The sequence below is a fragment of the Spinacia oleracea genome, chromosome 6 (genome assembly GCF_020520425.1).
Source record: "Spinacia oleracea cultivar Varoflay chromosome 6, BTI_SOV_V1, whole genome shotgun sequence".
In the NCBI taxonomy this organism is placed as follows: Eukaryota; Viridiplantae; Streptophyta; class Magnoliopsida; order Caryophyllales; family Amaranthaceae; genus Spinacia; species Spinacia oleracea.
In genome coordinates, this window is record NC_079492.1 from 103,721,765 (window position 1) to 104,010,122 (window position 288,358).

The 288,358-nt window shown below is 37.5% G+C and overlaps 14 protein-coding genes, 1 non-coding gene and 1 pseudogene across 17 annotated transcripts; 11 read left to right on the top strand and 5 right to left on the bottom strand.

Moving 5' to 3' along the window:
* Window positions 1-19,372: 19,372 nt before the first annotated feature.
* On the bottom strand, window positions 19,373-21,335 carry LOC130463646 (protein trichome birefringence-like 37). The gene is made up of 2 exons (XM_056832840.1): window positions 20,169-21,335; window positions 19,373-19,747 (listed from the first exon to the last, which is right to left on the bottom strand). Exons 1-2 carry the CDS (start codon window positions 20,201-20,203, stop codon window positions 19,456-19,458), a joined length of 327 nt encoding a protein of 108 aa, XP_056688818.1. The 5' UTR covers window positions 20,204-21,335; the 3' UTR covers window positions 19,373-19,455.
* Window positions 21,336-21,479: 144 nt separating this feature from the next.
* Window positions 21,480-25,936, bottom strand: LOC110803616 (uncharacterized). The gene is made up of 4 exons (XM_022009139.2): window positions 25,669-25,936; window positions 25,419-25,524; window positions 22,004-22,126; window positions 21,480-21,790 (listed from the first exon to the last, which is right to left on the bottom strand). The coding sequence occupies exons 1-3, from the start codon at window positions 25,778-25,780 to the stop codon at window positions 22,048-22,050; spliced, it is 297 nt and encodes a 98-aa protein (XP_021864831.1). The 5' UTR covers window positions 25,781-25,936; the 3' UTR covers window positions 21,480-21,790; window positions 22,004-22,047.
* Window positions 25,937-46,152: 20,216 nt separating this feature from the next.
* Window positions 46,153-48,506, top strand: LOC110803611 (ras-related protein Rab2BV). Its single transcript, XM_022009135.2, has 3 exons — window positions 46,153-46,340; window positions 46,484-46,692; window positions 47,668-48,506. Exons 2-3 carry the CDS (start codon window positions 46,528-46,530, stop codon window positions 48,145-48,147), a joined length of 645 nt encoding a protein of 214 aa, XP_021864827.1. The 5' UTR covers window positions 46,153-46,340; window positions 46,484-46,527; the 3' UTR covers window positions 48,148-48,506.
* Window positions 48,507-54,075: 5,569 nt separating this feature from the next.
* LOC110803609 (serine/threonine-protein phosphatase PP1 isozyme 2) lies at window positions 54,076-58,863 on the top strand. Its single transcript, XM_022009133.2, has 4 exons — window positions 54,076-54,704; window positions 55,889-56,448; window positions 56,524-56,732; window positions 58,483-58,863. The coding sequence occupies exons 1-3, from the start codon at window positions 54,521-54,523 to the stop codon at window positions 56,692-56,694; spliced, it is 915 nt and encodes a 304-aa protein (XP_021864825.1). The 5' UTR covers window positions 54,076-54,520; the 3' UTR covers window positions 56,695-56,732; window positions 58,483-58,863.
* Window positions 58,864-61,329: 2,466 nt separating this feature from the next.
* On the top strand, window positions 61,330-67,802 carry LOC110803608 (DNA-directed RNA polymerase II subunit RPB7). Its single transcript, XM_022009132.2, has 6 exons — window positions 61,330-61,590; window positions 61,710-61,875; window positions 61,964-62,014; window positions 62,169-62,234; window positions 62,311-62,379; window positions 67,490-67,802. Exons 1-6 carry the CDS (start codon window positions 61,475-61,477, stop codon window positions 67,553-67,555), a joined length of 534 nt encoding a protein of 177 aa, XP_021864824.1. The 5' UTR covers window positions 61,330-61,474; the 3' UTR covers window positions 67,556-67,802.
* Window positions 67,803-74,954: 7,152 nt separating this feature from the next.
* LOC130463431 (uncharacterized mitochondrial protein AtMg00810) lies at window positions 74,955-76,550 on the top strand. Its single transcript, XM_056832564.1, has 3 exons — window positions 74,955-75,413; window positions 75,477-75,932; window positions 76,404-76,550. Exons 1-3 carry the CDS (start codon window positions 74,955-74,957, stop codon window positions 76,548-76,550), a joined length of 1,062 nt encoding a protein of 353 aa, XP_056688542.1.
* On the bottom strand, window positions 76,085-78,475 carry LOC110803621 (agamous-like MADS-box protein AGL62). Its single transcript, XM_022009145.2, has one exon. It carries the CDS (start codon window positions 78,311-78,313, stop codon window positions 77,591-77,593), a length of 723 nt encoding a protein of 240 aa, XP_021864837.2. The 5' UTR covers window positions 78,314-78,475; the 3' UTR covers window positions 76,085-77,590.
* A 37,972-nt stretch (window positions 78,476-116,447) lies between these two features.
* LOC110803615 (pentatricopeptide repeat-containing protein CRR2, chloroplastic) lies at window positions 116,448-118,739 on the top strand. The gene has a single exon (XM_022009138.2). It carries the CDS (start codon window positions 116,620-116,622, stop codon window positions 118,606-118,608), a length of 1,989 nt encoding a protein of 662 aa, XP_021864830.1. The 5' UTR covers window positions 116,448-116,619; the 3' UTR covers window positions 118,609-118,739.
* Window positions 118,740-118,862: 123 nt separating this feature from the next.
* On the bottom strand, window positions 118,863-124,333 carry LOC110803614 (uncharacterized). Of its 2 annotated transcripts, none has more exons than XM_056830925.1 (15): window positions 124,174-124,333; window positions 123,966-124,053; window positions 123,812-123,858; window positions 123,270-123,359; window positions 123,121-123,174; window positions 122,910-122,987; window positions 122,750-122,818; window positions 122,505-122,660; window positions 122,296-122,422; window positions 121,467-121,504; window positions 120,983-121,072; window positions 120,725-120,829; window positions 119,813-119,983; window positions 119,277-119,386; window positions 118,863-119,178 (listed from the first exon to the last, which is right to left on the bottom strand). In XM_056830925.1, the coding sequence occupies exons 1-15, from the start codon at window positions 124,213-124,215 to the stop codon at window positions 119,103-119,105; spliced, it is 1,341 nt and encodes a 446-aa protein (XP_056686903.1). In that variant the 5' UTR covers window positions 124,216-124,333; the 3' UTR covers window positions 118,863-119,102. The 2 variants fall into 2 exon arrangements, with proteins under 2 accessions (XP_056686903.1, XP_021864829.1); XM_022009137.2 differs by having other exon boundaries at window positions 121,467-121,507.
* A 63-nt stretch (window positions 124,334-124,396) lies between these two features.
* TRNAV-CAC (transfer RNA valine (anticodon CAC)) lies at window positions 124,397-124,470 on the top strand. The gene has a single exon. It is a non-coding gene; the product is annotated as a tRNA-Val (tRNA).
* A 1,447-nt stretch (window positions 124,471-125,917) lies between these two features.
* On the top strand, window positions 125,918-132,275 carry LOC130459158 (probable pectate lyase 5; annotated as a pseudogene).
* A 795-nt stretch (window positions 132,276-133,070) lies between these two features.
* Window positions 133,071-137,035, top strand: LOC110803612 (uncharacterized). Its single transcript, XM_022009136.2, has 2 exons — window positions 133,071-133,550; window positions 136,392-137,035. Exons 1-2 carry the CDS (start codon window positions 133,226-133,228, stop codon window positions 136,919-136,921), a joined length of 855 nt encoding a protein of 284 aa, XP_021864828.1. The 5' UTR covers window positions 133,071-133,225; the 3' UTR covers window positions 136,922-137,035.
* A 4,501-nt stretch (window positions 137,036-141,536) lies between these two features.
* On the top strand, window positions 141,537-203,910 carry LOC130463432 (uncharacterized). The gene is made up of 6 exons (XM_056832565.1): window positions 141,537-142,354; window positions 142,607-142,690; window positions 142,770-143,357; window positions 143,655-143,753; window positions 143,877-144,075; window positions 203,783-203,910. Exons 3-6 carry the CDS (start codon window positions 142,788-142,790, stop codon window positions 203,908-203,910), a joined length of 996 nt encoding a protein of 331 aa, XP_056688543.1. The 5' UTR covers window positions 141,537-142,354; window positions 142,607-142,690; window positions 142,770-142,787.
* Window positions 203,911-207,629: 3,719 nt separating this feature from the next.
* Window positions 207,630-212,350, top strand: LOC110787672 (methylsterol monooxygenase 2-2). Its single transcript, XM_021992305.2, has 7 exons — window positions 207,630-207,849; window positions 209,504-209,641; window positions 210,068-210,213; window positions 210,399-210,518; window positions 210,612-210,824; window positions 210,917-210,997; window positions 211,904-212,350. Exons 1-7 carry the CDS (start codon window positions 207,820-207,822, stop codon window positions 211,977-211,979), a joined length of 804 nt encoding a protein of 267 aa, XP_021847997.1. The 5' UTR covers window positions 207,630-207,819; the 3' UTR covers window positions 211,980-212,350.
* Window positions 212,351-213,037: 687 nt separating this feature from the next.
* On the bottom strand, window positions 213,038-221,892 carry LOC110787673 (phosphoribosylamine--glycine ligase). Of its 2 annotated transcripts, XM_021992306.2 has the most exons (5): window positions 221,642-221,892; window positions 216,221-216,577; window positions 215,190-215,560; window positions 214,118-214,648; window positions 213,038-213,693 (listed from the first exon to the last, which is right to left on the bottom strand). In XM_021992306.2, exons 2-5 carry the CDS (start codon window positions 216,567-216,569, stop codon window positions 213,277-213,279), a joined length of 1,668 nt encoding a protein of 555 aa, XP_021847998.1. In that variant the 5' UTR covers window positions 216,570-216,577; window positions 221,642-221,892; the 3' UTR covers window positions 213,038-213,276. The 2 variants fall into 2 exon arrangements, with proteins under 2 accessions (XP_021847998.1, XP_056687406.1); XM_056831428.1 differs by lacking the exon at window positions 221,642-221,892 and having other exon boundaries at window positions 216,221-221,633.
* Window positions 221,893-234,889: 12,997 nt separating this feature from the next.
* Window positions 234,890-245,522, top strand: LOC130463433 (probable LRR receptor-like serine/threonine-protein kinase At3g47570). Its single transcript, XM_056832566.1, has 6 exons — window positions 234,890-234,938; window positions 235,025-235,095; window positions 241,124-241,229; window positions 244,407-244,441; window positions 244,935-245,214; window positions 245,308-245,522. The coding sequence occupies exons 1-6, from the start codon at window positions 234,890-234,892 to the stop codon at window positions 245,520-245,522; spliced, it is 756 nt and encodes a 251-aa protein (XP_056688544.1).
* The last annotated feature ends 42,836 nt before the right edge of the window (window positions 245,523-288,358 follow it).

Here is a 288,358-nt window from a genome sequence, read left to right on the forward strand (position 1 = left end):
GATAAGTAACACCTCGCTATGGCGGAAAACTATTACTAAGATCGATGAAAAAAGGATATCCAAGTAAGTATTATTTTGGCATGGCACCTTTTAACTCTATTTTTAAGTTTGGAACTTAAGGCTCTTACTATGTTGGTTAGATTTTAAGTGAACTAAAATCCTTAATCATGCAACATAATCAAGCTTTGATCTCATGCATATTTAAGACATATTTAAAAGCAATAAATAACTTAAAACATGCATAAGATAAATGTGATCTAGTATGGCCCGACTTCATCTTGAAGCTTCAACTTCAAAGTCCGTCTTGAAAATCTCCGTGGGAGGCGCCACCATTTTCTTCAAATAGGATAAGCTATAATTAAACTAATTACAACTATTTGATGGTACGCAGACCATATTTGAATTGAAAAACAATTTTGGTACTTTAGACCAATTACATTCAAATTAATGGTACGCAGACCATATTTTCTATCCTATTTGGGCCATACTAGTCACTTCATAACCAGCAAAACAGTACATATACAATATATACCATTCACCCATTCATTATCATGAATGGCCCACATAGCTGGTTAGTAAAAACATGTTGTACGCAACACATAAATATTTGCAGCAATTAATCAAGGGCACCAATAATCTACCAATTATTCAGTCCTTATTAATTCTAATCAAGTTGTTTTAACCTTAAAGGATTTGTAGACCTAATCAAGAGTTTATGACTAAAATTGCTCCCACTTAAACCAATAACTTTATATGCTTTACTAATTTTAAACATAAAAATGTATTTCTAGTCTAACTAGAAACATACAAATTTAACTAAAATTTAAAGCTCATATAAAATTATAATCGAATCGATTTATTTAATTTATTTTTCAGTTGAATAAATTTAAATTAATTCAAGGTTTAATTTTAGTAAAATAATTAGTATAAATAAAATTTATAATAATTATAATATTCAAAATTAAAATCCGAGAAAACAATTTAAATTATTAATTTTAAAATTAATTAAAATTATTTCTGAACTGAAAATTTTAAAATTAAAACTTAAACGCATCAATAGTTTGCAAGACGAGGCACTTGGGCTTGTGCCCAAGCCCCATCGAGCTACGAGGCCCATGCCCCGTGCCATTGACCGTTGCACATTGCCCGCACAGCGACACCGCACACATGCCCCATGGCCACACACACACGCAGCCTCGAGGGCCACGCTGCGCGCAGCTAGGTGCTATGTCGTGGCTGCCTACCTTGCGGCAGGCTTGGTGCGTCGTGGCGCAGCGCTGCTGCCCACACGCATCTCGCTTGTTGCTGTGTGCCCATAGCCCTCGCTCATCGCCCTGCACGCACGCCCAGGCGTAGAGCCTTGCGTGCCTCATAGCTCGTTGCTCGCTGCATTCGTACCGCACGGGCGACGAGCTCCCTTGCTCGTCGTCGCGTGCCCGCACTATACAACACCCCTTAAGGGTAACACGCAGCTTCCATTGCTTTGTGTGTGCAACATTTATGGGCGTATTCATAAAAATTTAAAATTTTTAATTTAAAATTTAATGACAAATTATTAAAACAAATTAATTTCATAATTTTAGGGCGAAAAATCGAAAATTTATTAATCAATTAATTTCCGATTAACACGGATTCAAATCTAGGTCATAAAAATTTAAAATTTAACATAAATTAAAAAAAATTTATGGTGGTTTTTAATCATGGATACCTAATTAAATTATTAATTAATTGTGAAAAACAAATCAATTCTAAATTATTCGAATTTCAACAAATTAATCATAATTACAAATTAGGTTGTATAATTAACAAGTCTAGGCATTCATATTTGTTAAACATATACTGTAGGTCAATCAAAAACTCAAGATGTATCAACAAGAATCGCAAATATTCAATTTAACATCTTGAATTTACAAACTTTTGCGTTCGAAAAACTAAAACCTCCGAAAAGTCATAGTTAGGCTTCAAATTTTGGAATTTTGGGTTTCGGCGAAAAAAAGGAATATTTTTGTCAAAATTTTAGAATGCCTTTTACATGCGAAATTGACACAAAAATCACTCGATTTGGTTGAGTAACGAATATTCTGCCGAAAAACTGCGTACATATAATTAAATAAACGCAATTTGCAATTAATTACGAAAAATAATCATCCCTTTTAATTCCTTTTAAATTTGTAAAATTTAACCATGTTCATGCAATTTAGATTATGAAAATAATAAGAGGCTCGTGATACCACTGTTAGGTTATGATACATATGACAAAACATAAATCATGCGGAAAACCTTAATGCCAGGAAACATATTATTTACACATAATCATTTAGCATAATTTAGGTGCATACACTTTGTAGCGTGCCCTCCCTAGTTGCGCCCGAACCGAACAAGAACAAGTCTTTAGGACTCCAAGTGTCGTCCCTCCGTAGATAGTCCACAGCACGTCCGGATCCGCCTTAAGCTTGACCAACTAGAATCGCCCTTAAGGTTCTAAGAATTTCGGCTAAATGGTTGCAAGTGTTTGGCTGATTTTTGCTCCAAAATCTTACCTTTGAATACTTCAATTGTATGTATAAATCTGTGACCCTAGGCACCTATTTATAGAGTTATGGAAAAGGAATTATAATACTATTAGAATACTAATTTAGTTGAATTAGAATCCTGCTAGGACTCTATTTAAATAAACTTTATCTATTAGGATTGGATTTAATCATATGACGAATCCCGGTTGCTTTAGGATTTGAGTAACACACACACGAGTGGCGCACAAGCACCGCACGCCCGCACGCAGGCCTTACGACCCACGCCGAGCGCACAGCGCAAGGCCCACTCGTCGCAGCCCGCCTGCTCCGCATGCGCGCCCAAGCCTTGGCTGGGCCTGGCTTTGCGCTGGGCCTGGTCGAGGCTTGGCGTGTGTTTGTTGCGCTTTGCTTGCTGGGCGATGGCCCGGCTTCGTGCTGGGCCTTCGTCTGGCAGGCCTCGTCCGATGCTAATTCGTACGATACGCTTCCGATTAAATTCCCGATTCCGGAATTAATTTCCGATACGAACAATATTTAATATTTCCGATTCCGAAATTAATTTCCGTTTCGAACAAATATTTAATATTTCCGTTTCCGGAATTATATTCCGATTTCGATAATATTTCCGATTCTGACAATATTTCCGATTCCGGCAATATTTCCGATTCCGACAGTATTTCCAGTTCCGATAATATTTTCCGATACGTACCATGTTTCCGTTTCCGGCAACATCTACGACTTGGATAATATTTATATTTCCGATACGATCCATATTTCCGTTTCCGGCAATGTCATCGTTTCCGGAGTATTTTTTTACTTGCCTTTGACGATCTCAGCTCCCACTGAAACCAAGATCCGTCGATTCCGAATATCCATAGATGGAGTATTTAATGCCATTAAATACTTGATCCGTTTACGTACTATTTGTGTGACCCTACGGGTTCAGTCAAGAGTAAGCTGTGGATTAATATCATTAATTCCACTTGAACTGAAGCGGCCTCTAGCTAGGCATTCAGCTCACTTGATCTCACTGAATTATTAACTTTTCAATTAATACTGAACCGCATTTATTAGACTTATCATTAAATGCATACTTGGACCAGGGGCATTATTTCCTTCATGGGCAGCAGGGGGGTTCAGAGTAATGGTGTCACCAGTAGTCACTTGGAACTCTTGCAACCCTTGGAAGCTATTGGATAAGGGAATCCCAGGAAGCCCATGGCTAGTGTTGACCCTAGAAGAGCGTAAGGGCTTGACATTAGTGACAGGAGGGTTGGGCTGAAATTTTGAGGTAGGCTTTCTAGAATAGGCCTTGGGTTTTGCCCTTCTTCTTGGCACCACACACAGCCAATCAGTAGGGGTAGACCTAGCATCACCAGAACCACCAGCAACATCAAAAGACAGGGTAGCATCATCAAGTTGAGCAACAACCAGCTCTAGGCATTTAGGGGGCGTTTAGGACAAGTATTGAGAAAGTGGTTAGGATCACCACACAAAGGACACACCTCCCGAACACCTTCATAAGAGAGAAAGAATTCCTGAACATCATACCCAAAATTGAGAGAAATTGACCTAGGGACTGTTTGGTGATGTTAAGGTTAAGGAAGACTCGAGCAAATTGACCCTTTTCCGCATTCTCAGAAGTGAATTTGTCAAGCTTAATAGGATGGCCTCATAACTGACAATTTAATTCAAATAATGCCAAGTCCAATACTCAGTAGGCAGAAAGGGGTTTTTCACCCACTGGTCAACATGAGTATTGGAGTTGAACTAGGGTTTGAAAGAGGTTCTCCAAGGCATCAAGACAAAATTAAGGCCTTGAACAAACCAAGGACGGTTGCTCCAGACCTCTTCCTTGTCAAGAGGGTTAGAAAAAGTAATAAGAAACCACCCATTACCAAGAAATCTAAAGCTTACCTTGAAGGAAATAATGCCCTTGGTCCAAGTATGCATTCAATGATAAGTCTAATAAATGCGGTTCAGTATTAATTGAAAAGTTAATAATTCAATGAGATCAAGTGAGCTGAATGCCTAGCTAGAGGCCGCTTCAGTTCAAGTGGAATTAATGATATTAATCCACAGCTTACTCTTGACTGAACCCGTAGGGTCACACAAATAGTACGTAAACGGATCAAGTATTTAATGGCATTAAATACTCCATCTATGGATATTCGGAATCGACGGATCTTGGTTTCAGTGGGAGCTGAGATCGTCAAAGGCAAGTAAAAAAATACTCCGGAAACGATGACATTGCCGGAAACGGAAATATGGATCGTATCGGAAATATAAATATTATCCAAGTCGTAGATGTTGCCGGAAACGGAAACATGGTACATATCGGGAAATATTATTGGAAATAGAAATATTGCCGGAATCGGAAATATTGCCGGAAACGGAAATATTGTCTGAATCGGAAATATTATCGGAATCGGAAAATAATTCCGGAAACGGAAATATTAAATATTTGTTCGAAACGGAAATTAATTCCGGAATCGGAAATGTTAAATATTGTTCGTATCGGAAATGAATTCCGGAATCGGAAAATTAATCGGAAGCGCGTCGTACGAATTAGCATCGGACGAGCTTGCTAGACGAAGGCCCAGCACGAAGCCAAGCCCACGTCCAGCAAGGGAAACGCGCGCCACAACACGCCAGCCCAAGGCTGCGCCAGGCCCACCGCAAGGCAGGCCCAGCGCGCGCCCAAGGCTGCGGCAGTCGTGGGCTGCGATGCTCGGGCTGTGCGCGCGCGCGCATGGCGCCCCTCGTGGGCTGCTGTGTTCACATACGAAACCTAAAACGTACAGGATTCGTTTAATGATTAAATTCCTAATTCTATTTGATAAATTAATTAAATAAGAGTTTCATTAGGATTCTAATTTAATTAATTCGTATCCTAATAGGATTCCAATTCTCTTTCCATACCCCTATAAATATGTGGCATGGGTTCACAATTTATAACGAGTTTTCAAGTATTCAAAGTGAGTTTTTGAGAGAAAAATTCAGTCACATTCCTTGCTCAATAGTGCCGAAAATTTTAGTACCTTAAGGGCGATTCTAGTTGGTCAATCTTAAGGCGGATCCGGACGTGCTGTGGACTATCTATGGAGGGACGACACTTGGAGTCCTAAAGACTTGTTCTTGTTCGGTTCGGGCGCAGCTAGGGAAGGCACGCAACAAAGTGTATGCATCTAAACTATGCTATATGATTATGTGTAAATAATATGTATTCCTGGCTAAATGGTTTTTCCGCATGATTTATGAATTGTCATATGTATCATAACATAACAGTGGTATCACGAGCCTCTTATTATTTTCATAATCTAAATTGCATGAACATGGTTAAATATTACAAATTTGCAAGAATTAAAAGGGGTGATTAATTTTCGTAATTGTTAATTAATTGCAAATTGCGTTTATTTAATTATACGTACGCAGTTTTTCGGCAGTTTCTTCGTTACTCATCCAAATCGAGTGATTTTTGTGTCAATTCCGCATGTAAAAGGCATTCTAAAATTTTGACAAAAATAGTGTTTTTCTGCCGAACCCAGAATTCTCAAATTCGAAGCCTAACTATGACTTTTCGAAGGTTTTTGTTTTTCGAATGCAAAATTTCGTAAATTTAAGATGTTAAAATTAAATATTTGCGACTCTTGTTGATAAATCTTGAATTTTGATTGACCTATTGTATATGTTTAACAAGTTTGAATGCCTAGCCTTGTTAATTATGCAATCTAATTTGTAATTATGATTAATTTGTTGAAAATTAGAATAATTTAGAATTAATTTGATTTTCATAATTAATTATAATTTAATTAGATACCTATGATTAAAAACCACCATAAAAATTGTAAATTTATGATAAATTTTAAATTTTTATGACCTATACTTGAATCCATGTTAATCGGAAATCAATTGAATAATAAATTTTCGATTTTTTGCCCTAAAATTATGAAATTAATATTAATTTATTAATTTGTCATTAATTTTAAATATAAATTTTTTAAATTTTATGCGATTCGTTCATATAACTTGCACGCACAAAGCAATGGACGCTACGTGTTACCCTTAAGGGGTGTTGTATAGTGCGGGCATGCGACGACGAGCAAGGGAGCTCGTCGCCCATGCGGCACGAATGCAATGAGCAAGGGCATGGTGCACGAGCACAAGGCAGCAGCCCTGCCTTGTGTCGTGGGCTACGAGCAATGGACGAATGGGCATGGGCGAAGGCAAGGCACGGCAGTCGCGTGTGGGCAGCAAGCGAGCTGCGCCACAACGCGCACTGCCTCGCGCAAGCGCGCGCAGCCTCGCGCGCAGCGAGCGCAAGCTCGCGTGCCACGAGTGCTGCGCCCAGCGTCGATGCCTCGGGCAGCGAGCGCTGGCTCGCACAAGCGAGCGCTGGCGAGCGCGCGCAGCGAGCGCTGGCTCGCATCAAGCGAGCGCTGGCGAGCGCGCACATCGAGCGCTGGCGAGCGCGCACAGCGAGCGATGGCTCGCGTGCATCGAGCGCTGGCGCGCGCGCAGCGAGCACCAACTCGCGCGATTGCATGCGAAGGGTAGAAACAGCAGCTATGCGATGCAGCGCATGGGCTGCGCGCACATGGCCAGCGATGGCTGTGTGCGTGTGGCCCCATGGGCGTGCAATGCGTAGGGTGTTTGCGTTGCGATTAGATCGTTTTGAATGTTTAATTTGAAATTTTCAGTTTACGTAATTTTAATTAATTTTAAAATTAATAATTTAAATTATTTTCTTGGATTTTAATTTTGAATATTGTGATTATAATAAATTTTATTTATTCTAATTATTTTACTAAAATTAAAATCATGAATTAATTTAAATACGACTGAAATTAAATTAAATTTTTTGGATTCAATTATAAATTTATATGAGCTTTAAATTTTAATTAAATTTGTATGTTTCCGGTTAGACTAGAAATACATTTTTATGTTTAAAATTAGTAAAGCATATGAATTTATTGGTTTGAGTGGGAGCCCATTTTAGTCATAAACTCTTGATTAGGTCTACAAATCCTTAAGGTAAAAACAACTTGATTAGAATTAATAAGGACTGAATAATTGGTAGATTATTGGTGCCCTTGATTAATTGCTGCAAATGTTTACGTGATGCATAATATGTTTTACTAACCAGCTATGTGGGTCATTCATGATAATGAATGGGTGAATAGTGTATATTGTATATGTACTGTTTTGCAGGTTATGAAGTGACTAGTATGGCCCAAATAGGATAGAAAATATGGTCTGCGTACCATTAATTTGAATGTAATTGGTTTAAAGTACCAAAGTTGTTTTTCAATTCAAATATGGTCTGCGTACCATCAAATAGTTGTAATTAGTTTTAATTATAGCTTATCCTATTTGAAGAAAATGGTGCCTCCCACGGAGATTTTCAAAACGGACTTTGAAGTTAAAGCTTCAAGATGAAGTCGGGCCATACTAGATCACATTTATCTTATGCATGTTTTAAGTTATTTATTGCTTTTAAATATGTCTTAAAATGCATGAGATCTAAAGCTTGATTATGTTGCATGATTAAGGATTTTAGTTCACTTAAAATCTAACCAACATAGTAAGAGCCTTAAGTTCCAAACTTAAAAATTGAGTTATAAGGTGTCATGCCAAAATATACACTTGCTTGGATATCCTTTACATCAATCTAGTAATAGTTTTCGCTCAGCGAGGTGTTACTTATTGGTCCTAAAGGGGCAAGGTACACAAATAATTGTGAGTACATGTTAGTTTTGGTGAAACTCAACGATATAAGTAAGGAGTCCTTTTATGTCGTGGCAAAATCGATAGGTTTACCTAATAAGTTCTTAGACGTACCTATCAACCAAGAATAGTTTCTAGACTATTAGCAAAAGGCTTTTTCTTACCTAAGATGTTTTAGGATTAAGTCGACAAACTGTGCTTAGTTCTTCAATGATTTTAGGATCTTGGAATCATTTTATTCACACCTGCCGGAACACATAACTTGAATAAAATGCTTAATAAACATTGAATTATGCATGTATGCTAGAATTTAAGTTTATGAAGAGAAACTATGAATGGTTTTTTATTTGTTTATTCTTTTCAATTGTATTTTTTAATATGGCAAACAACAATTCATTCAACATTCGATCAATTCTCGAAAAGGAGAAGTTGAACGGGAAGAACTTCCTTGACTGGCAAAGGAACTTGCAAATAGTTCTTATGCAGGAAGAAAAGGAGTATGTCCTAGAAGAGGCGATGCCCGAAGCCGCAGGCGACGGGGTCACTCAGGCAGCCCTCAATCGTTGGATTGATGCCAACAAGGATGTGAAATGTCTAATGCTCGCCACCATGAGTGCGGATCTGCAGAAAACGTTCATCAACTCAGATGCTTTCACAATCATCAGTGAGTTGAAGAACATGTTCCAAGATCTGGCTCGAGTCGAAAGATTCGAGACTCATAGGCAAATTCTTGAGACCAAGCTTAAGAAAGGCGAGCCCGTAAGTCCACATGTTCTCAAAATGATTGGACTAATTGAGAATATGAGTCGGCTGGATCAGCAATTTTCTCAGGAAATGGCTATAGACACCATACTCCATTCTCTTTATAACGGGTATGATCAGTTCAAACTGAACTACAGTATGAATAGTCTGGACAAAACGCTCACTGAGCTTCACGGTATGCTGAAGACCGCTGAAAAGACGCTCAAAAGTGATAAGCAGGATGTGCTTATGGTGCGTGGGGGCAAGTTCAAGAAATCTGGAAAGAAGAGGAATGCTAAGAAAGGTGTCAACAAGGCCAGCCCAACTAAGCAAACTGGCGCCAAATCTGTAAAGAGGAAGGTCAGTCAACCCACTTCTGAATCCGAATGCTTCTACTGCAAGAAGAAGGGGCATTGGAAGAGAGATTTCTTGAAGCTAAAGGAAGATCAGAAGAACGGAACCGTCGTTCCATCTTCAGGTATTTTCGTTATAGACTGTATACTTGCTAATTCAACTTCTTGGGTATTAGATACAGGTTGTGGCTCACACTTATGTTCCAATCCACAGGGACTAAGAAGAAGTAGAAAGTTAAGCAAGGGTGAAGTCGACCTACGAGTGGGAAATGGAGCACGGATTGCTGCATTAGCTGTAGGAACTTACTATTTGTCGTTGCCCTCCGGGCTAGTTTTGGAACTGGAAGAATGTTTCCATGTTCCAAGTCTTACTAAAAACATCATTTCAGTTTCTTGCTTAGATGCTAAGGGATTTTCCTTTTTAATAAAAGACAATAGTTGTTCGTTTTATTTTAAAGAGATGTTTTAATGGACTTTATTTATTAGATCACGACAAACAAGTATATAACATAAATACCAAAAAGGCCAAAAAGGATGATTCAGATCTCACCTATCTGTGGCATTGTCGATTAGGCCATATAAACTTGAAACGCTTAGAAAGACTTCAAAATGAAGGAATTCTAGAACCATTTGACTTGGAGGATTATGGTAAATGCGAATCATGTTTACTTGGCAAAATGACAAAGCAACCTTTCTCCAAAGTTGGAGAAAGAGCAAATGAACTATTGGGTTTAATCCATACAGATGTATGTGGACCAATGTGTACAAATGCTAGAGGTGGTTTCAGCTACTTTATCACTTTCACTGATGACTTCAGTAGGTATGGTTATGTCTACCTAATGAAGCATAAGTCTGAATCCTTTGACAAATTCAAGGAATTTCAGAGTGAAGTAGAGAATCAATTAGGCAAGAAGATTAAGGCACTGCGGTCTGATAGAGGCGGTGAATATCTGAGCTACGAATTTGATGACCATCTGAAAGAATGTGGAATTCTATCAGAATTGACTCCTCCTGGAACACCACAATGGAACGGTGTGTCAGAACGGAGGAACAGAACCTTGCTAGACATGGTCAGGTCAATGATGGGTCAGGCCAAACTTCCATTAGAATTTTGGGGACATGCACTAAATACAGCTGCACTCACTATAAATAGAGCTCCGTCTAAAGCTGTCGAAAAGACTCCATATGAATTATGGTTTGGAAAGCCTCCAAATGTGTCTTTTCTTAAGATTTGGGGATGTGAAGTATACGTCAAACGATTAATTTTAGACAAACTTCATCCAAAATCTGACAAATGTATCCTTGTGGGCTATCCAAAGGAAAAAAAGGGGTATTACTTCTACAATACATCTGAGAACAAGGTGTTTGTTGCTCGAGATGGTGTCTTTTTGGAGAAAGATCACATTTCCAAAATGACAAGTGGGAGAAAAGTAGACCTCGAAGAAATTCGAGTCGAACAACAAACTCTAGAGAATGCTCAAGATGACATTCAAGATGAAACTCAGAGATCTTAAGAAGAATCTGGTGAGAATCATGGTCAAACTAGAAATGTTACCCCGCGTAGATCGCAAAGATATAGATCTCAACCGGAAAGGTACTTAGGTATTTTGACGAACGAGAGCTATGACGTTCTATTACTTGAAAGTGATGAACCTGCGACTTACAAACAAGCTATGACGAGCCCTAGCTCCAAGCAATGGCAAGAAGCCATGCAATCTGAATTAGACTCCATGTCTGAAAACCAAGTATGGGATTTGGTCGATTTGCCAGATGGCTACCAAGCCATTGGAAGCAAATGGGTTTTCAAACTGAAAAAGGACAAGGATGGGAAACTTGAAGTTTTCAAAGCTAGATTGGTTGCAAAAGGTTACAGGCAAGTCCACGGTGTGGATTACGATGAAACCTTTTCACCAGTTGCAATGCTAAAATCTATTCGGATAATGTTAGCAATCGCTGCATATTACGATTACGAAATATGGCAGATGGATGTCAAAACTGCTTTCTTAAACGGCGTTTTAACAGAAACTGTGTTTATGACACAGCCTGAAGGTTTTGAGGATCTAAAGAATGCTAAAAAGGTATGCAAGCTAAAGAAGTCAATCTACGGATTGAAGCAGGCATCCAGGAGCTGGAATATACGTTTTGATGAAGCAGTCAGTGACTTTGGTTTCATCAAGAACGCAGACGAATCTTGTGTATACAAGAAGGTCAGTGGGAGCAAAATTTCTTTCCTAGTATTATATGTCGACGACATATTACTTATCGGAAATGACATTCCTATGTTGAACTCTGTCAAGATTTGGCTTGGGAAATGTTTTTCGATGAAAGATCTAGGAGAAGCACAGTACATATTGGGCATCAAGATTTACAGAGATAGATCTAAAAGGATGATTGGACTTAGTCAAAGCACTTATATCAATAAGGTGCTTGATAGGTTCAAGATGGCGGACTCCAAGCGAGGCTACCTACCCATGTCTCATGGAATGACTCTAAGCAAGACTCAGTGCCCAAAAACACTTGATGAGCGTAGACGAATGAATGGGATTCCATATGCATCATTGATTGGTTCAATAATGTATGCTATGATATGTACACGCCCGGATGTTGCGTATGCACTCAGTGCTACGAGCAGATACCAGTCAGACCCAGGAGAGGCGCATTGGACTGCTGCCAAGAATATTCTGAAGTACCTGAAAAGGCACAAAGATGACTTCCTGGTCTATGGTGGAGATGATGAATTAATTGTTAAAGGCTATACGGACGCAAGTTTCCAAACCGACAAAGATGATTTCAGATCACAGTCTGGGTTTGTCTTCTGCCTCAACGGAGGAGCAGTAAGCTGGAAAAGTGCTAAGCAAAGCACCATTGCGGATTCTACAACTGAAGCGGAGTACATTGCTGCACATGAAGCAGCAAAGGAAGCTATATGGCTAAGGAAGTTCATAGGTGAACTTGGTGTAGTCCCCTCCATTAAAGGACCAATAGCCCTGTATTGTGATAATAACGGAGCTATTGCACAGGCAAAGGAGCCTAGACACCACCAGAGAGTCAAGCATGTACTTCGTAGATTTCACCTTCTACGAGAGTTCGTTGAAAGAAAAGAAGTCGAGATAAGCAAAATTGGAACTGATGACAACATATCAGATCCATTGACTAAACCTCTGCCGCAGGAGAAGCACAACTCGCACACTGCAGCTATGGGAATCAAGCATATTGGAGAATGGCTTTGATGTCTCTGTTTAATGTTTTAAAGTTTTAGAGTTTAAATCTTTGTAAAACATTATTGGTTAATCATTCACAATAAATGAAAAGAATTCATTTTTCCATTTAATTTGTGGTTTATTAAATGATGAGTCCCTTCAATTTGACGATATATTCAAGATAGACTGTCAGGACCAGTCCTGTGACTAAGAAATGTCCATCAAGTGAACTTGAATGTCAAAGGTTGAAAATGGTCCCTAGTCGGAGTTTTCTATAAAATTGGACGCATAGAAAACGTTAGACGATTAGAATGCAAGATGACTAGTAGTTCTGTTTCTTGAACTATGTGGACATGGCAATGTCATAATCATTTGCATAGATACTTACTTTGTGAAGACTAGTATCGGACAAGACCTATGAAACTTTACTGTAAGAGATGAAAATCTGTCATAAGTAAATTTCATTAAAATTATTAGACACTAAATCCTCAATACCTGAGTGATTTGAGATTACTTGTTTGAGAACTGGTTGCTTTGACGTTGACCAACCGTCGCACCGTAAAAGGAGGCTATAAAGGCAACGCTCAGGTAATCACCTATCAAACGAAGTCTAATCTCAAGATCGCAAGATTGGGATTGTCCTCCCATAAATCGGGATGAGATGCTTAAAAGTTGTACAAGGCCACTCGGAGAGCTAGAAACTGTGAAATGCATGGCCGTGCTCGGATGAATCATAGGCTATGATTATCTGTTTATTTGATCAGTTGAACTCTGAAACCGAGGAACACCTCTGGACATAATAAGGATGACAACTCTTACCTTATGTTCAGGAGCAAGCATCGAGCGACAAAGGAATTAGGAAATGCACACTTGTCCCTAAGGACAAGTGGGAGACTGAAGGAAATAATGCCCTTGGTCCAAGTATGCATTCAATGATAAGTCTAATAAATGCGGTTCAGTATTAATTAACAAGTTAATAATTCAGTGAGATCAAGTGAGCTGAATGCCTAGCTAGAGGCCGCTTCAGTTCAAGTGGAATTAATGATATTAATCCACAGCTTACTCTTGACTGAACCCGTAGGGTCACACAAATAGTACGTAAACGGATCAAGTATTTAATGGCATTAAATACTCCATCTATGGATATTCGGAATCGACGGATCTTGGTTTCAGTGGGAGCTGAGATCGTCACAGGCAAGAAATGAATACTCCGGAAACGATGATATTGCCGGAAACGGAAATATGGATCGTATCGGAAATATAAATATTATCCAAGTCGTAGATGTTGCCGGAAACGGAAACATGGTACATATCGGGAAATATTATTGGAAATAGAAATATTGCCGGAATCGGAAATATTGCCGGAAACGGAAATATCGTCTGAATCGGAAATATTATCGGAATCGGAAAATAATTCCGGAAACGGAAATATTAAATATTTGTTCGAAACGGAAATTAATTCCGGAATCGGAAATGTTAAATATTGTTCGTATCGGAAATGAATTCCGGAATCGGAAAATTAATCGGAAGCGCGTCGTACGAATTAGCATCGGACGAGCTTGCTAGACGAAGGCCCAGCACGAAGCCAGGCCCACGTCCAGCAAGGGAAACGCGCGCCACAACACGCCAGCCCAAGGCTGCGCCAGACCCACCGCAAGGCAAGCCCAGCGCGCGCCCAAGGCTGCGGCAGTCGTGGGCTGCGATGCTCGGGCTGTGCGCGCGCGCGCATGGCGCCCCTCGTGGGCTGCTGTGCGTACGTGGGTGTTTGTGTTCACATACGAAACCTAAAACGTACAGGATTCGTTTAATGATTAAATTCCTAATTCTATTTGATAAATTAATTAAATAAGAGTTTCATTAGGATTCTAATTTAATTAATTCGTATCCTAATAGGATTCCAATTCTCTTTCCATACCCCTATAAATATGTGGCCTGGGTTCACAATTTATAACGAGTTTTCAAGTATTCAAAGTGAGTTTTTGAGAGAAAAATTCAGTCACATTCCTTGCTCAATAGTGCCGAAAATTTCAGTACCTTAAGGGCGATTCTAGTTGGTCAATCTTAAGGCGGATCCGGACGTGCTGTGGACTATCTATGGAGGGACGACACTTGGAGTCCTAAAGACTTGTTCTTGTTCGGTTCGGGCGCAGCTAGGGAAGGCACGCAACAAAGTGTATGCATCTAAACTATGCTATATGATTATGTGTAAATAATATGTATTCCTGGTTAAATGGTTTTTCCGCATGATTTATGAATTGTCATATGTATCATAACATAACATACCTCCCCTCTAATGAAATGCCAGTCCTTTTTCATTCTAGAAATCACAACAACATGTGGTACAAACTCCCCCCCCCCCCCCCCCCCCCCCAAGCTTTCACAAAAAGAAATGTACCCTCCATCATCTTTACTTGGTCCTGGTCAAGAGTGGGAGCATCTATAGTGATGGTGGCGTTACTCGCACTAGAAACCTGTGGTGGAGTATTATGTGGATTGTCCTTAGGTGGGGAATGGGGACCATGATCAACACTGCTACCTCCCAGGAGAAAGGTGCTAGAGGTGGAGTTACTGATGAGGCTGGGAGAACTTGAATTACCAGGTATGCTGGCAAGTCCAAGTTCATTGGAAAGTGGAGAATGGTTCTTCTTAAGAAGTGAGGCATAGCTATTGGAATCTAGACTATTTGACATGAAGAACAGAAAAAAGCAGCAGTGGTGCAGACAACTAAGAGAGATTGAAGGCAGGAGAAAAGGATAAATACTTGGAGCAGGAGAAGAAAGGATTGTGAACAATATGAAAACCCAAGGCAAGTATTTATGGTACCAACAAGCGTAATGCAGAAGAGGAAAAGACACACCCCAGTGTCTCAACCAGGAAGGATCTAGACTACTAACATCTGAATAGAGCATCTCAACCATAATCATGACACAGAAAATATCAAAACATAAGAAAACAAATTGCACGCATTGAAAAAACGCGAAAGTCACAATTAAGAAGCAGAGTAAATGTAAAACACCAATTAGAATTACGATAAGATGCTTCCCTGATAAAGATATAGGCAAGATAAGGAGACTTTCAGCTTCCGATTGTATCATATTTTGTTCTCCCCACCAACTCGCCTCGCCATTGGTCCAATTAAGGAGCTTAATAAAGCTCAACGGAGTAAACACCTTGATTAACCCAAAATAATCATCATTACTGTTGACAAACCCAAGATCTGATGACGTAGCAAGTCTCTCAGCCCTTGGTTCCACAAGATGGCTTGTGGGTGAAGGAAGATAGATAACTGGAGATTGAAAAGCACATCTCGATACAAACGAGGCACCAATACGAAGGAGAGATGATTTATAATTACCCCTAATAAAGGTAAGGCTGGGTTTTCTTTGGGAAATCAAAACATCAGAGGACAAAGAAGAGGAAGACGAAAGGATTTGCAGAGCAAATCTAGACACACAAAGCAGCGGAAGGCAAGAAAAATGGCGAAGAAGAGTTAGGGTTTTCTTTCTCTCACTAGATTTCGGGGGCCACTCATGTTTCTCTTTCTCTCTCATAGTTTCATTAAGTCCAAGTATGTGCCAAAGTAGCATGGGAAGAACATTTAGTAACAAAAGGAGTATATAAGGTAAATTTTAAGCATATTGAGTTAAATTTTACCTGGTGTACCCCACTTATAAATAAGAATTTGTGATTTTCTAAAATAATTGCACTTTCCGCTTTTGACAACTTTATTTATACGAAGTATGAATTGGCCACACGCGAAATCGTATACGGATCCACTTAGTAAAGTCGTTACTTCAAAATAAGTTTCATTCTGATGCAAAAATGTAAATAAGTTATTTAGTATTGAAATTGAAACACCATAAATGATGTCGCGTATCTAAGGCTCGTACCCTCGTAGCATTTGACTACTAGTCTTATATGCAAACGATGCGTGCGGGATTATATAAAAAGCGTAAAATTGAGTGATTGCAATTAATCACTACCAATAAATAGGAAAAAAAATCCCGTAAAGTTCATCTAAAGAAAAATTAGGCATCTCTATCCAATAACACTCCAAATAATCCAATAACTTGATATCTCTAGCAACATTCATCACTCAAATCAAACCATCAAGCCATTGCTGCAAATTAAACCTAAGCAAATGGGATTTAATTTAGTTTACTGACAACAAAAGATAATTAAAGGATTTCCTGAATTCAAACAGAAAATGCATTGAGCATCATACAGAGAATAAACCAATATTAAGCTTCATCAGTTATAGGCTGCTCCGTTCCTTTTGATAGCAAACTGCAACACACTCTGGAGGTGATCCCTCAAGTCCAACACAGAAGGAATGGAGTTGTGATCCCCATTGCCTAGCAGCCTTTGTGCCCGCCAAACGACATGAAGTAATTGAGGCAACTAACAATGAATCTAAGCCTCCGGATAAAAGTACTCCAAAGGGCACGTCAATCATCAGCCCTCTTGGTTACAGCCTGCGTTGCATACAGAGTATGTATATGTGTGAATAAACATCATAAGTTAGGTATTTGAAAGTTCAAATTTTGCTAAAACTTACATCTTCAAAGGCTATTCTTAGGATTAGAGGGTCATATGACAGAAGGAACAGCCTCAGAGAACCAAGGAGGGTTGTACCAACGGCGAAAACTACTAGTTTTGTACTTTTTGCTCAAGTAAAGATGACCAGACTCTTGGATTCAAAATGTTCACACAGTCATATCATGTAAACCTTTCAGCTTTGGTGAGATCCAAACTGAACCTGAATACCAACAAAAATCTTGAATACATCAGTGTTAGTTATTACAGGATGAATGAAAAAACTATATTTATTGTAGTAAAAAAAAGGAGAGAAAACAATCCATTACCATCAAGACCCCAATCAATATAAAGGGAGGTAATGCCAATAGCATCCCGAGTTGCAATGATCATAAGAATGAATGAATGAATGGACTTACGGTGACAACAATAGTTTTGTTCTCATTGTAAAGAGGTTGATTAATAAGTATTTTACTTTGTATGTATAAGTAAAGTTCATGCTGCATAAACTAACAAAGTTTACAATAATAATACCTGAACAGTGAAATTGAATTCATGGTGGACAGTACCCAAATAATCAACCACCTCTCGAGCAGCCACCAGATCAGGTGATCCCTCAAGTCCAACACAGGAGGAATGGAGTTGTGATCCCCATTGCCTAGCAGCCTTCGTTCCAGCCAAGTGACGTGAAGTAATCGAGGCAACCAACGATGAATCTAAGCCTTCGAATAAAAGTACTCCAAAGGGTACATCAGTCATCAGCCTCTTGATTACAGCCTACATTGCATATAGAGTAATATATGTAAGAAAACATCCTAAATTGAGAACTATTAAAAGTTAAAAATTAACTAAAACTTACATCTTCAAATGATTTTCTTAGGATTAGAGTGTCATATGTTTAGATCACATAATAGTTAATTTCGTGAAATTTTGAGGGTCATATGTTTAGAGCACATAATAGTCATATGGATTAGAGGGTCATATGTTTAGAGCACATCAAACTTACATCTTCAAACCGAAGATTCACTGAAATTTTGTGCACATAATAGTTAATTCATATAAAATCCAGTAGTGTAAATTAATATTAAAATAAATAGAGCAAATCTAGTACACCATTTTTTGAACATAATAAATTAAGTAATAAAATGTTTACAAATATACCGATCTCCCTCTGTATTTCTCTCCCTATGTGTCTGAATTTCGTAGGCTTGACGCATCATCGGTCTTGGATCTCTACCAACCTGAGAAAATGAAAATATTCTGATGAAGGTACATTACCGGTTGAGGGTTGCACGAATTTATATCAAAAAATCTTATGTGAGGATTCCCTGCTGGCTGCTGCAGCCAAATATCGCTTATCTGGGGTTATTTCAATCCTATTAACTTGCTGTAGAACACAAAAAAGATCACATCTTTACAACAAATCCAAGCAAACACTAATTCAAATCAAAACCATGCTGCCAAGAACAATGACCATCAATATCACCAGTTGCAACTTAAATCAAGCTCTATTACTAACAACATATAAGCAATCTATCTTCAACTTCTAAAAGTTAAATTGAAATTATACTAAAATATCGATTGCACACATACCTCTGTAAACCATAAATTTTCTTAACCAAAAAGAAAAAAAAGAATATGAATATGAAATTCACCCGATGTTCACAAATTATCCAACAATTTTTCACCGCAAAACCTAGGAAATCAACAAATTCAATTCAATATTTATAGAATCGTCTAATTGGGTGTTAAAACTACCCCAACAAACCAAACTAATTATACCTTCGTTGAATAAAGATGGAACCATTGACCCGACCACCACCACCACAGACGCGGGATCAGTCGTGCCGCCTCTGCAGCAGCAAGATTGAGCAAACACAAAATTATCAAATCAATGCATCTATTCGATTCAAGAATACAACGAACCATATCAAATCAACAAAAGCGAATTGTCGAATTCATAACAAATTTCGTTCTTGAACAAATTGAAGAATAAAAAACCTAAAAGAATAGTTGCAATTTTAGTTAAAACATCCAACACCTAATTTAGGCCACTCGCTCAAGAGCAATTGCAGATTTTAGAAATTAATCCTAACAAAAGAATAATAGCAAACACAAAATTATCAAATCAAAATGCATCTTGCAAACAGATCAAATCAACAACATCGAAATGTCGAATTCATAATAAATTTCGTTGTTGAAAAAATTGAAGATTAAGGAAATAGAAATAGTAAAAGGAGCATGAACAATATCAGTTTTCTTTCTATTCCCCCCCCCCCCCCCCCCCTTTCCTTTTCTACCATCTGAATGATTTGATAATTAACAAACTTAAAATTAAAATCTAAAGAAAGAACAAAAAGACTTTGTTCAGTCTAAGGTGGAAATTCACATGAGTAGAGCGGCATATAGAAGTTCATTGCAGGTGTCTGGCAATCCAGGGAGATACCAGTGGTTGCAGTCTATGCCAGAGTGATCGCCACTGTAAGTCTCAGGATGAGCATCTTTTCTTAGTTGTGATAATGTTGTAATGTCAAGCAGGTAAGCTGGTTTCTTCATTGTGCTGATTATTCTCCTCACTATGTCTGCTGCTGGAGGTGAGCCTGCTGGGTATATTGAACCTGACAGTGGTTCTGCTTCCCCACTGCAGCTCTTTGAGGCTCCATGCCATTCTCTGGGACTGTCATACAGGAAAACACTTGCATTAGTGATTTGTTACGAAATTCAACACCAGAAGACTAAAACCCTTTTGAATTTCCATGTCAATTAAAAGCAGCCATTTCAAGAGAAAGCCAAATCAATCTGTTTCCAGCAATTTCGTTCACAAACCAATTCAATTAAATTCCATATCACAAACCCAAAATCGAGGACTTTCCACAAACATAATTAACGTGATACAATGGCATCAAAAATCGTAATTAGTCATCAAAAGGAAGTAAATAGTGAAGGAAAAACAACTTACGCAAGATTGCATTGAATCAAATCATACAATTTCAATGATAATCATAGTAAAGCCTGATATTTTAATAATTATCAATATTTTAAAAATAATCACACAGAAAATAAATGAAATAAATAAAGATTATCATAAAAGAATTAACCTTTGAAAGAATAATATCAAGCAGCTCCGCCCCATCTTTCAAATCGTTCATCTCTGAAGTATTACTGCATAATAAAATGATCAATTAAAATCAAATTAATTCCTCAAATTTAAAACTAAAACTAAAAATTAAGGGGAAAATAAAAACAAACACGCCTCATAAATAAATTACACAAAGGCAAACATGTAACGAATTGATCCTTTGCATATAAGTTTAGGTATAACGAAAACCGCCATTAAAGAAGAAATTAAGCTTCACATAATCCTTTGGATCAATTGGTTTAGGTATAACGAAAACCACCATTAAAGAAGAAATTAAGCTTCAAGAGATCGGAAACACAAATTTGTAGAAAATTTAAGCAAATACTTAAGAGAGAAATTTAGGTTAAAAACCTGGTGTGAGGAGGAAGAACAGATATGGAATTGAGATCGCAAGCTTCATCTAGTTAAAATTAAATCGATCATTTTCGAAATTTGGTTGCGATTGCCGTTACGGCCTTCTCCGCCACCACCGGCGAGAACCATAAATGCCGACGGATTGTCGGAGGAGTTTTCGCCGCCAACAACAGCATCATCGGGTTAAAGGGAACCCAAGCAGCTCCGTGAGTGGAACACCACATCACTCCGATTTTGACCCAGTGGTCTTTCTCGAAGATGAGAGATTGAGTGAAAGGGAGGAGAGATCGAAGATGAGATTAGCGAAGGGAGGAGAGAGAAAGTAGACGAGAGTGAAAGAAGCAGCAGAGGAAGAGACGCGAAGGGTTTGTGAGTAAGAGGTGGATGGTATTTTCGTATTTTTGCATGTGGACACGAAAAATGGTGTTACTTAATTGCCCCTCCCCTCTTGGCTTATATAATAGAGATTTGGACGACCTCCATTATACGAAGTACATAGTATTTTATACAATTCTTATTTTAATTTTCAACCGTGAAATATCGTGAAATGGCCACACGCGAAACCTTTTCATCTGTCACGCGAAATCGTATAAAAATAAAAAGAAAAAAGTACGAGGGATATACCTCAATCTTATCAAAATATTAAAAGGACGGATATACTTCGATAATTTTTAAAAAAAAATATCCCGATCGAGCTAAAACCCGTTAAGAAGCAAGTTCCGACATCCCCAAACAATGCAAGATCTTCCCCAACACTCCTGTGGCTGGACAACCATTAGGCTAATGCCTTCGACATTATCTATATCGAGTTTGTACATGCACAGGAATGGTAATCCCCGTATTATAAAAACCTAAACAATATGATATAATCAGTTTCCATTCCTTAACACTTTTGTACTACATAGGGGCAAGCAAAGGACTAATTAATGCATGGATAAAGAGAAGAACCAAAAACAGTTCCGGACAGTGTATTAACAGACATAACAGGAATATAGATATTTTTCCAGAATATTAAACATACAAGTTCTATTAGTCTGAATTACGATGTTATATACTTCTGTTTCAGTATCCAAGACGAACTTCCGGTCAGTCTTTGACAATCAGTCCTACTCCTAAACAATGTCCCTGGTCTGACAGCTCCAAGGGACCAGAGCTGATAGCAAAGACATGAAGATAAGCCAGTAAATTTATGAAATTCCATCCTTAAGTGGGCATCCTTGAGCATTCCTAAACATTAGTGGAAAAGAAAAACAGAATTAATCAAGTAGAGGATTAAGCAGCTGAAGAGTCTATCAGATGGGGTGAAACTCCCTGTTTAATGATTTAGTACATCAATATATCATATATATATATATATATATATATATATATATATATATATATATATGTGTGTGTGTGTGTGTGTAAATGAGGGAAGATAATAAAGCTCCAAAAGATTACCATAAATAGAGAATGCCACGGTGAGAAAGAGAAGCAAATTCTACTCATGTATGGAGATAATTAGCAGCCATCATCAGCTCCAGAGTAAGTTCAGGTTCAATGTGGAATTCGGTCTCCTTTCCACTATAACAAATACATTTACATGTAAGTTAAAAAAAGCAACATTACAAAGCCTTACCAGAAGAAATAGAAAAAGAAGAGAGCCCAAATAGTACAAATGCCCACTAAACACAGTTGCAAGTTTGAAATTTGGAAGACTAAAAAAAATTCTTCATGTTTTCCCAATGCGGAGCATCTAAGCTAAAAGGAATGCACTGGCATGTTGAAACTAATTGACAAAATGAATTGAGAGGTGTGTATTCCCTCCACCCAAACTACACTTGCTAGTTTTGGTGTTTCAATGCAATGAGATTCACTCATAACTGAAGTCCTTTAACAAGTACTATGTTATCAAGGACAACATATTTAAGAAACTCAGAGCATCCAATTTTTGAAAGTATTCCTCCATTTCAATAGTCAAATTACATGTCATCAAGATCAACATACGCAGCAACGCATTTGTCACTTAATTCATTGATACTTTAAGGTGACCAATAATATTACACTGCTATCAAAAAATGAGAAGTAATACTGCATCAATATTCAGAAGTAAGAAATAATATGGGTGAGAAAGAGGATACTTTGCAGTTTGCAGAGGTAAAAATTACTTCTATACAGATTTGCAGCATAATTGCAGGGTTTTCCAGTTGTATTGATGAAACCATTGAGAATTTAAAAATAAATTACAACGGTGCTGGTCATCCTGGAAGCAAGAAAGTCGTTACTCACACTCACACACCACAAAAAACAGCTACGAAAACACCAATGTAAGGCTCGGCAAAATCAACATACTCCCTCTATTTACCCATAGGTCTACAATTTTTTTCTGTTTCATAGCAGAAGTCAATTTGCAGAAATTATATAGTGACAATGCAAAAAAAAGAACTCTCCTTGATTCTTCTTGTACGAAATCAAGAAATATTTAAAGAAGGTTAGTTTAGTCAATTGACTAAATTATCAACACTTAAGGACTCCTTAATATGTATACAACCTTATATTCCTTATATTATGAAATAAAGGGGATGATGGATAAATAAGGTGTGCGGGGAACCATTATATTGCGACAGTACAATGAATACAGCTCAAGAAAATCCACTTTAATTCATGCCTTGTAAGAACATATATAATCTCCAATCTCATTCTGTCATTCCACATAACTACTTACAGAATACACATGTTGAATACTACAAGACAGGCTAAAAGACCATAAAAGGGGTGAGTTCATAATAAAAATGGTTCATTAATCATGATGCAAGTGAGCATGAGAATGAGAATCAAATGGCTGATTCAATGATCAGACAAACTTTTAAAATTTTGACTCAGACGCATATCAAAAGAAAGCCAGATCCTTTACTGGGTCAAACATATGCCCTTGGAAAGAAGCAAAATATGATATTGCCTTACAACGGAATCAAACCAAAAGCAAAGAACTCGCGCTATCTGATGATCATCAATGAGTTGAATCTCAAAAATGCTTCAGGAAAACAAATGAGGGGAAAATATTTTTGTTTGCATATTTCTAAGACAACAACAACAAAGATAACTAAGACGACAACAACATCAATATTAATCCACCCAAAAAAAGTTTTTGAGACTGCATATATTTGAGAAATTAGATCAAGATTCATATTGGAGGGTTCTTGGCTTTTTATGGTGCATGAGGTAATTTTTCCTTGCAGTTGCTGTTATCCAACCTCTTTTTTTTTTTTTTTTTTTTTTTAATTACTCCAACTTACAACTAAGCAAGATATAGTGAAGATGAAGGCAGGAAATGGAAAAGGCTGCCACTGCGAACCTAGACAATGACCAAACTCGCCATATCCACAGCCAAACTGAACACCGGGATGACTCTTTCAGCTATTCTTTAGTCCATCTCCTGATAATAAAAATGAAACCATCTTTTGTGAGGGCAAAAGGGATGAATAAATTGAGGTAAGGATCCAAAGCTTCTAGAAAATGGATGTTTGTGATCCAATTGGTAAATGGTACACCCGGTTGTATGTAGCTCTACATGCAACCGGGTAGTTATGATTTTTAACCCCTCAAAAAGCACAATTTTATAGTTTAAAGCACATTTTTACAGGTTAAAGTACATTTTTTATAGCTTAAAAGCAGATACATTTCAAAATAACACATTGTTAGTACAAAAGAACATACGAGCGCGAAGAATTTGAGAGGATATGTAAACTGATGTTGGTTGCTCACCTTTTAAGTTTAGTTTTTTTGCCAATTGGAAGAAGATATTCAATATCATAATATTTGAAAAACAAATGTGCATTAAAATTGTAAAAATGTGATTTTAACTGAAAATTGTGCTTTTAAACTGAAAATGTGCTTTTAAACTGAAAAATGTGCTTTTTTTAAGGGATTAGAAAATACAAAACGATCCGGTTGCATGTAGAGCTACATACAACCGGGTGTACCTAATAATTTGTGTTTGTGATCTGTTCGGTCATAATCTGACGCGAAATTGGATGTAGGATATCTTGCAAGATTGTTAGACAGGGAAATTTATAACTTCTATTCATTTAAGTACATTAACTTTATAGAGTAGCAGTCATCAATAGACGAATATTTAAAAGAAATTCTTGTACTCCAACGTAATAATGAAGAGTGGTAGATTAAGTGTTGCAATCATGAATCGTGAGTATGTGATAATAAGGTAAACATACAATACGACCAATTGCGTTAGTTATCTATGACTTCTCTTGGTTACGGATGCATTTAGAAACAATAGAAACAGATAAAAATGGAACATAACATGTGTTAGCGAGAGGTAGGGTAGCATATCTCACAAAGGACCTACAAATTGGTACTGCAAAAATTATAACTCACTTATTTATCTCCTTTTTCCATGGTGAAAATTGTACAACAATCCATTCCCCTTCCTCTAGTTTCATCTACGTTTTCTGTAATCAACTATCTCCCTAAAGAATACACATATCCTTACATTTGCATCTATGATTATCTGTCCAATTTTGTGATTTTTTGCCATTATAGAGCTGTAAGAAAGACTTAACAATTTCTTAAGCCAAGCACACACTTCAATTGAAATTCGATGAGAAAGAAAATAATTCTTAATGAACATATCATCAATCAAACGTCCAAAATCTACCGCTTGAAATTAACTAATATTAACCAAATCTAAGCCACTAGTCTTCTAACCACTTGAGCTTGTTTCAATCAGAAAGTTTTAGTGAGACCAAAGGAAAACACAAACAAAGCAAATCCAAAATTCAATCATATTCATTCTACACATTGAATTGCAAAACCAAAATTAAAGCAACTTACAATTGAATGTAATATAATAAATTACCTAGCGTATTGACGAGACCAATAGAAATACTGACAAATTTTCTCCAGAATAGTAGTACTTATTTCCGGAAATCTCACAATTCCGTTCTCCGTTTCAGCAAAACCCCCTGCAAGTTCCGATAAACACTAATCAATCAATATCTAACATAAAAATTAACATAAATTTTTTCAAAAATCAGGTGGAATTCGCATAATTGAAAACAAGAATAAAATGAAAACCCTAATTTCGATTGAGACTATTGTAGAAGAACCTGGGGAAGTAAGCATATTGCGAAGAAATTGAGAAACCATGGCGGCCTTCCTGTCGATGATGAATTCGAAGCCATCGGAGCTAATCAATTTCACCGTCTCTTCTTTCTCCATCTTCGCAGCAGCTGATCAACGCCTGCTCTTCTCTCTCCTCAGCAGTTTTCCGTTCTTGTTCAACCGAGTGGAAGTTTCTGTTGATGAAAAGTAAAAAGTTTATTTTGGTGGTAACCGGCAATTAGGGTGCTAACAAAAGTGGTTGCACGTACCAATATTTACAGTAAATCTAATCTAATACTTCGTGTATATATATATATAAAGGAGGAATATTTGCTGAATTATTTGATATATTTTCTCATATAGTTTTGGATGAATTTATTTTAGATTTGTTTTTTTAATTATAAGAGTGTTTGATTTTGAATGGAGTTGTATATATTAGTTATATTAACTAGTATAATACCCGTGCGATGCACGATTTATAATCTAAATATAAATTTATATGAAATCTAAACTATTATGATAGACAATTATTATCAAAATAGAGCTTATATATGTGTATTCTCCTAATTAAAATTAATGATCGATAAATTTGTTATTGCTTCATACGATGTATTATTTATTTATTTTTTAAAAAACAAAAGAGGGTACCAAAACAAAACTATTTCATCCACATTTCATGACTTGTGGCAAGCATAAAGTTATTATCATCCAACCTTAACTTCGATAGTCATACTCATTTAATACTTGCCCTTATACCTCATTACCCGGCCACCTAAGACTTACTCTAATCATTTACTTTATTCAGTTATATATGACTTTGAGGCGGGGCGTGGCCTCCAAACTCCTACCTTCTAAAATGTTCATTTTTATCCCCGCCACCCACAATTAGAACAACACCCCCACTCTTCCTAATCCCCTTCTCATGGGGTAAAAAATAAATTCATCCCCGCATCACCACCCATTCGTGTTCCAAATCCACCTCAAATTAACTCACTTTTAGGCTCAACATTTTCTTTTGGTAAGAGAGTTTTGAATTTTAGTATAGAGTCATCGATAATTCGGTTGTTTGATTAGAGTAATTGTGTGAATTAACAAAACATAGTAATGCGTAGGTTAGTAGTAAAAGAAATGTTGATAAGTTCATAATCAATTAGATGAACGATAAGCGAGGCAGGCATGTCCAATCTAAAATTCATCTTCGCCCCGTCACCCGTGACGAATACGTTTTGTAACCCTATCACCTAGGGGTGAAAGTTCGGTTTTCGGTTTGGATTAAGGCCCAAACCGAATCCAAACCGAACTAATTCGGTTTTCATTTTTTGAAACCGAATCCAAACCAAATAACCTTTTAATCCAAACTAAATCAAACCGGATTTTTAATTTTCAGTCCAATCCAAACCATAAAACCGAATTTTCATGGGCCTTTCATTTAGGCCTATTTTGGGCCTATATTATACATGGATTTAGCCAATTTTCAAGCCCTTATTATACTTTTTAGCCGAGTTCGATTTATTCGGTTTTAGTTCCGTTTATTCGGTTTCAAACTTTTCAGTCCAATCCAAACCATAAAACCTTTTTTAAAAAAATCCCAGTCCAAACCGAACCGAATAGAAAAAAAAAACCGAACCGAACTTCTTAATCGGATCGGTTCGGTTCGGTTCGGTTCGGTTCGATTTTCGGTTTTTTGCTACCAAACTTTCACACCTGCTATCACCCACCAAATTTTCCTCCATCCCCGCCCACTTCAAGCGGATGAGCGGGGTTTCTCCCAAAAATACAGCCCCACTGACAATCTATATTCAATAAATAATTCACTTTGCCTTTCAGCTAACTTTTGAATATTTTAGACAATCATTGTCATATGGTTGTGAATATTTTTATATTGAAGTAGATTCTCGATCATTTAAAAGATTAAGAAACTATTAAATGGAACGATAAGGAGAAAGTTATAATTGTGAGAAAGAAAAGATGCTAAGTAATTAAACAATTTCTTTTAATAATCATGTTTTAGACAACCTTGTTAGAGACTACTTTGTATATTGAAGCAAAGGGCAAACATTTATTATACATATCCGCAATGACACAAATTCTAAATAAAAAATAATCGTACATAAAGTTAGTCATTAGGAAAAAAAAAGTAAACTATTTTAATGCATGCTAAATGATGTTTACGAATTTTTATTAATATTTTGGACAAATCATTGTCGTACGGTTGTGAATATTGTGATATTGAATCGAGTTTAGTAAAGACCTATTATAGTAATATTAATCTCTTATATCAGTTGTACATAAACAATAATGACAAAACTGATGCATAATAATTTGACCAAATTGTCTCAAATAAAATAAATATTTCGTACCAATAGAGAAATAAAAAATAACGACATAAATTAGGTGCATAATAATTTTTACAAATCAACTCAAACAAAATAAATACTCCGTATCGAGATTTTATTTGTAAAATTAAAAGTATATTCTACTTTTTATAAGATATCCATATTGTATATTTATTTGTTATACATCTTATACTTATTTGTTTTACAACCTTCACGTGATAAGTTACTTACACGTATATCAAATAGATTCTTTCACGTTGTATATCTATAATGTATAAATGGTCTTACACGTACTCTATATGCTTATCTTAATTTTAGTATAGTATAATAGTTCTTTACTAACATAATAGGTCTTATATTAGGATAAGAAATATAAATAATCATTGAACTTAACATAATTATATCATTTTGTTTTTGGATAGTTATATACTACGTATCTTGTAAGAGTATAATTATAGCATATAGATTCATGAGATCACATTGATTTGATTAACTAATGTGTAAATAGAAAGAATAATTATTTAATGTAAATAAATAATTTATAAGGATTAATTATTTATATTATATATTTAATTTTTTTATATTAAAAGAGAGGCGAATCAATGAGTGGCATTTGTCATCACCACATTGATTTCCTCTCCTTTAGTATAATTAAACAATTTCTTTTAATAATCATGTTTTAGACAACCTTGTTAGAGACTACTTTGTATATTGAAGCAAAGGGCAAACATTTATTATACATATCCGCACTGACACAAATTCTAAATAAAAAATAATCGTACATACAGTTAGTCATTAGAAAAAAAAAGTAAACTATTTTAATACATGCTAAAAGATGTTTACGAATTTTTATTAATATTTTGGACAAATCATTGTCGTACGGTTGTGAATATTGTGATATTGAATCGAGTTTAGTATAGACCTATTATAGTAATATTAATCTCTTATAGCAGTTGTACATAAACAATAATGACAAAACTGATGCATAATAATTTGACCAAATTGTCTCAAATAAAATAAATATTTCGTACCAATAGAGAAATAAAAAATAACGACATAAATTAGGTGCATAATAATTTTTACAAATCAACTCAAACAAAATAAATACTCCGTATCGAGATTTTATTTGTAAAATTAAAAGTATATTCTACTTTTTATAAGATATCCATATTGTATATTTATTTGTTATACATCTTATACTTATTTGTTTTACAACCTTCACGTGATAAGTTACTTACACGTATATCAAATAGATTCTTTCACGTTGTATATCTATAATGTATAAATGGTCTTACACGTACTCTATATGCTTATCTTAATTTTAGTATAGTATAATAGTTCTTTACTAACATAATAGGTCTTATATTAGGATAAGAAATATAAATAATCATTGAACTTAACATAATTATATCATTTTGTTTTTGGATAGTTATATACTACGTATCTTGTAAGAGTATAATTATAGCATATAGATTCATGAGATCACATTGATTTGATTAACTAATGTGTAAATAGAAAGAATAATTATTTAATGTAAATAAATAATTTATAAGGATTAATTATTTATATTATATATTTAATTTTTTTATATTAAAAGAGAGGCGAATCAATGAGTGACATTTGTCATCACCACATTGATTTCCTCTCTTTTAGTATAATATATAGATTAACATATCTATATGTCACCTAGTTAATTATCTACGTAGCACTTGATTTTTTTAATTCAAAAATAAATTACAAATCTTATTTTTAATGGCCGAAACTGTCAGGTTATGATACATATGACAATTCATAAATCATGCGGAAAAACCATAAACCCAGGAAAACATATTATTTACACATAATCATTTAGCATAGATTAGATGCATACTCTTTGTTGCGTGCCTTCCCTAGCTGCGCCCGAACCGAACAAGAACAAGTCTTTAGGACTCCAAGTGTCGTCCCTCCGTAGATAGTCCACAGCACGTCCGGATCCGCCTTAAGATTGACCAACTAGAATCGCCCTTAAGGTACTATTATTTTCGGCACTTTATAGGCAAATGTGTGACTGAATTTTTCTCTCAAAAACTCACTTTGAATACTTTGAAACTTGTGTTATAAATTGTGAGCCCTAGCCTCATATTTATAGCGGTATGGAAAGGGAATCGAAATCCTATTCAGATACAAATTAATTAAACCTAGAATCCTACAAGAACTCTAATTTAATTAATTTATCAAATAGAATTAGGAATTTAATCATTAACCGAACTCTGCATGTTTTAGGAAACGTGCACGAACACAAACACTTGCACACACACGCACGGCAGCCACGATGGGCCCCATGCGTGCGCGCGAGCAGCAGCCCACTCAGCGCCCGCGCGCGCTGCGCGCTGCGCGTGCTGTGCGCGCTGTGCGCGCTGCGCGTGCTGTGCGCGCTGTGCGCGCTGCGCGCAGCCTGCTGCGCCTGGCCTTGCGCTGGGCCTGGCGTTGCTGTTTGTGCGGCGCGCTTGGCTTGCTGGGCGATGGCCTGGCTTCGTGCTGGGCCTCGTCCGGCAGGCCTCGTCCGATGCTTATTCGTACGATGCGCTTCCGATTAAATTTTCCGATTCCGGAATTTATTTCCGATACGAACAATATTTAATATTTCCGATTCCGGAATTAATTTCCGTTTCGAACAAATATTTAATATTTCCGTTTCCGGAATTATTTTCCGATTCCGGTAATATTTCCGATTCTGACAATATTTCCGTTTCCGGCAATATTTCCGATTCTGGCAAAATTTCCATTTCCGATAATATTTTCCGACACGTACCATGTTTCCGTTTCCGGCAACATCTACGACTTGGATAATATTTATATTTCCGATACGATCCATATTTCCGTTTCCGGCAATATCATCGTTTCCGGAGTATTCATTCCTTGCCTGTGACGATCTTAGCTCCCACTGAAACCAAGATCCGTCGGTTCCGAATATTCATAGATGGAGTATTTAATGCTATTAAATACTTGATCCGTTTACGTACTATTTGTGTGACCCTACGGGTTCAGTCAAGAGTAAGCTGTGGATTAATATCATTAATTCCACTTGAACTGAAGCGGCCTCTAGCTAGGCATTCAGCTCACTTGATCTCACTGAATTATTAACTTGTTAATTAATACTGAACCGCATTTATTAGACTTATCATAGAATGCATACTTGGACCAAGGGCATTATTTCCTTCAGTCTCCCACTTGTCCTTAGGGACAAGTGTGCATTTCCTAATTCCTTTGTCGCTCGATGCTTGCTCTTGAACATAAGGTAAGAGTTGTCATCCTTATTATGTCCAGAGGTGTTCCTCGGTTTCAGAGTTCAACTGATCAAATAAACAGATAATCATAGCCTATGATTCATCCGAGCACGGCCATGCATTTCACAGTTTCTAGCTCTCCGAGTGGCCTTGTACAACTTTTAAGCATCTCATCCCGATTTATGGGAGGACAATCCCAATCTTGCGATCTTGAGATTAGACTTCGTTTGATAGGTGATTACCTGAGCGTTGCCTTTATAGCCTCCTTTTACGGTGCGACGGTTGGTCAACGTCAAAGCAACCAGTTCTCAAACAAGTAATCTTCAAATCACTCAGGTATTGAGGATTTAGTGTCTAATAATTTAATGAAATTTACTTATGACAGACTTTCATCTCTTACAGTAAAGTTTCATAGGTCTCGTCCGATACTAGTCTTCCCAAAGTAAGTATCTATGCAAATGATTATGACATTGCCATGTCCACATAGTTCAAGAAACAGAACTACTAGTCATCTTGCATTCTAATCGTCTAACGTTTTCTATGCGTCCAATTTTATAGAAAACTCCGATTAGGGACCATTTTCAACCTTTGACATTCAAGTTCACTTGATAGACATTTCTTAGTCACAGGACTGGTCCTGACAGTCTATCTTGAATATATCGTCAAATTGAAGGGACTCATCATTTAATAAACCACAAATTAAATGGAAAAATGAATTCTTTTCATTTATTGTGAATGATTAACCAATAATGTTTTACAAAGACTTAAACTCTAAAACTTTAAAACATTAAACAGAGACATCAAAGCCATTCTCCAATATGCTTGATTCCCATAGCTGCAGTGTGCGAGTTGTGCTTCGCCTGCGGCAGAGGTTTAGTTAATGGATTTGATATGTTGTCATCAGTTCCAATTTTGCTTATCTCGACTTCTTTTCTTTCAACGAACTCTCGTAGAAGGTGAAATCTACGAAGTACATGCTTGACTCTCTGGTGGTGTCTAGGCTCTTTTGCCTGTGCAATAGCTCCGTTATTATCAAAATACAGGGCTATTGGTCCTTTAATGGAGGGGACTACACCAAGTTCTCCTATGAACTTCCTTAGCCATATAGCTTCCTTTGCTGCTTCATGTGCAGCAATGTACTCCGCTTCAGTTGTAGAATCCGCAATGGTGCTTTGCTTAGCACTTTTCCAGCTTACTGCTCCTCCGTTGAGGCAGAAGACAAACCCAGACTGTGATCTGAAATCATCTTTGTCGGTTTGGAAACTTGCGTCCGTATAGCCTTTAACAATTAATTCATCATCTCCACCATAGACCAGGAAGTCATCTTTGTGCCTTTTCAGGTACTTCAGAATGTTCTTGGCAGCAGTCCAATGCGCCTCTCCTGGGTCTGACTGGTATCTGCTCGTAGCACTGAGTGCGTACGCAACATCCGGGCGTGTACATATCATAGCATACATTATTGAACCAATCAATGATGCATATGGAATCCCATTCATTCGTCTACGCTCATCAAGTGTTTTTGGGCACTGAGTCTTGCTTAGAGTCATTCCATGAGACATGGGTAGGTAGCCTCGCTTGGAGTCCGCCATCTTGAACCTATCAAGCACCTTATTGATATAAGTGCTTTGACTAAGTCCAATCATCTTTTTAGATCTATCTCTGTAAATCTTGATGCCCAATATGTACTGTGCTTCTCCTAGATCCTTCATCGAAAAACATTTCCCAAGCCAAATCTTGACAGAGTTCAACATAGGAATGTCATTTCCGATGAGCAATATGTCGTCGACATATAATACTAGGAAAGCAATTTTGCTCCCACTGACCTTCTTGTATACACAAGATTCGTCCGCGTTCTGACTGCTTCATCAAAACGTATATTCCAGCTCCTGGATGCCTGCTTCAATCCGTAGATTGACTTCTTTAGCTTGCATACCTTTTTAGCATTCTTTGGATCCTCAAAACCTTCAGGCTGTGTCATAAACACAGTTTCTGTTAAAACGCCGTTTAAGAAAGCAGTTTTGACATCCATCTGCCATATTTCGTAATCGTAATATGCAGCGATTGCTAACATTATTCGAATAGACTTTAGCATTGCAACTGGTGAAAAGGTTTCATCGTAATCCACACCGTGGACTTGCCTGTAACCTTTTGCAACCAATCTAGCTTTGAAAACTTCAAGTTTCCCATCCTTGTCCTTTTTCAGTTTGAAAACCCATTTGCTTCCAATGGCTTGGTAGCCATCTGGCAAATCGACCAAATCCCATACTTGGTTTTCAGACATGGAGTCTAATTCAGATTGCATGGCTTCTTGCCATTGCTTGGAGCTAGGGCTCGTCATAGCTTGCTTGTAAGTCGCAGGTTCATCACTTTCAAGTAATAGAACGTCATAGCTCTCGTTCGTCAAAATACCTAAGTACCTTTCCGGTTGAGATCTATATCTTTGCGATCTACGCGGGGTAACATTTCTAGATTGACCATGATTCTCACCAGATTCTTCTAAAGATCTCTGAGTTTCATCCTGAATGTCATCTTGAGCATTCTCTAGAGTTTGTTGTTCGACTCGAATTTCTTCGAGGTCTACTTTTCTCCCACTTGTCATTTTGGAAATGTGATCCTTCTCCAAAAAGACACCATCTCGAGCAACAAACACTTTGTTCTCAGATGTATTGTAGAAGTAATACCCCTTTGTTTCCTTTGGATAGCCCACAAGGATACATTTGTCAGATTTTGGATGAAGTTTGTCTGAAATTAATCGTTTGACGTATACTTCACATCCCCAAATCTTAAGAAAAGACACATTTGGAGGCTTTCCAAACCATAATTCGTATGGAGTCTTTTCGACAGCTTTAGACGGAGCTCTATTTATAGTGAGTGCAGCTGTATTTAGTGCATGTCCCCAAAATTCTAATGGAAGTTCGGCCTGACCCATCATTGACCTGACCATGTCTAGCAAGGTTCTGTTCCTCCGTTCTAACACACCGTTCCATTGTGGTGTTCCAGGAGGAGTCAATTCTAATAGAATTCCACATTCTTTCAGATGGTCATCAAATTCATAGCTCAGATATTCACCGCCTCTATCAGACCGCAGTGCCTTAATCTTCTTGCCTAATTGATTCTCTACTTCACTCTGAAATTCCTTGAATTTGTCAAAGGATTCAGACTTATGCTTCATTAGGTAGACATAACCATACCTACTGAAGTCATCAGTGAAAGTGATAAAGTAGCTGAAACCACCTCTAGCATTTGTACTCATTGGTCCACATACATCTGTATGGATTAAACCCAATAGTTCATTTGCTCTTTCTCCAACTTTAGAGAAAGGTTGCTTCGTCATTTTGCCAAGTAAACATGATTCGCATTTACCATAATCCTCTAAGTCAAATGGTTCTAGAATTCCTTCCCTTTGAAGTCTTTCTAAGCGTTTCAAGTTTATATGGCCTAATCGACAATGCCACAGATAGGTGAGATCTGAATCATCCTTTTTGGCCTTTTTGGTATTTATGTTATATACTTGTTTGTCGTGATCTAATAAATAAAGTCCATTGACTAATCTAGCAGATCCATAAAACATCTCTTTAAAATAAAACGAACAACTATTGTCTTTTATTATAAAGGAAAATCCCTTAGCATCTAAGCAAGAAACTGAAATGATGTTTTTAGTAAGACTTGGAACATGGAAACATTCTTCCAGTTCCAAAACTAGCCCGGAGGGCAACGACAAATAGTAAGTTCCTACAGCTAATGCAGCAATCCGTGCTCCATTTCCCACTCGTAGGTCGACTTCACCCTTGCTTAACTTTCTACTTCTTCTTAGTCCCTGTGGATTGGAACATAAGTGTGAGCCACAACCTGTATCTAATACCCAAGAAGTTGAATTAGCAAGTATACAGTCTATAACGAAAATACCTGAAGATGGAACGACTGTTCCGTTCTTCTGATCTTCCTTTAGCTTCAAGCAATCTCTCTTCCAATGCCCCTTCTTCTTGCAGTAGAAGCATTCGGATTCAGAAGTGGGTTGACTGACCTTTCTCTTTGCAGATTTGGCGCCAGTTTTCTTAGTTGGGCTGGCCTTGTTGCCACCTTTCTTAGCATTCCTCTTCTTTCCAGATTTCTTGAACTTGCCCCCACGCACCATAAGCACATCCTGCTTATCACTTTTGAGCGTCTTTTCAGCGGTCTTCAGCATACCGTGAAGCTCAGTGAGCGTTTTGTCCAGACTATTCATACTGTAGTTCAGTTTGAACTGATCATACCCGCTATGAAGAGAATGGAGGATGGTGTCTATAGCCATTTCCTGAGAAAAATGTTGATCCAGCCGACTCATATTCTCAATGAGTCCAATCATTTTGAGAACATGTGGACTTACGGGCTCGCCTTTCTTAAGCTTGGTCTCAAGAATTTGCCTATGAGTCTCGAATCTTTCGACTCGAGCCAGATCTTGGAACATGTTCTTCAACTCACTGATGATTGTGAAAGCATCTGAGTTGATGAACGTTTTCTGCAGATCCGCACTCATGGTGGCGAGCATTAGACATTTCACATCCTTGTTGGCATCAATCCAACGATTGAGGGCTGCCTGAGTGACCCCGTCGCCTGCAGCTTCGGGCATCGCCTCATCTAGGACATACTCCTTTTCTTCCTGCATAAGAACTATTTGCAAGTTCCTTTGCCAGTCAAGGAAGTTTTTCCCGTTCAACTTCTCCTTTTCGAGAATTGATCGAATGTTGAATGAATTGTTGTTTGCCATATTAAAAACTACAATTGAAAAGAATAAACAAATAAATAACCATTCACAGTTTCTCTTAATAAACTTAAATTCTAGCATACATGCATAATTCAATGTTTATTAAGCATTTTATTCAAATTATGTGTTCCGGCAGGTGTGAATAAAATGATTCCAAGATCCTAAAATCATTGAAGAACTAAGCACAGTTTGTCGACTTAATCCTAGAACATTTTAGGTAAGCAAAAGCCTTTTGCTAATAGTCTAGAAACTATTCTTGGTTGATAGGTACGTCTAAGAACTTATTAGGTAAACCTATCGAATTTGCCACGACATAAAAGGACTCCTTACTTATATCGTTGAGTTTCACCAAAACTAACATGTACTCACAATTATTTGTGTACCTTGCCCCTTTAGGACCAATAAGTAACACCTCGCTGAGCGAAAACTATTACTAGATTGATGTAAAGGATATCCAAGCAAGTGTATATTTTGGCATGGCACCTTTTAACTCAATTTTTAAGTTTGGAACTTAAGGCTCTTACTATGTTGGTTAGATTTTAAGTGAACTAAAATCCTTAATCATGCAACATAATCAAGCTTTTGATCTCATGCATTTTAAGACATATTTAAAACAATAAATAACTTAAAACATGCATAAGATATTTGTGATCTATTATGGCCCGACTTCATCTTGAAGCTTTGACTTCAAAGTCCGTCTTGAAAATCTCCGTGGGAGGCACCATTTTCTTCAAATAGGATAAGCTATAACTAATTACAACTATTTGATGGTTCGCAGACCATATTTGAATTGAAAAATAACTTTGGTACTTTAGACCAATTACATTCAAATTAATGGTACGCAGACCATATTTTCTATCCTATTTGGGCCATACTAGTCACTTCATAACTTGCAAAACAGTACATATACAATATATACCATTCACCCATTCATTATCATGAATGGCCCACATAGCTGGTTAGTAAAACACATTATGCATCACGTAAACATTTGCAGCAATTAATCAAGGGCACCAATAATCTACCAATTATTCAGTCCTTATTAATTCTAATCAAGTTGTTTTAACCTTAAGGATTTGTAGACCTAATCAAGAGTTTATGACTAAAAAGCGCTCCCACTTAAACCAATAAATTCATATGCTTTACCAATTTTAAACATAAAAATGTATTTCTAGTCTAACCGGAAACATACAAATTTAATTAAAATTTAAAGCTCATATAAATTTATAATTGAATCCAAAAAGTTTAATTTAATTTCAGTCGTATTTAAATTAATTCATGATTTTAATTTTAGTAAAATAATTAGAATAAATAACATGTATTATAATTATAATATTCAAAATTAAAATCCAAGAAAATAATTTAAATTATTAATTTTAAAATTAATTAAAATTACGTGAACTGAAATTTTCAAATTAAACATTCAAAACGATCTAATCGTAACGCAAACACCCTACGCGTTGCACGCCCATGGGCCGCACGCACACAGCCATTGCTGGCCATGTGCGCGCAGCCCATGCGCTCGTCGCATAGCTGCTGCATCCCTATCGCAAGCCTCCGCACGCATTGGTGCTCGCTGCGCGCGCCAGCGCTCATCGCACGCGGGCTATCGCTCGCAGTGCGCGCGCGACATCGCTCGCTGGGCGCGCGACATCGCTCGCTGGGCGCGCGACATCGCTCGCTGGGCGCGCGAGCCATCGCTCGCTGGGCGCGCAACATCGCTCGCTGTGCGCGCGAGCAATGCTAGGCGCAGCGCTCGTGGCACGCGAGCTTGCGCTCGCTGCGCGCGAGGCTGCGCGCTCTTGTGCGAGGCAGCGCGCGTTGTGGCGCAGCTCGCTTGCTGCCCACACGCGACTGCCTTGGCTCGCCCTACGCCCATGCCCATTCGTCCATTGGTCGTGGCACACGACACAAGGCAGGGCTGCTGCCTTGTGCTCGTGCACTACGCCCTTGCTCATTGCATTCGTGCCGTATGGGCGACGAGCTCCTTTGCTCGTCGTCGCATGCCCGCATTATACAACACCCCTTAAGGGTAACACGAAGCGTCCATTGCTTCGTGCGTGCAAGTTATATGAACGAATCGCATAAAAAAATTTAAAATTTATATTTAAAATTAATGACAAATTAATAAATAATATTAATTTCATAATTTTAGGGCGAAAAATCGAAAATTTATTATCCAATTGATTTCCGATTGTTATGGATTCAAGTCTAGGTCATAAAAATTTAAAATTTATCGTAAATTTACAATTTTTATGGTGGTTTTTAATCATAGGTTTCTAATTAAATTACAATTAATTATGAAAATCAAATTAATTCTAAATTATTCTAATTTTCAACAAATTAATCATAATTACAAATTAGATTGCATAATTAACAAGACTAGGTATTCAAACTTGTTAAACATATGCAGTAGGTCAATCAAAAATTCAAGATTTATCAACAAGAATCGCAAATATTTAATTTAACATCTTAAATTTACGAAATTTTGCATTCGAAAAACTAAAACCTTCGAAAAGTCATAGTTAGGCTTCGAATTTGAGAATTCTGGGTTCGGCAGAAAAATACTATTTTTGTCAAAATTTTAGAATGCCTTTTACATGCGGAATTGACACAAAAATCACTCAATTCGGATGAGTAACGAAGAAACTGCCGAAAAACTGCGTACGTACAATTAAATAAACGCAATTTACAATTAATTAACAATTACGAAAATTAATCACCCCTTTTAATTCTTGCAAATTTGTAATATTTAACCATGTTCATGCAATTTAGATTATGAAAATAATAAGGGGCTCGTGATACCACTGTCAGGTTATGATACATATGACAATTCATAAATCATGCGGAAAAACCATAAACCCAGGAAAACATATTATTTACACATAATCATTTAGCATAGATTAGATGCATACTCTTTGTTGCGTGCCTTCCCTAGCTGCGCCCGAACCGAACAAGAACAAGTCTTTAGGACTCCAAGTGTCGTCCCTCCGTAGATAGTCCACAGCACGTCCGGATCCGCCTTAAGATTGACCAACTAGAATCGCCCTTAAGGTACTATTATTTTCGGCACTTTATAGGCAAATGTGTGACTGAATTTTTCTCTCAAAAACTCACTTTGAATACTTTGAAACTTGTGTTATAAATTGTGAGCCCTAGCCTCATATTTATAGCGGTATGGTAGGGGAATCGAAATCCTATTCAGATACAAATTAATTAAACCTAGAATCCTACAAGAACTCTAATTTAATTAATTTATCAAATAGAATTAGGAATTTAATCATTAACCGAACTCTGCATGTTTTAGGAAACGTGCACGAACACAAACACTTGCACACACACGCACGGCAGCCACGATGGGCCCCATGCGTGCGCGCGAGCAGCAGCCCACTCAGCGCCCGCGTGCTGTGCGCGCTGCGCGTGCTGTGCGCGCTGCGCGCTGCGCGTGCTGTGCGCGCTGCGCGCTGCGCGCAGCCTGCTGGGCCTGGCCTTGCGCTGGGCCTGGCGTTGCTGTTTGTGCGGCGCGCTTGGCTTGCTGGGCGATGGCCTGGCTTCGTGCTTGGCCTCGTCCGGCAGGCCTCGTCCGGCAGGCCTCGTCCGATGCTTATTCGTACGATGCGCTTCCGATTAAATTTTCCGATTCCGGAATTTATTTCCGATACGAACAATATTTAATATTTCCGATTCCGGAATTAATTTCCGTTTCGAACAAATATTTAATATTTCCGTTTCCGGAATTATTTTCCGATTCCGGTAATATTTCCGATTCTGACAATATTTCCGTTTCCGGCAATATTTCCGATTCTGGCAATATTTCCATTTCCGATAATATTTTCCGACACGTACCATGTTTCCGTTTCCGGCAACATCTACGACTTGGATAATATTTATATTTCCGATACGATCCATATTTCCGTTTCCGGCAATATCATCGTTTCCGGAGTATTCATTCCTTGCCTGTGACGATCTTAGCTCCCACTGAAACCAAGATCCGTCGGTTCCGAATATTCATAGATGGAGTATTTAATGCTATTAAATACTTGATCCGTTTACGTACTATTTGTGTGACCCTACGGGTTCAGTCAAGAGTAAGCTGTGGATTAATATCATTAATTCCACTTGAACTGAAGCGGCCTCTAGCTAGGCATTCAGCTCACTTGATCTCACTGAATTATTAACTTGTTAATTAATACTGAACCGCATTTATTAGACTTATCATAGAATGCATACTTGGACCAAGGGCATTATTTCCTTCAGAAACCAATAGTAATCCTAGGTGGCGCTCTAATCTTTCAGTAAATATGCCTCCTTTATATATGTATATTAGATTAATTAATTAAAATATCTATGTAGCACCTAATTAATTTATATATATATATATATATATATATATATATATATATATATATATATATATATATATATATATATATATATATATATATATATATATATATATATATATATATATATATATATGCTGACATATTTGCTGAATTATTAGAGCGCCACGTAGGAAATCTAATGAATTCGAGCAATGGAAAAATAAGATTTTTAATTTACTTTTGAATTAAAAAAATCGAGTGCCACGTAGATAATTAATTAGGTGCTACATAGATATTTTAGATTACTAGGGTTAAGCCTCAGGTGAATGACTAAGTATTTCATACAACTATTTTTTTGTACAATACTCCTATATTATACTCCATAACATCCTATCGAATTTGTTGAAAAGAAAAATCGATCCATAAATCTATAACTTAATTTTGTCTACGCCAACAATCAACTTTATGGGTATTTTGGTGAATTTAATTAAATTCCAGGGGCATTTTATGAAAAAATCGATTTTTTAATCGTTGTGCGTCTGAGTGAATTGCCTATACTCAAATTCAAAATAAAAAATTATATATGTTCGTCTGAAATGGATTGTCTCGACTCAAATTTGGAATAAAAAAATGTATAAGCATTAAACTTTCGGTGAGAAACTAAAAGTATTAGTTATACATTTTTATATATATATATATATATATATATATATATATATATATATATATATATATATATATATATATATATATATATATATATATATATATATATATATATATATATATATATATATATATAATATATGTGAATAAGTTTATGGATGTTACAGTCAATGTGTGAATTTTGGTTAATCGCGTGAATCTATACTATATATGAAAAGGTGTTCCTAAGTACGTATACGTGTCTCATAACCCCCTTCTTAATTACTAGGATTGAACATCATACTTCATTAGTTAAAATTTGTATTTTCTACCATCTTAGCCAGCTACCATTAATTGTGTATCTTTCCATATAAATATATATATTTTTAAAAGAATGAAAATTTTAAAAAATGAAATTAAAAAAAATGAATTTATTTATAAATATACAATTACTCCGTTCCCAACTTAAGCCTCAAAATAAAAATAAATCTTGGGTAATGGAGAGTAGTTTTTATAAAGATGGAAACGTCAACGAATGTAGATTGATCAACTAATCAGGAAGAAGAAGATCCAATTTTATTTTGATTTTCGGATATGAGATTTCAAATTGGGAAGATTGTTAATCAACGCTAATTTTGTGTTACCATCACCATAATTCGATTACGGCACCACCTATATGGACATATATATTTACAAAAAGTAACCCTTATTAAAAGTAAAAACCCGGAGAACGCTCGGACAACGCAATAGTTATCTATCATATGTTGCTCCCTCTGTCATATATTGATTTTTACACTTTTATTTTAGAAAAATTTCCATAATTCTATAACTCTTAATCTAATACATCGGTCTCTCTTCCAGCTATTAAAAAAGTTAGGTTCACAACTCTCTCACGTCCAATATAAAAGTATACCACTACTTCACTAGATACAAAGTATCTTTTATTACATCTACATTTTCAATAAAAATTGATGGTCAGAGAATAACCTATGGACGGGTATCACCTAAAAAGTGTCAAAACTTGTATAAAGCCAAGAAAATAAATCAAATATTATACCATTCAATTATTTTTTTTAAAAGAAATGACTTAAAATTGCGATTAATAATGATGTGTATAAGTTTGGAATCTACCGCGAGGATACTTATAATACTAGCTCGGTCTAGTTTGATCATGGAATTGAAGGAGCCACGAGTAAGTGACATGTAGAGTGTAAGAATTTTATACTATACAACCATTGCAAATTTGCAATAATGTGTACAACGATTAATAATGATCTTTGCTCCATTTAACTTTTTACGGTCTGTCAAACGCGACTTAAAACGTAAATATCTCCAATTATACACGGGTGAAAATTATAAAAAGTTGATATTATGAAATTATACCTTGAAACGAGTCTAACAAAATTTCACATGATTATATTATTTTTTATAGATTAGAGGAAAATTATGGTCGGACTTTTTAAATTTTGACCCAAAAAATAAAATGGATCAAACATTAAGAGATGGACTAAGTATTAAATACAAAAACCATCAAAGAGGGTGTATCATTCTAAAAAAAAGGTGAACCATGTAAACTGTAAAGCAATCATATGGTAGTTGATAAATAAATAAATAAAACACAAATAAAGTTTGCATGGTACGTAAAATTAGATTCCAATCGTTGTATTTGCAATAACAAATTAATAATCACCATTGATTGGAAAATTGATAGAATGATCCTCAACAGCAGAACAAACAACACAACACAACTTCCTTTGTCACATTCAACTGACCTCTGGCTCATGTTGTTCCCACCCTGTCTTACTTGGTTTCAAATAATCACAAATTTACAACCTCGATTATAGGACTTTAATACTTCCTCCGATTTTTAATACTCGCAACGTTTGTGATTTCTATACTATACGTAAGATAAAACATAGTCATGTGAGATCTTGTTAGATTCGTCTTAATGTGTATTTTCAAAATATTAACTTTTCTAAATTTTTACTTAAAGAAAATTAAAGATATTAGTGATCAAAGTTGTGCATTGACATCCGTAAAAGCGACAAACGTTGCGAGTAAAAATAAACGGAGGAAGTATTCCTTTATACTAAATGTACCAATATTATACGGTGTACGAAATATAAAACCCCAATTCACCAAAGTTGTTTAAGGAAGTATAATTACACTAATCGTTTTTTTGACTTTTCATACTCTGTATAAAATATAACGCACAGAGAAGATGCATAAACACTAGTTATAATGCACTTATAAAAATTAGTTAATGAACCAATTGACTGTTGGTTCAGTGGTGATTGAGGCTGAACTTGGTAGGGAGGACCCGTGTTCGATCCCCCGCAACAACAATTGAGAGGGGAATGAAACCTATCCACTCAGAACTCGCCCCGAATCCGGATTAGCCCTAAGGTGAACCGGATGGTACACAAAAAAAAAAAAAAAATTAGTTAATGAGGTTGGAGCATTATGGTAGCTAAAATGATTAAAAAATGATTATAGGTTGGAATAAAGGAATATAGGTGCGTGGAAGGAACTAAAAAACATCCACTGATGATTCCTTGGTTTTGTTTTTGCCAGACTGCCTCTGTCAAATGACATCTCAATGCCAGTTTTCTGAGTTACCCGCCCTATTTCTTTTCTAGTCTTGTCAACTTCTTTTATACGACGTCGCTATGTGCTAGAGTCAAGCAACTCAGATGCGCTTCAACTAGCATATGTACACTAATTATACTTATTTATTGTACACTAGTTGTCCAGTTATAAATAACAACTTGTGGAATACATTTAGGGCACGTTACATCTTAAAAATAAGTTTTATGTATAATAAGTTTAAATAAATTAAGATGAGGTCCAGATAAGTTACAATAAAATCTAATAAGTTAAATAAGGTCCAATCAAATAAATCAGATTTGATCAATTCCAATAAGTTCAAATAATAAGTCACTCAACTTCAGAAATTCGTCTAAAACCCACTCTTAGGTAGCGTCGTGCAATCATCCATCCATCATCTTCGACACCAACAAATCTTGGTACATTCCTATCCTTCCTAGATGAACAATGACACTCCATAAATGTCTACATGTGGCAATTAACCAAAACATCTCAAAATAAGTATTAAAATGTACTTTCTCCGTCTCTAAAGGATTGTATCATTGCAATTTTTTAGTCAAATTTAAAAAAAATTATCTATGAATTCTCAATAGCCTATAAGAAATACTATAGTCATGTGGGGGGCTTGTTAAATTTATTGTAATATATATTTATCAACTTTTTATAATTTTTACACGGGTAGAATTAGAGATATTTACGTTTTAAATCGTGTTTCGGATACCGTGAAAAGTCAAATGGGGCAATCTTTTAGGGACGGTATGAATACAACTTATTACTCCATCCGTTCCTAAAATATTGCCCTAATTTCCTTTAATGTATGTCCCTTTGAGTTCTCCCATGACATTTATAGTATGTGATTCTCACATGTTTCCACTCATATTCTATTATTTGAATTAGCAAAAAAAAGAAACTATCAATGCACTTGTTTTTTCTTTTTCTTCTAACTTAATAAAGTAAAAATGTGGTATGGAATAATCTTTTACCAATACAATAAAAAAGAATAGGAATATCACACCGTCAACGGTACAAGTACACAACAACTTCACTAGTATTTCAAGTAATGGAAAACTCATCATACATTTAGGAAAGCCAATAAAGCAACAATTTGGATAACTCATCATCATTCTCAATTCCCCCGTAAGCATGTACATTGGTTGACTTTTTCAAAGAATTCTTGGATGACTCTCCACTCTCTCTCTCTCTACCATTATATCTTTATAAGACACACTCAAGAATTCATTCCGAAAAGCACCCAACATTGGTTAATTGGTTCCTCAAATGAGCTCTAGCTCCAATCTATTTTTTACCATTTGGTGGTCCATGATTAATTATTTTTTTAAACAAAGTTACTCCCTATTTTTCAACAAGAATAAACTTTTGGAGGGCTCTTGGGCAAGAACTACCTTGAAGCAACTCTCCATTAAGAGCTACTCAAAAGCCCCTCAAGAACCACTCAAGAGCCCCAATGTTGACCAAGAGATAGTTTTTGTTGAAAAGCTACTTCAAGAGCCCTAATGTTCATGTTCTAAAACATTACATTTCCCTTACCCTCCATTTGACATAGTTTTCTTTGAAAACAAACAAAACAAAAACAAAAACAAAAATATGAAAAACACCACAAAAACAATTATATATGTTTATTTATTTTTGTCAATTATACATTGGTGAGAGGAATCATCAATTGAGGGGTTATTGTATTATTTTGTAGAAACTTAATAATACGATAATATTTGAGGGGAGGAAATCTAAATTTCCTCACAAACACTTGTGTCTTTTATTATAATTTTTCTATTTGTTCCATATTGTATTTGAGGGTTTGTTCCTAATCGTTTGTGGCAGACTTTTGGTTATAACACTACTCAAGAGCCCCTCAAGAACCACTCAAGAACCCCAATGTTGGCCAAAAAATGGTTCTTGTTGGAGAGCTACTCCAAGAGCATCAATGTACATACTCTAAAACATTTCCCTTACCCTCCATTTGACATAGTTTTTCTTTGAAAACAAACAAAACAAAAACAAAAATATGAAAACACCACAAAAACAATTCTATATGTTTATTATTTTTTGTCAATTTTCAAAATTTAAAATGAATATTTTAAGTTAATGATTCAATTCAAATCACATATTTTCTCTGTTTGGAAATACTTGCAACATTCAGACTTTTTACACTATTTACGTATTCTACTTTGACTATTGTTGATGATTTATATTTTAGATAAAACATAGCCATGTGAGATTTTGATAGATTCTTCTCAATGTGTATTTTTAAAATATCAATTTTTTATAATTTTTGAGAAAATTTTGATTGAAGAGAATTTAAGATAGTAACGAACAAAATTGTACATTAACATGTGTAAAAGTAAGTAACGTTACACGTATTTTCAAATGGAGTAAGTACATCTATACAAATAACTTACAAAAAATCACAAAATCAAAAACAGAAAATTGATGGTGGATTGGTGGGATACCGAAAGAACAATTTTAAAAAAGTTAAAATCAACGATATAACCTCAATTCTAATTTAAAACATTATTTTTTTCCAAAGACACCAAAACAGACCGTTTCAAATAGCGGGGTTCATTTCATCATCGTTTTCTCCGTTTCACTGTTATTCACAAACCCACTTTCTCTTTCGCCCAAAAACTCCCACTTTCTCTCTCCTCTCTTTCCCTTTTCCCCAATTGCTTCAATTTTCAACACTACACTTCTCCAACGACAACAACACTCCTTCGCAGCAATATCCTCTCCAATTAGGTATAAACATTTTCATTTCTCCAGCATTTTGATCCTTGTCATTGATTTATGATTTATTCAATTTGCTCGAAGATCGATCTATTTCCCCCCTTTTTTTTTGTGATCATTGATTAATTGAATGTTTTCTATTGGATCTGAATTAGGGTTTGGATCGCATTAATCGAGTTTCTCTTCAGTCGTGAGAGAAATGGCGAATAGAGTAGATCATGAATACGATTACCTGTTCAAGATCGTATTGATTGGTGACTCCGGTGTTGGTAAATCTAACATTCTTTCGAGGTTTACGAGGAATGAATTTTGCTTGGAATCTAAATCCACCATCGGTGTTGAGTTCGCTACTCGTACTCTTCAGGTTGATCTCTTTCTCTCTCCTTAATCTATTGTCTGCTCTTAGTAATTGATTTATTAGATATGATAATTGTAATTATTGAATTATTAGATCATTTGGATTTGTAAGTTTCACTCGTTTCGCCTTATTCGATCTCTTTGCATTTCATGTGTTTAATTTCCTCAAAGATTGATCTTTTCTATGTGCTAGTTTAGTGATTGGTAAGAGCAAATTGTTTACAGGTCTGATTTTCCAGCCTTTTAGTGTCGAATACAATGATCATGGAGAACTTGTGTTTGAAGCTTAAGGCTCAGTTGTTGATCACAGTGCTGATCGGATTACACTTCGTATGTATATTCTTTGAGATAAAACTTAATTCAAAGAGGTGTTGGTCATAAAGCGATTATGTTGTTTATTGTTATGTTTGTCTAAGTACTTGAATCCTGCCTTTTGATTGATGCCTATATTTTACATGGTTCACATTTTTTGACCCAAGTATTAGAAGTTTAAGTTGAGCTTAGAACGTGGTTGAATCTCATCTCCCCCATTGTCTGATTGTGGATGACTTGAACCTGTGGAGATCTTGGATCTGTTTCCCTTGGTTTTTCATAGTTACTTACCTTTTCCCTTTCCTATTGGTATCCAATTTGGACTATACTGTCTCTTCCCTTTCTTGTCGATGGTATACTTAATAGGATTTGCTTTATGCTTGATTTGTTTGGTGATGGCCTTAATGTTCATAGTTAAGCTGGCATTGCATATAATCAGTTGAATGGTAGGATTCTTTTTCGAATGAATGTACATTTTGGAATCTGAGATCATTGGTGAGATCATGGAATTATTTGGCCCCATGAGCGTTGGATGTTAAAGGTTGATACCATTATACATTGACTTTTTAGCATTGAGCCCCAATACATTCAATGAATGGTGGGGAACTTTGGTTAGCTATTAATTAACTTTCTAGTACTAAATGAATTATCTTTCGTACTTCAACAACAGGTAGAAGGAAAGACTGTGAAGGCTCAGATATGGGATACAGCTGGTCAAGAGCGTTACCGTGCTATCACCAGTGCTTATTACAGAGGAGCTGTTGGTGCGCTCCTTGTTTACGACATAACCAAGAAACAAACATTTGATAATGTCCAGAGATGGCTTCGTGAATTGAGAGACCACGCAGATTCTAACATTGTCATCATGATGGCTGGAAACAAGTCAGATTTAAAGCATCTGAGAGCCGTTGCAGAAGAGGACGGGCATGCATTTGCTGAAAAGGAGGGTCTGTCTTTTCTTGAAACATCCGCATTGGAAGCCGTCAACATTGAGAAGGCTTTCCAAACAATATTAACAGAGATTTACCATATAATTAGCAAGAAAGCCTTGGCAGCCCAAGAAGCTACCAGCAACCTTCCTGGTCAAGGCACAACCATCGATGTTGCCGACGCAGCAGGAAATCAGAGGAGAATGTGTTGTAACACTTGAAGGGATAATCAGAGGATAGCTAGCAAGCATCAGGCTTTCTCTTTCTCCTTTGTTTCCTTTTACCAAAATTTTCCCTTATGTTTTCACCTTTATTTTTTGGGGGACGAGACTCTGTAGAATACTTTCGATCATTGAGTTGTGATGACGATTGACAAGCTTGTGAAAGTGAATACCCTAGAGTTATCCTTAGAAGGTTTCCCATTCATTTGTTGATTAGTTCCTTTTCTGTTCACTTGGATTGGAACTAACTGGTAGTGACCTACCCCAAGAATTGATGTCAATTTGTCACTTAGTTTTTTAAGAAGGTTTGACTAGAACCTTTCCATTACATTGAATAGGAAACACCATATCTTGTTGAATTCTTTGTTCCTCTATGCTACAGTTATTGATTACAGGTTTTATCAGTTGCCTTTTTGCGCTCTTATTTGATGACTATTTTGATTTCTGATGTTCAATTACAGATTTCTGGCAATGTTGCTTTGCAGAATGTAAAATTTTGTTTGAAATTTGCCCCAGGCTCCTCTAATACATGACAAGAGATTACATGAACCTTAAAAACATCCTTTAAACGTGCGAGACCATTTTCTAGACCAATAATGCCGATTTATCCATCCATATGTTCAAACTTCCAAGTAATTCATTTTTGCTAACACCTTAAAGAAGGTATCACCAGGATCTCCCATTCTCCCCTCAAGGATTAAGCGAACGCTCAGTCACGAAAGTGGTCAGGGATCACCCGATTAGGTGCAGGAGGCAGACCACCAGTCCAGTTAAGCGACGCGCCGAAACAGCCTCTAACTGTAAATTCTCAATCTTTCTCATGTTTATATGTTACTCGTAAGGGCATGCTTGGATTGAGGGTAGTGCATTAAGGGGATAATAAAAGTCAAACTAAAAAATATAAGGTAATTGAAGGGGATGATGATGGGATGAAGTGGTGGCAAAGAGAATAAGCTAATGTTGACAAGAAGAAAATAAAAGGAAAGGGGGAACAAATTACAAATACCCTCGTTATTGGGGAATAGTTACCCACCATCCCACTAGGATAATTATTACCCTCATTTGGAGAGTAATAACTTCCCCCTTCCTCCCTTCTCCTCACGACACCACCACTACCACAACTTCTCATCACAATACCACCACACCACCCTCCTTGCAACCACCTCAATTCACCTTCATTGTCTTTTTATTAAGGTGGTTTGACTTTTATTACCCCCATAATCCATTACATTGGTTAACGTGATAAAAAAAATTGTGCCATCTAAAAAAACGGGGAAAGTAGCTTTTAACCTGTTCGATGCACGGGTAATTATTATTATTATTTTAAAGGAGTACCCCATCCGTCCCATCTTACAATTTTTGTTTTCTATGTAGGGTGTCTCAAATGTTGTACTCCCTCGATCTGTCCCTAAATGTTTTTCTCATTTCTCTTTAGCACACATGCCAATGCACATTTTACATCGTTAATATATCTAGTTACGTGTTATTAAAAATTATAAAATTTTCATATTGTTAAAGTACTCATTGAGACGAATCAAACAAGACCCCCCATGACTATGTTTTTTCTTATATATTGAACGTAATTCATAAGATTTTCTTCAATTGTGAATAGTTTCAAAAATCTAAATGGGAAAAATATTTAGATTCGGAGGGAGTATCTAATTTGACAATTTTATATTTAATCAATTAATTTGCCCAACATACCCTTATAAACAATTTAAATACTCAAATTGTCCTACTTTTCTTTACGAAACATGTGCCCAAAATTAATGTTTGTTCTATGAAAATTTGTGTTGTTGATTTTTTTTTATTTAATTAACAACCCCCTCTCTCTTCCATACTTTTATTGATTTTTGTTTTTTTGTTTAAAAAATTATAAAAAATTTATATATTCTTTTACTCCCTCTGTCTCTTTTTGTTTTTACGTTTGGTATTTTTCACGCATTTTAACGACTAATTAATGTGCATTGAGATTCTTCTAAGTGTTTTATGTAAACGAGGAAAATTGCGTTTATTTATAATGCTTTCAATCTTATCAAAATTCTAATATTGGGAAAATGAGAAAAAAGTTAATGTTCTAATGGAAAAGTGTGAGATATTAAATGACCAAATGGATTTAATTGGTTAAAATAATAATTGGACACAAATTTTGATAGAATATTAAATTATTTATGTGATAATATAAAAGAAAATGTAAAAAACATTTTGGGACACCCAAAAGGAAAACGTAAAGAACAAAAAGAGACGGAGGGAGTAATAAACTACAATAACATTAATTTTTAATCATGTCATTTTTCAAATTCTTTAATTCCCGCAAAAAATGTCAACGGACATTGTATTATGGGACAAAGAGAGTATATTTTAAAATATTGTTGGTAAGGTTGAAGGAATTATTTGCAATGTAAAAAAAGTGATTCATTTTTAACAAACACAAGTACAGAAAGGAAAAATTAATTAGAAAAGTAACGAGAAGACATGTGGCAAAAAATACTTGTGGCTTATCGCGAACATGCCTTCAGTCTCAACCACTGGGTCAATACGGAGTACTCGTTAGTTTAACTACAAAAATGACTAGTGCTTGGTGCACACATTGCGCGTAGAGATTTTTTTAATCCGATTTTATAATAATGTTTCAACACTTTAAAAGAGTAAACTGGCTTTTGGGGCCGGACGATGACCTAAACTATCACATGAATAACTCATTACAAAAAAGGCCAATAGTGGTGGGATTTCCTGTCGCGAACCTGTTATATAAGGGGGTCGTCATTAATGGAAAACCACGTCGTTAGCCCGTCGTAAAAGGCATTTGCGACAGTTATTTCCGTCCTTATATAGTTGTTAGCCCGTCGCAAAAGGCTTTTGCGACGAGAATTTTTGACCCGTCATTATTGAGTTGTCATTAATAATACAAATTCTTATAGTGACTACAATTATGCCATGGTACAAAACTTCGTGATTAAATCTCAATTTTATTTATTTTATTAATTTATCTTTGTTGTCGTTCCTTTAATCCTTTATTAACTTTGTTTTGCAAAGGATGACATGTAACGTGACATAGTTTAACGGTTAAGCCTTTAATGCTAAACTAGTTCTTGGACCCATTCGACGAACGGGCTGGTTATATGTTGGTCTACTGTGATATATAATGGCATTTTAGAGATCTCATTCTATTAGTAGGCACTGGTAATACTCCGTAGTTATTAGTTGTTTGAACTTTTTATTTCACTTTTCAAAATGATCATTACATTTACTATTTGCACAATTACTAAGATAAAAATGGAGAGTGTGTAAATTGGGTGAGTATAATAAAATATGGATAATATAAGAGAGATGCGTAAAGATGTTGGTGGGTAGAAGAGGACTGTTTCAAGCTGTTAAAAACTTGAAGAAGGCTTGGAAAATTGGCGACGGTGAACTTGTAAGGGAAACTAGTATGCCTTGGGTTAATGGTGCAATTCCAAAGGTTGAATCGAATATATTGTTGAGGAATGCTAACAATTGGATGGTGAAGGACTTTATCTCGCCCTCAAAAGTTTGGGACTCAAGCTAGGTTGGTTAGAGAAAGATTTGAGTGGGAGGATGCGCAATCAATCCTTGCTCTTGACCTCATAAGCATAGACGAGATTTCTTTGAGACTCAAGCTAGGTTGGTTAGAGAAAGATTTGAGTGGGAGGATGCGCAATCAATCCTTGCTCTTGACCTCATAAGCATAGATGAGATTTCTTGTACTTAAAGAATCATCAATCCGGTATTTTCACAATCAACTCAGGTTATGTTTTCCTAACTTCTTATCTCAATGATATGTTCCATAGGGAGGTGGGTATCAATAAACTAATATGGAGACTTCTAATCCTCCCAAAATGAAAAATGTTTCTTTGGTAGTTGGGTCATAATGTTATCACTCTTAATGATAACCTTATTCATAGGGGGATAGAAGTGATCAATGTCTGTGATTACTATGGAATGGAAGGAGAGATTTTGCAACATCTCTTTCGTACTTGTAGCCTTGCAAAGTTAGCTTGGGAGTTATGCCTAATCTCACATTGCCTAGATAATGATGGTGTCGTTCCCTTTAAAGAATGGTTCCAAAGCTATATCATGTTGTTTCATAACGAGGATGGCCCAACAGTTCCCGTATCGATACCTTTTGTGGCGATGCTCTGGAGCTTATGGATCACAAGGAATGCAAGGATTTTTAGGAATGAATCGACACATGTTCGAACGGTGTTAACAAACATGAGGAGAGCAATTGATGAGTGTGAAATTTATAAGAAACCAAAAGCTATAGTCATTGACTACTCGCTAAACTCTCAACAATTGATTAGGTCGCCAGGTTTTCACCATGTTCATCTGGGAAGTCAATTGACTTCTTTTCCTAACTTTGTTTGCAGGTTGAAGGTTCGTGGGAGAAGAAGACAAAGAAAGTAGGGTTTGGTTGGGCGGCTATGAACAAAAATGATGGAATATGCAAGGATGGGGTTGGAACTTATGACTTGTCTCACTCAACCCTTCACTCATAGGCCCTGTTCGGCAAAATTAGCGGTAGCGGGTAGCGGTTAGCGGTTGAGTAGCGGGTAGCGGTTAAAGTAGCGAGTAGCGGTGAATAGTAGCGGGTAACGGTTAGCTGTCAAAGTAGCGGTAACTAATATGAGTGTTCGGTAAAAGTAGCGGTTGATATTATAAAAATAAAAATAAAAGCAAGAATATTATTTAAAACTTTATTATAAATTTGTCAAACGCTACCCGCTACCTTAAACGCTACTAATTTTAACGTTTGACAAAAGCTACCCAACCGCTACCTCAACCGCTAACCGCTACCTAAATCGCTACTTTACCAAACACTTAACAAATTTTACAAGTAGCGTCTTGACTAGGTCAAAACGCTACCCGCTACCTCAAACGCTACCGGCGAACACGCCCATAAGCTAGAGCATGCTTGGAAGGTATTCGATGGTGCAAGGAACAACAAAAGGAGGAAATGTTAATTTATACGGAGTCGATGAACCAAAATTTAAGTCTAGCAACAACAAGAGAAAAAGAGGTCTCGATATTTTGACAATTAAGAGGCAATTAAAGATGTAGTTGTTGCTTTCAAAACATGTATCGTCGTCAAGGTGGATCGTCATCAAGTACACCGGGCGCATGAAATAGCGAATTTGTGCAGGGCACTTTGCTTTCTTTCAATATATCTGTGTCTTAGTTTTTGTTTGTGTTAAGCTATTGTCAAAAAAAGAAGTTTATTTCAGACAAAATAAGTTTTTTCCAGATAAAATAAGTCAACATAAGTTTAGTTAAATTCAAACAAATAAGTCGAATAGAATGGAGCCTTAGAGACGCCTTTTAATATATAGTACGGTGTACTAATTTTCTATGCACGCGATGCGTGCTTGTAATTTAAAAATACACACTATAATACTTTTTTGGTTAATACTTTTTACACTTTTTATTTTCTTCATTTAATATTTTTGGGATTTTAGTAATTATCTTTTAAATTACTTCCTTTTTATATTGTAATATAAAATGTTTTGTGTTTAATTTATTTTTATTTTTTAAATTTTAGTAGATGCTCTCGGACGTTCCTTTATTTAATACAGATAGATAAATATTTTTTAACACCTGATGGTTGAAATTGAGGCTTTATATATTATAAAACTTAGATTCAAATTCCCCCCTCATTAATTTGTATAAATTTTACTTTTGAAGGATCATTAATTTGTATATTTCTCATTTAGAAAAAAATAAAATCGAAAGGGGAGAAATTTTTAGATTATTTAAAACAAAAATAAAAAGAAAAAGAAAAATAAATTCAACTACACCGAAAAAAGAAAATGGCTTTTTCGAGAATAGATGACAATAGAAAGGGTAAAAAGTTGACCTAAAAGCAAAACATATTGAAATTATTTCCGACGAATGAGATCTTAGCATTTCAATTACAGCCAAAACCACCCTTTCGTTTTCTTCTCCTTCTTCTTTCCCTTTTCCCCTCCATCTCCTCTGCAACTAGAGAGAGAAAACCTCCCCAAAATTAAAATTTAGAGAGAGAAAATCAACCCACACCTTCATTAATCTAATGTTTTCTTAACTATCCACTTTTTTAATTTTTCAATTAATAAACACCCTAATCGAACCCCACCCCCAAAAGTGGTATTTTCAATTTAAATTCAAATTCAACTATTATTTAATATTTTTTTTTTGTTTTGTTTTTGGAAAAAAAATACAACATTGCTAAAGCCATAAGCACCTTCAAACTTCAGCAATTTGCATAAAAATTTATACCCTTTCCCCTTTTTCTCTCAGGGAAACCTAAAGTTTGCAATTTAATTTTGGGGTTTTCATTGAAACTTTTCGAAACGGGGAAACGTGAGAAAGATCGATGGAACCGGCGGTGTTGGACGACATAATAAACAGGCTATTGGACTTTCGAAACGCCAGGCCTGGTGCTGCAAGACAGGTTCAGCTTTCTGAGTCTGAGATCCGCCAACTTTGCACGGCTGCCAAAGATATCTTCTTGCAACAACCTAATCTTTTGGAGCTTGAAGCCCCCATCAAGATCTGCGGTAATCTATTTTTTTTTTACCCGTTTGATTTTTTTTCAGCCCTTTTTCTGCCTTGCTCAATTTGTAAAAATACGTTTGTTTCTGTTGGCGTTTTTTAATTATTTTTGTGTGTTTTTATCATGTTTTAGAATAATATATTTAGGGATTATGAGGGGAAATGCGGAATGATTGAGTAAAAAGAGTTTTGATTGCTTTGTTTTTGAGGGTTGTTGGATTTGTTTCGAGCTCATTGTAATTGGATTATATGAGGGTTATGATTGATGTAAATATTATTATATAATGATGAATTAGGAGGGTGTGCTTATTTTTTTGGGGGGTGGGGAGGGGTAACCATATGATTATGATGTAACACATTGTACGATTGGTTCATAATTTTTGATAGGCATTAATCTTTACACTTTAGCTTTGACAGAAAGAGGAAGCGGAATCATTTATGTTAGTTGGTGTGTAGTTCACTTGTTTGTAAAGCAAAATGGTTATTGATTACCTTGGTTATTCTTCGTTTGTTATAAGATTGGCAAAAGTATATTGCCGATTGGATTATCGTAGCGCTTAACTTCTGGTTGGCATAGTGGTGGTTCCTAGTGAGTGCTATAGGCCTTTTGTTTTATAGCTTCAGGGGAGATGTATATGTGATCTTTTTTATGTTTGACGTGGGTATTTGTAATAGAATTCGGACAATAAAAGAAATAAATGGTTGTTTGAGTGGGAGAACTTTCTGTCAAAGCAGGAGAAATAAGAACGATATTGTAATTGTATGTTTATAAGGCCTATTTTAATTTGTTCCTTCTTTTCAACCATTGCTAGCATGGGAAGAGTATTCAATTTTAAAATGCCTTGTTTTAGTTGCTGCAATAGAGGAATCTATTTCTAGTTGAAGATGTTGTACCTGATTCTTTTAACATTACTGCCTCTAGCTGTTAGGAGATTATAGCCTCGTGTTGTTGTGATATATGTACCGTGTAAAGCACGGGAAATAACTGCTTGATTTCACAATCAATTGTAGCACACCTTCTGTTGCTAGTTTTGCTCAGTATTTTTTATTTTTTTTGTGCCAGCATCTTATTATAGCTTCAATGTTATGTATGTTTCTTCTCTTGTGTGTGCCGTGCTGCTTGAGATGGATGATATCTGTTTCAAATAGTCTTAAGATTTGACTGAAAAAGTATTTTCTGTGATTGCAGGTGATATCCATGGGCAATATGGTGACCTCTTGAGACTTTTTGAATACGGGGGTTTTCCTCCTGAAGCTAACTACTTATTTCTAGGGGACTATGTTGACCGGGGCAAGCAGAGTTTAGAAACAATTTGCCTTATGCTTTCTTACAAAATTAAATATCCAGAAAATTTCTTCCTTTTACGAGGGAACCATGAATGTGCTTCCATTAACAGGATTTATGGATTTTATGACGAATGTAAACGCCGGTTTAATGTGAGACTTTGGAAGACATTTACTGATTGTTTTAATTGTCTACCTGTGGCTGCTGTTATAGATGACAAAATATTGTGCATGCACGGTGGTCTCTCTCCTGATTTGACTAACGTGGATCAAATAAAAAGTTTATCTCGGCCAACTGATGTACCAGAATCAGGTTTATTATGTGATTTATTGTGGTCAGACCCTTCTAGAGAGGTTAAAGGTTGGGGTATGAATGATCGGGGAGTCTCTTACACCTTCGGTGCTGATAAAGTGGCCGAATTCTTAATGAAGAATGACATGGACCTAATTTGCCGTGCACATCAGGTTATATATGTTTCCATTGCTTCATTTTTATTTTTCCTCTTCAACTTTTTAGCTCATCATTATGATTTTGTTCAGGTTGTTGAGGATGGATATGAATTTTTTGCTGATAGACAACTTGTTACTATATTCTCTGCTCCCAATTACTGCGGTGAATTTGATAATGCTGGTGCAATGATGAGTGTTGATGAGAGTTTGATGTGTTCGTTTCAAATCTTGAAGCCGTCTGAGAGAAGAAGATTTCTTTGATCAAAGTTTTGATGATGTAGTCGTCATTCTTTGTTCAGGTTGGTGGTCTCATGATCTTCAGTTTTTCACTATTTTCCCTGTGATGCTAGAAAGTATAGGCAATTCCTGTTTGTGAAGTTTGATGTTTATGCCGTTTATTGAGAACTTTGATTTTTTTTTTCTTCTTTTTTTTGTAAACCTTTGTTGGGCTGTGGTTTATTCACCCTAGTGTTTTACAGCTTCCCCAATATAGATACACTTCCTTAGTCTTGTATATGCAAAGAAGTAAGATTTCACAACCACTTCTGTGATTAATTTGCCACTTCAATAGGCTCTTTAGTTCTTTCTCCTTTAAGGCACATTGTGGTGTGCAGCATTTTAGTGGAGGAGTGATTTTTTAACTTTCTTTTGATAGCCTAACTTTGTGCTGCAGTTTAAAGTTTACAGGTTACATTATTTTCAAGCACATTCTTTTACGCGTCTTGTCGATGAAATTTGTGATTGGAATTGGAAACGAGGCGTGGTGTACTGCTTCCGTGATTTGTCATAATATAGGCAATAATTACTTGTTTCATTTCTCCTCCACTTTCCCACACCTCCTCCCACATTATATAAAAGGAAAACAGCTAGAAGATGCTTTGTATCTTTGTTCATTCATGCCCTAGTGACATCAAAAGTACTATTTTACTGTTTTAACTCTGTCATCTAATATCTCCCTCTGAAATCAGTGTAATCTGTTTTTCCTCCACCCAAATGTTCCTTCTTAGTAATCTCAATCATAGAGGCTTGGGAGTGTAAATCTTGCAGCTGTGTTGAATAAAGGCTTGATGATAGATTTTTATTGGTCTGTCTGCTATGATTTTGGAAACGGTACAAGTCAGGTGTTTTGTAGAGTTGAGTGGATATTGATACATGCCATATGAATGATTTATAAGGAAGTTGAGATTATAGGTAGAATTTGACTGGTAATGTGGTACGTCAAAACAATCATCTTAAATGCCCCTCATCTGCCAAATGTTCTAGTCAAGAACTGTAGTTAAGCTATGCTTCGTATATTTCAGTAGTTGAAATATTGAATATTTTTTTTTGGGAAATGTGCATCTGAGTTGCTTCATGCTTACAATGTGGAATGTCACTCAAACAGAGTACTTAAGAATTCAGAACAGACACGGGCATAGATTACCCATAGAAGTAATTGAATCTCCAGTGCACCTTTTACTTTCTTCTGTGACCTTTTCCTGTTCTTCTTGGGGAAAGTTGCAGGAGTTTGGTTAGGATACTTTTTTTCAAGCTATTAATTGAATATGTATTCTCCAAGGATGATTAGTTTCTTGCTGTCACTTGGTGAATTCAGTGAGTTTTGTTTACGCTAAGTTTGCTTTAGATAGAAGCAATCATCATGTGAAAGTGTGAATTATCATTAACTTTGCAGCTGCATTTGGCTGTAAGTGCATTTACTCCCTACTCTGATGCACTCAATGACACTCCCCTACAAAATACTCGGTATAGATATTATCAAGGGATAATTTTAAAGTATTACTGGGTAGGTAACGTATGAAAACCTAGAGCTCTTTTGTTTTTGATATAGGTGGTGAAACACTTAGTTGGAAGTTATGGATCTATTATTATAGATATCTCTTTTTCACCTAAATGCATGCCTAGGTGCCAAATTGCCTTGACGTTTTTGGTAGGGTAGATGTTTATACTATAAATTTGTCCAGAAACACTTCTGCTATGGACTATGGTATTGCTTTGAAGACAGCCTATGACTTGAAATACCTAACGAGAGTTGTGATGTTTGTTTTGCAGATACCTCATATTTCTTGCTGTTATTATTATTATTATTTCGGGAGATTAAATGAGTTTAGGCCACACAGTTGCTTTCTTCAAGGCTGAGAGAGCTGGGGTGTCATCCTGCATAATCTTTGAAGACAAGAAATTTGAATGTAGTTGGAAAGTAATGTGATTGAACATGGAGTTTGGAGGCAATGGACAGATTTGTGGGCAATCAGAATTGTCCCTAATTATGTTATTTTTTTCCCTTAAATTTTTGTATTTTTACTTTAAAACTTTTTTGGGTAAACGAAATTCTCATTGGATAGCATGGTGCTGGTGTATATACAATTGGTCTTTTAATTGACCATTCACTCTGTGCATTGTTGACACCAATCACAATCTATGTTTGTACCACTGTCCTGATCTTGCTCTCTGCTGGTTATGTTATGTTGCTATTTGAAGGTTTCATCTTGCATTCCTGTATAACAATCCTGCATTGCTGAGACTTGTTCATGTGGTGTTGGTGATCAAAATAAACTAGTGTTTCAGATTCAAGACACACCTCCATGGCTCCATCCCAATATTAAATCGGTTGAATTCAACAACACGCCTGGGGTCTGGCTTTTCCCCTTTGTCGATTTAGGTTAAGGTGTTTCTAATAAAATATGCGTGTCATGTATAACAACATGCTACGTCATCTGATGATCAAGTAATATATGTTACATATAACATACATCAAAAATTTACAGTAATAAGATTCGAACATGGGATCTATCAAGTGAGAAGTTAATATCTTACCATCTTAGTCAACCGTTAGATATAATCTTTATTGCACGTAAATATATATAACTTGGAACGTCCAAGCGTATAATATACACCAAACTTTTTACATAATGCATAACACATACTTCTTATTGCGCATAAATGCATAACTTGGAAGTATTATGATGTTTAAAGTAGAAACCCGGGGCATTGCCCGGGCACCAAACACTAGTTTGTTCTTTAAAATGTGCAGTTTTGACACATGTTTGATTTTAGCACATTTATACCCTTCCTTTTACTGATTTTTGTTATTTACATGATTAAGATTAAATATAATCATGTGAGATCTTGTTAAACTCGCATTGCTAAATATTTTCAAAATATCAACTGTTTTTTTTAAAAAAAATCTTTTACATAATTAAAGCTATTAATGATAAAAAAAATTGTGCATCAACAAACAGACTAAGAATATGCGGCAACTTTTGTGTAAGACTGCCTTACCGGAAAGACCACTTTGGTTGCTTAACTAATTGGTTCTATTTCTTAACTAATTGGTTACATTGCTTAATTAATTGATTTAATTGCTTAACTAATTAATTCCTTTGCTTAACTAATTGGTTTCAGTGCTTAACTAATTAGTCCAAATGCTTAACTAATTGGTTAAATTGCTTAACTTATATGATACCAAGGTGGTCTTTTGGGTAAGACCGCCTTATAGAAAAGTTTGTAAAGAATATGTCAACTAAATAAGAATAAAAGAATTATATTCTACATAATCTCAAATTGGCTATTGTAGACTTTAAACACTTATCATCAGATTCAAAACAAAATGTTTTTTTTTCTAGTTCAAATGACGAAGGCCCCAAAAGAAAAAGCAGAACAAACTAAAAGAAGAACCCTAGCATCTTCCTCTAAAATAATTAAGTCTTAATGGAGGGTTCTCTAATATGTAGAGACAATCAACTTGGATGACGCCCTGATTAGCAAATCAAGCCGCCACCCGATTACCTTCCTGATACAGGTGAGCGACTGTAACTTCTCAGTTTTCTCTGTTAGCTTCAAACGACAATAATTGAAATTACAGACACAATTAACACTCTCTAAATCGGCGTCCCTGAGAATTTGGACGCCAAGGCTATCAAAATGTATTTCTAATTTGGGGATTTGAAGATTTCTAGCTACCTCCAAATCATTAACATATAAATCGATGGGCATATTTTATTGTGAAATAAGTGACACTGATATCGGATCCATAATTACCAAAATATAAACTGAAGCAAAATTGATCCAACCCGATAATAATGACCGGAAATGTGACGAACCTAAACGAGTAAAACGTAAACGTAGCACAACAACATTATTGGAAACTTCCTGCCAATTAGGATTGACATAAATAGTTAAGGGATTCTCGATATTTAACCAAGGTCTCGAATTCGAGCATTCGGTGTAGAAAAAACAAGGAAAATCCTCGCAGTAGAAAAAAAAAAATATTGGAAACTTCCTACTTCGTATAAACACAAGTAGGAGTAAGATTTATGGTAAACATTACAAAAAGGCAAATTTGCCAAAAAGGACCTTTTATAACTCAAATTTTGCGAGAAAGGACCTTATATAATTTTTTTTGTGAAAACACACCTTAAAGTAATTTTTTTTGCGAGAAAGGACCTAAGGAATGTATCCGGCATTGACTGAGCTTTTCCGGCCATTAACTTGCACGTGAGCAGCACGTGTGGCTTACGTTGGCTAAAGACAATGATTTTCCTGACTCTTGAATTTTCAAACTTGATTTTATTTCGGTTTTTCTTTTCAACTTTAGGTTTTAAAGCTTAGAATTTTGGAGGAAAATTGGGTGTGATTAGCAAAATAATGCCACATGTGCTTCTCACGTGCAAGTCAATGGCCGGAAAAAACTCAGTCAATGCCGGAAATTTACTCTTGGTTGTCTTTCGCAAAAAAAATTACATTAATGTGTGATTTCACAAAAAAAAAATTATATAAGATCCTTTCTCGCAAAAAAATTTACATTAAGGTGTTATTTCACAAAAAAAAAATATATAAGGTCCTTTCTCGCAAAATTTGGATTATAAAAGGTCATTTTTAACAAATTTGCCGAGGAGTAGTACTTTTCTCTCTCCTCACTTTATATTCTGAGGCTCTCCCCAAATTCACTGCAGTCCTTAAAAACAACAATATTCCTTTCACCCTCCACTCCTCGACGCCGTAGACCACCTGCCGCCACTCTCCTCCGCCATCTCCGGCAAAGATGTTTTTCCATATTATACTGGAGAGGAACATGCAGCTTCACCCTCGCCATTTTGGCCCACGTCTCCGGGATAAACTCGTTTCTAAGCTCATGAAAGATGTTGAGGGAACCTGCAGGTTTGTTACTAATCAAAACCCTAATTTTTAAATTCAACTTTTTATTTATCCAATTACGCATTATAATTGAAATTAACTCAACTGCGTATTCTTGGGTTGCTCAATTTTTGATTTTTTAGCGGGCGCCATGGATTTGTGGTGGCAATCATGGGAATTGAGCATGTTGGCAAGGGGTTGATTAGAGATGGAACTGGGTTCGTCACTTTCCCTGTCAAGTATAAATGTGTTGTATTTCGGCCTTTTAAAGGCGAGATTCTTGAGGCTGTTGTTACCATGGTTAATAAGGTATTATATCCTTCTAAACCCCTTCGTTAAATTGAACCTCGGTTGATTAGTTTTTAACTTTTTCTTTGTGATTGTTGGAAATTGGCAGATGGGTTTCTTTGCTGAGGCTGGCCCTGTTCAGGTGTTTGTGTCTAATCATGTGAGTCTCCTTTGATTTTGTAGTTTCGGAGTTTATGCTTATGTGTTTGTAATAGCTTCAATTTTTGCATCTGTTTGATCTTAATTTGTGTGTTCAAAGAGATTTTAGATTGGTTTTAGTTACTTATGATTTGAATGCTTCCATCATATTGTAGCTGATACCGGATGATATGGAGTTCCAATCTGCTGATACACCAAATTATACAACTTCAGATAATTCAGTAGGTTCTCTTGAGTCCAAGATGTTCATTTAATTTTCAGTTTCATTGTGCGGAAGTTTGATATTTTTTTTGACAGGTCAAAATTCAAAAAGACAGTGAGGTGCGGCTCAAGATTATCGGGACTAGGGTGGATGCAACAGAAATTGTATGCCTTCCCTTTTTCTTTCATACTAAATTGCATATTCAGTTGTTATTTTGGTTTGCCACTTGCTGATATTTGGATGTATTTTCTCCGATTCATATCTACTGCTTGCACTGGTTTTTTTCTTAGGAAAATTGATTTTATTTATTTATTTATTTATTGATTTACTAGTGAGTTTGTTCTATGCTTGAATGAATTTTGCTTATTAAAAGTAAACTTCAATGGTTAAAAGGTGCTTTTTGCTGGAATTGATCTTCATAATTGGAAGAGAACAAAGGCTCCCTATTTTCTCTTAGCTGTTAATTGGAATTTTGGGGAAGTTGGAGTTGATTGGGGTTCCGGAATTATGGGGAAATGGAGTTGAATGGGCTTCTTAATTTTGGAGTTGAATGGGCTTCTTAATTTTGGAGTTGAATGGGGTTCCGGACTTAGTTTCCACACATCCTAATTGTCTGGAAATTGTGTTCCCTTGTTTATCCAACTCTATGTTTCAGTTTCTAATTTCTGATTCCATACAACATACTATAATGTACTACCAAAATTTCACAGGCACCAAAATAAGATAAGTGCATCATGTAAATCAGGATAAAAGAACAACTAGATAGTTAAGGCCTCTATGCAATAAAGGGCTACAATTCTTATATTATGCAATAGACTTTCTTGAAAAGTTAACTCAGCAGCTGAAGTTTTAGATCTTAGTTTTAGAAACATCATAGCATTGATGCCATCAAAAGTGGACATCTGACAAGACGGAAAAGCGGGTAGAATTTGAAGCACAAATAGCTGTCTGTGTATAATATCTCAGATTATGAACTCGGTGAACAACATGTAGAAAACATCAAGCAACTTAAATCTCCCAGTGTGAGGCCACACCCACTGACCCACAGCCTCTTGATAAGCAGATGTCAGATTAGAATTTTCCTCAAAAAGCTTCTCTATCTCTGAAGATTGTGAATCAATCTGCAAAAACATAATCTAACTTGAGCGAAGGGGAAGAAAATAATATTGCATTTAGGAAAAAGAAGAGGATAGGGGTAAAAGAAGGATTATGTTCTATATTAATAAGGCAAGAAAGCTTTCCAGCCAAAAATAACGAGGCAAGAGAGGTTACCTCTAGCAGAATCTTCTGCCTCTCCCTTCTGATCTCTCAAGGTAATGATCCTCGAATTTCTCCTTGTCTTGCTACAAGATTTCGAAAAAGTAACAAACTGTGTAAATTAGTGATCAACATTTCAGCAGCATTTGAAAGACCATATTCATCTAGAAGGGATTTCACTGAAGCAAAGAAAGAGAAGTCCACAGAGATGTGTTGACTGAACCATTAAACTAGTAGAATGTACATGACTCTTTTGATCCCGTGTATCAATTCCATGTCAAATTATTACACGGTTTAATTCTTTAGTCAAAACTGGAATAAAATTCCAAGACTTGACTAATTTTTCATTTCAAATCCATTTTTAGAGTCTGCTGAAAGATCCTGCCTTAAAGGAATGACTAAGCTTTAACTCAATATGTTAACCTGAAAAGTGAAATATAATGTACAGCAATCACAGATTGCTTTGTACACACAAATACAAGGAAAAATGTGTTGGGAATCAATATGAAGAGGAATCTGGCTGACCAAGGTATATGTCTTCGATGATGTTTTCTCTGCAGCATCTTCTGCAACAAATACAAACAAAAATATTAAGAAAACAAGTTCACTAGATGATGTCAGAAATAATTTAAAAAAGGAATCTGTAGATCCCTAGCTCCCAATTAAAACTTGGATACAAAACCATTGACTGCTCCCATTGAAAGAAAAAAGAAAGGTCCCTGTCAAGCTTTTCCCAAATTACCAACATTCATAAATTGATGGAAACATGGCAACAAGTCATTAAAGGGGCGTTTGGTTCAATTGGGGTAAAGGGAATGAAGTCAACAAAGGGAATGGAAGGGAAAAGAAATAAAAACCCTTTGGTATCTACTGCTTGCACTGGTTTTTCCTTAGGAAAATTGATTTTATTTATTTATTGATTTACTAGTGAGTTAGTTGTATGCTTGAATGAATTTTGCTTATAGAAAGTAAACTTCATGGTTAAAAAGGTGGTTTTTGCTGGAATTGATCTTCATAACTGGAAGAGAACAAAGGCTCCCTATTTTCTCTTGGCTGTTAATTGGAATTTTGGGGCAGTTGGAGTTGGATGGGGTTCCGGAATTATGGGGAAATGGAATTGAATGGGCTTCTTAATTTTGAAGGGATTCAGTAAAGATATTTTAGAGATATCAAGGACAATAATGAGTCTCTTTGTTCATTCAGTGTTGTTGTTTTCTTCATTTTAGAGCTGTAAATATGTTAATTTACATGTTTCAGAGGTTGTTGATTGAACTAGGGGAAATGGGCCCCGAGGAGGTGTGAATATTGGCTCTTAATATGTGATGTTTGAAGTAATTTGGCTCTTAATATGTTAATATGTGATATATGGCTGTATTTTCTCCGATTGGTATCTACTAGTGAGTTTGTTGTATGCTTGAATGAATTTTGCATATTGAAAGTACACTTCATGGTTAAAAAGGTGCTTTTTGCTGGAATGGATTTTCATAATTGGAAGAGAACAAAGGCTCCCTATTTTGTTTGATGTTGATTGATGCTGTTACTGTTAGATTCAATTCTCAGAATTTAAATCTATCTAAAGTTTTGCCCTTTTGATGGAGACAATGGTGTATTTGCAACTTATTAGCTATTACGGATACTTTAATAGAGTAACTTTGCAAGTCCAATTTTGTATTTGTTTATCTTTTTTGTGTTTGTTGATGAGCTTGCTTATTCTGTCTATGGTTCTTCTGTGATTATTGAGTGATGATGATTGTGATACTATTATGCCTAAATTGTAGCATTTATGGTTTATGGGTAGCGAATGCGTATATCGTGAAAGTGTGGTACCTATTGTTCAAATATTTGGTAGATTTAGCAAAGAAATGATCGGCATTGAGATGGTCACTTGGGATTTAGCATTTAGAATGAGTTGATTTGGGTCCTGTACTCCTTGTTGCTTCCTGATTGTATGGCTTATCATACCCGTGTTTGTTATTTAGCTTTGAAATTGGCAAACTGAGATAACTGTTGAATAATTTAGTTGCTGCCACTAGTTAGAGAATGATTTGCAATTAAGCATTGCCTTCCCCTAGCCTGAGTATTTCACTTGGGTATCTGATTCTGCAGCTCCATTAGTCTTTGATAAGGGGGGGGGGGGGGGGGGGGGGGGTTGAGTATATTTGGGGCACAAAGTACTACGCTGTATCTGTTTTCATTGTAGTTTGTTGTTGTGTAGTGATATAAGAATGAAATTGCCTAGGAAAACCGCAGGAGTAGCACATTAATTTTGCAGAAAATGTGAATAAATAACTTTCAGGTTGGAAGAGTTTTGCGCTCCATCGGATTCTGATCATTTATGGATCACCTAATTTTTGTTTTGTGGTGACTTTGATGGTTCCTTCTCTATGCCTGTTAAGCTTACTGTTTAGTAGAAGCAGTGCAGTGACCGTTAACTGGAAATGATTGCGGGAATCATATTCAATTGCATCTATTCATGCTCGTGGATATGTTGTGTTTATGTTCTGTATCCACAAAGATTCTGGTTTCACTAAAATGAATAACAGTAAGTAGTTTGTTGTTTGTTTTGTACCTGGATTTGCTCTCATTTTAAAAGGAAATTTGCCATTATTAGGAAATAACCGGGGAAGAATATCTCTGCAGGAATCACGCCTGTGTCAAAATACCAACAATATATGCTACTAGCATGGTTCATCTCCTTCTGTATGCCTCTAGGAGGGGTTAGGATAAAAGAGAGGACTTGGGGAAAGGGGGGGTTGGATGGCGAATAGAATGGAGACGTGCGCAGCATTATATTCTGATTGATGATAACCTCATTGTGTTTGCTTGCAATAAGTACTACGTATTTAGTCTCCTTATGTTGGGTGGTTTATACAATTGCTTGTGTTGTTGAATCGTGGTTGGTTTCTCGTATACTCATGTCTATCGTATGATTGAGTTGTTGCAATAACTTGAAAAGCTTAAACATTAAATTAACGGGTTTTTCATGAAATGCCCTTCAAGGTTTCATCTAATGACCAAATACCCACTAAAATAGACAAATTATGCCTTATTTTTCTAGAAATTTTTCAAATACCCTAATTTTTAACGGAAAGTTAATGCCGTTAGTTTTAATGGTAAATAAACAGAATTAACCTTTTCAACCTCCAATTAATTTAAACTAATACTTGCGGATACTTCAGGAATGATCAGCTCTATCAGTTTAAGCTTTGTATCGTATGGTGAAATCCTTATTTGTAGTTCTCCTGTTACATGCTCATGCTCCCTCCGTATCTTTTTAAGAGATGAACATTCCTTATTCGGCCGTATTTTTATTAAGAGATACACTTTCTATTTTTGGCATGTCATTGTCCCCACCTCCAATTATACTAATCTTTTTTTCCCTAACTCAATACTCTACTTTCATCTTATTATAATAAATTCAACTCTGCCTTCTAAAACTATGTGCCGGTCAAAGTGTATCTCTTAAAAAGACACGGAGGCATTATTTTGAATCAATATCATCTTTTTGAAGTGTATTGGAAGCATAGTTGTTTATGTTTATTGGGATTGTGGTGTACTCTTTGAGAGAACCGAGTTTCAGTCACCTTTTAAGTCATTGATGTAATTGATTGATTATTAAGATTTGTTGACAACACTCATCACAAATGACATAGAAACTTTCCAATAGCTGAAATTTGAATACAGTGCCACCGAGTGTTTCCACATTTAGAGATTTTCTTCTGAGTTTTCATATGACGTGGAATGTTAAACAGTCATATGACTCATAAAGTGAGTTAGGTTTGAAGTTTGGACTACTTTGATTTAGATTGAAAGAGTGTTGGCTATTGATCTAGAATCACCATCATTCGTGATATTGTCAATTGCATTGAAATGTAGAACTTTCTGGAAGTTGTAGGTAACAATGTGGTAGTCATCCAAATGTGTGCTCTAATATAGTAAGTGATATTGTATGATGAGTTTATTTGAGTTCCTTTTTTTTTTTTTCCTGGGGTTAACTGATTTTTTTTTTTCTTGCAGTTCTGCATAGGAACGATAAAAGACGATTTTCTGGGCGTCATAAGTGACCCCGGTGCAGCTTCATGAGCTCCATTGTACTTGATATAGCTGATAACCCATTTTGTGTAGAAAATTTCTGGAACTAAATCCTCGGAGTTGTATTTTGACTTTTGAATAACCATTTAGTGGTTTGGATATAAATGCTCCTAACTTACCATATTAACACTGTTTGTATGAAACGGGAAAAATTGGTGTTAAAGTTTAATGCCTCGTGTTATTAAAGTTTAGTTAATTGAGAAGTGCATTACAAATCCCTCTATTAAAGTTTAATAAAGCGTGTCTCAAGTGCTCTTGATTAATGTTGTTTTACATAATATCTGTGATATTAAGGATATTTGAGCTTGTTGATCAAACTCAACCCATGGTTTAAGCTTTTGTATATTGTTGATAACTGCAGGTTGCAGGCATGAAAGAATATTTAAACATAATCTTTCAGTTGTGTTATATAATTTATTTTGTGTGTTATAATTTGTTGGATATAGGTCGTTGATTGAGGAGAACCAATTGGCTTGAAACATTTTAGAGCGGGTGACACTGGAAGGTCCCTATATTCATGTTTGGTAGTTTTGCAGATAACTGACTACTGCCTTGTGCCTTGTCAGGGAGCTATTTCTACTTCTGGATAGATAGCCAACAAAGGTCCTGACTCCTGACTCCTGACTCCTCAAGGAAGATGCAGTGAGGTTAAGTTCTAGTGTTATCTCTTCCGCAAATTTATATTAGGCCATGACTGATTTTACAGCCAAAGTCACTAAGTCATTTGAAAATGCTGTATATTAATAGACCAAATCCTCCTTGTATTTTCTTAAGTAAAATATCCTGCAAATTTTTGTATATTTAATGTACCATTTGGTTTACTTTCCGACATACTTAAATATGACATTGTTGTCTGACTACTGTTTACAGTTGCTGCTTCCAGAGATCAACGAAAAGAAAAGGCAACACAAGACTCAACAAAATCCTATATTTTTTGCTTAGCCTAATGTGTCGTAATCCAACCTTCCTTTACTTGTATTTTGCTTATTTATTATTTTCTAGGATGTTTCTAATAGTTTTTTAGGCTTTAGATAGAATTATTATGTTGACTTAGTGTTCACTGTTAGTTTGTAGCTAATTTAAAATAAACCTCTATGAGGGTATGAATAAATGAATTCCTACTTCTCACATTTTGTTGCCATCGCTTTATTACTTGTGTTTTGTTGTCGGCCTTTAATAGATATTGTGCCGCCATTCGCTCTAAGCAACCCAAATCCCATAAAATCCCGCAATCAGATAAATTCTCGTCGACAGTCCCGCTTGTGTTTGCTGTGTGCAAACAAGCGCCCCGATCGACCCTTGCCTCTCACTCTTGTCGCCAATAGGCAAGAGCGTTCGTCCGGAATCAAGTGCTTGCTCGTGCCCTACGAGTCACAAGACACTCATTCCGCACAAGCACGGATCCGGTGTCAAAATATTCGGGACCGTGACACTATACGAGAATCAAATGCTTTTGTAGGGACAGAGGAATACATAGGTCAAGTATATGTTCTTTAATCTCTTCTCCTCATAGAAAATGAGTTCCCTTATACATGACAAATATGTGCACAATTCGTTAACTACAATTTAACTATGTTAAGAAGCACTTTAATTGTGTTGCTATATCTCGTAATTGATGTTTTCTTGAAAAAGATTCATAGTAAATCTTGTTTCTCGTTCTCCTTTAGAGCATCTCCAATGGTTGTAGCTAGGGACTTGCTTGCAATTTTTATAAATTCCAAGCTACTAGCTTGACCATTGGAGTTGAAATAATAAATTAGCTTGGCCAAGCACTTGAAAAAATTGGCCAATAAAATAATATTAAATTAAATTAAATTAAAATATTAATTGACAAATATGACTACATTAAATATCAAGCTAGTAGCTAACCACTAGGGTACTAACTAGCTAGAAATGAAAGTAGCTTGAAATATTATGTGGTATGACAAGCTAATTTATAAATTAGCTTACCAATGAAGATGCTCTTACTTTCCTTTAGAAAATAGTTATTTACACAATTGTCTGTATCCATGTAGGGATGTCAATGGGGCGGGGCGGATGCAGATATATGTCCCTCCATCCCTATCCCCACCTAAAATTTCCATCCCCATCACCCATGGCGGGTACAAAATTCATCCCCATCCCCGCCCTAACGGGTACAAACTAAAATTCATCCCCGCCCCACCACCCGCATGGATATCCATCCCCTTCTCATCCCCGCCCCATATCCGCGTCAATATCCACCTTGTTTTTCTTATTCACCAACATCATGGAAAAAAGTAACCTCCATAACAATAAAATTCAAACACATAAAATTAAAAGTCTTGCCTTAAATCATAATATCATATACTACAAACCAATCTAAACGCATAAAAAAAATTGTTCAACTTTTTATGTTCTTTAAATTTTCCAATTCACGTAGGGAATGATATTCGGATAGAGTTGACGAGAATCAAGCGGGGCGGGTGGGGATGGGGCGGGTCCAACGCAAAATCCACACCCGCCCCATCACCCATGGCGGGTATGACTTTTATACCCATCCCCGCCCCATCACCCGCCAAACCTCTCTCCATCCCCGCCTACTTGGGGCTGATGCGACGTGGGTCTCCCATAAAACCCGCCCCACTGACATCAATCCATGGGCAATAAAGTCACCATGTAAATGTAATCTTACCACGTTTATCTTTTAATTAGAAGGTGTATAACATTCTTTTTCTGTGTCGACTGCAGGAAATTATCGGCGGGGCCACAAATTCTTATTTACGAGGGGTGTACGATAAATATTGTACACCGAAGTTAAAATTAATGTAAAATGCTTAAAAGTCACCCTTATATATATGTAAAAATTATACGAAGTATATTTTTTAGTAATAAATTTTTTCATTTTAATAAAAAAAGCTTCAAAATCACTAATAATGCATAAAATTAATCACTTTGACCCTTTAAAATATTTATCTATCAACTTCTTTTATAATAATATAAAAGTTAGAGAAAACTGGGCAGAAGTTAGGTTGGTGTACAATAAATTTATTGTAGACCTTGTGTATAAAAGACCTTTTAGGGCAGGGCATAGAGTGCAATGGATTGGTGGGCTTTAGGTAAATTGATCTTTCTCAATGTACATACGCGTTTTGTGTGTCGGAAAAAGAAAACAATTGAGCTAATTGTGAAATTTTGATGGATTGCCCAACTGTTGTCATATTAGCATACCAATAGGCAATAGTTATAGTTTTGTTCTTTTGTGTGCTGTTGTACTGGCCTTAGCCTTTCCCATTTTGCAACTTTTATGTGGGGAATGTTAATCTGCTTTGCACTAAAGTATGCAAATTAAGTTTAGAGTTCACTTCTTTGATGCACTAGCCAGTTATGTATCGATTTGAAATCAAAATTTTGTTGTTGGTTCTTAGGGATTCTGATATATGAGATGCTTTATGGGTATACACCTTTCCGTGGTAAAACAAGGCAAAAGACATTCACCAACGTGCTTCAAAAGAATCCTAAGTTTCCAGCAAGTAAGCATATCACTCTTTAATTACTTTGCCAAAAAAACCATTTTGGAACTCTGAACAAGTTGAGAGCATGATATTGAGAATGTTGCTGTGCAGTTGTGTGCTGTAGTTGTGTGCTCTCAGCAATCACCACATGGGAGTTGGTAAAAGGCTGCTTTCTTTCTTGTATTGATCCTAGGTAGATAATACATGTGACTACTTGTCCTTTTGTACAGCTGTCACTAGGTTTTAGTTGGTAGCCTTTGTATATAAGACAGCATGAGGCATGCTGCCATTTTCTTGGAACAACACAAACACTGAAATATAGAAAGAGGTTGAACCTCAAGAACACCAGAAATTCTGGTGAAGAAACCGAAATAATTAGCTGAAATTCTTTATGGTATCAGAGCAGGAATTGTAAGATCCTAAAGAAACTCGAGCTTTGCAAACAAACTAAACCCAAAATCCCTGAGAAAGTTTCAATCTTTCCTCTGAAATCATGACAGAAACAAACACAAACCTTAACCCTTACAAAGATCCCCTTTTTATTGCTATAAATGAGAATGCTGCAACACCATTGGGAAGCATCATTTTTGATGGGAACAACTTTCTCAACTGGAGTAGAAGCATACGCATTGCTCTAGGAGCAAAGAACAAGCTAGCATTCTTAGAAGGAAAGCATCCCAAACCATCTACTGGAGCTGATGAGATCCAAAAATGGACCAGATGTGACTACATGGTTAGGTCTTGGTTACTGGCCACCATGAAACCTGAAATTGCAAGCAGTCTTGTGTGCATGCAGTCTACCAAGAGACTTTGGGAAGAAATAGTTGAGAGGCATGGACAGACAAATGCACCTCAACTGTTTGCTCTCAAGAAGGAACTTTCTGAGTTTCAACAGAACAATCTGTCAGTAGGTGAATACTACTGTAAGTTGAAGGAGCTTTGGGATCAGATTGCTGAGTTGGAAGAGATTCCTGAATGCGCATGTGGTGCAATGGCAAAATGTGTATGCAGTGTGATGAAAAGAATGGTGGAGATTGAGAGTAACAACAGGTTGATGAAATTTCTGATGAGTTTAAACACAGGATATGACCAAATGAAAACAAACTTCTTGGGGATGGACCCTTTGTTGCCAGTAAACAAAGTATACAACTTGGTGCTCCAAGTTGAGAAACAGAAGCAGATAACTGGTGAGATAAGCCTTGGAAATGAGATGAGTGCAATGGCTGCAAACAGACAACCCCAAAGCTTGGGACCTCTCCTGAATTTCAACAAGAAGGAGTACAAGAAGATGAGAATAGAGAAGATTGAAAAGGATGCCAAAAGGTGTGAGCACTGTGGAATGAAAGGTCACTTGAGGGAGGAATGTTTCAAGCTTGTGGGATACCCAGAATGGTTCAAGAACAACCCCAAAGGAAAGGGAAGTATGAGGCAAGCAACAAATGTCACAAAGAACTCAGAAAACTATGCTGCTGATGAACCACTGAGCTTTGTTGAACACAAGACTGAGAGCAGTGGTGAGAAACTCACAACTCTACTCCAAGAGATGCTGAAGGCCATGGGTGAGAAACAGAATGCAGGATCAAGCAGCCAAAGCAACTTTGCAGGTAATATGAAAGCTTCCAATGCTGTAGATGATACTAATGCTTGCTTTCTCAATACTTGGTTGATAGATTCAGGTGCTAGTGACCATATGACAGGAAATAGAAACCTGTTAAGTAATCTTAGGACCCTAAAAAAGTAAAGTTAGGGTAGGGTTTCCTGATGGGAGCATTAAGACTGTGAATGAACTTGGAAATGTCCAACTGAAAGACAAACTAGTGCTGAATGATGTTTTTTACATCAGTGATTTCAAGCATAATCTGCTATCAGTCAGCAAGCTTCTACAGAGAAGTGACTTGAAGCTTTTATTTGATAAAGATGGGTGTTTGTTACAGGGCCTCTCCACTGAACAGAATCTGAAGTTTGGGAAGAATGTGAATGATCTTTACACACTGATTAGTAGGAATGAAGAAGATGAGAGTAGAAGGGAGAAACAGAAAGGAAAGAAGGTGTTAGCAGCTGCAGGAGAGAAGAGATGTCAAGAAGGAAGAAATTGTAATTAAATAGGATTTTTGAATTTGACACATGCTAGACTAGGTCATGCTTCAGTGTAAAAAATGAAACATTTGGATTTTTGCAAATGTAAAGACCTTAAAGAGTATTTCTGTGACATCTGTTGTGTTGCTAAACATCACAAACTTCCCTTTACAGCTAGTAAATCCCTTGCAGAAAAGGTGTTTGATTTGTTGCATGTTGATCTATGGGGTCCTTATAGGACTAAGGCACTAACAGGTGCAACTTATTTTTTAACAATAGTAGATGATTTTAGCAGGGCAACTTGGACACATCTCTTGTCCAACAAAGAACAGGTGAAGGAAATCCTAAATGGTTTTCTATGTCATGTAGAGAACCAATTCAATACTAGAGTAAAAATACTCAGGAGTGACAATGGAACTGAAATATTTCAGTCTGAATGTGGTAAGATGTTTACAGAAAGAGGAATCATACACCAAAGAAGTGTGCAAGGGGTTCCACAACAAAATGCTAGGGTGGAAAGAAAACATAGATTCTTACTTGAGACTGCAAGAGCTTTGAAACTGCATGCTGGTTTGCCAAGTTACCTATGGGGTGAATGCATTTTGGCTGCCACCCATTTGATAAACATGTTACCCAGTGCAGTCATTAACTGGGAAACACCATATTTCATATTGATGAAAAAGAATCCAGATTATGAACATCTGAGAGTAGTTGGGAGTTTATGTTATGCAAGTCCCCATAAGAAACCCACAGACAAATTTGCCCCAAGAGGGATCAGGTGCATCATGTTGGGTTACCCTTATTGTCAAAAGGGATATAAACTGTTAAATTTGGAAACCAGAAAAATATTTGTCAGCAGGGATGTTGTCTTTAAAGAAAACATTTTCCCCTTCTTGTTGAAGAAAGGGAAAGATGATGAGAGCATAGGGTTAAGAAATATCTTGGGAGACCTTAACCAAGAAGTTGATAATTTAGATTCAGATGTTGCTAACTTTCTTCCTGAGTTAGCTGAACAGGAAGCAGAAATTGAAGAAGAAAACATTGATCAAGGAGAAATGGAGACAGAGGAGAATGAAGAAATTGGTGAGACAATCACTGAAACTGAGCAAAACCATGAAGCTGAGCAGCAGAGTTTGAGAAGATCAACAAGGGAGAGAGGTGTTCCCAACAAGTTCAATGATTTCATCATTGATCTACCAGGGAAGAAAGAAAGGCACTCAGCTAACATGATCATAGCAAGATTGATGGAATCAGAATATTACTCAGATGAATATCTAGCTTCTCTGAATAATGTACTGAGTATTAAAGAACCAGTGCATTATGGTGAAGCTTGTGAGGATGAAGGTTGGGTAGCAGCTATGGAGGATGAGTTGAGAGCTCTAGAAGAGAATGACACTTGGGAGATGACAGATCTACCAGAAGGAAAGAAGGCTATAGACTCAAAATGGGTTTATAAGATCAAGTTTCTTCAGAAGGGAGACATTGATAAACTGAAAGCAAGATTGGTGGCAAGAGGTGACAAACAGATAGAAGGAAAAGATTATAAGCACACCTTCTCACCAGTGGCAAAATTCACCACTGTGAGAACTTTAATTGCTTTGGCCACAGCTCTCAATTGGGACATTCACCAACTTGACATCAACAATACATTTTTGCATGGCTACCTAGATGAGGAGGTGTACATGAAACCTCCAAAATGATACAAAAAGGGAAGAGAAGGTCAAGTTTGCAGATTAAAAAAGATTTTGTATGGTTTGAAGCAAGCTTCAAGGCAATGGAATCTTGAATTGACCAAGTTTTTCATTGAACATGGGTACACTCAATCCAAGAGAGATTATTCAATGTTCTCCAAATCTGTGAATGGAAAGGAGACCATTGTTCTTGTGTATGTTGATGATCTATTGGTGACTGGAAATGATGAAGCAGAAGTGGGATTGATAAAGAAAGAACTGGACAAAGCTTTCACTGTGAAGGACCTTGGTGATATAAGGTATTTCCTTGGAATTGAAGTTGCTAGGAACTCAAAAGGAACTATGCTGAACCAAAGAAAATTTATCCTAGACATTATGAGGTCCACTGGAACACAAGACTGCAAGCCTGCTAAATTTCCATTTCCTAAAGGAATCAAATTGTCTATTGAACAAGGAGAGTTGTTGGAAGACCCTGAGATATACAGAAGAATCATTGGAAAACTTCTCTACTTGAATTTAACCAGGCCTGACATTTCATACAGTGTACAACAGCTAAGCCAGTTCATGAATGATCCAAGAAAGCCACACCTGCAAGCTGCTATGCATGTGGTGAGATACTTGGCTGGAACCTTAGATTGAGGTTTGTATTATCCTGCACACTCTGAGATTAAGTTAACAGCTTTCTGTGATTCAGATTGGGGTAGTTGTGCTTTTAGTGCCAAATCCCTAACTGGATATTGCATTTTCTTGGGAGATTCCTTGATCTCATGGAAGACAAAGAAGCAGAAAACCACCTCCAAATCATCAACAGAAGCAGAATACAGATGCATGTCTCACCCCACAAGTGAGATTGTTTGGTTAAATGGGATTCTTGAAGATCTTGGGTTCACTATCCCTAAACCTATTGATCTTTTCTGTGATAACAAGTCAGCCATTCACTTGGCTCACAACCCAGTTTTTCATGAAAGAACAAAGCACCTCAATGTGGATTGTCATTATGTAAGAGACCACTTACAAGATGGCACCTTGAATGTGCTTCATATTCGATCTTTTCTTCAATTGGCAGATTTAATGACAAAATCTTTGAGTGAACAACAACACAAGCAGTTATCATCCAAGTTGGGAATGGTTCCCACAGTTCCAACTTGAGGAGGGGGTATTGAGAATGTTGCTGTGTAGTTGTGTGCTGTAGTTGTGTGCTCTCAGCAATCACCACATGGGAGTTGGTAAAAGGCTGCTTTCTTTCTTGTATTGATCCTAGGTAGATAATACATGTGACTACTTGTCCTTTTGTACAGCTGTCACTAGGTTTTAGTTGGTAGCCTTTGTATATAAGACAGCATGAGGCATGCTGCCGTTTTCTTGGAACAACACAAACACTGAAATATAGAAAGAGGTTGAACCTCAAGAACACCAGAAATTCTGGTGAAGAAACTGAAATTATTAGCTGAAATCCTTTACATGACATATATAATACCAACAATCTGCATATATTCTGATACTTATAAGAAATCGGAAACTTTGTGTATGTTTTTTTCCTAACCAGGAAGAGTCGAATTGAGTTGTAGTTTTTGTTAACACGGATGAGTTTTGTTGCAGGTGAGTCTCCCTACGAAACAGCTGATTTATGAGTTGTTGCAGAAAGACGCCAAGAACAGAAGGGGGGCATATGAAGGTGCAAATGAAATTAAGCGACATCCATTCTTCCGTGGATGTCGCTTAATTTCATGCTTACTCTCTGGTTAAAAACTTATGTTTAAGAATGGTATTTTCTCTGTTTAAAATTCAGAATGCAAGAATACAGTCATTATGCCTAGTAGCTAGTACTTTCTTAGGATGTCCGAAATAAGTTAGAGACCGAGAGATTATAAAAAAGGTCAAAATACAAAAGCTCTTTCTGTAAATCATTTCATGTTGGTATTTATGTGTGTTTGGGACAATGCGGGAACTAATACGGATGGAAAATGTAATAATTTGTGATGATTGAAACTAGTTTTCTGTGTTTTTGATCTTACAATATTGATGATTTACGAACATAAATGTTGATTTCTTAATATTGATGATTTACGAACATAAATGTTGATTTCTTAATATGGCAACTGTACAACTAAAATGCTGGGTGAATATTTTCCAGAAAGCTCCTGACTCCTGAGCTAGAAGTTCCATTTTCCACTGACCCAGAAAAGGAAGCAAAAATGATGGACCCTGAAATGCTAGATCTCCAAACTAATTTCTTGTAGAAGGATGCTTCATTTAAAGAGCTTTGTTATTATTATATACAGTATTTACTTGTAGAAAATAGATACTCCGTAATAATAATTTGTTTATTATTTAGGGCAGTTTGTAATTATGAATAAATTTAGGAATGCTGCAATCTTTAGCATTGCAATAGTTGAGTGCATTTCGTCGTTACCCCAGGAATTTGCATCATGCACAGATAATAAGTTGGGATTGTCAGACAGACTGACAGACAGTACAACAGTGCCCTTGATTAATGGTGTTTTACTCCATGTTAATTGTCTTACCAATGAAAAAGGTACGTTTTAACCATAAAAGTATCCAATAATAATGATCTATTGCCAAAAAGAGGTTGTTTACTACAATTACCATTAAATCTGCAAAACTGCAATTACATTAATTTTGTGCTTACTTGCACATAGAAATTAAATCTATTACATCAATAATCCTAATTAAGACAATTAAACTAGATAACTAAAAAATATATTCGTAATTAAGACAATTAAACTAGATAACCTAATACCATGATTGAATTGCGCGCTTAACAGTTAGTTACTGAGTAGCAAGTCTAGGAGATCGTCACCGGTTAATCCATCTTCTCTATTCACATCGCCAGAACAATCAAAACCTTGACCGACAACACTCCGATCAGCCGCCGAACCGAAATCGAAATCAAAATCAAAATCAAAATCAAAATCAAAATCGAAATCGAAATCGAAATCGAAATCTTGAGCGACGCTACTCTTACTAATCATTGAAGAATCATGAATAATCTGGTCGACTTTCGAAGATACTTTATTCCTTAAACCTTCTAATGCAGCCTTATACCTCTCAAGATCACTTAACCCTAAATCATCAATTGACTGGTCCCACCAATTTTGACTCTTCGCCATGAATTTTGTCTCTGTTTTGACCTTTGTCTCTGTTTTCTCAACATCAATCTGTGCAAGTACATCCTTGTACTGGCCGCCGACAATCTGAGAGTTGAGTACCTCATCATTCAAAACTCCGACATCGTTAGTAGTTGTTGTATCAATGTAACGACGGATGACTGCGTCAGCACTAGGGTGACCAAAAGAATACAACTTTCCACCATTAGAGAAAGTAATGATAGCAGCTTCAACACCACACATGGAACAAAGTTCGCTAGCCTTCTTGAACACACCCACACGCCGTTTCGAAAACGTAACTTGCTTCTTCGTCTTGCTTATGATCGGTTCCATTGGAATCTTTCTTTTGCCCTTGTTCACTTTTTTACTTCCGTTTTCCATTATTCAACACCTGCGAACCACGGAAACGCCAAAAAATCACGACTTACCGTTTCAGAAAAAGGGAGACGTGTTTCCCAAGCAAACTTGCTGATTGTATCAAAGTTTTTCCGCCAGAAAACTGAAATTAGGTTGAAGAAGATAGGTTGAAGAAGATCTATATAGTTTTTCCGCCTGATTGTATTTCACACTTGCATAGCCTATATTCGAAACCGTGCTACAAATTTGGGCCTGGCCCAAGTAGACAAATGGAAATTAAATCATTAAGGGTGTATTTGGTTCAGCATATTTTGGAATCGGGTATGGGTTTGAAATCATCCAACCCATTACTTGATGTTTGGTTAACTATTTTTATAAAATTTAAAATTTGGGGACCCACCTCCAAAACCCCTAGGGTATCGAGTTCTCGTACTCAAGGGGGAGGTGGGTATATGAAATTATATTAACTGAAAATAAAATCGACAGTGCAAACTCGATCAAACAAACACTATGACAGCCTAACTAATGTTAGGCCACCACCGTTGCCGCCCAAGCTACCCAAAAAATCAATATCATAAAAATTATACTACAAAGTTACTTGCTTGTCGATTCGCCATCAAATCGCCAATGCTACCTAACGCCATCATCAACACCCCCGTAACAACCCAAAATGACAAAATTAGAATACTGAAAAATAATTTAACTAAGCATATCCTTGAATAAAATACCTAGATATATTTTTAATCATCGAAATTTTGGACATTAAAGTCTAAATTTTTAGCTTCAATTGTAAAAAAACAACCACAAAAAATCAAATTTCGAATAGTGACAGAAGAATGTGATGGTTAGAGTTGAAGCAAAGCGAGCGATTGTGGTGGTGGAGATGGTGCCATATATCAATCACGTAACATGGAAAAAATTGCAAATTATACACTGCAGTATTTCTATTGATTTTCTAATATTGGTATATATGTTACTAATTACTATCATAAAAACAGGGCCGGTTCTTGGGCGGCGCGGGGTGAGCGACGGAACAGGGCCCCCCAATTTTAATATCATATATGGTGTAAATAGTCTCCTAAATGTACACAAAAACTAAGCTGGAGCATTGGTTAAGGTAATGTGGGTAAATACAAGAGGTACTTGGTTCGATTCCCCTCCCAAATGTAATTAATTTTGTTTGACTTTGACAACTGTACTTTTCTTTTTTTTCTTTTTTTTTTCGGAGAGTTCAGCTATTGCTTTTTTTTCCGGAGAGTTCAGTTATGGAAAAAACTATTTGTCTTGGGTATTAGATGCCGATATTCACCTACATTCAAAGGACCTTGTGTTAGGTTATGATACATATGACAATTCATAAATCATGCGGAAACAACCATTTAGCCAGGAATACATATTATTTACACATAATCATATAGCATAATTTAGATGCATACTCTTTGTTGCGTGCCTTCCCTAGCTGCGCCCGAACCGAACAAGAACAAGTCTTTAGGACTCCAAGTGTCGTCCCTCCGTAGATAGTCCACAGCACGTCCGGATCCGCCTTAAGATTGACCAACTAGAATCGCCCTTAAGGTACTAGAATTTTCGGCACTCTTAGGTAAGAAATATGGCTGAATTTTTCTCTCAAAACTCACTTTGAATACTTGAATTGATCTCTCAAAATATGTGACCCTAGGCACGTATTTATAGAGTTATGGAAAGGGAATTGGAATCCTAGTAGGATACGAATTAATTAAACTTAGAATCCTACAAGAACTCTAATTAATTAATTTATCCTTTTAGGAATAGGATTTTAATCATATACTAATTCTAATAGTTTTAGGAATCGTGCATGAACACAAACTCACACACACACGGCAGCCACGATGGGCCGCCCATGCGTGTGCGTGCGAGCAGCAGCCCACGCAGCGAGGCCAAGGCCTTGGCGCGCGCTGGGCCTGCCTTGCGGTGGGCCTGGGCGCTGCCTTGGCTGGGCGCGCGTTTGGCTTGCTGGGCGATGGCCCGACTTCGTGCTGGGCCTTCGTCCGACAGGCCTCGTCCGATGCTAATTCGTACGATACGACTCCGATTAAATTCCCGGTTCCGGAATTCATTTCTGATACGAACAATATTTAATATTTCCGATTCCGGAATCAATTTCCGTTTCGAACAAATATTTAATATTTCCGTTTCCGGAATTATTTTCCGATTCCGATAATATTTCCGATTCTGACAATATTTCCGTTTCCGGCAATATTTCTGATTCTGGTAATATTTCCATTTCCGATAATATTTTCCAATACGTACCATGTTTCCGTTTCCGGCAACATCTACGACTTGGATAATATTTATATTTCCGATACGATCCATATTTCCGTTTCCGGCAATATCATCGTTTCCGGAGTATTCGTTTCTTGCCTGTGACGATCTCAGCTCCCACTGAAACCAAGATCCGTCGATTCCGAATATCCATAGATGGAGTATCTAATGCCATTAAATACTTGATCCGTTTACGTACTATTTGTGTGACCCTACGGGTTCAGTCAAGAGTAAGCTGTGGATTAATATCATTAATTCCACTTGAACTGAAGCGGCCTCTAGCTAGGCATTCAGCTCACTTGATCTCACTGAATTATTAACTTGTTAATTAATACTGAACCGCATTTATTAGACTTAACATAGAATGCATACTTGGACCAAGGGCATTATTTCCTTCAGTCTCCCACTTGTCCTTAGGGACAAGTGTGCATTTCCTAATTCCTTTGTCGCTCGATGCTTGCTCTTGAACATAAGGTAAGAGTTGTCATCCTTATTATGTCCAGACGTGTTCCTCGGTTTCAGAGTTCAACTGATCAAATAAACAGATAATCATAGCCTATGATTCATCCGAGCACGGCCATGCATTTCACAGTTTCTAGCTTCCGAGTGGCCTTGTACAACTTTTAAGCATCTCATCCCGATTTATGGGAGGACAATCCCAATCTTGCGATCTTGAGATTAGACTTCGTTTGATAGGTGATTACCTGAGCGTTGCCTTTATGGCCTCCTTTTACGGTGCGACGGTTGGTCAACGTCAAAGCAACCAGTTCTCAAACAAGTAATCTCAAATCACTCAGGTATTGAGGATTTAGTGTCTAATAATTTAATGAAATTTACTTATGACAGACTTTCATCTCTTACAGTAAAGTTTCATAGGTCTTGTCCGATACTAGTCTTCCCAAAGTAAGTATCTATGCAAATGATTATGACATTGCCATGTCCACATAGTTCAAGAAACAGAACTACTAGTCATCTTGCATTCTAATCGTCTAACGTTTTCTATGCGTCCAATTTTATAGAAAACTCCGACTAGGGACCATTTTCAACCTTTGACATTCAAGTTCACTTGATAGACATTTCTTAGTCACAGGACTGGTCCTGACAGTCTATCTTGAATATATCGTCAAATTGAAGGGACTCATCATTTAATAAACCACAAATTAAATGGAAAAATGAATTCTTTTCATTTATTGTGAATGATTAACCAATAATGTTTTACAAAGATTTAAACTCTAAAACTTCAAAACATTAAACAGAGACATCAAAGCCATTCTCCAATATGCTTGATTCCCATAGCTGCAGTGTGCGAGTTGTGCTTCGCCTGCGGCAGAGGTTTAGTTAATGGATCTGATATGTTGTCATCAGTTCCAATTTTGCTTATCTCGACTTCTTTTCTTTCAACGAACTCTCGTAGAAGGTGAAATCTACGAAGTACATGCTTGACTCTCTGGTGGTGTCTAGGCTCTTTTGCCTGTGCAATAGCTCCGTTATTGTCACAATACAGGGCTATTGGTCCTTTAATGGAGGGGACTACACCAAGTTCACCTATGAACTTCCTTAGCCATATAGCTTCCTTTGCTGCTTCATGTGCAGCAATGTACTCCGCTTCAGTTGTAGAATCCGCAATGGTGCTTTGCTTAGCACTTTTCCAGCTTACTGCTCCTCCGTTGAGGCAGAAGACAAACCCAGACTGTGATCTGAAATCATCTTTGTCGGTTTGGAAACTTGCGTCCGTATAGCCTTTAACAATTAATTCATCATCTCCACCATAGACCAGGAAGTTATCTTTGTGCCTTTTCAGGTACTTCAGAATGTTCTTGGCAGCAGTCCAATGCGCCTCTCCTGGGTCTGACTGGTATCTGCTCGTAGCACTGAGTGCGTACGCAACATCCGGGCGTGTACATATCATAGCATACATTATTGAACCAATCAATGATGCATATGGAATCCCATTCATTCGTCTACGCTCATCAAGTTTTTTTGGGCACTGAGTCTTGCTTAGAGTCATTCCATGAGACATGGGTAGGTAGCCTCGCTTGGAGTCCGCCATCTTGAACCTATCAAGCACCTTATTGATATAAGTGCTTTGACTAAGTCCAATCATCCTTTTAGATCTATCTCTGTAAATCTTGATGCCCAATATGTACTGTGCTTCTCCTAGATCCTTCATCGAAAAACATTTCCCAAGCCAAATCTTGACAGAGTTCAACATAGGAATGTCATTTCCGATAAGTAATATGTCGTCGACATATAATACTAGGAAAGCAATTTTGCTCCCACTGACCTTCTTGTATACACAAGATTCGTCTGCGTTCTTGATGAAACCAAAGTCACTGACTGCTTCATCAAAACGTATATTCCAGCTCCTGGATGCCTGCTTCAATCCGTAGATTGATTTCTTTAGCTTGCATACCTTTTTAGCATTCTTTGGATCCTCAAAACCTTCAGATTGTGTCATAAACACAGTTTCTGTTAAAACGCCGTTTAAGAAAGCAGTTTTGACATCCATCTGCCATATTTCGTAATCGTAATATGCAGCGATTGCTAACATTATCCGAATAGACTTTAGCATTGCAACTGGTGAAAAGGTTTCATCGTAATCCACACCGTGGACTTGCCTGTAACCTTTTGCAACCAATCTAGCTTTGAAAACTTCAAGTTTCCCATCCTTGTCCTTTTTCAGTTTGAAAACCCATTTTCTTCCAATGGTTTGGTAGCCATCTGGCAATCGACCAAATCCCATACTTGGTTTTCAGACATGGAGTCTAATTCAGATTGCATGGCTTCTTGCCATTGCTTGGAGCTAGGGCTCGTCATAGCTTGTTTGTAAGTCGCAGGTTCATCACTTTCAAGTAATAGAACGTCATAGCTCTCGTTCGTCAAAATACCTAAGTACCTTTCCGGTTGAGATCTATATCTTTGCGATCTACGCGGGGTAACATTTCTAGATTGACCATGATTCTCACCAGATTCTTCTAAAGATCTCTGAGTTTCATCCTGAATGTCATCTTGAGCATTCTCTAGAGTTTGTTGTTCGACTCGAATTTCTTCGAGGTCTACTTTTCTCCCACTTGTCATTTTGGAAATGTGATCTTTCTCCAAAAAGACACCATCTCGAGCAACAAACACCTTGTTCTCAGATGTATTGTAGAAGTAATACCCCTTTGTTTCCTTTGGATAGCCCACAAGGATACATTTATCAGATTTTGGATGAAGTTTGTCTGAAATTAATCGTTTGACGTATACTTTACATCCCCAAATCTTAAGAAAAGACACATTTGGAGGCTTTCCAAACCATAATTCGTATGGAGTCTTTTCGACAGCTTTAGACGGAGCTCTATTTATAGTGAGTGCAGCTGTATTTAGTGCATGTCCCCAAAATTCTAATGGAAGTTCGGCCTGACCCATCATTGACCTGACCATGTCTAGCAAGGTTCTGTTCCTCCGTTCCGACACACCGTTCCATTGTGGTGTTCCAGGAGGAGTCAATTCTGATAGAATTCCACATTCTTTCAGATGGTCATCAAATTCATAGCTCATATATTCACCGCCTCTATCAGACCGCAGTGCCTTAATCTTCTTGCCTAATTGATTCTCTACTTCACTCTGAAATTCCTTGAATTTGTCAAAGGATTCAGACTTATGCTTCATTAGGTAGACATAACCATATCTACTGAAGTCATCAGTGAAAGTGATAAAGTAGCTGAAACCACCTCTAGCATTTGTACTCATTGGTCCACATACATCTGTATGGATTAAACCCAATAATTCATTTGCTCTTTCTCCAACTTTAGAGAAAGGTTGCTTTGTCATTTTGCCAAGTAAACATGATTCGCATTTACCATAATCCTCTAAGTCAAATGGTTCTAGAATTCCTTCCTTTTGAAGTCTTTCTAAGTGTTTCAAGTTTATATGGCCTAATCGACAATGCCACAGATAGGTGAGATCTGAATCACCCTTTTTGGCCTTTTTGGTATTTATGTTATATACTTGTTTGTCGTGATCTAATAAATAAAGTCCATTGACTAATCTAGCAGATCCATAAAACATCTCTTTAAAATAAAACGAACAACTATTGTCTTTTATTAAAAAGGAAAATCCCTTAGCATCTAAGCAAGAAACTGAAATGATGTTTTTAGTAAGACTTGGAACATGGAAACATTCTTCCAGTTCCAAAACTAGCCCGGAGGGAAACGACAAATAGTAAGTTCCTACAGCTAATGCAGCAATCCGTGCACCATTTCCCACTCGTAGGTCGACTTCACCCTTGCTTAACTTTCTACTTCTTCTTAGTCCCTGTGGATTGGAACATAAGTGTGAGCCACAACCTGTATCTAATACCTAAGAAGTTGAATTAGCAAGTATACAGTCTATAACGAAAATACCTGAAGATGGAACGACTGTTCCGTTCTTCTGATCTTCCTTTAGCTTCAAGCAATCTCTCTTCCAATGCCCCTTCTTCTTGCAGTAGAAGCATTCGTATTCAGAAGTGGGTTGACTGACCTTCCTCTTTACAAATTTGGCGCCAGTTTGCTTAGTTGGGCTGGCCTTGTTGCCACCTTTCTTAGCATTCCTCTTCTTTCCAGATTTCTTGAACTTGCCCCCACGCACCATAAGCACATCCTGCTTATCACTTTTGAGCGTCTTTTCAGCGGTCTTCAGCATACCGTGAAGCTCAGTGAGCGTTTTGTCCAGACTATTCATACTGTAGTTCAGTTTGAACTGATCATACCCGCTATGAAGAGAATGGAGGATGGTGTCTATAGCCATTTCCTGAGAAAATTGCTGATCCAGCCGACTCATATTCTCAATGAGTCCAATCATTTTGAGAACATGTGGACTTACGGGCTCGCCTTTCTTAAGCTTGGTCTCAAGAATTTGCCTATGAGTCTCGAATCTTTCGACTCGAGCCAGATCTTGGAACATGTTCTTCAACTCACTGATGATTGTGAAAGCATCTAGGTTGATGAACGTTTTCTGCAGATCCGCACTCATGGTGGCGAGCATTAGACATTTCACATCCTTGTTGGCATCAATCCAACGATTGAGGGCTGCCTGAGTGACCCCGTCGCCTGCGGCTTCGGGCATCGCCTCATCTAGGACATACTCCTTTTCTTCCTGCATAAGAACTATTTGCAAGTTCCTTTGCCAGTCAAGGAAGTTTTTCCCGTTCAACTTCTCCTTTTCGAGAATTGATCGAATGTTGAATGAATTGTTGTTTGCCATATTAAAAACTACAATTGAAAAGAATAAACAAATAAATAACCATTCACAGTTTCTCTTAATAAACTTAAATTCTAGCATACATGCATAATTCAATGTTTATTAAGCATTTTATTCAAGTTATGTGTTCCGGCAGGTGTGAATAAAATGATTCCAAGATCCTAAAATTATTGAAGAACTAAGCACAGTTTGTCGACTTAATCCTAGAACATCTTAGGTAAGCAAAAGCCTTTTGCTAATAGTCTAGAAACTATTCTTGGTTGATAGGTACGTCTAAGAACTTATTAGGTAAACCTATCGATTTTGCCACGACATAAAAGGACTCCTTACTTATATCGTTGAGTTTCACCAAAACTAACATGTACTCACAATTATTTGTGTACCTTGCCCCTTTAGGACCAATAAGTAACACCTCGCTGAGCGAAAACTATTACTAGATTGATGTAAAGGATATCCAAGCAAGTGTATATTTTGGCATGGCACCTTTTAACTCAATTTTTAAGTTTGGAACTTAAGGCTCTTAATATGTTGGTTAGATTTTAAGTGAACTAAAATCCTTAATCATGCAACATAATCAAGCTTTTGATCTCATGCATTTTAAGACATATTTAAAAGCAATAAATAACTTAAAACATGCATAAGATAAATGTGATCTAGTATGGCCCGACTTCATCTTGAAGCTTTGACTTCAAAGTCCATATTGAAAATCTCCGTCGGAGGCACCATTTTCTTCAAATAGGATAAGCTATAACTATTTACAACTATTTGATGGTACGCAGACCATATTTGAATTGAAAAACAACTTTGGTACTTTAGACCAATTACATTCAAATTAATGGTACACAGACCATATTTTCTATCCTATTTGGGCCATACTAGTCACTTCATAACCTGCAAAACAGTACATATACAATATATACCATTCACCCATTAATTATCATGAATGGCCCACATAGCTGGTTAGTAAAACACATTATGCATCACGTAAACATTTGCAGCAATTAATCAAGGGCACCAATAATCTACCAATTATTCAGTCCTTATTAATTCTAATCAAGTTGTTTTAACCTTAAGGATTTGTAGACCTAATCAAGAGTTTATGACTAAAAGGGCTCCCACTTAAACCAATAAATTCATATGCTTTACTAATTTTAAACATAAAAATGTATTTCAAGTCTAACCGGAAACATACAAATTTAATTAAAATTTAAAGCTCATATAAATTTATAATTGAATCCAAAAAGTTTAATTTAATTTCAGTCGTATTTAAATTAATTCATGATTTTAATTTTAGTAAAATAATTAGAATAAATAAAATTTATTATAATTACAATATTCAAAATTAAAATCCAAGAAAATAATTTAAATTATTAATTTTAAAATTAATTAAAATTACGTAAACTGAAAAATTTCAAATTAAACATTCAAAACGATCTAATCGCAACGCAAACACCCTACGCATTGCACGCCCATGGGCCGCACGCACACAACCATCGCTGGCCATGTGCGCGCAGCTCATGCGCTCGTCGCATAGCTGCTGCATCTACCATCGCAAGCCATAGCACGCTATGGTGCTCGCTGCGCGCGCGCCAGTGCTCGACGCACGCGAGCCATCGCTCGCTGTGCGCGCTCGCCAGCGCTCGCTGCGCGTGCTCCTTCGCTCGCTGTGCGCGCGAGCCATTGCTCGCTGTGCGCGCGAGCCATCGCTCACTGTGCGCGCGAGCCATCGCTCGCTGTGCGCGCGAGCATTCGCTGGGCGCAGCGCTCGTGGCACGCGAGCTTGCGCTCGCTGCGCGCTCTTGCGCGAGGCAGTGCGCGTCGTGGCGCAGCTCGCTTGCTGCCCACACGCGACTGCCTTGGCTTGCCTTTCGCCCATGCCCATTCGTCCATAGCTCGTGGCCCACGACACAAGGCAGGGCTGCTGCCTTGTGCTCGTGCACCATGCCTTGCTCATTGCATTCGTGCCGCACGGGCGACAAGCTCCCTTGCTCGTCGTCGCATGCCCGCACTATACAACACCCCTTAAGGGTAACACGAAGCGTCCATTGCTTTGTGCGTGCAAGTTATATGAACGAATCGCATAAAAATTTAAAATTTATATTTAAAATTAATGACAAATTAATAAATAATATTAATTTCATAATTTTAGGGCGAAAAAATCGAAAATTTATTATCCAATTGATTTCCGATTATTATGGATTCAAGTCTAGGTCATAAAAATTTAAAATTTATCATAAATTTACAATTTTTATGGTGGTTTTTAATCATAGGTTTCTAATTAAATTATAATTAATTATGAAAATCAAATTAATTCTAAATTATTCTAATTTTCAACAAATTAATCATAATTACAAATTAGATTGCATAATTAACAAGGCTAGGCATTCAAACTTGTTAAACATATACAGTAGGTCAATCAAAAATTCAAGATTTATCAACAAGAATCGCAAATATTTAATTTAACATCTTAAATTTACGAAATTTTGCATTCGAAAAACTAAAACCTTCGAAAAGTCATAGTTAGGCTTCGAATTTGAGAATTCTGGGTTCGGCAGAAAATTACTATTTTTGTCAAAATTTTAGAATGCCTTTTACATGCGGAATTGACACAAAAATCACTCGATTTGGATGAGTAACGAAGAAACTGCCGAAAAACTGCGTACGTATAATTAAATAAACGCAATTTGCAATTAATTAACAATTACGAAAATTAATCACCCCTTTTAATTCATGCAAATTTGTAATATTTAACCATGTTCATGCAATTTAGATTATGAAAATAATAAGGGGCTCGTGATACCACTGTTAGGTTATGATACATATGACAATTCATAAATCATGCGGAAACAACCATTTAGCCAGGAATACATATTATTTACACATAATCATATAGCATAATTTAGATGCATACTCTTTGTTGCGTGCCTTCCCTAGCTGCGCCCGAACCGAACAAGAACAAGTCTTTAGGACTCCAAGTGTCGTCCCTCCGTAGATAGTCCACAGCACGTCCGGATCCGCCTTAAGATTGACCAACTAGAATCGCCCTTAAGGTACTAGAATTTTCGGCACTCTTAGGTAAGAAATATGGCTGAATTTTTCTCTCAAAACTCACTTTGAATACTTGAATTGATCTCTCAAAATATGTGACCCTAGGCACGTATTTATAGAGTTATGGAAAGGGAATTGGAATCCTAGTAGGATACGAATTAATTAAACTTAGAATCCTACAAGAACTCTAATTAATTAATTTATCCTTTTAGGAATAGGATTTTAATCATATACTAATTCTAATAGTTTTAGGAATCGTGCATGAACACAAACTCACACACACACGGCAGCCACGATGGGCCGCCCATGCGTGTGCATGCGAGCAGCAGCCCACGCAGCGAGGCCAAGGCCTTGGCGCGCGCTGGGCCTGCCTTGCGGTGGGCCTGGGCGCTGCCTTGGCTGGGCGCGCGTTTGGCTGGGCGCGCGTTTGGCTTGCTGGGCGATGGCCCGACTTCGTGCTGGGCCTTCGTCCGGCAGGCCTCGTCCGATGCTAATTCGTACGATACGATTCCGATTAAATTCCCGGTTCCGGAATTCATTTCCGATACGAACAATATTTAATATTTCCGATTTCGGAATCAATTTCCGTTTCGAACAAATATTTAATATTTCCGTTTCCGGAATTATTTTCCGATTCCGATAATATTTCCGATTCTGACAATATTTCCGTTTCCGGCAATATTTCTGATTCTGGTAATATTTCCATTTCCGATAATATTTTCCAATACGTACCATGTTTCCGTTTCCGGCAACATCTACGACTTGTATAATATTTATATTTCCGATACGATCCATATTTCCGTTTCCGGCAATATCATCGTTTCCGGAGTATTCATTTCTTGCCTGTGACGATCTCAGCTCCCACTGAAACCAAGATCCGTCGATTCCGAATATCCATAGATGGAGTATCTAATGCCATTAAATACTTGATCCGTTTACGTACTATTTGTGTGACCCTACGGGTTCAGTCAAGAGTAAGCTGTGGATTAATATCATTAATTCCACTTGAACTGAAGCGGCCTCTAGCTAGGCATTCAGCTCACTTGATCTCACTGAATTATTAACTTGTTAATTAATACTGAACCGCATTTATTAGACTTAACATAGAATGCATACTTGGACCAAGGGCATTATTTCCTTCACCTTGGTGATACAATCTAAGAAGTAAATACAAGAGGTACCGGGTTCCATTCCCCTCCCAAATGTAATTAATTTTGTTTGACTTTGACAGCTGTACTTTTCTTTTCTTTTTTTCTTTTTTTTTCGGAGAGTTCAGTTATTGCTTTTTTTTCGGAGAGTTCAGTTATTGCTTTTTTTCCGGAGAGTTCAGTTATGGAAAAAACTATTGTCTTGGGTATTAGATGTCGAAATTCACCTAGATTCAAAGGACCTTGGTGATACAATCTAAGAAGTAAATATATGAACAAGGCAAATACATAGTGGTCTTAAAATTGAGTTTTTGACTGTAAAAGATCCACAAGTCATTTGGAATAATCTATAGGAGAGGTATGACCACCAGAAAACTGCAATATTACCTAAAGTTCGATATGACTGTTACATTTAAGACTACAAGACTTTATGTCTGTAACTCAATATAACTCAGTAATGTTCAGAATTACTTCACAGTTGAAATTATGTGGGGAGAAAATCATTGATGCAAAAATGATGGAGAAAACCTATTCTAACTTTGACTCAAATAAGTTGTCCTACAGACACAATACAGTGAAATTATATTAAGAAAATATTTTGAACTTATATCTTGTCTCCTTGTGGCTGGAAAAAAAAAAGTAACGAGCTATTGATTAAAAATTGAGATTCACGTCCAACTGGTCCTGCTACATTCCCGTAAGAGAATGTAACATCCCATAGTGTGAAAGAAAATACCACACAACAAAATTGGTTGAGGACGTGGGCGTGGATACGAATATGGTCGAGTTTGAGGCCGAGATGTTTTTCCAATAACTCATATCCCCACCAGAAGTGGGACAAAGATGTCAACAAACAAGAACAAGATAAAAATGATACTTGACCAATGTATGTTACCGCTATGGAGGAAAAGGGTATTGGTATTGGTCTACTAAAACAAGTAGAATTTATAATAGAATTTACTAGATAATATTGAAGAACTTATATATGTGGTTTTGCTCTTCCCTGAAGAAAATTATTTATCAAGGGTGTTATATGTTGAAATGCGAATATACCCTTGACTGTTATTTACAAGTCAAAATAGGTTCACGACTTAAGTTTAGACTTTTGGCCATTAAAGGCTTGCAGACCTTTTGGGGAAGTACAAGAAAATATGACCTAGAAAACTATAATAGTTTCTAAATCTTGTTGTCAAGATACCCTACATTTCTTTCATGAAGCTAGTGTGGTCATGCAGACACGATATTTTTGAGAGAGATTTAAGAGTGTCTTTAAATAGTTATATATTGTCTTTTTGGTGTATGAGACAAACAACGAAATCCTGAAGAAAAGTATTATGATCACGTTCAATTAGGTAAACCATTCCCAGAAGTGAATGAGAAATTGTATGACTAAAGATAATGAAGATAATGTCAATAGTCATGATCGAGGATGTGAAAGTAAAATATAGTATAATCATGGGTGAATAAATGAGTACAAATGTAATTTCAAAATACACATAACACACCAGAAGTGATGTTGTAAATGATGAAAAGCATGTGAAAGTTAATAATGAGAAAATACAAATTTTATATTTTTGGTTGGTTGCAGAGGAAAAATAAACAAATGTTTGGCCCATTATACCAAAGCATCTTGTTGAGCTTTAATAGCACCCATCAAAAGGGAATAAATTGTAGATAAACATGGTGTATGAAAATATATGTCTAGTAAACATTGTAGCGCTCTCCAAACCAAATTTATACATGAATACTGAAGGAAATATGTCCTTCACCCAAGGTGCATTAAGTCTAATACCAAGGTTCAGATTAATTGCGAACAATTAATTCAGTGAGATCAAGTGATTGGAACAGCTAGCTGGAGCAATGCTTCCGATCAGTGAGTTCTAATGGATATTGAACTCACAGCTTACTCTTGACTGAACCTACAAGGTCACACCAATGACACGTAACAGATCAACGGATTAAATGAATCGGAAATTCATTTAATAGCTTTTCGGGAATTAGTTTGGAAAACGTATTATACGATACGACCTTGCATCGGAATCGTATATCGTATTGCGAATATTCGTAAGCTAGGCGAAACAAATAAATCGTATCGTACGACGGTGATTCGTCGTATACGAAACGATAAATAATATATCGGAAATATATTAAACGCGGATACGAGGAGCGGCCCACGAGCCGAGTGCACGAAGCACTCAAGGCCCATGGGCGCGCGCGCTAGGCAAGCAAGCAAGGCAACACAGCAGCGCTGGCCCATGGCCGAGCAGTTGTGTGCGCGCGCGGGCCAAGACTACGACACAGCAGCAGCAGCGCGGCCCACGGCCTAGCTCGCTGTGCGTGTCCGTGTGATGCTGCGCTGGCTTGCTAGCCGGCCTTGCCTTATGGCTTGGTCGGTTAGTAAGGTTATGTAAATAACCTTCTAACCAATTTTCCAACACAACACACAATTCATTACTCAAACCCTAGAGACACAGAGATCCCTAATTCTCTATGTGCCTCCAAAGTGAGTTCTTCCCAAAAAGCAAAGTATCTTGATCGATTGTCTAAGCTACAATAATCAAGACGGATCTGATCGTGTCGGTGAACCAAGTAGAGGGACGACAACTGGAGTTCTAAGTTCGTGTTCGTTGACAGATTATTGTGGAAAACACGCTTCGAATGTAAGTTTGCTTAATCTGTGCTTTATACATGCTTCCTGGCTTTGGGGATTGTGTCCGCACATGTTATTATGTTTAGCTGTATTCCCTTACAAATACATGCAAGGATTAGTGGGAAATAACTCTCAACATAATAAAATTAGTAGTATATGATCAAGATTATAATACAATATGTTAAACTTGGTACAAATATTTGATCATGTCTTATTGACTCGCTCTATGAGCATGAGTAATATACTACATTCTGAAGATGTATACTTTTGTGATATGTACCAAAGTTGTAATGGATACTCTTGAAGAGTACAAGCTATCTTCCATAAGTTTTGTTTGGATTGTCTTGCCGTTATAATTGAGACACCAGTTTGTGTCGTTATATCACATCACAATAATGTTCAAATTATAGTATTCTATTGAAGGAAATAATGCCCTTGGTCCAAGTATGCATATAATATTAAGTCTAATAAATGCGGTTCAGTATTAATTAACAAGTTAATAATTAAGTGAGATCAAGTGAGCTGAATGCCTAGCTAGAGGCCGCTTCAGTTCAAGTGGAATTAATTATATTAATCCACAGCTTACTCTTGATTGAACCCGTAGGGTCACACAAATAGTACGTAAACGGATCAAGTATTTAATGGCATTAAATACTCCATCTATGGATATTCGGAATCGACGGATCTTGGTTTCAGTGGGAGCTGAGATCGTCACAAGCAAGAAATGAATACTCCAGAAATGATGATATTGCCGGAAACGGAAATATGGATCGTATCGGAAATATAAATATTATCCAAGTCGTAGATGTTGCCGGAAACGGAAACATGGTACGTATCGGAAAATATTATCGGAAATGGAAATATTGTCAGAATCGGAAATATTATCGGAATCGGAAAATAATTCCGGAAACGGAAATATTAAATATTTGTTCGAAACGGAAATTAATTCCGGAATCGGAAATATTAAATATTGTTCGTATCGGAAATGAATTCCGGATCCGGGAATTTAATCGGAAGCGCATCGTACGAATTAGCATCGGACGAGGCTTGCTAGACGAAGGCCCAGCACAAAGCCAGGCCCGCGCCCAGCAAGCCGAGCGCCCAACATGGAGCTGCCACAGCCTCGCCAGGCCCAGCAAGGCCTTTGGCGCGCGCACGCTGAGCGTGCTGTTGGGCTGCGAGCAGCGACTGCTCGTGTGGGCCGCAAGGCCTGCGCGGGTGGTGCGATACTCATGGCCATACGATGCTCATGTTCGTAACGAATCCTAATCCTATTAGAATTCGTGTATTGATTAAATCCTAATCCTAATAGATTAAATTTATTATTTAGAGTTCAAATAGGATTCTAATTAATAAATCCAAATCCTAGTAGGATTATAATTCCTTTACCATACCTCTATAAATAGGTGCCTAGGGTCATAATTTATAGAGACAATTGAAGTATCCAAAGGTAAGATTTTCAAGAAAAATCAGCCACTCTCTTGCCCCTATTTAGCCGAAATCTATACTACCTTAAGGGCGATTCTAGTTGGTCAAGCTTAAGGCGGATCCGGACGTGCTGTGGACTATCTACGGAGGGACGACACTTGGAGTCCTAAAGACTTGTTCTTGTCCGGTTCGGGCGCAACTAGGGAGGGCACGCTACAAAGTGTATGCATCTAAACTATGCTAAATGATTATGTGTAAATAATATGCTTCCTGGATTTATGGTTTTTCCGCATGACTTATGTTTTGTCATATGTATCATAACCTAACAGTGGTATCACGAGCCTCTTATTATTTTCAAAATCTAAATTGCATAAACATGGTTAAAATTTACAAATTTGCAAAGAATTAAAAGGGGTGATTAATTTTCGTAATTGTTAATTAATTGCAAATTGCGTTTATTTAATTATATGTACGCAGTTTTTCGGCAGTTTCTTTGTTACTCATCCAAATCGAGTGATTTTTGTGTCAATTCTGCATGTAAAAGGCATTCTAAAAATTTTCGGCCGAACCCAAAATTCCCAAATTCGAAGCCTAACTATGACTTTTCGGAGGTTTTAGTTTTTCGAACGCAAAAGTTTGTAAATTTAAAATGTTAAATTAAATATTTGCGATTCTTGTTGATAAATCTTGAATCTTTGATTGACCTACTGTATATGTTTAACTAGTTTGAATGCCTAGCCTTGTTAATTATACAACCTAATTTGTAATTATGATTAATTTGTTGAAATTCGAATAATTTAGAATTAATTTGATTTTCATAATTAATTAATAATTTAATTAGGTACCAATGATTAAAAACCACCATAAAAATTGTTAATTTGTGTTAAATTTTAAATTTTTATGACCTAGATTTGAATCCATGTTAATCGGAAATTAATTGATTAATAAATTTTCGATTTTTCGCCCTAAAATTATGAAATTAATATGATTTATTAATTTGTCATTAATTTTGGAAATAAAAGTTTTAATTTTTATCCAATTCGCTCATAAAAATTGCACGCACAAAGCAATGGACGCTACGTGTTACCCTTAAGGGGTGTTGTATAGTGCGGGCATGCGACGACGAGCAAGGGAGCTCGTCGCCCATGCGGTACGAATGCAGCGAGCAAGGCGAGTAGCACGCGAGCACAAGGCAGCAGCCCTGCCTTGCGTCGAGTGCTGCGATGATGCATGGGCGGATGGGCGAAGAAGCAAGGCGAGCGAGAATGGCATGCGCGCGCGCGGGGGCAGCGAGGGGTGCCTCGCAGCACGAGCGCTGCCTCGCCCAGCCTCGCCAAGCAGCTGCTGCGCTACGAAGCCAACGAGCAATGCTGCGCGCAAGCGTGGCTTGGCTTGCTGCGTTTGCGCGTGGCTGCTGCTCGTGCCTTGCTGAGCGATCACTCGTGAGGGGCGATGCTGCCTCGTGGACTCGACGGGGCATGGGCGCAAGCCCATGGCCTCGTCTTGACCCGATTGATGCGTTTTGAATTTAATTTTTTAAATTTTCAGTTCGGAAACGATTTTAATTAACTTTAAAATTCGTAATTTAAATTGTTTTCTTGGATTTTAATTTTGAATATTATAATTATTATAAATTTTATTTATACTAATTATTTTACTAAAATTAAATCTTGAATTAATTTAAATTCGTTTAATTCAACTGAAATAAATTAAATTAATGGATTCGATTATAAATTTATATGAGCTTTAAATTTTAATTAAATTTGTATGTTTCCGGTTAGACTAGAAATACATTTTTATGTTTAAAATTAGTAAAGCATATGAATTTATTGGTTTAAGTGGGAGCATTTTTAGTCATAAACTCTTGATTAGGTCTACAAATCCTTTAAGGTTAAACAACTTGATTAGAATTAATAAGGAGTGAATAATTGGTAGATTATTGGTGCCCTTAATTAATTGCTGCAAATATTTATGTGATGCATAACGTGTTTTACTAACCAGCTATGTGGGGCCATTCATGATAATGAATGGGTGAACGGTATATATTGTATATGTACTGTTTTGCAGGTTATGGAGTGACTAGTATGGCCCAAATAGGATAGAAAATATGGTCTGCGTACCATTAATTTGAATGTAATTGGTCTAATGCACCAAATTTGTTTTTCAATTTAAATATGGTCTGCGTACCATCAAATAGTTGTAATTAGTTTAATGATAGCTTATCCTATTTGAAGAAAATGGCGCCTCCCACGGTGAAATTCAAGACGGAGTTTTCAATCCATTTTCATGACGGACTTTGAAGTCAAAGCTTCAAGATGAAGTCGGGCCATACTAGATCACATTTATCTTATGCATGATTTAAGTTATTTATTGCTTTAAATATGTCTTAATTATGCATGAGAATGTGGCTTGATTATGTTGCATGATTAAGGATTTTAGTTCACTTAAAATCTAACCAACATAGTAAGAGCCTTAAGTTCCAAACTTAAAAATTGAGTTAAAAGTTGCCATGCCAAAACAAACACTTACTTGGATATCCTTTACATCAATCTAGTAATAGTTTTCGCTCAGCGATGTGTTACTTATTGGTCCTAAAGGGGTAAGGTACACAAATAATTGTGAGTACATGTTAGTTTTGGTGAAACTCAACGATATAAGTAAGGAGTCCCTTTATGTCGTGGCAAAATCGATAGGTTTACCTAATAAGTTCTTAGACGTACCTATTAACCAAGAGTAGTTTCTAGACTATTAGCAAAAGGCTTTTGCTTACCTAAAAGATTTTAGAATTGAGTCTAAATACATAATGTGCTTAATTCTTCAATGGTTTTAGGGTCTTGGAATCATTTTATTCACACCTGCCGGAACACATAACTCGAATAAAATGCTAATGACTTGTTTAAATTGCATGATTGCTTTAATTTTCAAGTTATTATTCATGATAAATGTTTAGACTTTGCATGCTTCAATGAATGTTTTAATTATTGTTTATAATTAAATATCTTGCACTGCAGTAAACCCTTTTAGAAAGGTAACAGTAAATTTTCTCGATTGGTAGTGAATCCAAGAACGATTTACGGAAATGAGAGAAAATGAGCAATTTAAAATGTACGTTTCTTTTAGCGACTTTTATGGTTGTTTTCGAGTATCAAAATCGAATGGCGAACCGATTGGTGCTTGTGGATTCAAAATAAAATGTAGTTTTGAGATCATAAAGCATTGAGTTTAAACGCTCAGCTTTACCAATGGTTAACAACCTAAAATCTTTTTTCCATTTAATTCTCGAATGAGTCTAGTCCCTAGACATTCGAATAGATCGATGCTTAGAGAACTCCAGAAGCTTCTGGTAAGATCATCTAGTTGAAAAGAATATTCAACATAAAATAAAATGGTAAGAACTTTGGAATGACATTGGACATGTCTAACAAAGTATAAAAGTCAACGCTAAAGAATTCAATTCTTAAGACTATAAGAAAGGGTACAAGAAATAGGAAAACAAGGAACAAATGAAAGGAATTTACGATTCCGTTTCTACCTATAAGTTTATGTTTAAAGAGAAGTCACCTAGCAATCAAACTTCCTTGGTATCATATACCGCTTGAGGTTCTTACTTCGGTAATAACTCAAACAATGGAAGCTAGGCTACACTAATGGCCTACAAGTGGGAAATGAAGCATGGCAATGCTACATTAGTTGTAGGGTCATCTAGTTTGTTTTAAGTCCTTTCAAAGGCTGGAACTTAATGGCTATTTTGTTCCATAATCAGCATACCTAAATTTCTGTTTTCAAACACAGAAAGACTCACATTCAAGAAAAACAAAAACAATGTTTGTTTGTTTATTTGAATGAAATGGTCAATTACGAGTTGAGTCAATATGCTTGATTAAAACAAACAACTCTTTAACAATAAGAACTTTACTAGGTTCAAATCAACCCCTTGATTTGAGTTCCACTAATCTTTGGCATTTTTGCTTAGACCATATCAACAAGTTAACATTCAAAAGCTCTATTTTGATGGACTTTTGAAAGTTGATTGATTTCTAGATCAATTTAAGACAACTAGTCTTACTTGTTGAAAGTAACAAAAGATATGAACTATTGTTAGAACGCCTAGACAATAGAGTTCAAAGCTAAAGAAAGATTTTATGACTTTATTATTTCACAGGGATTTGAGTGAATATAGGTTTATTTACTCAAATGTGATATAAGTTGAATCTGTTTGGCTAGTTCAAAGATTCAGAAGTATAAAATCCACTTGGCAAGAAATCATAAAGATCTAGGTTAGATCATGTTGATGATTACTTGAGACCAAATATGATCATCAATGATTGTGTGTTGTAATTTCACAATCTAGGTCCATAAGATATGGCATACCTTAGTTAGAATAATCGAAGTCAATTAGTACTTGATTTGATTAATGATGAATCATAAAGACTTTTCCTATAATTTCTAAAACAAAATGCTCAACTACCACCAAACTAAACCAAATTCGTCAAAGCTATTGAAAAGTAATTTCAGAATAACTTTTCATAAAATATATCTAGAGAGTTGCAAAACTCAGTGGGAGCTTAGTGTTTGTCATTCGACAAACTAAGGCCCAAGTATAGATATATGTTTCATTGTGATTTATTCAAATGAGACACAAGGGTATTGTTTTTACCACGAATTTTTGAGAACGTAATGTTTGTTTGCTCGAAATAATGTCCTTTTGGAGATTCGTTTCCAAAATGACAAGTGGGAGAAAATAGACCTCGAAAGTCTTCGAGGCGAACAACAAACATAAACGGACAATCCGGAGGCTTTTCGAAGTTCTTTAGAAAATCCGAACACGTATTCTTTAAGGACTTTAGAAGTGGCTTTTAAAGAATAGACATCTCTTAGAAGACTTTACAAGTGCTTCAAGGAGAACAGAATATTCAAAGGACTTTTAAGTGGATATTGATATTCTATTGTTTGATGTTCTGTACCCAAGTAGGCATAGAGTTCAAGTCACTGAAACTATGCGATTCTTCTATTAGATAGTGAAGAAACCTACAACTTGCAGTCAAACTATTATCACAAAGATTAATGAGTTTGTGACTTGTAAGAAAGCTATGACGAAATATAGATTCCCTAAAATGGTTAGAGGCCATATATAGACTATATGTTTAATTGGTTAAAGGCCATAAAATATAACCAATGTTTTGATGACAAAATTGAAAATTTGTTGATTTGCAAGAATGGGTTAACACCTATTGGTTGCAAATTGGTTTTAAGGATAAAAACCATCAAACATGGAATTGTGTTCACACACAAAGCTAGATTAGTTGCTAAAGGTTACAAGCAAAATTCACGGCGTGGATTGTGTTGAAACCTCATGCATAATCGTAATGCTCAAGTCTATAATTCAAGCAATGAGTGCATATTGGTACATATGGCAATTGGATGACAAAACATCTTCCTCAGTCAAATGTCGGAAGAAACTATGTACATGGCATGTCATAGGATTTGTGGATCCAAATAAATACTTGAAAACAAAAGCTAGCTTATGAAATCTAAGTACGGATTTGAGCAAGCAATTGGGAATTGGAATTGTATTTTAGTGAAGCTAATAAGTATTTTAGTTTCATAAAATGTACATAATTCTTATAGATATATAAGAAGTTCAGTGGGAGTACGTAAAACTTAATTGTTTCTATGTGTATCACACACATATCTCTCCATTGTGAAATAACATTCAAATGCTAATGACTTAGATTTGAGATTATTCATCAATGATGGACCATGGCGAAACTTAGTACATACTGGGTATTAAGATCTATTTACAAAGATCTTATGATATTGTTTTAGATTAAGTAATGGCATTTACTAAATCAGACACGAAAGACTCCATTGGAGATATTCAACCCACATGAATAAATCTAAGTAAAGAATGTTTGAACTATGTATAAGCATTTACTAAGTTAAACATCAAAGGATCTAGATTAGATTCTTCACCTATATTATATGTCAAAGAATTTAGCTGGATTCAGTATCTACTAAAATTGAATGAGCTAAAGTTACATGAATAGAATTCAATTGAGAATTATTCTGCAAAAGAATTTATCATGTATGATATAATGTGAGAATCGCCAAAAATGTATCGTATGGCTTTAGGCATAACGAACATATACCAATCTTTATTGGTCTAAGTGAAGATCAACTAGATTGAGATCAAGAAAAACTTATGGTGCTTGAAAAGGTACATAGGAATAGTTCTTGATTCAAGGAAATAAAGATATGCTAAATATTGATGCTACACGCATAAACACTGGCAAAGGATCAAGCAAGATTCCCTTGGAGTTAACCATTGGCAAGGACGAGCTATAGAGCATCGTGTTTTGAAAATGGCAACATGGATTGGAGACCATGAGTTGTTGCGTGGGAAATTAAATATTAATTTCTATGTTCTAAGATACAGCTGGAAAGTCTTGCACATATCTGTGAACTGATTGGATAAGTAAATCCAACCAAAGCATCACTAGCAACCTAAACAGTTGAAGTAGAAGTACTTATTGCCTAAGAAGCAATAAAACAGAGTTGTTTGTATTAATGAGTTCTTCATTGAACTTAGGTAGATCACATGTCTGCTGACTTGATGATTCTTCATTGAAAAATGCGTAGAACCACTCTTGTAGCTGGACAGACTAGATCACAAAATAAACATACTCAGAGGATCTTATCATCATATCTCGAGAACATTCGAGAAAAGGAGATTAAGATTGGCAAAGCATGATAACTAAACCTATGCAACAAGTGAGAAGCAACACTCACGTTGTAGCACTGGAAATCAAGCATAGCTTTGAATTCCATGAACTGTTTTAAAGATGGGTTTGAGGCCCATGGTTGTAAAACAATGGGGTTGAAAATTTATCATATATGAAATGTATTTTCATATTCCATTTAATCTTGGTTTAGTATTAAATGATGAGTCCCTTAAATTTGACAAAATATTCAAGATAGACTGTCAGGACCAGTCCTGTGACTAAGAAATGTCTATCAAGTGAACTTGAATGTCAAAAGTTGAAAATGGTCCCTGGTCGGAGTTTTCTATAAAGATGGACGCATAGAAAACGTTAGACGACTAGAATGCAAGATGACTAATAGTTCTGTTTCTTGAACTATGTGGACATGGCAATGTCACAATCATTTGTATAGATACTTACTTTGGGAAGACTAGTATTGGACAGACCTATGAAACTTTACTGTAAGAGATGAAAATCTGTCATAAGTAAATTTCATTAAAATTATTAGACACTAAATCCTCAATACCTGAGTGATTTGAGATTACTTGTTTGAGAACTGGTTACTTTGACGTTGACCAACCGTCGCACCGTAAAAGGAGGTTATAAAGGCAACGCTTAGGTAATCACCTATCAAACGAAGTCTAATCTCAAGATCGCAAGATTGGGATTGTCCTCCCATAAATGGGGATGAGATGCTTAAAAGTTGTACAAGGCCACTCGGAGAGCTAGAAACTGTAAAATGCATGGCCGTGCTCAAATGAATCATAGGCTATGATTATCTGTTTATTTGATCAGTTGAACTCTTAAACCGAGGAACACCTTTGGACATCATAAGGATGACAACTCTTACCTTATGTTCAAGAGCAAGCATCGAGCGACAAAGGAATTAGGTAATGCACACTTGTCCCTAAGGACAAGTGGGAGACTGAAGGAAATAATGCCCTTGGTCCAAGTATGCATATAATATTAGGTCTAATAAATGCGGTTCAGTATTAATTAACAAGTTAATAATTCAGTGAGATCAAGTGAGCTGAATGCCTAGCTAGAGGCCGCTTCAGTTCAAGTGGAATTAATTATATTAATCCACAGCTTACTCTTGACTGAACCCGTAGGGTCACACAAATAGTACGTAAACGGATCAAGTATTTAATGGCATTAAATACTCCATCTATGGATATTCGGAATCGACGGATCTTGGTTTCAGTGGGAGCTGAGATCGTCACAAGCAAGAAATGAATACTCCGGAAACGATGATATTGCCGGAAACGGAAATATGGATCGTATCGGAAATATAAATATTATCCAAGTCGTAGATGTTGCCGGAAACGGAAACATGGTACGTATCGGAAAATATTATTGGAAATGGAAATATTACCGGAATCGGAAATATTGCCGGAAACGGAAATATTGTCAGAATCGGAAATATTATCGGAATCGGAAAATAATTCCTGAAACGGAAATATTAAATATTTGTTCGAAACAGAAATTAATTCCGGAATCGGAAATATTAAATATTGTTCGTATCGGAAATGAATTCTGGAACCGGGAATTTAATCGGAAGCGCATCGTACGAATTAGCATCGGACGAGGCTTGCTAGACGAAGGCCCAGCACGAAGTCAGGCCCGCGCCCAGCAAGCCGAGCGCCCAACATGGAGCTGCCACAGCCTCGCCAGGCCAGGCCCAGCAAGGCCTTTGGCGCGCGCACGCTGAGCGTGTTGTTGGGCTGCGAGCAGAGACTGCTCGTGTGGGCCGCAAGGCCTGCGCGGGTGGTGCGATGCTCGTGGCCATACGATGCTCATGTTCGTAACGAATCCTAATCCTATCGGAATTCGTGTATTGATGAAATCCTAATCCTAATAGATTAAATTTATTATTTAGAGTTCAAATAGGATTCTAATTAATAAATCCAAATCCTAGTAGGATTATAATTCCTTTTCCATACCTCTATAAATAGGTGCCTAGGGTTATAATTGAAGGAAATAATGCCCTTGGTCCAAGCATGCATTCTATGTTAAGTCTAATAAATGCGGTTCAGTATTAATTAACAAGTTAATAATTCAGTGAGATCAAGTGAGCTGAATGCCTAGCTAGAGGCCGCTTTAGTTCAAGTGGAATTAATGATATTAATCCACAGCTTACTCTTGACTGAACCCGTAGGGTCACACAAATAGTACGTAAACGGATCAAGTATTTAATAGCATTAAATACTCCATCTATGAATATTCGGAACCGACGGATCTTGGTTTCAGTGGGAGCTAAGATCGTCACAGGCAAGGAATGAATACTCCGGAAACGATGATATTACCGGAAACGGAAATATGGATCGTATCGGAAATATAAATATTATCCAAGTCGTAGATGTTGCCGGAAACGGAAACATGGTACGTGTCGGAAAATATTATCGGAAATGGAAATATTGCCAGAATCGGAAATATTGCCGGAAACGGAAATATTGTCAGAATCGGAAATATTACCGGAATCGGAAAATAATTCCGGAAACGGAAATATTAAATATTTGTTCGAAACGGAAATTAATTCCGGAATCGGAAATATTAAATATTGTTCGTATCGGAAATGAATTCCGGAATCGGAAAATTTAATCGGAAGCGCATCGTACGAATAAGCATCGGACGAGGCCTGCCGGACGAGGCCCAGCACGAAGCCAGGCCATCGCCCAGCAAGCCAAGCGCGCCGCACAAACAGCCACGCCAGGCCCAGCGCAAGGCCAGGCCCAGCAGGCTGCGCGCAGCGCGCACAGCACGCGCAGTGCGCAGCGCGCAGCGCGCGCGGGCGCTGAGTGGGCTGCTGCTCGCGCGCACACATGAGGCCCATCGTGGCTGCCGTGCGTGTGTGTGCAAGTGTTTGTGTTCGTGCACGTTTCCTAAAACATGCAGAGTTCGGTTAATGATTAAATTCCTAATTCTATTTGATAAATTAATTAAAATTAGAGTTCTTGTAGGATTCTAGGTTTAATTAATTTGTATCTGAATAGGATTTCGATTCCCTTTCCATACCGCTATAAATATGAGGCTAGGGCTCACAATTTATAACAGGAGTTTCAAAGTATTCAAAGTGAGTTTTTGAGAGAAAAATTCAGCCACACATCTTGCTCAAAAGTGCCGAAAATTCTAGTACCTTAAGGGCGATTCTAGTTGGTCAATCTTAAGGCGGATCCGGACGTGCTGTGGACTATCTACGGAGGGACGACACTTGGAGTCCTAAAGACTTGTTCTTGCTCGGTTCGGGCGCAGCTAGGGAGGGCACGCAACAAAGAGTATGCATCTAATCTATGCTAAATAATTATGTGTAAATAATATGTTTTCCTGGGTTTATGGTTTTTCCGCATGATTTATGAATTGTCATATGTATCATAACCTAACAGTGGTATCACGAGCCCCTTATTATTTTCATAATCTAAATTGCATGAACATGGTTAAATATTACAAATTTGCAAGAATTAAAAGGGGTGATTAATTTTCGTAATTGTTAATTAATTGCAAATTGCGTTTATTTAATTATACGTACGCAGTTTTTCGGCAGTTTCTTCGTTACTCATCCGAATTGAGTGATTTTTGTGTCAATTCCGCATGTAAAAGGCATTCTAAAATTTTGACAAAAATAATATTTTTCTGCCGAACCCAGAATTCTCAAATTCGAAGCCTAACTATGAATTTTCGAAGGTTTTAGTTTTTCGAATGCAAAATTTCGTAAATTTAAGATGTTAAATTAAATATTTGCGATTCTTGTTGATAAATCTTGAATTTTTGATTGACCTACTGCATATGTTTAACAAGTTTGAATGCCTAGTCTTGTTAATTATGCAATCTAATTATTAATTATGATTAATTTGTTGAAAATTAGAATAATTTAGAATTAATTTGATTTTCATAATTAATTGTAATTTAATTAGAAACCTATGATTAAAAACCACCATAAAAATTGTAAATTTACGATAAATTTTAAGTTTTTATGACCTAGACTTGAATCCATAACAATCGGAAATCAATTGGATAATAAATTTTCGATTTTTTCGCCCTAAAATTATGAAATTAATATTATTTATTAATTTGTCATTAATTTTAAATATAAATTTTAAATTTTTATGCGATTCGTTCATATAACTTGCACTCACGAAGCAATGGACGCTTCGTGTTACCCTTAAGGGGTGTTGTATAATGCGGGCATGCGACGACGAGCAAGGGAGCTCGTCGCCCGTGCGGCACGAATGCAATGAGCAAGGGCGTAGTGCACGAGCACAAGGCAGCAGCCCTGCCTTGTGTCGTGTGCCACGACCAATGGACGAATGAGCATGGGCGTAGGGCGAGCCAAGGCAGTCGCGTGTGGGCAGCAAGCGAGCTGCGCCACAACGCGCGCTGCCTCGCACAAGAGCGCGCAGCCTCGCGCGCAGCGAGCGCAAGCTCGCGTGCCACGAGCGCTGCGCCTAGCATTGCTCGCGCGCACAGCGAGCGATGTCGCCCGCCCAGCGAGCGATGTCGCGCGCCCAGCGAGCGATGGCTCGCGCGCCCAGCGAGCGATGTCGCGCGCCCAGCGAGCGATGTCGCGCGCGCACTGCGAGCGATAGCCCGCGTGCGATGAGCGCTGGCGCGCGCAGCGAGCACCAATGCGTGCTGAGGCTTGCGATAGGGATGCAGCAGCTATGCGACGAGCGCATGGGCTGCGCGCACATGGCCAGCAATGGCTGTGTGCGTGCGGCCCATGGGCGTGCAACGCGTAGGGTGTTTGCGTTACGATTAAAGATCGTTTTGAATGTTTAATTTGAAAATTCCAGTTCACGTAATTTTAATTAATTTTAAAATTAATAATTTAAATTATTTTCTTGGATTTTAATTTTGAATATTGTAATTATAATAAATTTTATTTATTCTAATTATTTTACTAAAATTAAAATCATGAATTAATTTAAATACGACTGAAATTAAATTAAACTTTTGGATTCAATTATAAATTTATATGAGCTTTAAATTTTAATTAAATTTGTATGTTTCCGGTTAGACTAGAAATACATTTTTATGTTTAAAATTAGTAAAGCATATGAATTTATTGGTTTAAGTGGGAGCGTATTTTAGTCATAAACTCTTGATTAGGTCTACAAATCCTTAAGGTTAAAACAACTTGATTAGAATTAATAAGGACTGAATAATTGGTAGATTATTGGTGCCCTTGATTAATTGCTGCAAATGTTTACGTGATGCATAATATGTTTTACTAACCAGCTATGTGGGCCATTCATGATAATGAATGGGTGAATGGTATATATTGTATATGTACTGTTTTGCAGGTTATGAAGTGACTAGTATGGCCCAAATAGGATAGAAAATATGGTCTGCGTACCATTAATTTGAATGTAATTGGTCTAAAGTACCAAAGTTATTTTTCAATTCAAATATGGTCTGCGTACCATCAAATAGTTGTAATTAGTTATAGCTTATCCTATTTGAAGAAAATGGTGCCTCCCACGGAGATTTTCAAGACGGACTTTGAAGTTAAAGCTTCAAGATGAAGTCGGGCCATACTAGATCACATTTATCTTATGCATGCTTTAAGTTATTTATTGCTTTAAATATGTCTTAATTATGCATAAGATTGTGGCTTGATTATGTTGCATGATTAAGGATTTTAGTTCACTTAAAATCTAACCAACATAGTAAGAGCCTTAAGTTCCAAACTTAAAAATTGAGTTAAAAGGTGCCATGCCAAAATATACACTTGCTTGGATATCCTTTACATCAATCTAGTAATAGTTTTCGCTCAGCGAGGTGTTACTTATTGGTCCTAAAGGGGCAAGGTACACAAATAATTGTGAGTACATGTTAGTTTTGGTGAAACTCAACGATATAAGTAAGGAGTCCTTTTATGTCGTGGCAAAATCGATAGGTTTACCTAATAAGTTCTTAGACGTACCTATCAACCAAGAGTAGTTTCTAGACTATTAGCAAAAGGCTTTTGCTTACCTAAAATGTTTTAGGATTAAGTCGACAAACTGTGCTTAGTTCTTCAATGATTTTAGGATCTTGGAATCATTTTATTCACACCTGCCGGAACAATAAAATCGAATAAAATGCTAATAACTTGTTTGAATTGCATGGTTGCTTTAATTTCAAGTTATTATTCATGATAAATGTTTAGACTTTGCATGCTTCAATGAATGTTTTAATTATTGTTTATAATTAAATATCTTGCACTGCAATAAATCCTTTTAGAAAGGTAACAGTAAATTTCCTCGATTGGTAGTGAATCCAAGAACGATTCACGGAAATGAGAGAAAGTGAGCAATTTAAAGTGTACGTTTCTTATAGCGACTTTTATGGTTGTTTTCGAATATCAAAATCGAATGGCAAACCAATTGGTGCTTGTGAATTCAAAATACAATGTAGTTTTGAGATCGTAAAGCATTGAGTTTAAACGCCCAGCCTTACCAATGGTTAACAACCTAATATCGTTGTCCATTTAATTCTCGAATGAGTCTAGTCCCTAGACATTCGAATAGATCGATGCTTAGAGAACTTTAGAAGCTTCTGGTAAGATCATCTAGTTGAAACAAAATATTCAACATAAATTAAAATGGTAAAGAACCTTGTTGGTGACATTGGACATGTCTAACAAAGTATAAAAGTCAACACTAAAGAATTCAATTCTTAAGACTATAAGAAAGGGTACAAGAAATAGGAAAACGAGGAACAAATGAAAGGAATTTACGATTCCGTTTCTACCTATAAGTTTATGTTTAAAGAGAAGTGACCTAGCAATCAAACTTCCTTGGTATCATATACCGCTTGAGGTTCTTACTTCGGTAATAACTCAAACAATGGAAGCTAGGATACACTAATGACCTACAAGTGGGAAATGAAGCATGGCATTGCTACATTAATTGTAGGGTCATCTAGTTTGTTTTAAGTCCTTTCAAAGGCTGGAACTTAATGGCTACTTTGTTCAATAATCAGCATACCTAAATTTCTGTTTCAAACACAGAAAGACTCACATTCAGAAGAACAAAAACAATGTTTGTTTGTTTATTTGAATGAAATGGTCAATTACAGGTTGAGTCAATATGCTTGATTAAAACAAACAACTCTTTAAAGAACTTTACTAAGGTTCAAATCAAACCCTTGATTTGAGTTCCACTAATCTTTGGCATTGTTGCTTAGACCATATCAATAAGTTAAACTTCAAAAGCTCTATTTTGATGGACTTTTGAAAGTTCATTGATTTCTAGATCAATTTAAGACGACTAGTCTTACTTGTTGAAAGTAACAAAAGATATGAACTATTGTTAGAACGCCTAGACAATAGAGTTCAAAGCTAAAGAAAGATTTTATGACTTTATTATTTCACATGGATTTGAGTGAATATAGGTTTATTTACTCAAATGTGATATAAGTTGAATCTGTTTGGCTAGTTCAAAGATTCAGAAGTATAAAATCCACTCGGCAAGAAATCATAAAGATCTAGGTTAGATCATGTTGATGATTACTTGAGACCAAATATGATCATCAATGATTGTGTGTTGTAATTTCACAATCTAGCTCCATAAGATATGGCATATCTAAGTTGGAATGATCGAAGTCGATTCGTACTTGATTCGATCAATGATGGATCATAAAGACTTTTCCTTTAAATTCTAAAACAAAATGCTCAACTACCACCAAACTAAACTAAATTCGTCAAAGCTATTGAAAAGTAATTTCAGAATATCTTTTCGATAATATATATCTAGAGAGTTGCTAAATTCAGTGGGAGCTTAGTGTTTGTTATTCGACAAACTAAGGCCCAAGTATAGATATATGTTTCATTGTGATTTATTCAAATGAGACACAAGGGTATTGTTTCTACCACGAATTTTTGAGAACATAATGTTTGTTTGCTCGGAATAATGTCCTTTTGGAGATTCGTTTCCAAAATGACAAGTGGGAGAAAATAGACCTCGAAAGTCTTCGAGGCGAACAACAAACATAAACGGAAATTCCGGAGGCTTTTCGAAGTGCTTCAGAAAATCCGAACTTATTCTTTAAGGACTTTAGAAGTGGCTTTAAAGAATAGATATCTCTTAGAAGACTTTACAAGTGCTTCAAGGAGAACAGAATATTCAAAGGACTTTCAAGTGGCTATTGATATTCTATTGTTTGATGTTCTATACCCAAGTAGGCATAGAATTCAAGTCACTGAAACTATGAGATTCTTCTATTAGATAGTAAAGAAACATAGAGATCAGGTCAATGAAACTATGAGATTCTTCTATTAAATAGTGAAGAAACCTACAACTTGCAGTCAAACTATTATCATGTAGATTAATGAGTTTGTGACTTGTAAGAAAGCTATGACGAAACCTAGATTCCCTAAAATGGTTAGAGGCCATATATAGACTCAAATGTTTTAAATGGTTAGAGGCCATAAAACATACTCAATGTTTTGATGACAAAATTGAAATTTTGTTGATTTGCAAGAATGGGTTCACACCTATTGGTTGCAAGTTTGTTTTAAGGATAAAAACCATCAAACATGGAATTGTGTTCACACACAAAGCTAGATTAGTTGCTAAAGGTTACAAGCAAATTCATGGTGTAAATTGTGTTGAAACCTCATGCATAATCGTAATGCTCAAGTCTATAATTCAAGCAATGATTGCATATTGGTACATATAGCAATTGGATGACAAAACGTATTCCTCAATCAAATGTTGGAATAAACTATGTACATGGTATGTCATAGGATTTGTGGATCCAAATAAATGCTTGAAAGAGAAAGCTAGCTTATAAAATCTAAGTACAGATTTAAGCAAGCAATTGGGAATTGGAACTGTATTTTAAGTGAAGCTAATAAGCATTTTAGTTTCATAAAATATACATGATTCTTATACATATATAAGAAGTTTAGTGGGAGTACATAAAAACTTAATTGGTCCTATGTGTATCACACACATATCTCTCTATTGTAAAATAACATTCAAATGCTAATGACTTAGATTTGAGATTATTCATCAATGATGGACCATGGCGAAACTTAGTACATACTGGGTATTAAGATCTATTTACAAAGATCTTATGATATTGTTTTGGATTAAGTAATGGCATTTACTAAATCAAACACGAAAGTCTCCATTGGAGATATTCGACCCATGTGAATAAATCTAAGTAAAGGATGTTTGAACTATGTATAAGCATTTACTAAGTTAAACATCAAAGGATCTAAATAAGATTCTTAACCTATATTATATGTCAAAGAATTTAGCTGAATTTAGTATCTACTGAAACTAGATAAGCTAAAGTTACATGAATAGAATTCAATTGGGAATTATTCTGCAAAAGAATTTATCATGTATGATATAATATGAGGATCGCCAAAAACGTATCGTATGACTTTAGGCATGACGAACATATACCAATCTCTATTGATCTAATTGAAGATCAACTAGATTGAGATCAAGAATACTTATGGTACTTGAAAAGGTACATAGGAATAGTTCTTGATTCAAGGAAATAAAGATATGCTAAATATTGATGCTACACGCATAAACACTGGCAAAGGATCAAGCAAAGACCCTTTGGAGTTAACCATTGACAAGGGCGAGCTAAAGAGCATCGTGTTTCGAAATGGCAACATGGATTGGAGACCATGAGTTGTTGCGTGGGAAATTAAAATATTAATTTCTATGTTCTAAGATACAGCTGGAAAGTCTTCCACATATCTGTGAACTGCTTGGATAAGCAAATCCAAACAAAGCATCACTAGCAACCTAAACAGTTGAAGTAAAAGTACTTATTGCCTAAGAAGCAATAAAACAGGGTTGTTTATGTTAAAGAGTTCTTCACTGAACTTGGGAAGATCACCTATCTGCTGGCTTGATGGTTCTTCATTGAAAAATGCGTAGAACCACTCTTGAAGCAAGAAAAAGGTCTGCTAACTTGATGGTTCTTCATTGAGAAATGCGTCGAATCACCATTGTAGCGAGAAAGACTGGATCACAAAATAAACAAACTCGAAAAGATCTTATCATCATATCTCGAAGAACATTCGATGAAAAGGATATTAAGATTGGCAAAGCATGATAACTAAACCTATGCAACAAGTGAGAAGCAACACTCACGTTGTAGCACTGGAAATCAAGCATAGCTTTGAATTCCATGAATTGTTTTAGAAGATGGGTTTGAGGCCCATGGTTATAAAACATTGGGGTTGAACATTTATCATATATGAAATGTATTTTCATATTCCATTTAATCTTGGTTTAGTATTAAATGATGAGTCCCTTCAAATTTGACGATATATTCAAGATAGACTGTCAGGACCAGTCCTGTGACTAAGAAATGTCTATCAAGTGAACTTGAATGTCAAAGGTTGAAAATGGTCCCTAATCGGAGTTTTCTATAAAATCGGACGCATAGAAAACGTTAGACGACTAGAATGCAAGATGACTAGTAGTTCTGTTTCTTGAACTATGTGGACATGGCAATGTCATAATCATTTGCATAGATACTTACTTTGGGAAGACTAGTATCGGACAAGACCTATGAAACTTTACTGTAAGAGATGAAAATCTGTCATGAGTAAATTTCATTAAATTATTAGACACTAAATCCTCAATACCTGAGTGATTTGAGATTACTTGTTTGAGAACTGGTTGCTTTGACGTTGACCAACCGTCGCACCGTAAAAGGAGGCTATAAAGGCAACGCTCAGGTAATCACCTATCAAACGAAGTCTAATCTCAAGATCGCAAGATTGGGATTGTCCTCCCATAAATCGGGATGAGATGCTTAAAAGTTGTACAAGGCCACTCGGAGAGCTAGAAACTGTAAAATGCATGGCCGTGCTCGGATGAATCATAGGCTATGATTATCTGTTTATTTGATCAGTTGAACTCTGAAACCGAGGAACACCTCTGGACATAATAAGGATGACAACTCTTACCTTATGTTCAAGAGCAAGCATCGAGCGACAAAGGAATTAGGAAATGCACACTTGTCCCTAAGGACAAGTGGGAGACTGAAGGAAATAATGCCCTTGGTCCAAGCATGCATTCTATGTTAAGTCTAATAAATGCGGTTCAGTATTAATTAACAAGTTAATAATTCAGTGAGATCAAGTGAGCTGAATGCCTAGCTAGAGGCCGCTTTAGTTCAAGTGGAATTAATGATATTAATCCACAGCTTACTCTTGACTGAACCCGTAGGGTCACACAAATAGTACGTAAACGGATCAAGTATTTAATAGCATTAAATACTCCATCTATGAATATTCGGAACCGACGGATCTTGGTTTCAGTGGGAGCTAAGATCGTCACAGGCAAGGAATGAATACTCCGGAAACGATGATATTACCGGAAACGGAAATATGGATCGTATCGGAAATATAAATATTATCCAAGTCGTAGATGTTGCCGGAAACGGAAACATGGTACGTGTCGGAAAATATTATCGGAAATGGAAATATTGCCAGAATCGGAAATATTGCCGGAAACGGAAATATTGTCAGAATCGGAAATATTACCGGAATCGGAAAATAATTCCGGAAACGGAAATATTAAATATTTGTTCGAAACGGAAATTAATTCCGGAATCGGAAATATTAAATATTGTTCGTATCGGAAATGAATTCCGGAATCGGAAAATTTAATCGGAAGCGCATCGTACGAATAAGCATCGGACGAGGCCTGCCGGACGAGGCCCAGCACGAAGCCAGGCCATCGCCCAGCAAGCCAAGCGCGCCGCACAAACAGCCACGCCAGGCCCAGCGCAAGGCCAGGCCCAGCAGGCTGCGCGCAGCGCGCACAGCACGCGCAGTGCGCAGCGCGCAGCGCGCGCGGGCGCTGAGTGGGCTGCTGCTCGCGCGCACACATGAGGCCCATCGTGGCTGCCGTGCGTGTGTGTGCAAGTGTTTGTGTTCGTGCACGTTTCCTAAAACATGCAGAGTTCGGTTAATGATTAAATTCCTAATTCTATTTGATAAATTAATTAAAATTAGAGTTCTTGTAGGATTCTAGGTTTAATTAATTTGTATCTGAATAGGATTTCGATTCCCTTTCCATACCGCTATAAATATGAGGCTAGGGCTCACAATTTATAACAGGAGTTTCAAAGTATTCAAAGTGAGTTTTTGAGAGAAAAATTCAGCCACACATCTTGCTCAAAAGTGCCGAAAATTCTAGTACCTTAAGGGCGATTCTAGTTGGTCAATCTTAAGGCGGATCCGGACGTGCTGTGGACTATCTACGGAGGGACGACACTTGGAGTCCTAAAGACTTGTTCTTGCTCGGTTCGGGCGCAGCTAGGGAGGGCACGCAACAAAGAGTATGCATCTAATCTATGCTAAATAATTATGTGTAAATAATATGTTTTCCTGGGTTTATGGTTTTTCCGCATGATTTATGAATTGTCATATGTATCATAACCTAACAATAATTTATAGAGACAATTGAAGTATTCAAAGGTAAGATTTTCAAGAAAAATCAGCCACTCTCTTGCCCCTATTTAGCCGAAATCTATACTACCTTAAGGGAGATTCTAGTTGGTCAAGCTTAAGGCGGATCCGGACGTGCTGTGGACTATCTACGGAGGGACGACACTTGGAGTCCTAAAGACTTGTTCTTGTCCGGTTCAGGCGCAGCTAGGGAGGGCACGCTACAAAGTGTATGCATCTAAACTATGCTAAATGATTATGTGTAAATAATATGCTTCCTGGATTTATGGTTTTTCCGCATGATTTATGTTTTGTCATATGTATCATAACCTAACATCTATAATTACAGTGATCACTTTGAGAAGATAACCAACAGTTATCGAATGAAATATTTTATATGATATTATATACGCATGATGTGATAATCCAGGTCATCCGGGTTTAAGAACACCCGTTATGAGAATTTGAAAACTCTTATCAAATAAAATTTTATGTGCTGACACTCCTCATATGTTGTATATATTCAAAGGCAGGACAAAATGATGAGGTTGAGTTGTATTTCAATCGAATAGTTATAATGAATCGATTGAGAAAATAAATACAAGAGATATTAATGATTTTGAAAAATTGTATAATGATAGGTGATTTGAAGTTCACCATGATAGTAAGTGACATGAAGTTCACCAGAATGAAAGTAGGTGACTTGAAGATCACCAGTAAGTTTACAAGTATTTTGTGATTGATTTAAGTATCATAAATAAGCATTATAAATCTCTTGATCGGGGCAATCATACGTCAGCACGAAAAGAGAAAATATGAAGAAAACAATTGCATATTATATCTACTCCCCATAATCAATGTTGATCTCATGAAGAGAACAAAAGTATGTAATATTTATCAAACTACACGTTGAAAAGTGTATTATTTAGTTGGTGAAATTTTTTATGCCCCATAACATATTGAAAATATTTTTCCAACTTAGGGGGAGACGAGCAAGAATAAGTTGGCAAAATTGAAAGATAATAAATTGCTCCCCATATGAGTAAGTGTACATGCCAGCTTTATGTCCTCGAAGTATGTTTGGACATAAATATCTATGACTTGATTGTGTTAAATTGTTACATGTTCAAAAGCATAAAGGTGTATGATAGTCATAGTGCTCGATGTTGCATATAGTAAGTGTTGAGAAATATATATCTTGCCAATATTTATTTAAATCACTACACCTGAAGTGTAGATTATATATACGTTTCCAACATAGTGATTATATGATAAGGATGGCAAGATAATGCAGTTGATGATATTTTTGAAAATAAAGAAAACACTATTAATTATATAGTGTATGAAATACCCTTCAAGTGGTATAGATATCTGAACAATAATAGATGGTCCGTGAGAAAAAAAATGAATGGTACCTATTGAATAAGTATTCAGATATCATTGATGAATAGCATGCAAAATATATGTTGAAGAATTTTGATGATGCCGGTAGATGATGGAACCGAAATATAATGCATATGCGAGAAATAATGAATTTTGAATAGGGGATCGTAAATCTATGTCTGTTTCGATGTAGACATAATTATAATGATCAAATGAGCTCATGGGCCTGAAGTCCAACAAGTTATGGATTTGAAATATCCACACTGTACAATGTTTTGCATTTTAGTCCTACATTCATATACATATGTAGTTAATAGGTAAATGCATCATTCATCATACATTTAGTTTGTTTTATGTTTTATCATGGTATGATATAGAATTATCTAGTTATAATTTCATGTAACATGTTTCAAAACTATTATGATGTCGTATATGAAATATGAATCCAAATAATGGTAATTAAGACGAATTTGCAACTTTATGGAAATTTATAAGATGAGATTCCTGCTTCATTGGGCTAGTAGTTGCAAAAGAAATATAATATTGATTTAATATTATGTTATGAATCATGCAAATAAGAAAAGTTCCTAGAGAACTTATTCATGATGTTCTTAAACATCTAGCCTTTTGAGTTTTGCATACAAACATCCCAAACTCTAAAAGAGTGTTTTTGGAATGTCGTCTCAACCAGTAGTTTGAGTACTTGAGAGTTTTGAAATATACATATTAATTTATTCATGAAAGAATTCTTGTACAAATAGGAATCATCTTAAAATATAAGATAAAGATATGTAATGTCCTTCCAATGGATAATATGTCATGGTCCTGAAGAACCATAAATAACATTATTAGCTATATTATACCTCCAAGTTGGACGATGATATTGTTATTTATCATGTATTGACATGAAAATATGATATAAAAAAAAAACTACAATTTATGACCTCCAGAAGAAGGTATATATGTCCAATATGTATGGATAAGTCTTGTAATATCATACACAAGAAAATGTATTTATCTCAGGTGAAGCTAAAGAATTATTATATTATGCATCGGGAAAATCGAAAACAGATGTATCGAATGAGATAGAGAAAAACACATGATCTTAGAGGTATTATTTTCAAAAAAATTGAAGATTCAAGTTAAGCTTTGGAGAATCAATTTCCAAGGAACTTCATGCTGCTACATTTGTGAAGCTACTCAACAATATTGGATGGATTGCACAAAAAGATCTCAATTGATGTATTTATCAGGGGGAGAAATACGCGTTGCACTCTTTTTCCCTTAACCAAGGTTTTGTCCCACTGGATTTTCCTGGTAAGGTTTTTAATGAGGCAACATTTCAAGCGTATTATGAAGAGCGATGCACTCTTTTTCCTTCACTAGGTTTTTATCCCACATAGTTTTCCTAGTAAGGTTTTAACGAGGCATAATCTTCAATAATGGACATCCAAGAGGGGGTGTTATGAAATATTATATAGATACACATTATACCCCTAGTATCTTTCTGGAATATTCTAGATCTAGGGTTTATTGTTCTCCAAGCAAACCCTATTCTATTGTATGTATATATAGCCTGTTGTTCATGGAATAAAACACACAGTTGTTCTCTCCCAATTTCCTCTCTTTCTCTCTATTTCACAACACATACAACAAATTTTTTTTTTTTTTAATCGAATTTTTCAATCAAAGAGAACGCTAAACATTACATTTCACATTTTTTTTCATAACAAATAAATAGACATTTTTATGAGGGTGGAAAGATTTTTTATTTTTTTATAAAAAGGAGAAAATAACACTTTTTTCTCTTTGTCATCAAACAAAAATTATCTTTGGTTTGGCTCCTTCATACAACAACTGCTAACTGCTTATCTATGCCACCACAAAAATTTGAGGTTTTGAAACCCTTGAAATTCAAATAAAATTTGAACAACAAACCAAATTGAATCAACCAAAACATTCCTCTCAATGTGATGTGGGTACTTCACTCTCCCCAAATTATCCAACCACCAATCTCTCCCTTACAATTTAATCACAGAACAGCTTCCATCACTGCAAAACCACCCAGCACCACCTTCATTTGCTGTTTCTCCACCACCTCCGCCGCCAAATCCGCCGTTGAAACCACCAATAAAAACTCCGTAATCCAGTTATTATGCAAGAAAGGCAATCTGAAACAAGCCCTTCAACTTCTTTCTCCGGAATCGAACCTGACCCAACAAACTTACGAGCTCTTAATCCTCTCTTGTTCCCTCCATAAGTCTTTTCCCGACGCTTTTGCAGTTCATCGTTACCTTATTGCTAATGGGTTTGATGAAGATCCCTTTTTAGCGACTAAATTGATTGATATGTACACGGAATTGGAGTGTATTGAGTATGCACGCCAAGTGTTTGATAAAATTCCTAGGAGAACTATTTATACTTGGAATGCTATTTTGCGTGCTCTTACGTTGGCTGGATATGGGGTAGAGGCATTGAGTATTTATAGGGAGATGAATAGGATTGGGATGCCTTGTGATAGGTTTACTCATACCTATGCACTTAAGGCTTGTGTTGTGTCGGAATCAATGACTTCGTTGTTAAAGAAAGGAAAGGAGATTCATGGCCAGATTTTGCGACATGGGTATGAAACACATGTTCATATAATGACAACTTTGCTAGATGTGTATGCTAAGTTTGGGAATGTGGTGCACGCGAGCTATGTTTTTTATGCGATGGCGGATAAAAATGTTGTTTCGTGGAGTGCTATGATTGCTTGTTATGCTAAAAATGAGAGGCCATTGGAGGCATTAAATCTTTTTCATGAGATGGTATACGAGATTAGTGAGTTTGCACCCAATTCAGTCACTATGGTGAATGTGGTTCAAGCTTGTGCTGCTCTTGGTGCTTTGGAACAAGGCAGGGTGATACATTGTTATATATTGAGAAGAAATCTGAATTCCATTCTGCCAGTTACTAGTGCCCTCATGACTATGTATGCAAGATGTGGGAAACTTGAGATAGCACAGAAGATTTTTGACCAGATGGATAACAGGGATGTTGTTTCGTGGAATACGTTGATTTCTAGTTATGGAATTCATGGTTTTGGCATGAAGGCTGTTAGCATATTTAAGGAAATGCTTAATAGAGGAGTTAAACCCACCGCCATCTCATTTGTGAGTGTGTTAGGAGCTTGTAGCCATGCAGGGCTTGCAGATGTGGGGAAAAGGTTATTTAATTCAATGGTTGAGCAACATGGGATTTCTCCCAGTGTAGAGCACTATGCATGCCTGGTGGATATATTAGGGCGTGCCAATCGATTAAAAGAAGCAGCTAAAGTTATACAAGACATGAAGATGAAGCCAGGACCGCAAGTTTGGGGTTCTCTCCTTGGTTCATGTAAGATTCATTGTAATGTGGAGTTTGCAGAGAGAGCAAGCGCTCAACTATTTAAGCTTGAACCTACTAATGCTGGAAATTACGTACTGTTAGCTGATATTTATGCAGAAGCCAGAATGTGGGATGAGGTAAAGAGAGTGAAGCAGCTTCTAGACACGCAGGGACTTGAGAAGGTTTCAGGCCGAAGTTGGATTGAGGTGAGAAGGAAGATATACTCATTCACGTCAGTTGATGAGCTTAATCCCCAAATTGAGTTGATTCGTGCTCTTTTGGCTGAGTTTTCTGGGGAGATGAAGCAGCAAGGATATATCCCACAGACTCAACTTGTTCTTTATGACCTTGAAGAGAAGGAGAAGGAACGAATTCTCTTGGGACACAGTGAAAAACTGGCTGTTGGTTTTGGACTTATAAATACTAGCAAGGGAGAAACCATAAGAATCACTAAGAACTTGAGGTTATGTCAAGATTGTCATACTATGACCAAGTTTATCTCCAGATTTACTGGTAGGGAGATCATGGTTAGGGATATTAATCGCATTCATCATTTTCATGATGGTGTTTGTTCCTGTGGCGATTACCCCTAGTCTCATGTAAAATTATACTTTAAACTTTATTCAACATAAACAAATCTCAGTTGGAACAAGAGAAACTTTGTATGTTGTACAGTAACCACAAGAAAATTTAATACTCTTCTTGTTCACATGACAATGTGCTACCTATCTTTGTAGTCTAACAGAGTCAAATTTGTTTTGTTATAAGTATTAAATCTTTTTAAAAAGATTGTTAGTGTTTCAAATTATACCATATAAAGGCATTCATCGAAATCATGAAAGCAAGCTCCCAACAATGATGCGAGTAAAATTAACTCCCAACAAGTGACAAATTAATCAATTCAATAGCTTCTTTGATTCAAGTGTCACGTTGTAGTCCTAGGAAATAATACATTAAATACAGAAAGAACATAACAATTAACAAGCTCCCTCAATAATAGTCCGTTTCTAGTTTTCTGGTAAATTGTACATATTCTCTGTAATATTAAGTACACCGTACAACAAATTGAACAATGAACATTCCCACATCACTTCACAAAGACAGCTCTGTCATGCTTCGCCTTCAATAGATTGCTCTCAATATTTCGCAATACCGGTTTATAGCTGTAATTTTTTAAACAATCCACCCCACATATGTCAGAGTTAGATACTTTAAAACAAAAATTCCTCATCTGGCGTATTTTAAAGAGGAAAAAACTTACAGGCGTGCAAGACCCGTGTAGGCCCGCGAGGTTTGTTGCAGTTGCAAAGAAAGTTGCATGATCTCTGCAGATAAACTTTCTCCTCTGCTTTGCTCCCTAAGCAGTTGACCCTGAATACAGAATTGCAGATGCAAATCAAATCTCTCAGGGACATTAGAAGATGCTATAACTCACAGCTCATAATTACTAATCATATTCCCTCCATCTGGAAATAATTGGTACGTGCAATTTGAGATGTTTGGAAAAGTCGTTACCTTTCCTAAAATTGTGTTGGTTTATACCTGATTAGATCTCCTAATGTATCAACATGTGAAAAAATTGATGGGGAAGTATAAATCACACAATTATAGTAAGGGTCTTCCTATAAACTTGTCACATCCTCATGAAGGGTAGGCACGATGTGACAATTAGTTATAGGGAGTACATGATAAAAAAAGCTGAGAAAGAAATCCTGCAAGTTTTTAAGGTACATCAAAAGAAACTCATGCATTCCAGACAAGAAAGAGTCAAGAGTGGCAAGAATATAAAATACTAACCTTGAGGTTCAGTATTTCATCTGATCCAGTATCACTTCCACCATGATTATTTTTTCCAGATGAGCCGTTAATCATTTGTCCCCCATTTGAAGACATAATATTGATCTGTTCTGTTCTCAGCTTGTCTAGCATTCCTCGGAGTTCTTCATTTTGCTTCAGACATTCTTTGACCTGAATTAATACATTATCAGGCAGGTACAGTTTTGTTATTAACACAACAAAATATAGTGTAGCACCAATACTCTCATTGAGGTCAACCTTCCTGTTACTGGAACTTCGAAAACTCAGGAAAACCCCTTCTTATAGATGGCCAACACGTTCTTCCCCTAAACATTTCTTTAAACTCTCAAAATGACCTTCTATTTTTCTAGTCTGTCTATAAAAAAAACCTAAACTAACACTGTTACCTTCTTGATATACATTGTTCTTAATTACTGGCCAAAAACGTTAGATTTCTGGGTAAAATTAAAACTACTTATAGTTTCACACTTTCAATTAGTTTCCACACATCCTAATTGTCTGGAAATTGTGTTTCCTTGTTTATCGGACTCTATGTTTCAGTTTCTAATTTCTGATTCCATACAACATACTAATGTACTACCAAAATTTTGCAGACACCAAAACAAGAAAAGTGCATCATATAAATCAGGATAAAAGAACAACTTGATAGTTAAGGCCTCCATGCAATAAAGGGCTACAATTCTTATATTATGCAATACAGACTTTCTTGAAAAGTTAACTCAGCAGCTCAAGTTTTAGATCGTAGTTTTAGAAACATCATAGCATTGATGCTATCAAAAGTGGACATCTGACAAGACAGAAAAAAGGGTAGGATTTGAAGCACAAATAGCTATCTGTGTACAATGCCTCAGATTATGAACATGTAGAAAAACTTCAAGCAACTTAAATCACCTGAGTCTCCCAGTGTGAGGCCACACCCACAGCCTCCTGATAAGCAGATGTCAGGTTTGAATTTTCCTCAAAGAGCTTCTCTATCTCTGAAGATTGTGAATCAATCTGCAAAAAACATAGCCTAACTTGAGCAAAGGGAAAGAAAATAATATTGCATTTAGGAAAAAGAACGGGATAGGGGTAAAAAAAAGGATTATGTTCTATATTAATAAGGCAAGAAAGCTTTCCAGCCAAAATTAATGAGGCAAGAGAGGTTACCTCTAGCAGAAGCTTCTGCCTCCCCCCTTCTAATCTCTCAAGCATTACTGCCATATCGTGCAACTGATCCTCAAACTTCTCCTTGTCTTGCTACAAGATTTCGAAAAGATAAGCATTCATTTTGAAGGCACTTCATTGAAGCAAAGAAAGAGAAGTCCACAGAGATGTGTTGACTGAAACATTATACTAGTAGTATGTACATGACTCTTTTGATCCGTGTATCAATTCAATGTCAAATTTATTACAAGGTTTAAATTCTTTAGTCAAAACTGGAATAAAATTCCAAGACTTGACTAGTTCTATCATTTCAATTCCATTTTTAGAGTCTGCTCAAAGATCCCACTTTAAAAGAACGACTAAGCATGAACTCAATATGTTAACATGAAAAGTGAGATATAAGGTACAGCAATCACAGATTGCTTTGAACACACAAATACAAGGAAAAATGTAATTGGGAATCAATATGAAGAGGAATCTGGCTGACCAAGGTATATGTCTTCGATGATGTTTTCTCTGCAGCATCTTCTGCAACAAATACAAACAAAAATATTAAAAAAACAAGTCACTAGATGATGTCAGTAATAATTTAGAAAAGGCAATCTATAGATCCCTAGCTCGCAATTAAACACTTGGATACAAAACCATTGACTCTTCCCATTGAAAGAAAACAGAAAGGTCCCTGTCAAGCTTTTCCCAAATTACCAACATTCATAAATTGATTGAAACATGGCAGCAAGTCATTAATCATCATCCATTATTCCTGACAGTGTGGTACAGTATAAGAGTAATAAAACGATTTTTAGACGTGAACATCAAATGTAGTACTCCGTAAAACGTTTTCTATGAAATTATGCCGAATGGCTTTGAATTACAATCTCTAAGAGGATGTGCATAGGTCATGGCTCTCCAACTAGCTCTCCACTCTCTATCTCTCTATACCACTATTTCTCTACAAGACATCCTCAAGAGCCCCAATATTGGTAAGTGCATCTACATGAAGGGATACACCTAATTGTGGTCCCATAAAAAAATAAAGAGTTATGGACACATGTCATGCTATGATAGATAGAGCTAGCTCTCCAAATAAATGAAGTGGTTCTGGGCCAAGAGCCACCCTTAAGTGGCTCTCTATGAAGAGCTACTCAAGAGCCATTCAAAAACCCCAATGCTGGGGTAGAGTTAGCTCTTAACTAGCTCTTATTTTCTCTCTCGTTTGAGAGTAATTTCAAGAGCCCCAATGTACATGCTCTAATGAAAAATACCCTCCCCCCCCCCCCAAAAAAAAAAAAGTAAATCAAGTTTACAAAGATTACCTGATATTTTTCTTGTCAATTCTGTAAGCTTCAATTCCAAATCCTGCTTTTCAGACATAAGAGCAGCAACTCGAACTTGCTCTTCTTCTAACCTTTGTTGCTCTTGATTCCTAAGTTTTGACTCCCTCTGACAAGATTCATCATCAGAGATCTCCAAGATACAATAAAGAAAGAAAATCATTAACATGTTTTGTCAAACCAGCACTCACTTCTAACTCAAATTTCAGGTTAGCTAACTCCTTTTCTAATGAATGTATGTGATCTGGTGGGTTTCCCATAGCAGCCATGCCACTAGCAGAATCGTTGAATGCTTGTCGCTGAATGGAATTGAGTTCGGCTCTTAAAGCAGCTGCATCTTCTTCGGCCTATTGCAAGACATCGATTAAAAGGAAGGATAGCAAATTTTTATCTTTTACTAAATGGGAAAAAAAAAAAAAAAAAAGCCTCAGCATACTCGGTACTGTTCTTCTTCGGCCTCCTTAAAACGCCTTTTCAAAGTACGAATCTGCGCTGAGAGATCCTCCTACACTAAAATACCAGATTCAATACGGGTACAAAACCATAACTTAAAAAGCATCTCCATAAAACAAAGATATCCTTCTGAGAGTCCATACCCGTGCAACAACTGCTGCATCTTTCTCCATTGCAACATCCCTAAGTGCTTTCCTCAAAGATGGTACTGTGTTCTGCTCCTGCATTCCACAGAGAAAACCAATACAGCCCTCTATTAGAAACCCTTATCCTTCTCCCCAACACAAAGCTACACTAATTCTCCATACATCACCAAGAAAACCATAAGTGAGCTGAAATATCTAATATGCCTACCAGATCACTTAATCGTGTTTGCAGCGTCTCACACTCCACTTCTTTTGCCTGAAGCTGCATTGGGAAAAGAAAAATATAAATCCAGATGTAAATTCAGGAGCCTGGTGTAAGTCTTGAAAAATAATATCTATAAATTCAACTTAAAAAACCTTGGAGCTCAGTCTGTTATTCTCATCTTCAAACTCTACATTCTTCTGCTGCAAATCCTTCAGCTGTGCTACTAAACTACCAATATCGTTCTGTATAGCACATTAACAATTAACAACAAGATCAACCTCTACCTCAAAAGCTGAACCTGAGGTGTTTAACCCGCCAAAAAATAAATCCCCCAAAAAATTGAAACTTTCTGCAATCCTTTTATGTAGATCCTAATACAATACTGCCGATAACGTTCTACGCAACAACACATGGAAAATTATAGCATAAGCATATCATCTATAGCTGATTCTGAGCAATATAACCACACATTATTTTCATTGTTGACAAAGACTGAAACTTTAGGGCTACGTATGAATGTATCCTTAAAAAAGAACAAATTCTAGAAGCAACTATAGTATCAGACATTTTGCTCAAATTCCCTGAAAAATGGCATTAAAGTTATAAAGATTGAAACTTTAATGCACAAGAAATTTGAATATATTCTAGCAGAAATTCCAATGTTAAAAATGAGCTAATATTTGAAAATATATACCTCAGAAAACCTGGAAACGCTGTCAGATTTTTTGATCTCACCATTGTCTACAATTTAATTAATCAAAGAAATCAATCCAAATTCAATATTTCTAATCAAGATAAGCTCTTTAAGGAAATCCGAAAGAAACAAAAATGATAACTGTGAGAATTACCAGGTGGGTTAGAAGAAGTACTAAGATCGGATCCAGAGGATACTTTTTTCAGCCTTTCTGCAGCTCTCTTCTGTCGAATTTCTTCCAACTAAATCAAATTCAAAATTAAAAAGGGGGAAAGATCATTTTTTTAAAAAATTATTTTTATAGATTATGAATTAATGAATGTAAAAGAAGAAAACAAAAGTGAAGGTTTAGATTGAATTACAGTTCGTCGACCAAGAGATGCATGGTGGTACTGCGCGCTCATTGCGTTTTTCCAGGGGAGAGAGAAAGTGACAGATTTTGGCCGGAAGATGTTACCGATTAAGGTGACGGAGGATTTTTATTTGTGTAAAATTTAGTTCGTATTCGGAAATCTAATGAAATTTTGATACTAGATGATGAGAGTATTTAAAGTAGTATGTACTTAATAATTATGTTACCAATAAGTCTGGGTGGTGTAGTCGGTTATCACGCTAGTCTCACACACTAGAGGTCCCCGGTTCGAACCCGGGCTCAGACAACATAATTCTTGATTTTTGAACTCTTGTTTCGGCTCCATGATTTCAATATTGGTTTTCTATTTTTTCAAAGTTGATTCAGTTTTGGTTTTCTATTTTCTCAAAAGTCAAAACTGTTTCACTTTTAGTTTTCAATTAGCTAAAACTTAGGGGCCGTTTGGTTCACACGGGGTAAACGGAATGTAATCAAGAAAGGGTTTGAAAAGGAATGGAATGGAAAACCCTTTCTTGACACAAGTTGTTTGTTTTGTGAAAAATCACAATGAAACGTTCTATAACACCACCACCCCTTTTTCTTCAATCGACAAAAACCACCACCACCATCCCTCTGCCACCTCTACATTCGGTTGATTTCTTCCCTTCTTCCGCCTCTACTACCCACCGACGGCCTGCATCGCCATTCGTTGCGCGCGAATTTCTCTCCCCTCCTTGCGGCGCGATTTTCTCTCCCCTCCTGGTGTTGCTTCTCTCCTTGCGCCGCTGCTTCCCTCGGCTCTCCTCGCGGCGCAGCACGCTTCACAGATCTATTTTTTTTAAGATCTCCTCACGACGCGGCTTCATCGGGGGTGGGGTGGTTGTTTTTGTGGCAGGTAAGGTGGTTATGGTGGTGGTTGGATGATTTCGGTGGGGATTAGGGTGGTTTCGGTGAGGGTATGGTGGTCTTGAAGTGGTTGAGTAGGTTTGTTTGGGCGGCACAGGTGGTTGAAGCGGTGGGTCAGGTGATGTTTTGGTGGAGGTGTTGGTCAAAGACGGTCAAAGTGGCAGTTAAGTTGGTTGGATGAAGAAGAGTTTGGGGGTTAGCCTGATTCCTTGGGGTAGGGTGATGAATCAGAGTAGAGGGAAATAGGGGAATCATAAGGGTAAAGGGAATGATTAAATTGATCAATCAAACAACAACAAAGGGAATCAAGGTAGTTGATTGCCTTTCCCTTTGTTGAAACCCCCCAACCAAACGCCCCCTTAATACTCTAACGTAATTTCTAGGGCCCAAACACTCTTATATATATATATATATATATATATATATATATATTTTTGATAATTATTATTGTCGTCGTCTTATCCATTTCAACATTGATGATATTAAAAGTTTATTAATATGTGCCCGCGCTAATGCACGGGATAATTATAAAAGTATAAATATGTTAAATCAATACTTCGTATAATAAATATCAATATCATAATGGACATGAATATAATGTTTGAGTAAACATTAGAAACAAAGTAAGAAACTAATCAAGAACAATAATATATAGTTCAAGAAAATCATGATGACCTTTAAAAATTGAAATTACAAAAATGAGTATGTGGTTAATTTTAATTCGCGTCTTAAAACAAACCCCACAAAGCCAAATCCCCATACGGCGGAAGGTCAACCCAGCCTCAGATAAAAATAGCCAAGTCGTTGGTTAGAGAGTGTCGTATGACTACTTGAGCAGCAGCCCTACAATGACGATCAAGAAGATGAGTGATCAAAGAGCTCTTAGTAAGTCCATTTCCCCTCGCCATCTTGACACCCATTAAGACCATAAATGGACAATGAAAACGCACCACATCAGAAGGCATTAGAGATTGAGATCGGTTGGATTTTTAATTCCATGGTGTAACACAACAACTCCAAAAGGGGCAACACACTATGTATCTACACTATGCAGCCCCAACACACAGCAACACCACGCAATAATAACCACCACAACAACACCAAACAACAACACCACGTAACCCCGCAGCCACCGCGACAAACGTCACACACCCACGATACACAAGAAGCAGCCGCCCATAACTCCACACCAACGTCGAACCCGAAACAAAAAACACCCACGTCGCAAACACTTGAAAGTCATCGGAAACTGATCAACAACTCCCCAAGAAAGTCGCCAGAAACCTTCCTGAAACTGCCCAAAACCGGTCCTAATTCCGCTGCCAAACTGACCCAATACTAACACACCTGAAAACCTTTTACCGTCACGTGAACCCCCTGAAAATTTGCTTGAAAACTGCACCAGAAACACACCAAAACTGCAATAAAAATTTGAAATAACCGCCCGAAAAACCGTCTGTAACCGCCTAACCTGCGCCACCTAACCGCCTGCAACCGCCTGAATCCTTCGCCGGACCAATTAACGCCGCATCCACTGCCGGATTATGTACGTGGAACCTGCACCCTAATCACCCCTTTTGAGAGATTTTATTATTATAATTATTATTATTATCACTATTATTATATGATTTAATTTTTTCTGATCTAATTTGAAATAAGAAATAAAATCTTAAGGTGAATTAAACCGTGCCTAATTTTACCTTAAAAAAAATTTAAAATCTATAACCTTTTAAAAGCTAGGAGTTGTGTTTTACTATTCATGCAATAGTAAAGTACCTGAAAAGCCCTTAACTTCTTTACCATATATCATTTTTGCCTCTTAACTCCTCATATCTATGTAGACGGTTTTTCTCTCCTCACTTCTAGGTTCTTCGTGATTTCCTATCTCCTTCCCGCGGCTTTGCTCTCCATGTTCTTGTATGGTAAGTTCTTCAATCTGTCATTCTTCTCGTTTGTGTTTCTCCTCTCTTCAACATCAACAACTTTCCTAACTATTCTTATTTTTGTTGTTGATTTTTGCAGTCTTCACTTTCCTAGATTCGGATGAGGTGAGTATCATTATTTAGGGTTTAATTCTTTTTTTTTGTTTGGAAAAAAAATGAATTTGCAGCAGCTATTTAGTATTTACCTCCGTTTGTTGATTGTATTTATTCATTTTCCGTGGATTTTTTGTCATTTTATCAAATGTTTTTGTCTTCTACCTTGATTTCTGTGGTAAGTTTGTGTTTTTCTTTATTGTGAAATTGAATGATTGAATTTTTAGGAGAAAATTCGTTTTGATTTCTTCTTGGGTTTAGTTTGTTGAGTTTACATTTTTGCTTTAACCTAGGCTATGACTCTTTCAATTTATCATTATATATAGTTGTACTGGCTCACTCCTTTCTTTTTGTAATATTCAGTTTGCTACAATGGAGATATACAACTCCCAGTCGATTCCTCTACAACATTAACTCAACGGGGCTTTATGTGTTAATTTCCCATCTTGATTTGTATGGGTATTCTATATAATCCCGATTGATTAATTTTATTCGAGTTTTATTTGTATAAGCTTTTGAAATAGAGTTAGATTTTAATCCTGAGGTATTGGGTAGCAATAATAAATGGAAATGGTTGAAGATCAGTTTGGGTTTTAGGTGCTATTTTCATAATCATGTGAGTAGATAGTATTCAAATTTGTTTGATTTTGATGGCTGATCTCTCAACTACTCAACTGCATTGTTTAATTTGATGTGATTGATTATTTGTTATTACAAACTCAGTGACTTTCCAGTTTTTTTATTAGAAATGTATTTTACACACCTAAGAGAGATTTGGAATTTGTTTCAATTGGATCCATCAATCGGTTTCTTCTATGATCTGGTTTCATTTGAATGATATTCAAAATCATAGGCTAGATTGTGTTGGTTATTCAAACCTCTAGATTTTAGTTGTTATATAGGATAATTATTTATTCTATGGTGTGGAACTTTAGTCATGAGTTAGATGTTGTAACTTGATGCTTCTTGTTGTTGCTATATTGAAATGTTGTTGGCTACTCTTTATTCTAGCAGTTCTAGGTACGGGTGGATGAACATCTAACATGTTTCTTTTATATAGGCATATTTTCTTGCTACAACATTTTTTTTCAACCATGAATCACCAAGAAGGGGAGAGACCTTTTTGACTCAGAAGATCACTCGTGTTGTTAGCAGGATCAAGATCGGGCCTCAGATCAAGCTTTTCTTGGTAATTTGCAAGCATCAAGGGATTGGGTATTCACGGGAGACTATGTTGAAGCAATGTGGTTGATGCTTCAACAGGAAAATCCTGATGACTATGTGGTTGCCACTGAGGAGTCCCATAGCGTTGAGGAGTTTCTGGATGAGATTAAGAGCAGGTAATATCCGAAAAGTTCTATGAAGTGGAAAGTGCTCGAGTTTATAAATTTGTACAATTGTACTACATAATAGTTGTTAAATGTAGGATTAGAATAAATATAACGAGGGAGTGTTTGTATTAATGATTTTCATATGAATTTGAAGGGAGTTCAAGGAGAAGAACGAAGTGGATAAGGTGGTGCTCTGAACAACAACCACATAGAGGTATGGCAATGTTGTAGTGGGGTTGATTGGGTTCACAGAGAGCATGATCAAATCGTGCAGGGTCATGTTTTTATTAGCTAAACTGGTTGTATGACCCGTATCTTGCAGTATAGTAACACTATGTATGCATGGCTAACATGGGTTGTGTTTCATATTTTGAAGGGCGAATAATGCTCGTGTCAGTCGGGTAATCCTATCGACGATTGCTGGAGGTGTGACGAGAACTAGGATAAAAACCAGTAGCAGTTGGCAAACTGTTCCATCGGATTTGGTAAGAATTCTATGGGAGGTAAAAAGGGCAAAATCTACGTGTTAGATGATCCGAGTGCGGATGTTGTCAACCCGAAAATCAGCACATTAACGTACGGGGTAAGCCAAGATGAACCGTTGTGGATAGTTTTCGCTACTGATATGGTGATCAAGCTGCAACAGAAGTTGATGACCAGATCTCTCAAGACCATAGATGGAAGAGGAACTGATGTGCACATTGCTGAGGGATCCTGCTTCGTCTATTCGTCTGACATAAGGTGAACAACATAATCATCCATGGCATTCAAATACACGACTGTAAACATGGAGGGAACGCGTATGTCAGGAAATCACCAACAATTTGCGGTTGGAGAAGCAAATCAGATGGTGATGGCTTGATTGACGCCATTCGTGGCTCTACCGCGATAACCATATCTAATAACTACATGACAGATCATAATAAGGTCATGCTCTTGGTACATAATGATAATTATAAACAAGACAAGAACATGCAAGGTACAATAGCTTTCAATCATTTCGGAGATGGCCTTGTTCAAAGGATGTCGAGGTATATATAAAATAATGGAATGATCTATATTAATATGTATGATTAATTTAAGGTTACTGCAATCTTTATATATTTCTGTTCTTCCTCTATTTACAGATGCAGACATGGATATTTTCATGTCGTGAATAACGACTACACTCAGTGGCGAATGTATGCCATAGGAGGAAGTGCAGGACCAACTATCAACAGTCAAGGTAACAAAGTCCTAGCTCCTGATAGCCGGTCCAACAAAGTGGTGATTCTTCATTCTCTGATTCCCAATTCTACAGAAAACTAATAACTTATACAGATGCAGTTCTAAATTTTACCTGATATTACATGAGTTCATATCCAAAAAACTGAAATTGAACTGACTGTTTTTTTTTTAATATAATAATAAGCTTATCAGCAATACCCTATTTCTTTTTTAGTAGACTCGGTCCGAGATGACTTGAAATAAAAGAAAATATATGAATATGACTAACCAAATGGCTTGTAACAGGTCACTAAACGCGAGAAGGCAGCATAAAATGAATGGAAGAAATGGAATTGGACATCAGAAGGTGATTTGTTTATGAATGGAGCGCGATTTGTAAACTGGTCGTGTTTGTAAGGTATGGCAATGTGGTAGTGGGGTTGAATGGCTTCACATAGAACCTGATCAGTACTAAACAACAAGGTTTTTGTATTAAGCTATCAAAGTTTGTGTCTTATGCTATCAAGCTATAAAACAACAAGTTTTATGTCTTAAGATATCAAGCATTGCCATTTAGAATATGATTTATTCTAGGTGTTTCTGCGGCTTAAGCTATCAAGCTTTTGCCAATTTTTATTAATTGGATTTGCTGTAGTAGTGGATAAATTTATGGGCTTTCTTTGCATGAGCGCAGTCTAATGGTATTTGTTATCTGTTATATTGGGTTCAAGTTTGAGGGACACTCGCAAGAAATTGCATATTTAACATCATTCATCTGAATGTTGAACCTTAATTTGATGCTTTTCTTCGTAGTTTAAGCCATTGTAGAAGTCGTTCTCTACTTCATGACGCCTACTTCTAGACTTCGGCTGATATGGTCATGCGCTCTACACTCTCTCTATTTTTGGTGTTCTCATAAGGTCAAATGTGCTTATTTCTTCCATCTCGTCAATTTGATATTTATGCCCCCTCAAGCTCAAAAAATATATTTTATAAAGTTTTTAGAATGTAGTATAAGTGAGGGTAAAAGAACTGGTTGAAAGGCAAGGTAAGGGCATTATAGGAATCGACTTTTTAATTATGCAATAGATCATATGGCAATAAGCAGAGAGTTATTAGAGGACGGGAACAGAGGGGGGGGGGGGGAGGGGAGGGGAGGGGAGGGGATGGGGGTTATCATTTGTTAATGTACTAACTAACTAACAACACTAATTCAATATGATAATTTCCTTCAAAAAAAAATGTTATCAGTAAATTTAGATTCCAATCACCATTTTGATAAAATTCCATTTAGACTATGATTCATTCCATGTGTAGATGATTTTATATTGAGTAGCTTTATAATTTGTTATGTGTTACTCCGTATATGTGTACACAAGAACAAGTATGTGTTGTCCTATATTTAAATGATGTATAGTGTTCTGTGATTTTTTGACATTTTGACAGTCCTGCAAGCATCCATTTTTAGGATCGCGCCTCCTTCAAAAAAAAATCTAAAGAAGTATTAGACACTTGTTGATTGTATCTCTTTTTGGTTGAAAATAAACAATTTTGTTAATGAGTGCAGTTGCAACAAGACAACACAAGATATGTACAGTATATATACCATATCCAATACATTAAACTTTCGTCTGTCCTCTCCCGCAGGCTCCAGGGGTTGCTGATTCAAATGCCACTAAGTACTCAGTGAAAGTCCTGCATGTAAGATTCTGTTATAGTCCTTTAGCTCTTAACCTCTTCATTTCGTTGAATTGTGGTGTATACATGATGTTGTTTCTTAAAATATTCAATTGACAAAGAAATTGAGCTTTAACCTGGTTTAGTTATCTTTTTCCATGGGTTTCTACTAATTGACCAAATATTAAGCTTTTCAATGCCCAAAGTTAAATCTTTACATTCTTGTTGCTTGCTACTTAACAACAACACACAAGAATCATATTTCTTAAGCAGTTAAGCCACAAGAATATATTATGTTTAATCAGGTCATGCTGATTAACTAATATCAAATCTGTTTATCTTATACATTTACAGTTCAGTCATGTCCTCAGTAATTATGGATTTAGAGAATTTTTCAAGCGCTGCGGAATTCAAATCTCTAATAAGGAGTAAGCTTAATGAGGTTATAGTTCTGAGATGTCCAGTTCTTGTTGAGCTTCACCAGGAGTGAGCTTAATGAGGTTATAGGCCTTTTCTAAGTTGCTGAATTCACTATATCATAATCACAAGATTAGAGACCCTTGAGATTTTTTCTGAATATTTGACTAATACTTTCTTTGGGGCGGAGAAGCTGAATTTAATTATTGTAAAAGTATGCAACACTGCCTCTGCCACCGGAAACTGAATTTTCTGTCTCTGCGATGTTGTCCAGATGGGCTTTTTCGTGTAGATTACACGCAATTTTAACCTCTACTTGAAGGAAATTTACCTGGTGAATCCTTGTGCTCTAAAAGGTGGTAGTATAATTATTAAGGTTGTTGTATTGGGTGTTAATGTGTTATGGTTTGGTTCCCTTTTTAATACGGAGTATTTTTTTTGGCAATTGCTGGGAATGAATTAGAAAATTGTTAATTATGATGCTGAAATTTATGAAGATGACTTTCTTTCACCTTTTTAGCTCTCCTGTCTACCTTTAGCTCGGAAACATCTCTCGTTAGAGTGCTATAAACCCATTGCTCGCTGGTTCATGAAAAGGAAACATGTAGTAACTTTGGTGGCGAGTGATTACATAGACTTTTTTTTTATCTTGCTTTTTCAAGTGGTTTATCAACGTTTTGCAATTTTTTCTTGGCATCCTTCTACTCCTTGCTTTGAGTTTATGTTCCTCATTTCCTCCATTTAAGATTTTGCCTATTGCATTTAACGACAATCAAAAGAAAAATACATGAAACAATTTCATTTGCTCTTCTCTCTTTCTCCTCTCATCACTGTTCTTCTCATCTTGTCTAGCAATGTGATTACAATAACAAAAATCTGAACTAGGTTGCTTTGTTTACTTTGTTATTTTGATGTTGTCACATTTCTTCCCAACCTTATTTATGTCGGGCGATACTCAAACAAGTGTAATTTAAAACTCCAGTGCGTTAAGTTATAAAGTTCCCTCCCTTGTCCATTTGATGTTTACATGTAAATATTTTGAGGATATCATGAAAATGTTTGTTTTTAAAGTGTTTCATAAAATTATCGAGAGTCGGGTGGTAAATTTGTAATGTCTATAGTGGCCTTCAAAGTTAAAATGAAAATTTGTAAATGACCTGTGGTGTCTTTTTTCTATTTCATAAGTCTTTTCCGCTACTACAATCATATCAATATAACAAATTATAATTTTGCAATTTATATTAGTTATAGTTTTATAAAAAAAAGTTTCACTAGCCGACCAACAACTAGTAAAATAAAATTGGTAATCCGAAACCCTTCGATTTCAAACACCCAATTCGGGTTAACACTCGACGTCTCATGAAGTCCTGAGTCCCGACTCTTGAATTCCTCACTCTTTCTATCTATCACATCCCCAAATTAGACTCCCTCTCCGAACCCTAACTTTCTCCATCCTCCCCGGCGCACTATTTCTCTCTCATCAACAACGATGCAGAACGGTAAGGTTCGATGGGGAGAACTTGACGAAGACGAAGGAGAAGATTTGGATTTCCTGCTACCTCCAAGGCAGGTGATTGGTCCAGATGACAACGGCGTCAAAAAGGTCATCGAGTATAAATTCAAAGATGATGGAACCAAGGTTAAGATCACCACCACAACTAGGGTTCGTAAGCTAGCCAAAGCTCACCTTAGCAAGAAGGCAGTTGAGCGCAGGTCTTGGTCTAAATTCGGCGATGCCGTTCACGTTGATGTCGGGGCTCGTCTTACAATGGTTTCTACTGAAGAAATAGCCCTTGAACGCCCTAAGCCTCATGGTTCGCATCGATCTCGCCATTTTTTCTATGTCGATTTTACTGGTTTTTCTGAATTTTGTTGCGAATTGTTTTGTTGCTGGATTTTGCTGTTTGATTTCGTTGTTTTTGTTGATCCTTTGAGATTGATGAATTTGGCTGTGTTGCTTTTTCTTATTGACAGTCAATTTTATGGTTAAAAGGGTGTATTTTTGCTGCATAATTGGAAGAGGGCAGGGGTTTAACTGTTTTATCGAGACTGTTCATGAGAATATCGGGGGGAATTGGAGTTTACTAGAGTTCTTTATGTATGTGTTCTTAATGTAGGACACTAATGAGGCGGCGAGTGGGTATAAATTTTGGCTCTTTATGAATTATGGTATATGTGATATCTGAAGCAATTTTGAAATTTTCTGACTGACGATCATGTAGCTGATTTGGAGATTGAAGGAATCACTACAAAAAGAAAAGAACTTGAGAAATATTTGTTTAATAATTGATGATGCTTCAGTAAGGTGCGGTTCTATTTTAATGTCGAAATAGAGTTCCGGGATAGTATTTTAGGCTGAAAGGGAAGCTTTGGATGGATTACAGTTGTTTTATTTAATCTAAAGATTTGGTGCATAGTGAATAATTTTTATTTGTTGATGGATAATTATTGGGAGGTTTTGGATAACAATAGGCTTGAGACAATAAAGACTTGAAGGTTTCACTATCTTGTTTTGTTCTGTGTCAAGTCAAAATTAAGAGATAGATTTATTGTAATTGCATTTTATAAATTTGGTTTGGTAAACATAGGTGATGGATAGATTGGTTGTCTACACGAATGATTTAACAACTTTGTGACTGGATTGTGGTGCAACTTATTATTCTTGTTGTAGTGTAAGGGAGGATTCAAGACACTTGCGTAACATTTGGATTTTAAAAAACATAGAGAATTGATTTCGTGACACGTTTTGGTGGTAAATGGAATATAAGTAGCTATTGTAGTTGGGGGAGTTGGAGAACATTATGAACACGTAGAACAATACGGTTTTTGTGGTTGTTGCTGCTGTTACTGTTTTTGTGGCCGTTTTTGTCAATCACTATTCTTCTACTGTTCTTATGTGTTGCCACTGTTATTTATTAGTAGTCTTCATATAGTGATAGTATTAGCATTGCTGTTACTAGTACTGTCAGTTTTAATATGTAACTGAATATGATTGCATTGTTCTATGTACATAGAGTTTTCAGTGATTATTTTCTTCCACAATTTTTTTTTTACAGTGTCAATATTCTTACTAATACGGGCAGGGTTGTGTATATTTGCACCTCCTCGGATCTCCCATCAACTGGATACATGATAGGTTTGGTGCTTCGTTTCAGACATGTGCTCTGATAAAAATAGAGCACTCTAGAATAGGTAGTGAGGTAATAATTGTGATAGTTATCTTAATGAACAAAGTCAAAATGGATGTTGCTCTAAATTTGACCTTCATTCGTCATACATATATGTGCACAACTGGAAAGTATGAGCTATTTCAATGGAGGAACAAGTGAAAAAGTAAGACTCTTGATGATGGAGATCATCAATAGAAAAGAATCGTGAAAGGATGGATGTCCCTCTAAGTATATCATGATAGTCTCTTATTTTATATTTGTGGTGATGTGAAACACATCAAAAATGTTTCGGTACATAGTGGCCTGTCCACATTATTTTTAATTCTTCACTTCCTCTATCATGGGCACCCGAATATCCCTACCCGAATATCTTTTCCGCTTTTGATTACATATAAAGTATTACTGGAAGAAAACAAAATATAGCTACGTTGGGATTGCTAGTTACCATCATACATTTGTTTCCATCAAATGCTTAATGTATACAGTTTATATGTTCACTGTCTCCTGATTACTCTTCTCTGTCCCTTCCCCATAAAAAAATCATACCTGACAGACTGATAAGTAGCAGTTTGCCAACAATGACAGCAAAAGATACTGGAAAATCTCATCTCTGAAATCTGGTGCTCATATATATATGTATGTTTCGAACTTCGAGTTGTGTTAAAAGACTTAAAACCTACGAAGTATTAACTAAAAAAATATATATTGGGCGTATAGTAAAAAAAATTAGCTTCGCAGAAGTAGTATAAAACCATCCCTCTTGGGGACACTCCCTCCAATGGCTGTCTCTATCGTAGGACTCTTGCTATCGCCTTTGATACCCTTGTTAGCCCTACAATGCAGTGCTGACAGTGGCAACATAGTGCAGCTAAGTATGTTAGTGGGAGTGTATTAGTAGTATCTTGGTAGTTGGATATGCGAGTATTTGAAGATTGGATGGGATCACAGGGAAGTGTCAGAATGTAGTTTAAGATTCTAGGATTTTTTGTTTTATTGAGATTCTAGGATTTTGCGTACTTTGTTTGCGGAAAGAAAGATCCTCAGAGAGTGTTGGTTGTAGCACACACCTTATACTTCTGAATGTAATTAGGCTAGACTTATATCAAGTGCTTGCTCTAGTGTTTAGAAATTAGGATGTTAGGTTTCTTGCTGTTAGTTCATCCCTTTTTTTCCCTTCTTTTTGTTCCTTTGTGAGAAGAACTGTTGACTGATGATATATTCTACGGAGTATAACTTATTTCTGATGAGTAGCAGTTTTGGATTGGAAGTGGTCCAGTGTAAATACTGGATGGTTGATTTTGTAGGACCAACTATTTTCTAGGATAATTTAATTTCTGGCATCGTAGTAAGAATTTTTTTGTTAGATCCTTGTCTATGCTGATGATCTAGTATATTCGGGAACTGTTTCTTTGTGGGTCAAGTTTTACCTGGAATTATCACAAGCCCCTATTTTAGCATTCCTTATAACGTTTGTTTTCTTGACAGGGACTAAACAAGAGGAGACTAAATCTGCAGGGGATAACCCTTTCGGTAGCAAAGGTGCTGTCCTTATGGTTTGCAGGACTTGTGGTAAAAAGGGTAACCACTGGACTGCGATGTGTCCCTACAAGGATCTCGCACAACCTCCTGAAAGTTTTGCTGATAAGCCTCCCACAGATGGGCCAGCAACTGCTTCTACAACTGGTTCCAAAGGAGCTTATGTTCCTCCGAGTTTGAGGGCAGGTGCTGAGAGAACCCCTACTGACATGAAACGCAGGAATGAAGAGAACTCAGTTCGTGTTACTAACCTATCAGAGGATACCAGAGAGGCTGATCTTCATGAGCTCTTCAGAACTTTTGGTCAGATCACCCGTGTTTATGTAGCCATTGACCAGAAGACTGGGTTGACCAGAGGTTTTGGATTTGTAAACTTTGCCATCCGAGAAGAGGCTGAGCGAGCCATCAACAAGCTTAATGGTTATGGTTATGATAATCTCATCCTTAGGGTCGAATGGGCCACGCCAAGGGCAACCTAGAATCATGAATTTTTTATAGTATATGAAATCATATTTTGATGATTCGGAAAAACAAATTACCCTTCGTCCTTTTTTATTTTTTACGTGGTAACATGCACGCGATTTAACAACTAATTCACGCGATTTAACCACTAATTAATCTTGATAAAGGAGCTCAATAATTATCACCACCACTTTGTTAAAGGATCAATAAAAATTTATTTACAAAATTGTACTCCGTATCATATTGAGAATCAATCTCAATGATTTTACTCCAGAAAATGATACTCCGTAATAGATATTTTTCGCTTAATTAAGGTAAAGAATATTTAAAACAAGAGAGCTGCTACGTTGGCAATAATACTCCCGCTTGGCATTTTTTAAATGGATCTACTATTGTAATTGGATTGAGAAAAGTACAAAGTCTAATGCAATTCAGTCTAAAATTGTTGGTTTGGATTGGACTTGAAATTTTTTTGATCGGACTTGGACTCAAATTTTCAAGTCCAATTAATTTTGGATTGGACTTGGACTCAACCTTTTGGAGTCCAAAAATTCAATTAAATCCAAAGTTTTAAAAAATTATCTATATATAAACATACTTCGTATGTAATTTAAAACTATTGTGAAATACGTAGTATGTAATTTTTGGACTTTTATTTAGTACGTGCAATATATAAAAAACAACCAAATGTTACATTTCATAACCCAAAAAGATCATCTTTCTCTTTCGCTTTCTCGTCGTCTACGATGGTTGGTTATTAGAGCAAGATTAGCGCTAGTATAAGCTAAGACTTCCCCGTCATCTTTTTATTAATTTTTATTTATTTTCAATTAATCAGATTCTTGTTGAGACCCTTTTAGACTTACTTAATTTTTCCACTTCACCCCTCGTACTCATTCAAGACTCCTCAAATTATGAAAATAATAAAATAAAAAAGAATAAATAATAATAATTAACATTGAATGTATTGTTTAAACGTCTTAAGTAGAGTCTTGGAATTCCAAGACTCTTGCTCAGACTTTTCTCATACTCTTCCACTTAAATGGGAGGTCTTAAGTTAATATTCAATAAGACTATTGCTCATACTATTACTCAGACTACCGCTAATCTTGCTCTTAAGCTTTAATATATTTCAAAATTTACGTTTTTTAAGAACTGAACTATTTTTGGCTAAGTATTTAGGTGCGTACGTAAGACATATATGTTTTTTGCAATATTATCTATTGCTTAAACGAATCTGACTATTTATTTTCCCTTTATGGAAGAGTGACTTATAGTTATAGGTGTTAAAGGATTTCATATCCAATATTTTAATACTTGTACATTTTATTTTATGTGTCCGAAAAGTTAGACGGTAAGATTATTATTTGCATCTATGTTCGAACCATTTGAGTTTAACTTATTCTTTTTTAATTAAAATAAAGTTTTTTTTAAAAAAGAAAATCGGATCGGATTGGACCAGATTCAGACTCAAGAAAATTTATATGAATCGGACTGGATTGGACTCGAAAAATTTTGGACCGGACTCGAACTCAAATATCCAAGTCCAAAAAATTTTGGATTGGATTTGGACTTGGCAAAGTCCAATCAAGTCCATCCAATTTACACCCCTATCTGCGACATGAAAACAATCATTCTGACCTGTGATCGGGGACTTTCCGATTCGGGGTATCTCTCACAGGTGATGGGTTGATATACGACTGATATATCCTTCCAGACCGGGTAAAGTTATTGACCTCGGTTTCTGCAAGAGGAGGGTAGGTGAATGGCACTGCATGCCAGTCTTCGGTGAAGTAGTTCTGGCCTGTGGCCTCGGCTTGGAACAGATAGACATCCTTGGCATTGTCGTCCCAAATGCCGCAGACGTCGTTACATTGGTGGATCGCTGGTGATCGGGCCAACGGTTCTCCTTGAGGTGTTATATAGCTCAAGGGGTCAAAGGTCGTGCACTCAAGGTGGTCGAGTGTTATGCAGCAAGTTCCTAGAGGACTTTTGTCGTTGCTTGGCTTGTGCACGTTAGGTAGTGGAATGACATTGTCCATCATGTATCGTGTTTTTGAGGAACCAGCCGTTTTCGACGTCATGGCCCTTGCCTCTGTGGTACTTGAAGTAGGCAGAGCCGTCCAAGTACTTTCCTTTGATTATTGCGGGCTCAAGTGTTGGTCCTAAAGAAGCCATTTTTCATTGAGCGTAGAGTCGGTCATTGGTTGCTTCCAAAGTGGACCTAGTGGGGTGAACTTTCAGTCTCTGACCCAACATTAGTCCTTAGTGGGTTGTTTTTAACAGCGTGGACTTCTTGCGCTTGGGAATGTTTGCCTTTCTTGTAAGTGTTGTTTCGAGGCATGTACTGTGGTTTGTAGGGTTTTTGGTTGCTCAAGTCCAATGGTTCTCATTAATCTCAATCTCACTATATGGTAAGTTATGTATTTGGTGCTCAAATTCGGATCGTTCTTATTAATCTCATTCTAAATATATAATACATCTAAGTTTCCTAATCCTATACAAACACGTATTTAGGAAACAACTAGTTTGGGCTCAGGCGATGCCCCACATTACTACATTAATAATATTCACATTTACTTATTTTTGCAATAATAACATGAAATATCTATTCTAATATTTTAAAACACAATGTTTGTATAAAGTGATGCCACGTGTCATTACTTTTATATTATTTTATTTTATTGTTAAATACCATTTATATTCATCCTTCTAACTTCTTCTCCTTAATTAGATACGGAGTATTCATTTATTTCAAAATTACTTTTATTTGTTTCACATTCTAAGTTTAATTTCATTATATATACTCCGATTGCTTCACATTTTATTATTTCAAAATTTGTGTATCCTATTTATATTACATAAACGAAGTAACCGAATTTTTAAATTAAGAAACTCGTGCGATGCACGAGGTAAAAACTAGTATAATATAATATAATAGTATAGATAGTTTAGTTAAATTTTGAATAGAACGTCCGATAGTATTGAACTACTATGAGTATTGAGTAATCCTATCGTAACACATATACTCATAGTCTCATACTTCTGCAGTTCTGCTTAAAGACGTGAAGGTTATGCTTAGAGAAAAGAGAGTATAAATTTTCTCATAGTATGTCTAAAAACCTTGTCGTAGAACACGAGCAATACTACAATTATAAATTGTTCCGGTGTTGTAAATATGGAAACAATGGGCTTCGAATGAAGGCCCTTTCGTATGTGTTGAAGATCTTGATTGTTTGAATGAGTGGAGTCCGAATTCACCTGCACAAGAGCAAAGTCACTAGCCTCGGGGGTGTTTCCGAGGAAAGCCCCTCCGATGCCTAAGTAAGAACGATGCTCGGATTCTAGAGAGAAGTTCTCTAGAAGAGTAGTCTTAAGGCGATAAATTGGACGTACCTTGAGGTGTGAGCCTTGGCGGCCTATTTATAGTGTTTGCATAATAAATGCCCATAGGTCATTTATTGCTATTGGGCCTTGGGCCTTGATGGATGACTGAATAGCCATTGGTAGGTTTGATGCTGTTGTTTAGAGCCATTGGGCTTTAGACTTAGTGGCCCAATTGAGAATCAATTGGGAGCCCAAACAACATGCCCCCCAGACCCGGTCCATTTAGAATTAAATGGGTGGGTTTCCAGCTGTCAGAAGTCCGAAAGTTCCCTCTCTTTTTTTGAAAAGAGATGATTTGCATTGATGACAAGTGTTGGGAGTTGTATTGCGTCGTGGAGATCGTGGGTTGAGGAAGTTGATGCGCCCTTTTTCTTTTCTATAAATACTGGGTGCTTTGCTCTTTTCGAACTTTTTACTCCTTCTTTCAAACCCATTCTCTCTCTAAATTCCGGCGATCGCAGTGCAATTTGTTTCTTCAGATCTACGAAATTCGGCCAACTTTAGACTTCGGGAACTTGTGTTGTTTGCTTTATCGGCGAATTCCGCTTCGGAAAAAGGTAATTTGTTTCTGAGTTCTCCTTTTTTCTTCGTTCTTCCTTCTACCCCTCAATCTAAACCCTAGATCGAGATTTCGCGACCATGGCAAAGAATAGGGGCAAAAGCAAGTTCGTCGTTGGCTCCTCTAGTGAGAGGGAGAACGTGCCTTCGGGGAGGTTATCGAAAACTTCGAGGGGTCGGCCTTCGGCGAGGCCGTTGGAGAAGCGTTCGATTGGTTGGGATGCTTCCGAAGATGATGTAGTTGGTGGGTCTGGCGTGTCTGAACGCGCAACCTCTGGTGAGAGAGCTGGCTTTTCGGGTGCTCGTCGTCGTTACCCCGAGTTTCCAGTTCATTGGACGGAAGCTGATCCGAAGGGCAGGTATGCCTCAATTTTGCACGAGACCACCAAGATCGACGGTCCGTTGGAGAAATCGGTCAGCGGTGACTGGTTGGTGGAAGCGAAGTTGGGGAATTATCATCGGAAGGCCGAGGAGTTATACGGAATTCAGCATGCCTTGGGGTATTGGTGCGAGCTTCCTGAACAAGAGCGTCCTCGGGTGACTCATCCACCGAGGGGGTTCATTTCCGTGTACACTCATCATTTGGAGAATGGTCTCCGCTTTCCTTTGGATCCGTTCGTATCCGAGCTTTTGGTGTCGTACAACATTAGTTTGGCCCAGCTCACACCCAAATCTATGAGGCACATAATCGGATTTAGATGGGTGTGTGACTTCGTCAATTTCCCTTGCTCTGTCGCTATTTTTCGGGATCTTCACGATCTGGTTCTCAACCATGCTTCCAAGGGTGATGGGTATGGTTGGTGGACCATTGTCAACAAGAAATCCCGAAAGAGGGGGGATCCGAACTACATCACGGCGTACCCTTACCTTAGCTCTGACCACAATTGGAAGACGGAGTGGTTGCTCGTTCGTGTGCCGACGGATCCGAAGCATCCCAACTTTTATCGTCCTCCGAAGTGGTTCGTGGCTCCTGATCCTGATATGAGGGGTGTGGCAGCTCCAGATCGGAATCATCGCCACTATGTGGACCTTCTCCAGTGGTTCTTGGCTCAAGAGGATAACTATCGACTGCCGTCTAGCTGGCTCCCGAATCTCAATTACATTTTGAGGGAGGACATTCTTGCTGTTGCCGGTCTCAGCAGGATTTTTGACAGGGGTAGGTGTCTTTCGGCTGAGACCTTTTTTTCAGTGAGTTTGTCCTTCTCTTTCCTGCTTCGTTTTGCTGACATATTTTGTGCTTTGTTTTTGCAGAGTACGGCTTTAGCTGCATTGATCCTAAGAAGTTGGGCATTTCTTTGGATTTGAAGACTATTCACGACCCGGCTCCCGAGTACAAGTTCGGAAAAGATAACCCTCGTAATCCTCGCCTGAAGGATTACGTGTTGTCTCCTTCGGGGGTTGCTCGGATATCCGAAGTTCGAGCTGATCCGTGGGATTCCGCCTCCTCTGTTGAAGCTGTTCCTGTGAAGGTTGTGCTTCCTGTGTTGAAGACAACTTCGGACCCGGTGAGTGTTCATTTATAGGCTCGATTTTCTGTTTGTCTTCTTCTTTTCGGTTGGCCGTCGGCTAACGTCTTGGTCCTGGACCATCTTTTTAGGGTCCTGAGACTGACGCTGTGCCGCGTGCCGTTCCTTCGGTTTCATCCCCGGCTCGGATAGATATCTCTTTATCTAGGAACCGGGTACTTCACGCTTTTTTCTCTATTTCTTCCTTTTTTCTTCTTTTACATTCGTTGACCCTTGGTCTCCCCTTTTTAGGATCAACGCAAAAGGAAGGGTAGCACTCTTTTGAGGCCTTCCACGCATCCGAAGAAAGCAAAGGCTTCTCAGCCCTCGGAGAAGGTATTTGTTCTGACTTGGAGTTTTTTGTAGTTCGTTTCTCCCTTTTTCCGAAACTAATCTTTGAACGCTTGCTATGTAGGAAGCGGTTTCGGAAGTCATGCCTCCTCCTAAGAATCTTCTTCACTTCATGCCCTTGCCAGGGCAGAAGTTAAAGAGTGTGGTGATTGCTGAACCGCCGCCCGTGGACCAGCCGCTGATCGAGGAAGATATCATCCCCTCTCCACTGAAACCATCTGCTGCTTTGGGGATCGAAATCCAGGATATCACCGAGGTGATGGAGGCGATTGAAGCCGATTTTGTTCCTGGTTCGGATGTCCCTGAGGTAGCTGGGGAGAAGAAGGAGTCTGCTGATCTTCCCTTCGAGAGAGAGAAGAGTCCAGACAAGGAGATGATAGATCTCTCGGGCCCCGAAGCTGCGGTTCCCGAGGTTCAGAAGGAGGTTCCCTCTGCTGGAGAGGAGGAGCAGCCCGAGCAAGGTCTGACGAGGAAGAGGCGCCACTCAACTTTGGGTTCTACTTCTACCTCGGCCCTGGATAGGCTGATCCATGCTGATCCCTGTTCGGATGTTCCGCTAAAACGGATCCCCGAAGAAGTAAGGGAGGCGATGACTCGGTATGCCAGGGCTCCGATTTTGGGAGAGGACCCCTTGGCTCACGTGGGATCCTTGGTGGGCCCCGAGGCTGCTCGGGAGAATTTGCTTCGTGCTAACCCGCAGTGGAGGGTTCCTGGGGCCGAAGAGAGGAATCCGGCTATGATGGCCCAGTACTATCTGAACGAGGTAATTGCTAGATTTTTCTCTTTGAGTTGTGTTTTTGTTTTATGTTTTTCCTATTTTTGCTCATCTTTCTCTCGTTCCCAGGCTGTTTTCTGGTCCTCGTTCGCTTCCGAGTGTAGCTCGGTTGAGGAGAAACAATTGAGGAAATATCGTGAGGCTTATGCTCGTGATATTCCCATTTTGGACCAGAAGGCTGGGCAACTCCTCTCCGAGCTTACGGAAGTCAAGCAGCTATACCTTCAGTATAGTCGCGAGGCTAGAGAGTCTGCTGAGAAGATTGGGGCCGAGGTTGGCCAGCTCATCTTCCGAGTTGAAGAGGATGCTGAGAAGATCGCTTCCTTTGCTGAGGAAAAGAAGGATATGGCCGCTAAGTTCGCTAGCGAACTTGAGGAAAAAGATAGACTCTTCCAGGAGATGAAGTCTAAATTTGAAGCGGCCGACAAGGAGCATAAAGAGGCGGAGTTAAGGCTTTGCCATTTTGTCCAGCATCGGGAGCTGATCCAACAGCAAGCTGATAAGGTGCCTGTCCTTCAGCTGAAGCTTCGGGAAAAGGATGACTATATTCGGAAGTTGGAGCAGGAGCGAGTCGACCTCTACACTGCTGATCAGTGTAGAGAGCAGTACTGGAACGGCATCCTGGGTGCTCGGCGCATGTTTGCGAAGCACATGCCTCACTTCCCTTGGAACGAGAAAGTTCCCCTATGGATGCAGGCCGAGGACCACTTGGTGGAATGCCAAGCTGATCGAGATGAAGCTGAAGCTGAACGCCAAGCTGCTCTCGCAGAGGCTCGGGCCCAGAAGGCAACTTCCGAGGGTGATACTACTGCTGGGGGTTCTTCGAAGGATGCTCCCCTAGGGGCCGCTCCTGAGACTCCCAAGAGTTAGGGATTCGGGCAGTTGTCTTCTTCAGAGTCGGTCGGTTCCAGTTGAGGACTTCCGAATATGTGCTTGCTTTTCCCCCTTTTGCCTCGGCGCTGCGTTGTACTCGTTTCTTTTTGCTTTCTTAGTACTTCGGTAGGCCGGTATTGTCTGTTGATGGCTGCCGATTTTAACTGTTTCATTTTGTTTTCAATTTTTGAGGTTTTCAATGTATTTGTACTTCCCCCAAATATTGAATGAAAAATGAGTGTTAGTTACTTGGCTGCTTTTCAATTTTGTACTTTCGAGCTTTTCTTTGAATCCGTAGACTTGCTGAAAACCTTTTGATCTTGCGAGCTCTTTAAATCCGTAGATTTGTTAAGAGACTTTTTATCTTTGCGAGCTCTTCAAATCCTTAGATCTGCTAAGGGACTCTTTAGTTTTGCGAGTTCTTCAAATCCGTAGATCTGCTAAGAGACTCTTTAGTTTATGAGTTCTTCAAATCCGTAGATCTGCTAAGAGACTCTTTAACTTTGCGAGTTCTTCAAATCCGTAGATCTGCTAAGAGACTCTTTAGTTTTGCGAGTTCTTCAAATCCGTAGATCTGCTAAGAGACTCTTTAGTTTATGAGTTCTTCAAATCCGTAGATCTGCTAAGAGACTCTTTAGTTTATGAGTTCTTCAAATCCGTAGATCTGCTAAGAGACTCTTCAGTTTATGAGTTCTTCAAATCCGTAGATCTGCTAAGAGACTCTTTAGTTTCCAGACTCTTCAAATCCGTCGATCTGCTCAGAGGTCTGGATTGTTCTTCCGATCTCTTGTGGTTCGGAAACCTGGGCAAGAGATCGCTAGTCTGCCTCTTAGTTATGCCTTCGGCGATCCATGGATTTGAGCCGGAGTTTTATAACTTGATTCGAGCGACTGTTTGTGGCGAACAAGTTTTATTTGGTTATCGCGAATCCGAGGATTCTGGACGATTCCCTGAAGTGTATGATTTGGTCATTTCTTGCATTTTATCAAGGAATGGGCAAAGTCAACCTGTTTTTAGTCTCGGATTGATCAGATCCGAGGCTGCATATATATATAAGGGGACAATAAATATAGAGATAAGTTTAATGAAACACATGGTGCCAATGGCTTTCCTCTTCTCATTAAACAACTTACTTGGTTTACAGACAGAGATCATACAAAATATTTCTTGAGAACATCGGTATTCCAATGGTTCTTCAAAATTGTTCCATCTAACTGTTTCAGCATAAACGTGCCTGGCCTTTTTTCGGAATGGATGATGTATGGTCCTTCCCAAGTGGCTGAGAGTTTGCCATGGATCCGTCCTTTCTGAACCGAGGCGGCGTTTCTGAGCACTAGATCACCGACTTTTAGGGGTCTGGCGTTGACTCTTCGGTTATAATGCTTGTTGACCCTCTGCAAATAGGCTGCGTTGAGTGTCCTTGCATCGTTCCGAGCTTCGTCCAGTAGATCGAGAGCTTCAGACAGAAGTTGGTTGTTGCTTTCTCCTTGGAGCCCATCATACCTGTTGTATGCCTGGATCCTCAGGCTTTCTGTTCCGATTTCCACAGGGATTACAGCTTCGGATCCATATACAAGGTGGAACGGTGTTTGCCCGGTAGCTTCTTTCTCAGTGGTCCGAAGGGACCATAGCGTTCCGGGTAGCTCTTCTAACCACTTGTTTTTGTCATCCTCGACTCTTTTCTTGAGTGCATTGAGGATGAGTTTGTTAGCAGCTTCGGCTTGCCCGTTGCTTTGTGGGTGACAGACTGCTGAGTAAGCTAGGTGTATGCCGAACTGTTTGCACCACTTTTGCAACGGGGTGTTGTCGAACTGTTTCCCGTGGTCGAAGACCATCAGTCTTGGTATGCCAAACCTTGTGATGATGTTCTGCCATATGAACTTGCGGACCTGAGGTTCGGTGATGGAGGAGACAGCTTCGGCTTCGATCCATTTGCTAAAATAGTCGACTCCTACAATCAACCACTTCTTCTGGTTCGTCGCTGAGGGGAAGGGACCAATGATGTCTAACCCCCATTGTGCGAATGGTAAGGGATACAGTGTTGATTGTAGGGTTTGAGCTGGTTGATGGATGGCTGGTGCGAACTTTTGGCATTTCTCGCATTTCCTTGCCATCTGCTTTGCCTCGGAAACCATAGTGGGCCACCAGTACCCAGCCCGAAGGGCTTTATGTGCCAATGTCCTACCTCCGATGTGGTTTCCGCATATCCCGAGGTGGATTTCCCTTAGGATGTAGTCAGCGTCTGTTGGACCCACACATTTTAGCAGCGGAGCAGAGAATGATTTCCTCATGAGCTCTCCTTCGGCGCTGATGATGAACCATTTGTTGAATCTTTTCAGTTTTCTCGCCTGCAGCTTATCTTCGGGAAGTTCTCCCCTTTCTTTGTATGCAACTACTGCGTCCATCCAGCTGGGTTCGGTACGTAAACTGCATACTGTGGTGGGTAGCAAGTCAATGCTTCTCTCTTGGTGAACTTCCACGTGGACCGACCTGTTTAGGTCGATGAGTGTTGAGCTTGCGAGTTTTGACAGTGCGTCTGCTTGCGTGTTTTGTCCTCGGGGGATGAGGATGACTTCAAAGGATCTTAACTTTGACGTTAAGGATTTAATTTTTGCTAAATAGGCTGTCATGCTGGGCCATTTGGCCTCATACTCCCCTCGGATCTGGTTGGCTACAAGCTGGGAATCAGTTTTGAGGCAAACATGCTCGGCCTCCAGGGATAAGCAAAGCTCTATTCCTGCGATTGCGGCCTCATATTCGGCCTCGTTGTTAGTTGCTTTGAAGCCGAACTTCAATGCATACTCTATGCTTTTCCCCGTCGGGGGGATTAGTACAACTCCTGCTCCTGAGCCGTTTATTGTGGAAGATCCGTCTGTGAAGACCTCCCAAGTGCTTTTCGTATCATCCAGCATTTCCTGGTATGAGCACTCGGCCAAGAAGTCTGCCAATGCTTGTGCTTTGATTGCTGTCCTCGGCTGATATTTGATGCCGAACTCTGATAGTTCGAAGGCCCAGGAAGCCAATCTTCCTGACCTCTCTATTTTGTCGAGTACTTTCTCGAGCGGTTGGTCAGTTAGTACTGTGATCTGGTGGGAGTCGAAGTATGGCCTCAGTTTTCGTGCAGCTACCACTACTGCATATGCGACTTTCTCGATGAGCGGGTACCGGGTTTCGGCCCCTGTGAGTGTTCGGCTGGTGAAGTAGATTGGCTGTTGCTTCTTTTCTTCTTCCCGAAGAAGCACTGCGCTGACGGTTCCAGGGCTAACTGCGACATATAGGTACAGGGTTTCCCCCTCCTTTGGTCTGGCCAGTGTCGGCAGTTGAGCTAGGTGGGCTCTGAGTTGCTGAAAAGCTTCTTTTTGCTCCTGTTCCCATATCAGTTCGGGATCCACTTTCCTCGGGACCCCCTTTTTCTTGACTGGTTCTGTTTCTCCTCCGGGGAGGTTCTTTGGTTTCAGTGCTTTGAAAAAGGGGGCTCCCTTGTCCGAGGCTTTTGATATGAACCTTGTTAGTGCGGCTTGTTAGGTTATGATTCATATGACAGTTCATAAATCATGCGGAAAAACCATAAAGCCAGGAAACATATTATTTACACATAATCATTTAGCATAGTTTAGATGCATACTCTTTGTTGCGTGCCTTCCCTAGCTGCGCCCGAACCGAACAAGAACAAGTCTTTAGGACTCCAAGTGTCGTCCCTCCGTAGATAGTCCACAGCACGTCCGGATCCGCCTTAAGATTGACCAACTAGAATCGCCCTTAAGGTTCTAATATTTTCGGTTAGGTAGGCAAGGATATTGGCTGATTTTTCTGCTTAAAAATCTTAGTTTTGAATACTTAAAACTTCTGTATAAATTATGACCCCTAGGCCTTTATTTATAGAGTTATGGAAAAGGAATCGTAATCCTAGTAGGATACGAATTAATTGAAATTTGAATCCTACATGAATTCTATTAATTAATTTATCCAATTAGGAATAGAAATTTAATCATACACTAACACTTGTAGATTTAGGAATCACGCATGAGCACAAACTCACACACACACGGCAGCCACAAGGGCTGCCCATGCGCGTGCGAGCAGCAGCCCACGCAGCGCGGCCCACGCATCCGTGGCCCTTGGCGCGCGCTGGGCCTGCCTTGCGGTAGGCCTGGGCGCTGCCTTGGCTGGGCTTGTGGCGCGCGTGCTTGCTGGGCGATGGCCCGGCTTCGTGCTGGGCCTTCGTCCGGCAGGCCTCGTCCGATGCTAATTCGTACGATACGCTTCCGATTAAATTTCCAGTTCCGGAATTTATTTCCGATACGAACAATATTTAATATTTCCGATTCCGGAATTAATTTCCGTTTCGAACAAATATTTAATATTTCCGTTTCCGAAATTATTTTCCGATTCCGGTAATATTTCCAATTCTGACAATATTTCCGTTTCCGGCAATATTTCCGATTCTGGTAATATTTCCATTTCCAATAATATTTTCCGATACGTACCATGTTTCCGTTTCCGGCAACATCTACGACTTGGATAATATTCATATTTCCGATACGATCCATATTTCCGTTTCCGGCAATATCATCGTTTCCGGAGTATTCATTTCTTGCCTGTGACGATCTTAGCTCCCACTGAAACCAAGATCCGTCGGTTCCGAATATTCATAGATGGAGTATTTAATGCCATTAAATACTTGATCCGTTTACGTACTATTTGTGTGACCCTACGGGTTCAGTCAAGAGTAAGCTGTGGATTAATATCATTAATTCCACTTGAACTGAAGCGGCCTCTAGCTAGGCATTCAGCTCACTTGATCTCACTGAATTATTAACTTGTTAATTAATACTGAACCGCATTTATTAGACTTAACATAGAATGCATACTTGGACCAAGGGCATTATTTCCTTCAGTCTCCCACTTGTCCTTAGGGACAAGTGTGCATTTCCTAATTCCTTTGTCGCTCGATGCTTGCTCTTGAACATAAGGTAAGAGTTGTCATCCTTATTATGTCCAGAGGTGTTCCTCGGTTTCAGAGTTCAACTGATCAAATAAACAGATAATCATAGCCTATGATTCATCCGAGCACGGCCATGCATTTCACAGTTTCTAGCTCTCCGAGTGGCCTTGTACAACTTTTAAGCATCTCATCCCGATTTATGGGAGGACAATCCCAATCTTGCGATCTTGAGATTAGACTTCGTTTGATAGGTGATTACCTGAGCGTTGCCTTTATAGCCTCCTTTTACGGTGCGACGGTTGGTCAACGTCAAAGCAACCAGTTCTCAAACAAGTAATCTCAAATCACTCAGGTATTGAGGATTTAGTGTCTAATAATTTAATGAAATTTACTTATGACAGACTTTCATCTCTTACAGTAAAGTTTCATAGGTCTTGTCCGATACTAGTCTTCCCAAAGTAAGTATCTATGCAAATGATTATGACATTGCCATGTCCACATAGTTCAAGAAACAGAACTACTAGTCATCTTGCATTCTAATCGTCTAACGTTTTCTATGCGTCCAATTTTATAGAAAACTCCGATTAGGGACCATTTTCAACCTTTGACATTCAAGTTCACTTGATAGACATTTCTTAGTCACAGGACTGGTCCTGACAGTCTATCTTGAATATATCGTCAAGTTGAAGGGACTCATCATTTAATACTAAACCAAGATTAAATGGAATATGAAAATTCATTTCATATATGATAAATGTTCAACCCCAATGTTTTACAACCATGGGCCTCAAACCCATCTTCTAAAACAATTCATGGAATTCAAAGCTATGCTTGATTTCCAGTGCTACAACGTGAGTGTTGCTTCTCACTTGTTGCATAGGTTTAGTTATCATGCTTTGCCAATCTTAATATCCTTTTCATCGAATGTTCTTCGAGATATGATGATAAGATCTTTTCGAGTTTGTTTATTATGTGATCTAGTCTTTCTTACTTCGATGGTGGTTTTACTCATTTTGCAATGAAGAACCATCAAGTTAGCAGACGTTTTTCTTGCTTCAAGAGTGGTTCCACGCATTTTTCAATGAAGAACCATCAAGCCAGCAGATAGGTGATCTACCCAAGTTCAGTGAAGAACTTTAAACAACCCTGTTTTATTGCTTCTTAGGCAATAATTACTTTTACTTCAACTGTATAGGTTGCTAGTGATGCTTTGTTTGGATTTACCTATCCAAGCAGTTCATAGATATGTGGAAGACTCTCCAACTATATCTTAGAACATAGAAATTAATATTTTAATTTCCCACGCAACAACTCATGGTCTCCAATCCATGTTGCCATTTCAAAACACGATGCTCTATAGCTCGTCCTTATCAATGGTTAACTCCAAAGGGTCTTGCTTGATCCTTTGCCAGTGTTTATGCGTGTAGCATCAATATTTAGCATATCTTTATTTCCTTGAATCAAGAACTATTCCTATGTACCTTTTCAAGTACCATAAGTATTCTTGATCTCAATCTAGTTGATCTTCACTTAGATCAATAGAGATTGGTATATGTTCGTCATGCCTAAAGTCATACGATACGTTTTTGGCGATCCTCATATTATATCATACATGATAAATTCTTTTGCAGAATAATTCCCAATTGAATTCTATTCATGTAACTTTAGCTTATCTCGTTTCAGTAGATACTAAATTCAGCTAAATTCTTTGACATATAATATAGGTTAAGAATCTCATTTAGACTCTTTGATGTTTAACTTAGTAAATGCTTATACATAGTTCAAACATCCTTTACTTAGATTTATTCACATGGGTCGAATATCTCCAATGGAGACTTTCGTGTTTGATCTAGTAAATGCCATTACTTAATCCAAAACAATATCATAAGATCTTTGTAAATAGATCTTAATACCCAGTATGTACTAAGTTTGCCATGGTCCATCATTGATGAATAATTTCAAATCTAAGTCATTAGCATTTGAATGTTATATTACAATAGAGAGATATGTGTGTGATACACATAGGACCAATTAAGTTTTAAGTACTCCCACTAAACTTCTTATATATCTATAAGAATTATGTACATTTTATGAAACTAAAATACTTATTAGCTTCATTAAAATATAATTCCAATCCCCAATTGCTTGCTTAAATCTGTACTTAGATTTTATAAGCTAGCTTTCTCTTTCAAGCATTTATTTGGATCCACAAATCCTATGATATACCATGTACATAGTTTATTCCAACATTTGACTGAGGAAGATGTTTTGTCATCCAATTGCCATATGTACCAATATGCAATCATTGCTTGAATTATAGACTTAAGCATTATGATTTTGCATGAGGTTTCAACACAATCCACATCGTGAATTTGCTTGTAACCTTTAGCAACTAATCTAGCTTTGTGTGTGAACACAATTTCATGTTTGATGGTTTTTATCCTTAAAACAAACTTGCAACCAATAGGTGTGAACCTATTCTTGCAAATCAACAAAATTTCAATTTTGTCATCAAAACATTGAGTATGTTTTATGGCCTCTAACCATTTAAAGCATTTGAGTCTATATATGGCCTCTAACCATTTTAGGGAATCTGGGTTTCGTCATAGCTTTCTTACAAGTCACAAACTCATTAATCTATATGATAATAGTTTGACTGCAAGTTGTAGGTTTCATCACTATTTAATAGAAGAATCTCATAGTTTCATTGACCTGATCTCTATGTTTCTTCACTATCTAATAGAAGAATCTCATAGTTTCAGTGACTTGAATTCTATGCCTACTTGGGTATAGAACATCAAACAATAGAATATCAATAGCCACTTGAAAGTCCTTTGAATATTCTGTTCTCCTTGAAGCACTTGTAAAGTCTTCTAAGAGATGTCTATTCTTTAAAGCCACTTCTAAAGCCCTTAAAGAATTAGTTCGGATTTTCTGAAGCACTTCGAAAAGCCTCCGGAATGTCCGTTTATGTTTGTTGTTCGTCTCGAAGACTTTCGAGGTCTATTTTCTCCCACTTGTCATTTTGGAAACGAATCTCCAAAAGGACATTATTTCGAGCAAACAAACATTATGTTCTCAATAATTCGTGGTAGAAACAATACCCTTGTGTCTCATTTGAATAAATCACAATGAAACATATATCTAGACTTGGGCCTTAGTTTGTTGAATAACAAACACTAAGCTCCCACTGAGTTTAGCAACTCTTTAGATATATATAATTGAAAAGATATCCTGAAATTACTTTTCAATAGCTTTGACGAATTTAGTTTAGTTTGGTGGTAGTTGAGCATTTTGTTTTAGAATTTAAAGGAAAAGTCTTTATGATCCATCATTGATCGAATCAAGTACGAATCGACTTCGATCATTCCAACTTAGATATGCCATATCTTATGGAGCTAGATTGTGAAATTACAACACACAATCATTGATGATCATATTTGGTCTCAAGTAATCATCAACATGATCTAACCTAGATCTTTATGATTTCTTGCCGAGTGGATTTTATACTTCTGAATCTTTGAACTAGCCAAACAGATTCAACTTATATCACATTTGAGTAAATAAACCTATATTCACTCAAATCCATGTGAAATAATAAAGTCATAAAACCTTTCTTTAGCTTTGAACTCTATCGTCTAGGCGTTCTAACAATAGTTCATATTCTTTGTTACTTTCAACAAGTAAGACTAGCTTGTCTTAAGTTGATCTAGAAATCAACCAACTTTCAAAAGTCCATCAAAATAGAGCTTATGAATGTTAACTTGTTGATATGGTCTAAGCAACAATGCCAAAGATTTAATGGAACTCAAATCAAGGGGTTGATTTGAACCTAGTAAAGTTCTTTAAAGAGTTGTTTGTTTTAATCAAGCATATTGACTCAACCTGTAATTGACCATTTCATTCAAATAAACAAACAAACAAGCATTGTTTTTGTTCTTCTGAATGTGAGTCTTTCTGTGTTTGAAGCAGAAATTTAGGTATGCTGATTATGGAACAAAATAGCCATTAAGTTCCAGCCTTTGAAAGGACTTAAAACAAACTAGATGACCCTACAACTAATGTAGCATTGCCATGCTTCATTTCCCACTTGTAGGTCATTAGTGTATCCTAGCTTCCATTGTTTGAGTTATTACCGAAGTAAGAACCTCAAGCGGTATATGATACCAAGGAAGTTTGATTGCTAGGTCACTTCTCTTTAAACATAAATTTATAGGTAGAAACGGAATCGTAAATTCCTTTCATTTGTTCCTCGTTTTCCTATTTCTTGTACCCTTTCTTATAGTCTTAAGAATTGAATTCTTTAGTGTTGACTTTTATACTTTGTTAGACATGTCCAATGTCACCAACAAGGTTTTTTACCATTTTAATTTATGTTGAATATTTTGTTTCAACTAGATGATCTTACCAGAAGCTTCTAAAGTTCTCTAAGTATCGATCTATTCGAATGTCTAGGGACTAGACTCATTCGAGAATTAAATGGACAAAGATATTAGGTTGTTAACCATTGGTAAAGCTGAGCGTATTAAACTCAATGCTTTATGATCTCAAAACTACATTGTATTTTGAATTCACAAGCACCAATTGGTTTACCATTCGATTTTGATATTTGAAAACAACCATAAAAGTCGCTATAAGAAACGTACATTTTAAATTGCTCACTTTCTCTCATTTCCGTGAATCGTTCTTGGATTCACTACCAATCGAGGAAATTTACTGTTACCTTTCTAAAAGGATTTATTGCAGTGCAAGATATTTAATTATAAACAATAATTAAAACATACATTGAAGCATGCAAAGTCTAAACATTTATCATGAATAATAACTTGAAATTAAAGCAACCATGCAATTCAAACAAGTTATTAGCATTTTATTCGATTTTATTGTTCCGGCAGGTGTGAATAAAATGATTCCAAGACCCTAAAACCATTGAAGAATTAAGCACAGTTTGTCGACTCAATTCTAAAACATTTTAGGTAAGCAAAAGCCTTTTGCTAATAGTCTAGAAACTACTCTTGGTTGATAGGTACGTCTAAGAACTTATTAGGTAAACCTATCGAATTTGCCACGACATAAAAGGACTCCTTACTTATATCGTTGAGTTTTACCAAAACTAACATGTACTCACAATTATTTGTGTACCTTGCCCCTTTAGGACCAATAAGTAACACCTCGCTGAGCGAAAACTATTACTAGATTGATGTAAAGGATATCCAAGCAAGTGTATATTTTGGCATGGCACCTTTTAACTCAATTTTTTAAGTTTGGAACTTAAGGCTCTTACTATGTTGGTTAGATTTTAAGTGAACTAAAATCCTTAATCATGCAACATAATCAAGCTTTTGATCTCATGCATTTTAAGACATATTTAAAGCAATAAATAACTTAAAACATGCATAAGATATTTGTGATCTAGTATGGCCCGACTTCATCTTGAAGCTTTGACTTCAAAGTCCGTCTTGAAAATCTCCGTGGGAGGCACCATTTTCTTCAAATAGGATAAGCTATAACTAATTACAACTATTTGATGGTTCGCAGACCATATTTGAATTGAAAAATAACTTTGGTACTTTAGACCAATTACATTCAAATTAATGGTACGCAGACCATATTTTCTATCCTATTTGGGCCATACTAGTCACTTCATAACCTGCAAAACAGTACATATACAATATATACCATTCACCCATTCATTATCATGAATGGCCCACATAGCTGGTTAGTAAAACACATTATGCATCACGTAAACATTTGCAGCAATTAATCAAGGGCACCAATAATCTACCAATTATTTAGTCCTTATTAATTCTAATCAAGTTGTTTTAACCTTAAGGATTTGTAGACCTAATCAAGAGTTTATGACTAAAAAGCGCTCCCACTTAAACCAATAAATTCATATGCTTTACCAATTTTAAACATAAAAATGTATTTCTAGTCCAACCGGAAACATACAAATTTAATTAAAATTTAAAGCTCATATCAATTTATAATTGAATCCAAAAATTTAATTTAATTTCAGTCGTATTTAAATTAATTCATGATTTTAATTTTAGTAAAATAATTAGAATAAATAACATTTATTATAATTATAATATTCAAAATTAAAATCCAAGAAAATAATTCAAATTATTAATTTTAAAATCAATTAAAATTACGTGAACTGAAATTTTCAAATTAAACATTCAAAACGATCTAATCGTAACGCAAACACCCTACGCGTTGCACGCCCATGGACCGTACGCACACAGCCATTGCTGGCCATGTGCGCGCAGCCCATGCGCTCGTCGCATAGCTGCTGCTTCCCTATCGCAAGCTTCCGCACACATTGTGCTCGCTGCGCGCGCCAGCGCTCATCGCACGCGAGCTATCGCTCGCAGTGCGCGCGCGCGACATCGCTCGCTGGGCGCGCGACATCGCTCGCTGGGCGCGCGAGCCATCGCTCGCTGGGCGCGCGACATCGCTCGCTGGGCGCGCGAGCCATCGCTCGCTGGGCGCGCGACATCGCTCGCTGCGCGCGCGAGCCATCGCTCGCTGGGCGCGCGACATCGCTCGCTGCGCGCGCGAGCCATCGCTCGCTGGCGCGAGCCATCGCTCGCTGGGGCGCGACATCGCTCGCTGGGCGGGCGACATCGCGCGCTGTGCGCGCGAGAAATGCTGGGCGCAGCGCTCGTGGCACGCGAGCTTGCGCTCGCTGCGCGCGAGGCTGCGCGCTCTTGTGCGAGGCAGCGCGCGTTGTGGCGCAGCTCGCTTGCTGCCCACACGCGACTGCCTTGGCTCGCCCTTCGCCCATGCCCATTCGTTCATTGCTCGTGGCACACGACACAAGGCAGGGATGCTGCCTTGTGCTCGTGCACTACGCCCTTGCTCATTGCATTCGTGCCGCACGGGCGACGAGCTCCCTTGCTCGTCGTCGCATGCCCGCATTATACAACACCCCTTAAGGGTAACACGAAGCGTCCATTGCTTCGTGCGTGCAAGTTATATGAACGAATCGCATAAAAATTTAAAATTTATATTTAAAATTAATGACAAATTAATAAATATTATTAATTTCATAATTTTAGGGCGAAAAATCGAAAATTTATTATCCAATTGATTTCCGATTGTTATGGATTCAAGTCTAGGTCATAAAAATTTAAAATTTATCGTAAATTTACAATTTTTATGGTGGTTTTTAATCATAGGTTTCTAATTAAATTACAATTAATTATGAAAATCAAATTAATTCTAAATTATTCTAATTTTCAACAAATTAATCATAATTACAAATTAGATTGCATAATTAACAAGACTAGGCATTCAAACTTGTTAAACATATGCAGTAGGTCAATCAAAAATTCAAGATTTATCAACAAGAATCGCAAATATTTAATTTAACATCTTAAATTTACGAAATTTTGCATTCGAAAAACTAAAACCTTCGAAAAGTCATAGTTAGGCTTCGAATTTGAGAATTCTGGGTTCGGCAGAAAAAATTGACACAAAATTTTAGAATGCCTTTTATATGCGGAATTGAAACAAAAATCACTCGTTTTGGATGAGTAACGAAGAAACTGCCGAAAAACTGCGTACGTATAATTAAATAAACGCAATTTGCAATTAATTAACAATTACGAAAATTAATCACCCCTTTTAATTCTTGCAAATTTGTAATATTTAACCATGTTCATGCAATTTAGATTATGAAAATAATAAGGGGCTCGTGATACCACTGTTAGGTTATGATTCATATGACAGTTCATAAATCATGCGGAAAAACCATAAAGCCAGGAAACATATTATTTACACATAATCATTTAGCATAGTTTAGATGCATACTCTTTGTTGCGTGCCTTCCCTAGCTGCGCCCGAACCGAACAAGAACAAGTCTTTAGGACTCCAAGTGTCGTCCCTCCGTAGATAGTCCACAGCACGTCCGGATCCGCCTTAAGATTGACCAACTAGAATCGCCCTTAAGGTTCTAATATTTTCGGTTAGGTAGGCAAGAATATTGGCTGATTTTTCTGCTTAAAAATCTTAGTTTTGAATACTTGAAACTTGTGTATAAATTATGACCCCTAGGCCTTTATTTATAGAGTTATGGAAAAGGAATCGTAATCCTAGTAGGATACGAATTAATTGAAATTAGAATCCTACATGAATTCTATTTAATTAATTTATCCAATTAGGAATAGAAATTTAATCATACACTGACTCTTGTAGATTTAGGAATCACGCATGAGCACAAACTCACACACACACGGCAGCCACAAGGGCTGCCCATGCGCGTGCGAGCAGCAGCCCACGCAGCGCGGCCCACGCATCCGTGGCCTTGGCGCGCGCTGGGCCTGCCTTGCGGTAGGCCTGGGCGCTGCCTTGGCTGGGCTTGTGGCGCGCGTGCTTGCTGGGCGATGGCCCGGCTTCGTGCTGGGCCTTCGTCCGGCAGGCCTCGTCCGATGCTAATTCGTACGATACGCTTCCGATTAAATTTCCAGTTCCGGAATTTATTTCCGATACGAACAATATTTAATATTTCCGATTCCGGAATTAATTTCCGTTTCGAACAAATATTTAATATTTCCGTTTCCGGAATTATTTTCCGATTCCGGTAATATTTCCGATTCTGACAATATTTCCGTTTCCGGCAATATTTCCGATTCTGGTAATATTTCCATTTCCAATAATATTTTCCGATACGTACCATGTTTCCGTTTCCGGCAACATCTACGACTTGGATAATATTCATATTTCCGATACGATCCATATTTCCGTTTCCGGCAATATCATCGTTTCCGGAGTATTCATTTCTTGCCTGTGACGATCTTAGCTCCCACTGAAACCAAGATCCGTCGGTTCCGAATATTCATAGATGGAGTATTTAATGCCATTAAATACTTGATCCGTTTACGTACTATTTGTGTGACCCTACGGGTTCAGTCAAGAGTAAGCTGTGGATTAATATCATTAATTCCACTTGAACTGAAGCGGCCTCTAGCTAGGCATTCAGCTCACTTGATCTCACTGAATTATTAACTTGTTAATTAATACTGAACCGCATTTATTAGACTTAACATAGAATGCATACTTGGACCAAGGGCATTATTTCCTTCAGTGTGGCAGGTTCTTCTCGCCACTTCTTGATCACCTCTGATTCGTTCGGCGAATCCTGCATCCGAGACGTATATCATCAGCTGATGGTATGTGGAGGGGACTGCTTGCATCTTGTGAATCATGGTTCTTCCCATGATTACGTTGTATACGGAGTCGCAGTCCATCACCAGAAATTCGTCCCGAAGGGTTTTTGCTGCTTGGCCTTCACCCACCGTGACTGGCAGGGTGATCTTTCCTCGAGGGATAGCTGCGGATCCGTTGAATCCGATCAGAGGATAACTGACTTTCGTCAGTGCTTCCTCTGGTTCTTCGAGGATCAGCTGCTCGAAGCAGTTTCTGAAGATGATATTGACGGCACTTCCTCCGTCGACTAACACTCGATGTACGTTGTGGTTATTGAGTTCCATGGAAATGACTAGAGGATCGTCATGTTTGTACTGGACTCCGAAGCAATCATCAGCAGTGAAGGTCATGTTCGGGGGGTGTGGCTGGTTGTCTCCCACCGCGCTGAAGTTGACCCGATGGGAGAGGGCTCTTAGGTGTTTCTTGCTGGCTTGGCCAGACTTCTGTCCCCCGAACACCACTAGGATGTCATTCTTCTTGTGCCCTGTTGCTTCGTAGACCCTCTTCTGGGGTTGCTCGTGTTGTTTGCCACTTGCGGCCTTTTCTTTTTCCTCCCTTCGGTCTAACAAGTACTGTTTCAGGTAGCCTCGGCGAACGAGGTCCTCAATGTTGTCTTTCAGCGAGTTGCATTCCTCGGTGTGGTGACCGAAGTCATCATGAAACTCGCACCATTTGTTCTTGTTTCTCCGAGCTGGGTTGGACTTGAGCTTCCCGGGTAGTTTCCACTTTTCATCATTTCTGTTGAGGCTAAAGATCTCTTTTCGGGGCAGAGCTAGTGGAGTGTAGTTGGTGTATTTGGGTTGAAGTTCACCCCTTCTCCCGTCTTTCTTCGGGCTCATCTCTCTAGCTCCTACTTTCTCTTTCCCTTTCCTTGAGCTGCCCTCGGGCTTGCTCTAGGTATTCTTTGTGTCTCTCGGATCCGACGATCCTTTCAATCTTGCAGCGGCCTTGTTGAACTCTTCGGTTCTGATGAATGCATCGGCCATTTGGAGCACGTCAGCTATTCTGGAGGGGTTCTTCATTGAGAGTTCGTCACGGAACTTCCCTTCCTGGAGCGCGTGCTTCAAGGCGAAGATGGCCACGTCTGGCTGCAAGTTTGGTATGTTTGTTGATTCCTTCATGAATCTGGCCATGAATTCTCTCAGACTTTCGTCTCTTTCTTGTTGGATTGAGGTCAGTTCTGCTGTGGTTCGCTCGGGGCGATTGTTGCTCACGAACTGTGTGCAGAATCTCTTTTTCAGCTTTTTCCAGCTCTTGATCGATCCTTTCGGCAGCGATCTAAACCACTCTCCCGCCACTCCGGTTAGCGTGGTTGGGAAATATTTACACCAACATGATTCGGAGTAGGGACTCAAGAACATTTGCTGCTCGTAGGAGATGACATGATCCCTCGGATCTGTGATTCCGCTGTAGGTTAGGTGCGCTGGCAGTCTTACCTTCGGTATTTCTTCCATGATCAGCTCGTCCGAGAAAGGGGATGACGTGGGAGTCATGATTCTTTTCCCGAGTCTAGCCCTGATGCCTTCGTTTGCCGAGGTTCTGTGATTAGAACGTTCGGGCGTACGATGGGGGCTAGGGGTTCGATCATGCCTCCTGTCTCTTCTTCTCTCTCGGCTACTGACCTCGGGTCGTTCGCCAGATCTGCTTGGCTCGCCCACCCCGAGTCTCGTATGGATCGAGGGTCTTAACCTTGAGTGGACCGAGGGCCTCAACCTGCTGAGCACCGAGCTTCGGACCCGAGTGTTACGAGTAGTCGATTCGCTTTGGAGAGCTGTTGGAGTAGGCGATGGTCTTGCAAACCAATCTGGCTGCTGTTGTGCCCTTTTTTGGGTGTCCCACGTGCTTTCCATCCACCTCGACGTCAAGTGTGTACCTGTCAAGGGAAGGAGTTCTCGTTCGGGTCTGGACACTTCTACACTGGGTGGCTCGTTCAGCCTTCGCCTGGTTCTCCTCTCTTCTCTGCGGTCATTTGCCAATCCTTGCTGCTTCTCATTGAAGAGGAAGTTTTGCATGATGGTCATGGCCGCAGTGAGCTCTTCCCTAGTTGGAATCGGAGGTCCTGCGTTTGTGGCGGTCGTAGCTCTGCTTGGCTGTGACCTCGCCATCGATTGAGGGTGCTCCTCTTGGTCAGATTCTGAATCTGACCGCACCATCATATCGTCATCATTGTTGTTAATAGCATCATTAACCATTTTCGCGAAAAGAGGTGATTGATGTCTTTCAAAGGCTTTGAAGTGTTCTTCCCCACAGACGGCGCCAAATTGTTCCGGTGTTGTAAATATGGAAACAATGGGCTTCGAATGAAGGCCCTTTCGTATGTGTTGAAGATCTTGATTGTTTGAATGAGTGGAGTCCGAATTCACCTGCACAAGAGCAAAGTCACTAGCCTCGGGGGTGTTTCCGAGGAAAGCCCCTCCGATGCCTAAGTAAGAACGATGCTCGGATTCTAGAGAGAAGTTCTCTAGAAGAGTAGTCTTAAGGCGATAAATTGGACGTACCTTGAGGTGTGAGCCTTGGCGGCCTATTTATAGTGTTTGCATAATAAATTCCCATAGGTCATTTATTGCTATTGGGCCTTGGGCCTTGATGGATGGCTGAATAGCCATTGGTAGGTTTGATGCTGTTGTTTAGAGCCATTGGGCTTTGGACTTAGTGGCCCAATTGAGAATCAATTGGGAGCCCAAACATAAATCATCATAAATTTCTATTTAACGTTAACAAAATACAAAAGTAGATCTAAAAAATAAAAGAAACGACAATGTCATGTGACTATCCAACTTGTAAGAAATGAATCTTAGTATAATTATACAAACATGAATAATTCCGTTCAAGGTATATGCACATGGATGATGGACCTTCTTGATTGGATTATGTAAAATGTAAAATGTAAATTAGAGATATTTCTGCATTATTCATAGCTTGGTCAAACCTCAAAAGAATACTCCTATAGTCCCTACTACATGGATGGTGCCCATGGTGGACGTTAACTAGTGACAAATATTGTAAGTCCTTCATGTGACCTTAGGATCATACTCCCTCCGATTTTTAATATTCGCAACGTTTGTGATTCTACACTATTCACATATTATAGTTTGACCAATGCTGGTGATTTATACATAAGATAAAACATAGTCATGTGAGATCTTGTTAGATTCGTCTTAATGTGTATTTTCAAAATATTAACTTTTTATAATTTTGCTTAAAGAGAATTAAAGATATTAATGATCAAATTTGTGCATTGACATGCGTGAAAGTGACAAACGTTGCGAGTAAAAATGAACGGAGGAAGTATTCTATTTCTTATTACACCAATCTAATATCTATATATTTATTATATATATAAAGGAGACATATTTGCTGAATTATTAGAGCGCCACCTAGGATTACTATTGGTTTCGGCCAATGAAAAATAAGATTTCTAATTTATTTTTGAATTAAAAAAATCGAGTGCCACGTAGATAATTAATGAGGTGCCACGTAGATATTTTAATTAATTAATTACTAATATATACAACTCCATCCAAAATCAAACACTCAAATAATCAAAAAATAAATCTAATATAAAATTCATCCAAAATCAAACACCAATCTAAAATAAAATTCAATCCAAAATCAAACACTAATCCATGCAATATACAACTTCATCCAATATCAAACACTCTAATAATTAAAAAAAAATCCAAAAGGAGTGTTATTATATATAAATATATCAATTAGTATGTATAGGAGTGTTATTTTAACTTAACAATTTAATAGAATCCGTGCATTTCAATCTTAAATTAAACACTAATCCAGTTTAGAGTGCCACATAGGAAATTTAATGGTTTTGACCAATGGAAAATAAGATTTCTAATTTATTTTTGATTTAAAAAAATCGAGTGCCACGTTGATAATTAATTAGGTGTCACATAGATATTTTAATTAATCAATTAATTAATAATAATACAATTCCATCCAAAATCAACCTTTATAATAATAAAAAATAAATCTAAAATAAAATTCAATCCAAAATCAGACACTAATCAAAAATAAAATTCAATCCAAAACCAAACACTAATCTCATATTAGAGCACCATGTAGAAAATTTAATGGTTTTGGCCAATGAAAACTAAGATTTTGAAATTATTTATGGTTTTGACCAATGGAAAATAAGATTTCTAATTTACTTTTGAATTAAATAAATTGAGTGCCTAGTAGATAATTAATTAGGTTCCACGTAGATATTTTAATTAATTAATTACTAATATATACAACTCCATCCAAAATCAAACTCTATAATAATTAAAAAATAAATCTAAAATAAAATTCAATCCAAAATCAAACACTAATCAAAAATAAATTTCAATTCAAAATCAAACACTAATCTCATATTATAGCACCACATAGGAAATCTAATGGTTTTGGCCAATAAAAAGTAAGATTTCAAAATTATTTATGAATTAGAAAAGGCAAGTGCCACCTAGATAAATAATTAGGTGCCATGTAGATATTTTCATTAATTAATTACTAATACTACGTATATACAACTCTATCCAAAATCAAACACTCTAATAATAAAATAAAAAAAATCTAAAATGAAATACAATCCAAAATCAAACACTAATCTAATCTAATACTTCATATATAAAATATAGCAGTTGGTATACATAGAAGTTATTTTAACTTAACAATTTAATAGAATCCGTGCAACGCGCGGGCTAAAATCTAGTATATATATAAAGGAGGCATATTTACTGAATTATTAGAGCGCCACGTAGGAAATCTAATATTTTCGGCCAATGAAAAATAAGATTTCTAATTTATTTTTGAATTAAAAAAATCGAGTGCCAAGTAGATTATTAATTAGGTGGCACATAGATATTTTAATTAATTAATTACTAATATATACAACTCCATCCAAAATCAAACACTCTAATAATTTAAAAAATAAATTTAAAATAAAACCCATCCAAAATCAAATACTAATCTAAAATAAAATTCAATTCAAAATCAAACACTAATCCATTATTAGAGCGCCACGTAGGAAATCGGATTGTTTCGGCCTATAAAAAAATAAGATTTCAAAATTATTTTTGAATTATAAAGTGCCACGTAGATAAATAATTAGGTGTCACGCAAATATTTTTATTATTAAGTTCTAATATTACGCCTATACAACTTCATCCAAAATCAAACACTATGATAATTAAAAATAAAATCTAAAATAAAATTCTAACCAAAATCAAAAACTAATCTAATCTAATATAAAATATAGCAGTTGGTATATATAGGAGTGTGAGGGGTCGAAAAAGCACGAGGCTAATGCGTGACCTCGTCCCTCGTGGGTGTGACGATTCTTTTTTATTCAATCAAGTGTAATTGGATTTCCTGTGAGTATACACCCAATTGACTAGTAATATAGGAGTCGCCATTCAGTTTTTAACGACAATGAGAAAAACTGACAAAACCCGGTTATCGTGACATAAAGGGAGTGCAATTATGTTTGACCACGACGGCCGTAGGTTCCCTTGTGATCCCTGGTGTGGGGATCTCTCAACATACACCCGCAAGGTAGAGATTGAGGGTTCGGGGGACTGTAACTACCGAGAGGAGTACTCCGCTCGTCGATAACTCCAGAGGCAGGATATCCTTACTAGCTCAGCATAAATAATTGAAGGGACATGCGTTAACTATTAAACTAATCTGAGTTGATTTTAGCAATATGCAACATATAATACTAGATCGATCGCGATTATCTGATTTAAATAACATTAAGGGACCTAGCATGATAATCCAATTTCCCAAAAATATTATATTTGTTAGGCGTGGTAGAACAATCAGATTAAGTTAGTTTAACAGTTCATAAAAAGGGCGAGGAAAGAAATTAAATCATCAAAAAGGGACACATTACGATGCACCCTTGAGAGGTGCGTCACGGTTCTCAGAAAACTAACCACTTTGACTTTGCTATTTCTCCTTTTTATTTAACGAATCTCAAATTACGGGACAGGATACGTTCTGTTCGATTTATGGATCGATTGCGACAGAACGCGTGATCAATTTCGCAGCGTGAGGCTTAGGCTTATGGGTTGGAGTCAATACTCACAATATGAATTGTGTGTTGTATGTGTGTGTGTTCTTTTCACGTCGAATTTAGGGGTCTATTTATAGGGAAGAGTTCGTGGAAAGATAGAATTGCAGAGTTCTAATCCACAAAGAATTAGGAAAAAACACGTACCCAGGTATTTTCAGCGCCCAGGCCTGGGCGCCGAAGATTTCGGCGCCCAGAGCCAGGCGTTGAAAATAGGGTATGGGCTGTTTTCTTTAGTCAGATTCGGATTCCTGAAATCCGTAGAGTTTGAGATTTAATCGAGTCTTTTAGCGCGTATCAATTTTATGACGGAATGCGTCTGGGCCTGTTACGAACTCTAGGCTCGTTAGGATTTTAATTAATACGTAACTCTTATTTCCGAATCATATTAGGAATAGGATTCTCGCAGTTTTCTATCTCATTTAGGATTTATGTTGGAATGCAACACCTAATTCTGACAGGTTTTTATCCTTTATGATTTGCCACTTTTAGAAGCTACCTTTTACGACAGTTACTATTTTTAGCAGGTTTCCATAAATAGTAGGTTTCGGGTGAAATGAAAAGGGGAATTGAGATTCGTTTATTTTATAGGAGATGCGTTGTCAAGTGGAGATTTATGCTTTCATCATCGAACCTTTTCCTTTCGGGAATGGGGACAAAAGTAGGTGTCTACAGTTAGCCCCCACTTTGACTGAGTCTCGGGATGAGACGATGGTCAAAGTATTTAGACGGAGTGCGTCACACAAGCCATGGTGTATGTGACCTGTTTTGCGAGGGTCTCACGAGCCCCCGAGTGATAACATTTGACTTAAGGGTCACCACTTGAAGTGTCGACATATCCCTCACGTGTCATTGGGATTAGTCAACTGATAGTATAGAAACTTCCTCACTTTGTCATTGGAAGTATCTAAAGAGGCGTAGAAGCTCCCTCACTTTGTCATTGGGAGTAGCTACAGATGTTTTCGAAATCAAAGCTATAAAGTGTAATTGGGCCTGGCCAAGCCCAATCACGAGGTAAAAGTGTTTTTAAAGATTCTCATTTTCAGGGCTAGCTAAACGAGAAAACCCCCTTGTTTTTATGGGACGTAAAACGAAGGAAAATCCAGCACATCGCTCTTTTTTGGAAAAAACGGAAAACCAATCCTTTTAATTTTGGAAAAGGGAAAACCAGAAAAAGTTATCGCTGCAACGACTAAGGACCTGCACGGTTAGTGATGCAGACCCCGCCGGCTAAAGATGGCGAGCCTGTCCGCTAAGGGTGGACACCCCGTCCGATAGAAGTGGACGAATCTGTTTTTGAAATTTGAAAATAAGGACCTACGCGGTTTGTGACGTAGACCCCGCCGGCTAAAGATGGCGAACCTTGTCCGCTAAGGGTGGACACCCCGTCCGATAGAAGTGGACGAATCTATTTTGTGTTTTGCTTTTTTGAAAATAAGGACCTACGCGGTTTGTGACGTAGACCCCGCCGGCTGAAGATGGCGAGCCTGTTTTAATTTTGAAGACTTTATTTTTTCGAAAACTGAGGACCTGCGCGGCTAGTGACGCAGACCCCGCCCGCTGAGGGTGGGTGAGCCCTGTCCGCTGAGGGTGGACGTCCCTGAATTCGTTTTTTAATTTGGAACTCGCGTGGTTCGATCTTGCCTGATTGAGGTGGGCAAGTCCCTATTTCATTTTTTTCTTGTGATTTTTTTTTTTGAGAATTTCTTTTTATTCATTCTTGTAGGAGCGAATTCTTCCGAGGGATGATCGGATTTAGTTGCAACCTGAACGTGGGTTGACAACGTGCTTAGACGGACCATTGTCTCGTGGTCATCATCTTTCATGGTTTTGAGCTAGTCTTTACGGCTCAATTTTGCCACTACCTGGATCCTTGTTTAGGGGACTATGTATAAGTGTCAATGGCGACCTTTGTCTTGAGGTCGTAAACCGGTTTTATTTTTTGAGACATCCAAACACGGGACTTCGTACAGCGTAGTCTGGGAATATTGTTTTTAACTTTGTATACTCTATATTTTCTTTCGAGCCCCCAAGCACTCGTGCTTGACGGTCATTTCTTGTCAAAGAGGTTCCTTGGGGATACGTATTCTGTAATGTCCTTGATCGTGTTTGGGATTGTGCTCGTAAGTGCGAGCGATCTTTGTAGTGGTGTGCTACTCTTAACAAAGCCGTGAGGTGCGGCTTTCAGTAAAGAAATCGACAACTTTCAAGTCAAATGAATATGGCAGGGGCCTATAGAAGTCAGAAAGGGTCTGGGATCATTTTCGGCGCCCAAGCCTGGGCGTTAAAGATTTCGGTGCCCAGCGCTGGGCGCTGAAAATAATTCCTGGCGAGCTTTCTTGATGACACAGTTGGCCTCTTGTTCGTTCGTTTATTTCACTTGGAAGTTCTATGTATTCTTTTTTCTTTTGTTTTTTTTCTTTATTTTAGAACGTGATGATTTTCTCGAGAAGCCGTAGCCGATTGGTGGACTACGGTGCCTGTCGCTTTGGGGTGATTATTTTAAGGAACTGTTGCTCTTAAGGCGTACAGTTATTGCGATTGTTGGGCGAGTCTATATGGCCCGAGGAACATACCTTGAGGCGTAAGACTTTGACCGCTCTTGTTGTTGTATATTTTTCCTTTTAAACGCGTTCGTGAATGTTCGATACTTAGAATGATGATATGTACGTGCGAACAAGCGTTCATAGAATGGCCGTTGTGTGCGGTCCATTAATCAGTTTGCTTTGAATCATTATTTTTTTTGAGCAATGACTGATTTTGAATAGTTTGCTTAGAAGCTTGATAGGGTTCAGGCCCATTCATGAAGTGGGCTGTTAGGTTATGATACATATGATATTACATAAATCATGCGGAAACAACCATTAACCCAGGATTACATATTATTTACAAATAATCATATAGCATAATTTAGATGCATACTCTTTGTTGCGTGCCCTCCCTAGCTGCGCCCGAACCGAACAAGAACAAGTCTTTAGGACTCCAAGTGTCGTCCCTCCGTAGATAGTCCACAGCACGTCCGGATCCGCCTTAAGATTGACCAACTAGAATCGCCCTTAAGGTACTAGAATTTTCGGCACTTTTGAGCAAGATGTGTGACTGAATTTTTCTCTCAAAAACTCACTTTGAATACTTTAAAACTCGTTATAAATTGTGAACCCAGGCCACATATTTATAGGGGTATGGAAAGGGAATTGGAATCCTATTCAGATACAAATTAATTAAACCTAGAATCCTACAAGAACTCTAATTAATTAATTTATCTAATAGAATTAGGAATTTAATCATTAACCGAACTCTGCATGTTTTGGGAATCGTGCATGAACACAAACACTCACGCACACACACACGGCAGCCACGATGGGCCGCCCATGCGCGTGCGTGCGAGCAGCAGCCCACGCAGCGAGGCCTACGCGAGCTACAAGCCCACGTAGCTCCTGCGAGCGATGCGCGCGCTGTGCGCGCTGCCTCGGCCTGCTGGGCCTGGCCTTGCGCTGGGCCTGGCGTGGCCTTGGCTGTTCGTGTGGCGCGCTTGGCTTGCTGGGCGATGGCCTGGCTTCGTGCTGGGCCCTCGTCCGGCAGGCCTCGTCCGATGCTTATTCGTACGATACGCTTCCGATTAAATTTCCGATTCCGGAATTCATTTCCGATACGAACAATATTTAATATTTCCGATTCCGGAATTAATTTCCGTTTCGAACAAATATTTAATATTTCCGTTTCCGGAATTATTTTCCGATTCCGATAATATTTCCGATTCTGACAATATTTCCGTTTCCGGCAATATTTCCGATTCTGGCAATATTTCCATTTCCGATAATATTTTCCGATACGTACCATGTTTCCGTTTACGGCAACATCTACGACTTGGATAATATTTATATTTCCGATACGATCCATATTTCCGTTTCCGGCAATATCATCGTTTCCGGAGTATTCATTTCTTGCCTGTGACGATCTCAGCTCCCACTGAAACCAAGATCCGTCGATTCCGAATATTCATAGATGGAGTATCTAAAGCCATTAGATACTTGATCCGTTTACGTACTATTTGTGTGACCCTACGGGTTCAGTCAAGAGTAAGCTGTGGATTAATATCATTAATTCCACTTGAACTGAAGCGGCCTCTAGCTAGGCATTCAGCTCACTTGATCTCACTGAATTATTAACTTGTTAATTAATACTGAACCGCATTTATTAGACTTATCATAGAATGCATACTTGGACCAAGGGCATTATTTCCTTCAGTCTCCCACTTGTCCTTGGGGACAAGTGTGCATTTCCTAATTCCTTTGTCGCTCGATGCTTGCTCTTGAACATAAGGTAAGAGTTGTCATCCTTATTATGTCCAGAGGTGTTCCTCGGTTTCAGAGTTCAACTGATCAAATAAACAGATAATCATAGCCTATGATTCATCCGAGCACGGCCATGCATTTCACAGTTTCTAGCTCTCCGAGTGGCCTTGTACAACTTTTAAGCATCTCATCCCGATTTATGGGAGGACAATCCCAATCTTGCGATCTTGAGATTAGACTTCGTTTGATAGGTGATTACCTGAGCGTTGCCTTTATAGCCTCCTTTTACGGTGCGACGGTTGGTCAACGTCAAAGCAACCAGTTCTCAAACAAGTAATCTCAAATCACTCAGGTATTGAGGATTTAGTGTCTAATAATTTTAATGAAATTTACTTATGACAAATTTTCATCTCTTACAGTAAAGTTTCATAGGTCTTGTCCGATACTAGTCTTCCCAAAGTAAGTATCTATGCAAATGATTATGACATTGCCATGTCCACATAGTTCAAGAAACAGAACTACTAGTCATCTTGCATTCTAATCGTCTAACGTTTTCTATGCGTCCAATTTTATAGAAAACTCCGACTAGGGACCATTTTCAACCTTTGACATTCAAGTTCACTTGATAGACATTTCTTAGTCACAGGACTGGTCCTGACAGTCTATTTTGAATATATCGTCAAATTTGAAGGGACTCATCATTTAATACTAAACCAAGATTAAATGGAATATGAAAATACATTTCATATATGATAAATGTTCAACCCCAATGTTTTATAACCATGGGCCTCAAACCCATCTTCTAAAACAATTCATGGAATTCAAAGCTATGCTTGATTTCCAGTGCTACAACGTGAGTGTTACTTCTCACTTGTTGCATAGGTTTAGTTATCATGCTTTGCCAATCTTAATATCCTTTTCATCGAATGTTCTTCGAGATATGATGATAAGATCTTTTCGAGTTTGTTTATTATGTGATCTAGTCTTTCTTACTTCGATGGTGGTTTTACTCATTTTTCAATGAATAACCATCAAGTTAGCAGACGTTTTTCTTGCTTCAAGAGTGGTTCTACGCATTTTTCAATGAAGAACCATCAAGCCAGTAGATAGGTGATCTACCCAAGTTCAGTGAAGAACTTTAAACAACCCTGTTTTATTGCTTCTTAGGCAATAATTACTTTTACTTCAACTGTATAGGTTGCTAGTGATGCTTTGTTTGGATTTACCTATCCAGGCAGTTCATAGATATGTGGAAGATTCTCCAACTATATCTTGGAACATAGAAATTATTTATTTTAATTTCCCACGCAACAACTCATGGTCTCCAACCCATGTTGCCATTTTCAAAACACGATGCTCTATAGCTCGTCCTTATCAATGGTTAACTCCAAAGGGTTTTGCTTGATCCTTTGCCAGTGTTTATGCGTGTAGCATCAATATTTACCATATCTTTATTTCCTTGAATCAAGAACTATTCCTATGTACTATTTCAAGTACCATAAGTATTCTTGATCTCAATCTAGTTGATCTTCACTTAGATCAATAGAGATTGGTATATGTTCGTCATGCCTAAAGTCATACGATACGTTTTTGGCGATCCTCATATTATATCATACATGATAAATTCTTTTGCAGAATAATTACCAATTGAATTCTATTCATGTAACTTTAGCTCATTCAATTTCAGCAGATACTGAATCCAGCTAAATTCTTTGACATATAATATAGGTTTAAGAATCTCATTTAGACTCTTTGATGTTTAACTTAGTAAATGCTTATACATAGTTCAAACATTCTTTACTTAGATTTGTTCACATGGGTCGAATATCTCCAATGGAGACTTTCGTGTTTGATTTAGTAAATGCCATTACTTAATCCAAAACAATATCATAAGATCTTTTAATACCCAGTATGTACTAAGTTTCGCCTTGGTCCATCATTGATGAATAATTTCAAATCTAAGTCATTAGCATTTGAATGTTATTTCACAATAGAGAGATATGTGTGTGATACACATAGGACCAATTAAGTTTTATGTACTCCCACTAAACTTCTTATATATCTATAAGAATCATGTACATTTTATGAAACTAAAATACTTATTAGCTTCACTAAAATACATTTCTAATTCCCAATTGCTTGCTTAAATCTGTACTTAGATTTTATAAGCTAGCTTTCCTTTTCAAGCATTTATTTGGATCTACAAATCCTATGACATACCATGTACATAGTTTCTTCCAACATTTGACTGAGGAAGATGTTTTGTCATCCAATTGCCATATGTACCAATATGCAATCATTGCTTGAATTATAGACTTAAGCATTACGATTTTGCACGAGGTTTCAACACAATCCACATCGTGAATTTGCTTGTAACCTTTAGCAACTAATCTAGCTTTGTGTGTGAACACAATTTCATGTTTGATGGTTTTTATCCTTAAAACAAACTTGCAACCAATAGGTGTGAACCTATTCTTGCAAATCAACAAAATTTCAATTTCGTCATCAAAACATTGAGTATGTTTTATGGCCTCTAACCAATTAAACATATAGTCTATATATGGCCTCTAACCATTTTAGGGAATCTGGGTTTCTTCATAGCTTTCTTACAAGTCACAAACTCATTAATCTACATGATAATAGTTTGACTGCAAGTTGTAGGTTTCTTCACTATTTAATAGAAGAATCTCATAGTTTCATTGACCTGATCTCTATGTTTCTTCACTATCTAATAGAAGAATCTCATAGTTTCAGTGACTTGAATTCTATGCCTACTTGGGTATAGAACATCAAACAATAGAATATCAATAGCCACTTGAAAGTCCTATGAATATTCTGTTCTCCTTGAAGCACTTGTAAAATCTTCTAAGATATGTGTATTCTTTAAAGCCACTTCTAAAGTCCTTAAAGAATAAGTTCGGTTTTTCTGAAGCACTTCGAAAAGCCTCCGGAATGTCCGTTTATGTTTGTTGTTCGCCTCGAAGACTTTCGAGGTCTATTTTCTCCCACTTGTCATTTTGGAAACGAATCTCCAAAAGGACATTATTTCGAGCAAACAAACATTATGTTCTCAAAAATTCGTGGTAGAAACAATACCCTTGTGTCTCATTTGAATAAATCACAATGAAACATATATCTAGACTTGGGCCTTAGTTTGTTAAATAACAAACACTAAGCTCCCACTGAGTTTAGCAACTCTTTAGATATATATAATTGAAAAGATATCCTGAAATTACTTTTCAATAGTTTTGACGAATTTGGTTTAGTTTGGTGGTAGTTGAGCATTTTGTTTTAGAAATTATAGGAAAAGTCTTTATGATTCATCATTGATCGAATCAAGTACTAATTGACTTCGATTATTCCAACTACGATATGCCATATCTTATGGACCTAGATTGTGAAATTACAACACACAATCATTGATGATCATATTTGGTCTCAAGTAATCATCAACATGATCTAACCTAGATCTTTATGATTTCTTGCCAAGTGGATTTTATACTTCTGAATCTTGGAACTACCCAAACAGATTCAACTTATATCACATTTGAGTCAATAAACCTATATTCACTCAAATCCATGTGAAATAATAAAGTCATAAAATCTTTCTTTAGCTTTGAACTCTATCGTCTAGGCGTTCTAACAATAGTTCATATCTTTTGTTACTTTCAACAAGTAAGACTAGCTTGTCTTAAGTTGATCTAGAAATCAACCAACTTTCAAAAGTCCATTAAAATAGAGCTTTTGAATGTTAACTTGTTGATATGGTCTAAGCAACAATGCCAAAGATTAGTGGAACTTAAATCAAGGGGTTGATTTGAACCTAGTAAAGTTCTTTAAAGAGTTGTTTGTTTTAATCAAGCATATTGACTCATTCCGTAAATGACCATTTCATTCAAATAAACAAACAAACAAGCATTGTTTTTGTTCTTCTGAATGTGAGTCTTTCTGTGTTTGAAGCAGAAATTTAGGTATGCTGATTATGGAACAAAATAGCCATTTAGTTCCAGCCTTTGAAAGGACTTAAAACAAACTAGATGACCCTACAACTAATGTAGCATTGCCATGCTTCATTTCCCACTTGTAGGTCATTAGTGTATCCTAGCTTCCATTGTTTGAGTTATTACCGAAGTAAGAACCTCAAGCGGTATATGATACCAAGGAAGTTTGATTGCTAGGTCACTTCTCTTTAAACATAAATTTATAGGTAGAAACGGAATCGTAAATTCCTTTCATTTGTTCCTCGTTTTCCTATTTCTTGTACCCTTTCTTATAGTCTTAAGAATTGAATTCTTTAGTGTTGACTTTTATACTTTGTTAGACATGTCCAATGTCACCAACAAGGTTCTTTACCATTTTAATTTATGTTGAATATTTTGTTTCAACTAGATGATCTTACCAGAAGCTTCTAAAGTTCTCTAAGCATCGATCTATTCGAATGTCTAGGGACTAGACTCATTCGAGAATTAAATGGACAAAGATATTAGGTTGTTATCCATTGGTAAAGCTGAGCGTATAAACTCAATGCTTTATGATCTCAAAACTACATTGTATTTTGAATTCACAAGCACCAATTGGTTTGCCATTCGATTTTGATATTCGAAAACAACCATAAAAGTCGATATAAGAAACGTACATTTTAAATTGCTCACTTTCTCTCTTTTCCGTGAATCGTTCTTGGATTCACTACCAATCGAGGAAATTTACTGTTACCTTTCTAAAAGGATTTATTGCAGTGCAAGATTTTTAATTATAAACAATAATTAAAACATACATTGAAGCATGCAAAGTCTAAACATTTATCATGAATAATAACTTGAAATTAAAGCAACCATGCATTTCAAACAAGTTATTAGCATTTTATTCGATTTTATTGTTCCGGCAGGTGTGAATAAAATGATTCCAAGACCCTAAAACCATTGAAGAATTAAGCACAGTTTGTCGACTCAATTCTAAAACATTTTAGGTAAGCAAAAGCCTTTTGCTAATAGTCTAGAAACTACTCTTGGTTGATAGGTACGTCTAAGAACTTATTAGGTAAACCTATCGATTTTGCCACGACATAAAAGGACTCCTTACTTATATCGTTGAGTTTCACCAAAACTAACATGTACTCACAATTGTTTGTGTACCTTGCCCCTTTAGGACCAATAAGTAACACCTCGCTGAGCGAAAACTATTACTAGATTGATGTAAAGGATATCCAAGCAAGTGTATATTTTGGCATGGCACCTTTTAACTCAATTTTTAAGTTTGGAACTTAAGGCTCTTACTATGTTGGTTAGATTTTAAGTGAACTAAAATCCTTAATCATGCAACATAATCAAGCTTTTGATCTCATGCATCTTAAGACATATTTAAAGGCAATAAATAACTTAAAACATGCATAAGATAAATGTGATCTAGTATGGCCCGACTTCATCTTGAAGCTTTAACTTCAAAGTCCGTCTTGAAAATCTCCGTGGGAGGCACCATTTTCTTCAAATAGGATAAGCTATAACTAATTACAACTATTTGATGGTACGCAGACCATATTTGAATTGAAAAATAACTTTGGTACTTTAGACCAATTACATTCAAATTAATGGTACGCATACCATATTTTCTATCCTATTTGGGCCATACTAGTCACTTCATAACCTGCAAAACAGTACATATACAATATATATACCATTCACCCATTCATTATCATGAATGGCCCACATAGCTGGTTAGTTAAACACATTATGCATCACGTAAACATTTGCAGCAATTAATCAAGGGCACCAATAATCTACCAATTATTCAGTCCTTATTAATTCTAATCAAGTTGTTTTAACCTTAAGGATTTGTAGACCTAATCAAGAGTTTATGACTAAAAAGCGCTCCCACTTAAACCAATAAATTCATATGCTTTACTAATTTTAAACATAAAAATGTATTTCTAGTCTAACCGAAAACATACAAATTTAATTAAAATTTAAAGCTCATATAAATTTATAATTGAATCCAAAAAGTTTAATTTAATTTCAGTCGTTATTTAAATTAATTCATGATTTTAATTTTAGTAAAATAATTAGAATAAATAACATTTATTATAATTACAATATTCAAAATTAAAATCCAAGAAAATAATTTAAATTATTAATTTTAAAATTAATTAAAATTACGTGAACTGAAATTTTCAAATTAAACATTCAAAACGATCTAATCGTAACGCAAACACCCTACGCATTGCACGCCCATGGGCCGCACGCACACAGCCATTGCTGGCCATGTGCGCGCAGCCCATGCGCTCGTCGCATAGCTGCTGCATCTCCCATCGCAAGCCATCGCACGCAGTGGTGCTCGCTGCGCGCGCGCCAGCGCTCATCGTACGCGAGCTATCGCTCGCAGTGCGCGCTTGCCAGCGCTCGCCGTGCGCGCGAGCCATTGCTCGCTGTGCGCGCGAGCCATCGCTCGCTGTGCGCGAGCCATCGCTCGCTGTGCGCGAGCCATCGCTCGCTGTGCGCGCGACATCGCTCGCTGTGCGCGCGAGCAACGCTGGGCGCAGCGCTCGTGGCACGCGAGCTTGCGCTCGCTGCGCGCGAGGCAGTGCGCGTTGTGGCGCAGCTCGCTTGCTGCCCACACGCGACTGTCTTGGCTTGCCTTTCGCCCATGCCCATTTGTTCATAGCTCGTGGCCCACGACACAAGGCAGGGCTGCTGCCTTGTGCTCGTGCACCACGCCCTTGCTCATTGCATTCGTGCCGCACGGGCGACGAGCTCCCTTGCTCGTCGTCGCATGCCCGCACTATACAACACCCCTTAAGGGTAACACGAAGCGTCCATTGCTTTGTGCGTGCAAGTTATATGAACGAATCGCATAAAAATTTAAAATTTATATTTAAAATTAATGACAAATTAATAAATAATATTAATTTCATAATTTTAGGGCGAAAAATCGAAAATTTATTATTCAATTGATTTCCGATTTACATGGATTCAAGTCTAGGTCATAAAAATTTAAAATTTATCATAAATTTACAATTTTTATGGTGGTTTTTAATCATAGGTTTCTAATTAAATTATAATTAATTATGAAAATCAAATTAATTTTAAATTATTCTAATTTTCAACAAATTAATCATAATTACAAATTAGATTGCATAATTAACAAGGCTAGGCATTCAAACTTGTTAAACATATACAGTAGGTCAATAAAAAATTCAAGATTTATCAACAAGAATCGCAAATATTTAATTTAACATCTTAAATTTACAAAATTTTGCATTCGAAAAACTAAAACCTTCGAAAAGTCATAGTTAGGCTTCGAATTTGAGAATTCTGGGTTCGGCAGAAAAATAAAAATTTTGTCAAAATTTTAGAATGCCTTTTACATGCGGAATTGACACAAAAATCACTCTATTTGGATGAGTAACGAAGAAACTGCCGAAAAACTGCGTACGTATAATTAAATAAACGCAATTTGCAATTAATTAACAATTACGAAAATTAATCACCCCTTTTAATTCTTGCAAATTTGTAATATTTAACCATGTTTATGAAAATTAGATTATGAAAATAATAAGGGGCTCGTGATACCACTGTTAGGTTATGATACATATGATATTACATAAATCATGCGGAAACAACCATTAACCCAGGATTACATATTATTTACACATAATCATATAGCATAATTTAGATGCATACTCTTTGTTGCGTGCCCTCCCTAGCTGCGCCCGAACCGAACAAGAACAAGTCTTTAAGACTCCAAGTGTCGTCCCTCCGTAGATAGTCCACAGCACGTCCGGATCCGCCTTAAGATTGACCAACTAGAATCGCCCTTAAGGTACTAGAATTTTCGGCACTTTTGAGCAAGATGTGTGACTGAATTTTTCTCTCAAAAACTCACTTTGAATACTTTAAAACTCGTTATAAATTGTGAACCCAGGCCACATATTTATAGGGGTATGGAAAGAGAATTCATTGGCCTGCTGGGCCTGGCCTTGCGCTGGGCCTGGCGTGGCCTTGGCTGTTCGTGTGGCGCGCTTGGCTTGCTGGGCGATGGCCTGGCTTCGTGCTGGGCCCTCGTCCGGCAGGCCTCGTCCGATGCTTATTCGTACGATACGCTTCCGATTAAATTTCCGATTCCGGAATTCATTTCCGATACGAACAATATTTAATATTTCCGATTCCGGAATTAATTTCCGTTTCGAACAAATATTTAATATTTCCGTTTCCGGAATTATTTTCCGATTCCGATAATATTTCCGATTCTGACAATATTTCCGTTTCCGGCAATATTTCCGATTCTGGCAATATTTCCATTTCCGATAATATTTTCCGATACGTACCATGTTTCCGTTTCTGGCAACATCTACGACTTGGATAATATTTATATTTCCGATACGATCCATATTTCCGTTTCCGGCAATATCATCGTTTCCGGAGTATTCATTTCTTGCCTGTGACGATCTCAGCTCCCACTGAAACCAAGATCCGTCGATTCCGAATATTCATAGATGGAGTATCTAAAGCCATTAGATACTTGATCCGTTTACGTACTATTTGTGTGACCCTACGGGTTCAGTCAAGAGTAAGCTGTGGATTAATATCATTAATTCCACTTGAACTGAAGCGGCCTCTAGCTAGGCATTCAGCTCACTTGATCTCACTAAATTATTAACTTGTTAATTAATACTGAACCGCATTTATTAGACTTATCATAGAATGCATACTTGGACCAAGGGCATTATTTCCTTCAGTGGGCTCAAACATCGTGCCCTTTCGTTTGTTCAAACATTTGCTTCGAGATTTTTTATTTTGCTATGGTTGTTTCGTAGCTTGGAGCCCCCAAGTATGCATGTTGGGATGCTTCCTTTTGGCGTACGATTTTTGTAGGTTCTTTTCGAAAAAGATGCCTTGGGGTTCCGCTCGTGTAGGTGCGAGCTATCCCTTTCATGGTAGGTAATATTTTGCTACCTTTAATCCTTAATGTAGAAGTCGTGGGGCTTGCATTTTGAATTTGGGCGATAAGTAGCTTTTGCCCCTTTTACACGTGCTCTTTGGTCGTGCCCGCATTAGTGCAATATGCCTTACTCTCTTTTTTAGACTTGTACCGTGGGATAGTTGAACTTATGGTGCGATGTAGGCTTGTGTGGCCTACCAACATGTTTTAGAACATTTCTCCTGGTGTTGGGATATCATTATTATTTTTTGCATTGGAGTACTTTATCACGCCTCGTTCAGGTGCTTGAGCAAGTGCAGCACCTTCTGCGTGGGTTTGCACGGCTTATTACTTCGTTCGATGCGAGGATTCATAGGTGTCTCTTTCTTATTTTTATATCTGGGCAAAACTTGGCTAGCAGAAAGAATCAGCGCCCAGGCTGGGGCGTTAAAGATATTGGCGACCAGCTCTGGGCGTTGAAAATGATTTCTGAGTATATTTTGACAGTTCTTATCCTTGATTTTTTTTTCTTTCGCTTTTGCTTTGGAACAAGGTAGACTGTGTAACGGGCGCTTGTAGGGCGAGCGTTATGTTCAGTAGTTTGATCGGAGTTTTGGTGACTCGCGATTTTCAGTTACCCTTGTTAGTGGGGTGACTTTATATATTCTAAGTAGTGCTTAGAATTTGGGAGGGGTTGTAGTCATTCTAAGGTTTGTTTTACGCGATTAAAGCTTAGGATTGTGCCCCTATGACATATGTATAGCATTAGCGTCGAGAATTTGCGATGAAATCGTCATTTAAAATCCGAGTCCTATTGTGTACAATCTGAGGTGTCCTAAGTAGGTTGACTTATAGAAGGGTTTGTACAGGATTACATGAGTGAATCAAAATACTGTTACGATTTTGGAATGCTGTCTAAGGATTTGCTGGAGGCCAGGGTGCAGGCGTCAAGATACACTTGTGCGCGTTTGGCATATGCTTTAGGCTTTTAGGGCCATCTTTTCCAGAATTGCGGGAATATAAACCGTTTTCAAATTGACTTAGATTTACTTGGTGTATGTCTGCACAAAAGGTCAAGGTATACTTAGTTCTTTCCCTAGCTCTTTCATTTCAATTTTTAGCCCCCAGTTTCTGTTATGTCTTCCCATTAATAATGCTTTCAGATTTTGATTTTAGATGCCCGTGTCACATGTCTGAGTAGGGTGAGCCTCGGTTAAGTGCCAAGTCCTATTGACAATGTCTTATTTTTTCCAAAGGGGATTAGCAAGCATTTGAATTACCATGAACGGGTGCCCTGAGTTCGAAGGAACGATGGGGTGATGCCGTAGAACAATCCTCTTTATTGCAAGCTTACTTCCTTTACTACTTGTTGGCGATCATGACTGTGTCTAGGGGTGAAAGAAGGTCTTTAAGCGAACGACTATGTCTAGTGGTGAAAGAGGGTCTTTAAGTGAGTTAGTTCGCTTTAGGGAGGGTCAAGTCGAGTATTTTAGAGGTCATGGACGCTTGCGCTAGCCCCCATTCAATTGAGGCAAAGAGGTCTTTTGAGTCTTGGCTAAGTGCCTAGGAGTGTGAGTGCTCCTTCTGGCAAGGGTACGTGCCCTTTATTATTTTTCGATGTGTGCTCATTTTGGCATCTTGACGACTTGGATTCTTTCTTTGATTTAAATTTTTCTTTCGACTTGGATTGCAAGTAATTAAATTTCAATAAGGGACTTCTATTCTTTATTCTTGTTTTTCTATAGGCTTTAATATTTTTGCAAATTGGTTGGACCGAATCATGGATTGCCTACGTATCCGCCTTAAATAGATTTAATTTGGAATCAGGTCTTACGGAGTTCTTAGCCTAGAAAATGGTTTCTTAGAATGCTGATTTTAAACAAGTACGTTCTGAGGTGGAAACATATTATTTGAAACGGTAGAATAAGTGAAGTTTATTATTATTTTAATCTGCTGCCTTGCCGTAAGCCAAAAAATTTTTTGATATTTTTTCTTGAGTACATGTATTTTTTGGTGGTACGTATATCTGAATACGTGTTGTACCCCTCCAAGTGTTCGTTATTTTTCCGTGTATGTGCGGATAAAATGACGAGCACTTCTGGACAAAATTTTAGCAAGCAGAGAGAATCAGCGCCCAGGCTTGGGCGCTAAAGATTTCGGCGCCCAGCTCTGGGCGCTGATAATGGCTTCTGGGCAGATCTTTTTTGGTGCGCTAAATGCTTCTTTTTCTTTTTAGACGGACTTTTAAAGGCGCTTTGCAAAGTTTGCTTTTTTATTATTTATTATTTTTTTTTGTACTTTTCATTTGTCTTCCTTTTTTACTCGTGACTCAAGACGGTTTGAAAGACGGGTTGAATGAGATAGGATAATTTGTATAGGCATTGGTCAAGCATGAGGATTATATCTACTAGGACTCACAATTTGCAGCCTCAAGCTAGTGTCACGAGTTTACATCAATCAAGGCCAATGAGTAGTATGGGGACGGCTCAAGGGTATATCAACAGGACGTATCCACACAAGTTATATGGTCATTATGATAATGGTGGTGTAAGAACAGGTTTTGGGCTTTGGAAATAATGAGTATGACGTGTGAGGTTATGATACATATGACAATTCATAAATCATGCGGAAAAACCATAAAGCCAGGAAAGCATATTATTTACACATAATCATTTAGCGTAGTTTAGATGCATACACTTTGTTGCGTGCCTTCCCTAGCTGCGCCCGAACCGAACAAGAACAAGTCTTTAGGACTCCAAATGTCGTCCCTCCGTAGATAGTCCACAGCACGTCCGGATCCGCCTTAAGCTTGACCAACTAGGATCGCCCTTAAGGTACTTAGAATTTTCGGCTATTGTAGGCAATTGTATGACTGAATTTTGCTCTCAAAAATCACTTTGAATACTTGAATTGTGTATATAAATTATGACCCTAGGCACCTATTTATAGAGGTATGGAAAAGGAACTGGAATCCTATTAGGATACGAATTAATTAAACTAGAATCCTAATAGAATTCTTATTTAATTAATTCATCCTTTTAGGTTTAGGAATTTAATCATATGTCGAAACCTGATAGCTTTAGGATTCGTATAGCACACAAACACACACACGCACGCACAGCAGCCCACGAGGGGCGCCATGCGCGCGCGCGCAGCCCGCGAGCTCGCAGCCCATTGCCACGAGGCCCACACGCTGCAGCAGCCTTGGCGCGCGCTGGGCCTGCCTTGCGGTGGGCCTGGCGCAGCCTTGGCATGTGCTTTGTGGCGCGCTGGCTTGCTGGGCGATGGCCCGGCTTCGTGCTGGGCCTTCGTCTGGCAGGCCTCGTCCGATGCTAATTCGTACGTTACGCTTCCGATTAATTTCCCGATTCCGGAATTCATTTCCGATACGAACAATATTTAATATTTCCGATTCCAGAATTAATTTCCGTTTCGAACAAATATTTAATATTTCCGTTTCCGGAATTATTTTCCGATTCCGATAATATTTCCGATTCTGACAATATTTCCGTTTCCGGCAATATTTCCGATTCCGGCAATATTTCCATTTCCGATACGTACCATGTTTCCGTTTCCGGCAACATCTACGGCTTGGATAATATTTATATTTCCGATACGATCCATATTTCCGTTTCCGGCAATATCATCGTTTCCGGAGTATTCATTTCTTGCCTTGTGACGATCTCAGCTCCCACTGAAACCAAGATCCGTCGATTCCGAATATCCATAGATGGAGTATTTAATGCCATTAAATACTTGATCCATTTACGTACTATTTGTGTGACCCTACGGGTTCAGTCAAGAGTAAGCTGTGGATTAATATCATTAATTCCACTTGAACTGAAGCGGCCTCTAGCTAGGCATTCAGCTCACTTGATCTCACTGAATTATTAACTTGTTAATTAATACTGAACCGCATTTATTAGACTTAACATAGAATGCATACTTGGACCAAGGGCATTATTTCCTCCAGTCTCCCACTTGTCCTTAGGGACAAGTGTGCATTTCCTAATTCCTTTGTCGCTCGATGCTTGCTCTTGAACATAAGGTAAGAGTTGTCATCCTTATTATGTCCAGAGGTGTTCCTCGGTTTCAGAGTTCAACTGATCAAATAAACAGATAATCATAGCCTATGATTCATCCGAGCACGGCCATGCATTTCACAGTTTCTAGCTCTCCGAGTGGCCTTGTACAACTTTTAAGCATCTCATCCCGATTTATGGGAGGACAATCCCAATCTTGCGATCTTGAGATTAGACTTCGTTTGATAGGTGATTACCTGAGCGTTGCCTTTATAGCCTCCTTTTACGGTGCGACGGTTGGTCAGCGTCAAAGCAACCAGTTCTCAAACAAGTAATCTCAAATCACTCAGGTATTGAGGATATAGTGTCTAATAATTTTAATGAAATTTACTTATGACAGATTTTCATCTCTTACAGTAAAGTTTCATAGGTCTTGTCCGATACTAGTCTTCCCAAAGTAAGTATCTATGCAAATGATTATGACATTGCCATGTCCACATAGTCCAAGAAACAAAACTACTAGTCATCTTGCATTCTAATCGTCTAACGTTTTCTATGCGTCCAATTTTATAGAAAACTCCGACTAGGGACCATTTTCAACCTTTGACATTCAAGTTCACTTGATAGACATTTCTTAGTCACAGGACTGGTCCTGACAGTCTATCTTGAATATATCGTCAAATTGAAGGGACTCATCATTTAATAAACCACAAATTAAATGGAAAAATGAATTCTTTTCATTTATTGTGAATGATTAACCAATAATGTTTTACAAAGATTTAAACTCTAAAACTTTAAAACATTAAACAGGGATATCAAAGCCATTCTCCAATATGCTTGATTCCCATAGCTGCAGTGTGCGAGTTGTTCTTCGCCTGCGGCAGAGGTTTAGACAATGGATCTGATATGTTGTCATCAGTTCCAATCTTGTTTATCTCGACTTCTTTTCTTTCAACGAACTCTCGTAGAAGGTGAAATCTACGAAGTACATGCTTGACTCTCTGGTGGTGTCTAGGCTCCTTTGCCTGTGCAATAGCTCCGTTATTATCACAATACAGGGCTATTGGTCCTTTAATGGAGGGGACTACACCAAGTTCACCTATGAACTTCCTTAGCCATATAGCTTCCTTTGCTGCTTCATGTGCAGCAATGTACTCTGCTTCAGTTGTAGAATCCGCAATGGTGCTTTGCTTAGCACTTTTCCAGCTTACTGCACCTCCGTTGAGGCAGAAGACAAACCCAGACTGTGATCTGAAATCATCTTTGTCGGTTTGGAAACTTGCGTCTGTATAGCCTATAACAATTAATTCATCATCTCCACCATAGACCAGGAAGTCATCTTTGTGCCTTTTCAGGTACTTCAGAATATTCTTGGCAGCAGTCCAATGTGCCTCTCCTGGGTCTGACTGGTATCTGCTCGTAGCACTGAGTGCGTACGCAACATCCGGGCGTGTACATATCATAGCATACATTATTGAACCAATCAATGATGCATATGGAATCCCATTCATTCGTCTACGCTCATCAAGTGTTTTTGGGCACTGAGTCTTGCTTAGAGTTATTCCATGAGACATGGGTAGGTAGCCTCGCTTGGAGTCTGCCATTTTGAACCTATCAAGCACCTTATTAATATAAGTGCTTTGACTAAGTCCAATCATCTTTTTAGATCTATCTCTGTAAATCTTGATGCCCAATATGTACTGTGCTTCTCCTAGATCTTTCATCGAAAAACATTTCCCAAGCCAAATCTTGACAGAGTTCAACATAGAAATGTTATTTCCGATAAGTAATATGTCGTCGACATATAATACTAGGAAAGCAATTTTGCTCCCACTGACCTTCTTGTATACACAAGATTCGTCTGCGTTCTTGATGAAACCAAAGTCACTGACTGCTTCATCAAAACGTATATTCCAGCTCCTGGATGCCTGCTTCAATCCGTAGATTGACTTCTTTAGCTTGCATACCTTTTTAGCATTCTTTGGATCCTCAAAACCTTCAGGCTGTGTCATAAACACAGTTTCTGTTAAAACGCCGTTTAAGAAAGCAGTTTTGACATCCATCTGCCATATTTCGTAATCGTAATATGCAGCGATTGCTAACATTATCCGAATAGACTTTAGCATTGCAACTGGTGAAAAGGTTTCATCGTAATCCACACCGTGGACTTGCCTGTAACCTTTTGCAACCAATCTAGCTTTGAAAACTTCAAGTTTCCCATCCTTGTCCTTTTTCAGTTTGAAAACCCATTTGCTTCCAATGGCTTGGTAGCCATCTGGCAAATCGACCAAATCCCATACTTGGTTTTCAGACATGGAGTCTAATTCAGATTGCATGGCTTCTTGCCATTGCTTGGAGCTAGGGCTCGTCATAGCTTGTTTGTAAGTCGCAGGTTCATCACTTTCAAGTAATAGAACGTCATAGCTCTCGTTCGTCAAAATACCTAAGTACCTTTCCGGTTGAGATCTATATCTTTGCGATCTACGCGGGGTAACATTTCTAGTTTGACCATGATTCTCACCAGATTCTTCTAAAGATCTCTGAGTTTCATCCTGAATGTCATCTTGAGCATTCTCTAGAGTTTGTTGTTCGACTCGAATTTCTTCGAGGTCTACTTTTCTCCCACTTGTCATTTTGGAAATGTGATCTTTCTCCAAAAAGACACCATCTCGAGCAACAAACACTTTATTCTCAGATGTATTGTAGAAGTAATACCCCTTTGTTTCCTTTGGATAGCCCACAAGGATACATTTGTCAGATTTTGGATGAAGTTTGTCTGAAATCAATCGTTTGACGTATGCTTCACATCCCCAAATCTTCAGAAAAGACACATTTGGAGGCTTTCCAAACCATAATTCGTATGGAGTCTTTTCGACAGCTTTAGACGAAGCTCTATTTATAGTGAGTGCAGCTGTATTTAGTGCATGTCCCCAAAATTCTAATGGAAGTTTGGCCTGACCCATCATTGACCTGACCATGTCTAGCAAGGTTCTGTTCCTCCGTTCCGACACACCGTTCCATTGTGGTGTTCCAGGAGGAGTCAATTCTGATAGAATTCCACATTCTTTCAGATGGTCATCAAATTCATAGCTCAGATATTCACCGCCTCTGTCAGACCGCAGTGCCTTAATCTTCTTGCCTAATTGATTCTCTACTTCACTCTGAAATTCCTTGAATTTGTCAAAGGATTCAGACTTATGCTTCATTAGGTAGACATAACCATATCTACTGAAGTCATCAGTGAAAGTGATAAAGTAGCTGAAACCACCTCTAGCATTTGTACTCATTGGTCCACATACATCTGTATGGATTAAACCCAATAGTTCATTTGCTCTTTCTCCAACTTTAGAGAAAGGTTGCTTTGTCATTTTTCCAAGTAAACATGATTCGCATTTACCATAATCCTCTAAGTCAAATGGTTCTAGAATTCCTTTCTTTTGAAGTCTTTCTAAGCGTTTCAAGTTTATATGGCCTAATCGACAATGCCATAGATAGGTGAGATCTGAATCATCCTTTTTGGCCTTTTTGGTATTTATGTTATATACTTGTTTGTCGTGATCTAATAAATAGAGTCCATTGACTAATCTAGCAGATCCATAGAACATCTCTTTAAAATAAAACGAATAACTATTGTCTTTTATTAAAAAGGAAAATCCCTTAGCATCTAAGCAAGAAACTGAAATGATGTTTTTAGTAAGACTTGGAACATGGAAACACTCTTCCAGTTCCAAAACTAGCCCGGAGGGCAACGACAAATAATAAGTTCCTACAGCTAATGCAGCAATCCGTGCTCCATTTCCCACTCGTAGGTCGACTTCACCCTTGCTTAACTTTCTACTTCTTCTTAGTCCCTGTGGATTGGAACATAAGTGTGAGCCACAACCTGTATCTAATACCCAAGAAGTTGAATTAGCAAGTATACAATCTATAACGAAAATACCTGAAGATGGAACGACTGTTCCGTTCTTCTGATCTTCCTTTAGCTTTGGACATTCTCTTTTGTAATGGCCTATTCCATCACAATAAAGACAGCTTGATGTGGATTTTTCCTGCTTTGATTTAGCATTGCCCTTGGACTTTCCACTTTTCTTGAACGGTCTCCTTCTAGCCTTGAGTAAATCTTTGGCTTCACAGTCCAGTATTATCTCAGCCTTTCTGACAAGGTGAACAAATTCTGCAACTGTTTCTTCTCTTGGTTCACTTAGGTATAGTTGCTTGAAGCGACCAAACCCACTGTGTAGTGATTTGAGCAAGATAGAGACTGCCATCCTTTCGCTTATTGGTGTTCCTAGTAGACTTAGGCGATCAAAGTATGAACGCATAAGATCCACATGGAACCTCAGTGGGACACCTACCCTCTGTTTAGTGCGAAGGAGCTGAACATGTGTTTCTTGGACTTCCATCCTATAACACCTGTTGGGAGAACTAACCTTTAGACCAGACATTGATTCAATCAACTCATGGACGTTCAGGTCCCTGTCCTCCATGCTTCCACGACAGATATCCCTCAGATTCTTGATGAGCGTAAAAGGTTCATAGGCTACAAACCTTCTAGCCCAATCATCAGGGATATTGTTCAGCATGAGACTCATAACCTTTTTGAGATCCGCATCCCAGGCGAAAAATCTCTCAGGGGTCATGTCTCTGGCATAGTAGCTTGGCATGGGATGTGATAGTACATACTCAAGTCCATTGAGTTTGACTATTTCAACTAGCTTAGCTTCCCATTCAAGAAAATTTGCCAGGTTCAGCTTGACCATAAGCTCAGAACCCATGATGATGTTTTGATTGTTGTTTGCCATAGTTTAAAACTACAATTGAAAAGAATAAACAAATAAATAACCATTCACAGTTTCTCTTAATAAACTTAAATTCTAGCATACATGCATAATTCAATGTTCATTAAGCATTTTATTCAAGTTATGTGTTCCGGCGGGTGTGAATAAAATGATTCCAAGATCCTAAAATCATTGAAGAACTAAGCACAATTTGTCGACTTAGTCCTAAAACATCTTAGGTAAGCAAAAGCCTTTTGCTAATAGTCTAGAAACTATTATTGGTTGATAGGTACGTCTAAGAACTTATTAGGTAAACCTATCGATTTTGCCATGACATAAAAGGACTCCTTACTTATATCGTTGAGTTTCACCAAAACTAACATGTACTCACAATTATTTGTGTACCTTGCCCCTTTAGGACCAATAAGTAACACCTCGCTGAGCGAAAACTATTACTAGATTGATGTAAAGGATATCCAAGCAAGTGTATATTTTGGCATGGCACCTTTTAACTCAATTTTTAAGTTTGGAACTTAAGGCTCTTACTATGTTGGTTAGATTTTAAGTGAACTAAAATCCTTAATCATGCAACATAATCAAGCTTTGATCTCATGCATTTTAAGACATATTTAAAAGCAATAAATAACTTAAAACATGCATAAGATAAATGTGATCTAGTATGACCCGACTTCATCTTGAAGCTTTAACTTCAAAGTCCGTCTTGAAAATCTCTGTGGGAGGCACCATTTTCTTCAAATAGGATAAGCTATAATTAAAACTAATTACAACTATTTGATGGTACGCAGACCATATTTGAATTGAAAAACAACTTTGGTACTTTAGACCAATTACATTCAAATTAATGGTACGCAGACCATATTTTCTATCCTATTTGGGCCATACTAGTCACTTCATAACCTGCGAAACAGTACATATACAATATATACCATTCACCCATTCATTATCATGAATGGCCCATATAGCTGGTTAGTAAAACACATTATGCATACATAAACATTTGCAGCAATTAATCAAGGGCACCAATAATCTACAAATTATTCAGTCCTTATTAATTCTAATCAAGTTGTTTTAACCTTAAGGATTTGTAGACCTAATCAAGAGTATATGACTAAAAAAGGCTCCCACTTAAACCAATAAATTCATATGCTTTACTAATTTTAAACATAAAAATGTATTTCTAGTCTAACCGGAAACATACAAATTTAATTAAAATTTAAAGCTCATATAAATTTATAATTGAATCCAAAAAGTTTAATTTAATTTCAGTCGTATTTAAATTAATTCATGATTTTAATTTTAGTAAAATAATTAGAATAAATAAAATTTATTATAATTACAATATTCAAAATTAAAATCCAAGAAAATAATTTAAATTATTAATTTTAAAATTAATTAAAATTACGTAAACTGAAAATTTTAAATTAAAATTTCAAAACGATCTAATCGCAACGCAACAATCCCACGCAACGCACGCCCATGGGCCACACGCACACAGCCATCGCTGGCCATGTGCGCGCAGCCCATGCGCTGCGTCGCATCGCTGCTGCTCACCATCGCAAGGCATCACGCGAGCTGGTGCTCGCTGCGCGCGCCAGCGCTCGATGCACGCGAGCCATCGCTCGCTGCGCTCGCTCGCCAGCGCTCGATCCATGCGAGCCATCGCTCGCTGCGCGCCTGCCTTTCCCGCACGCGAGCTTGCGCTCATCGCACGAGGCAGCAGTATGCGAGCTGGCGCTTGCTCCTGCCTTGTGCTCGTGCACCATGCCCTTGCTCGCTGCATTCGTACCGCATGGGCGACGAGCTCCCTTGCTCGTCGTCGCATGCCCGTACTATACAACACCCCTTAAGGGTAACACGTAGCGTCCTTTGCTTTGTGCGTGCAAGTTATATGAGCGAGTCGCATAAAAATTAAAATTTTATATTCAAAATTAATGACAAATTAATAAATAATATTAATTTCATAATTTTAGGGCGAAAAATCGAAAATTTGTTATTTAATTGATTTCCGATTAACATGGATTCAAGTCTAGGTCATAAAAATTTAAAATTTAACATAAATATACAATTTTTATGGTGGTTTTTAATCATAGGTATCTAATTAAATTATAACTAATTATGAAAATCAAATTAATTCTAAATTATTCCAATTTTCAACAAATTAATCATAATTACAAATTAGATTGCATAATTAACAAGGCTAGGCATTCAAACTTGTTAAACATATACAGTAGGTCAATCAAAAATTCAAGATTTATCAACAAGAATCGCAAATATTTAATTTAACATCTTAAATTTACGAAATTTTGCATTCGAAAAACTAAAACCTCCGAAAAGTCATAGTTAAGCTTCGAATTTGAGAATTCTGGGTTCGGCCGAAAAAAATTATTTTTGTCAAAATTTTAGAATGCCTTTTACATGCGGAATTGACACAAAAATCACTCGATTTGGATGAGTAACGAAGAAACTGCCGAAAAATTGCGTACGTATAATTAAATAAACGCAATTTGCAATTAATTAACAATTACGAAAATTAATCACCCCTTTTAATTCTTGCAAATTTGTAATATTTAACCATGTTCATGTAATTTAGATTATGAAAATAATAAGAGGCTCGTGATACCACTGTGAGGTTATGATACATATGACAATTCATAAATCATGCGGAAAAACCATAAAGCCAGGAAAGCATATTATTTACACATAATCATTTAGCGTAGTTTAGATGCATACACTTTGTTGCGTGCCTTCCCTAGCTGCGCCCGAACCGAACAAGAACAAGTCTTTAGGACTCCAAATGTCGTCCCTCCGTAGATAGTCCACAGCACGTTCGGATCCGCCTTAAGCTTGACCAACTAGGATCGCCCTTAAGGTACTTAGAATTTTCGGCTATTGTAGGCAATTGTATGACTGAATTTTGCTCTCAAAAATCACTTTGAATACTTGAATTGTGTATATAAATTATGACCCTAGGCACCTATTTATAGAGGTATGGAAAAGGAACTGGAATCCTATTAGGATACGAATTAATTAAACTAGAATCCTAATAGAATTCTTATTTAATTAATTCATCCTTTTAGGTTTAGGAATTTAATCATATGTCGAAACCTGATAGCTTTAGGATTCGTATAGCACACAAACACACGCACGCACAGCAGCCCACGAGGGGCGCCATGCGCGCGCGCGCAGCCCGCGAGCATGCAGCCCATTGCCACGAGGCCCACACGCTGCAGCAGCCTTGGCGCGCGCTGGGCCTGCCTTGCGGTGGGCCTGGCGCAGCCTTGGCTGGTGCGTTGTGGCGCGCTGGCTTGCTGGGCGATGGCCCGGCTTCGTGCTGGGCCTTCGTCTGGCAGGCCTCGTCCGATGCTAATTCGTACGATACGCTTCCGATTAATTTCCCGATTCCGGAATTCATTTCCGATACGAACAATATTTAATATTTCCGATTCCGGAATTAATTTCCGTTTCGAACAAATATTTAATATTTCCGTTTCCGGAATTATTTTCCGATTCCGATAATATTTCCGATTCTGACAATATTTCCGTTTCCGGCAATATTTCCGATTCCGGCAATATTTCCATTTCCGATAATATTTTCCGATACGTACCATGTTTCCGTTTCCGGCAACATCTACGACTTGGATAATATTTATATTTCCGATACGATCCATATTTCCGTTTCCGGCAATATCATCGTTTCCGGAGTATTCATTTCTTGCCTTGTGACGATCTCAGCTCCCACTGAAACCAAGATCCGTCGATTCCGAATATCCATAGATGGAGTATTTAATGCCATTAAATACTTGATCCGTTTGCGTACTATTTGTGTGACCCTACGGGTTCAGTCAAGAGTAAGCTGTGGATTAATATCATTAATTCCACTTGAACTGAAGCGGCCTCTAGCTAGGCATTCAGCTCACTTGATCTCACTTAATTATTAACTTGTTAATTAATACTGAACCGCATTTATTAGACTTAACATAGAATGCATACTTGGACCAAGGGCATTATTTCCTTCATGACGCACGTGTCAATGGTCGTGCGTGGTTTGCGGTTGACAACAAGTTCAAGAACAAGAGTCGAGGTAATGGTTTCTTGGGTTATGGCAATGAGAACATGGATGGGTTAGATGAGCTGAACAGGGGCCCCAGAGCGAAGGCGTCTAAGAACATGAGGATTGGAAAGGGTAGACATCGTAGAACTTTATGATTTAGATTGGTTGACTCAATTCTCTTCCTTCGTTTACTTGGGTAAATTTCGCACTTTGGGAGGTACGGGCTAAGTATTTCATGGCTCGCTCTTTTCGCTCTCCCTTTTCTCTTTCTATTTTTTTTTAGCTTGGGATTTCTCCCCAACATAAATCCTTCAATCAATTTTTTGTTTGGGCTAAAAGGTAGATGGTTGTGGTCTTTGAGTCACGAGGCGAGACTGAGTGAGCCTCGTTTGGTAGGCCTATAGTGGACCTTTAACTTTAGTAGGCCTAGGGTGGACCTTTAGCTTTAGTGGGCCTAGGGTGGACCTTTTAAATTGTCTTACTTTGCAAGCGTATTTAGTCGTTTCTTAAAATGTGCAAATAGCGTTGATTCAAAATGTTGTTTTTACCTTATTGAAATTTAACGAAAGAATTACATCGAAAATAATTTTTTGCTTCTTTTTCAGATTCCAGTTTCTCGGATTTTAACTGGAAGTTGTGATTTAGACTCAAACTTTCATTAATCTTTCTGATTATAACCCGTGTATGAATAAGGAGGTGGCCTAGACTCAAAATAATGACGTGGTGTAAGCCTATGATACTTGACCAAGCAACTTTCAGGTTTAGATTTATTGGACTATAACTTTCGTTGGTTGACACTTTAGATTTTAACCCTTGGGTGTTCATTTGTCATGCACCATTTGCTTAATATTGGCAAGGTAGTCAGTTGGGGAGATCGAACTTTTATTTTTGCAAGACTAGAATCATAGTGCGGCTTCCCTCTTAATGTGTATTGCTTTACCCCAATGGTAGCTTTATGGCATGCAGATTTGGGTATTTTCATGGTTGGTCATGTTGCATTCATGGAAAATCTTTTAGTCCGTACATAGGAATACTTCAAGGGGCGAGTGGCTCGAGAGGACTATGATAGTCGTGACCCAATGTGATTATAAGCCTTGAGGCCATTAATTTTTTTCTCTGCCAATGGTATTGACACCTTAGGTTCACTTTGGGGGTTGTGCGACTATGGGGGAATGATTTTCAGAATGTGACCGTTTCCATTTTGCAAATACTATAATATATTCTTTTTATTGGTGAGAGAGAGTATTGAGGCCGTAGACTCTTAGCAAGGGATGACAATTACACATGGGTGCTTATTGATTTAAATGTTAGGAAGGGAGACTCAATATGGTTTAACCTTTTAACTTGCAGAACGACACCAAGCATTAGGACCGATTCTATGGATAAGACAACTAAGACTTAGGATTTGGATTGTACTTTGGCATAGCCTAGTCTAGACTCGGATTTACCTTTTTTATTTGAACATTTATTTTTTTTCTTGAAGACTTCATTCGAACATTATTTTTTGGATACTTTGCCCATGTGACATTCAAGGTCGTTTAATTAGCATGCTCTGTTTTGGTGCCGAGCATTGTCGTCGTAGGAGGCCTAACAACGACACAAAGAGTTATTTTATTTTTTACAAGTCGCTTTTAGAATTGAGTGCCTTTTCATACGCCCTCGCAGCAATTTTTTTCGAAAAGTTTTTTTTTTGCTACGTATTTTCTTCACGCGTGGGCAACGAGGCTGTTGTGCCTGACCAAAAGGCCAGGCAGCAAATTCAGCGCCCAGGGTAGGGCGTGAGAAATTTCGGCGCCCAGCCAGGGGCGTTGAAAATGCGTCCCTGGCTGGTTCTCGTTTTCTGTTTGCGTCTACTTTTGTTTATGCGACTTCGATTTTGCGTGCTTTCCTAATAACGTCCTTTACGCGTTGTGCAGCGTTTTGTGGGATTCGTTACAGGCCATCCCGAGCGTCGCTTATTTTTGTGGCGATCGTTCGGGTTTGCGGAACACGTATTTCGGTATAACTCTTTGGCAAATTGGTTTATGAATGTTTGGGCAATTTTTAAGGTCGTTGGTTTTCTAGCATTATTTGTCTAGCATTATTCGTACGCACAATCATAACATAGTCACATAGTTTGCTACACATAACTACATTACAAACATGGATTTGAAAATTAAGTATGTCACGTAGTTTATGATAGGCTTCTATGGGTAGTTTATTTGCGCCTGGCTTGGTACCGCTTCTATCGTAGATCCAACACATGCCCCGGTCGAGGTAGTGTCTTCAACAGACGAATTTCGCCCAAGAGGCCAACCCGCAAGTGCAAGCCAAGGGGGCATGCAGGCGAGAGGGACCTAATGAGCGAGTGAATGGGTTCGGGATAGGTGTACTACCTGCACAAGTACCGAGTGGGAAACATGCGCGGCGTATGCACCCCCCTATTGGCGAAAAAAGGTATCCTTAGTCCCAACTCCCGAGGGAGCCGAGATTCGTTATGCGGTTCTGCCCGTTCACATTAATATGCTGATTTTCAGGTCGTCCCAACTTGATGGGGAAATAAACGTGGGGTAGGATCGTTTCACCCTTCGGCTATTTTGATTACCTACAAGCACGAGTATTTCCTTCACTATCCCCAGTGGAGTCGCCACTGTGAGGGGGTCGAAAAAGAACGAGGCTAATGCGTGACCTCGTCCCTCGTGGGTGTGACGATTCTTTTTTATTCAATCAAGTGTAATTGGATTTCCTGTGAGTATACACCCAATTGACTAGTAATATAGGAGTCGCCATTCAGTTTTTAACGACAATGAGAAAAACTGACAAAACCCGGTTATCGTGACATAAAGGGAGTGCAATTGTGTTTGACCACGACGGCCGTAGGTTCCCTTGTGATCCCTGGTGTGGGGATCTCTCAACATACACCCGCAAGGTAGAGATTGAGGGTTCAGGGGACTGTAACTACCGAGAGGAGTACTTCGCTCGTCGATAACTCCAGAGGCAGGATATCCTTACTAGCTCAGCATAAATAATTGAAGGGACATGCGTTAACTATTAAACTAATCTGAGTTGATTTTAGCAATATGCAACATATAATACTAGATCGATCGCGATTATCTGATTTAAATAGCATTAAGGGACCTAGCATGATAATCCAATTTCCCAAAAATATTATATTTGTTAGGCGTGGTAGAACAATCAGATTTAGTTAGTTTAACAGTTCATAAAAAGGGCGAGGAAAGCAATTAAATCATCGAAAAGGGACACATTACGACGCACACTTGAGAGGTGCGTCACGGTTCTCAGAAAACTAACCACTTTGACTTTGCTATTTCTCCTTTTTATTTAACGAATCTCAAATTACGGGACAGGATACGTTCTGTTCGATTTATGGATCGATTGCGACAGAACGCGTGATCAATTTCGCAGCGTGAGGCTTAGGCTTATGGGTTGGAGTCAATACTCATAATATGAATTGTGTGTTGTGTGTGTGTGTTCTTTTCACGTCGAATTTAGGGGTCTATTTATAGGGAAGAGTTCGTGGAAAGATAGAATTGCAGAGTTCTAATCCACAAAGAATTAGGAAAAAACACGTACCCAGGTATTTTCAGCGCCCAGGCCTGGGCGCCGAAGATTTCGGCGCCCAGAGCCAGGCGTTGAAAATAGGGTCTGGGCTGTTTTCTTTAGTCAGATTCGGATTCCTGAAATCCGTAGAGTTTGAGATTTAATCGAGTCTTTTAGCGCGTATCAATTTTATGACGGAATGCGTCTGGGCCCGTTACGAACTCTAGGCTCGTTAGGATTTTAATTAATACGTAACTCTTATTTCCGAATCATATTAGGAATAGGATTCTCGCAGTTTTCTATCTCATTTAGGATTTATGTTGGAATGCAACACCTAATTCTGACAGGTTTCTATCCTTTATGATTTGCCACTTTTAGAAGCTACCTTTTACGGCAGTTACTATTTTTAGCAGGTTTCCATAAATAGCAGGTTTCGGGTGAAATGAAAAGGGGAATTGAGATTCGTTTATTTTATAGGAGATGCGTTGTCAAGTGGAGATTTATGCTTTCATCATCGAACCTTTTCCTTTCGGGAATGGGGACAAAAGTAGGTGTCTACAAGGAGTTTTATTTTAAATTAACAATTTAATAGATTTCGTGCATCGCACGGGCTAAAATCTAGTATATATATAAAGGGGAATTTTTTGGAGAGCATTCGGAGCGCCACATAGGATTTCCATGTCATCAAATAATAATATTATTTCAGATTTATTAAAAAATAAAAATAGATAAATAAAGACCTGGTAAAAGATAATAAGAAATAAAGATAAATACAACTCAATAAAAATAATAAGAGAATGTAACAACCCTGATTTTAAGCAGTTTTTAATATGATATTAAGAGTAATTATCGTCTTAAACGTGTCATTAGAATTTCTCCTAAATATAATTTGAGATTAAGATCTTGAAATTTTATTAAACTGGTGACTGAATTTGAGATTTTCATTAGTATATCTAAGCTAGTTTTCAAATTGATTCTCGAGTTTTACCTTGAGATAAATTTTTGGAAATTTAATTGTTTTAAGAGTTTATATTTTGTTAATTCTAAATTAATTTATTTAAACTCAAAATTTTTAATGGAATTAGGATTTCTATTTTAAATCAAATTAATGACAATATATTTTTCTTTTATTTTCGTTAATTTAATTAGTTAAAGGAACATTTTCCAAATTAAATTAATCTAAGCTTATTCAAATATTCTCTTGCCTGATGTCCGATTTCCTTTGTTTGAAAGATGAATCATCATTTGTAAAACCATCAAACGCTTTCTATTGTTTTACTAAACCATTTGCTGGAAAAAAAAAGGGGAAAGGAAAACAAAAAGAAAAAGAAAATCTCTAACTCACTCTCTCTCTCCCCTCACCCGTCCTCCTCTTCCTTCCCCTCTTCCCTCGGCTCTCTCTCTCTCCTCCTAATTCCACCGCGGCGCCATAGCACAACGCCACTGCTTTCCTCGCCTCCCTTCCTCGCCAGTTGCCGCCGGTGTTGCAGTTGTTGTTGATCGTTGTGTTGCTTCTCTGCTTCCCCTCTCGTTCTTACGTTGTGTTGCCGCCGCCGTCGGTGGTGGCCATTAATCCACCACCATCCACACCTCATCCCTAATCGGTAATTCATTTCAACAGTTTTCCCTTAATTGATCGAATTGATTTTGATTTATGGAACTCAAACCCTAACACAATTTTCTCTCTCCTCTGAGTTGTAGCCACCGCCGCCGCCTCCCCTACGCTGCTGCATGCAGCGATTTTGCTCCCCAGCCGCCGTCGCTGTGTTGTTGTTCTCGATCTTGTGATTGTTGAATTCCCTTCTTACTCTTCCAATTAAATTAATGGTATACTTCTATTCCTTTTGATTCATTTTACTTTAGCCCAATTAGATTGAAATAGTTATTGGAAATCAATTTGTCATTGGCTAATTGTTTTTGTTTTATGAAAATTATTTCAGTTAATTTATTATGTAATTTCGATTAAATAGGATTCTTCTAAATGATGGTGTAATTAATATTTCTATTATAATTTATTTGATTTAATCGCATTTACAAGTTTATGAATCGAATATTATCAAGCTATATGATTTTCAAATCACAATTCTTGTTTAGAAGTTCAAATCGGTTTCTTGAAATAGAATACGTGATAAAAGAATTAAGATTTATAAAAGAATTATATGGAGCTCTAGCTCAAGTTAAGTGAAAGTTTATTGATTCATGTACTTTTATGTTAAGGTAAGTGAGTGGAGAGCGATTAAGGTGAATCAAAGTACGGGATTATGCGGAGAGCCGTGACCAAGTGTGTAGCCTTGGAGTTTATATATGTGGTGATTCAAGGTACACATTGTCCAACCATCTTAGGTATTTGAAACTATAATTTGTGTTTTATATATGGGAAAGTATTAGTAGTATTATGCATTATATGAATGCATGTTTTGAATTGTGAATTGCAAATGAACCTTGTTTGTTGATTTGTTTAAATAAAATTATTTATTGAATCGATAAAAAAAGAATTGTTTCGATTTGAATTCTTCATTGATGTCATGAAATGATATTCGATTTGATTTGCAAAAATAAGAAACGGATTTGGAATTGAAATGTTTGTGAACGAAGAATACGTGTTCAAGGAATCGAATCTATCAAGAGTACTAGATGTTGAAATTATGGAAAAATTAGTGTCATGGTTAATTACGTAAAAATGAGAATGAGAATCAAGGGTTAAGGATTGCCTTCAATAAGGGTTAATCTTGAAATTAGTGCATAAAGGGGTGAAGTAAGGTCTTGTAAAGAATATGAGTAATCTCACTTGAGTTCCTAAATTTTTAATGTTCAATAAATTGTGAGAGGTCGAAAACTAAGAGTTAGCAAAACCAATGCCTAAATGAAAACGGTCTTAAAAAGGGGTAGTTTTACAAGAAGAGTTATATTTTAATTTTCCGAATTATACTTGTTTTGGGTTCCTTAAAGGACACATGTTTTCTTAATCAAGGATTAACAATGAAAGAGTTTTTAACGTGGAATATGAGAAGTTCTAAACTATATTAAGTATGATAAAAATTGAGCTTTTAATTAATCTTTAGCGAGTCATTTCAAAGATTTATAATCATTCTTAACAAGCCGCCTTATTTTGGAATTTTCTAAATTCGCATGGTTTTCTTAATTTATGAACTATGAAATTTAAACTATTTTTGGGAAATGTTTAAGTGTTTTAATGAATTTAAGAGTTGGAAGGGCTATGACTAAGGACGTTTTAGTTTTGTTTTGAATTCTTTAAAAGATGATAGTTGCAAGAAAAAAGAATCTTTGACAAGTTTTATAAAAGAAATTATTGTAAAGAATAACGATATACTTTAAAATAAATCATCAAGTTTTCATATTTTTGAAACCTATTAGTTTGAGATATAACTAGTGGGAATTTCTATGAATAATAAAGTTTAGTTTGAGTAATTGAGTTTTATATAAACGTTTCTAAAACACATTTCAGACACACTAAGCTCACCTAATTTAACTTTTATAATTAAATCATACTACGAGGTTATTTAATATTCAATTAGATTCTCAAATGGACTATAGTTAAGGATGTTATTCTTTTGAGGTCAAATTATGAGTTTGTTGGTTAAGAAGTTTAATCAAAGGAATAAATCAATAGGAGTGAATTCATGAATTTATGATGTGAGTGGTGTAAGTTCAAGGACTTAACGAGTCTCGAGGATGATTTATTAGTTGAGGAATTACTCTGATAAGTTTGAAATGTTATGAGAAAGAAGCAAATAGTTGATTAAAGAACGCGAATATATATATATATATATATATATATATATATATATATATATATATATATATATATATATATATATATATATATATATAATTGGTAATAAAATGCTTAAGTAGGGGAAAGTAGCCGTGTATGTGTTGCATAGTGCCCAGATGCATCGGTGATGAAAAACATTGGAAGCGAGTGCTACATCAGTAGACTCGTGGTAAATGGGCTTGACCCATATTTGGAAGCGAGTGCTACATCAGTAGACTCGTGGTAAGCGGGCTTGACCCGTAGTTCGGCGGGATAGACCCGTTAAAGAGGCTTGGCCATAAAGCAAGTGCTACAAAGGTAGACTCGTAGAAGCGGGATAGACCCGTAGTTATGGACATGTCCTAGTTAAGTCTTTCAAGCGTATGTTTATCTGGAGGGTGACGAACCCCACCGTATAGAGACAGTTGGTCATAGTGACCCCTCTCTATTCGTGTTCACTTTCCCCAACTATAAAACAAGTTATTATGTTGTGAATGAGTTATATAGATATATTAGAACAAAGTTGATGGCTAATTAGTTTCAAGAATGACCTGGTGTAATGATCGTTGAATCATATTTTGAACGAATGGTGTGAAATGTGTTATTTTGAACGAATGGTGTGAAATGTGAAGTATACCTTGAGAAACATGTGCTATTAGTAATGAGTTAACCCTCTGAGGATGAATTATTTCTTCCATATTATAACTTTGTTACTGATTGGAAATATTAACTTATATAACATTGCAATCGCATGAAGATTGTCTGATAAGGTTATGGTTTGAAATGATTAAGAGTATGAGGAAAGCTAGGTCAATCTTAGGTTGTGAGCCTAATTATATTGATGTGATTGTGAAACTAGAAACTATGTTGTAAGTAAGGTCTGAAGTCATTGAAAGTAATACTAGTGTATCGTTTTCTAAATCGTTGTTTGAATAATAAGGATTTCCCGAAATAGATTTCAAAGAAGTTATAACGTTTTATCAAGTTATGTTTTTCAATTGAGTTTGATAACGAAGTTGTTTTTCAAGTCAAAACATAAAAACTATACAAAAATTACTTTGAGCCACCTATCAAATGCATTTTAGGTTGGACGTGTGTACTCAGATTTCCGCTGATTTTGTTCTATGAACTGAAGGAAATAATGCCCTTGGTCCAAGTATGCATTCAATGTTAAGTCTAATAAATGCGGTTCAGTATTAATTAACAAGTTAATAATTTAGTGAGATCAAGTGAGCTGAATGCCTAGCTAGAGGCCGCTTCAGTTCAAGTGGAATTAATGATATTAATCCACAGCTTACTCTTGACTGAACCCGTAGGGTCACACAAATAGTACGTAAACGGATCAAGTATTTAATGGCATTAAATACTCCATCTATGGATATTCGGAATCGACGGATCTTGGTTTCAGTGGGAGCTGAGATCGTCACAGGCAAGAAATGAATACTCCGGAAACGATGATATTGCCGGAAACGGAAATATGGATCGTATCGGAAATATAAATATTATCCAAGTCGTAGATGTTGCCGGAAACGGAAACATGGTACGTATCGGAAAATATTATCGGAAATGGAAATATTGCCGGAATCGGAAATATTGCCGGAAACGGAAATATTGTCAGAATCGGAAATATTATCGGAATTGGAAAATAATTCCGGAAACGGAAATATTAAATATTTGTTCGAAACGGAAATTGATTCCGGAATCGGAAATATTGAATATTGTTCGTATCGGAAATGAATTCCAGAATCAGGAAATTAATCGGAAGCGTATCGTACGAATTAGCATCGGACGAGGCCTGCCAGACGAAGGCCCAGCACGAAGCCGGGCCATCGCCCAGCAAGCCAGCGCGCCACAAACGCACCAGCCAAGGCTGCGCCAGGCCCACCGCAAGGCAGGCCCAGCGCGCGCCAAGGCTACGGCAGCGTGTGGGCTTGCAGCAGTGGGCTGCGAGCTCGCGGGCTGCGCGCGCGCGCATGGCGCCCCTCGTGGGCTGCTGTGCGTGCGTGTGTGTTTGTGTGCTACTCGAATCCTAAAGCTACCGGGATTTGTCATATGATTAAATCTAATCCTAAAAGATTTAGTTTATTTAATTAGAGTCCTAGTAGGATTATAATTAAATAAATTAGTATCCTAATAGGATTCCAAATCCTTTTCCATAACTCTATAAATAGGTGCCTAGGGTCACATATTTACATCGAGCATTCAAGTATTCAAAGTGAGTTTTTGAGAGCAAAATTCAGTCATACAATTGCCTATAAAGTGCCGAAAATTCTAAGTACCTTAAGGGCGATTCTAGTTGGTCAATCTTAAGGCGGATCCGGACGTGCTGTGGACTATCTACGGAGGGACGACACTTGGAGTCCTAAAGACTTGTTCTTGTTCGGTTCGGGCGCAGCTAGGGAGGGCACGCAACAAAGAGTATGCATCTAAACTATGCTAAATGATTATGTGTAAATAATATGTTTTCCTGGCTTTATGGTTTTTCCGCATGATTTATGAATTGTCATATGTATTATAAACTAAAATGAACCTGTCCTGGTGGGGGTAGAGTTAAAATATTTTGCAAGAAGCAAGAGTCGGGTCTCAGTTCAGGTTCAAGATTCGTAGAGATCTCCAGGGGCCTTATATGTCCAAGGTTGGAATACAGATTCGTCAAATGTAATTAAGTTTTCTAGAGATTATTATTGGGCTGTATAATTTCTTCATAAAGCTTTTGGTTTATAATTTGTGGATTACATATCCGTGTTAGAGTTGTAGTTTAGTCAAGTTGTTTGGTTTAAGTTTAAGTGAGATTAGAAGTAGCTCATTAAGTGTGGGCTGTCACAGTGACACCCTGGTGTTGTCTTGGGAAATGTTATATGTTGGAATGTTGTAATTGAAGCAGGTGAAAGAAGATCTGACGTAATATCCTAAGCAATATTTTAGGTTGTCCATATTTAGGGGAAATGCTGCCGAAATTTTTAATATTTAATTAAGTTTAAGAGTTTTAATTAGTGTCTTTGAGATAGGCTAAGCCTATGATTAAATCATTGAAGTCGTTTGAAGAGTTAAAGTTTGTTTAGCAGGTGTTAATTGTAACTTGCAAGCAGCTCGTTAAGGGCGGGCTGTTACAGAGAAAAATAAAAAATAGATAAATAAAGACCCGGTAAAAGATAATAAGACATAAAGGTAAATAAAACTCTGTAAAAGATAATAAGAGAAAAATAAAAATAGATAAATTAAAATCCGGTAAAAGATAATAAGAGAAATTTTTTGAAGTTTTTTAAAAGATAAATAAAACTCGGTAAAAGATAATAGAGATAAATAAAAAGAGATAAATAAAGACCCGGTAAAAGATAATAAGAGATAAATTTTGAATTTTTTTAATAGATAAATAAAGAGCCATTAAAACTAGCATACTCATGGATTATAAAACAATCATTGTTCTAACTATTGTTTAAAATTGAAAAAAACTCTCATAAAAAAATGAATTTAATCCGTGCGTCAAACGGCTTTAAATCTAGTATACTCTATAATACGGAATATTCCATAGCTCGTATTAAAATTCATCTTGGTTAACTGTTAATTCATACTAAACTATGCGATATCCTAGATGGGATATGTCTTTTACAATAATTTATAACCCTGAAAATAATTAGTTTAAAATTTGATAATAAGCTAAATACGGAGTACACAATTAACTACTCCCTCCGTCCCTTAATACTCGCACCGCTTTCCTTTTCGGGCCGTCCCTTAATACTTGTATCGCTTCTATAAATGGAAATTTATACCAATATTATATCATTTCTCACACTTACTAACTTCACCTACACCCCTATTCCCTACAAAAAAATCATTTAAAAATTCACACCCCCACTCACCACTCCCCACCTCTTACACATTTCTACTAACTATATTAAAAAAAATACCCCACTATCAACAAACCCTATTAAATTAATAAGTCAATTCAAATATCTTAAACTCCGCACCGGTCAAACTAGTGCGAGTATTAAGGGACGGAGGAGTATATATTGATCGGCGCATGATTTTAGTAGTGCATTTCTATATTAGAAAATGGATGGAATGCTTAATTATTATTTTTATACATACGTAGAATATTTTAGTAATGCTTTTCTATTCCCTATATTAGAAAATGATAAAATGCTTATTTATAATGGCCAAGTCATTTTCCAGAGCTTGAACCCAAAAGAAGAGGGACGAAAATTGTCAAATATTGTGTAATCTCGTATCATTCTCATTAATAACACACGTATATATATAGTACAACTCATTACCTAAACCCTAAATTACATATTAGGTAACATACCATATGTAGGACTCATATTAGGTAACATACCATATTTATGACTCTACAGAATATTCACAATATAATATCTCCTATATTCTATCTTAACAAAAATATTGTTTTCCAAAGAGATACTACGTATATCGGTATATGGTAGATGAAAAAAGTCATGTTGTAATGATATACTTCTGATTAGGGGAAAAAACCACTCATAATTCCGAGGTCCTACTTAGTACTTATGTCCACATCTTATGAAAAAAAAAAGAAAAAAAAAAGAAGAAGCAAACTCGTATCAATGACCACGTTATTAATACACTGACCACTAATTTGCAAAGCTGTAATAAATTATAATATTAATAATAAATTTATTCAACTACTCCTATGATATAATACTCCCTCTGTTTCTTTTTGTTCTTCCCATTTGAGGTTTGGGGTAAAAATTAAGAAAATTGAATCTTGTAATGATTTGGTGTAAGAGTAATGATTGAGTGTAAGATAAAGTAATAAAGTAATGAAAGAAAGTAATAAAGAAATGAAGGAGAAAGAAGATATTTTTAATGAAGTAATAAAAAATCATAAAAGTGGGGTTGGGTGGGTGAATGGGAAAATATGAATGAATTAAATAAGGGATGGTGAGGAAATTTATGGTAAAAAGTCATGTCCAAAAATAGAAACGGGAATAACATGTAGGAACGCCCGAAATAGAAACGGGAAGAACATTTAGGAATGGAGGGAGTATTATGTTAATATTGTAGAGTCTTATATATGTTATTTTTACCTAAATATGTATCCTATAGGGTTTAGGTAACGTAACTACGATGTACTATATATACGATTGAGATTAATGAGAATATAGAGGGCTTAAGCATTATTTTTCATGGTATCATGTAGGGGTGAAAGTTTAATAGGAAAAAACTGAAAACGGAACCAAACCGAACCGAATAAGAAATTCGGTTCGGTTTGGACTGAGATTTTTTTAAAAAAAAATTGGTTTTATGGTTTGGATTGGACTGAAAAGTCTGAAAACGAATAAACCAAACTAAAACCGAATAAGAAGGTACAGAAGCTTAGGCCTAATTCTTATGGCTTAAACAGATAGAAAAGTATAACAAGGGCCCAAAAATTGGCTAAAAATAGGTATAATATAGGCCCAAAAACAGGCCGAAATGAAAGGCCCATGAAAATTCGGTATTATGGTTTGGATTGAACTGAAAATATAAAATCCAGTTTGATTTGGTTTGGATTCGGTTTCAAAAAATGAAAACCGAATTAGTTCGATTTGGATTCGGTTTGGGCCTTAATCCAAACCGAAAACCGAACTTTCACCCCTAGTATCATGAGCCTCGGTTAAAACCCTATTTTTTTTCCGCAACGAATGAGCAGAATACGTGAGCCACATTCACAAATTCTGGAGTTTGAGAGAAGCAGACACTTAGATTGTTTGCTAGAGAAACGTGAGTACTGCTTTGTAATTGTTAGAGTCTGAGATTTTCTTTTTTTCTCTCCACATTGACATGGTCGGAGATGAGGAGCAGAAGGTTGAACAAACGGTTGATCTTGATTACTATCTTGGATCGAGTGATGGTCCCGGGGTTGTGAGTACGCCGGTGAAGTTGAGAGGTGCATCAAATTATGATGAATGGACGTACTAATGCGGTGAGACGATCGATGATCTCCAAATTCAAAATTGTCTTCCTTGATGGTAAGATTGTTGAACCTACCACATACCCTCACAAGATAAAACTCTGGATAACTGTCAACTCTCTGCTAGTATCTTGGATGACTAATATAGTTGAGGAAAATCTAAGGTCTACACTTGAGGACTATGATATTGCAAGTGATTTGTGGTTATACTTGCGCACGAGATTTAGTATGGTGAGTGGTACACACATCTTCCATCTAAAGACTTCCCAAAGTGAGTGCAAACAGGCATCGTCGGAAACAGTAACAGAATACTACGGCAGGTTGTCCAAGATTTGGAAGGAACTAGTGCAATATGTTAGGTTCCCTAAGTGTTCATACGGTGGCTGCAAATGTAACATTGCACAACATGTAGCTAATATTCGTGTCGAATATCACTTACATTACTTTCTGATTGGTCTTGAGAACCATTACGAGGCCATATGTGCACAACAGTTGTCCTTAACACCTCTTCCGTCCATAGATGAAGCTTATCAAACGGTGATAAACATTGAGCGTCTACGTGCGAAAGGAGGCAAAGAGAAGGAAATTGTGATAGCTTTCAAGGTCGAATAAAAGGGTAGGTCGAGGTACGGAGACACCAGTGATAAGTTTTATACTCATTGTAATAGAGAGGGGCATGATGTGGGGTGTTGCTATCAACTAATTGGGTTCCCTGATTGGTGGGACGAGAAGAAAAGAGGGGGAAAAGGACCAGGAAGGGGCAGCAAAGGCTCTGGTGGCCGATGAGGAAGAGGACGCGACAATGGCTTGGAGACTACAACTAGAGCTAATGCCGTGACAGCAGCAAGTGCAACGGGTAGTGCAGAAAACAGTGGTACTGCAGTGCACGGGCATGGGAAAGCAGCTATGCAGGGGCTCGTTGGAGTTTCTAGTGAGCAAGTGCAACAGATTGTTGATATTTTATCTAAGCCTAAAGCCAAATTACAAGGTAATATAGACTTACGATGGATAGTTGACATCAGAGGGTCTAATCATGTGACGGGTAATATTTCGACTTTGAGAAATATCACGACATCGGAGCGTCTAATCATGTGACGGGTAATCATATAACTTGAGTCCTATGTTTGATCACAAGTCCTAAAAGATTAAAATGAAGTGTCATTGTTTGGTTGCTTGTATTTTATGACTTGTTGTTGTGTCTTGAGTTCACCTTGTGCATAAAATTCATTAACGTAAAGTGCAACCCGAATGAGCTTCAAAACTCTTGGAACGTATATACCTTGAGTATGAACAATGGGGGGAGTCTTGCCGACAAACTTGTACTCCTTGAATGATACAAGACATTGTTTCATTCTTTCTTTTAAGCGCGGGAATTCCATCGGTATGACCCGACATTTATTTATTATTTTGGTGTGTGGTTGGCTTCCAACACCTTTTTCTTGCTTTTATGGATACTTATTTTTACCCATTCGAAGCTAAAGAGTCGTGTCAAGTGTCGAGTCTTGTCTCCATGATTACTTGTTATTAAAAGGCTTTTGCATGTGGACTATTATATTGTTGAGTGAAGCATGTTAGACTAGGATTTCATTTTAGCTTGTTCGTACTCAGCTTTCGCGGACTTCGTGCTTCATGTTTCCTTCGGTCATGGCCTTTACCTTAATGACCCTATGATGATCCATCATTGCATTTACATTGTTGGGGAGTAGATTTTAAATAACAGGTTTGTAGAGATAAATTGCGGGAGAAGTTATCGTCATGGGATTGAGTTTGAGAGATTGTTTCTCTTCCGCATTTATAAACTCTATAATTATTTTCTAGTCATGGCTACATTAATTACTTAAACTTTTAGTTAACGGATTTTAAACTATTTAATATTTTGGTTTTGGGCCTAAATGGTTCTGAGTTGTACGATGGTCATTAACTATCTATTATGTTTGAAAGTTAGTTAAATTCCGCTGCGTACTTCAGGTAAATAGCCTTATCCGTTATCACGGTGGCGGTAATATCTTAGTATTTCCTTCATTTTAAGTTGGAAAATGTTCTATAAAAAGCAAGGAATTATTAGGGTGTTACAGTTAGGTGATAAGCCTGCAGATTTTCTGATGGAGCAGAACCACAAACTGGCCTTAGCAGATGGAGAAAAGTATCGACACTTGATTGGCCGTTTGATCTACTTAGCAGTCACGCGGCCAGATTTGGCATACTCCGCACATATTCTGTCCCGATTTATGCAGAAACCGAAAGAGGAACATTGGGAATAGGCTCTGAGAGTAGTACGATATTTGAAAAAGTGTATGAACTAAGGGATTCTTCTCCGTTCTGACAGCGCATTGCAATTAGTAGGTTGGTGTGATTCGGATTGGGCAAGTTGTCACTTGACTCGCCGTTCATTGATTGGTTGGTTTGTGTTACTTGGTTTGTCACCTGTGTTTTGGAAGACTAAGAAACAACATATTGTTTCCCGTTCCTCTGCAGAAGCAGAATATCGTTCGATGGCAGCATTGACATGTGAGTTGAAGCGGTTGAAGCAACTACTACGAGATTTGGGAGTAGCGCACAAGCAAGGTATGAGTATGTTTTGTGACAGTCATCCAGCATTGCATATTGCACATAATCTTGTGCTTCTTGAGTGGACGAAGCACATTGAGTTAGATTGTCATTTTATTCGTGATGCGATCAAAGAGGGGACCATTTGTCCTTTGTATGTTTCTACGAAGGTACAGTTAGCATATATTTTCACAAAAGCTTTGGGAAAGGTGAAATTTGAGTTTTTTCTTGGCAAGATGGACATTCGAGATCTTCATGCTCCACCTTGAGGGAGATGTTACGATATAATATTATGTTAATATTAAAGAGTCTTATTTATGTTATGTTACCTAAATATATATCCTATAGGATTTAGGTAAGTACGATGTATTGTACATACGATTGATATTAATGAGAATACGGAGGGCTTGAGCATTATTTGTCAACTACATATATGTAATTGTTTGATTGACCTACAAGTTGAAATGGAAGATTGAAAAGTTATTTGGTTGACAAAATTATATAGAGTAGGAAATTGCTTATTTATCTACGTTCCGTTATATGAGTGGAACTTCGAATATTTGTTATGAGAAGTTAATTTCATAATCAACCAAATAATTTGGTGCACTTCCTTAAAAACAACGTTTTTTCAAAACATGATAATTGTCTATGTACAACCAAACAAGCATCATATGACCATTCATATACTCCTTACTGTCTTGTTCTTCTTGTTCTACTCGATCTATATATTGAAAAAGTCAAACATAAAAACAAACTCAACCCTAATGTGTAAATGTGTTAAAACTTAAAAATAAAAATAAATTTTAATATATAAGAAATGGGATCCTTAAAATAATTTGCTCGTATGTTTATATTGTTCCAATTTTATCATATATTTCAAAGAAACAAGATTCTTTACCATTTATTGTAACCGGCTATGTAAATGAGCCAACAAAATTAGTTTTGATTGTATTGTACCTTAAGGTACAACTGGTTGTACATAAAAGTAGAAATTTCCAAAAAGAGATAAATAAATAATTAAAATAAAAAGCTAAACCTGTTGTTTTCAAACCTTTTAACACCATAATTAGTTAATTACGTCATCAGATTAATCAACATTTGAAAGCAAATGAAGATATTTTTATCACAATTTTTCTCGTCCAAAAAAAAAGAGGGACTAATTACTTAAATTAAAAGTACAGGAGAAAAATATAGGGGCAGGAGAACGCAGGAAGTCCTCAGAGATTCCCTCTCCCACTTGACAGTTGTGTCTCCCCCCTTTCTTTCTCTCTCTTCTTCTTCTTCTTCGCTCATACGGAGTATCACAAATTCGGAAACTCTTCTTTCTCTCTCTTCTTTCCCTCCCCTCGGAAGATCGGAGTTCGTCTCTCATGGCGTCGCTCCTTGAATCTGGATGGCAGGTCATTTCTCTTTTTCTTTTACGAAATTTTTTATGCTCTCAAGCTTATATTTGATGTCATTTTCTGGTGTTTTTCAACAATATCTGATTAATCTCAATGTTCTCGAGTTTTCCGCTTCGTCGAAGTTAGAATTTGTATGGTTTGTTTATGCGATTACATTAGGTCAAGTCCTTTTTAGCATTACTCTTTAATTGGAATGGCAATTAGTTTGACATTTGTATTAATCTGTCGGAAAAAAGAGATTAGCAAATTCAACTTTTTTTGCTCTAGATTTTATTGTGTATTTTGCATACTTATTGTATTACATGCAAGATCATCTCGTTGTTGGAAGAAATGGTGAATTATGAGGATTATTTTGGTATATGAATCATCGAAACTCATTAGAGATACACAAAGTCCTACAATTATTACTATATTTCAATTCAGGAATGCAGGAGAATCTTGTCATAGTGAGATTCGTAATCGAAATCATATCTCAAATTGAAAACTCATCAATAGTGTACATTAATGTAGCTTCGTTGAAAGCTTTGGTTATGTGTAATCTTGTTTATGCAAGGATAAGGTGAATTGAATGAAGGTTATTTGGAAAGAGAAAGAGCTTAGGGATTGAGTATATTTGAAAAGAAGTTAAAGGAAGGTAAAAGCATATTGGAAGTAGGCTGAGAATTGAAGAGTCTTTAAAATACTAAGGATTAAGGAAGGCCATTGTCTAGTTGTTACTCTCTCCCCCACGCGCTGTCTTGGTTAGTTGTTCATAAAGTTTTAATCCTTTTCGATTAAGGTTTATTTCAGTTAGCTTTGTTAACATCATAGTGGCAGTAATTTCTTCCTAACACAAAATTTGATATTCAGATCACAATCTTGAGTGAGTATTAGCCAACTTTTTTGAGCGTAAATTCGAAGGATACGGCAGTGTGCCGTGTGCAGAAGATAGGGGAGGTGCTGGTTTTACCTCTTTTTATTTTTTATTTTTTTTTATCAATTAGTTAATTCCGTGAACACCAAAACTAGAATTATGTTGATGAGTTAGAGGATAGCAAGCCGCTTCATTCCAAATGAACATCAAATAAATCACAAACATCGAGTGCAGAAAAAACTATGCCTCATCAGCATTAGTGCACCCGGAAGGCATCCTTCTAGGAAGGTTTTCACACTAGAATCCCATCTTGTGCTGAACCTTAGCCACAAATAACAGCCTCAGTGAAATACAGCTAGAGGCTCAGGGATAACCAATTATGTCTAGATTTTTTAACACAAGTTTTGGTATAACACTCTTGCATTCCTCTCTATTAATAAAGCATGAGCATAACCTGCAGTTTCAGTAAGCCAGTGCTCGTGATTTTCCTTGGCTTGTGTGTGCTACGGTGCTACCCTCTGCTCTGTTGTTTAGAACTTCATTAAGCTAGACTTTGCCAAATCTGTCCAGAGTGTCCACTTCTTTCATTCCGTGCCTTGCTCCATACTTTAGCAGTAAGCATTGTGCAGGTGCTTATGTAGTACTAATTCAATTTGCTCATTGCTTGGAACATCCTGTTTTTTCTCTGTATCACATGCTGGTTTGTCATATGTTCTCCTGTCTTTGTTCTCCAGTTCCTTATTCATCTTTTTTCTCCCTAATTTAATTTATATTTAACTTGTCCACCTTATATTGCAGTATTTGGTCACTCATTTCAGCGACTTTCAATTGGCTTGCGTTGGAAGTTTCATCCTTCACGAGAGTGTCTTCTTCTTATCTGGACTCCCTTTTATATTGCTTGAGAGGGGAGGATACCTTAGCAAATACAAGATTCAGGTTCCAATCTTTTTTTTCTTATTGTCTATGTAGAATGGGAATGCTTGGCTTTTAAATAGATTTTTATGTCAAAAACTTTTTCCTTTCACTTCCTATTAAATAATTGTAGTCTACTGCTGCCACTAGATCTTCATCCTATGAGTACTTTGTGATGGAAAATTTATCCTGTTCTTAGTGGATTGATGATCATTGGACATTCACGTTGTTAAAAGTAATTGAATATGGAGTATTTAAATTGTTTTCTGCCTTATGAGTCAAAACTTGCTATAACTCTATGTCCTACAGAACAAAAATAGGCTATTGGAAGATATATATGTTACAATTTCCTGCACTAAGTATAAAAGATGTAGCATATGGTTTATTGCTTATTTGCAAATCATGAGCATTCTGGTTGGTCGCTTATCTCCTAGTTGTGGTCAATTGCAGGCGAAAAATAACCCACCTGAGGCTCAACAGAAATGCATCACACGCTTACTGTTGTACCACTTTTGTGTGAATCTGCCGGTGATGCTCTTATCGTATCCTGTCTTTAGAGCTATGGGGATGCGAAGTAGCCTACCCCTGCCATCCTGGTATCTACAGGTTCTTTATGTTGTAGCTTGTTTACTCTAATCTTCATGCTACCTAGTGACTAGTGTCTTGATGCCTTGGATAATCACTGCTGCTTTTTTTTTTTACTTTCTTTTCTTATGTTTTGTGCAACGCTTGTGTCCATGCTATGCAATCTTTAGGTTGACTCTGGCTCTTTATTTTGCAGGAAAGAAGTGGTACCTCAGATAGTATTTTATTTCATTCTTGAAGATTTTGTGTTTTACTGGGGACACAGGATATTGCATACAAAGTGGCTTTACCAGCATGTTCACAGTGTCCACCATGAGTGAGTCAGATTTTGAAGGCTTTTGGGATTCTTTATTATTTCAGATTCATGACTCTCATTTGGAATTTTTTATTTTTTTATTTTGATATACAGGTATGCTACGCCATTTGGACTGACTTCTGAATATGCTCATCCTGCTGAGATACTATTCCTTGGCTTTGCGACAATTGTCGGACCTGCTATTACAGGTCCCCATTTGTTTACTCTCTGGTTGTGGATGGTCCTTAGAGTGCTTGAGACCGTTGAGGCACACTGTGGCTATCACTTTCCTTGGAGCCCATCAAACTTCATTCCGTTATATGGAGGGTCTGCCTATGAATTTACTTCTTACTATCAAGTCAATTCAAATAGTTATTTGTCTGTATCATGTCATGTGATTTTGTTTTTTTCTTGTGCAGTTCCGATTTTCATGACTATCATCACCGCTTGTTGTTTACAAAGTCTGGGAACTACTCATCAACATTTATGTACATGGACTGGTAAGCATTTTTTTAAAGTTTCCTGATAAACGATAGCTATTCATGGAGGAGATTAAAATTTAAAATAATTGCACTCCTTGGAATGAAGTATTAAGTGAGTCTGCTAGATCGTTCGTCTTTGCTTTGGTGATAGGGAGTAAGGATATAATTAGTCGCCATGGGGGGGAAAAAGGCATGTAGATAAAAGCAGATTATGTTTGACTTGACCTACTTCTGAGAAACTGAAGGCCTTGGCCTGCTAATTGCTTATGCATCATCAGTTAAGATGCTTCAGATTATTTCTTAATGGACTGAAAAATATCAGTCGTAAATCCAGATAGTTAGTAGGGGAAGGTTGTTCTCTTTTTATTTTTATTTTTTTGCAAAGACAGGAGAAGGTCTGCTCAATTCCTTTACTTCTTTAGACTTCAAGTCATCGTTTTTGAAGATTGTACAAAACTGGATGCTATTTGCATGGTTCCCTGTTATTTCCCATTTTAGTTCTTTAGTCGGCCTGAATTGCAAGTAATTCGGTTCAGTGTTCATTGCTTTCTTGGTAATGTTGATTCATATAATCCCATCTACACGATATATGAGAACAGAAACATTACAGTAAAAAAACAAAACAAAAATAACTCGGCAGTAAAGCTGCTGAATGAATATGACGTCGCAATTGGTGGACGTTAGGCTCTGGTAGCTTGCCTGGACTTTGAGTTTCTTAGTTGGTGCTACACTGCATATTTGTTACATTTTTGCAAGTAATCACATCAGGCTAACCAAGTCATGGTTGAATTGTTCCCATTCTTGAAATGAGAAAAATTCCTAATTGCATAGCTGCAAATTTTATTTTTTTGTTGGTGATCTTTGCCTTGACTAATTCTTGAGCTGGAATTTTACATAACATTATGACGACTACCCGTGTTGCAGGATTTTTGGCACTGATAATGGTTACAGAACATTGAAGGCACTGAAGACTGCTGAAGCTGATGGCAAGAAAATGTAAGAAATTGAAGGATTCATTTTTGGTGCCATTCTCTCATTTGGTGTGGGGGGAATGGATTATCAGTCGCTTGATCTTAGTTCTCTATCCCATTCCTTTGATCTTTGTTGTGATTAGTGACCGCAGCCCCTATCATGTGTTTAATTACTTTTTGGTTTGAGGTGGTGTTGGCGGTTAGAACGCTTGTCCTTATCTTCCTTCAATGAATGAAGTTTTAGTTACATGTTAAAGTTATGTTTTCCTTTTACTTTGAAGCTGTGTTGATATGTATTACATATATATAGTGCAGCATGTGAGACCTCTTGCAGAAAGCTGTACAACTTGATATTCTGAAATGATATTTTCTTGTAAATCAAATGCCTTTTTTGGTACGATGTCATGAGTTAAGTGCTAGTATATAATGACACTACCTGTATCTTCACATTATGTTCCATGTAAATGTCGATAGTAATACCTTACTAGTTACAGAGTACTACTGTAGTATTCGTTTGTGTGTGTACCAACGCCTCTAAATTCAAGAATCAATTAATTCCCTTTGAACATTGACTAGGCAATTTCTGTTACTGTTATGATTTGACTTTATGCCATAATGTCATCCGAATGCGTAAACTACAAATTTATTCTTCATGGAGAACGCAGGCAGCAAACAGAACACACCTTTCTCTTCACACAATAGTATTTCGATTAAAGGATTGGCTTTAACAATACAATTGATATTTAAGCTTAATGATGCGTTAATTCGCATTAAGGATTTCCGTTTCTTTCTTCCTTGTTAGCTACATCATAAATAGCCCACTTCAAGAAAGGCTACATCGTAAACAAGTACACCGTTGCGGAGTATGTACTACGTGAAACGTGATGCAGCCCAAATTACCATTAAAATAAAAAGTTGTAATTCTTGCACCACTTACATAGGCATGTCCTACAACATAAAATCTTCAAGCAAATATACCCATAATTGATAAAATATAAACTTAAACAGCTTTAATTGAAAAACACCATCATAGTCTATGGCCGTGAAACAATTTAGAAAAGAAGATCATCAAATTTACGTACAAGGATGAGCCAGCCAAATTGTTAGATTAAGCGGTAAATTCAATATCTAAAGATACAATATTGGAGACATGAAAATTGGAAGCAACGCAAGGAAAAATCTGATTTGAGGCATGAAAATAAACAGAAAACAATATTAGGCTATCTAAAGTTCTAAACAACTAGTCTTATTTCTCTTTGTTTCCTACCTCATTGGAGATTAATGTTTCATGATATATATCCAAAATTTCTAAAGAAAGAAAATAAATTAACATGTCGATGAACATTGCTTTTGAGGGAGGGCTCTCCAGCCAATATCTTGTCGATAAAACCCTTCAGGCCAGTTGATTTTCTCAGTAGCTTGATAGGCTCTATCCCGTGCCTCTTGAAGGTCATCCCCTTTGGCCGTAATTCCTAGAACCCTACCCCCAACAGAAACCAAGTTGCCTTCAGAATCTAAAGCGGTTCCTGCATGAAATACTTTGACAGCAGGAACAACTTCTTCTGCTTCTTCTATATTACATATGACAGTTCCCTTTTTATAGTTTCCAGGATATCCCTTGCTGGCCATGACTACTACCATAGCAGAACCAGGAGACCATTTTAATGATACTCCAGTTAGCTCACCTCTACAAGCAGCAAGAAGAACTTGTGCCAAATCCGACTCCAAACGCATCATCAAAACCTGTGTCAATAAGTGGTCACAGATTTAATCACTAGTCATTTTATAAGACAATCAATCTTCTTGTTCATATAATAGTGTGAAAGCTACTTGGAATTATTCTTAAATTTTACAAACTTTTAACTTTCCAAAGAGCAAAGAACAGCCCCATCTTTTAGATAAGATTTCTACAATTTCCGGTCCTTTTATACAAATACTCACACTACTCTACAATCAACAAACGTGTAGCTTAACAAGAACTAATGTTCATATGCATAGAGACAACATGAATGTGTTTAATCTTTTTATGATTTGCTCCATTTGCAGCAATGAAAAACTATCATGCTGGAAAGTTTTTAGCTCAAGCCCCAAGGAGGTCACTACAAGTATTGTCGATATACCGTTAATGCATGCCAAATGCATATCAGGAAAAAAATTGTCTACTCACCTGGCATTCTGGGTCTCCAAACCGGACATTGTACTCAATAAGCTTGGGAAGTCCAGATTTTTTTTCAATCATAAGCCCAGCATACAAGACCCCCACAAACTTGCAACCTTCTTCTGCCATCCCTTTGACAGTGGGAATAACTATAGAACTCATCACCAAAGATTGAAGTTCTTTTGTCAACACAGGTGCAGGCGAATATGCACCCATTCCACCTGTGTTTGGCCCTATATCGCCATCTCCAACACGTTTATGGTCTTGAGCAGATTCTAAAGGAATAGCATTTTCACCATCCACCAGTGCAAAGAAGGATGCTTCTTCTCCTTCCAGAAATTCCTCAACAATGACACGACTACCTGCAGAACCAAAAATGCCATTTACAAGCATTGAATCGACAGCTCCGTAAGCCTCATCCAGTGACATAGCTACAACCACTCCTTTTCCAGCAGCTAAACCATCAGCCTTTATGACAATAGGTGCTCCTTGGTCTTTGATATATTGTTTGGCAGCAATTGGATCGGCAAATGTTTGATACTGCAGCAAGCCATCCAAAAACATGAATAAGAAAATTACATAGCAGACACAAATAGACAAGCACCTGCAAAATAAAATGAAAATAATAATATGTTTTAGCCTGAAAGTACTAACATATTACACAACAGTGTACAGTTAACTACACCTTCAACTAAACTCTTAAGATTTGAAAACCTATTTCTAGCATCTATTACAAGTCAATGCCATTTACAAAGATGGAATACATCAAGAAAATTGTTTATTTCCAATAGGCAATTGTGTCATTGTCTGACACTCGTACATAGATAGTTTATGTTTTCAGATTTCGTTATTCATGAAACACCAGTTCAGAGGTTTTATCACCAAGGATCTATTGTCTACATCAACCTAGAATGAGTATTATCCAACATTATCTCGTGTGGAAGGATTTCCTGGTTCATATATTATTTGAGTTTTTTTTATCAAAGACTAACTAAAGGAGTTAATTGTTGATTCGTCACCAAACAAAGGTAACAGAATATAAAATTGAATTTGCAAGAGAAATTAATCACCAATGACCAACCTTGGCAGTGGGAATACCATACTTATAGCACAAACTCTTCATGAAATCCTTAGAACCCTCTAGAGCAGCAGCCTCAGATGAAGGACCAAAAGTTGGGATACCAGCTTTGACAAGGTCATTTGCAAGACCAGCAACAAGGGGTGCTTCTGGTCCTACCACAACTAATCCAATTGCCTCTTTCTGGCATAAAGAGATGACAGCGGAACTGTCAGAGGAGATGTCTGGTATGCAAATTGCATCCCCTGAACTTGAAATTCCAACATTCCCAGGTGAACAAAAAACTGTTTTACATGATGGTGACCGTTGTAAAGCATAGCAAAGTGCATGCTCTCTTCCACCCCCACCAATTACCAGCACATTCACCTTCTCCTCTACAATGTCATTACATAAAATCAGCAGGACAAATACGTAGTAGTAATAGTAGAAAATTAACTTGTATTAAAAAGCCATTCATGTATGAACCATGCGAGTAAACCTAACCACAAACTTAAAGACTAAAATGCGCGCAAATGTACATATACTAAAAGCAACATCAATGAAATTAAGCAAAAGAACCTATCTATCTATAAGACTACAAACTTTCAACATTACTCTTCTTTCCAATGACAACAATCAATCTTAACCAAACTCTATAAGGAAAAATGCTACGCACTACTAAAGTTGAACTTTGTCAACCAAACAAGTACCAATATTTCATTAATTACAACCTAATTGCCACAAGCCCAAGACAACAATGTGTAACCGAACGCTCTCTATCAGTTGATGTTTTACTTGTCATGTCAATGTATCTTTATTCTCTCCAACATTACAAAGAAGCACTACACAAGAATCGAGCTACCTCCCCATTCTCCATCGACAATTCTCGCAAGTATTACCCAATTGAACGAATTTAACCTAGTTCTATAAGTAGTAGCATCATAAAAACACATCCACACCACTTCCCTAATGCATCCCAAAGTTCTTTTCAAATATCAAAAAGCTAATCAATCAAATGAATTACAAAAACCAAAGCAAAAAGAGACTCACAGTACCTGCATTAATCTCTCCATTGGCTAAGCAAGTAACCACAAATGGGTGCTGCCCACCTTCTTTCTTCGAACGCATTATCGAATAATTTATCCCGCATACATTCTCATCTACTAAACCAAACTGCCCGATTCTACCATAATCAATTTTCGAAATATTCACACTGCAATTATTTTTCTTTCCCATTGAAAATACTGATGATTTTGATAATCCAGAGGAAGCCTTAAATGTACTAGGCTTCCGCTTTTGGGTGAAAAACATGAACTTGGCTCCAGAAACTTGATTCCATGAGTATGAACTTCCATTATAGGTGGTAGGACCGTAAATTTGAGCTGCCAATGACCCCATTTTCATCAACAATACTTCACATGTGACAATTAACAAATTATAATCAAATAGAAGTATAGAACCCATAAACCTTATATTTTGCACACAAATTATAAAAAAAATATGGAAGACAAACTGTTTTTTAACTTGTTATCATATATTACGCCGTAAAGAAAGAGAGATATCCGTAGATAATGCTTAAAAATAACAAAATTCCCAAAATATGTCCCATTTCAATATAATTCCCAATCTACCGTCCACGTCAGCATTAAATCCGGTATTTTTTTTTACAAGTCAGTACAAAATCGTCAATTCAATTAGCGGTATTTCTCCTTGATAAGCTTCCAAGCGGGTTTGGTAAGAGTAGTAGTTGGTCTATTTCCCTTTTTCACTTCATCTTCTATTAAGCCTATCAAGTAAGATTCAATGGTTTCGTTCCATACCCCAAACGCTCCGATAAAGTCAACCTCAACAAGATCATCTTCAATCTTAATGTCATTGTTCAAATTCGACATCTACCAAACAATGGTAAACAAATGATCAATGTCATTTAATTTGGACTAAAAACTAATTAGAAATTAAGTCATAATCATTACTAGAACCAATTCCTTGACACATTATATACAACATCGTTAGTAATGGAGATAAATATATCAAGTAAATTAAACTCACGAGTGCACGTACTATACAATACATGAAGAATATTAGGAACTAAAAAGAAAAACATAATGTTATAATATACTGTGAAGTGTTATAAACTAAAAATAGAAAAAAAGAATGTTATATGGTTAGTGTGTGTTTATCATTTAATCTATATTAAGTTATATATTCAAGCTCATCAAGTATAGAGGATTGTATTTTTAATACAACTCAAATGAAATAATCTCGATCCGATCTAAATCCATAATTTGAAATCAGAAGCATACAAGCAGTATGTTACCAACATGAACTATGAAAGATCATAATCTCCAAAACAATTATGATTTAGGCTATGTACGTATGTGGCCATTTTTATCATACAAATGTTCTTTTTTGTTGGTTGCTAATGCTATTGCAGAGTATATATTATACTATCATAGCCTAGGTTTTAATACTCCATATTGTATTAAGTTGCGATAATAAGCTAGAAGAGTGAAGGACAACATTGGAACTTGGAGAATTCGATAATATGTATTGTACTAAGTCATTCTCCTGAATTCAACATAGATGTTCCAATCACAAAGGCATTAAGAGGCCATCTTGAGATACAGTCCAAATTACAAGAAACAAAAATTGAAATTGTTCAAACATCAGTAAAGAAACTCAAAGATTATCAAATCGTGTACTAAGAGAATACTCCGTATCTACTTTACAATACAATCAGTAATCCCACAATCAGATAGAAAATCATAATCTAAAAAAAAAACATAAAAAATCAAAACTCATAAAAACACTAATTCACCAAAATCAATAATATGAGTAATAAATAGAAAATTTCTATACTCAAAGAAATTTAAATATTTATTCTTTAATAATTTGATTCACTAATTGCAGAAGGCAGAGAAAGAAATAGAGGGGTAGGGGGCGAAATTGAAACAAAAACAATAATACAAAAGAGATAGAAAAAGAAGACGAAGGGAGGGGGCGAAATTGAAGCAAGAACAATGACACAAAAGAGATAGCAGAAGAAGAAGAAGCCATACCTGGAACTCTGGAAGGAGAAGGATTTAGAGCAAGGAAGATGAAGTAGCGGCGCGGAATACAGAAAACCCAAAACTGAAATAATAAAACCACTTTTTTTGGTTTCTCTTTATTCTGTTTTATTTTCGCGAAAAGCGGAGATACTTGTTTTATGCAACTGATTAGGCGAACACGTTTTTGTTTTATTTTTATTGAAAAAACGGAAAAACCATAAACCACAACGTCCCCGAACGAGACCTGAATTAGCGGTTTGGTATAAGTTTCGCTTAATTTTATATTAAAGACAAAGATCTCACTGCCGCACCACTCCTCCTTACCTTCCGCCTGCCTCCCTTGATTTTTGGATCCACTACCTTTCTCCCTGAGCTTTCACATAAACAAAAGCCACAACTCCCAAAAATTGGCCTTAGGTAGAGATTCAATGTCTTCTAGCTTCTAGGAGACTGGAATTGGCTATATATTCTAGCAATTGACGACATTTATGCAACTAATATTCTCATCTAATATTCTCATCTTGCAACCAGCTCGTGGTTGGATCATCAATTGTTGGGAAAACTTCCTTCCATTTGGGGCTGACCTAGTTTAAATTACTTAATTGGGGCTTCGGATTTTTTCCCGATGAGGCTTCTGAATCAACTTTGTACTTCAAACACAAGTGACTAACCATTAGATCTTGGAGGCGAACAGGAAGCCTATTCCTTCCGCACAACCTCCCACCAGAAACGGTGGTCACAGACTCACAGCAACAAGTAATGGGGGTTTGTAAATATGTGGATTCTGTAAATATTTGTTTAAAAGCTTAATTGTTAACATTAATTAGTTGTTAACTCGCGTGAATGATACAAAACGTAAAATTACAACTAATACTTTATTTATTTTTATTTATTTCAACAATACAAATTACATTGTTTTTTGTTTTTGTCCATTTCCGATGGAGCCAAAGATTCATTTGTTCTTTTGGCTGTGGGATGTAATGGACTAAATCAAAATGGCTCTTAAAACCCCTTCGCTTCCTTTCCATGAAGTAGAAGATGGTCGTTCTGTTGTCGTCCCGTTATCGCTTCTGGGTCAATTGGAAACAACCTCTGTGCAATTGCAGGGGTAAGGTTGCGTACGTCCGACCCCCCCTTACTGCGCTTTTTGTGGGGGTCTCTTTGAGGCAAGGGTAATGATAATGAATGAATGCAAATTACATTTATTGATAATGTTTTCACTTTTATCTAAAACATGACGTTGGGAAAATGTGAGATATTCAATTCCTCAATGGGAAAGTGTGAAAATTTTGTGCCCAATGAATTTGATTGTTTAAAATAATCACTTACACGATTTTTAACATAATATTAAGGATATTTATGCTACAATTAAAAGAAAATATTCCAAACGTAAATATTAAAATGGAACACCCAAAACGAAATAAGTAAAGAATAAAAAGGGATGAAAGGAGTAATAAACAAGATCAGCTAATATATTTTAATTGTAACTTCCGTAAAAAAAATAGTAACTAGGTATTGCCACATAACTTTTTGTCTATCCGACGGAGGTGAACCCACTAGTTGGAATCACATTGTCAAAATCATCTTCCCCATGGAAAGTCCATTTGTGGTAGTTAGACCGGAACCCATTTTTGGTAAGGATGGAACTTCACAACATCAGGATCCAAATACATAACATTTTGTACAAGGGCATTTCAATAGCCCATCAATCATAACATTGTCTTGCTTACAAGAAAATTCAATAAACTCTGTCGAGTTTTTGTGCATAAGTTGAACTTAAAAAATTTCCATTAACCCTATTATACATCCATTCGTGATCTATCATTGTTATCTTCGTCCTACTGCAAAATTACTTTCATATTAGTTGGTTTTCTAACTCTTTTTACTACATAAACCTAGTATTCGTTAATAAATAAGATGAATATTTTAGCACTCCTCGTGTTAAATAAAGAAAAGAAAATTGATAATCAATCCATACAAACAAAAAATCATTCCATTTCAAAAAATAAATTGGAACCTTATACGATGACCTCACGGGTGAACCATCTCAATTCTTAAAACCACCAATATTACAAGTTTTGGTATTTTCTATCGATCATCGGGAATGTAGTTGCTTCAGACTATTGTTTATGATTATTAAATTCATCAGAGATTAACAAAAGTTGATTGCCTATTAGTCTTTTCAAGAGGGGAACTTAAAAAATCCGGACAGCAAAACAATTAATTACAATTTCTTGTGACCATGTTCTTCAAAGTCAAAGGGGGGAGCTCATAAATAAAATAAACCTCAAGAAAGATACAAGTATGGCACGAATGACGTAAGAAAGATTTGGTCCGCCATAGTAAGGCAACTAGGCAAGCAAGGCAACTGCCTCCTCTTAAAATCTATTCGTAGGACACCCAGGTTTAATTTTCATAGGACACCCCTCTAGAGTCTAGACTTAGTCCAACCCAAGTCACAACATTAACACTTCATTTTATCAATTGTCCCTCCCTTTTATGCTGGGACCATCCTTTCAATTATAAGGATTCATTCATGTATGATTAATCACTATTATCTGTAGTTAGTCTCAGGATAATGACAATTTGCCAATTATTTATTATTATTAATTATGATTTTGTAGCCCCATTTTGAAGTAGTTGGTTCTCAAATTATTATCCCTACTTATAGATTTTGATGCATAAGTCAATTTTGAACTCAATATAAACCTAGCTACATCTCTCATCAGTTTTGTATATAGCTAGATCATTTATGACGCTAATTACCGGATAATGACTTACTAATTAATAGTAGAATAATTAATTAAAACATGATGAAGTATATAGGTAGTGTTTCCTTGTCACGGTGATCGACATGTATAGTGAGTCAGCAAATGTATAACCTTGGAGTCTATCAATTCTGAGTATCCTGATGACTTGCCATACATTATCAGCTACTACTTGCTGATTACCTAAACTCGTAGGTACACTTATTTTCCAATGCTAAATTTAGTGATTTCTAAAACTCATTGAAGCTTACAGGAGGATTACCAATAACTATAAGCAGATCTTAACTTCTGATTACCCTTAACAAATTTCAAGTCCATCTTGTATAATCTGAGATTGACCTTCATTTTACAGTAATTTTTTGTGCATCAGCTTATGCCCCCAAAAATCATCCACAGGAAGTAATTCAATCAAATAGATAAACAAAGTTGTACCCAAATTGCCAACAAATCATCGAACATCAAGAAAATTCATAATATTCCATTGATTCCCAACTACCTACCACAAAACACAGCAGAATTCATCAAAAGACAAAATTATCTAAAAAATCAAGCAATTGCTGAAATTACCAATTCAACAGGTAAGTATTATAAAGTAATTGGTTGCATAAAAGTGGAATTCATCCAAAAATTGCACTTGAGTAAGAAGAGTTAACCATACCTGACGAACAAAAAGGGGAAGCACGAAACCCTAACACGACGCACAGGGGAGAGCGGCGGACGACGTGAAGACACCCACCGGAATTGTGGGTCCTTGGTGGAGAGAGACGCGGCGGACAGGTGGTCCTCTGTGGTATTTCGGTGAGTTTCTGATTAGTGTGAGTAGAACTGTAGGAGTGAGCCCTAAAAACGAAAAGGGAGGAAGGAGAAAGAAGTGAATTATTTGAGCGCAATTTTTATGTGGAGTGAAATAGTATAGCGGGCAAAATGAAAAGTTACAGCGCTTAATGAAATTTTTGTTGACTTCCTTTCCTAAAAATAAAATAAATTGAGATACGGAAATTTTTGTTGACTTCCTTTCCTAAAAATAAAATAAATTGAGATACGGATTTCTATTTCCATCTCTCCCTGATAACGGATATTAATATTACGTTCTCAACTTTAGGTCATGTTCTCTTCACCTTATCATTATTAGGGTGCGTTTTGTTCAACTTATTTGACCTGAATTTATCTGAACTTATCTGATCTGAATTTATTGGAACTTATCTGAACTTATTGAAACTTTTAATAATAATAATAATAATAATAATAATAATAATAATAATAATAGCTAGAGGAGTGGCGGCCCAGATTGTATCTCGGCTCCCCACCAACTTCTTGTAGTTTACTTGATCTTTGTAGCTTGTTAAGCTTGTAACGTTTTGGTGGTTTCCCACAATAATAATAATAATAATAATAATAATAATAATAATAATAATAATAATAATAATAATAATAATATAATTAAATTAATAAATTAAATAATAATAATTATTATTATTATAATAATAAAAAAAATTAAAAAAATAATAATAATGATTATTATTAATAACAATAAAAAAATTATTAAAATAAATAAAATAAATAATAATAAAAAAAAATAAATAAAAAATAAATAAATAATAATAATAATAATAATAATAAATAATAATAATAAAAATAATAATAATTAATAATAATAAATAACGTTTTCAGATTTTTACGGGTACGGCCGTACGGGTTGAAACGGGTACGGATTTTAACTTGTTTTGGTTTTTATGGGTACGGGTTGAAACGGATTCGGATTTTAACGGGTTTAGGATTTAACGGGTATGGGTTGAAACGGGCTCGGGTTTTAACAGATCCTGGATTAAACGGGAACGGGTTGAACGGTTTCTGGTATTAACGGGTACGAGTTTAAACGGGAACGAGTTGAAAAGGGGTTGGGTTTAAACGGATTTTTGAGAATTATATCGGTCATCTTCATGTTAGATCGGGTAAATCGGGTTTGAAGTAATGTGTTAATTTTCGCCGAATTTGGGTTCTTATCGGTTCGGGTTAATATCGTGTCGGGTTATTTATAATCATAATAGTAATATTTCACTAATAATAATAATAAGAATGGTGATAATAAGAATAATAATAATATTAAGAAGAAGAAGAATAATAATATAAGAATAATTATTTAATTATTAATTATTAATTATTATTTTTATTATTTTTTTTTATTATTATTATTATTTATTATTTATTATTATTATTTATGTTTTTATTATTATTATTATTTATTATTATTATTATTATTATTATTATTATTATTATTATTATTATTATTATTATTATTATTATTATTATTATTATTATTATTATTTATTATTTATTATTTATTATTTATTATTTATTATTTATTATTTATTATTACTATTACTATTATTATTATTATTATTATTATTATTATTATTATTGTTGTTGTTGAATCTTTATTGAAACTTATTGGAACTTATCTGAACTTATCTGAACTTATTGGAACTTATTGAAACTTATTGGAACTTATTGAAACTTAGCTGAACTTATCTGAACTTATTGGAACTAAAACTTATTTTTTTAAGGTGAACAGAACGCACCCTTATTTATTGGGTCAAACCTTATTAGATTAGATCAGATCAGACAAGACATTTTTTATTTATTATTACTTCTTCTTCTTATTATTAATATTGTTGTTTTATTTTTTTTATTGTAATTGTTATTATTATTATAATCAAATTCTAACAAAGTCAAATATTTTATAAACAATTAGTGGGAAGCCTAGATACAATTTGGGCCCCCACTCTTCTAACTATAGCAAAGCCTATCCTGGTGAAAATATGATCAGCAGCACGATCCCCAATGTCCTGAGTCCTACAGAACTTTTGAACCCGCTTCAGCAACGCATCGGAACATTGTTATTGTTGTTATTATTATTATTATTATTATTATTATTATTATTATTATTATTATTATTATTATTATTATTATTATTATTATTATTATTATTCTTATTATTATTATTACTATTATTATTAATTAATAATTAATAAATTAATAGTTAATAATTAATAATCAATAATCAATAATCAATACTTAATAATTAATAATTAATAATTAATAATTAATAATTAATAATTAATAATTAATAATTAATAATTAATAATTAATAATTAATAATTAATAATTAATAATTAATAATTAATAATTAATAATTAATAATTAATAATTAATAATTAATAATTAATAATTAATAATTAATAATTAATAATTAATAATTAATAATTAATAATTAATAATTAATAATTAATAATTAATAATTAATAATTAATAATTAATATTAATAATTAATAATTAATAATTAATAATTAATAATTAATAATTACTTATTAATAATTAATAATTAATAATTAATAATTACTTATTAATAATTAATAATTACTACTTAATAATTAATTTTATTATTATCATTATTTATTATTAATTATAAATTTCTAATACTAATTTTTAATTACTAATTGTTAATTGTTAATTACTAATTGTTAATTGTTAATTACTAATTATTTACTATTAATTATTAATTATTAAATAATTAATTACTAATTACTAATTATTTATTATGTATTATCTAATATTTATTAATTATTACTAATGACTTATTATTAATTATTAATTAATTATTAATTATTATTTATTATTTATTATTTATTACTCCCTCCATTTCTTTTTAATGTATCCATTTCAGAAAGTGGGGAGTTTTTAAGAAAATTGGAATCTTGGTTTGTATTGGTATAAGTGTAATGATTGGATGTAAGAAAAATGATTGTATGTAAAAGATTATAATAAAAAAAGAAGAGAGAAAATAATAAAGAAATAAGGTAAGAGAGAGGAGTGATAATGATGGGTGATAAAGGATGTGAGAGAGTGGGTATATGGGGAAGGGAAAATAATTAAATAATATGGGTGGGGAAATTTAGGTGGGAATATGAGTAGAATCTTTACGTATTTTGGTAATTAGATAGAAATGTAATGGTATTTTAGGATAAAATGTATGTCCAAAAATAGAAACGGATACAACAAAAAGAAACGCTTAAAATGGAAACGGATACAACAAAAAGAAATGGAGGGAGTATTTATTATTTATTATTTATTATTTATTATTTATTATTTATTATTTATTATTTATTATTTATTATTTATTATTTATTATTTATTATTTATTATTTATTATTTATTATTTATTATTTATTATTTATTATTTATTATTTATTATTTATTATTTATTATTTATTATTTATTATTTATTATTTATTATTTATTATTTATTATTTATTATTTTATTTATTATTATTTATTATTTATTATTTATTATTTATTATTTATTATTTATTATTTATTATTTATTATTATACGAAGTAACAATAATAAGAAAAGTTCAGACCAGACCAGACCAGCTAGCGAAATGAAAAATCAAACCAGACTAGACGAAGAGAACAGAGCCTTAGTTACATACTATATTTAAGCATGTGCATCTTAAGTTTCATTTATATGCGAAGTATTAAGTACGTAATTAATAGAGTAGTAACTCGATCAAATACTAATATTTAAGATACAAAAGAATTGAACTCCATGAATTTCTATCAAATCTTATCTCAACTTTTAATATATTTTGTAAATTAGTTATTTTTTTATCGATTAATGTACATATTAAGCTTATTTTGAATTGTTTATTGATTAAATTCTATCTTAAGCTAGGAATGAGTTAAGCTTATCCTTTTTTTAAAAAAAGTTACTTGAAATATTATGGTAGTGTAGAAGATAATAAATCGTTTTGGGCCTAATATTACATGAGCTTTTCTTTTGGAAGAAATCATCCGAAGTAGGATAAATTTACGTTGAAATATACCATCCTTTTGTTTGTTATCATCTTTTTATAAATATTTATCATAACACTATGGGTAATATGTACAGAGTATTAAACATGGAAGATATAGAATATGATATATTTTTGTTAGGACATGTTATTCGTATGGAGTGTTTTATAAATTATAATATTATAATAATGCTATGTTAATTATCATCTTTATCTTATCATTATGGGTAATATATACAGAGCATAAAACATGGAAGAGATAGAATATGATAAATTTTCATCATAACAAATTATTCGTATGGAATGTTTTAAGATAATAATAATGCTATGTTAAGTATACTCCTTAAAAAAGTATTAGCATTTTATTACTAATTATCTGACTCAAATTCCAACTGTAAAACAAACCAACTGAAAAAATAAAAGCGATCCCAAATTCCTTCCCATTTACACACAAACCTCTCCAAATTCTTCTCACTTACACACACAACAAGCCATTTAATTCTTTATCAATTGTACGAATTATACAAAGTATGAGACAAACTATGTTATTATGGAGTATATCACAACGCATTAATTTCTTTAGAAAAATAGGATTTTTTAATGATCATTGTTATGGATTACTAAAAGAAACTTTAAGTAAAAGATAAATAAAAATTCAAAATCATAAAATCCTTGATCAACACAATTGTCTACTACTATTGAAACTGATAATTATAACTAAAGTATAATCAAAATCAAAATCTTCGGATCCTTGAGCATGCCTCCTTAATATTATTATTTTTAGAGAATTCCTTGTCATGGAGTTAAGCCTGCATATATAGATGGTTGGACAAATAGATTAATACATTGATTTTTAATTTAAAGAATGAAGGAGAAAAATTGGCAATGTTTTTTTGTTGGAAAGAATTACAAACATGAAACAAAAGAAAGAAAAACAAACGACTAAACCATCCGTTACTTTCAGCCTAGAGCTGTTTTGCGGGAGGAACAACCACACAACCAATACTACTAAGAGCTTCCATAATACAAGACTAACCCCTATTACTAGAATACACCAGGCATGACTCAAAACTATTACTAACACTACTACTAGGATACAACATAGAAAAAGACTTCTTCCATGGGCGATGCGCTAAATCCGGTGAAATGCCAACAAACTTTCTCTTTATTCCTACAGACCTGCAAGCAGAGACAGTGTGAGTGCATGACCAAATATTTTTTGTCTTCCTTGAATGCACCTTCTTGATTCCCTTTACGCAGCTTCGAGTAGAGCTGGCAAAAGCTGACCTAATCTACTAACCCGACCCAAACACAACTCATTATAAAAGGGTTGGGTCAAGATTTTTCAACCTGTTTAGTTACATAGGTCAATCCAACCCAACCCGTTTATTAAATAGGTTGGGTCAGATTGAAAAATTCAACCCGAAGGCAACCCGCCTAACCCAAATCAAACCGTTTATCTCCTAGGTCCATTCACGGTATATGCCACTCCAGCACGTACCGGATAGGCCTTGATACAATTCGTCATGAACCTGGCTACTCTGACAAGGGCATGTTGGGGAATTGGCGATAGGTTTGGTACACTTTTGACACCCAATCTATCATACCTTGGAGACTAGCATAAAACTAAATGCGCATTATATCTGAATTCATGCTCGTTGTTAGTTTCGTGTAGAATTTTACGTGCTATGTGAAGCTAACCAACCAGACACTTAGTTTAAGGTCAACAATATATGTTGTCAAAATTCATAAAAAATGCTTCAAAACGTCGAAATAAACAAATAAAGATAAGAGTCGAGAACCCGGAATTGCGAATTCCGCAACCAAGGCAAAAGTGCCAGAAAAAAGCAGCGCTACCCAAGGTCGCGTTATAATTTCCAGCGCGCTCTTACGGAGCGCCAAAAATTGTAGCGCCTACCGCGAGGAAATAAATAAGCCAATATGTCCAATGCAAGATATTAAAAACGCTGGCCCTTAAAGCGCTAAAAATTTAAAGCGCTGCACTAAAGAGCGCTATTATATTGCAGTGCTTATTCCTCGCATTTAAGTCAGTAATTTAGAAGTTTAAAGTTAAAGCCGAACATTCGTGCAACTAATTCAAAAGACTAAAATGCGCATCTTCTTTAAGCACTTCGTAAGTTAGGCTGAAATACCCCTTGTAAAATGCATATTCAAAATTGAAGGTATTTTAAATGGATTAAGTCTAATCTAGTCGTGAAAAGGAAAATTTTTACCCGAATTAGCATTTAACGATCAAACTCAAAGGCCATACGCACAAATTATATCCTTTCGTGTCGGAATGCTGAATGTTTGAGTGCAACGACGCTCAAACAAAGGGCTTAGATTAGTAAAATTCAAGCTATGGAGAAATTCGACAAAAGACCAACTACACGAATAAACCACAAAAGGAATTGCAAGCGCTGGAAATAACCAGCGCACAACAAGCATGCGCTAAAAAATTCCGGCGCTGCTCATCCTAGCGCTAGAATTTCAGGCGCTCGCCATGTGAGCTCTAGAAAATTATAGCGCGGGTTAGCTGTGCGCTGGATTTTTCCAACGCCTGCGCTTAAGTCTACGTAATTTTTTCTGCACTTTTACAGAAAAACACAAACACTTGAGGGTACATCCGTGCACAATTCGATTATTTTTATGCAATTTCGCGCAAATCAAAGTAAATTTATAATAAAATAATGACTCAGATAAAAAACTAGAACTACGTAAGGCCTGATTCCAACCTGGATACGTATGCAACCCCTAAAGGCGCAACCACTTTAGTCCAAATTCATTATAGAGGTCTATTCCGAACAAGACGAACTCAACCCACTCCGGCTAAAAGTGACTAAAACATGGATCCATAACATTCAAATTAAGTCATTAAATGCAAAAGTGCTAAAAGTCTTGTTAATTAGGCACATGATTCTATTATCAACCTAATTAACTTGCCAAAAAAATATAAGCAACTCGCCTCTTTAGGCACAACTTCAAAAAGGGAATCACTAACTTCCTTAAATAACTTTGTTTCCTGACGTTCGAATACGTAAATAATTTCCTCAAGTAAAAGACGCATCTACGTTAGACCTGATCGAAAGGAGGGCCGGGCTGGATTCGGGCCGGGTCGAAGCTTTAAAAATCAGCCCGTATCTCGGGCCGGGTCGGGCCAATTATAACTAAAAAAATTAGTTTTTACGTTTCCCAAACCCGTCAAATTTTTTTATTTTTCGGACCGGGCCCGAAAATCGGGCCTAAAAGGGCTGCCCAAACCCGTCAAATTTCGGGCCGGGCCGCCGGGCCGGGCTGCTCTTGATCAGGTCTAATCTACGTCTTCTTAAACATTGCCAAAAATCTAAGTAAGACAATCAAGCATTCTTTATGAACAACAAAGGGTAGCACTTACTATCCTTACCATCCCTTGACATCTCTTCATGCAAGAATGTCTCTCACCTTCTTGAACTTTGAGCATATAAAACTTCATCATAAATCAAGCAACCGATAAGTAATCTGCAAGTACTACAACCAATAGCCCAAGTGAAAGCTTTGAATCCCATACAATAAAAAGAGACGGTTGACCTCAGATTTATATCGAACCATATGACTGCATTGTCATGCGACCTCATTGTCAAATGACTTCCTTGAAAAATAATATTCTCAATATGTATTTAAAATGGACTCTACTTTTTCTTTTCTATTTTCAAAACGTCTTCAAAAAACAAAGTTGGATATGAACTCTATCTTAGCCAGTTTGTTCATTTCCTTGTTAAGAAATCAAGTTTGGACGCACCTTCCCATAATTCAAAAGAAGCAAAACCTTGCTCTGCTTTATACTGGGGGCTAATTTGGCCTACACGTCCATTCTTTTCCTTGACAATTGATCGAACATACAAGACTTTCCCATTGCGAATAATTTGGAATTAAATTCGCAAGTTTTAACTGATATCGTTTTACAGATTTAAAACCGCTAAATCTGCAAAAAAGACGTTGTTGACCCTAAACCTAAATTATGCATGCTGTCATTTTATGTCTGTTTCTTCAAAGTACAATGTTTTGGAGAGGTTAGGGGGAGGTGCTGACAATCCGAACTAGCAAGATAATACTTAGATTACAATAATCGGTTTGAGAGAGAAAGTGTAGGGGTTTTTATTTCGTACTTTTCCTCTCGTACTTTTTGTATTCCCCTACGATAGCGGCTTTAGAACCTTTGTATTTGTGGATTTTGAAGGAGTCGCCACCAAACATTTTTAAGGGTCCCGTTTGGAAAGACCAAAAATGACTCTATTAGGATAAGGCATTGAATCCTAGAAACGGATGGGTGAGATCCGGGCAAGGGAACGAGATGCTTATTCCGCGAGCTTTAGAAATTATATTCAAATGCATGGCACAAAACATTTTCGAATAACCCTAGTCATGACACTATGTGGGTTTGGATTTAGTACTTTGAACAAATAGAATTTCTACTTTGTATCGTGACCACTTTGCTTTAAAGTTAATTTAAGGGAACCTAAGATCGCTTTGTCCAAGAAATTATCTTCATTAAGCGTGGTGTAACCTTGTATTTTATTGTATTTAGCATGTGAGGTGATGAAAGCAATAAACAAGTAAAGCAACATCACAATAGAAAATGAGTGCATAATTAGTAAAGTACATCACCACCTAGAAAGGGACTAGGTGGGGAACCACATTGCCTAGAGGGACTAGAAAGTAAAGTTGCATAATTGAAAGTGCGGAATTGAAAGGTGCAATATTGAAAAGCGTTATTGAAATTGCGATATTGAAGTGCATAATTGCAAAGTGCGATATTGAAATTGAACTAAGGCACATGAGATCCGAACGCCAAACGACTCCTTAAGAATAAGTGCGTCCGACACGAATTCAAAGCTAAAAATCTCAACTTTAGGTCAAGTTGCTCATCCTAAAGTGTCTTAGATTTTGAACATAGAAATTGAACTTGAAATGTTGGACTTGAAATATTGAACTTGAAATATTGAACATGAAATATTGAACTTAGGAGTCTTGAATCTTAAAGATTGGACCTTTTAATGTTAAAAAGGCTTTATCTTTGATATGCTCCTATTTTGAAATGATCCTAGTTTAGAGAAGTGATTACAAACAACCCTAAACATCATTGAATCTTGAAATTTGGAATCTTGAACTTGTATATTGAAAAATGGAGTCTTGAATCTCAAAGATTAGACCTTTAAACATTAGAAAGGCCTCACCTTTGATTACTCCATGTTTTGAAGATGATTCTAGTTTAAGGAAGTGATTACAAACAACCTTAAACATCATTTAATCTTGAAATTTTGTATTTGTATCACATAAAGTGTTGATTTTGTAAGAGTATGTGATTGTTGCAAGTGACACATTTAAGAATAAAAGTGCCAACTTTGTTAATCATTTTGAAATAGAAATCATAGAAACATTGTAGATTAGGATTGGGATTCGGAAGTACCTAGTTATGTTTAGGCTAGAATTCCTTTTGGAGCTCCCAATTGCTTAGAACTTTGAGATTGTATGAGATTTTTGAAGAGTTTTTGTATTTTGATTTGAGTGGCAATTTTTGTATTACGACGTTCTGTTTTCGATTTTCCCTCCCTAAATTCTCAGAATTAGGGGTTTAAATAGGAAAATGAAGGGCTAAACGCCAGCTGACGCCAGCGTCCAACGCAGCAGCTCGCCAGGCGCTGTTGACGTGGCGTAGAAGCTGCCAAACAAGGACGAAGATGTCGTCCTTGTATTTGGCTTGTAATGGGTGTACCTTTGTACGAATTGTACGTTGTTTGGCACGTAGTGATTTCTTGGGGATCAAGGCTTGGTTTGCGTCTAAAAACAAGCCGTTTCGGTTTTTGAATTCGATTTTACGGGACGAGGCCCGGCTTGCTCGGTTTTGTGGGTCGGCGCCCGAATTTGGATTGCTTAGTGTCATTTCGACTGGAAAAGGTCTTGTAAAACCAATGGAATGGTCCATTAGGTGAGATTGTACTTGGATTTTGAAATTGATTTTTGGTCCATTGAGTTCCGGAATGGGAACGACCTCGGGTATTGGACTTTGACTCTTGGATTTTGGAATATGTTCTAGAAATCAAGACTTCCGCACGCAGTTGTTCCAACCACCTAGAAAGGATAATGGTATCATCATCATCCTAATGGGGAGACACGATTTAGGTGTCTACAGAAAGGGTAGAGTATTATTATGCAAAGTGGTAGTGTATGATAATGTGTCTACAATGAGCAATAATTTGCTATTTATACATGAATAATTGAATTGCAATCATAAAAACCATCATTAAATCAAGGAGTTATTGCATGTAACCCCCCTGGCCTTTAATGTTTGAAATCTTTCCTTGATTTCAGCCTTGCATTTAATGATTGTAACCGTCTGTTGATTTCCGCTTTGCTTTCAATGTTGTTTTGATGGCTGACATATGACCCTTTGAATGTTCCACCTTGCCACGTCACGAGGAGGATAATCTGACTAAAAAGAGTCACCCTAGCCTTGGTCCGGGCAGACTTCAACTTATTGACCATGGCTCTGTCGCCTGATACGACAAGTACAAAGAAAAACGACAAGTAGAAATTACTACTCATTCCTTACACATACCTTGATTTAAACAAGTATGTTTCAAGCATTCATGAACTTGGTAGCCGGATGATTTCTGTTCATCTTGGACATCACACACATGCAAAACATATGCCAAGCATCATAACACAAAGTCAATCCCGTAGCTATGCTTGGGGGCTTGAAGAAAGCACCTCAAAACTGCTCCGAATGTCGATTTTATCGCAAATATGTCATAGGGAGCAAATCCTAGTGTTCAGTTGCATAAAATGAACCTTAATTTGCTAATCCCCCATCGCAGCTCTAAGCAAAGTTAACTACTTAGAACTTGAAAGTCGCTCCAAACTAATACGGCAATAAAATATCGCGAGTTTATGAGAACTTTGATCATCCAGCTGCAGCAAACACGCATGATAATCACTATGCACATATCCTTTTGTACATTTCAAACGTTGCTATAGAGGACTCTGAAAAGCCATAATAAAATTTCTACCGCAAGAAAAGAAATTAAAGGTAAACACTCGGGGGATGAACCCCGAGTTCTTCTACAAAAACGGGGCAAACGCGACAAGTCCTTTCCGCAAACCCCAAGTACCCATGAGGCATACCCCTCATGACAGTGCATCTTACAGACGTTCTTCGCATCCACAAAATTGAAAAATATACAAAAACAAACAGTTAAAATCTCGCATAAAACGAGACAATAAAAAGTAAGCAAACCCTTACACTTACCTGAGTAGGACTCGTAGTCTCGAACATCTCCTGCAACACCAACAGGTTAAGTTGCCTCTTCAGTTTCGTCGCAGCACCCCCAACAAGTAACGATGGGATATCCGTAGTTCTCACTCCCCGACCAAGGTATCAGAAAAAGCAAATGCTCAAAGGCCCACCACTGCAAACAGACAATAATAAATAAGGCTGGAAAGAACAATCTATGGATTAACATTCCAAAAATTAGAGAGGCACCATACCTAAACCTAGAAAATGACACATACTATTTCTAAATTTCCAAATATTCAAATTCATAATAAGTTTGTCTTACTTGGTAGAGTCAAATAATTTTGTTCCTGAGTACGAACATGTTACTAAGCTCAAATCAGTAGCAAAAAAAAGTACATGCAAAAGTGATCAAAACAACTCCAAAGTGAAAATTCATGCATAGACCATGTAAACAGCAAGCAACAAGCCAAGAACACCTACATTATGTTACGACATCAATTCGTAGGCACACTTGGGGGCTAATTTTGAGCAAGATCAAAATTACCCAAAATCAACAAACTTGTGAAAATTAACATTCTAGGACACTTATACATGTTATAAACATCACATGCAAGCAAACAATTGCAAGAAATTGGGGCAAAATCAAGAAACCCCAAATAGATTTGACCATAAACTTCTATACTCAAAATTAAACCAAAACCCAAGAAAATTCCGAAATTACTCACATATTAGTGACCCAGGATGACTTGGGAACTAATTTGGTGAAGACATCGGCAAGATCCGAGCAAAAAGGGACATCAAGAGTTACAGCGAAGAAATGACTGACGAGAACCCGAAACCTGTATTTCCATTTTTAGTAACTGCGATTTATAGTAGATGCAATGCATAACAGCTACTGAAAATAGTAACCGTACAAGACAGATATTCAAAGTGATTACATTGGACTACAATTAATCCTGAAGGAAAGATAAAGGTTGCACTCCAACCGATATCCTTAAATGAGATAAAACCGTGAATGAGATATAAGATTCGGAATAAAATCGGATAATTCTGGAAAAGTGGAAGTAAAACACCAGCGCTAGATATTTCTAGTGCTAGGCACACATGCGCCACTAATATCCAGCACACTAAAGCCAGCGTCAGAAAGTTCTGGCGCTATAGTTTGGTTCTCACCTAATCACGACAAAGATAAAGTTTTAAACCGCTGTTAATGACACAGTATGAATCACATCTGGCCCCAGCTGGCTAGCGCCAGAAAATAATAACGATTTTGATCAAAGCTTTTACATTATGGCGCTGCTGGTTGCTTCACAGTAAACTTCGATCTCTCCAAATGTCAATCTTATTCGGCCAATTACACCTCAATCCTTATACAAATGGCAAAGAAATTGTTGCGATCCCGTATATAAAGGAACATAGCACTAGAATTTTCTGGTGTTTCAGGCATACGTGCTAGAAACTTTTAGCGCTCGGATCCCACGCGCCAGAAAATTCTAGCGCATATTCATTCTCCTGCAGAAAAATGCCGGGCCACCTCGCCCTTCGTATACCGCAAATAACCGTCAGCTTTACTTTATTTTCTTCCCGCGGAAAGAGTAAGTCAAATTATTATTTCCTAAAATAATAATTTAATTTGTTAAGCCCATGAACAGACAACGACATTTCAGGAAATAACAATAACCCCTTTAGGTAACGGTTCTCTAAAAATTCATAATTACTGAATTTTCCAAAATCCGAGAAGTTCCCAGTTTCGAGATTTATCCATTCCTCGCCAATAAAAAATGTCATTATCCAGTTCCCAGTTAGAGATTTACCCGATCCTCGTTCCCAGTTAGAGGTTACCCGATCCTCGTTCCTAGTTAGAGGTTACCCGATCCTCGTTAACTGTTAGAGGTTTACCCGATCCTCGTTCCCAGTTATCCGATCCTCGTTCCCAGTTAGAGGTTTACCCGATCCTCGTTCCCAGTTAGAGGTTTATCCAATCCTCGTTAGTAGAAAATGTCTTTATTCCCATTCCCGTTTTGAGGACTATCTCTTCATCATTAGTAAAAGGTCTTTATTCTGTATTCTATCTATTGAAATTTCATATCCTGTGATAAAAAATTAAGTCAAGTATTTCGAAAAATTCCATTCACCATATTTGAACGTCTTCAATGACTCTGTTAGAAGTTAGATCAAGTCAATAGATTCCCCAATGACTCGTGAGGGAACTATTGACATTCCTAGTGATGACCCTTAAGTCAAATGTTATCACTCGGGGGCTCGTGAGACCCTCGCTTCAATTTAGTCTTAATCAGACTAAGTTCCCAAACGCACTCCGTCTACCAATACTTTGATTACCGTCTTGCCCAAACTCAATCAAAGCGGGGGCTAACTGTAGACGCCTACATTTGTCCCTAGGCCCGAAGCGGTGTGTTCATTGATGAAACTATAACCCATTTGTCAACAATGCACTCTGATTAGCTGAAGAGCGACCCTCGATTGACTGAAGAGACCATACGAAGCAGAACATGTTAAATATAGTAACTTTCATAAATAGTAAGCTTCCTAAAATAGACTGGACATGTACTTAGTGTCATTTGCATCCCGATACTGCTTAATATGTGGTTGCATCGATAGAAAGATAGAATACAATTGTCCGCATTACATCAGACCTGTATGCAACACAATGTTCTAATGCTTGCCTTTAAACTCTAGAATAACATATCTCGGATAATAAAACTTCCTAAACTCATATTTATTGGGCGCAATACATATAAATGTTAACCTAAGTTACTTAAACAAGCTTGCGAGTGCCTAGAATATGCTCGTTAGCCCGTTTAGTAAATGATACATCCTTACAAAGTAAAATGTTGTCTTGTAAATTATGATTTGGATCATGAACATCATATGATCGTATAAGACTTGGAATAAGCTTTCCATAGACTTATCAGAAGCCCAAATCCGATTTAAAACGAATAAGTTATAAGGCTTTTACTTGGGCTTTGCCAAAACGGACCGACCTCCACTCTTTAGGCCATAACTTGAGAATTACAAAGACCATTGATGGGAGACCGGCTGCATTGGAAAGCTGGATTCTGTAGATTTCCAAAAAGATATTACTCCCTCTGTCCCAGATTAGTTGTTACACTTACCTTTGCACAAAGTTTTAGGTGATAAGTGGTTGTTTGGTTATCAATTGTTATTTTATTGAAAAAGTAGATGTGATAGGAATAAGTGGGGTATTTTTTTAATTGAATGAGAGAGGGTGTGGGAAAAAAAAACTTTAGTGGGAAGAGAGAGACAATATAATAATTGTGGGGGCATTCCTAATTTAGAAGTGTAACAACTAATCTGGGACGGCCGAAAAAGGAAAGTGTAAAAACTAATCTGGGACGGAGGGAGTATTTTTGAGAAACCGAGTTCATATGAGGAAGTTATAAGCTGTTTAAGATTTAAATTTCAGGAAATCCGTAGATCTGCCTGCGCTAGAATTTTCTAGCGCTGACAGAACCTGCGTTAGAAATTTCTAGTGCGCACAAGGCCATCGCCACTTTTTTCTGGCGCTGCTATTTGATTCTCATTGAAACTCAAACGCTTTGAAGTTCTATCTGGATTGCCCTAGAAATTACTAACACTGCAGTGGCAGCGCCACTTTATTCTGGCGCATCCATTTGATTTTCACCAAAACTCAAACTCTTCAAATGTCTATCTTATTTACATTATCTACACTATAAATACAATCCTTTTGCACCCCGATTTTCATCATCAATTCAGTGTCACTCCTATGATATTCTGAATTCTCTCTTCCCTCTATGCTATACTAAATCTCTGTTCAAGTCCCGTCCCGTATTCGTAACAGTTCTGCCATATTCACTCTTGTTAAGCAGAACTATGTCCGTATAAGTAATAAACCATCCCAATCACTACCAAAGTTCTAGCCAATTCATAAGCCAAAACCAAGGAATCTAAGAGGAAACTCTGCCGGAATTGAAGGAAGGATAAGGATCTGAAAGTTAGTATAAATTTTGTTTTAAAGTTAAAAGGAGGCTCTGCTAAGGCAAGTGGTACGTGTTTCTGAGAACCGCACTATAGACTACGCTATACTGTAACCTGAAATCTACCTTTTTTATCGCTTTCATCACCATATAAATCTGTTCACATAATCTACTTTATTAATCACGTCTAAATAAGATAATCTCTAGACAAACCTGTTTATTGCTAAGCACCTTGAATTAATCTAAATCACTATTTTGACGTTGTTTTATTTAATTACTTGTGCATTAAAACCAACTTAGAATAGTAATGTAGCACAACGCATGTCCCTTTCGTCGTCTTCTTGAACTAGTAAGGATCGCCGCGTGGGCTAATATTGGGCACTCCCCGTATTAGTAAACGTTCCCCGAACTCTCAATCTCTAATTTGCTGGATGTACGTTGAGCGATCTTAACAATTGGGATCACAAGGGAACCTATGGCCGTTGTGAGTCAAATATTTTTGTATTCCAGGCATATCACATTAACCGAATTTTGTCAGTTTTCTTCAATGTAGTTGTAAAACTGAATGGCGACTCCTAAAGACTAGTAAAAAGTGGCTAACGCCCACATTTAGTTCCTATTTACTTAATATGATTTCCACATCCAGAGGGGAAAGTTGTCCTGGCCATTTTCTTAATGTCCGTCATGTTTTTTGACCCCCTCACATTGGCCACTCCTTTGGGGACAATATTAAAGTAATTTGTGCAAGTAGTGCGTCGGTGAGTAAGCCAGCAGAAATCGAACGCTACGCCACAATTATTTCCTTATTAAGTTGGGACGACCTGAAGAATTCAATGTGACGAATGATCGCGACAGAACCGCATACCTAATCTTGGATTCCTTGACATGTTTCATCTCGGAAGTTGGGAATAAGGACACCTATCATCCCAGGGGGTGCACGCGCTTCGGATGTTGTCCACTCGGCACGTTTGCAATGTAGCACATCCACCCAAATCAAACCGTTTATCTCCTAGGTCCATTCACGGTATATGCCACTCCAGCACGTACCGGATAGGCCTTGATACAATTCGTCATGAACCTGGCTACTCTAACAATTGCATGTTGGGGAATTGGTGATAGGTTTGGTACACTTTTGACACCTAACCTATCATACTTTGGAGACTAGCATAAAACTAAATGCGCATTATATCTGAATTCATGCTCTTTGTTAGTTTCGTGTAGAATTTTACGTGCTATGTGAAGCTAACCAACCAAACACTTAGTTTAAGGTCAACAATGTTGTCAAAATTCATAAAAAAATGCTTCAAAATGTCGAAATAAACAAATAAAGCTACGAGTTGAGAACCCGGAATTGCGAATTCCGCAACCAGGGCAAAAGTGCCGGAAAAAAGCAGCGCTACCCAAAGTCGCGTTATAATTTTCCAGCGCGCTCTTACGGAGCGCCAAAAATTGTAGCGCTTACCGCGAGGAAATAAATAAGCCAATACGGCCACCGCAAGATATTAAAAACGCTGGCCCTTAAAGCGCTTAAAATTTAAAGCGCTGCACTAAAGAGCGTTATTATATTGCAGTGCTTATTCCTCGCATTTAAATCAGTAATTTAGAAGTTTAAAGTTAAAGCCGAACATTCGTGCAACTAATTCAAAAGACTAAAATGCGCATCTTCTTTAAGCACTTCGTAAGTTAGGCTGAAATACCCCTCGTAAAATGCATATTCAAAATTGAAGGTATTTTCAATGGATTAAGTCTAATCTAGTCTTGAAAAAGAAAATTTTTACCCGAATTAGCATTTAACGATCAAACTCAAAGGCCATACGCACAAATTATATCCTTTCGTGTCGGAATGCTGAATGTTTGAGTGCAACGACGCACAAACAAAGGGCTTAGATTAGTAAAATTCAAGCTATGGAGAAATTCGACAAAAGACCAACTACACGAATAAACCACAAAAGGACTTGCAAGCGCTGGAAATAATCAGCGCACAACAAGCATGCGCTAAAAAATTCCGGCGCTGCTCATCCTAGCGCTAGAATTTTAGGCGCTCGCCATGTGAGCGCTAGAAAATTATAGCGCGGGTTAGCTGTGCGCTGGATTTTTCCAACGCCTGCGCTTAAGTCTTCGTAATTTTTTCTGCACTTTTACAGAAAAACACAAACACTTGGGGGTACATCCTTGCACAATCCGATTATTTTTATGCAATTTCGCGCAAATCAAAGTGAATTTATAATAAAAGAATGACTCAGATAAAAAACTAGAACTACGTAAGGCCTGATTCCAACCTGGATACGTATGCAACCCCTAAAGGCGCAACCACTTTAGTCCAAATTCATTATGGAGGTCTATTCCGAACAAGACGAACTCAACCCACTCCGGCTAAAAGTGACTAAAACATGGATCCATAACATTCAAATTAAGTCATTAAATGCAAAAGTGCTAAAAGTCTTGTTAATTAGGCACATGATTCTATTATCAACCTAATTAAGTTGCCAAAAAAATATAAGCAACTCGCCTCTTTAGGTAAATAATTTCCTTAAGTAAAAGACGCATCTACGTTAGACCTGATCGAAAGGCGGGCCAGGCCGGATTCGGGCCTCGTCGAAGCTTTAAAAATCAGCCCGTATCTCAGGCCGTGTCGGGCCAATTATAACTAAAAAATTAGTTTTTACGTTTCCCAAACCCGTCAATTTTTTTATTTTTCGGGCCGGTCTCGAAAATCGGGCCTAAAAGGGCTGCCCAAACCCGTCAAATTTTGGGCCGGGTCGGCGGGCCGGGCTGCTCTTGATCAGGTCTAATCTACGTCTTCTTAAACATTGCCAAAAACCTAAGTAAGACAATCAAGCATTCTTTATGAACAACAAAGGGTAGCACTTACTATCCTTACCATCCCTTGACATCTCTTCATGCAAGAATGTCTCTCACCTTCTTGAACTTTGAGCATATAAAACTTCATCATAAATCAAGCAACCGATAAGTAATCTGCAAGTACTACAACCAATAGCCCAAGTGAAAGCTTTGAATCCGATACAATAAAAAGAGACGGTTGACCTCAGATTTATACCGAACCATATGACTGCATTGTCATGCGACCTCATTGTCAAATGACTTCCTTGAAAAATAATATTCTCAATATGTATTTAAAATGGACTCTACTTCTTCTTTTCTATTTTCAAAAGGTCTTCAAAAAAAAAGTTGGATATGAACTCTATCTTAGCCAGTTCGTTCATTTCCTTGTTAAGAAATCAAGTCTGGACGCACCTTCCCATAATTCAAAAGAAGCAAAACCTTGCTCTGCTTTATACTGGGGGCTAATTTGGCCTACACGTCCATTCTTTTCCTTGACAACTGATATCCGAGCAAGGGAACGAGATGCTTATTCCGCGAGCTTTAGAAATTATATTCAAATGCATGGCACAAAACATTTTCGAATAACCCTAGTCATGACACTATGTGGGTTTGGATTTAGTACTTTGAACAAATAGAATTGATGAAACTAACTGTAGACGCCTACATTTGTCCCTAGGCCCGAAGCGGTGTTACACCTCAATCCTTATACAAACGGCAAAGAAATTGTTGCGATCCCGTATATAAAGGAACATAGCGCTAGAATTTTCTGGTGTTTCAGGCATACGTGCTAGAAAGTTTTAGCGCTCGGATCCCACGCGCCAGAAAATTCTAGCGCATATTCATTCTCCTGCAGAAAAAAGTCGGGCCACCCTCGCTTCGTATACCGCAAATAACCGTCAGCTTTACTTTATTTTCTTCCTGCGAAAAGAGTAAGTCAAATTATTATTGCCTAAAATAATAATTTAATTTGTTAAGCCCATAATCAGACAACGACATTTCGGGAAATAATAATAACCCCTTTAGGTAACGGTTCTCTAAAAATTCATAATTACTGAATTTTCCAAAATCCGAGAAGTTCCCAGTTTCGAGATTTATCCATTCCTCGCCAATAAAAAAATGTCATTATCCCGTTCCCAGTTAGAGATTTACCTGATCCTCGTTCCCAGTTAGAGGTTACCCGATCCTCGTTCCTAGTTAGAGGTTACCCGATCCTCGTTAACTGTTAGAGGTTTACCTGATCCTCGTTCCCAGTTATCCGATCCTCGTTCCCAGTTAGAGGTTTACCCGATCCTCGTTCCCAGTTAGAGGTTTATCCAATCCTCGTCAGTAGAAAATGTCTTTATTCCCATTCCCGTTTTGAGGACTATCTCTTCATCATCAGTAAAAGGTCTTTATTCTGTATTCTATCTATTCTTGTGATCAAAAATTAAGTCAAGTATTTCGAAAAATTCCATTCACCATATTTGAACGTCTTCAATGACTCTGTTAGAAGTTAGATCAAGTCAATAGATTCCCCAATGACTCGTGAGGGAACTATTGACATTCCTAGTGACGACCCTTAAGTCAGATGTTATCACTCAGGGGCTCGTGAGACCCTCGCTTCAATTTAGTCTTAATCAGACTAAGTTCCCAAACGCACTCCGTCTACCAATACTTTGATTACCGTCTTGCCCAAACTCAACCAAAGCGGGGGCTAACTGTAGACGCCTACATTTGTCCCTAGGCCCGAAGCGGTGTGTTCATTGATGAAACTATAACCCATTTGTCAACAATGCACTCTGATTAGCTGAAGAGCGACCCTCGATTGGCTTAAGAGACCATACGAAGCAGAACATGTTAAATATAGTAACTTTCATAAATAGCAAGCTTCCTAAAATAGACTGGACATGTACTTAGTGTCATTTGCATCCCGATACTGTTTAATATGTGGTTGCATCGATAGAAAGATAGAATACAATTGTCCGCATTACATCAGACCTGTATGCGACACAATGTTCTAATGCTTGCCTTTAAACTCTAGAATAACATATCTCGGATAATAAAACTTCCTAAACTCATATTTATTGGGCGCAATACATATAAATGTTAACCTAAGTTACTCAAACAAGCTTGCGAGTGCCTAGAATACGCTCGTTAGCCCGTTTAGTAAATGATACATCCTTACAAAGTAAAATGTTGTCTTGTAAATTATGATTTTGATCATGAACATCACATGATCGTATAAGACTTGGAATAAGCTTTCCATAGACTTATCATAAGCCCAAATCCGATTTAAAACGAATAAGTTATAAGGCTTTTACTTGGGCTTTGCCAAAACGGACCGACCTCCACTCTTTAGGCCATAACTTGAGAATTACAAAGACCATTGATGGGAGACCGGCTGCATTGGAAAGCTGGATTCCATAGATTTCCAAAAAGATATTATTTTTAAGAAACCGAGTTCATATAAGGAAGTTATGAGCTGTTAAAGATTTAATTTTCAGGAAATCCGCAGATCTGCCTGCGCTAGAATTTTCTAGCGCTGACAGAACTTGCGCTAGAAATTTCTAGTGAGCACAAGGCCATCGCCACTTTTTTCTGGCGCTGCTATTTGATTCTCATTAAAACTCAAACGCTTTGAAATTCTATCTGGATTTCCCTAGAAATTGCTAACACTGCAGTGGCAGCGCCATTTTATTCTGGCGCATCCATTTGATTTTCACCAAAACTCGAACTCTTCAAATGTCTATCTTATTTACACTATCTACACTATAAATACAATCCTTTTGCACCCCAATTTTCATTATCAATTCAGTGTCACTCCTATGATATTCTGAATTCTCTCTTCCCTCTATGCTATACTAAATCTCTATTCAAGTCCCGTCCCATATTCGTAACAGTTCTGCCATATTAACTCTTGTTAAGCAGAACTATGTCCGTATAAGTAATAAACCATCCCAATCACTACCAAAGTTCTAGCCAATTCATAAGCCAAAACCAAGGAATCTAAGAGGAAACTCTGCCGGAATTGAAGGAAGGATAAGGATCTGAAAGTTGGTATAAAGTTTGTTCTAAAGTTAAAAGGAGGCTCTGCTAAGGCAAGTGGTACGTGTTCCTGAGAACCGCACTATAGACTACGCTATACTGTAACCTGAAATCTACCTTTTTTATCGCTTTCATCACCATATAAATCTGTTCACATAATCTACTTTATTAATCACGTCTAAATAAGATAATCGCTAGACAAACCTGTTTATTGCTAAGCACCTTGAATTAATCTAAATCACTATTTTGACGTTGTTTTATTTAATTACTTGTGCATTAAAACCAACTCAGAATAGTAATGTAGCACAACGCATGTCCCTTTCGTCGTCACCTTGAACTAGTAAGGATCGCCGCGTGGGCTAATATTGGGCACTCCTCGTATTAGTAAACGTCCCCTGAACTCTCAATCTCTACTCCGCTGGATGTACGTTGAGCGATCTCCAAAACAGGGATCACAAGGGAACCTATGGCCGTCGTGAGTCAAATATGTTTGCATTCCAGTCATATCACGATAACTGGATTTGTCAGTTTTCTTCAATGTAGTTGTAAAACTGAATGGCGACTCCTAAAGACTTGTAAAAAGAAGCTAACACCCACAGTTAGTTCCTATTTACTTAATATGATTTCCACATCTAGAGGGGGAAGTCGTCCAGGCCATTTTCTTAATGTCCATCTTGTTTTTCGACCCACCCACAGTGCCTCCCATCGAAAAGCTTTATACATATACATATACATATATATATATATATATATATATATATATATATATATATATATATATATATATATATATATATATATATATATATATATACAAAAAGGTTGAAGGGAAGTAGGATATTTTTTTATTGGAATTTATCTTTATCATATTATCTAGCATCTTATCATATTAGTTGGTCTTAAATAAAAAAAATTTAAACATGGCAAGACTCTAATATTATTTATTTATTAATTAATAAACTTAATTATTAGTTTATTATGTGTGATGACGTGGAAATCTTACGTGGACGCTATAAATGCTATAAAAAAACTCTCATATATATATATATATATATATATATATATATATATATATATATATATATATATATATATATATATATATATATATATATATATATATATATACATATATATATATACATATTATAGAATCGGGATCTGGTGAGAACCACCCCTTAAGATGAGAACTGAGAACTAATCTCAGCCCTCGATCAATTTAATCCAACGATTCACAACTCACTCGAACAAATTAAAAAAAATTAAGGGTAATATGGTAACATCGCATTGTTGAATGACCTCCTCCACCTCAACATGGTTTTCAGTTTTCGTTTCTCTTACTTTCCCCGTTTTCTCTCTCCTCCTGCAAATCCCCTCAACCCATTTGGGGTTTGTTCATCTCCGATTCCTCTAATTTCTTCACCTTTGCGATTTTCCTCTTTCAATTTTCCAGGTACCTTTGCGATTTTCCCTCTTTCAATTCATCAGGTATGTATTCAATTTTTCGATTTTGTATCATTTTTCGCTGTTTTGATTCCTAAAATAAGGGCAGGAAATTTGTTTGATTTGTTCAAAATTTTTTGCGACTTTAATAGTTGAATTTAGGGTTTCAAGAGTTCTTTGTTTCAGTGGTTTGATTTTCCATTTGAACAAATTTGAAATTGGATTGATTTTTTTTATTCAATTGGTTCAAGTGTGTTAATTTGACTGACCTATTTTTTCGAATTATTGATTGAATTTTTTTTCTTGTTTTGATGAAGATAAATTAACTTGTTTCTTTGAATCTTGTGTCTTTTCTCTGGATTTTCTACCCGAGGCAATTTACTTCTATGTTTTCTCACAAGTGGTATGGTGTTACTTGTGGCCCTAAGTACGAGAGAGTCTCGATACTTGACCTGCATTCTTGCAAGCTCACAGGTATACTCTCACCCCATATTGGAAATTTAAGCTTCCTCATGTAGCTGCTTCTTGAAAATAACAGTTTCTATGGTACAATCCCCCTGAAATTGGTCGTTTGCACAGGTTACGAACACTTTGGTTGTTTAACAACTTTGTTCAAGGGGAAAATCCATCAAATATATATAGTTGTTATAGTCTTATTGACATAAATCTAGTACATAACAACTTGTTAGGAGAAATTCCACCCTCAGTTGGTTCTTTGTCACAATTGCAACTTCTTTCTTTGTCGCATAACAACTTGATAGGAAACATTCCTGCATCACCTGGAAATTTATCATCCCTCTCTAAATTCACCATCAGCAGTAATAACTTTTAAGGTATGATCTCAGATAGCTTAGGAAAACTAAAGAATACGAACTATTTGTCTCTTGAAGATAATAAATTTTATGGCGTAGTCCCACCTTCAATTTTTAACCTCTCGTTACTGACAACATTATCTTTAGCACAGAATCACTTAGAAGGAAAACTTCCTGAAGATTTAGGCAATACTTTGCCACGTCTTCAGTGGTTAGCTTTAGGCATGAATCATTTCGCTGGACATATTCCGTCTTCAATAACCAATGCCTCACATCTAAAGATTCTGCAGTTAAATGAGAACAAGCCGCAATGACATGTCCTTCTCTACACAAGTTGATGAGTCTTTCTAGCCTTGAACTTTTCGATAACTCCCTTGGATATGGTCGACCAGGAGATTTGGCATTATATAGACACTGTTCAGTTGTATCAGGATATGTTGGTTGAAGGACTGAAGCCTGAGAAGGTAGCCTTTGTGGCTGTTATATCAGCTTGTGCTCACACTGGCTATTTGATCTTGGTCTCTCTTATTTTAAGTCCATGATCCGTGACTTTAGTCTAGATCCTTGCAGTGAGCACTTCATGCCTGTTTTAGGTTGCTAATTGTATCATATTCTTATATCCTTAGCTGTGATTACAATGATAGTAGCTAAATCAGATATGTTAAGGGGGGATGTAACAAGGTTTAGTGAAAATATGTGGAGGCTCTATGGGTCTATGAATTTACCTGTTCCTCAACCTCTTCCTTCCTTGGTTGAACTTATAAACTCTTGCTAACGTAAAACTGACAGTCTATTTACACCATCATAGTAGTCTGACTAAATTATTATCATCATAGTGACCAAAAATATTTAACTTTGGCTATGAATGCAAAAATATTAGACATGGCTATGAATCCAACAACCTTTTTCATTTACTTTTCTATTATTTTATTTACTTTCAATATGAAACTGTTTACTTTGACATCTGCCCATATACTTTGATAAGGAAGTTGTGGAAATGGGTTAATGATGTTTGGTTTACTTTCTATATTGTTTTGCTTACTTTTAATTTGAAAATATTTACTTCTAGAAGTTAAAATATGATTACATTCTAGTATTCCTACTGGAACACTAACCTACTAGCTCAATAGGTAGAGCATTGTGCAAATGCACAAAATATTTGGGTTCGAATCCCGCGTAGGTTCATTTTCTTTGACCTCCATATACTCCAATACTCGGAGTTTTTATGTCGTACAAATACTTTTGAAAATTTTCTATTTACTTTTGAGATAATTTTAATTACTTTTGAAAATTTTCATTTACTTTTTTTTATCGGACTTACATGATTCTACTAGAAAATGTAGTTCATATAAAGTTTGAATCACATACACAATTAGACTGATTCTATCTCAAATAAAACGATGTGACTATTTTACACGGGTAAATAACCAACCTATAAATAGTTTTTTTTTCTTTTATTTACTTTTTGGATTGTTTTATTTACTTCTAAGTTGAAAAACATTACTCTGGCGTCTGACAACCATATATTTATTTCTTATAGTTAACTCATATTGTGGATCGAGATATGAAAGTTAATGAATCTTTCCTAGATCATTTTTCACTTTAAACTTCAAAACTCTTTTCTTTAGTTTAATGTATAATAATTGTGTTGTATTTCAGAGATACATTTACTTTTTAGTTATTATGATTTACTTTTGAGGTACTTTTACTTTTAGTTTCTTGTAATAACATATATTTTTTTAATTTACTCTTTAGATAACCTATGTAGGAATCGAACCTACATCCCCTATGCATCTGCATAGTGCTCTACCATTTGAGCTAATAGGTTTAAGAAAATCAATAAAATTTCAATCATGGCAAGAAGAGAAGAAAAGGAAATGAAGGACAAAGCAACAACAGAAACCACTCTTCAAGCCAACATCTACCACTTCCCAACTGTCTTCTCTTGCTTGTACTCAGACCTCAAACCTGCAAACAAGACACAAAAAGAGAACTAGGCTGCAACCAAACACTACCAGACCCTAGGCTCCGACTCAGCTAGCAGCAACCATGGCAATGTTAATTTACCATTGCAAAGGTAAGTATTAACTAGTATTATCTATCCCTTCAACAGCAGGGTGTGAATATCCTTCCCTTAAAACATCCTCCAGATATTCTGCATGCTTATAATTTTTAGAAAAAATTGTCACAAAAACATGTTAAATCCTTAAAACTAGGACTAAGTGTTGTAATTTCAGGTTTTGATTATCTAATTCGGCTTAGATGATCATGTACGGTTCAATTTTGCCAAATTTAACAAGTAAAGGTGTACCTGGCTCTCCCCTTTATCAACAAAGACTTCGGAAATCCACATAGGGAATCCCATTGAAGCTAAGTAGTCCATTCCAGCTCTCATATAAGCAACATTGGGCTGACCAGGGCCAGACCGCGATTGCACCCCTATTCCCATGGGCAATGTTTCATTACCATCACTCTTTTCCCCATAATATGATATGGTGTTCTTCAACTTTCAGTTAGGTTAGGATACATATGACAAAACATAAATCATGCGGAAAAACCATAAAGCCAGGAAACATATTATTCACACATAATCATTTAGCATAATTCAGATGCATACACTTTGTTGCGTGCCCTCCCTAGCTGCGCCCAAACCGAACAAGAACAAGTTTTTAGGACTCCAAGTGTCGTCCCTCCATAGATATTCCACAGCACGTCCGGATCCGCCTTAAGCTTGACCAACTAGAATCGCCCTTAAGGTTGCTTAGGAATTTCGGCTATTTAGGTGCAAGTGTATGGCTGATTTTTCTTCAAAATCTTACCTTTAGAATACTTCAATTGTATCTATAAATTATGACCCTAGGCACCTATTTATAGAGGTATGGAAAAGGAATTATAATCCTACTAGGATTTGGATTTATTAATTAGAATCCAACTTGAACTCTAAATAATAAACTTAATCTATTAGGATTAGGATTTAATCAATACACGAATTCCGATAGGATTAGGATTCGTTACGAACATGAGCATCGTATGGCCACGAGCATCGCACCACCCGCGCAGGCCTTGCGGCCCACACGAGCAGCCGCTGCTCGCAGCCCAACAGCACGCCTAGCGTGCGCGCGCCAAGGCCTTGCTGGGCCTGGCCTTGCGCTAGGCCTGGCGAGGCTGTGGCAGCTCCATGCTGGGCGCTCGGCTTGCTGGGCGCGGGCCTGGCTTCGTGCTGGGCCTTTGTCTAGCAAGCCTCGTCCGATGCCAATTCGTACGATGCGCTTCCGATTAAATTCCCGGTTCCGGAATTCATTTCCGATACGAACAATAATTAATATTTTCGATTCCGGAATTAATTTCCGTTTCGAACAAATATTTAATATTTCCGTTTCCGGAATTATTTCCCGATTCCGATAATATTTCCAATTCTGACAATATTTCCGTTTCCGGCAATATTTCCGATTCCGGTAATATTTCCATTTCCAATAATATTTTCCGATACGTACCATGTTTCCGTTTCCGGCAACATCTACGACTTGGATAATATTTATATTTCCAATATGATCCATATTTCTGTTTCCGGCAATATCATTGTTTCCGGAGTATTCATTTCTTGCTTGTGACGATCTCAGCTCCCACTGAAACCAAGATCCGTCGATTCCGAATATCCATAGATGGAGTATTTAATGCCATTAGATACTTGATCCGTTTACGTACTATTTGTGTGACCCTACGGGTTCAGTCAAGAGTAAGTTGTGGATTAATATCATTAATTCCACTTGAACTGAAGCGGCCTCTAGCTAGGCATTCAGCTCACTTGATCTCACTGAATTATTAACTTGTTAATTAATACTGAACCGCATTTATTAGACTTAATATTATATGCATACTTGGACCAAGGGAATTATTTCTTTCAGTCTCCCACTTGTCCTGAGGGACAAGTGTGCATTACCTAATTCTTTTGTCGCTCGATGCTTGCTCTTCAACATAAGGTAAGAGTTGTCATCCTTATTATGTCCAGAGGTGTTTCTCGGTTTCAGAGTTCAACTGATCAAATAAACAGATAATCATAGCCTATGATTCATCCGAGCACGGCCATGCATTTCACAGTTTCTAGCTCTCCGAGTGGCCTTGTACAACTTTTAAGCATCTCATCCCGATTTATGGGAGGACAATCCCAATCTTGTGATCTTGAGATTAGACTTCGTTTGATAGGTGATTACCTGAGCGTTGCCTTTATAGCCTCCTTTTACGGTGCGACGGTTGGTCAACGTCAAAGCAACCAGTTCTCAAACAAGTTATCTCAAATCACTCAGGTATTGAGGATTTAGTGTCTAATAATTTTAATGAAATTTACTTATGACAGATTTTCATCTCTTACAGTAAAGTTTCATAGGTCTGTCCGATACTAGTCTTCCCAAAGTAAGTATCTATGCAAATGATTATGACATTGCCATGTCCACATAGTTCAAGAAACAGAACTACTAGTCATCTTGCATTCTAGTCGTCTAACGTTTTCTATGCGTCCAATTTTTATAGAAAACTCCGACCAGGGACCATTTTCAACTTTTGACATTCAAGTTCACTTGATAGACATTTCTTAGTCACAGGACTGGTCCTGACAGTCTATCTTGAATATTTCGTCAAATTGAAGGGACTCATCATTTAATACTAAACCAAGATTAAATGGAATATGAAAATACATTTTATATATGATAAATGTTGAACCCCAATGTTTTACAACCATGGGCCTCAAACCCATCTTTAAAACAGTTCATGGAATTCAAAGCTATGCTTGATTTCCAGTGCCACAATATGAGTGTTGTTTCTCACTTCTTGCATAGGTTTAGTTATCATGCTTTTCCAATCTTAATATCCTTTTCATCGAATGTTCTTCGAGATAGATGATAAGTGTTAGGTTATGATACATATGACAATACATAAATCATGCGGAAACAACCATTAAGCTAGGAATACATATTATTTACACATAATCATATAGCATAATTTAGATGCATACTCTTTGTTGCGTGCCTTCCCTAGCTGCGCCCGAACCGAACAAGAACAAGTCTTTAGGACTCCAAGTGTCGTCCCTCCGTAGATAGTCCACAGCACGTCCGGATCCGCCTTAAGATTGACCAACTAGAATCGCCCTTAAGGTACTAGAATTTTCGGCACTCTTAGGTAAGAAATATGGCTGAATTTTTCTCTCAAAACTCACTTTGAATACTTGAATTAATCTCTGAAAATATGTGACCCTAGGCACGTATTTATAGAGTGATGGAAAGGGAATTGGAATCCTAGTAGGACACGAATTAATTAAACTTAGAATCCTACAAGAACTCTAATTAATTAATTTATCCTTTTAGGAATAGGAATTTAATCATATACTAACTCTAATAGTTTTAGGAATCGTGCATGAACACAAACTCACACACACACACGGCAGCCACGAGGGCCGCCCATGCGCGTGCGTGCGAGCAGCAGCCCACGCAGCGAGGCCATGGCCTTGGCGCGCGCTGGGCCTGCCTTGCGGTGGGCCTGGGCGCTGCCTTGGCTGGGCGCGCGTTTGGCTTGCTGGGCGATGGCCCGACTTCGTGCTGGGCCTTCGTCCGGCAGGCCTCGTCCGATGCTAATTCGTACGATACGCTTCCGATTAAATTCCCGGTTCCGGAATTCATTTTCGATACGAACAATATTTAATATTTCCGATTCCGGAATCAATTTCCGTTTCGAACAAATATTTAATATTTCCGTTTCCGGAATTATTTTCCGATTCCGATAATATTTCCGATTCTGACAATATTTCCGTTTCCGGCAATATTTCCGATTCTGGCAATATTTCCATTTCCGATAACATTTTCCGATACGTACCATGTTTCCGTTTCCGGCAACATCTACGACTTGGATAATATTTATATTTCCGATACGATCCATATTTCCGTTTCCGGCAATATCATCGTTTCCAGAGTATTCATTTCTTGCCTGTGACGATCTCAGCTCCCACTGAAACCAAGATCCGTCGATTCCGAATATCCATAGATGGAGTATCTAATGCCATTAAATACTTGATCCGTTTACGTACTATTTGTGTGACCCTACGGGTTCAGTCAAGAGTAAGCTGTGGATTAATATCATTAATTCCACTTGAACTGAAGCGGCCTCTAGCTAGGCATTCAGTTCACTTGATCTCACTGAATTATTAACTTGTTTAATTAATACTGAACCGCATTTATTAGACTTAACATAGAATGCATACTTGGACCAAGGGCATTATTTCCTTCAGTCTCCCACTTGTCCTTAGGGACAAGTGTGCATTTCCTAATTCCTTTGTCGCTCGATGCTTGCTCTTGAACATAAGGTAAGAGTTGTCATCCTTATTATGTCCAGAGGTGTTCCTCGGTTTCAGAGTTCAACTGATCAAATAAACAGATAATCATAGCCTATGATTCATCCGAGCACGGCCATGCATTTCACAGTTTCTAGCTCTCCGAGTGGCCTTGTACAACTTTTAAGCATCTCATCCCGATTTATGGGAGGACAATCCCAATCTTGCGATCTTGAGATTAGACTTCGTTTGATAGGTGATTACCTGAGCGTTGCCTTTATAGCCTCCTTTTACGGTGCGACGGTTGGTCAACGTCAAAGCAACCAGTTCTAAAACAAGTAATCTCAAATCACTCAGGTATTGAGGATTTAGTGTCTAATAATTTAATGAAATTTACTTATGACAGATTTTCATCTCTTACAGTAAAGTTTCATAGGTCCTTTCCGATACTAGTCTTCCCAAAGTAATTATCTATGCAAATGATTATGACATTGCCATGTCCACATAGTTCAAGAAACAGAACTACTAGTCATCTTGCATTCTAATCGTCTAACGTTTTCTATGCGTCCAATTTTATAGAAAACTCCGACTAGGGACCATTTTCAATCTTTGACATTCAAGTTCACTTGATAGACATTTCTTAGTCACAGGACTGGTCCTGACAGTCTATCTTGAATATATCGTCAAATTGAAGGGACTCATCATTTAATAAACCACAAATTAAATGGAAAAATGAATTCTTTTCATTTATTGTGAATGATTAACCAATAATGTTTTACAAAGATTTAAACTCTAAAACTTTAAAACATTAAACAGAGACATCAAAGCCATTCTCCAATATGCTTGATTCCCATAGCTGCAGTGTGCGAGTTGTGCTTCGCCTGCGGCAGAGGTTTAGTTAATGGATCTGATATGTTGTCATCAGTTCCAATTTTGCTTATCTCGACTTCTTTTCTTTCAACGAACTCTCGTAGAAGGTGAAATCTACGAAGTACATGCTTGACTCTCTGGTGGTGTCTAGGCTCTTTTGCCTGTGCAATAGCTCCGTTATTGTCACAATACAGGGCTATTGGTCCTTTAATGGAGGGGACTACACCAAGTTCACCTATGAACTTCCTTATCCATATAGCTTCCTTCGCCGCTTCATGTGCAGCAATGTACTCCGCTTCAGTTGTAGAATTCGCAATGGTGCTTTGCTTAGCACTTTTCCAGCTTACTGCTCCTCCGTTGAGGCAGAAGACAAACCCAGACTGTGATCTGAAATCATCTTTGTCGGTTTGGAAACTTGCGTCCGTATAGCCTTTAACAATTAATTCATCATCTCCACCATAGACCAGGAAGTCATCTTTGTGCCTTTTCAGGTACTTCAGAATATTCTTGGCAGCAGTCCAATGCGCCTCTCCTGGGTCTGACTGGTATCTGCTCGTAGCACTGAGTGCATACGCAACATCCGGGCGTGTACATATCATAGCATACATTATTGAACCAATCAATGATGCATATGGAATCCCATTCATTCGTCTACGCTCATCAAGTGTTTTTGGGCACTGAGTCTTGCTTAGAGTCATTCCATGAGACATGGGTAGGTAGCCTCGCTTGGAGTCCGCCATCTTGAACCTATCAAGCACCTTATTGATATAAGTGCTTTGACTAAGTCCAATCATCTTTTTAGATCTATCTCTGTAAATCTTGATGCCCAATATGTACTGTGCTTCTCCTAGATCCTTCATCGAAAAACATTTCCCAAGCCAAATCTTGACAGAGTTCAACATAGGAATGTCATTTCCGATAAGTAATATGTCGTCGACATATAATACTAGGAAAGAAATTTTGCTCCCACTGACCTTCTTGTATACACAAGATTCGTCCGCGTTCTTGATGAAACCAAAGTCACTGACTGCTTCATCAAAACGTATATTCCAGCTCCTGGATGCCTGCTTCAATCCGTAGATTGACTTCTTTAGCTTGCATACCTTTTTAGCATTCTTTGGATCCTCAAAACCTTCAGGCTGTGTCATAAACACAGTTTCTGTTAAAACGCCGTTTAAGAAAGCAGTTTTGACATCCATCTGCCATATTTCGTAATCGTAATATGCAGCGATTGCTAACATTATCCGAATAGACTTTAGCATTGCAACTGGTGAAAAGGTTTCATCGTAATCCACACCGTGGACTTGCCTGTAACCTTTTGCAACCAATCTAGCTTTGAAAACTTCAAGTTTCCCATCCTTGTCCTTTTTCAGTTTGAAAACCCATTTGCTTCCAATGGCTTGGTAGCCATCTGGCAAATCGACCAAATCCCATACTTGGTTTTCAGACATGGAGTCTAATTCAGATTGCATGGCTTCTTGCCATTGCTTGGAGCTAGGGCTCGTCATAGCTTGTTTGTAAATCGCAGGTTCATCACTTTCAAGTAATAGAACGTCATAGCTCTCGTTCGTCAAAATACCTAAGTACCTTTCCGGTTGAGATCTATATCTTTGCGATCTACGCGGGGTAACATTTCTAGATTGACCATGATTCTCACCAGATTCTTCTAAAGATCTCTGAGTTTCATCCTGAATGTCATCTTGAGCATTCTCTAGAGTTTGTTGTTCGACTCGAATTTCTTCGAGGTCTACTTTTCTCCCACTTGTCATTTTGGAAATGTGATCTTTCTCCAAAAAGACACCATCTCGAGCAACAAACACTTTGTTCTCAGATGTATTGTAGAAGTAATACCCCTTTGTTTCCTTTGGATAGCCCACAAGGATACATTTGTCAGATTTTGGATGAAGTTTGTCTGAAATTAATCGTTTGACGTATACTTCACATCCCCAAATCTTAAGAAAAGACACATTTGGAGGCTTTCCAAACCATAATTCGTATGGAGTCTTTTCGACAGCTTTAGACGGAGCTCTATTTATAGTGAGTGCAGCTGTATATAGTGCATGTCCCCAAAATTCTAATGGAAGTTCGGCCTGACCCATCATTGACCTGACCATGTCTAGCAAGGTTCTGTTCCTCCGTTCCGACACACCGTTCCATTGTGGTGTTCCAGGAGGAGTCAATTCTGATAGAATTCCACATTCTTTCAGATGGTCATCAAATTCATAGCTCAGATATTCACCGCCTCTATCAGACCGCAGTGCCTTAATCTTCTTGCCTAATTGATTCTCTACTACACTCTGAAATTCCTTGAATTTGTCAAAGGATTCAGACTTATGCTTCATTAGGTAGACATAACCATACCTACTGAAGTCATCAGTGAAAGTGATAAAGTAGCTGAAACCACCTCTAGCATTTGTACTCATTGGTCCACATACATCTGTATGGATTAAACCCAATAGTTCATTTGCTCTTTCTCCAACTTTAGAGAAAGGTTGCTTTGTCATTTTGCCAAGTAAACATGATTCGCATTTACCATAATCCTCTAAGTCAAATGGTTCTAGAATTCCTTCCTTTTGAAGTCTTTCTAAGCGTTTCAAGTTTATATGGCCTAATCGACAATGCAACAGATAGGTGAGATCTGAATCATCCTTTTTGGCCTTTTTGGTATTTATGTTATATACTTGTTTGTCGTGATCTAATAAATAAAGTCCATTGACTAATCTAGCAGATCCATAAAACATCTCTTTAAAATAAAACGAACAACTATTGTCTTTTATTAAAAAGGAAAATCCCTTAGCATCTAAGCAAGAAACTGAAATGATGTTTTTAGTAAGACTTGGAACATGGAAACATTCTTCCAGTTCCAAAACTAGCCCGAAGGGCAACGACAAATAGTAAGTTCCTACAGCTAATACAGCAATCCGTGCTCCATTTCCCACTCGTAGGTCGACTTCACCCTTGCTTAACTTTCTACTTCTTCTTAGTCCCTGTGGATTGGAACATAAGTGTGAGCCACAACCTGTATCTAATACCCAAGAAGTTGAATTAGCAAGTATACAGTCTATAACGAAAATACCTGAAGATGGAACGACTGTTCCGTTCTTCTGATCTTCCTTTAGCTTCAAGCAATCTCTCTTCCAATGCCCTTTCTTCTTGCAGTAGAAGCATTCGGAATCAGAAGTGGGTTGACTGACCTTCCTCTTTACAGATTTGGCGCCAGTTTTCTTAGTTGGGCTGGCCTTGTTGCCACCTTTCTTAGCATTCCTCTTCTTTCCAGATTTCTTTAACTTGCCCCCACGCACCATAAGCACATCCTGCTTATCACTTTTGAGCGTCTTTTCAGCGGTCTTCAGCATACCGTGAAGCTCAGTGAGCGTTTTGTCCAGACTATTCATACTGTAGTTCAGTTTGAACTGATCATACCCGCTATGAAGAGAATGGAGGATGGTGTCTATAGCCATTTCCTGAGAAAATTGCTGATCCAGCCGACTCATATTCTCAATGAGTCCAATCATTTTGAGAACATGTGGACTTACGGGCTCGCCTTTCTTAAGCTTGGTCTCAAGAATTTGCCTATGAGTCTCGAATCTTTCGACTCGAGCCAGATCTTGGAACATGTTCTTCAACTCACTGATGATTGTGAAAGCATCTGAGTTGATGAACGTTTTCTGCAGATCCGCACTCATGGTGGCGAGCATTAGACATTTCACATCCTTGTTGGCATCAATCCAACGATTGAGGGCTGCCTGAGTGACCCCGTCGCCTGCAGCTTCGGGCATCGCCTCATCTAGGACATACTCCTTTTCTTCCTGCATAAGAACTATTTGCAAGTTCCTTTGCCAGTCAAGGAAGTTTTTCCCGTTCAACTTCTCCTTTTCGAGAATTGATCGAATGTTGAATGAATTGTTGTTTGCCATATTAAAAACTACAATTGAAAAGAATAAACAAATAAATAACCATTCACAGTTTCTCTTAATAAACTTAAATTCTAGCATACATGCATAATTCAATGTTTATTAAGCATTTTATTCAAGTTATGTGTTCCGGCAGGTGTGAATAAAATGATTCCAAGATCCTAAAATCATTGAAGAACTAAGCACAGTTTGTCGACTTAATCCTAGAACATCTTAGGTAAGCAAAAGCCTTTTGCTAATAGTCTAGAAACTATTCTTGGTTGATAGGTACGTCTAAGAACTTATTAGGTAAACCTATCGATTTTGCCACGACATAAAAGGACTCCTTACTTATATCGTCGAGTTTCACCAAAACTAACATGTACTCACAATTATTTGTGTACCTTGCCCCTTTAGGACCAATAAGTAACACCTCGCTGAGCGAAAACTATTACTAGATTGATGTAAAGGATATCCAAGCAAGTGTATATTTTGGCATGGCACCTTTTAACTCAATTTTAAGTTTGGAACTTAAGGCTCTTACTATGTTGGTTAGATTTTAAGTGAACTAAAATCCTTAATCATGCAACATAATCAAGCTTTTGATCTCATGCATTTTAAGACATATTTAAAAGCAATAAATAACTTAAAACATGCATAAGATAAATGTGATCTAGTATGGCCCGACTTCATCTTGAAGCTTTAACTTCAAAGTCCGTCTTGAAAATCTCCGTGGGAGGCACCATTTTCTTCAAATAGGATAAGCTATAACTAATTACAACTATTTGATGGTACGCAGACCATATTTTGAATTGAAAAATAACTTTGGTACTTTAGACCAATTACATTCAAATTAATGGTACGCAGACCATATTTTCTATCCTATTTGGGCCATACTAGTCACTTCATAACCTGCAAAACAGTACATATACAATATATACCATTCACCCATTCATTATCATGAATGGCCCACTTAGCTGGTTAGTAAAACACATTATGCATCACGTAAACATTTGCAGCAATTAATCAAGGGCACCAATAATCTACCAATTATTCAGTCCTTATTAATTCTAATCAAGTTGTTTTAACCTTAAGGATTTGTAGACCTAATCAAGAGTTTATGACTAAAAGTGCTCCCACTTAAACCAATAAATTCATATGCTTTACTAATTTTAAACATAAAAATGTATTTCTAGTCTAACCGGAAACTTACAAATTTAATTAAAATTTAAAGCTCATATAAATTTATAATTGAATCCAAAAAGTTTAATTTAATTTCAGTCGTATTTAAATTAATTCATGATTTTAATTTTAGTAAAATAATTAGAATAAATAAAATTTATTATAATTACAATATTCAAAATTAAAATCCAAGAAAATAATTTAAATTATTAATTTTAAAATTAATTAAAATTACGTAAACTGAAAAATTTCAAATTAAACATTCAAACCGATTTAATCGCAACGCAAACACCCTACGCATTGCACGCCCATGGGCCGCACGCACACAGCCATCGCTGGCCATGTACGCGCAGCCCATGCGCTCGTTGCATAGCTGCTGCATCTTCCATCGCAAGCCAACGCACGCTGTGGTGCTCGCTGCGCGCGTGCCAGCGCTGGACGCACGCGAGCCATCGCTCGCTGTGCGCGCTCGCCAGCGCTCGCTGCGCGCGCTCCATCGCTCGCTGCGCGCGAGCCATCGCTCGCTGTGCGCGCGAGCCATCGCTCGCTGTGCGCGCGAGCCATCGCTCGCTGTGCGCGAGCAATTCCGCGCGTTCAACGCTGGGCGCAGCGCTCGTGGCACGCGAGCTTGCGCTCGCTGCGCGCGAGGCTGCGCGCCCTTGCGCGAGGCAGTGCGCGTTGTGGCGCAGCTCGCTTGCTGCCCACACGCGACTGCCATGGCTTGCCTTTCGCCCATGCCCATTCGTCCATAGCTCGTGGCCCACGACACAAGGCAGGGCTGCTGCCTTGTGCTCGTGCACCATGCCTTGCTCATTGCATTCGTGCCGCACGGGCGACGAGCTCCCTTGCTCGTCGTCGCATGCCCGCACTATACAACACCCCATAAGGGTAACACGAAGCGTCCATTGCTTTGTGCGTGCAAGTTATATGAACGAATCGCATAAAAATTTAAAATTTATATTTAAAATTAATGACAAATTAATAAATAATATTAATTTCATAATTTTAGGGCGAAAAATCGAAAATTTATTATTCAATTGATTTCCGATTGTTATGGATTCAAGTCTAGGTCATAAAAATTTAAAATTTATCATAAATTTACAATTTTTATGGTGGTTTTTAATCATAGGTTTCTACATAAATTATAATTAATTATGAAAATCAAATTAATTCTAAATTATTCTAATTTTCAACAAATTAATCATAATTACAAATTAGATTGCATAATTAACAAGGCTAGGCATTCAAACTTGTTAAACATATACAGTAGGTCAATCAAAAATTCAAGATTTATCAACAAGAATCGCAAATATTTAATTTAACATCTTAAATTTACGAAATTTTGCATTCGAAAAACTAAAACCTTCGAAAAGTCATAGTTAGGCTTCGAATTTGAGAATTCTGGGTTCGGCAGAAAAAGATTATTTTTGTCAAAATTTTAGAATGCCTTTTACATGCGGAATTGACACAAAAATCACTCGATTTGGATGAGTAACGAAGAAACTGCCGAAAAACTGCGTACGTATAATTAAATAAACGCAATTTGCAATTAATTAACAATTACGAAAATTAATCACCCCTTTTAATTCTTGCAAATTTGTAATATTTAACCATGTTCATGCAATTTAGATTATGAAAATAATAAGGGGCTCGTGATACCACTGTTAGGATATGATACATATGACAATACATAAATCATGCGGAAACAACCATTAAGCCAGGAATACATATTATTTACACATAATCATATAGCATAATTTAGATGCATACTCTTTGTTGCGTGCCTTCCCTAGCTGCGCCCGAACCGAACAAGAACAAGTCTTTAGGACTCCAAGTGTCGTCCCTCCGTAGATAGTCCACAGCACGTCCGGATCCGCCTTAAGATTGACCAACTAGAATCGCCCTTAAGGTAATAGAATTTTCGGCACTCTTAGGTAAGAAATATGGCTGAATTTTTCTCTCAAAACTCACTTTGAATACTTGAATTAATCTCTGAAAATATGTGACCCTAGGCACGTATTTATAGAGTGATGGTAAGGGAATTGGAATCCTAGTAGGACACGAATTAATTAAACTTAGAATCCTACAAGAACTCTAATTAATTAATTTATCCTTTTAGGAATAGGAATTTAATCATATACTAACTCTAATAGTTTTAGGAATCGTGCATGAACACAAACTCACACACACACACGGCAGCCACGAGGGCCGTCCATGCGCGTGCGTGCGAGCAGCAGCCCACGCAGCGAGGCCATGGCCTTGGCGCGCGCTGGGCCTGCCTTGCGGTGGGCCTGGGCGCTGCCTTGGCTGGGCGCGCGTTTGGCTTGCTGGGCGATGGCCCGACTTCGTGCTGGGCCTTCGTCCGGTAGGCCTCGTCCGATGCTAATTCGTACGATACGCTTCCGATTAAATTCCCGGTTCCGGAATTCATTTCCGATACGAACAATATTTAATATTTCCGATTCCGGAATCAATTTCCGTTTCGAACAAATATTTAATATTTCCGTTTCCGGAATTATTTTCCGATTCCGATAATATTTCCGATTCTGACAATATTTCCGTTTCCGGCAATATTTCCGATTCTGGCAATATTTCCATTTCCGATAACATTTTCCGATACGTACCATGTTTCCGTTTCCGGCAACATCTACGACTTGGATAATATTTATATTTCCGATACGATCCATATTTCCGTTTCCGGCAATATCATCGTTTCCGGAGTATTCATTTCTTGCCTGTGACGATCTCAGCTCCCACTGAAACCAAGATCCGTCGATTCCGAATATCCATAGATGGAGTATCTAATGCCATTAAATACTTGATCCGTTTACGTACTATTTGTGTGACCCTACGGGTTCAGTCAAGAGTAAGCTGTGGATTAATATCATTAATTCCACTTGAACTGAAGCGGCCTCTAGCTAGGCATTCAGTTCACTTGATCTCACTGAATTATTAACTTGTTTAATTAATACTGAACCGCATTTATTAGACTTAACATAGAATGCATACTTGGACCAAGGGCATTATTTCCTTCAATAAGATCTTTTGAGTATGTTTATTTTGTGATCTAGTCTTTTCTTGCTTCAAGAGTGGTTCTACGCATTTTTCAATGAGGAACCATCAAGCCAGCAGATAGGTGATCTACCCAAGTTCAGTGAAGAACTTTAAACAACCCTGTTTTATTGCTTCTTAGGCAATAATTACTTTTACTTCAACTGTTTAGGTTGCTAGTGATGCTTTGTTTGGATTTACTTAACCAAGCAGTTCACGGATATGTGGAAGACTTTCCAGCTTTATCTTAGAACATAGAAATTAATATTTAATTTCCCACGCAACAACTCATGGTCTCCAATCCATGTTGCCATTTCAAAACACGATGCTCTTTAGCTCGTCCTTGTCAATGGTTAACTCCAAAGGGATCTTGCTTGATCCTTTGCTAGTGTTTATGCGTGTAGCATCAATATTTAGCATATCTTTATTTCCTTGAATCAAGAACTATTCCTATGTAGTTCTTCAAGTACCATAAGTTTTTCTTGATCTCAATCTAGTTGATCTTTACTTCGATCAATAGAGATTGGTATATGTTCGTCATGCCTAAAGTCATACGATACATTTTTGGCGATCCTTATATTATATCATACATGATAAATTCTTTTGCAGAATAATTCCCAATTGAATTCTATTCATGTAACTTTAGCTCATTCAATTTCAGTAGATACTGAATCCAGCTAAATTCTTTGACACATAATATAGGTTTAAGAATCTCACTTGGATCCTTTGATGTTTAACTTAGTAAATGCTTATACATAGTTCAAACATTCTTTACTTAGATTTATTCATATGGTCGAATGTGTCCAATGGAGTCTTTCGTGTTTGATTTAGTAAATGCCATTACTTAATCCAAAACAATATTATAAGATCTTTGTAAATAGATCTTAATACCCAATATGTAATAAGTTTCGCCTTGGTCCATCATTGATGAATAATTTCAACCCTAAGTCATTAGCATTTGAATGTTATTTCACAATAGAGAGATATGTGTATGATACACATAGGACCAATTAAGTTTTTATGTACTCCCACTAAACTTCTTATACATCTATAAGAATCATGTACATTTTATGAAACTAAAATGCTTATTAGCTTCACTAAAATACAGTTCCAATTCCCAATTGCTTGCTTAAATCTGTACTTAGATTTGATAAGCTAGCTTTCCTTTTCAAGCATTTATTTGGATCCACAAATCCTATGACATGCCATGTACATAGTTTCTTCCAACATTTAATTGAGGAATACGTTTTGTCATCCAATTGTCATATGTACCAATATGTAATTATTGCCTGATTTATAGACTTGAGCATTAAGATTATGCATAAGATTTCAACACAATCCATGCCATGAATTTGCTTGTAACCTTTAGCAACTATTCTAGCTTTGTGTGTGAACACAATTTCATGTTTGATGGTTTTTATCCTTAAAACAAACTTGCAACCAATAGGTGTGAAACTATTCTTGCAAATCAACAAAATTTCAATTTTGTCATCAAAACATTGGTTATGTTTTATGGCCTCTAACCATTTAAAACATTTGAGTCTATATATGGCCTCTAACCATTTTAGGGAATCTGGGTTTCGTCATAGCTTTCTTACAGGTCACAAACTCATTAATCTATATGACAATAGTTTGACTGCAAGTTGTAGGTTTCTTCACTATCTAATAGAAGAATCTCATAGTTTCAGTGATTTGAACTCTATGCCTACTTGGGTATAGAACATCAAACAATAGAATATCAATAGCCACTTGAAAGTCCTTTGAATATTCTGTTCTCCTTGAAGCACTTGTAAAGTCTTCTAAGAGATGTCTATTCTTTAAAAGCCACTTCTAAAGTCCTTAAAGAATACGTGTTCGGATTTTCTAAAGAACTTCGAAAAGCCTCCGGAATGTCCGTTTATGTTTGTTGTTCGCCTCGAAGACTTTCGAGGTCTATTTTCTCCCACTTGTCATTTTGGAAACGAATCTCCAAAAGGACATTATTTCGAGCAAACAAACATTATGTTCTCAAAAATTCGTGGTAGAAATAATACCCTTGTGTCTCATTTGAATAAATCATATGAAACATATATCGATACTTGGGCCTTAGTTTGTTGAATAACAAACACTAAGCTCCCACTGAGTTTAGCAACTCTTTAGATATATTGTGAAAAGATATTCTGAAATTACTTTTCAATAGCTTTGACGAATTTGGTTTAGTTTGGTGGTAGTTGAGCATTTTGTTTTAGAAATTATAGGAAAAGTCTTTATGATTCATCATTTATCGAATCAAGTACTAATTGACTTCGATCATTCCACTTAGATATGCCATATCTCATGGAGCTAGATTGTGAAATTACAACACACAATCATTGATGATCATTTTTGGTCTCAAGCAATCTTTAACATGATCTATCCTAGATCTTTATGATTTCTTACCAAGTGGGATTTATACTTCCGAATCTTTGAACTAGCCAAACAGATTCAAACTTATATCACATTGAGTAAATAAACCTATATTCACTCAAATCTGTGTGAAATAATAAAGTCATAAAACCTTTCTTTAGCTTTGAACTCTATTGTCTAGGTGTTCTAACAATAGTTCATATCTTTTGTTACTTTCAACAAGTAGGACTAGTTGTCTTAAATTGATCTAGAAATCAATGAACTTTCAAAAGTCCATCAAAATAGAGCTTTTGAATGTTAACTTGTTGATATGGTCTAAGAAACAATGCCAAAGATTAGTGGAACTCAAATCAAGGGGTTGATTTGAACCTAGTAAAGTTCTTATTGTTAAAGAGTTGTTTGTTTTAATCAAGCATATTGACTCAACCCGTAATTGACCATTTCATTCAAATAAACAAACAAACATTGTTTTTGTTTTTCTTGAATGTGAGTCTTTCTGTGTTTGAAAACAGAAATTTAGGTATGCTGATTATGGAACAAAATAGCCATTAAGTTCCAGCCTTTGAAAGGACTTAAAACAAACTAGATGACCCTACAACTAATGTAGCATTGCCATGCTTCATTTCCCACTTGTAAGCCATTAGTGTAGCCTAGCTTCCATTGTTTGAGTTATTACCGAAGTAAGAACCTCAAGCGGTATATGATACCAAGGAAGTTTGATTTCTAGGTCACTTCTCTTTAAACATAAACTTATAGGTAGAAACGGAATCATAAATTCCTTTCATTTGTTCCTTGTTTTCCTATTTCTTGTACCCTTTCTTATAGTCTTAAGAATTGAATTCTTTAGTGTTGACTTTTATACTTTGTTAGACATGTCCAATGTCACTCCAACAAGGTTTTTACCATTTAATTTATGTTGAATATTTTTTTTCAACTAGATGATCTTACCAGAAGCTTCTAAAGTTCTCTAAGCATCGATCTATTCGAATGTCTAGGGACTAGACTCATTCGAGAATTAAATGGACAAAGATATTAGTTTGTTAACCATTGGTAAAGCTGAGCGTTTAAACTCAATGCTTTATGATCTCAAAATTACATTGTATTTTGAATTCACAAGCACCAATCGGTTTGCCATTCGACTTTGATATTCGAAAACAACCATAAAAGTCGCTAAAAGAAACGTACATTTTAAATTGCTCATTTTCTCTCATTTCCGTGAATCGTTCTTGGATTCACTACCAATCGAGGAAATTTACTGTTACCTTTCAAAAAGGATTTAATGCAGTGCAAGATATTTAATTATAAATAAGAATTAAAACATACATTGAAGCATGCAAAGTCTAAACATTTATCATGAATAATAACTTGAAAATTAAGCAATCATGCAATTTAAACAAGTCATTGGCATTTTATTCAAATTTATTGTTCCGGCAGGTGTGAATAAAATGATTCCAAGACCCTAACATCATTTAAGAATTAAGCACATTATGTATTTTAAATATTTTAGGTAAGCAAAAGTCTTTTGCTAATAGTCTAGAAACTACTCTTGGTTGATAGGCACGTCTAAGAACTTATTAGGTAAACCTATCGAATTTGCCACGACATAAAAGGACTCCTTACTTATATCGTTGAGTTTCACTAAAACTAACATGTACTCACAATTATTTGTGTACCTTACCCCTTTAAGACCAATAAGTAACACCTCGCTGAGCGAAAACTATTACTAGATTAATGTAAAGGATATCCAAGTAAGTGTTTATTTTGGCATGGCACCTTTTAAATCAATTTTTTAAGTTTGGAACTTAAGGCTCTTACTATGTTGGTTAGATTTTAAGTGAACTAAAATCCTTAATCATGCAACATAATCAAGCCACAATCTCATGCATAATTAAGACATATTTAAAGCAATAAATAACTTAAAGCATGCATAAGATAAATGTGATCTAGTATGGCCCGACTTCATCTTGAAGCTTCAACTTCAAAGTCCGTCATGAAAATGGATTGAAAACTCCGTCTTGAATTTCACCGTGGGAGGCGCCATTTTATTCAAATAGGATAAGCTATAATTAAACTAATTAGATGGTACGCAGACCATATTTAAATTGAAAAACAAATTTTGTTCATTAGACCAATTACATTCAAATTAATGGTACGCAGACCATATTTTCTATCCTATTTGGGCCATACTAGTCACTCCATAACCTGCAAAACAGTACATATACAATATATACCATTCACCCATTCATTATCATGAATGGCCCACATAGTTGGTTAGTAAAACACGTTATGCATCACATAAATATTTGCAGCAATTAATTAAGGGCACGAATAATCTACCAATTATTCAGTCCTTATTAATTCTAATCAAGTTGTTTAACCTTAAAGGATTTGTAGACCTAATCAAGAGTTTATGACTAAAATGCTCCCACTTAAACCAATAAATTCATATGCTTTACTAATTTTAAACATAAAAATGTATTTCTAGTCTAACCGGAAACATACAAATTTAATAAAAATTTAAAGCTCATATAAATTTATAATCGAATCCATTAATTTAATTTATTTCAGTTGAATTAAACGAATTTAAATTAATTCAAGATTTAATTTTAGTAAAATAATTAGTATAAATGAAATTTATAATAATTATAATATTCAAAATTAAAATCCAAGAAAACAATTTAAATTACGAATTTTTAAAATTAATATAAATCGTTTCCGAACTGAAAATCAAAAATTAAATTCAAAGCGCATCAATCGGGTCAAGACGAGGCCATGGGCTTGCGCCCATGCCCCGTCGAGTCCACGAGGCAGCATCGCCCCTCACGAGTGATCGCACAGCAAGGCACGAGCATCTGCCACGTGCAAACGCAGCAAGCCGAGCCGCGCTTGCGCGCAGCATCGCTCGCTGCTTCGTAGCGCAGCAGTTGCTTGGCGAGGCTGGGCGAGGCAACGCTCGTGCTGCGAGGCACCCCTCGCTGCCCGCGCCTTCCATACTCGCTCGCCTTGCTTCTTCGCCCATCCGCCCATGCATCATCGCAGCACTCGACGCAAGGCAGGGCTGCTGCCTTGTGCTCGCGTGCTACTCGCCTTGCTAGCTGCATTCGTACCGCATGGGCGACAAGCTCCCTTGCTCGTCGTCGCATGCCCGCACTATACAACACCCCTTAAGGGTAACACGTAGCGTCCATTGCTTTGTGCGTGCAAGTTTTATGAGCGCATTTCATAAAATTTAAAACTTTTATTTCCAAAATTAATGACAAATTAATAAATCATATTAATTTCATAATTTTAGGGCGAAAAATCGAAAATTTATTAATCAATTAATTTCCGATTAACATGGATTCAAATCTAGGTCATAAAAATTTAAAATTTAACACAAATTAACAATTTTTATGGTGGTTTTTAATCATAGGTATCTAATTAAATTATTAATTAATTATGAAAATCAAATCAATTCTAAATTATTCGAATTTCAACAAATTAATCATAATTACAAATTAGATTGTATAATTAACAAGGCTAGACATTCAAACTTGTTAAACATATACTGTAGGTCAATCAAAAATTCAAGATTTATCAACAAGAATCGCAAATATTTAATTTAACATCTTAAATTTACAAACTTTTGCGTTCGAAAAATTAAAACCTCCGAAAAGTCATAGTTAGGCTTCGAATTTGGGAATTCTGGGTTCGGCCGAAAAATATTACCTTTGTCAAAATTTTAGAATGCCTTTTACATGCGGAATTGACACAAAAATCACTCGATTTGGATGAGTAACGAAGAAACTGCCGAAAAACTGCGTACATATAATTAAATAAACGCAATTTGCAATTAATTAACAATTACGAAAATTAATCACCCCTTTTAATTCCTTGCAAATTTGTAAAATTTAACCATGTTCATGCAATTTAGATTATGAAAATAATAAGAGGCTCGTGATACCACTGTTAGGTTATGATACATATGACAAAACATAAATCATGCGGAAAAACCATAAAGCCAGGAAACATATTATTCACACATAATCATTTAGCATAATTCAGATGCATACACTTTGTTGCGTGCCCTCCCTAGCTGCGCCCGAACCGAACAAGAACGAGTCTTTAGGACTCCAAGTTTCGTCCCTCCGTAGATAGTCCACAGCACGTCCGGATCTGCCTTAAGCTTGACCAACTAGAATCGCCCTTAAGGTTTCTTAGGAATTTCGGCTATTTAGGTGCAAGTGTATGGCTGATTTTTCTTCAAAATCTTACCTTTAGAATACTTCAATTGTATCTATAAATTATGACCCTAGGCACCTATTTTCTGAGACGAGTCTAAGTTTCGACCAAGTTTTAATGTTATATTTTTTTTCTTGCTTATTTGGGAGCTAAAGGTGCTTTGGGCTTGATCCTACTTGCAATAGGGCCTCGTGTTTAGCAACTCGGTTTTAAGTCCTTTCCTGTTCCGTGTTTTGTGAAATCTGGGCCTTGGGCTGCATTTTCAGCGCCCAAGGCCAGGCGTTAAACATTTCGGCGCCCAGCCGTGGGCGCTGAAAGTCCTTTCCTGGTAATATTTGACTTTCGGATTTCCTAACACGTTTCCGAATGGGATCAGGATGTCATTTGGTGCGTTCAGCTATATATAGGGGCTAGATACGTCCCTATTTTCTACTACTCTCAAATTCTTTCTTTTCTTTTTGTTGTGCTTTAATTATTCATTGCTTTTGCCATGTCGATCCCTACTTTCTCACTCCAACGGACTGTTAGGCGTTGGCTACGGGCCCTTACTCCCACAGAAAAAGCTTTGTTAAAAGAATACCACTTAGAGGCACTTTTAGGCTTACAACAAATTAATATTGATTATAACTTTCTGCATGCTGCCCTAAGCGTTTGGGACTCCGATCATCATGTTTTTGCCTTTCGGGGCAACGAAATATGTCCTTTGCCCGATGAATTTGCTGCGATCCTTGGTTATCCTACTAATGCTACTCCTGTTACCCCTGGCACTATTGAAGAGGTTAAATCAACCATAAGGGCTTTCCTAGGGCTAGATGATAACATGTTTGCTGAAATTGTTGTAGATGATAAGGTTAACTTGGCAAAACTTGTAAAACATCACTTTAGGCCTAGTAAGAATATGACCGAACAGAAATTGAATATTCGAGCCCTTGTATTTTGCTTGTTGAATCATTATTTGCTATCGAATAACAATGGTGAGTTCGGTGACATAAGGTTGATCCCCTTGATTAGCCAGATGGAAAGTTGCTATTCTATCATGTCGTTGGTTGTTGCCGAGACTTTGCTGAGTGCGGATGAGTTGAAGAAGGATGCCAAATCCGAACATTTTAAGGGAAGCCCCCTATTACTGCAGGTGATCGATTTTTCCTTGCGCACGTATAAGTCCCTTTTGCATATATTTTTTTGCCTGGGGCTGAGTTTCAGCGCCCAGGGCTGGGCGCTGGAGTTTTCGGCGCCTGGTCCTGGGTGTTGAAACTGCGCCCCAGGGACCATTTTTTTCATTCTTTTGATTCGATCGTACCTGTTTTTGCAGATTTGGCTTGCGGAACGGCTTAGACTTTTGGAAGCTCCTGCCGATCCTAAACATTATCGCCCTATAACCTTGGGTAACCGAAAATACTTGCACCAAGGCAAGGACGAGGCCGAATGGACCTCCTTTTTTACTTATGGCATTTGTTCTATTAAGTGGGTGGTACCATGGTGGGGTTTGACTACTATGACAGGGGGTTCTGATGTATCGGTTTATGTTTCTTTTTTGGGGCTATCTCGTCCCATTTATATTTTCCCTTACCGAGTCATGCGTCAATATGGTTTAAGGAAGGCTATCCCCTTTTCTGATACGGTACCACCTAAGGTAGCGACCTTTTCACAAACACGGGTCTTAGCGTGGGCTAAGTATTATGATGGTCTCCCGCGTTGGGCCGTAGCTACAAATGGCTTTGTGGGTCTTTCTGAAAACTACAATTTGTGGATGAGCTCCGATGACAAAGATGTGAGGACCGAGGCTCGTAATGGGGAGCCGGCTGAGCTTTTGATACCTCGTATTCGTGTTAAGTATGAGGGTCCTGATTCTGCCAAACCTCGTACCTATAGTGTTAAGACTGTGAAAGCTCGTCCTGATCAAAAGCGAAAGGAAGTTCCTCCCCGTTCCAGTTTCAGGCCTAAAAAGATGTATAACATGAAGGGGCCTGCTGCTGTTAAAAGAAATGCAAGCTCTCGCGGAGATCGTCACCGGAACAATGTATGGGTTAGGAAGGCTCAGCCGCCTGTAGAAACAGTGGCTAGTCTAGTTGATGATAATAATCCTTCTCCCACCATTGCCTGTGCCCTCGAGGCTGAGCGGGCTATAACTGAGAATGTTTCTGAAGCCTTGGCATCTTTGGAAGTTAGTGTCCAGGAGCCGGTTCTTATGGAGATTGACATTGGGGCAGCGCAGAAGACTGTGGGGGTGGATCCTGCGAATATTGCCCTCTACAAGACTTTATTTGATGATCCAGAAGAACTAGAGTAGTGTAGTTCTTGCTAGGGTGTAGGTGCCCTCCATTTATTTCAGTCGTGTTTGTTTTTATTTTTAGCACTCTGTTTTCCTTCTTATTATATTTTAATAAAGGCGTATTTTTAGTTTTCATTTTCATTTATTTTTGTTTCTCCTCCTTTTTATGTATTTTATATGTCTAACACTTTTTGCGCAAAGAATTTTTTTTTTTATTATTTGGACCGAATCCTTGGTAAGGATTGCCTACATATCTTGTCAGAATCAGGTCGCGCGTAGTTCTAGCTTTTGAATTAGTTCTAGTATGCCGGATTTCGGTAGATATTCCCTGAGGTGGAAACATATTACTTAGTCTGTCAAATGAGTGAAGTATTATCATTATTTTCATCTGCCATTTTTTTTTTGCCATAAGTCGTGTAAAATATGAAATTCGAAACTCGACTAATTTGTATGGCTATATTCTTGGTTGGTAAGCCTATTTGGATACATACTGTACCCTCCAAGTGTTCGTTATTTTTCCGTTGTGTGCGGATAAAATGACGAGCACTTCTGAAAAAAAAAATTGTCAGGTAGAGAGTTTCAACGCCCAGGCTGGGGCGTCAGAAATTTCGGCGCCCAGCCCTGGGCGCTGAAAATGACTTGGGCGGTCAACTTTTGACGCTTTGCTTCACATGTTCTTGCATTTCTTTCTCTTTTTTTTTTGTGCCTTGATATTTTGCTCGTATTTAAAGGCCAATTTTGAGGCTACTTTGGAGGCTTTTTGACTGTTAGCGTGAAATGCGTTTTTGTCCGAATCAATTTTTTCTATTCGTGACTCGAAACAGTTTTGAAAATGGGGTTAGGGTGCGGAAGTTATGAAGATCTTTGTGTAGGTTTTTGAGGTGTTGTTAGTGAAGGGTATGATGGAATCTATGTTTTATGAATCTGTTTTTTTGGTAACATTTGTATTATTTTGGATTTTGATTTCCTTTGACTCTGGGTTGCATGGATTGACTCTTATGATGACACTGGTTTGGCTTTTTAGGTTTTGGGGATATGAATGGGATGGTGTGGTTTATTTTGTGGGTTTCGGGAATTGGTTCCCATGGCACTATTTCAAAACCGAGTGGGCTTTGTTTGTAGGGCCTGGAGTGGGCCGCCTCTTTATTTTTGTATTTTGCAAGTACAATTGGTGTTTATTTAGTGTTAGAATAAAATTTTTAGGAGAAATATTACGCCTTTATTGATTCGGAAAGTAAGGAAAACACACTGAAATAAAACTGACCCATATTCTAAAGGGCCTTAGGACCATCTAAAGTCTCTATTATTATTTTTTTTCTATCAATCTAAAGAACTACTAGGCGCTTTTTACTAATGGTGCTCTATGTGGCTCAAGCCTGGGGTTTAGTCTCATAAAACTTCGGTCCTTCACCGGTACTCATCTTGAATTCCATTCCTTTTGCATTGACCCACTGATATGTCTTCACCCATCCGTTCTTGACCTCTTCTAGTGTTGATGCAGGAGAGATTAACCGGGTTGGATCGAAACCTTCATCTTGTAAAGCTAGGGTAGTCGTCACAGTCTCGTTCTCCATAGGCCTCGATTCGTTAAACAATGTCCATAGAGCCTGGTTGTCCAATATTTCAGCTGTTTTAGTCTTGGTGAGGTGGGGTGCCTCATCCAAGGTGTGGCAGTCATGGAAAATTTCAAATCCGGGTTTTAGCAAGCCATCCTGAACGAAGGGTTCAGGGAAATCACAGCATGGGTGTTCTTCTCCTTCCCGAACGAACATCCCGTTAAGGGTCCTTTGATATGGGGGAAGGAGGGTGGTTTGTTTGGCTTTGTTAAGGCGTAGCCTAGATAGGCGGTCAGCAATATCTTCCTCCGTTGGTTCATAACCTAAGCCAAAGGGAGTAGATTTATCGGGAAAAGGATGGAATGTGTATTCCTTCTTCCTTATGCCCAATGGGGTTCCTGGGAAATAACCTTGAGCTAACAGCATTCTAGGGATGACTCGGGATGCATGCGGGTCTAGGAATGCTGGGTCATAATCTTCGATGAACTGGATTGTTTCTTCCATTTGAAACCCGTAAAGGTCGTCTGCAGTTTCGGCCGTTCCAACCATAGTGCAACTGACGTCGAGAGGAGGGGCGCGAATTTCTAGTATTACCCCGTTATGGTTAAGTTTAACCATTTGGTGCAAGGTAGAAGCCACACCTCCTAAGTCATGGAGCCAAGGTCGCCCCAAGAGGAGGTTGAAAGTGGGCTTGATGTCGATTATTTGAAACTCCGTGGTGCGTGCCACATGCCCGGTTTGTATGGTAAGGTTGATTTTTCCCAATACAGGCCTTCGGGGGTTATCATAAGCTCGTACCCCTTGTGTGGAGGTTTGGAAGTCATCGTTTCCTAGCCCCAAGCAATGGGCGGTTCGCAATTAACCGCTGAACCATTATCTACGAGCGCTAGGGGGATGTTTTGTCCTTTACATCCAACCACTAGGTAAAGTGCTTTATTGTGAGCACCCCCCTCTTTGGGTAAGTCTTTATCAGTGAAAACTATGGCCTTTTCTCCGGCATCTCTCGTGACATGGCTAACCAATGAGTCAGGTGTGATATCTGTAGGTACTGAGATGAGGTCAAGTGAGCGAATAAGCTTTTCGCGATGTTCCTTTGAAGTACACATAAGATCCCAGATGGTAATCTCGGCCTTGGTTCTTTTTAGTTGTTTCAGGAGAGGATTTTCAATGACTTCCGCGACGGTGGCGTGCCGTCCATTCTCAGGAGTTTGCCTAACCGGGATGTCGTCCATAGGAGGTGGGTGAATATCCGGTTGGTATATTCTTCCGGATCGGGTGAGGTTGTCGACCTCGGGCTCCTGAGGGGTGGTGTCAATGAGAGCATACCCGGGCCAAGTTTCAGTGAAGAGGTCCTGGCCCGACACTTGAGATAGGTAAATATCTTCAGCATCATCATTCCACACACCGCACACTTCCCTCTCGATTCGATCCATAGGGACCACAGCGAGTGGTGCACCTTGAGGTGTAATATACACCGTGGGGTCGAAATTCTCTGGTTGGTCGAGAGAGATGTGACAAGAGCCGAGTGGGCTCTTGTTGTTGTTGGGTTTTCCAACGTTAGGGAGAGGTATCACTTCATCCTCTATCATGTCCTGGATCGTATGTTTTAGATTCCAGCAGTTTTCAGTGTCATGCCCATTTCCTTGATGGAATTCGCAGTAAGTACCTTCGACCCAATATTTGCTTTTGACAGGAGAGTCACGGGTGGGGCCTATAGGTCTCAACTTTCCTTGATTGGTTAGTGTTTCAAAGGCTTGTACCAAAGTCGACCCGAGTGGGTCAAACTTTCGGTCTCGGACCCATCTTCCAGGGTTTCTTCGGGGGGGAGTCTCTTCTACAGCATGGACTTCTTGGGCTTGGGATGTGTTACCCCGATTATAGGTGTTGTTCTTATATGTGGGTTTGCTTTGTATGGTTTTGGCGAGGTCGTCCTCGATCTTTATTCCCACATCATAAACTCTTTTGAAAGTGTCAAGTCCCAGGTACCTAAGGTGTTGTCTGTAAGCCGGGTCCAGGTTGTCAATGAATTTTTGGACCAATTCTGTTTCGGGAGGCCTATTGATTAGCTGGGCCGCCTGGTCCCTCCATCTAGCAAAGTAGGTCGTGAAACCCTCGTTTTTCTTTTGGAAGAGAACTTCCAGCTCGCGCATGGTGACTTGGAAATCCATGTTCGACGAGTATTGCTTGATGAAGACATTGACAAAGTCTTCCCAAGTGGGGAAGAGCTTAGGGTCCTGGTGATAGTACCATTTGAGCGGCACAGGTTCCAAGGACAAAGGAAAGGCAGGTAAGTACATGGACTTGTCCACGCCTTTCAAGTTCATGGCATTCACAAAGCCCAGTAGATGATCACGGGGGTTGTCCGTGGCCTTGAACTTTGGTAAGTCAGATGAACTGAACTTTTCTGGTAGTTTGCCAGGAAAAGGTTCAGGATCGAGGGAGAAGTATTTGCTCCCCATGGTTTGCTGTAGGACCATTTTTTCAATCCTCTTCTCGTTATCGAGGTCATTTTTGGCTTGCGCAGCCGCTAAAGCTTCATTTTCCATTTTTAGTTGGCCCATGAGTCGGGTCATTTGAGCCATCTACTCTTGCAAATCTTTGATGGACATGTTTGAAGGTGCGAATCGAGGTTGGGGAAGCGGAGATCCTTGAAATGAGGGATGACGGACGGAGCTTGGAGTCACTAAACCTGGTGTTGGCGATGTATCTTTGAGACGCACTAACCGTTGATTCCCTGATCGGCACCAAGTGGCAGGACCAGTCCTAGGCATAAGATAAGCTTAAAGTTTAGGTTCCCAAAGTTTCAAGCATTACTTAGTCTAGACTTCGACTCTCTAAATTGGTTTTTCACTCTTTCTTTTGTCGGTACACTTTTTGGTTTTTTTTATTTATTTTGGTCATTCTTTGGATTTTCGAAACACTTGCCCGTGTGACATTCATAGTTATTAGCACGTTCGGTTTTGGTGCCGGGTATTTTCGTCGTAGGAGGCCTAACAACAACACAAAGAGTTATTAATTTTTTTACGAGTCGCTTTTGAAATCGAGTGCTTTTCTTACGCCCTCGTAGCAATTCTTTTTACGAACATTTTTTGTGCTACGTATTTTCCTTTCGCGCGGGTACCGAGGCTGCTGCGCTTGACCAGAAGGCCAAGCAGCAACTTCAGCGCCCAGCGAGGGGCGTGAGAAATTCTGGCGTCCAGCCAGGGGCGTTGAAAGTGCGTCCCTGGCTGGTTCTCGTTTTCTGTCTTCTGTTTATGCGACTTCGATTTGCGTGCTTGCTTAATAACGTCCTTTACGCGTAACAGCGTTTGTGGGATTCGTTACAGGCCGTCCCGAGCGTCGCTTATTTTTGTGGCGATCATTCGGGCTTGCAGAACACGTGTTTCGGTATAACTCTTTGGCAAATTAGTCTATGAATGTTTGGGCAATTTTTAAGGTCGTTGGTTTTCTAGGATAGTTTGTCGCACACAATCACATATTTCGCTACACATAACTACATTACAAAAATGGATTTGAAAATTAAGTATGCCACGTAGTTTATGATAGGCTTCTATGGGTAGTTTATTTGCGCCTGGCTTGGTACCGCTTCTATCGTAGATCCAACACATGCCCCGGTCGAGGTAGTGTCTTCAACAGACGAATTTCGCTCAAGAGGCCAACCCGCAAGTGCAAGCCAAGGGGGCATGCAGGCGAGAGGGACCTAATGAGCGAGCGATTGGGTTCGGGATAGGTGTACTACCTGCACAAGTACCGAGTGGGCAACATGCGCGGCGTATGCACCCCCGTATTGGCGGGAAAAGGTATCCTTAGTCCCAACTCCCGAGGGAGCCGAGATTCGTTATGCGGTTCTGCCCGTTCACATTAATATGCTGATTTTCAGGTCGTCCCAACTTGATGGGGAAATAAACGCGGGGTAGGATCGTTTCACCCTTCGGCTATTTTGATTACCTACAAGCACGAGTATTTCCTTCACTATCCCCAGTGGAGTCGCCACTGTGAGTGGGTCGAAAAAGCACGAGGCTAATGCGTGACCTCGTCCCTCGTGGGTGTGACGATTCTTTTTATTCAATCAAGTGTAATTGGATTTCCTGTGAGTTTACACCCAATTGACTAGTAATATAGGAGTCGCCATTCAGTTTTTAACGACAATGAGAAAAACTGACAAAACCCGGTTATCGTGACATAAAGGGAGTGCAATTATGTTTGACCACGACGGCCGTAGGTTCCCTTGTGATCCCTGGTGTGGGGATCTCTCAACATACACCCGCAAGGTAGAGATTGAGGGTTCGGGGGACTATAACTACCGAGAGGAGTACTTCGCTCGTCGATAACTCCAGAGGCAGGATATCCTTACTAGCTCAGCATAAATAATTGAAGGGACATGCGTTAACTATTAAGCTAATCTGAGTTGATTTTAGCAATATGCAACATATAATACTAATTCGATCGTGATTATCTGATTTAAATAGCATTAAGGGACCTAGCATGATAATCCGATTTCCCAAAAATATTATATTTGTTAGGCGTGATAGAACAATCAGATTTAGTTAGTTTAATAGTTCATAAAAAGGGTGAGGAAAGCAGTTAAATCATCGAAAAGGGACACATTACGACGCACCCTTGAGAGGTGCGTCACGGTTCTCAGAAAACTAACCACTTTGACTTTGCTATTTCTCCTTTTTATTTAACGAATCTCAATTATGGGACAGGATACGTTCTGTTCGATTTATGGATCGATTGCGACAGAACACAGTTTCGCAGCGTGAGGCTTAGGCGAAGGGTTGGAGTCAATACTCAGAATATAATTATGTGTTGTGTGTGTTCCTTTCACGTCGAATTTAGGGGTCTATTTATAGGGAAGAGTTCGTGGAAAGATAGAATTGCAGAGTTCTAATCCACAAAGAATTAGGAAAAAACACGTACCCAGGTATTTTCAGCGCCCAGGCCTGGGCGCCGAAGATTTCGGCGCCCAGAGCCAGGCGTTGAAAATAGGGTCTGGGCTGTTTTCTTTAGTCAGATTCGGATTCCTGAAATCCGTAGAGTTTGAGACTTAATCGAGTCTTTTAGCGCGTATCAATTTTATGACGGAATGCGTCTGGGCCCGTTACGAACTCTAGGCTCGTTAGGATTTTAATTAATACGTAGCTCTTATTTCCGAATCATATTAGGAATAGGATTCTCGCAGTTTTCTATCTCATTTAGGATTTATGTTGGAATGCAACACCTAATTCTGACAGGTTTCTATCCTTTATGATTTGCCACTTTTAGAAGCTACCTCTTACGGCAGTTGCTATTTTTAGCAGGTTTCCATAAATAGCAGGTTTCGGGTGAAATGAAATGGGGAATTGAGATTCGTTTATTTTATAGGAGATGCGTTGTTAAGTGGAGATTTATGCTTTCATCATCGAACCTTTCCCTTTCGGGAATGGGGACAAAAGTAGGTGTCTACATTAACCAATTTTTTTACAAAGTATTTAAACTTTAGATCTTAAAAACATTTAATAAGGAAATCAAATCCATTCTCTAATATGCTTGATTCTCATACCTACAGTGTGCGAGTTGTTGTCATGAGTTCCAATCTTGCTTATCTCGACTTCTTTTCTCTTCACGAATTCTCGTAGAAGGTGAAATCTACGAAGTACATGTTTGACTTTCTTGTGGTGTCTAGGCTCATTTGCCTGTGCAATAGCTCCATTATTGTCATAATATATAGCTACTGGTCCTTTAATGGAGGGGACTATACCAAGTTCACCAATGAACTTCCTTAGCCAAATTTCTTCCTTTGCTGCTTCATGTGCATCAGTGTACTCTGCTTCAGTTGTAGAATCCGTAATAGTTCTTTGCTTAGCACTTTTCCATCTTAATGCACCTCCGTCGAGGCAGAAGAAAAACCCAGACTGTGATCCGAAATAATCTTTGTTGGTTTGGAAACTTGCGTCGGTATAACCTTAAAAAATTAATTCATCATCTCCATCATAGACCAGGAAATCATCTTTGTACCTTTTTCAGGCACTTCAGAATGTTCATGGAAGCAGTCCAATGTGCCTCTCCTTGGCCTGACTGGTATCTACTCGTAGCATTGAGTGCATACGAAACATCCGGGTGTGTACATATCAGAGCACGCATTATTGAACCAATCAATGATGCATATGGAATCCCGCTCATTCCTCTTCGCTCATCTGGTGTCTTCAGACACTGAGTCTTGCTAAGAGTCATTCCATGAGACATGGGTAGGTAGCCTCTCTTGGAGTCAACCATCTTGAACCTATCAAGCACCTTATTGATATAAGTGCTTTGAGTAAGTCCAATCATCTTCTTGGATCTATCTCTATAGATTTTGATGCCCAATGTTGTGAGGGGGTCGAAAAATAGGACGAGCGTACTTTTCCTAAGAAAATAGCTCGAACCACTTTCCCCTCTAGATGTGGAAATCATATTAAGTAAAAGTGGAACTAACTATCGGAGTTAGCCTCTTTTTACTAGTCTTTCGGAATCGCCATTCATTTTTGCAACTACAATGAAGAAAATGAACAAAACTCGGTTATCGTGATGTGCCCGAAAGGCGAACATATTTGATCACAACGGCCATAGGTTCCCTTGTAATCCATGTTATGGAGATCGCTCAACGTAAATCCATCGGATTAGAGATTGAGAGTTCGGGGGACGTGTACTAATACGGGAAGTGCCCAGCATTAGCCACGCGGTGGTCCTTACTATTTCAATGCAACGACGAAAGGTACATGTGTTATACTACATTACTAATATGAGTTGGTTTTAATGCACGTATATTACGATCGTCAAAATAGTGATTTAAGTTAATTAATGGTGCCTAGCAGTAACATGTTTGTCCAAGAATTATCTCATTAGTCGTGATCAATACAACAGGTTAATATGAAATTTTTTATAATGGTGATGAAAGCAATAAAAATGTCGATTTCAGGTTACAGTATAGCATAGGCTATACTGCGGCTCTCGGGAACACTAACCACGTGTCTCTACTAGCCTTCCTTTTTTGTTTCGAACTTCCTGGTAACTGACTGACTGTTTGGTGAGATTCTTCCAGATTTTAGGCTTAGGATTTGGTCAGAACTTCGGTAGTATTCAGGTTGGGCTGAGTGATTATACGGACAGGGTCTTCTTAATAGTGTGTTCATGCGGCAGACCATTGCGAATACGGGACAGAGTGCAGCTTCTGTTACTACTCAAGCTTTAGGGTGTTTGGTGGTAACTTGGTGATAGTGTAACCAAAATAAGATAGACATTTGAAGAGTCCGAGTGACCTTGTGCTCAGCGGTGGCGTTGCGCTTCGCGGGCTGGCTCATTGAGCGATGGGCCGACCTTGCTTGCTGGCCTGTCGCTCGTCGTGTTTCCGATTTATTTTCTGATTCAGAATCTATTTCCGACTAAAACAATATTTCCGTTTCCGATAATATTTCCGATTCCGACAATATTTCCGATTCCTGCAATATTTCTATTTCCGATAATATATTCCGAAACGAACCATATTTTCGTTTCCGGTAATATCTTCGACATCGATAATATTTATATTTCCGTTATGAACCATATTTCCGGAAAATATTCTTTATTTGCCTTTTGATGATTTGTTTAGCTCCCAATTGAACCAGCATCCATCATTTCAGAATATCCATAATTAGAGTACTTACTGAATATTATGTTCAGCTAAATACTTGATCCATTCACGTACTATTTGTGTGACCCTACGGGTCCAATCAAGAGTAAGTTGTGGCATTAATATTATTTATTCTACTTGAAATGAAGCGACCTCTAGCTAGGCATTCAGATCAATTGATCTCACTGAATAATTAACTTCCTTAATTAATACAGAACCGCATCTATTAGAGTTAGCATTAAATGCAAATTTGGACAAAGGGCATATTTCCTTCAAAAGCGACTTTTTGTGTCGTTTTCGGGTTTGCTATTTTGTACTGATTATGCTCGATTTTGCTGGCCGACTGTATGTGCAGACTATTTTCCTTAGTCTTACACGCTTCCTACTAGCGTCACACTCCCGTCGGACTAACTAGTCAAGGCACTTCGATGCCCGACTAATGCTAAGTGATGCTACGAAAGCTTAAGTGTGGAAAATGCTAAGGCACAAGTGATTGGCTTTTAAAGAATGATTTGTATTGCTTGAGAGAGAATTACAAGTGTTTTATGATCTATACAAATTATTTTCAAGGCCTATAGGTCCTTGATTCCTTAGAGACGTCTACTCTAGAAGTTTCTACAATGCTCCTTCAAAGGAGTTCTCTCTAAGAATCTAGAATGTTACCACCTCCAAGGAACCAGAAAATACAAGGAGGTTTCTGGAAAATACTTATGAACATATGTACAAGGGTGTTAAAGAGTCATCCATGCTAGAACACTCTAGAGAAAGCCAAGCTAGAATGCCCAAGAGCACTCTAGAACCTTCCGGAGGCATCCCGAGAAGCTTGCTACACCATCGGGCCCATGCGGGCCTCAATACCCAATTATGGACCGACCATTATCTTCATTGGGCCAAAATATGTCGGACCCCAAGTTTCAGCCCAATCCAAGCTCATGTGGCCCACCAAACAGCCCATTATAGAGTTACTGTCAAGTGGGTGCCCACTAGGATTTATGGCTAATTCAAAATAATCCTTTATAGGGGGTGGGTGTTACTCCTGCTGCAAGCACCCATGGGCGCCCCTGTGGCCCATGTTACTACCTTTCCGCCTAGTGATAACACCACTTTGTTGCCTTCGGATGCCTTGTTGCCTTGGTGAGGGACATTCAGGGATGGCTCGTGACATTCTCCCCCACCCAAGTCCTTGACGACCCCGTCAAGGCTGTGCCTCGAACTCCGCCATCTTGCCCCAAAATTTCCATAGATCATCCTCTTTTTCCCACGAGGCCTCAATGTTCGGTTGCCCCTTCCATCGGATGAGATATTCATTATAGCTAGGCACACCCCTCCGTCGGAGGAGCCTCTTTTCCTCGATGCTATCGATCTCTCGATCAAAGGAAGCCACGACCGCGGATGGTGCCTGATGTGACTCTCCCCTTGCTGGATCTTCCTTGTATCCATGGTAGGGCTTGAGCATGCTCACATGGAACACCGGATGAATCTTGAGTTTGGCCGGAAACTGAAGCTTGTAAGAAACTCTCCCGACCTTTCGTAGGACGGGAAATGGACCCTTGTACTTCCATACTAGCCCCTTGTGCACCGAGCGGAAGACCTTGAACTGTTGTGACAACAACTTAACCATGACCATGTCGCCCACTTGGAACTCGAGAGGGCACCTATGCTTGTCCGCCCATTTCTTCATCTTCTTAGATGCCTTGTCCAAGTATGCCTTCGTAATGTCAAGTTTCTCGTGCCACCCTCCTACAAGATTATAAGCAGCAAGGCTGCTATCCGTGTAGTCCGACGCTACGGCTTGTGGAGTCAAGGGCTGTTGGCCCATGATGATGTAGAACAGACTTTGTTGCGTTGACTCAGACCGCTGCAAGTTGAATGAGAATTGAGCCACATTCATCAACTTGGCCCAATACCTCTGGTTGGCACCCACAAAGTGCCTCAAGTACAGCTTCAATAAGGGATTCACCCTCTCCGTTTGTCCATCGCTTTGCGGGTGAAAGCTTGTTGAGAAGTGGAGACCCAAACCCAAGAGTTTGAACAACTCCGTCCAGAATTTTGTCGTGAACCTCGGGTCCCGATCACTGATGATGCTCCGAGGCAAGCCCCAATATTTCACCACATGCGTGAAAAATAGCTTGGATGCTTGCTCGACCGTGCAATCTCGTGGGGCAGGTATAAAAGTCATGTACTTTGAGAAGAGATCGACCACCACCATGATAGAGCCATACCCATTGGACTTGGTTAAGGCCAATATGAAATCCGCCGATACACATTCCTATGGCCTTTCCAGAATCGGCAAAGGCTGCAATAGACCTGCCGGCACACGTTACTCTATCTTGTCTTGTTGGCACACATGACAAGTCTTCACATAAGCCTCGATATCGTCCCGCATATGAGGCCAATAATAGTCCACCTCCAAGAGTTCCAATGTTAAGTTCACTGCATCCCCGGATGTCCAGCCCATATTGAATCGTGGCACTCCTTCATGATGTCGCGCCTAAGGTTGTCCCACTTAGACACATAGATGCGGCAACCGACGGTGTAGAGAACCCCATCCTCTACCCAGAATCGTCGAGTCTTCCCCTCCTTGGCCATCTCCATGAGTCCCTTGGCCAAGGGGTCTTGAGAGGTCCCCTCCTTAATTCGATCAAGAAGTTTGCTAGCGGCACTACTTACGCTAGCAAGCAAAGCCTTCCGGCTGAGAGCATCGGCAACATCATTAACTTTGACCGGCTTGTACTCCATAACATAGTCGAACTCCGCCAAGAAATCTTGCCACTGAGCTTTCTTGGGGCTGATCTTCTTCTTATTATGGAAATAACTCGTAGCCACATTGTCGGTCATGATGGTGAACCGACTCCCAAGAAAATAGTGCCTCCAAGTCCGCAAGCAATGAATGATGGCTGTCATCTCTTTGTTATGCACTTGATACCGTCTCTCGATATCATTGATTTTACGAGACTCATAGGCTATGGGATGCCCCTCTTGAATAAGCACCCCTCCGATGGCAAAGTCAGATGCATCGGTGTGAAGCTCGTACGGCTTAGCATAATCGAGTAAGGCCAAGACAAGTTCTTTGGTGACTGCTTTCTTCAAATCATCGAACGCTTCTTGGCATTTCTCACTCCAATGCCACTACGCCTTCTTCTTCAGCAAGTCGGTCACTGGGGATGCTCTCACCGAATAACTCAAAATGAATCTCCGATAATAATTGCCTAGCCCAAGGAATGATCGTAGCTCTAAGACATTCTTGGGTGGCTCCCATTCATTAATGGCCTAAACTTTGTCCCGCTCCATCAAGATCTTGCCAGCCTTGATTCGGTGCCCCAAGAAAGACACATCGTCTTGAGCGAATGAGCATTTCTCCAGCTTCACAGACAACTCGCTCTCTCGTAGAGCTTGGAAAACCTATCGCAAGTGATGCACATGTTCTTCCAAAGTGTCTCTATACACGGCGATATCGTCGAGATAGACGACTAAAAATTTATCCAAGAAAGGCTAGAAGATTCTATTCGTTAAAGTGTAGAAAGTAGCCGGGGCATTGGTGAGACCGAAAGGCATCACCAAAAACTCATAAGAACCATAGAGAGTGACACATGCCGTCTTTTGCTCATCTCCTTCGGCTATGCGCACTTTCCAAAACCCCGATCGGAGATCAAGTTTAGAAAAGTACCTGGCTTTACTGAGCCTATCGAACAAATCGGCAATCAAGGGGATCATATACTTGTTTTTCATGGTTACCTTGTTGAGTGCCCGGTAGTCGATGCACATATGCAAGGACCATTCGTGCTTGCATTGGAACAATACAGGTGCACCGAATGGAGCCTTGGATGGTCGAATATACCCCGCGTCTTGCAGCTCCTTGAGTTGCTTGCGTAGCTCTTCCAACTCCAGCAGTGCCATCCGATAAGGCTCCATGGTTGGAGGCCTAGCCCCTGGCTCCAGCTTGATCATATGATCAACTTCCCTTCTCGGGGGAAGCCTCTTAGGTAGCTCCGGAGGCATGACATCTCCATACTCCTTTAGCACCACAACTACCTCCTTCGAAACCTCTCTAGTTTGTGGCCCCTCTTTGATCAATGTAGCCACGAATGTTGCTTGCCCCTTCTTGATGCCTTTCTTCACTTGGACAGCCGACACCATCTTGGCTTCAACAACTTCACAAGCAATAAGGACTGAACAAGCCTCTTGATCTCGTGCAATAATCACCGTCCTGTCCCTTCGCATGGTCTATGGAGCCACTGTGTCCATGAACACTAATCCTAGCACCATCGAGAAGTCATCCATAGTGATGACGGTCAGATCCATCGTCCCCTTCCATTCACCCAAACGAAGGGAGACTCCTCGAGTTACACCATAGATAGGCACGGAAAAAGTGTTGATGATCTTCAACGTGCCCGGCTCCTTGGTTTATCGTAGGTCCAACCTTGTTGCCTCTGTCAAAGCAACAAAGTTGTGTGTTGCACCCGTGTCGACGAGTGCCTTTGAATCCTTTCCATTCACCATGGCTTCAACAAACATAAGGGTTTTCTTCGAGCGGGGAACCGTACTTACCTTGGCCACATTGCCGCTTCCCTTGGGCTCCTCCAGTGTATCCTTGATGTTGTTTAGCAAGCGCAAAGTCCCCATATGCGCCTTGTCCCCCGACGATTCCCCGACCGATCCACCTGTGCCAGCGAGCATGACATTGAGCTTGCTTCGCTGTGGGCATTCCCTATCCCATTGCGGCCCTACGCACAAGAAACAGTCGCGGTTCTTCACTTTGCTATCCGAGAAAGATTGTTACCTTTATCCCTCTTCTCGAACAGATTGTCTCCACCGCTAATGTTTCTCCTGGTGGGTCTTGCTCCCCCACCTTTTCCCTTGCTACTGCCGCCACTCTTGTTGTCTCCCTTGTGGTCCTTCTTCGGATCAACCTTATACTCGAACAAGGATTCGGAAAACGCGATGTCCTCCGCAAGTGTTTATACATTGCGTCGCTTTAGCTCTTGCTCGGCCCATCGTTGCAGCCCATCCATGAAGTAGATGAGTAGAGTCGATTCAGCTCCGAGATCTCTAGAAGGAGTGAGCCGAATTGCTTGATATACTCCTTGATTGTCCCGGTCTTCTTCAGCCCACGTAGCTTTTCCTGTGCCAACTCTTGATCGTTCTCCGAATAGAACTGCCTCTTGAATTCTGCCTTGAACCCGTCCCAAGTCTTGAGAGAGAAAATCCTCTTCTGAATATCAAACTCACGCCTCCTCCACCATAGGATGGCATCATCACCCAAGTACATGGTGACGTTAGAGATCTTGGACTCATCATCGTCCAAGTGCGTTGTGTTGAAATATTTCTCAACGCTCCATAGGAAGTTGTCCAGCTCCCTAGCATCGCGCTTCCCATGGTACCTAGGCGGCTCGGGCACCTTCATCCTTGGTCCCTCCCACATAGTGGCACCTCCCGCCACTGCCGCCTTTCATAGGTTGACGTCAGATTGCATGTACTCAACCCGCTCCCGGATGGCCTGAAGCTGCCCCATCAGCCTCTCCTTGAGATGGTTCATCTCTTTCCGTATAACGTCGGTAACCTCATTGATGAGCAATTGGTTTGCCTCCTTCACTTCTACAACACCCAAATCAAGGTCTTTGACTCGTCCATCGATTTCATTCAACGTCCCGTTGAACTCCTCGACCCTTTGCTCCGCTTGCATGACGCTGTCTTGGAGATCAGCCACGGTTACCTCCATTTTGGTCATCCGATCTTCAAGCATGCTGGCCCGACTAGTCTTTCGCCCAGTTTCCTCGACTTTGGACCCTCTAACAACACTCTCTTTGTTTCCCGACATGATCATATTTCTCCGCACCTTACCTTCGTCCACACAACAGCTAGCACAATGCAACTTCAGCAAGATCGCCCCTACGTTCGTCGCTGCTCTGATACCATGTGTCACCTGATGAATATTTTCCTTAGTCTTAGATGCTTCCTACTAGAGTCACACTCCCGTAGGACTAACTATTCAAGGCACTTCGATGCTTGGCTAATGCTAAGTGCTGTTACGAAAGCGTAAGTGTGGAAAATGCTAAGGCACAAGTGATTGGCTTTTAAATAATGCTTTGTATTGCTTGAGAGAGAATTACAAGTGTTTTATGATCTGTACAAAAGAATGATAAGGCCTATTTATAGGTCCTTGATACCCTAGAGATGTCTACCCTAGAAGTTTCTACAATGCTCCTTCAAAGGAGTTCTCTCTAAGAATCTAGAATGTTACCACCTCCAAGGAACCAGAAAATACGAGGTTTCTGGAAAATACTTATACACATATGTACAAGGGTGTTAAAGAGTCATCCATGCTATAAAACTCTAGAGAAAGCCAAGCTAGAATGCCCAAGAGCACTCTAGAACCTTCTGGAGGCATCCCGAGAAGCTTGCTGCACCATCGGGCCCATGCGGTCCTCAAAACCCAATTATGGCCCAACCTTTGTCTTCATTGGGCCAAAATATGTGGGACCCCAAGTTTTAGCCCAATCCAAGTTCATTTGGCCCACCAAGCAGCCCATTGTAGAGTTACTATCAAGTGGGTGTTCACGTGGGTGCTCCTCCTACAGCCAGTGCCCATGGGAGCCCCTGTGGCCCATGCTGCTGCCTTACCGCCTAGCGATAGCACCACATCATTTCCTTCGGATGCTTTGTTTCCTGGTGAAGGACATTTATGGATGGCTCATGACACGACGCCCCGTATGCTCGGTTTTGTGGGTCGGCCCCCGAATTTAAATTGCTTAATGGAATTTTGATTGGAAACATGCTTTGGAGACTGATTGTGGCATCCGTTTCGTAAGATTGTGTTTGGATTTTGAAATTGTGTTTGGAATTAAATTTTGTACGAAGTTCTGGGATGTGAATGGACTTGCGAATTGGATTTATTTAGATTTGGAATAAGTTCATTGCATTTTTGCAATTGGGGCTTCCGCTTGGAGTTGCACCAACTTGAAGCTAGGTCGATTAGGTACGTCATCGACCCTAAGGGGAGACACAAATTATGTATCCACATAAGTCCCCAATCCCCACTTTGATTGAGCTTTTGGCTAGAAAAGCGCAACTCAAAGTCTTTTGAATGGAATGGAGAATGGTCAAGATGTTCTGCAATCAAGACCGTCCTTTGTACGCAGGTACCTGCATAAAACAAGCGTTAGAAAAAAAAAAACGGTTGAGTCTGCCTCTGAACTGGCTAGATGACTCTAATCTTGTATGGCTTGAAATTTTTCGTCCTTGCTTGGAACAAAGCTCGGCATCGAAAATTTTGCATGCTTTCCATTTTTTAATTTTGAATACCCTGGGATGAGTCCGTTGGGTGCTTGAATTTTTCTTAAAACTCCGCTCAGGATTTGTCTGGTTTAATCCACTGAGGAATTTTTAATATCCAATGGGGTATATTTTTTTAGGACTTGAAATTTTCTTGAACATCTCGGAGTTGGGTCCGCTGGGAGCATTTTGCTTGAATCCGTGCATTATTCTGAGTTCGCACGCAAAAGATATTCATCTGCCTTTGTTTCCAAAACAGGGGAATACTCGCATTTGCCGAAAGGTGTTTCGATTTGATGTTTGATGCTTGGTGAGGAAAATCATAGCAATAAAGCACGAACAATCAGTGCAGGAGACCGCACGTAGGAAATCTCTCCCATGCGCACGGTAGCAACAGCGGCGCCATGCGCCAATAAGCTTCAGCACTAGGGCCTGAGACTACTTATACTCCTTTGAGAGTTGCTTGGCTGAGGGATTCATTTTCATTTTTCTTACCAAATTTTTCGGTTTCCTCTCAAGTTCTTGCTCTCTCCTCTTTCTTCCTCTACACTAATCCATGTAAGTATTTCAAGTTTTTCTTTTAACATTACATTAGGAGTATGTGAAGGATGAATTTCTTGTACTTTCTGTTGTAAATATTGGGTTTTCAAGGCAAAATACTAGAATAAGAACGAGTTTAGGAAATCGTTGTGCCGTGGTAACCAAACCACTGGCTTGAAAACGAGATTCGGTGCAACGGGGGTTCACAATTGTATTCACCGATTCGTTCCCTAAGGTTTACACAACTCTCAACACACAAAGGTACTTTTGGTGATGAGATGGAGCCACATAAAATTCTTCCCAAAAGAATAAGGAATGGGAAAATGGCTTAGAGAATTATGGATCATCTTGTATCAAAGACAAGTTTGATACCTCTCATGAAATCAAGTGAAATGTATATGATCAAATCTTGTTGGTTTTCCAAACGAAAGAATATATATAAGATTTTAGGAAAATCCAACCACCACAAAGATGTCCAAAGATCTAAAGAGATCAATGACCAATTTAATCAAGAGAGTTAATTCATAAATAATAAAGAGTTATGTTATATCCTTAAACAAAGATAACGACTATCAACTACCTCATAAGAAAGAAAAGAAGAAGGCGAAGCATCAATTTGTACCAACCAAAGATGACCAAAGGCCAATAAGAAACCAATGTCATCAAGAGAGGGTAATGAGATCTTTAACTCAATAACATGAAAGGAATATAACCCCCAATCCATAAAAGGGAATCGGATCATCAAGCTCGTCCTCATGGACAACTATGATCATAATCTTCAAAAGACAAAAGGATTAATGCCCATTAAGATGAATAAATAAGTTGTTACAAAAGAATCTCGAGGAAGCAAACAATCATAAGGAAAACCAATTGTTGCCTCTGCGCCCGGTCAAACCCGGCGAGCCCGCCCGGTCGGGCGAACGTGCAACAACAGAACAACAGGTATATTCGCCCGGTCGGTGAACCCACCTGTTCCTCGTTTTCTTTGAACTCGCGCCTGGTCGGGTCACTCCGCCCAGTTTTACTTCCAACAATCCCCCACTAAAGATTAGGAAAAGAGACAATGGGAAAAGGAAGAGAATTTTTAGGCATAAGAGGAGCTTAATACATATAATTTGGAGTTACATAAAGTACATTAAAACTAAATGCTTAGTGAAGTGGAACTATGACTTACAAATCCAAGGGTGGACGAGCCTTGAAACCCTCAAGTTCTTGATCAAAGAGTGGACTAACCTTGAAAATCTAATAAGTCACGCTCCCACAATACATACCTTACTCCAACGCATGTACACAAGTCTTTCTCAAATCGAACAACACTGGTATGACTCCGCAAAGCGTATGCGTTTTAAGCCATGCGTTTACCTTAGTTCTCATGAAAGCTCTAGGAAACCGCCAAAGTTCCCATAGAAGATGACGAGTATTCACAACCACGTAGGTGAATCCTCAAGTGTTTATTAAAATAGCACTTAGTTAATAGGGTTAAAATATGTTCACGTTAATGAACCCATAAAATGCTACCTCATAGCTATATTAAACCCTCACAAGAACACATATGCATTAAGAACATAATAAACTGTTCGACCTCTCAAAACATTTTAGTTGGTGAATCCACAAGTTGAAAACGTCCATTTTAATATGTTAGATTCATTAAGAGTTCATACAACTCAACAATCATATAAGCGGTAGCACTTTAACATTGAGAGTTCAAAGACTTAACTTCTAAGAATTACAACACATGCCATAGGGATAAGCAAATAACAGTTGTTACTTTACTCAAATGGGCATAGTGCATAGTGCATAATGTACCTAGACATTTCTATCATCAAGGATCATTACATGTCCCAATTCAATATTTTTCCATAGTGCATAGTGTACCTTGCATTAAAATTTCCCGTTAGAAAATATAACCACAAGCAAGGAAATTTAAATAGTATATGCTCACTCAAAAGCACACATGGTTAA

Excerpts from the sequence above, each read along its gene's own strand:
- LOC130463646 (XM_056832840.1), bottom strand. The coding sequence starts at position 20,203 with ATGGGGCGGAGCTGCTTGATATTATTCTTTCAAAG. Across the intron at positions 19,748-20,168 it reads TTGATATTATTCTTTCAAAG|TCCCAGAGAATGGCATGGAG; the intron begins GTTAATTCTTTT and ends CCTGTATGACAG.
- LOC110803616 (XM_022009139.2), bottom strand. The coding sequence starts at position 25,780 with ATGGAGAAAGAAGAGACGGTGAAATTGATTAGCTCCGATGGCTTCGAA. Across the intron at positions 25,525-25,668 it reads CAATATGCTTACTTCCCCAG|GGGGTTTTGCTGAAACGGAG; the intron begins GTTCTTCTACAA and ends CGGAACTTGCAG. Across the intron at positions 22,127-25,418 it reads TGGTCTCGTCAATACGCTAG|TGGAAAGGAGACCGAATTCC; the intron begins GTAATTTATTAT and ends TATTTGTTATAG.
- LOC110803611 (XM_022009135.2), top strand. The coding sequence starts at position 46,528 with ATGGCGAATAGAGTAGATCATGAATACGATTACCTGTTCAAGATCGTA. Across the intron at positions 46,693-47,667 it reads TCGCTACTCGTACTCTTCAG|GTAGAAGGAAAGACTGTGAA; the intron begins GTTGATCTCTTT and ends CTTCAACAACAG.
- LOC110803609 (XM_022009133.2), top strand. The coding sequence starts at position 54,521 with ATGGAACCGGCGGTGTTGGACGACATAATAAACAGGCTATTGGACTTT. Across the intron at positions 54,705-55,888 it reads AGCCCCCATCAAGATCTGCG|GTGATATCCATGGGCAATAT; the intron begins GTAATCTATTTT and ends CTGTGATTGCAG. Across the intron at positions 56,449-56,523 it reads TAATTTGCCGTGCACATCAG|GTTGTTGAGGATGGATATGA; the intron begins GTTATATATGTT and ends GATTTTGTTCAG.
- LOC110803608 (XM_022009132.2), top strand. The coding sequence starts at position 61,475 with ATGTTTTTCCATATTATACTGGAGAGGAACATGCAGCTTCACCCTCGC. Across the intron at positions 61,876-61,963 it reads TTGTTACCATGGTTAATAAG|ATGGGTTTCTTTGCTGAGGC; the intron begins GTATTATATCCT and ends GGAAATTGGCAG. Across the intron at positions 62,235-62,310 it reads ATACAACTTCAGATAATTCA|GTCAAAATTCAAAAAGACAG; the intron begins GTAGGTTCTCTT and ends TTTTTTTGACAG.
- LOC130463431 (XM_056832564.1), top strand. The coding sequence starts at position 74,955 with ATGTTCTCCAAATCTGTGAATGGAAAGGAGACCATTGTTCTTGTGTAT. Across the intron at positions 75,414-75,476 it reads TGCAAGCTGCTATGCATGTG|TTAACAGCTTTCTGTGATTC; the intron begins GTGAGATACTTG and ends TCTGAGATTAAG. Across the intron at positions 75,933-76,403 it reads TATCATCCAAGTTGGGAATG|GTGAGTCTCCCTACGAAACA; the intron begins GTTCCCACAGTT and ends GTTTTGTTGCAG.
- LOC110803621 (XM_022009145.2), bottom strand. The coding sequence starts at position 78,313 with ATGGAAAACGGAAGTAAAAAAGTGAACAAGGGCAAAAGAAAGATTCCA.
- LOC110803615 (XM_022009138.2), top strand. The coding sequence starts at position 116,620 with ATGTGGGTACTTCACTCTCCCCAAATTATCCAACCACCAATCTCTCCC.
- LOC110803614 (XM_022009137.2), bottom strand. The coding sequence starts at position 124,215 with ATGAGCGCGCAGTACCACCATGCATCTCTTGGTCGACGAACT. Across the intron at positions 121,073-121,466 it reads CATCGAAGACATATACCTTG|CAAGACAAGGAGAAGTTTGA; the intron begins GTCAGCCAGATT and ends GAAATCTTGTAG. Across the intron at positions 119,984-120,724 it reads CCTCACACTGGGAGACTCAG|GTCAAAGAATGTCTGAAGCA; the intron begins GTGATTTAAGTT and ends GTATTAATTCAG.
- LOC110803612 (XM_022009136.2), top strand. The coding sequence starts at position 133,226 with ATGCAGAACGGTAAGGTTCGATGGGGAGAACTTGACGAAGACGAAGGA. Across the intron at positions 133,551-136,391 it reads TGAACGCCCTAAGCCTCATG|GGACTAAACAAGAGGAGACT; the intron begins GTTCGCATCGAT and ends TTTTCTTGACAG.
- LOC130463432 (XM_056832565.1), top strand. The coding sequence starts at position 142,788 with ATGCCTCCTCCTAAGAATCTTCTTCACTTCATGCCCTTGCCAGGGCAG. Across the intron at positions 143,754-143,876 it reads CTGAGAAGATTGGGGCCGAG|GAGATGAAGTCTAAATTTGA; the intron begins GTTGGCCAGCTC and ends AGACTCTTCCAG. Across the intron at positions 144,076-203,782 it reads CCTCTACACTGCTGATCAGT|ATGAGGAGCAGAAGGTTGAA; the intron begins GTAGAGAGCAGT and ends ACATGGTCGGAG.
- LOC110787672 (XM_021992305.2), top strand. The coding sequence starts at position 207,820 with ATGGCGTCGCTCCTTGAATCTGGATGGCAG. Across the intron at positions 210,519-210,611 it reads GTTCACAGTGTCCACCATGA|GTATGCTACGCCATTTGGAC; the intron begins GTGAGTCAGATT and ends TTTGATATACAG. Across the intron at positions 210,998-211,903 it reads ACATTTATGTACATGGACTG|GATTTTTGGCACTGATAATG; the intron begins GTAAGCATTTTT and ends CCCGTGTTGCAG.
- LOC110787673 (XM_056831428.1), bottom strand. The coding sequence starts at position 216,629 with ATGGGTTCTATACTTCTATTTGATTATAATTTGTTAATTGTCACATGT. Across the intron at positions 215,561-216,220 it reads CAATGGAGAGATTAATGCAG|AGGAGAAGGTGAATGTGCTG; the intron begins GTACTGTGAGTC and ends ATGACATTGTAG. Across the intron at positions 214,649-215,189 it reads ATGGTATTCCCACTGCCAAG|TATCAAACATTTGCCGATCC; the intron begins GTTGGTCATTGG and ends GGCTTGCTGCAG.
- LOC130463433 (XM_056832566.1), top strand. The coding sequence starts at position 234,890 with ATGTCATTATCCAGTTCCCAGTTAGAGATTTACCCGATCCTCGTTCCC. Across the intron at positions 244,442-244,934 it reads TCCCTCTTTCAATTCATCAG|TTTCTATGGTACAATCCCCC; the intron begins GTATGTATTCAA and ends TGAAAATAACAG. Across the intron at positions 245,215-245,307 it reads CTCTAAATTCACCATCAGCA|TCCCACCTTCAATTTTTAAC; the intron begins GTAATAACTTTT and ends TTTATGGCGTAG.